Raw genomic sequence first — 285,414 nt, forward strand, 5'->3', positions numbered from 1 at the left:
TGAAGGTAGCTAAGGAATATCTGAACATGTTTGTTTCACTCCAGTGATACAGACTTAGGCCAATCAGAGTGCAGTAATTCCAAGGTGACTGACCAATCATACAGCAAATCCCTGAATTTGTTCATTTCTTTTTCAAAAAATAATTAGTTTTTTATTTTTTTCATTTTAGAGAGAGTGGAGGCGGGGAGAATTGGCATGCCAGGGTCTCAGCCACTGAAATCGAACGCCAGACACTTGCGCCACCTAGTAGGCATGGGTGACCTTGCGCTTGCCTCACCTTTGTGTGTCTGGCTAATGTGGGATCTGGAAAGTGGAAAATTTCTTAGTATCAGGACCTTCCTTCCCATGCTGGATCCTTGGAGGCTTCCCAGGACCACAAATTACTTAGCATGAAGCCAACACGTGGAAGACAGAGCAGAGCTGCGGCCTTGCTTCCCTGAGGGAGGCAGAATGTCCCCACCATCCAGCCTTCTCCCCTTCCCAGGTTCACCCCACAATACACTGGCTCGATTTAGGGAAGGCTCTAGAAGGAGGCCTCTGTAGACTCTGCTGTGATGCCTATAATGGAAGTACAGTACCTCTGTGCTAAATAGATAAGAAATGTCCAGGCATAGTGGTACATACTTGTACCCCAGCACTCAGGAGGTGGTGGCACCAGGACCAAGAATCTATGAAAGCAGCTGCAAAGATGGCTTAGCAGATAAGGCACTCGCCTGTGAATTCTAAGGGCGTAGGTTTGATTCCCCAGCATCTACATAAGCCAGATGGTGGCACAAGGTGGCTCATGTGTCTGGAGTTAGTCTGAAGTGGCTAGACGCCCTAGTGAGCCCATTCTCTCTTTCTTTCTCTCTCTCTCTTTGTCTCTCTCTAATAAAAAATAAAATAAAATATTTTTCCATGAAATTCTTTTTTTCTCAAGTTTTATTAACATTTTCCATGATTATAAAAAAATCCCATGATAATACACTCCCTCCCTGACTTTCCCCTTTGAAATTCCATTCTCCATCATATCCCCTCCCCATCTCAATCAGTCTCTCTTTTAAATAAAGTATTTTTAACAAATGATTCTATGAAAGGCTGGGGCTGGTGACACACACCTTTAATGCCGGCACTCGGGAGGCAGAGGTAGGAGGATTGCTATGAGTTGGAGGCCACCCTGAGAGTACTAGTGAATTCCAGGCTAGCCTAAGATAGAGTAAGATTCTACCTTGAGAAACTAAAATAAGAAGAAGAAGAAGAGGAGGAGGAAGAGGAGGAAGGAGGAGGAGAGGAAGAGGAAGAAGATGAAGAAAGAGGGAAAAAAGGAAGGAAAGAAGGAAATGAAGAAAGAAATAAAATGAGAAAGAAAGAGCTCAATGAGGGTCTAGGGAGATTACACAGCAGTTAAGTCACTTGCCTGCAATGCCTAATGGTCTGAGTTCAATTCCCCAGTGCCCACATAAAACCAGCTGCACAAAGTGGCACATGCATCTGAAGTTTGTTTGCAGTAGCTGGAGGACCTGGTGTCCCCATTCACTTTGTCTGTACCTCTCTCTACCTCTCGCTCTGCTTGAAAATAAATAAAAATGTTTTTTTTTAAAAAAGAAAGAGCTGAATGAAGGATATTGATAAATAGGGAAGACACATGGAGCTGATCTATGCATATCTATTTGTATGGCTCATAAACAAGTTTTTTTTAATAAATATGGACTTCTCTTTTCAATATTTTATTTTTATTTATTTATTTGAGAGAAAGGCAAAGAGAGGGAGTGTGAGAGAGAGAGAGTATAGGTGTGCCAGGGCCTTTAGCCTCAGCAAGCAAACTCCAGACACGTGCCGCTTGGTTCATCTGGCTTACTCGGGTCCTGGGGAATTGATCCTTTGTCCTTTGGCTTTGCAGGCAAGTGCCTTAGCCACTAAGCCATCTCTTCAGCCCAGATAAACGATTTTATCTTGATTTGACTTTTATGCACCCACAGAATGGGAATCTGCCCTAAGATAGTCAAGCGCTGAATTTTGCTTTAGCTGCTTCCTAACCTGCCCTCTTGGTCCTAGGGCCATTAGTTTAAAGCAGACACACACACACACACACACACACAACACACAAGCTATGTTGCTGGCTTGGGTCACTGCCGAGTATGCAGATGAAGCCACTTGAGTCTAAAGATGCTGGAGTGGGAAAGATTGACAGGTTTTTACCCAGGTCTGCCTCCTGCTCGCAGTGTTTTCTGCCTGTTCTATGGGATGTGCATGGGGAACATTTATCTCAGCCCCACACGATGGCAACATACGTGATCTACGTTATCATGAAAACTTCTAACCAGTATTAGCCTCTATCTATTGAGGTTCAAGATCTCAGGCTATAAAGGTGTGGTGTAATCTTAGTACTCAGGAGGCTGAGGCAGAAGGAGGATCATACTTTAGAGACAAGCATGGACTGCCTAGCAGGATGCTACGTCAAAATGAACCAACACGTCATAGGCTATCTTATGGTCTGTACAACTCCAAAACTGCTTTTCTGTCTAAGTCCTGGCAGGCTAGGTGGCTTATTTATTTACTTTTCAGACTTATTTATTTTTGAGACAGGGTCTCGTGTATCCCAGACTGGCCTGTGATCTGTCATGGTAGCCAAGAATGACATTGAACTTCATCACTCCAGGGCGTGTGTCCCCAAGCCTTTTATGTAGTGCTGGGGATGGAAGCCTGGGTTTCACACACATAAAGCAATTACTCTACCAACTGAGCTACATTCCCAACTCATTTTTTCAGGATTTTTGTTTGTTTGTTTTTTTTCTAAATATTTTTGAGACTTATAAAAATGTTTTCCTGTGTCTCTTTGCCAGTTGGCTGTTTAACGAGTTCAGCATGTGCCTTCTCGTACAAACAGGAACTTGAGAGCGTGGGGTACATATTAATTACCTCCTGGGTTTAGCATGGCTTCTGAAGAACAGAGCTTTTGAATGTTACAAATCATAAACATAAAAATGGCATTTTGCCTTTGATTTGTAGGTACCTCCCAGCAGAAGACTTCCAGCATGCCTCATACCAGAATTCTGTTTGTCCTAACACTAGAATGGCACTGTCATTTCAGGGTCTGAGTAGTCGGTTTCCTCAGCCTTAGACAAAGTTCCTAAGTCAGGGTGGAGAGAGTGAGGCTTCTCCCCTCCTCTTCATAGGGTAGGGAGGAATGAGGCATGCGTGGTGGTTTGAAGCAAACATTTTGAACGTGTGGTCCACAGCTGATGGCAACTTGAGAGGTGGCGCCTTGCTGGAGGAGGTGTGCTATTGGAGGCAAGCTTAGCCGTGTTACAGCCAGTTCTCCTTTGATAGACTTCAGCTCACTCTCTTGCTGCTGTTTACACCTGCTGTGGCAGAGGTGATATCCAGCCTCTGCTCATGCCATGTCTTTCCCTGCCATCGTGAAGCTTCCTCTTGAGACTACAAGCCAATATAGAACTTTCCTCCCACCAGCTGTTTTGTTTCAGCAATACAACAGTAACTACGACAGAAAATTGGTACCAGAGGAGTGGAGTCATTACGGCTGGAAACCTGACAGTGTGGCTTTTGGTCTTTTGGAAAGTCATTTGTGGGAGGAATGCGGAAAGATTTGAAACCTTGGCCTAAGAGATGACTTTCAGCACTGCAAGCAGAGTCTGATGGACCATTGTGGTCAGAGTTAAAAGATCTAAATGCAGAAAGAACTGTGGACTGTGCAGACTCGGCTTATGAGGGGAAGAAAGAGCTTTGTCCAGACTGGGCTACAGGCCATCTGTGAGAGAGGATAGTGTGTTGTGCCTGTGTGCTGAGAACTTGTACAGGGCTTAATTGAGAATAAATGGACTGGTGTGACTAGAAGAATAAGACGCAGAAAGAAGTGAAAGTTTGGGCTGAAGATTATAACTTGTTCACCTGCAATTGCTTGAGTGATGACCGCCACTGAGGCTGAGCTGGTTTACATTGGGACAGCAGGAGGAATGCTGACTGTTTTGGAAATAGGACGGAGTGCTGATGCATTGTCTTATTCTTCAAAGTTTGCTTTATTCCTCCTGGGATTAACAATTTGGTAGCCTCCTTGGTACTATGGGAGTAAAACAGATGTGGAAAGACAAGGTCATTGGACTTGCTATGTGATTTTTTTTTTTTTAAATTAGCACTGGACAATATAAGGCCAGATTGTTGGAATCCCTGCATGGAGACCCAATGGAGCCATGAGGATCAACTATGGGATGCAGTGGAGACCCCAGGAATTTTGGAGATGCCAGGACTATGGGATGGCTGCTGGCTTGGAATGGAGCTGTTCTGGGTCTGTAAGCAGCCCAGCTGGTGGGGTGGAATTGGAACCCTAGATAATTCATAATTGATTAAAGATATCCAACTAGGAGCTACAAGATTTGGTGTTTGCCTGTTTGTGCTATTTATTTTTAAATAATATTTATTTATTTGCAAGGGGGAAGAGTATGTGTGTGTGTGTGAGAGAGAGAGAGACAGACAGAGACAGAGACAGAGACAGAGGGATACAGAGAGAAAGAATGGGCACACCAGGTCTTCTTACCACTGCAAACAAATTCCAGATGTATGTGCTACTTCGTTCATCTGGCTTTATGTGAGTACTAGGGAACTGACCTCAGACCAGAAGGCTTTGTAAGCAAGCATCTTTAACCACTTAAGCTATCTCCTCAGACACTCCTGTTTATTTTAGATATTGTATTGGTTCAGTCTTTCCTAACTATGCCCAATGTTCTCATTTACAGTGTGAACGTTGACTCTGTGCCGTTTTGTATTTTTAGTTTTATAGGCTACAGTTAAGAAAGTTGGACTATGTAGATGTTTGAATAGCATTTGGATTGATTAAAAACTATGTGTGGTTTTAAAATTGGGCTTCTTGCATTACATCAAGATGGTCATGAGTTTTGGTGGGTCAGGGGTGGAATGTGGTGGTACGAGTCTAATGTACCCCATAAACTCAGGTGTTCTGAGAGCTTTACCCTCAACTGATTGCGACGTGGGAGGTGGAGCCTTACTGGAGGAGGTGAGTCTGTGAGGGTGGGCCTTGAAGTTCCTTAGCCCCTGGCTTGCCAGTGTTAGCTGGGTTTACTCTTGCCACTGTTTTTCACCAACTATGGCAGAGGTCACGTTCAACCTCCACTCATGCCATTCTTTTTCTCAGCATGCCTTCATGAAGCTTCCCCTCGAAGCTGTAAGCCAGAATAAAAACTCCCCTCCAATCAGCTGCCTCTTGCCGGGTTCTTTATCCCAGAAACAAGAAGGCAACTGCAACAGCAGGTGTGAGAAAGGTCCTCTTCGAATAGAGGAACTTTCTACAAGAACGTTCCCCACAGTACCAAGTTATATCATGTATTTTCTGGTCTCTCAGCTAGATGCCTGCTCTGGCAAACAAAATAAAACAACTGTTGCCCTCAGGCTGATGGCCACTCTCACTTTCCAGTTTAGATCTCTCTTGCAAAACCTCTCGGGTACATCTGGATGCTATTTCTGGGCCAGGTTCTAGGGTCCAACAGTGAAGCGAAAAAGTTCAGAGTCTGGTCAAGAGACCCCTTGTTGCCATAAATTTACATGGAATAAAAGTAAACATATAGTCAGAGTGGCAAAAATCATGAAAGCCTTTGGACCTTGTACACCAGGAGGTGCTTCTAAGTGAAAGGGGGTGGGAATGCTGTTCAGAGGACGATCTCTCTCTGTCCACTGTGCTGACAACCTGCTTTGTTAATAGTTGTTTGTTTGTTTGTTTTGCTTTTTAAGGTACAGTCTCACTCTAGCCCAGGCTGACCTGGAATTCATGATGTAGTCTCAAGGTAGCCTTGAACTCACAGCTATCCTCCTACCTCTGCCTCCCTAGTGCTGGGATTAAAGGTGTGTGCCACAATGCCCGACCTGATCTCATTTTCTTTTTTTTTTCTTTAAGATTTTATTTTTATTAAAGACAGAGAGAGGGAGAGAAAGTGAGAGAGAGAGACAGAGAAAGAGAATGGGCATGCCAGGGACTCTAGCCACTGCAAAAGAACTCAAGATGCATGTGTCACCTTGTGCAGCTGGCTTACGTGGGACCTGGAGAATCAAACCTGGGTCCTTAGGCTTCACAGGCAAGTGCCTTAACCACTAAGCCATGTCTCCAGCCCCTGATCTCATTTTCTTAAACTGATTTTTAGCTCTTCTATTATGATCTCTGAAACTATGATCTACTATCTATGTACTTATATATTTTTTTAAATATTTAAAAATATTTTATTTATTTATTTATTTGAGAGGGAAACAAAGGAAGAGAAAGAGAGAGAATGGGCATGCTGGGGCCTCCTGTCAATGCAAATGAACTTCAGATGAACATGCTGCTTGTGTATCTGGCTTATACGGGTCCTGAGTAATTGAACCTGGGTCCTTTGGCTTTGCAGGGGGGGAAGGGGAAGGGGGAGGGGGGAGGGGGGAGAGGGGGAGGGGGGAGAGGGAGAGAGGAAGAGGGAGGGAGGGAGAGGGGGAGGGAGGGAGGAAGGGAGAGAGAAAGAAAATGAGTGTCAGGGACTTCTGCCGATGCAAATGAACTCCAGATGCACATGCCACCTTGCGCATCTCTGCCTTTACCATCACTCCAGCTCCCCCAAAGTATTTTTTTTTTTTTAAATCAAGCTACTCAAAGAACAAGCTGAGAACTAGAAGGTGACCATCCGGGGGCTACCCAACAGGTACTTCTGGATCAGATCAGAACTGAGCCCTCCAAGTGCACGTCAGGGGCCTGTGTCCAGTCACTGGCCGAGGAGTGGACAAAGGGACCCCAGGAGCACGCGCCTGAGGACCACCAAAGTTGAAAAGCACCGCGGCGGGCTGGAGAGAGATGGCTTCACGGTCAAGGCACTTGCCTGCAAAGCCGAAAGGACCCAGGTTCAATTAATTCCCCAGCACCCAAGTAGGCCAGATGCGCAAGGTGGCACATGCATCTGGAGCTCGTTTGCAGCGACTACAGCGTGCCCATTCTCTCTATGTACCTGCCTTTTTCTGCTTGCAAATAAGCAAAAAGTTTATATATATATATATATATATATATACACACACACACACACACACACACACACACACACACACACACACACACACACACACACTCACGCAGCTGCTGGTGACCGCGGGGGCGGGGCGGGGCGGTCACGTGGGAGCGTCGCGGCGGAGCTGCGCAGGCGCAGGGCCGCCCCGGGCCCCATGCTGCAGGCTCGGCTCCGGGGCGCCCGGGTTCCGGCGGGGAGAGGGCCGCGGCGCGGGCGGGAGGGAGGCGTCTGCGGCGGCGCAGCTCTGCGAGGCCCGTGACGTCGGCGGAGGCGGGGCTCGGCGGGCGCAGGTGAGGACCGCGGCCGGGCGAGTGGAGGAGACGCGGGCGGGCGGGCGGGCGGCGCAGCGTCGGGGCCGGGACCGTGCCGCGCCCGCGCGCAGCCGCTTTGGAGCCGCGCGAGCGGCGGCGCCCGCTGGGGACCCCGGAGTCCCCCGTCCCGGCCTCGCAGTGGGACTGTTTCGCGCCCTTCTTTCTGTGCGCGGCTCGCCGGGGTGGGCTGCGGGTGTGGGTGGGGGGGCGGTCAGGTCCCTCCGAGAGCTTGCATTGCGGCGTGTGCCCTGGGAAGGCGCGGATCCTAGCTTGCTTTATTCCCAGAGGCACCTGTGCCCACCCTGTCTTCCTCAGGGATGACGAGCCTCGTAAAATCGGGCAAAGGGAGAGTAGGCAGTGGTGGCGCACGGGTCTCCTTTTCCCTGCACTCGGGAGGCCTCTGAGGTTGGAGGATCGCCATGAGTTCGAGGCCACCCTGAGACTACATGGTGAATTCCAGGTCAGCCTGAAGCTAAAGTGAGACCCTACCTCGAAAAACCAAATATATATATATATAACAAATATATTAAAATAAAATAATATAAAATATACATAATCGGGAAGATCCCAAGTATAAATTCCAACACACAGCTAAGGTGTAGCCCCGCGTCCCCTGGCTTGGTTGTCCTGGGGCCTTCAGGTGAAGGCTCGGAGTTACCCTTGAGTGAGGCTCATGTGGCAGTCTCTGCCCCAGAGAAGCCAGCCTCACCTCTCAGTTCAGCGGCCTTTGCACACAGAGCCTGGCGAGCAGTGCCCTTTGCCTCCCCTGGCACTGCCAGTGCAGGAGGCCTATGGAGCTGGCGCAAGGATAGCCTGAAGTGCATGCCCTGGAGAGGGAGGGCAGACACCAGCCGGGGCGCCATCCGCGTCTAGAACTTCCACCTGGGTGGCAGGCTTGCAGGGACCGGACTGGAGGGGCTCAGCTAGTGTTCGGTGTCTGCTGCTCAGCGTGACGCCTGCCCTCGTGGAGTAAGGGGATGTGAGCCCCGCAAAGAGAAGGATAATGTGAAGCCAGCTGTGGTGGCACATGCCTGGAATCCCAGCACTCGGCAAGCTGGGGCAGGAGGATGTCACGTTCAAAGCCAGCCTGGGCTAAAAACCAAAACCAGAAAACGATGTCCCTTGATTCTCTAGTGTGCTGCTGTGTTTCCTATGGTTCTAGTTCAACATTCCCTATGACTGTCCATCCAAATGCCCTCCCCCGTTTTTTTTTTTTTTGAGATAAGGTCTTGCTAGATAGACAGGCTGGTTTAGAACTCACCATCCTCCGGCGTCAGCCTGCTGGGATTACAGGTGTGTACTGCCACGACCAGCTAAAAATGCCCTTGTTTATCAGAAGACCCTAAGAATAGGATAGGTTGGCCTGTTGGGGGTCAGGATGACAGCTTACGATTTGGTTCCTAGAGCCCGTTTTCTTTTGTAGCACCACCCTTACCTGCCGTGTTCATATCACTTGAAACAGTGGGTGAGTTTTGAGCCTGCAGATGAGGGGCCAGATGGCCAGGTCATTTAAGGGCTCTGTAGCTCCAGGATCAGAGGAAAGGATGTTCCTAAGCCCCACACCCCACACCCCTTTGCCCTCAGCTGGGCCCGTTTCCCAGGAGCTGATTTGTAGTCATCTACTGTGCCTCTGCTTCCAAATTCTGACTCTAGCCAGGGCGGAGCAAGTGGGTGACAGCTCCCTGCAAGTGGGCAGGGTCCGCGCGTGGGTGCGATGCTGTGTCCTTTAGCTCACTGCTTCATCGCACTGCTACGCTGGTGTGTCCAAGCCTTCTCTTTGACATCTAGAGTTCATGGGGCCTTGTGACGGTGGGTAGGAAAAGCGCAGACCAGCTTCTCAGCGGAGAACGGGCAGTGCGATCCTGCAGGAAATGTTTGGCGCTGGTCTTTGAGCCTCCTGCCAAAGATGGGGCCGGGAGGGGCTGGGGTGCTGTCTAGGCAACATGCCTTACTCTGCAGCAGAGTCTTCTTTCCAGCTTGCTTGAGGCCGCTGATCAAGTTTCAGGACCCGCAGGGCTCCTTTTCCATCGTTCACAACCTCTGTAATGACTTAGCCTTCGAGGCCTAGTCCGAGGCAGGCTGCTTAGGACCTTGAGCGTCCAGCACCGGTTAAACAGTCTGGACTGGCCGTTGGGAGACCTAAACCTGAGTCCCAATATAGCCACAGACCCCTTTCTCACCCTTAGGACTTTATTTTTTTATTTTAATTTTTATTAGCTTTTTCCATGATTATAAAAAAAATACCATGGTAATTCCCTCCCACCCCCCACTTTCCCCTTTGAAATTCCATTCTCCATCATATTACCTCCCCATCACAATCATTGTACTTACATATATACAATATCAACCTATTAAGTACCCTCCTCCCTTCCTTTCTCTTCCCTTTATGTCTCCTTTTTAACTTATTGGCCTCTGCTACTAAGTATTTTCATTTTCACACAGAAGCCCAATCAGGACTTTATTTTTATTTTTACTTTTATTAATTTATTTGAGAGAGAGAGAGAAAGAGAGAGAATGGGCACGCCAGGGTCTCCAAGCACTGTAAACAAACTCCAGACGCATGCCCCACCTTGTGGACCTGGTTTACGTGGGTCCTGGGGAATCAAACTTGGGTCCTTTGGCTTTGCAGGCAAACGCCTGAACTGTTAAGGCCATCTCTCCAGCTCAAACCTTATGACTTTAGACTAGCCAGACCCTTCCTCATTTACTTGATATGGGGGAGGGGTGAGCTAGAGCTTTGAGGGCTAAGATGGGGAGAGAGGAGAGCTGAGATTGGGAGACTGGGGAAGCATCCTTCCAGCCTGCTTCTGGGGCCAGAGGCGAAGCCAAGAGGCCCACATGACTCTTCTTTTGTTTCCTCTTACTTTTCTTTCTGGTTTTCTCTCTGTCTGCCTCAGGCCAGCTCCTAAGGAGGGAGGGTTCCCTGGGTGAGGCTGGGCAGGCCAGGTGTTCCCTTGATGCTTAGAATCTGATGCTGCCTCTACTTGTTTCAGACATGAGTTAACCCACCCGGCGCTGCCGCTTAATTTTATTAAGACTTTATCAGTGCTTTCCCAGAGGCAGCTCCTTGGCCAGGCAGGGACTCATGTCAGAGAAGAGTGCTCACGCAAGCAGCATGGCTTTCTGGAAGTCAGATCCTTGTAGCTGCAGTCATGGGGTGGATGTCAGTACTGGGACAGCCTCACATAAATAGCGAGTCCCTTCCTCTGTCTCTTGATTTTTTTTTTTGTTTATTTTTATTTATTTATTTGAGAGCGACAGACAGAGAAAGAGGCAGAGAGAGAGAATGGGCACTCCAGGGCCTCCAGCCACTCCAGATGCATGCGCCCCTTTGTGCATCTGGCTTACGTGGGTCCTGGGGAACTGAGCCTCGAACCGGGGTCCTTAGGCTTCACAGGCAAGCGCTTAACCACTAAGCCATCTCTCCAGCCCTCCTCTGTCTCTTGAGATAAGAAAGCCAGGCTCAGCTGATGTCAGATTGCCTAGCCACTCAGCTGCAGAGCTGGGGCCCAACATAAGGTCACTTATGCCCCAAGCTCTGGTGTTTTCTCTAACATCAGCCCATCATCATTGTCCCAAATTCCCTTCCGTACCGAGCTGACATCGGGGTGGCTGTCAGTTCCAACTCTGCCCTAGCTTAAGTTTAAGGAGTAAGATTCAAATCCCTTTATTAGATATTTAATGCCTGCTCATTTCAAGATCCACATCAAATGCTGAAGATGCAGGGAAGAACCCCCGCCTCACAGTATGCCTCTGTAGTGAGGAGACAAATATGCAACTCAAATGCATGGAAGTCCATTTGCACAGTGTGCAAAGATGCATATGTGTGTTTGCACATGTGTGTACACTATTACCAAAACTGAGAAAGTGCCCGGTGTGGTGGTGCACGCCTTTAATCCCAGCACTCAGGAGATAGAGGTAGGAGGATCACTGGTGTGTTCAAGGCCAGCCTGAGACTACCTAATGAATTGCAGGTCAGCCTGGGCTACAGTGAGACCCTACCTTGAAAAAAAAAAAAAACGGAGGGGCGGGGCGGGGGACAGGCTGGAGTGATGGCTTAGTGGTTAAGGTGCTTCCCTGTGAAGCCTAAGGACTCAGGTTCAATTCCCCACTACCCATGTAAGCCAGATGCATAAAGTGGCTCATGTGTCTGGAATTTGTTTGCAGTGGCTAGAGGACCTGGTGTGCCCATTCTCTTTCTCTGATTGAAAATAATTTTTTAAAATATTTTTTAAAAAAATCCAATATGAGGGCTGGAGAGATGGCTTAGTGGTTAAGTGCTAGCCTGTGAAGCCTAAGGACCCCGGTTCGAGGCTCGATTTCCCAGGACCCACATAAGCCAGATGTACAAGGTGGCACATGTGTCTGGAGTTCGTTTGCAGCAGCTGGAGTCCCTGGAGCGCCCATTCTCTCTCTGCTACTTTCTCTGCCTGTCACTCCCAAATAAATAAAAAATAAAAAATATTTAAAAACCCAATATAAAACTTTAAGTTAGAAACAGGAATGGGGTGGCTTAGCAGTTAGCGCACTTGCCTGCAAAGCCAAAGGACCAAGGTTCAATTCCCCAGGACCCACATAAGCCAGATGCACAAAGTAGACCCTGCATCTGGAGTTTGTTTGCAGTGGCCGGAGGCCCTGGCATGCCATTCTCCCTTCCTTCCTTCCTCTCTCTCTGCCTCTTTCTCTCTCTTTCAAATAAATAAATAAAAATAAAATATTATAAAGCAAAGCTAACAGGAATGGGGACTTGGAAAGCAATATTCAGGTGGTAGGTGAAGTAAGGTCATCCAGGAAGTGTGTGGGTGTTGAGAGAAAGCCATTGAGGTACAGGGAAAGAGAATGGAGGTGATGACTAGACAGTGGGTAAGGGTCCTTGGTGGGCCAGCTGGCTTTGTGGGAGTGGGGTGAGGAATGGGTGAGAGAGCAGAAGCCATGGAGAAAGGACCTCTTCCCCTCTGGTGCTGTCTGTGTGACACCTAGCCTGTGTTAAGGGTTCCACACCCCATCTGTGCCCTCAGCAGAAGGGAGTCTAGTCTGCTGGCACTTAAGAAATGTTACAGACTGCATGACTGCAAGTGACTCAAAACTTTGCTCAGTGTTTTTGAAGGGCTAGGGGCCCTTGGCCGCTGTCCACTGATATTTTCTAGAGATTAACCATTGGCAGCCAAGGAAGGCCAGTCCTGCGTGTGGAGTGGCTGAGCTTAGGGGCAAAGCCCCACCTCCAGTCTTCCCCGCCCCGTGCCTGCTCACCCTGACTGCTCACTCTGGGATCTGGCTGCTTTTGTCAGCAGAAGCCGGGGTGTGGACGCTGCAGATGGTGAGTTCTGTTCCCAGGATGGACCTGCTGGAGGATCTGTGCGGGGAGGGGAGGCACCTGGTGCAAAGAGGTGGGCTCAGAGCAGGAGAGTGGGCAGGTGGCCATGGCAAGGAGGGCCACTGATGACCGGGGCTCCGCCGTGAGCCACTGCTGAGGGCATCAGAGGATGTCCTTGGAACCTCAGGAGCCTTGTCACCTCCCTCACTCTGGAGTTGAGAAAATGGGCCTGGGGAAGGAGGATGGCAGTAGCCTGGCTTGGGGAGCCCACCTGGGCCCCCACCACACACTCCCAGTCCCCTCCAGACCAGAGCTGCCACAGCGGGTGCGTTCTTATCCTGTTTCACGGTGTGTGGGGAGGGAGGCTCAGATAAGACTCTCCTGGGGACTGCGGGACTGTGGCAGGCAGGTGGGGGCTGCCTCTTCCGTAAACAACCCTGTGGAGAGGCTGACTCTCTCCTTAAAGGAAGGGGACCAAAGGGAGGAAAGAGAAAGGACATCTGGTGTATGGTAAATTTCCTTTAGTGCAGACATGGTGGGACTGCATTTGATGACTTAAAAAAATAATAAGTGGTTTCTCTCTCTCTTTTTTTTTTTTTCTTCTAATTCTCCTTAAGACAAAAGGGAACATGGCCTTGACCTCCACCAAACCACTTCTGAATGTATGACAGCAGAAAGAGTGTAGGCTTTGAAGTCCTGTTCCTACTGACCCCGGGCCAGATGGCAATACTGCCTGCTAGCTCTGTGACACCAGAGCAGTTACTGAATTTCTAGAAGCCCCAGTGTTGGCTGCTGCATCCAGGAGAGGCTCGGCCTCACAACTGCTGATGGAATGGACTTAAGCTCTGTATGTCAAGTGACAGGAAGTTCATGGTCACTAGCTTCCCTGTTTCTCTGGTTAGGGGTCTTGGAGGCCCATGTGGCAATGCACGGTCTGTCCAGGTGTTAAAGTGCCTCTCCCTCTCCTCCTGTATAGATGGAAATAACGGACTCAGGCTCTGCTGAGGCTGAAAGGCCAGGAGAGATAGTTGTTTTGAGCAATGGGAACTTGGCACGGCCTGGAAATTTGTTCCCAGGTGTCACTTTTCACTAGTATCACTGGCACCAGGGCCACCTGGTAGAGGCCCCCTGAGAGCAGCATGCCATGTTCATGGAGGCCTGCCTCTCACCAGTACTGCGGAAAAGGCCCAGTGGCTCAGCTTGGTGCCACACAGAGGGGTGACCCTGAACATAAATCCTAGATCATAGCCGGGGGTCGGGGAAAAGGCGAAGGGTAAGGAAGAGAAAACAGCACTCCTGAAGTGGCTCTGAAGCTTGGATCTTGTACCCCCACCCTTAGGCTCGAGGTAGGAAAATGAGAACCTTTGGGACAAGTGAATTTGCCTTTTCTGGGTACCTCGGCACCGTCATTTGCCCCCCTTCCTTGCCCAATCAGTCTATGCCTCTCCTGGTGTTGTGTGAGGTCTCTTCTGGAGAGAAGATAGCAAGAAAGTGTTTGCTTCCCCGGGCAGGGCACCCCCAGTAGACTAAAGGCCAATTCCACCCGAATCCACCTGGTGAACCGATGAGTTTATTGGGCTTCCGTACAGAGCCTGGGCGAGCGGTTACTCCCAGGAGTGTGGAGACCCTGCTGCAGCCGAGTCACTGAAAGGTCTCATCCCAACATAGATGATGACCGCTCCTTTAGAGCTGCATAGATGGAGCTCCCGAGCCCTGTCCCTTGATTGTCCCCCCCATGCTCCGTCACCCCCCCACCACCACAAGACATCCATGCATCATCATGTACAGCTGCCATAGGGGGCATCTGAGAGTTCAGGTGAGGGTCTGTGGCCCTCCCCACCTCCCTTCTGTGGGGGAATGTTAACAGGCCCTCTCATGAGTCTAGGGTCTCTTGTGAGTGGTCCCAGCTGCTTCTGGTAAAGATAGCAACAGTTGGTTTTCCACCTCCCCAACCTCTCACCCCCCTGCTCAGAACAGCTCACGACACCGAGTTCAGTCATTCCTAGCCAGGCCACACTCCCACGCTGGGACCTGTGTCCCACGCCAGCTCCAGAAGCACCTCCCCCAGCCTTTTGTGCTTCTGTGGCTGCCCAGACTGGCACCGGTCCCCATGTTACCGTAGCCTACGTGTGCACACTTTGCCAAGCTGCCTCACCGTCTTACCTGCCTTTTTGGTTGCTGGTGCACGGAGCCTGTCTTTCCTAGAGGATGGCGTGTGTCAGATGAGGCTCTCCCAACCTGCCGTTTAGCCAGCAGGCCAGTGCTAAATCAATGCTTGGAAATAAACAGTGAGTTGAATTCTTCTGGCTGTGCTCACTAGGCAAGCGCGCTACACGCTTGTCGTTGGAGGGTCGGAGCCTGTTTGCCTGCAATGCAGTCAGCGGTGTTGGAAGGGATGTGCGGTCCCCGGCCCTCTTGAATGCACTGCCGTGTGCCAGGAGCCCATCTGTAGAGCACATGCAAGCTGGCCTGGGCATTCTGACGCAGAAGCGTCCACGTACCTGAGAGCACACGGCACCACCCGTGCACCGTACCCAGAGCCTTTGCTCGAATGCATGAAGGTGCGCACGTTGTCCCCGGCCTCGCGTGTGGAGTCGCCAGTTCACAGCAGGTGGCCAAGAGCTGTGACTTTCCTCCTTATTGTTCAGTGAACTATAAGCCGGTAATATGTAACTTTGCCCACATGAAAGAATTGAAAGCAGGCCTGTGGAGATTCGTCAGTCTTCCTCATTTCAGCACTCGTTTGTGGTGACCCCATTGACCACAGCTCACATTTTGTGGAGTGTGGCTAAGAGTCTCCCCTGCCAGCTGGAGCCCTTCACCCGAGCGGTCCTCACGCCTCCGGAGGCCCACAGTGGCCTCCTCTTCTTCCTCTTCCAGCCCTTATTTTACATCTGACTTTGAAATAGGGCCTCACTAAGTTACCTAGGCTGGCTTTGAACTCATGATCCACTTGCCTTGTCCCCTCAAGTAGCAAGGATCACAGGCCTAAACCACAAGGTCTGGATTGCCATTTCTTTCATAAAGCAAAACCGAGTTTCCTAGGCAGACCTCAGCGCTAGTCTGGCTTCCCCGCTCTTTCCCAAAGTCCCAACCACTGGTTACACCTCCTCCCTCGCAGCCCCCTCCCTCTGAAGTGACATGGATTTCTGGACCTTTGCTTGATCTTTGGAGAAATCCCCTCAGGTCAAATCCTGATGAGGGAGAGTTGAATTTAAGGTTAGGGTGGATTTCTCCCACCCCAGAGCTGTCCCAGTGAGGAAGGCACCAAGAAACACGAGAGCCTCAGGTGGCCTGGAAGCCAGATGGAAACAAACCCATGTTGTAGGTGGTTGTCCGGGGAAGGCAGGCTCGATGGGTTCCTGACTGCTGTTACGGGAATGGACTGCTTCCGGAATTTGTTACCCCGAGGCACAAGGATTCCCAGCTGGAGGGAGCCTTTCCCGTGAAGCCGTGATGCCCCCAGCTAGGAACAAGGCTGGAATTGGGCCAGATTTCCTGGTGTCCGCTGCAGTCAAGAGTCCCCTCCCCGTGGCGAGGCACCTTTGGCCCAGCTTCCTCTGACACCACTCGTTGCTCCTTCTGTCGCAATATAAACCTGACTCCCTTCCACTCAGCAGACATCAATGCAGCTCTGTTCACAAGAGGAAAGTTCCCCCCGCCCCTTAGATATTGGTGTTTGACGGTGGCCATCTGTAGGTGACAGGCTTTTGGAGAATATCTGCTTTCTTGTGAGCTGTGGGTTTTATATATTGCCTCTATTTAAATTGTTTTCTTTGTTTTGTTCTTAACAGGAGCTTGTTTCATTTCTACACTGAGTAAAGAAAGCTATTCTCAGCTGGGGGGAATTTACTGAGATAGCCTGCCTATTCTGAGTGAGGCCCTGCTGGGTACTGGCGGGACTTCCATGAATAGAATGTGGCCTTTGTTTCTGTCTGGGAGATTCTTAAACTAAAGAGGAAAGAAGAAAGGGTAACAACACCCGCTATCCTCTGATCAGAGTGAGAAAGCAGTCCCTACCTAGGGTGGTGTTCTCTGGGTTACCCGCCACTCAGCTGTGAAATAGAACCAGGCCTTGGTCAGGAGCGCTGGAGGGAAGGTGGCACCGTGAAGCAGAGCTGTCATCTCTCTGTCTTCACCCCTGACGCTCTAGTGAGCTCCTGGGGGCACTGCGAGCCGTGTGCCTGTGCTGTCCCCAGGCTCTGATGATGGACCCCAGACAGGCTGCTAAGCAGTCCTACCGAGCCCGCGTGTGACGCTGCAGGCCTTGCCCCACCCCGGGCCTGCCAGAGCCTTCCAGGCGGCCGCGCTCCAGGCTGTCCGTGGGAACAGTAACATCTTCCTTCCTCTCAATCTCCAGAAATGTCTTTTCTCCAGGACCCAAGTTTCTTCACCATGGGGATGTGGTCCATTGGTGCCGGAGCCGTGGGTGCCGCCGCCTTGGCACTGCTCCTGGCCAACACAGACATGTTTCTGTCCAAGCCTCAGAAAGCCGCCCTCGAGTACCTGGAAGACACAGACCTGAAAACACTGGAGAAAGGTGAGAAGTGACCGCGATGGTCTCAGTACTTTTTCCAAGGTGCTTCACATTTTATTTTCTTCCTAAGCTTGCTCTATGCTTTATTGAAAAGACAACATTAGAGAAAACTTAATAACATTCTTAAAATTACTGGTAGTTCTCTTACCCTAACACATTCTTTACATTGGTGTATTCCTTTCCACGCGAACATATCGTTACATAGATGTGACCTTGGTATTAGTTTCTATTTGCTCTTTTACTGATCAAAGTCATCTTTCAGCCACGTATGGTGGCGCATGCCTTTACTCCCAGCAGTCAGGAGGCTGAGGTAAGAGGATCACGGTGAGTTCAAGGCCACCTTGAGACTACATAGTGAATGCCAGATCAGCCTGGGTTAGAGTTGAGACCCTACCTCAAAAAACAAAAGAAAACAAAAAATTCATGTTTCATTCCATTACTGTGTCTCTAAGTGAAATGACAAACTGCTCCTTCATAGGTAGTAATAATACTAAGCCGTCACATAGTCAGCCAGCCCTATCAGAGAGTATTCTGGGGAACCCAAGGCTTAGGGGATCTCCACAGCAGCACAGGGCCTGGTAAGGATTGGCACAGGCCAGTGGGACTGTGGGGTGCTGCTGACCCCTCACGGTCAGCCCCTGTTTGTGATGGAGCTGCAAGGCCCCTGGAGGCTCCTGCGGCCACACTTTAGAACACTGCCTCCCCTCAGCCCATCTGGGGCCTTCGTGGGTCGTTATGGGTAGTTGTGAGTCTGTCCTAACCACGGCAGCTCTACCCTTTACATTGTGCTCTCTGGATTAGCTCGAGGCTCGGTGGCATTAATGGTGCCCAGCTTTGGTGGGTGTTTGCTTCGTAAACACTGGGGCAGCTGAGTGTCTCAGAGGGAGGCTCTTATGTGCCCAGTAGGCCATCTTAGTGAGGTGCTTGGCTCAGCCAGCACTTCTCAGGGCTGCTCTGCCCCTCCCCTCCTTGGTGCACACTGCCCCCTGCAGCGACATGGATGCTCCTAAGGAATTCAGTGACAGGGCAGGAGGGATGGTTTGGCCGTTAAGGCATTTGCCTGCAAAGCCAAAGGACCCTGTTTCATTTCCCTAGGACTCACATAAGCCGGATGCTCAAGGGGGTACATGCATCTGGAGTTCGTTTGCAGTGGCTAGAGGCCCTGGTGCACTCATTCTCTCTCTCTTTCTATCGCTCTCCCTCTCAAGTAAATAAATAAAATACATTAAAAAATAGTTTTACAGAAATGCAGTGATAAAGTGACATACACCCTGAGCCCTTACTAAGTGCTTCACATTGCCTTGATGGACACCTGCCACCTTATTCTGTTCATGGGCTAGGGTGATGGCTCAGCAGGTGCTTGCTTGCAAAGCCTGATGGCCTGTGTTCAATTCCCCAGTACCTACCTAAAGCCAGATGCGCAAAGTGACACATGCATCTGAAGTTTGTTTGCAGCAGCAAGAGACCCCGGCATACACATATAATTTCATTCTCTCCCCTTGCAAATAAGTAAATTAAAAAAAAAAAAACAGCTGGGTGTTGTGGCGTTCACCTTTAAGAAACGTATTTAAGCTGGGCATGGTGGCACACCCCTCTAATCCCAATACTTGGGAGGCAGAGGTAGGTGGATGGCTGTGAATTTGAGGCCACCCTAAGACTACATAGTGAATTCCAGGTTAGCCTGGGCCAGATCAAGACCCTACCTCAAAAAAAAAAAAAAAGCATATTTACTTTAATCTAATTTTCTTTTGTTTATTTAATTCCTTTAAATGTGCTTTTAAGAATTTTTTTTTTTTTTTGTCAAAGTATAAGATGTTCTCAGTTTGGGCCCTACAGTATTTTACAGATTGCTGTTTTGGCAGAAACACTGCAGTTTATAGTGCTCAGGTTGAAGGTAACTTTTCTTGGGGAAGGGCCTTTGGAGTGTGCATGAGCATTCTAAAACTGCACTAGCTTTCCCCAAGAAGCCGAGCCTTCCCTGCCTGTACTTCCTTTCCCGTGTGGGAAGGGCTCATCCTGGTTCCCTCCTGCTCCTGGTTCTGACCTTGGCTTGGCTCTGTGTAGTTCAGGAGTTGGGGCTGCGCCAGGCCAGAGTTGAGATCTTGACTTTATTCCTTCTCTCTCAGAACCAAGGACTTTCAAGGCAAAGGAGCTATGGGAAAAGAATGGAGCTGTGATCATGGCCGTGCGGAGGCCGGGCTGCTTTCTCTGTCGCGCGGTGAGTCTCTCAGTAGGACCTGAAACAGATCCTGACGGGAGGGTTGGAGCATTTCCATCCAGGACCAAGGACTTACAGGTGCCCTAGAGTCTGGTCAGCACTGGGTTGCTCTCTGTTATCTGCTGTATGCATTTGTTCTGGCATCCTTTTCTCTTTCTTAAAAATATTTTATTTAGCCAGGTGTGGTAGCGCATGCCTTTAAATCTAGCACTAGGGAGGCAGAGGTAGGAGGATCGCTGTGAGCTCGAGGCCATCCTGAGACTACAGAGTGAATTCCAGGTCAGCCTGGACTAGAGTGAGACTCTACTTTGAAAAACCAAAAAAAAAAAAATTATTTATTTGAGAGAGATAAAGAGGCAGATGGAGAAAGAGAGAAAATGGGCACACTAGAGCCTCTAGCCACTTTAAATGAACTCCAGATGCATGCACCACCTTGTGCATATGGCCTGTGTATACTGGGGAATAGAACCTGGGTTTTTAGGCTTCGCAGGAAAGCACTTTAACCACTAGGCAATCTCTCCAGCCCCTGTTCTTAGTTTTTGTTTATTTATTTGACAGCTCCATGCATTTATATAATGTCTCATCATATTTACTCCCATTACTCTCTTTGTTCCATTCTCACTAAACCTCTTCCTCTTCCCAACTTACCCTACTTTTATTTCATGTGTTTTTGGGAGGATGTGACCCAGTGAGTTTAATGAGGGTTGTTTCCATGATGGTGGGCAGAAGGTTATTTACCAGAGCATAGGCAATACACCACTGGCTGCACTGCTGAAGAAAATAGGTCCTCCTCACCCAGCCCCCATTAATTTCCAGCAGCTCCTCAGGGAGGGGTAGGACCTTGTGAGCCCCTCCCTCATCCATGACAGAGTGGTGACTAGCCTAATCGTGTGCACGTAACCACGGCTGCTATGAGTTCATGCGTGCAACCCACCCTGTCATGTCCAGAAGACAGTGTTCTGCAACACTCCTCCTCTTCCTGCTGCTGCTACATTCTTTCCACCTCTTTTCTGCCATGTTCCCTGAGGTTTGGAGGGAGCAATGTAGCTTAGCTAGCTAGATAGGATATGGACACGGATATAGGCAGATACTATGTCTTTGTGTATATCTCATTTAGGCTGAGCATTCTGTAGTCACCCTTTGACCCGCTGTGAGTCTCTGCATTAACCACCACCCACGACAAAGAGAAGCTTCTCTGACCAAAGCTGAGGGCAGCGCTAATCTATAGGCGTAGACACAAAGCCTTTGGGAGGCATTTGGCAGCCATGTCTTGTCTATTTCTCAAGACGGTAACATTAACTTCCCTACCAGGGTCTGTGACCTCCCTAGCCATGGTTTGGTCTGGTTTATAGTACTAGGCATATATATATGTGTGTGTGTGTGTGTATGTATATATGTATGTGTATGTATATATATATATATATATATATATATATATATATATATATATATATATATATATGGTCTCCATCCATCCTATGGAGAGATCCTCATATCCAGTCAGAAAGCAGTTGGTTACCCCTGTAACAGCCATGCCCCTTTTGCATCAGTGGGCACATGTTGCCTGCCAGGTCAGTGGTATAGCATGCAGGGTCCAAAGCAGAGTGAGACTGTTGATGTCTTTTCTCTCCTGGCAGCATGCACGGTATTTTCCAGCACTAAAGTCATCCAGCAGGAGGAACGCTTCCGGCTCAGTCTAGTTTGGCTTCTCAGTGTCCCGCAGTCAGAGCATGTGGTTTCTGTAGCAATAGGGTCTTAGCATCTACTTCTGGTGGGCAACCAACAGCAGTGTCCATCGTCTTTATTGTTTTGGGGGTTACCTCAGGGTCTCCCTGACCAGCAGCTCATGGGAAGGCATCCTGTCCCTGGCACTGGTATTTGCATTTAATATTCTTTGACTTCTGCAGTCAGTAACAGCCACCCACACAGGGTATCTGCTCCCGTTCTTAATACCTCTTCTCTTCTCATGGTGAGGTTAAGTAACACCGGTGACTTCTCACGCCTTTTGCCCAGTGTCGCAGCAACTATGTCCCTGCACTGCTGTCCCTTCTAAGTCAGAGTGGGGACAGAAGCCAGTTCTGTGTTTCTAATGTTGCACACAGATGCGAGTTTATTGAAATGTGGATCTGGGGAGCTGCTGAGACCCCATGGTCAGCCCCCATCTGTGATGAATGAACTCAGCACTTTCGAACATGCCTGCCTGCCCCCCCTCAGGACTCACCTGGCGCCCACGGCCATGGTCCCCATACCTCTTCCATCTGTCTCCCTGTGTGCTCTCAGAGTGCCTGACTCAGCAGGGTTCCAATCACTGCTGATGTGGCTGCATTCTCCATAAAAGCTTGGGGAACACTGGGGATCACTTATGGGTTGGCTCCAGGTTGCCCCTTCTGGGAAGCCATTTCAATAGGGAGGAAATATATCCAGGAAGCTGATGGGAACTATTCAATCACAAAATGCTACCAAAATGCTAGATACACTGCCGTGACCTGGGCCCATCTACTCTATAAAGAGGGCCAGAGTGGTTTGGTGGTCTGCCCAGTTGATAGCAGAAACCCCAAGTTCTGAGCTCTCTACTTTGCACAGAGAAAATGGGTTGGAGTTCAGTGCCCTTGAGAAATACCCTACTTCCCAAGTAGATGTCTCGGCCCTGTGGGTTATTATCCTCGTTCTTCTGGCTACCCAGCCAAGCCCTGAGGAGCTTCTCTGTCCCGCTTGTCTCTTTCCTGCTTGCGTGGTGAGGAATTCACGTATGCAGTGGGCCGCACAGGACGCCTGCAGCACGCTTCCAGCAGGACAACTCTTTTATCCCATTGACTCCTCAGCGTTCTCTTGGACATACAGCCTGCTGTTACTGCTCTCATTACAGAGGAGGAGAGAGTGGCACAAAGATTACAACAAGCAAAGCTGCTTGCTGAGGTCTGTTAACTTCCTTTCACCACACAGGGCTTTGACAGCACAATTATTTACGGTGCTGGAGGTCAGAATTCCCAAGTGGAATCTGGTTGCATTTCCCCCTGGAGGCTGTAGCAGGGTTCTGCTTCTTTGCCATTTCCAGCTTCTAGAGGCCACCAAAATTCTTTTTCTTTTAAATGTTTATTATTATTATTATTAGCAAGATGTCTTGTATGGATATATTGCGTGTTGGGTACTCTCTTTTCCCTTGTCCCTGCCCCCCATTCCATTGGAGATGCTCCTTGCTGAGGTTGCAGGTATTCCCCATGGGGGTGGAGTTTATGCATTGTGAGAGCAGTAGTCAGTTATTTTGGAGGGAGGGAATGCCTGTGGGCATGATGTCTTAACCTATAGATCTTACAATCTTTCTGCCCACTCTTCCACAAAATTCCTTGAGCTGTGATGGGTGAGTTTTAAGTCTACTTCAGTGATGAGCTCTGAGGAGCCTCTGGGTCTCTGCTTTGGTAGGTATTGAGTATCCTCAGGGTCTGTCTCCTACACCCTTGGCACTGATTTTCAGGTTCAGCATGGAAGCAGAGCTCTTGCTTGTCTCCCCACTTCCTCTGTGGTTTCAGCTGTGGCTTGGCTGAAGTGCGAGGGATAGCTTATTTCCTCTGGTCTCGCTACCTTCTGAAAAAGAAGAACAGATTCTGTAACAGAGAGTGAAGTCAGCATAGTTTAAATGGGATAAGCATTATTAATTTAGGGAGAATTTGATGTATGTAACCCCTCTTTTAGCCAAAGACTAGTGAAAGCTTGACACTGGAGAGCATAATTTTTGTCTCCATAGGATTAAAATTTCTTTCCTAATTCCAGATATGGGTTCCTTTACACTGAGCAGATCTCTTGGCCAATTGAAAAGCTGTTGGTTACCCACTGAGGCTGTGTGCCACTATTGCATTGGCATATACATCATGTCAGGGTGTCTGCTTCTGTGTAGCTCCGACCTCTGGATGCTCAGACCACCGTTGGCCAATTTTCCCCAGTTGCTCATGTAACGCTTTCCAGAACTAGACAGGCTGTCTGGAGACTGGCTTTCTTCTGAATTCCAGAGGTTCTCTCTGTGCTCTGTGTTAGCAACATATGGTGTCTTCAGCAATAGGGTCTTAGCTTTTGAGGAGGCCACCAATATGCTTTAGTGTTTGACTTTTCTTTCTATTTTTAAATTTAATCTTCATGTGTGTGCATGCGTGCATGTGTGTGTGCGTGTGTGTATGTGTTTGCCCGCATGCACGCACACACATGGAAGACAGGGGACTCTTCCAGGTCTGTCCCCACCTGTCCGCCTCATTCGAGGCAGGGCTCGTCACTGGATTCACACTGTGCTGTTCTTTGCTGCGCTAACCGTGAGCTTCTGGGACATTCTCCAATCTCTGCTTCTCATTTCGCCATCAGTGTGTTGGGATTACACAAGCCCACCCTGGCTTCCAGTGTTTTATGTGGGATCTGGGGATTAAACTCAGATACTCCAGCTTGGGCAGTAAAGGCTTTATCCACTATGCCATCTCTCCGGCTCTCTTTCCACTTTTTTCTTTAAACTCAACATTAGCTGGTCAAGTCATCGCCACATGTACTCTAGGGCACTGGCTTTCTGCTTCTGTCTTCACCTTTAAGGACCCTGGACCTTCTTGCTTGAAAGGCAGCTGATGGGCAGGCTGAGTTTCAGACCTCAGCCTCAGTTCCTCCCCCCACCCGGCCATGTGATGTGGCATAGCATATTCACAGGTCGCAGGCCTTTCGTCCTGGTCACCTCTGGGGATGCTTCATCTTCCTTGCCAGTGGAGGTGGAGTCTAGATTCGGGGCTTTTGATTGCAAATTGGTGATGCTTCCAGACAGCATCATGGAAGCTGTTTTGACTTGACCTGTTGGGGCCAGCAAAACTGAGAAGGTTCCAGGAGCAACGGCTTTCCATAATTGCAACCGATTTCCCTGCGTGCCAGTCTGTGCCCTGGCACTGTGTTTTGTGTATGCTTATGGTATCCAGAAAGGTGGGTGGATGGCAGGCTGAGTTATTTGGAGAAATCCAGGGAGGATTTGTATGACTCAGTTTCCTCTTAATGGCTGTGTGTAGCAGCATACTCTGAGTCAGGAGCCCAGCGAAGGCCATGTGAAGCCTCTCTCTCAGGCGCTCCTGGTCCTCCTCACACTGTAGCCCCTCATCTCTGCTCCAGGGCACAGTTTGCCTCTCACTGAGGCTCTTGATAAGTGTGTTATAATCAGTTCTTCCTCTTCACCTCGCTATCCTTCTCATGTTCTAAAAAAATAACTGCAAAAGCAAACTACAGTTGCCCCATGCACTAGCATGTTTGTGTCAGCGGTGAGCAGGCTGCATTTGAAAGGATTTCCTATTGATTCTTAATTTTTTTAATGCTTATTTATTTGAAGGAGAGGGAGAGGCAGACAGAGAGCGTGGGTGCGCCAGGACCTCCAGCTACTGCAGATGAACTCCAGAAGCATGGAAGCATGTGCTTCTGGCTAATGTGGGCTCCAGGGAATGAAACCTGGGTCCTTTGGCTTCGCAGGCAAGCATCTTAACCTCCGAGTCATCTCTCTAGCCCAGTTCTCTTCTTAAATTGATTTTTAAAATTTTCTTTTTTATTATTTACTTATGTGTACGCATATGTATGCGTATGATATGCGTATGGGCACTTAGGCGCCACAGTGTGTGTGGAGATCAGAGGACAACCTTTGGGCATTTCCCCTCCCTTTCCACCTTCTTTGGAGACAGGGTCTCCTTTGCCCCTGCTGTCTGTGAGCTTTTGGCTTCTCCTGGATCCGCTGTAGGTGCGTTGGGATTAGAACCTCACGCTTCTAGTTTCACATGGCTGCTAAAGTGTGAGTGTAGCAGGCTTGCAAGCAAGAGCCTTCACTTGAGCTGCTGAGCCATCTTCCCTACCTGGAAGGCAAATGGGAATTGAAGTGGCAACACCCAGTGTCAGCAGGCGGGCTTAGCCCAAAGCAGCCACAAGTGGAAGATGAAATGTGTAGGAGGTGGGGTCTGGGGAATCCTTCTAGAACAGGGATCCCTTTCCAGCAGGTTGGTTCTGAGCTGGAAAGGGAGAGAAGGTCACAGCAGGGGAAGGGAGCTCCTTGTACAGAAAAATAGAGGCCATGGCCACGTGGCTTACATGTTTGTGTGTGATGGGCCTTTGGACTAGATTGGCCCAGTGCAGGAGAGAGGCTGGGATATAAGAGGAAAGAAACACTGAGGATGGAGTACATCTTTGGAAATAGCTCCCAGGGCCTGTCTCTCCTTCCCACACCACAAGAAGACAAGACCAGGCTGAGGAGGCCACATAGTACCCTGTCCTGAGACCTTTAGTCCATCTGGGACAGGCACACACTGAGCTACACAGGTCTGACTTGCTTCTGGTGTTTTGTCACCTCTGTTCCTCTGCTTGGTGCCAGCCTTGCTGCAGGCTTGAGGGGGGAAGAGATGGACTACAGATTGTAATGCGCCAGGAGCTTGTGCCCCTGAATCTCCCTGTCTTCCACAGGAAGCCGCAGACTTGTCCTCCCTGAAGCCCAAGTTGGATGAGCTGGGTGTCCCCCTCTATGCTGTGGTGAAGGAACAGGTTGGGACAGAAGTGAAAGACTTCCAGCCCTACTTCAAAGGGGAAGTCTTCCTGGATGAAAAGGTGAGCTTACGGGACCCAGTCTGCTGGAGACGATGCTCAGTTGGGAGAGTTCACCGACCCAGGCAAGGTCGGGTCTGGCACTGGAGACCAGCCTTCCCTTCAGCTGAGGTGGTCTTGAAGGGTTTCCCCAGCCTTCTGGGTGGAGCCTTGCCTGTAGTATGACACAGCAGAGTGAGGTCCCCCCACCGTGCATGTGCAGGCCCTAACAAACTCCCATCCCTTAATTTGTACAGCTCTCTCTCCCTTCTTCAATCTCCCCTGCAGAACGTAACACTCTACAGGTGTAAGAACAGAGGGGAGAGGCACAGTGGCTTCAATCCTTCTCCAGGGTGGCTCGACCTTGAGGCCAGAAGTTGAGCCGCGAGCGAGAGATGTAGCTCAGTTGGTATGGGCAGGGCCCTGGGCTCCCCACAGCGCAAAAGCAAAGTGAATGAAGAGGACAGTTTAAGAAGCTGAAGTGGGCAGAGTTCTGTTTCCCCATGTAGTCCGTGACCCTGGGCAGAGCTGGGTAGTATGTGTTGGGTTGGAGAGAGAACTTGAAGCAGTAGGCTTTGGGGCTTTTTTGCTTCTCTCCTGGGGAAGGAAGGCACCCCAGGCTGCTCACGCGGCATCTTTCTTGCCCCATAGAAAAGGTTCTATGGTCCACAGAAGCGGAAGATGATGTTGATGGGGCTCGTTCGTCTGGGCGTGTGGTACAACTCTTTCCGGGCCTGGAACGGGGGCTTCTCTGGAAACCTGGAAGGCGAAGGCTTCATCCTCGGGGGAGTTTTTGTGATGGGATCAGGAAAACAGGTAAATTCTCAGTGTTCTCAGCAGGCCTGATCAGGGGCTGACAAGGGGAGCATTGTGCTTGGAGTTTCCCAGCCTTCCTTCCTGAAAGCCACTTGGCATGAGAGAGGGCCAGGAGGGCAATCGCCACTGATCACACGGCCCCTCAGGCTTCCCAGTTACAGTTCAAGGCAGTCTGATCGGGCTGTAGACCATGAACTTGAGGCTGAGGGGTAAGCAGCTTTACCAGTGAGCTCAGCCCAGTGTGACCCTGACGAGGCCTGAGCTCACATTTTCTGACTTCAGATTCTGTTTTCTGTCCCCAATCAGAAGTGTCATTTTTACTGTGTTTATGAATTTACTCAATCACCACATTCCTGGCCATTAAAAAAAAAAAAAAAAAGGATGATAGCTGGGTGTGATGGTGCACACCTTTAATCCCAGCACTTGGGAGGAGACATAGGTAGGAGGATCACCGTGAGTTCGAGGCCACTCTGAAACTGAATTCCAGGTCAGCCTGAGCTAGAGTGAGACCTTACCTTAAACCTCAAAAAACCAGAAAAAAAAAAAAAAAGAATGGATGATGAACAGTGAAGAGGGGAAAAGGGATAAGACGCTTCTGATGAGGTGGAGTGGGCTGGGGGAGGGGGGATCCTGGCAGACCATGCTTTTCCTTTGGGGGTCTTGGTATCAGGGCTATGCAGAGAAGGATAACCAACTCTTCTGTGGCCAGGCTGAGGGGAGCTGTGACCGTGGGGTCTCAGAGTCAGTGGAGTGGGTGGGGGAGGCTGAGGAAGGGGATAGGAAAGAGAGACAAAACCTCTGCAGGCTTGTGAGGCAGGCAGGTGCTCCACATTGGACAGTGGGACTGTGGTGACCCCCCCATCACCCCCAGGGAGCCATGGACTAAGAGAGATAGGGCAAGGGGACCTGGAGACTGGGGCTAACCTCTGGCTTGCCTCCGCAGTGGACGTGACATGGGCATATGCAGGAAAATAGGATCCATGTGCATTGTTGAGGTTTGTTACCAATTTGGGAGAGATTAGAATGGGAACAGAAATGCTTGAGTTGTAGGTTTTCTTTCTGATCTCTTCCTTTTATACTTTGATAATCGCTCTTGCTTGTCTGTAGTAGAACTTAGTGTTAAATAGTGTCTGATTTGATCAAAACTTGCTTACTGATTTTCTGATAAATATGTCAAAATTTGTCTTAGTGGTTGCGCTGGAGAGATGGTCCAGCCGTTAAAGGTGCTTGCTTGTAAATCCTGATATAGCCTGGGGCTCTATTCCCCAGTACCCACATAAAGCCAAATGCACAAAGTGGCACATGTATCTGGAGTTAATTTGCAGTGGCAAGAGGCTGTGGCATACCTCTCTTTCTGTCTCTACCCCCTCCCTCCTTACAAATAAAGAAATTATTTGTTTTTAAAGTGTTGGGAGCCAGGCATGGTGGCTCACACCTTTAATCCCAAGCACTCCAGAGGCAGAGGTAGGAGGATTACCATGAGTTCAAGGCAAACCTGAGACTACCTAGTGAATTCCAGGTCAGCTTGAGCTAGAGTGAAACCCTACCTCAAAAAAAAAAAAAAAAAGGGGCTGGAGAGATGGTTTAGCGGTTAAGCGCTCGCCTGTGAAGCCTAAGGACCCCGGTTCGAGGCTCGGTTCCCCAGGTCCCACGTTAGCCAGATGCACAAGGGGGCGCACGCGTCTGGAGTTCGTTTGCAGTGGCTGGAAGCCCTGGCGCGCCCATTCTCTCTCTCTCCCTCTATCTGTCTTTCTCTCTGTGTCTGTCGCTCTCAAATAAATAAATAAAAATTAAAAAAAAAAAAAAAGTGTCAGTGGTCATAGCTGCCTAGGAGTGCCTGCGTTATTTTGGGTGCCCACGTATGCGATCTCGTGTCTTCCTACGGACCAGCCTGGGATGTTAAGTTCGATCGGCCTGAAGGTATGGAACGAGGCAGCCAGAGTTGTGGCTAGCGAGCAGTGGAGTGGAACCGAAGCAGCTCAGCGTGGCCAGCTCCAGAGCTGCAGCCCCACTCAGCCCATGGATTTCTTCAGAAGTGGCCCCTTACCACCCTTTCTAGATACGCCTCGCTTACACCTGGGCAAGCCACTTCCCTAAAAGGCGGCTGCCCCTCTCTTTCCCTCTGGAACCCTGTGGAGCTCCATTGCTCTTCCCACCTCTGCCTCCTGTGCTGGCCTCTAGGGCAGGGTTTGGCCCACCTGCCAGCCCTTTCTTGCCTGGTAATGACTCACCTGGTACTCATGGCCCGGCTGACACATTCCTGGTACGGCTGGGCGTGGTGTTTGTTGGTTCTCCTTGGAGTTCTTGGCGTCCTCCTCCTGGTGGAAGACTGGGCTGGCTGAGCATGAAGATCTGCCTCAGTTTGTTTTATTTTATTTATCATTTGAGGTAGGGTCTCGCTCTAACCCAGGCTAACCTGGAGTTCACTATGTAGTCCCAGGCTGGCTTTGAACTCACAGTGATCCTCCTACCTCTGCCCCTGAGTGCTGGGGTTAAAGGCGTGCGCCACCGTGCCCAGCTCGGTTCTTCTTGAATGGAGAGTTTTTGCAGTTCCAGGATGCCAGGTGCCACTTAGTGTAATTTTTTTTTTTTTTGGTAATAATAAGATGTGCAGCCTTCCTACATTAATTAAATGAATACACAGTGAAGAAAATTCTAAAACAGTAAAATAATGGGAGGTGAGTGGAGCCCTCCTTCCCCTACTACAGACAAGTGCTGGGCAGGGCTGGTGGCTTCGCGCTTCACTTAGTGCACGCCATCCATCTCCCTGGGCTATTTCTTATCCCTCCTTGGCATATTCAGTCTGCCCTGTGCTTTGTTGAGCAAGTAGATATAATTCCCTGACCTCCTTCCCCCTCGACATCACAGAGTGGTGAGAAGATTTTTTTAATTCTTTTTTTTTCTTTTCCCAATTTTTATTAACATTTTCCATGATTATAAAAACTATCCCATGGTAGTACCCTCCCTCCCCCCGACACTTTCCCCTTTGAAATTCCATTCTCCATCATATTACCTCCCCATCTCAATCATTGTACTTACATATATACAATACCAACCTATTAAGTACCCTCCTCCCTTCCTTTCTCTTTCCTTTATAATTCTTCTTTTTTTTTTTTTTTTTTTGAGGTAGGGTCTCACTCTGGTCCAGGCTGACCTGGAATTAACTCCGTCATCTCAGGGTGGCCTTGAACTCATGGCAGTCCTCCTACCTCTGCCTCCCGAGTGCTGGGATTAAAGGCGTGTGCCACCCCACCCGGCTCCCTTTATAATTCTTTATAACAACAGATGTGTTATGGATTTTTCTAAAATTTAAGATGAGTTTCATTTACTGGATTCCCTGATGCTGATTTCAAATTTCTTTATATATATATATGTATTTTTACTACTTTCGGGTAACTTTGGGGTGCCCTACATGTGTGTATGTTTCATGGTATTTGAAATGGAGCTTCACATTTCCTAGGAAGATAAAAGGAAGGAGTGAGCCGCCTCCTCAGATACTCATTTGACACCCATCAAAGTGGCCTCTGAGCTCTACTTCTGGGGTCTTTCTGTGTTTTCATTCTCCTCCCTGCAGCTGAAATGTCTTTTAACCTGCTTCTCTATCTGTACACATCCTGACTATGTACTGTGTTTCATCACGGGGGAAGCTTTTGACACAGCCTTGTTGTAATTAACCTTGCCTGCCTTCCTGTCTCCCTGTGTTTCGATGTGGTCCTGCAGTGCACCTCCCTGGAAGATCGCCCTCTTCAGGGGCAGGCCCCAGGCTTGATTTGAGCCTGGGCTCTCTGCTACCTGAGCTCGAGGTGTGACTGACCGACAGCCTGTGCTCATTGTTTATCCGAGGAACAGCTCAGAGTGAGGACTGATGTTCTCTCTTGTTTTTGCTTTAGGGCATTCTCCTTGAGCATCGAGAAAAAGAATTTGGAGACAAAGTGAACCCACTTTCTGTTCTGGAAGCTGCAAAGAAGGTCAAGCCACAGGTTCAGGCTTCCGAGAGAAACTGATCACATGGAACCCTCCTGGCTCACAGATGGACATGGGCGCTCACAGACCCGCTTGCACTGTAGTCTCACTGGGAATCAGTAATGTGTTTTAATAGTGTCTTCTGTTTAGGCACAGCAAGGCAGATAGGCCCTAAACGAAACTGATAAAAATTGAATGAACTCGTGAGAGTCATTTCAGGAAAGATCTATAAATTTAGGAGGCTTACAGTTAACTTTTGAATCCATGACAAATGCATATGGTGTCTGAGCAATGTTAGCTGGAATTATTTTTATTTTAAAAATCTAAGAAAAGTTGGAGCTAGGGTTCAGATTACTGGCAAAGTGCTTGCTTGCCTAACAAACAGGCCCTGAGTCCCATCCCCAGCATTGCAACACACACACACACACACACACACACACACACACAATGTAAGAAAAGTTCATGATTAGAGAACAAGGCTTTGGTTTATGTGTTTCTGTTAATGACTTGTTATATAATGGCCAAATAATAGGCGAAAGGAATTGATGTGTCATTTGATAGTTTGATAGAGTTGAATTATCAAGTGGAATTTGTTCTGTTGCCTTCCATTCTAAACCCAGAGATTTGTTTTTCAAGAGGCAGTCAGCTCTGGTTCTAATAAAACCCTGCATCAGAAATCACTGGCATACAAGTTATTTTCCTTATCTTCTTTCCTGTTTCTTCCTACCCCGGCTCCCTGAGTGCAAGGGTTACAGACCCAAACCGCCATGCCTAGCTGTGCTTCCAAGAATGAAGACTTATCGTGCTTTGGCTGGAAGTGAAAACCAGTTCTATTCATGGATGGCAGATGAGGGGGGGTTCCAGTGAGAGTCTTGAGAATGGTGTGTTCTGTCAGTCATGTGGTAGTGTTGCTGTCCTCTTGGAGGAACGACCGGGGCATTTAAATTTGGTGGCTGTTTTCACGTGGGTCTCTTAGCCTAATTTGCTAATTCAGAAAGACCTGCACAACTTCATTCATTGATTTGCCAAGTTTGAAATGTTTTTTTTCGAGAGAGAGAGAGAATTGGTGTGCCAGAGCCTCAGCCACTGCAGTTGAATGCTAGACACTTGCATCACCTAGTGGGCATGTACAACCTTGCGCTTTCCTCACCTTTGTGTGTCTGGCTAATGTGGGATCTGGAGAGTAGAACATGGGTCATTAGGCTTTGCTGGCAAGTGCCATAATTGCCAAGCCATCTCTCCAGCCCAAGATTGAATTTTTTTAAACGATTTATTTATTTTATTTATTGAGTGAATCAGTGTGCCAAGGCTTTCAGCAACTGCAAACAAACTCCATATGCATGTGCCTCCTTGTGCATCTGGCTTACGTGGGTCCTGGGGAATCGAACTGGGGTCCTGTGGCTTTACAGGCAAGCACCTTAACCGCTAAGCCATCTCTCCAGCCCAAGATTGAATTTTTAAAGTATAAGGTCAGCAGGGCTCTGCTCCAAGGAGTCTCTACAATTGCTCAAGGAAGAGAGGGTCAGGGATGGAAACCAGAAAGGATGTACTCAGAAAACTAGCTCAGCACAGAGGAATCTGCCCGTTAGGACATCAATAAAGGAGACAGGGTGGAAGTCAAGCTGGGAGAAAAGGTGCAAAATGAACAGGGCAAGAGGCTCAGGACCGAGAACAGACCTGGGTCTCAGGTCAACGACGGATGCATGGAGTGTGCGTGCACAGCCCATGGTGGGCTGGGTTCTGTGGTCCTTGAGGGAATACCCTTCAGGACACAGGGGCAATATGACTTCTATCCACAAAGCTATGGTCCCTGGCCCTCCAGTTACCGATAGGATAGCTGCATTGAGTTCTTTCAGGGGCACAGAAAATACTTGAGCATGAAACAGGTCTCTCTTGAAATTAAAGAGGAACAAAATTCAAGAGTGCATTGCACCAATGAATGCATACACTAACACCTTACTGTGAGCTCATTCACTAGCATTTTTCTCCCGGGTCCTCACATTCTTGTGGTCTTCGTTCCCATGCGTGCCGGCGCTGTGGTGAGAGCACTGGGGACGAGCCCTGAGGTGGGCGCCACGTCCAGTTTGCCATGGCCTTCAGCAGAGCTCAGGCCCTGTATACTGGTAAAGCGGGTGCGAAAATTCCTGCTCAGTATTCAGAACTGTTGGTTAAAAATCACCGAGGGGGGCTGGAGAGATGGCTTAGCGGTTAAGCGCTTGCCTGTGAAGCCTAAGGACCCTGGTTTGAGGCTCAGTTCCCCAGGTCCCACGTTAGCCAGATGCACAAGGGGGCCCACGCGTCTGGAGTTCGTTTGCAGAGGCTGGAAGCCCTGGCACGCCCATTCTCTCTCTCTCCCTCTATCTGTCTTTCTCTCTGTGTCTGTTGCTCTCAAATAAATAAATAAAAAATTTAAAAAAAATCACCAAGGGACTGAAACGTACAGATGCTCCTCTTAAGTTTAATGGACATGCACATCACTGAAGGCTGTCTTTACAATGGAGACTTGAAAGGGCTGGGGACATGGCTCAGCAGGTAAAAGCATTTGCTTGCAAAGCCTTCTGGCCCCAGTACCCATGCCAAGCCAGATACACAAAGTGGTACATGCGACTGTATTTGGTATGCAGTGGTGTACAGAGTATATGAATGTTGTACAGATGATACTCTCTCTCCCGTGTCTCTCTCTAAAATAAATGAATGTTTTCAACGCCATTGAAAATATGGAGACTTGAAGAAAAACAAAGTTAACACTAAAGACCATTAGGACAGATTTCATTCTCCTTAGGGGACAGTAGGGGGAGACCTCAGGATACAGCTGAGGTCAACTACTGGTCTGTGTAGAAGAGACTGGGAAGTTTTTGTTGTTGTTCTTGTTTTAATTTTTGAGGTTGGGTCTCACTCTAGCTCAGACTGACCTGGAATTCACTATGTAGTCTCTGGCTGGTCTTGAACTCATGACAGTCCTCCTACCTCAGCCTCCCAAGTGCTGGGATTAATGCACCACAATGCCCAGCAGAGAGAATGGGTGTGCCAGGGCCTTTAGCTGCTGCAAACAAACCACAGGCATAGGTGGGTACTGGGGAATCGAACTCTGGGGGTTGTTAGGCTTTTCAGGCAAGCACCCTAACTGCTAAGCCATCTCTCCAGCCTGGAATTTTGTTCTGCTGGTTGTGTGTGCACATGTGGGTGCATATGTGTGTGTGTGGGGGGGTGTACTTGCCTGCAGTTGCTGGGTTGAACATGGCTGGGTCCTGCTCCACAGCTCTTCTGCCTCATCTTGTTTTGAGCTAGTGTCTCTTCTCACAATGATTTCAGGCTCCATTGACTGTGGAGTCTCTGCTCCCATATGGGACTGGGGTTTCAGGTGTGCAAGTCCACATCCGGTGTTTTACATGAGGTCTAGAGACTGGAACTCCAGCCTCAGGCCCCTGCAGGTCCTCATACTTGAGCAGGGAATGCCCTTAACCAATGAGCAATCTCTCACTGGTGACTGCTGTGTGTGTGTGTGTGTGTGTGTGTGTGTGTGTGTGTGTGTGTGTGTGTCTTTTGTTTTGGGCAGATTCGTTTGCTCTAGCCTGGGCTGACCTGGAATTCTCTATGTAGTCGCAGGCTGGTCTCAAACTCTCAGCGATCCTCCTACCTCTGCCTCTGGAATGCTACAATTAAAGGTATGCATCACCACACCTGGCTGTGACTGGGTTTTGTTTTGTTTTGTTTTTTCCAGGTAGGGTCTCACTCTAGCCCAGGCTGACCTGGAACTCACTCTGTAGTCTCAGGGTGGCCTGGAACTCACAGCGATCCTCCTACCTCTGCCTCTACCTCTGCTGGGATTAAAGATGTGAGCCACCACGCCTGGCTGTGACTGGGTATATTTTAAAGATAGAATGAGGGGATGAGGGAAAGTGGAGCTAAAATGGACTCAGAGAAATGGAAAGTTACAAAAATTGATTAATGTGGGGAACTCCATGTGAGCAGGCTGTCTGGTGATTGGTTGTTTTCTTGAAGTTAGGCTTCTGGCCTCTCGCTAGCCTGGTAATCAGACATTCCTTTCCTGATAACTACATTTTAAGGCTGTAGCTCCCAGGTCCTCGGAGAAGAAACCCTGTCTTATAGAAGATACATATGTATCCCAAAGGGATGGAGGAAGGATTAAATGTAAATTTTTATAAAGTAAATGTTTTGGCTGAGGATGCAGCTCAGTGGCAGAGTGCTTGCCTAAAATAAATGTTCTAAGGAAAGGGAGGTTAGCTGCCCGTGGTCAAGGTGTTGGCTGGAACAAATGGCACATTGTTTGTAGCCTTGAACTTCCCCAGGCAGAGAGACTGGAGGAAAGACATGGCCTTGAGCTGCTGGAAGCTGTACTAGCGTTTGTTCTGTGGGGGGAGGGTCACCAAATTTGTGTTGGAAGTTTCACGGCCCTCAAGATGAATATAGCAGCCTAAGATAGGTCCTGAGATTTTTATTTTTGTTTCATTCTTATTTATTTGTGACAGAAAGAGGCAGAGAGAGAGAACGTGGACACACCAGGGCCTCCAGCCACTGCAAATGAACTCCAAATGCACGTGCCCCCTTGTGCATCTGGCTTACATGGGTCCTGCAAAGCCAAGGGACCCAGGTTCTGTTCCCCAGGACCCATGTAATCCACATGCGTAAGGTGGTGCACGCATCTGGAGTTTGTTTGCAGCAGCTGGAGGCCCTAGCATGGCCATTCTCTCTTTCTCTCTCTCTGTTTCTCATTCTGTCTCAAATAAATAAATAAAATATTTTTAAAGATTTTTTTTTAGAGAAAGCCCTCCATGTCAAATTGAGGAGAGCAGCTCAAGAGCCCTTTCCTGGAGCCTGGCTGCCCCTGATGATGTCTGATGGGTTTCGGACACAGCCTGGGCAGAAAGTGCCAGGGACATTGTGGTCATGGGTAGGTGGGTGGGTTGGGACCTCATCTGACTGCCTTCCTTCCCGGTGAGGAGTTTAGGATTGCAAATGGTAGATAACAGAGAACAGAGAGGAGTCCTGCAATGTCTTTACATGATCCCGTGTCCTTGCTCCCAAAGTCCTGATCTCTCAAAAGCATGCCCCGTGTCTGTGTACCATCATCTCTCGGCAGTATGGAGACACTGGGGCACGAGCCATAAAGAAGGAAGCCATGGGGCCAGCCGTGGGGGCGAGGGTGTGGAGGTTTAGAGCACAGAGGATGGATAAAATCAGAGAGAAGAGACTGAATACCTCTCCATCCCTTCTCTCCACTGTTTTCCTTTTAATTGTTGCTTATGCCCCATGCGACAGGCAGGCAGCTGAGTATGTGTGAACTTGTTTGGGAGGGAAGGGGAGGGGAAAATCACTAGTGTTTTCTGGTTTGACCCCTCTAATACAGATGACTGAACGGTTAAAGGTACTTGCTTGCAAAGCCCAATGGCCTGGTTTGGATTCTCCAGTACCCACTTGAAGCCAGATGCACAGAGTGGCACCTGTGTCTAGAATTCCTCTGTAGTGGCAACAGGCCTTGGTGCATCCATTCTCTCTCATTCTCGTTCTCTTTCTCTCTCCTTGCAAATAAATTGTTTATAATAATAAGAGAAAAGAGAGAACGAGTGCAAGGTGCGTGTGGGGCCACCAGCAGGAGGTGAAAGCAGAGGTGAGATGCAGGCGTGTGCTCTTGCAGGCTGTGGTAAGAACTCCTGAATTTGACTGGAGGAGAGTCCACTTGGGAGGATGAGGGAGTAAGATGGCCATGAGTTTGAGGTTATCCTGGGCTAGTGCAGAGTGAGTTCCAGGTTAGCCTGAGCTACAGAGAGGCCCTCCTTCAAAAACCACACACACACACACACACACACACACACACACACACACACACGCATATGCGCACCCTTGGGAGGGTCTTACAAGTGATCTATTATTCCGGCTGTTCCAGAAGAATGGACTGTGAAGAATCAGAGGTGGCAGCAGTGAGTTTTGCTCACTCAGAAGATCTGGTCTTTGGGGTTAGGTGGAGGAGGAGGAGGGAGGCAGGAACCACACATGGGCAGCGTGGTTACTAAGAACTGTCAGGAGCTGAATGTACCTGAAGGCACAGTTTAAAGGATCTCGACTCCCTACATGTACAACGTAAGAGAGGGGAGTCAAAAAAGACCCCGTGGCTTTTACAACTAACTGCGTGTGGCATTTGCATGAAAGAGGAATGGAAGGCGATGGGGCAGTGGAAAAATTTTAACCTGCTACCAGCAGTTCCAAGGATTGGACGTGGGTAACAACTTGTACACAGTGAAACAATGCTAAGCAAGTGGTCTCAGAATGCTAGAGTTCATAGGATTCAATTCATTGAAATGTCTAAGACAGCCACCAGTATGGTTCAGGACTCCTTACAAAGCTAGTAATGTGTGAAGGCAGCATAACAATGAAAAACACCAGGGCTGAGCCCTATGTAGGAATTTCTACCCTTTAAAAAGAAATTCTCATTGCTCAGACAAGACCCTAGTTCAGTTAAATCTAAATCTAAGAATGGATCTGGACATTGCTATTTTTAAAACCTCCCTGGGGGAGTCTAGTATCTAGAGGCAAGGTGGAAAACCACTGCCTTCCATTGGGAAACAATTGTGAAATCGTTGAGAAGCCAAGGAATTTTCCCCTTTACACCAAAGCCTTTGTCAGTGTCTGTTTTGGATTTAGGCAAAAGGCACCCATGCTCTAATTTCCATGATGTTCATCCAGGAAGTGTGGATAAACTTTCCCAGAAGGCGAGCAAGCCTTGACGGGTGAGTCAGCAGAAAAAGGAACTCCTTAGAGAGATGGCTGAATGCAGGCTGGGGTGAACATGGGATGAATCGATAGCAGCTTGCCCCGTCAGATGTCAAAACCTGCTGAGGGTCCGCAGAAAGAACAGCATTGGGAGGCAGAAGATGCTCTCACTGGGAAATGATGGGATGACTTGAGCATCAGTAAGCGTTACTGCAATGAGTTAAAAGCGCATCAGAGCCTGGCGTGGTGGCTCACATCTTTAATCCCAGCACTCAGGAGTCAGAGGTAGGAGGATCACCATGAGTTCAAGGCCACCCTGAGACCACATAGTGAATTCCAGGTCAGCCTGGGTAAGAGTGAGACCCTACCTCGAACAAACAAAAAAGTGTATCAGATGTGTTTAAATTGATGCCTTCATTGTGACCCTTAGAAAAATATCTTTGGATGATGCTAAGAAAATGAGTTGAATTGTTGGGGCTGGGGAGATGGCCTTATGGTTAAGGTGTTTGCCTGCAAAGCCAAAGGGCCCAGATTTGATTCCCCAGAACCAATGTAAACCACATGCACAAAGTGGCACATGCATCCGGAGTTTGTTTGCTGTGGCTGGAGATCCTGGCACACTCATTCTCTCTCTCTCTCTCTTTCTTTCTCTACATATTTCTCTCTCAAATAAATAAAAATTTAAAAAAAAAAACATTTTAGGACTGGAGAGATGGCTTAGCGGTTAAGTCTGTGAAGCCAAAGGACCCAGGTTCGGTTCTCCAGGACCCACATAAGCCAGATGCACAAGGGGGAACATGCATCTGGAGTTTGTTTGCAGTGGCTGGTGGCCCTGGCATGCTCATTCTGTCTGTCTCTCTCTCTGCCTGTTTCTGTATCTCTCTCTCAAATAAATAAAAAAAAAAAATAGCCGAGCATGGTGGTGCACACCTTGAATCCCAGCATTCGGGAGACAGACATAGGAGGATCGCCATAAGTTCGAGGCCACTCTGAGACTACATAGCGAATTCCAGGTCAGCCTGGGCTAGAATGAGACCCTACCTCAGAAAACCAAACATAATAAACAAACAAACAAACATTTTATTTATTTTTAGATTTTTAAAAAAATTTTTATTAGCATTTTCCATGATTATAAAAAAAAATCCCATGGTAATTCCCTCCCTCCCCCCTGACACTTTCCCCTTTGAAATTCCATTCTCCATCATATTACCTCCCCATCTCAATCATTGTACTTACATATATACAATATCAACGTATTAAGTACCCTCCTCCCTTCCTTTCTCTTCCCTTTATATCTCCTTTTCAACTTACTGGCCTCTGCTACTAAGTATTTTTCTTCTCACGCAGAAGCCCAATCATCTGTAGCTAGGATCCACATATGAGAGAGAACATGTGGCGCTTGGCTTTCTGGGCAAACAAACATTTTAAAGAGAGAAAGAAAGTGAATTTTTGTGCGTGGCGTGCACACATGTATGTGCTGACGCACATCCCCATGTGCTCACCTTTGGTGGCTGGCAAGGAACACCTGGCGTCTTCCTCCATCATTCACCCACCTGTTTTTCTTCCTCGCACTCGCTTGCTGATCCTGGAGTTTCCCATTCACTGGGTCCTTGCACCTCCGCTCCCAGCGCGTGACCACACCCAGTCGTTATGTGCGTTCTGGAGCTTTGAACTCGAGCAATCTCAGGCCCCTCGGACCCTCATGCTTGCACAGGAGGTTCACACAAACCTTGAGCCATCTCTCCAGCGTCAGCAGCAGCTTTTGTTCTTGTGGCGTTCGAGGTAGGGTCTCACTCTATCCCGGGCTGACCTGGAACTCTCTCCGTAGTCTCAAACTGGCCCTGAACGCCCAGCGATCCTCCTACCTCTGCCTCTTGAGTGCTGCCGTTAAAGATGAGCTCCACCGCGTTTGGCCAGGAGCAGTTTTGATTTTTGCTGTTTTTGTTGTTATTTTGTTTTGTTTTTGTTTTTCAAGGTAGGGTCTTACTCTAGCCCAGGCTGACCTGGAATTCACTATGGAGTCACAGGTTGGCCTCGAACTCATGCGATCCTCCTACCTCTACCTCCCGAGTGCTGGGATCAAAGGTGTGTGCTACCATGTCTGCCATTTTTTTTTCTTTTTAATTGTTTTTAAACTTTAGAGAGAGAGAGAGAGAGAGAGAATTGGTGTGCCAGGGCCTCAGCCACTGCAGATGCTTGTGTCACCTAGTGGGCATGTGCGACCTTGCACTTGCCTCATCTTTGTCCATCTGTCTTACGTGGGATCTGGAGAGTAGAACATGGGTCCTTAGGCTTCGCAGGCAAGCACCTTTAAATTTTTTATTTATTTATTTGGGAGAGAGAGAGAAAGATACAGAAATAAGCAGGTAGAGAGACAGAGAGAGAGAATGGGCACGCTAGGGCCTTCAGCAACTGCAAATGATCTCCAGACACATGCGCCCCCTTGTGCATCTGTCTTACATGGGTCCTGGGGAGTTGAACCTGGGTCCTTTGGCTTGGCAGGCAAGCACCTTAACCGCTAAGCCATCTCTCCAGCTCAAGCACCTTTTATTTTGAGAGAGGGAAAAGAGCTCTGTGGTACATCTGCAGAGCTGACCCACCATATATGTTGAGAAGCCTGGGAAGTCCCATGGGGCCACGTAGGCAGGACCCTGGGAAAGAACATAAGGTAAGGGCTAGAGATGCCGAACTACTTGGACCAGTGCCTTCCCCGAGCCGAGCCGGAGTTGCCCCTCTGGACCATCCCTCTATTATGAACATGAGAGGAGGAAGTTTCATTGAGGGTTCCTGCCCCAGGGTGGTTCACAGAGGAAAGACGCCAGAGCCCTCCAAACAGGACCCAAGGGGCTGAGAAGGGCCTAAAGGCTGAGGTGCAGTGAGCCTCTAAGGTTCGGGGTAGTATATGCCCTTTGAAGTGTAAGGTTCTGAAGTTTCTCCCAGGCAGAGGCCATGGTGCCCTCATCTGGCTGTTGTCTCTTCCCCAGCCTTTGTGACTCCAGAGAACCTTCAGGACTGTGTGGAGGCTAGGCTAGTGCAGGTGGGCCCCCCTTCCTCTGGGTTATGGGACACATGGGCTGTGGGACAGAAACTCTTCCACCCCCTAGTGCCCAGACAGTTCAGGCTCTGCTCCCTGGACTGGTTCCCAGTGCCAGCTGGGGTGTCCGAGGAACTGTGTGCAAACCACAGAGCCCTTCCACTGCCAGTCTTGCCTAATGTCAACAAAAGAAAGTGGAGACAGTTAACTCCCCTCACATACTACTTCTAGAATTAATAAATGAAAGATTTATTGTTTTGACAATAGATTTCCTTCCCTGAACCCTTAACTATTAACTGTAATCATCTTCCCAATTCTAATGGGAAACTTACAGTCTTATTGATATTTCAAGCACCTTTAAATACCGACAGTGACATAATCAGTGCAAAACTACATAAGTGTACACAGTCTAAATCTGCTCACAAATGCTAGTATACAGATGATCTAAACTAGCAGCAGGAGGGATAGACATGCTCCCAGATGTTGCTCACCACTGCCCTCTCCTGGGGATCCAAGAGAGTTGGCCATGCCTCATCCACCCAGTCTCCCCATGTTCTGTGCCAGAACTTCAGTTCTTTCCACACTGGACCCCTTTTCACCTGAAAACTTTTTACGTAACCCCACGTATGGAGGTGTACACATCAAGCATTTACTGATAACATATATGATGAAACTTATTTTAAAACAAGTCTTCGCTGAAAACCTCCGTGTAGACCAGCTGATAGCTAGAAAAAGCTACGTTGCCTGCAGATCAAGGAAAGAGAGAGAAATCACCAGTGGAGATACTCGACAGTGGACACTGCAAGCTCTGAATTTGGCCAGCCATGCCAAATGAGCCAATGGTGCAACAGTGGCATGTCTGTTGTGGGGGAAACCAACAGCTCTCTAATAGGATTGGAGGCCCACTCCATGGGAGGGAATACATCCCTGATATTGCAAACCTACAACAGGGGTAGTCATGAGCCCTAGGAGTATAACATCTGCTGCTGTTTAAAAGTATATACTGTGCTCACCAAACTGCCCAGTAAGCACTTCTCTTAATGTTCATACCCATATATTAATGCTACTCTCACTTTTGGTTAGAGAAGCTTCTCTTTTCAGATGTCAGTGACCTTGGGATGACTCAGAAGTCACAATGGTGCTGAGAAGAAATGGCAGAGGAGTGGCTCAGCACTGAAATTATCTCTATCACATAACTTCTATATCTATATATATTTATCTCTATCTATAACTTCCATGGCTCAGGGTCCATTGCAGAAGAGGTGGCTGAAAGGATGTAAGAGCCAAAGGTATGGTAGAACTCCTTACAACATGCTCCTCCAGACATAAAATTGCCTGGATATCCATGACCTCACAGTGTCTGACACTACCTACACAAGACCCTCATAATAGGAGGAAAGGTGATGACATCAGAATAAAAGAGACACTACTTGGTGGGGGGAATATGATGGAGAGTGGAGTTTCAAAGGGGGAAGTGGGGGGAGGGAGGGATTACCATGGGTTATTGTCTATAATTATAGAAGTTGTCAATAGAAAAGTAAATTTAAAAATAAAAATAAATCTTTGTCATACTTTTTATCCTTTTATCATTTATTAAAGACTAAGACAAATTTACATACTAATGAGATGCTTATTTTTGCATAAAGAGCTAAATGTCAGCTGACTATTTGACTATCAGGACATAGAGCATTTTCAATACTTTTCAGAGTTGACTTGCATTTTGATTTCATGGGCTGTGGAGATGGCTCCATGGGTTAAAGGCACTTGCTTGCAAAGCCTGTGATTCCTCAATAATCACATAAAACTGGATGCACAAAATGATGTATGCACCTGGAGTTCATTTCTAATGGAAAGGTGCCTTGGAATACCCATTATGCCTTTCTCTGCTTCTCCTTCTTAAATAAATAAATAAGATTTTAAAATTCTTTAACTTTTCTTTTTAATTTTACTATCATCAGTGCTAAGAACACTGCCTCACATAAATACATAGTACAAAATGGCATGATTTTCTTTAGGAGTTTGAGAAATTGTTGGCAATTCTGTCATAACCCCAGACCAAAATTCATCTAATTATTTTTATGAAATTTGGAAGTAATTCAGACAATTTTTTAAAATATATTTTATTTATTTATTTGAGAGAGAGAGAGAGAGAGGTAGGTAGGTAGAGAGAGAATGGATGTGCCAGGACCTCTAGCCACTGCAAATGAATTCCAGACACATGCACCACCTTGTGCATCTGGCTTACATGGATACTGGGGAGTCAAACCTGGGTCCTTAGGCTTTTCAGGCAAGCACTTTAACTGCTAAGCCATCTCTCCAGCCCCTCAAACAATTTTTAAAATCAAACGTTTTAATGAAATATAATCCAAAGTTAGTTTTATACTTACATGCGAGGAATCACATTAGGAAAATATTAAAGGTCTTTGGTTTCTATAGGTTCAAGAAGCTATGTTCTATGTCATATATTCTCCACCCTGGACACAGTGACTAAACTGCAGTGGGCCTTGGATTCTACATTAGAGCCTCATAGGCTGTCTAGGGGCCTATAAGACCTGTACAAAAGATCTGCCTAATGCCAGGTGTGGTGGTTCATACCTGTAATCCCGCCACTTGGGAGGTTGAGGCAGGAGGATTGTGATAAGTTTGAGGCCAGTATGGGCTACATAGTAAGACCCTATTAAAAAGTAGTTCAGGGGCTGGAGAGATGGCTTAGCAGTTAAGTGCTTGCCTGTAAAGCCTAAGGAGCCAGTTTGAGGCTCGATTCCCCAGTACCCTCGTAAGCCAGATGCACAAGGTGATGCATTCATCTGGAGTTTGTTTCCAGTGGCTGGAGGCCCTGATGTACCTATTCTCTCTCTCTGCCTCTTTCTCTCTCTGTCTGTCTCTCGCTCTCAAGTAAATAAACAAAAATATTTTTTAAAAAGTAGTTTAGGGCTGGAGAAATGGCTTAGCAGGGAGGCAGGGCAGAGGTAGGAGGATTGCTGTTAGTTTGAGGTCATCCTGAGACTACCTAGAAAATTCTAGGTCAGCCTGGGCTAGAGTAGGACCCTGCCTCGACATACCAAAAATAAATTAATTAATAAAAAATAAAAAGTAGGAGAGATGGCTTAGTGGTTAAGCACTTGCCTGTGAAGCCTAAGGACCCCGGTTCAAGGCTCGGTTCCCCAGGTCCCACGTTAGCCAGATGCACAAGGGGGCACACGCATCTGGAGTTCGTTTGCAGAGGCTGGAAGCCCTGGCGCGCCCATTCTCTCTCTCTCCCTCTCTCTGTCTTTCTATCTGTGTCTGTTGCTCTCAAATAAATAAATTAAATTAAATTAAAAATTAAAAAATAAAATAAAATAAAATAAAAAGTAGTTTACCTATGCAAATATTACTGGCCACTCATTCTGAGGGTCCCTGAATATGCCTCTCAAAAAGGCTAGGGGCAGGCTGGGGAGATGGCTCAGCAGTTGAGGGGCTTGTCTGCAAAGCTTGAAGGCCTGGGTTCGATTCCACAGTACCCACATAAAGCCAGATACACAAGGAGATGTATAAATCTGGAGTTTGCAGTGGCTAGAGGCCCTGGCATGTCCATTCTCTCTCTGTGTGTCTCTCTTCTTTTCCCCTCTCGCCTTGCAAATAAATAAATAAAATATTGTTGAAAGAAGGATAGAGGCAGATACCAACAGTGTAGAGAGGAGGCAATGGACAGACATCTGTCACGAGCTTGGAGGAAAGCTAGCCAGAAGTGGGCTGGAGCTGTGAACACATTGCAGTGACTGAGTGGCCATGGGCAGCCCTAGTCTGACTCTGCAAGCTTGCTGATGGGCTGTTCTGGGAGGTTTCCTGCCTCCCTCCCTGGGACCCAGGCAGAGGCAATGAGTGAAAGATGTCTGGAGCCAAGATGATATCGTGAGCAGAGGTCAAGAGCAAGGGTGTGGTTGTTTGATTCAGGCATCCCCCATAAACTTAGGTGTTCTGAATGCTGGGTCCCCAGCTGGTGAAGATTTAAGAATTAATGCCTCCTGGAGGCAGTGTGTTGTTGGGGGTGGTCTTATGGGTGTTATAGCCTGCTCCCCCTTGCCAGTGTTTGGCACACTCTCCTATTGCTATTGTCCACCTTTGTTGGCCAGGAATTGATGTCCACCCTCTGCTCATGCCATAGTTTTCCCCTGCCATTATGGAGCTTCCTCTCGAGTCTGTAAGCCAAAATAAACCCATTTTTCCCCCCAGAGCTGCTCTTGGTCAGGTGATTTCTGCCAGCAATGCGAACCTGACTGCAGCAACAGGAAACAGAAGTGTGTGGACGGGAAGGGAGAGACTGGGGACTGGGTGGAGAAAGAAATAGAACCCGAGGCCTCAGTGACCCCATCAGCTGCTGGGAAACAGCAAGGGTGTGTGTGGCCCCTTCTCATCAGCACTGAGTTCAGTGTAGATGGATACCCCACCTCCCTTGTTCTGGGGTTGGGGGATGGGTAAGAGGAAGGAACGGAGTCCTGGGTAGAGTGCCTCCTTCTCCAAGGGGCCATTCCAGGTGAGCAATCGAGTTCCAACGCTAGGCTTTGCCTGTGTAGCTACGACCTAGGAGGTGTCAACTGTGGTCCCAGAGCGCGAGGGAAGCCTGCCAGGCCTGCTCAGTCTCTACAGAACACCACGGGAAAGGGTTGAAGGAGACTGATGGATCAGGTTTTTGTTCTAAGGATGGAAAGGGAAGAGGTGGGAGAGAGGTCAGACATGCCAATGAAGACACAATATGGTCAAGTTCATAGAAGATGCTGAAAGAGAGCCTGGCGTGGTGGCACATGCCTTTAATCCCAGCACTCGAGAGGCAGAGGTAGGAGGATCACCATGAGTTCAAGGCCACCCTGAGACTACATAATGAGTTCCAGGTCAGCCTGGACCAGAGTGATACCCTACCTCAAACAACAACAACAACAAAAAGATAAGAAAATGCTTAAAGATACAGGAGGCTGAGCACGCAGGTAGCCTGTGGAGGTGATGCGTAGGGCTTGTCTTGAATCTGGGAAGAGCAGCACGTTCTGGGACAGGGGCACAGGCTGTCGCAGAGGGAACTGGGAATGAGTCCAGTGTGCATTAGGTGGTCTTCTATGAGTAAGCTAAAGACAAGAGAACAGAGGACGTGAGCAGTCATGCGTACACACACAGACACACGCTCACTCGCTCAAATGGTGGCTTGATAAACGCAGAGATTCAGAGGATGGCCTGTAGGTGGCAGTGTAGGCACACAATCACAGCTGTGCATTGCTGGCCTGGGACAGATTCTCCCATGGGATCAGTTAGACACTCCTGTAAGCTACACACCCCCACCCACATACATACACAGAGAGAGAGAAAGAGAGAGAGACTTGTGATGCCTGCAGCATCCATCAGTGCTTTTTCCCCCTTTCTTTTTTTTTTTTAATTTTTATTTATTTATTATTTATTTATTTATTTGAGAGCGACAGACACAGAGAGAAAGACAGATAGAAGGAGAGAGAGAGAATGGGCGCGCCAGGGCTTCCAGCCTCTGCAAACGAACTCCAGACGCGTGCGCCCCCTTGTGCATCTGGCTAACGTGGGACCTGGGGAACCGAGCCTCGAACCGGGGTCCTTAGGCTTCACAGGCAAGCGCTTAACCGCTAAGCCATCTCTCCAGCACCCCCTTTCTTTTTTGCTTCAGACAAATCATGGCAACTGTCTGATTCTGGGGTGAGACTGGAGGTGGAATGGGGGGGTGAAATTTCGGGGCCTCTTCTGGCATGATCTGAACATGAAGATATACCCTCCCCAACCTTCACCCCCTCGCCACTAACTCTGGGTAGATTGAGACAGACAAAAAGCTCTAATTTGTGAAGGTGTGGTATATTTACATAACAGACTTAAAAAAATATTTTTATTAGAGACAGAGAGAGGGAGAGAGACAATAAAGGCGGGGGGGGGGGAGAGAATGGGTGGACCAGGGCCTCTAGCCACTGCAAACGAACTCCAGACCATGTACCATCTTGTGCATCTGGCTTACATGGGTCCTGGAGAATCGAACCTGGGTCCTTAGGCACCATAGGCAAGCCCCTCAACCACTAAGCCATCTCTCCAGCCATACATAATGGACTTTTATTCAGCAGTAAATAAACATGAAATTATGAAAATCACAGGGAAATGGGTGAATCTGGAAAGATTATACTAAGTGAGGTAACCGAGGCTCAGAAAATCAAATGCCACATGTTCCCTCTCATTTGTGGATGCTAGCTTCAAATGTTTAGAGTTGTTTGTGAGCTGGAATAAAAGCCAGTAGTAGAAACCAGGACACTAGAAAGAAGATTGAAAGCCAGGCGTGGTGGCACACGCCTTTAATCCCAGCACTCGGGAGGCAGAGGTAGGAGGATCGCCGTGAGTTCGAGGCCACCCTGAGACTACAGAGTTAATTCCAGGTCAGCCTGGACCAGAGTGAGACCCTACCTTGAAAAATCAAAAAAAAAAAAAAAAAAAGAAAGAAAGAAGATATGAGGGAGGGAGGAAAGGGACGGGCTTAAGGTGAGGGTATAGAAGGTGTGTAGCGGAGGGGTGGAATACCGGTGGGGGTGGAGAGGTGGTCTAAGGGGAGGAGATGGAGGAGAGGAGGGGTGGGAAGATGATTAATCAGAATTTAGGATTTATGAATAAGCCATATGGAAACCTACTTCTTCACTAGCTAATAATATATATGTTGAGAGAGAGAGAGTTTGTACAGAAGTACCCTGTGGAGGTGGATAATGTGCTCAGAAACTATAGACTTTAGAAAAATTTCAGTGCCAAGGGTAGGACACCTTCTAGTGAGTTTTTGGCTAAGGAGGCTTCTCTGCCCCCAAGACATTACTGGATACTGCCAAGGCTCTTGGTTGCACACCAGAACTTGGTGCTAAGACCCTACTGCTGAAGACGCCACGTTTGGGCTGCATGTCACTGAGAAATCAAGCTGGAGCTTAGTAGGAAGATTTCTCCGTGTGACTGGATGTCAGGATGCCAGGAAGAGCTGTGAAGCCTGTTGGAGGAGGAAAGTCATCAGCTGTCTTAACCAGCAGTGGACCCTGCAAGCTTTACATCTGGCCAGCCAGGCCAAATGTACCAACTGGGGCAGTGGTGGCAAGTCTGTTATGGGGGAAACCAGTTGCTCTGTGATTGGACTGAGATCTGCTCCACAAGAAGGAATTTCTGCCTGCTATTGACAACCTAATCAAAAGTCTGTGGTTGGTGGAAAGAGTTGCTGGCAAAGCCAAAGGACCCAGGTTTGATTCCCCAGTGCCATGGAAAGTCAGATACACAAGGTTGCGTATGATTCTGGAGTTTGTTTGCCATGGCTAGAGGCCCTGGCATGCCCATTCTCTATTTGCCTCTTTCTCTTAAATATAAATAAATAGAAGAGAGACTTGTTGGAAAGAAGGGATTCAGCAGAGGGAGGATTTGGTAGGGGAAAAGGAAGGGTGGTGGGAGAGAATTATAATCCTAGTAGACTGTTTATATATATGGAAGTGGTCAATAAAAATGTTTAAAAAAACCAAGAAACTCTACTCTGGACATCAAGCTGATATTCTTGCTTCTACTACTGTGGGCTAGGTGACTCCCTCAGAGCCTCCTTTGTGCATTTAGCCTATTAATGCAGAACTTCGTGCGGTCAGTTCACGTGAACTTTTTCCAGATGTAACTCTTTCCAGTGTCACGTGACTTTTGCATCTGTGACTTTCTCACAGTTTTCTGAGTGGATATGGTCAACTCAGCTTTGAGTGGACACAACTTTCAGAAATCAAGCTGGACTAGCCAAGGCAGCTGACTCCTGGGTCCTTGTTTTTAACCTCTGTATCTATCTCCCTCTGATTTCTTATCTGACCACAACTGGGGTTTCCTTCTTTGGCAAGACCACTGGAGTCATTAAACAGTGATTGGATCAAAGGGCTGGGGAGTTTACCTATTGAACAAGCTTCCTCTCCCTTCCATTGCTGGGATGTTTGTAGTCGGGGTGGCAGGCTTGGGAGATTGCTGGGGGGGGTGGTATTATAGCCTGCATCACTGAAGTGTGCTCCTTCATAGTCACACATGGTCTCCTATGACAAATAGCAGTCCTGCTTTTCAGGGGGACACTACTAAAGGGCAGAGGTCTCATGGCTTAGGCTGCAGATAGAAATCAGAGTAACTACTGGAAGATTCTATTAGATCATTTTAGAACTAGTAGGGCAGATATTGAATGGCAGGTCAAGAAAGCAGTTTCTTTCTTAGTCTTTTTTTTCCCCCCTTAGGGATTTTTCCCTCCTTCCTCCTTTCCTCCCTTCTGCCCTTCCTTCCTTCCTCTTTCTTCCTTCTTTCTTTATTCTTTCTCTTAAAGAAAGACAACATCATTCAAAATTGATCTTAGGGGCTGAAAAGATGGCTCAGCTATTAAGGCACTTGCCTACAAAGCCTAATGACCAAGGTTTGATTCCCCATTTACCCATGTAAAGCCAGATGCACAAGGTGAGGCATGTGTCTGAAGTTTATTTGCAGCCCCTGGAGGCCCTGGCATGCCTATCCATTCTCTCTCTGTCTCCCTCCCTCTCTCCTTGTAAATCAATAAATAAAATACTTTCAAAAACCCAATCTTGGGGTGAAAGGTCTATCAGGAATGTTGGCTCCTGGCTTACAGTCCTTGTTACACCGCATCCTGCTCTATACGTTGATGCAGTGACTCATCCTCAGGTTGGCATCTTGGTTCTGAACTCCTCATTCTAAGGCCACTGACCTCTTCCTTCAGTTCCTCTTGGTTACCACTCCTCTGTTTGACCACAGATTCATGTCATCATTTGTCATTCACTGAGGGTATTTTCATTCACTGAGGGTCCTTCAGCCCCACCCATGTCTTTTCTCCCAATCTTCTAGGCCCTGCAGCCATCATTTCTCCTCCCCACCAGCCATGATTCACAACACAGTACCTCAACTGCACTTCTCTCCAATATTCTTGAATCCTCTGGGCCTTATTTTTCACCATGCCCTTCCAGCAAATGCCAGACTTCCCTTGGTCCCACTGTCTGTTCTCTTGCGCTTGCTCTGACCCCGCTTGATTGGCGCTGATGGAGCAGGCCACAGTGGTCTGTGATGGATGTCACTGTGGCTCTAAGTAGCCATCTCTTTTGTCATATTTTATTTATTTATAGGCAGAGAGAGAGGAGGGAGGGAGAATATGAATGAATGGGCATGCCAGGGCCTCTTGGCCCTGCTCCATCTTTGTGTACCTGGCTTTATGTGAGCACTGGGGAATCGAACCCAGCCAGGGCCATTAGGCTTTGCAGGCAGATCTCCAGTCCCCTGAATATCAGGCTCTCTACCTTCCTCGGAACCTTGCCGACCCCTTCTCAGCAGCGTCTTTCTTCCTCTTTTCCATTTCTCTGATATTCTTGGATCCCATCAACCACCAGCCACCTCCACATGACTACTCCTCCCACTTCTAGAGAAAATGGAGCCTGTCTCGTGCCCCTTGACGTCTGTACCATCACCCACTGTCCTCTTGCCTCCACGCATCACAAAAGCCTAGCTGTCCCCCAGTCTGAGGCTGCTCTCTTATTTGGATCCCTTCTTTCCTCCCTCCACCAGGAAGCATCTTCTGGTTCTTTCCCTCCACTCTTTATCTCTCCTTTCTGCCTCTTCACGTTTTTATTTATACATATTAATGTCCCTTTTTCAAAAAAATATTATTTACTTATTAGAGAGAGAGAATGGGCACATCAGGGCCTCTAGCCACTGCAAATGAACTCCACACGCATATGCCCCCTTGTGCATGTGGCTTACATGAGTACTGGGGAGTCGAACCTGGGTCCTTAGGTCATCACTCCAGCCCCCATGTCCTTCTCTTTTAAAAGAAGTGTTTTTATTCTTCAGCCATTTTGTTTTCTCTCATCAACTTCCAACTGACCACTTCGCTTGTCTTGCATTAGTTGTCCAGCCTACTGTGAGCCAGCGCGAGTGCACCTTCCTGAGGCAGCTCTCTGACCCACACCCACCCCTGAGGCCCCCTTCAGCGGGTCTGCAGCCTGCAACACTGGGGGCCATTTTCTCCTTCCTGAAACACTCATTTCCCCTTGGCTTCGGTACAGATTACCCTCTGGTCTACCTTCCTATCACATTGTATTCTATTTATTTGGCCCTTTCTTCTTTCTCTGTCTAGATTCTCTTTTAGATCTTCCCCCCTTTTAAATTAGTATTTATTTTATTTTGAGACAAGGTCTCACAGTTAGTCCCAGGGTTCCAGGCTGGGCTTCAACTTGCTGTGATCCTCCCACGTCAGCTTCTAGAGTGCTGGGGTTACAGGTATGTATGCACCTCCATATCTGGCTAGCCTTTCCTTCCTCGTCTGAGTTCCAGGATCCTCTCCTCACTGTTAGGAATTTCATTATAATCACATACTGATTCTTCAGTCTACATCCTCCTTCCTGGAGAAGGGCCTCCAACATTTTGTATTTCTTTTCTTTTACTTTTGCATTTTTTTTACTTTTATTTATTATTATTTTTTTCATTGCTGGGAATCCAACCAACCCAGGGTTTCCATATGCCAGGCAAGCAAGGTACCTCCAAGAAACATTTCTTAGCACCTTATTTTTTTTTTGTTTTAATATATTTTTATTTACTTACTTGCAAGGAGAGAGAGAGAGAAAAGAAAGATGGAGAGAATGTGTGCACCAGGGCTTCTAGGCACTGCAAATGAGCTCCAGACACATGCACCATCATGTGCCTCTAGCTTATGTGGGTCCTGGGGAATTGAACTCAGGTCCTTAGGCTTCACAGCAGACAAGCATCTTGACCTCTAAGCCTTCTCTCCAGCCCGTTTTGTTTTGAGGCAGAGTCTCTCTATGTAGCCCAGAGCTGGCCTCAGACTCACAATCCTGTCTCAGCCTCTCTTGGAACTAGAGGTTGGTATGTGACTAGGTTTGGCTGGTGACACACACACAGCGGTCTGGCTTTCTGGGAAAGTGCTGCTTTCCTAAGACAGGAGGGGCATTCTTCATTTTTGCTCTTTCTTCTTCCAATTGGAAAACTGGAGCTGCAGCAGCCGAGGTGTGGCCACCGCTGGCTTTGAGGACGAAGCCTGTCTGCTGCAGAGAGCCAGCCAGCCCACCCAGCGGTGCTGGACCTTGAGTGACACCAAGGAGATACTGACCCACTCCGACCTGCTAGCCTCCAGACTTCTCGCTGTATCACTGCAGGTTCTTATTAGCCTATATTTAATTGTACCTCATAATGGGTTTCCCTGTGACATTTTCATGCATATATATTATGCGTTTTTTACTATATCCAGCCCCATTCCCCTCCCACTAAGCCCCTTCCTCTCCTCAACTAGTCCCCTTTTGACTTTCATTTTGTTTTTGTGTGTGCAACTCCTTGTGCTTTATTAGGGTTTCTTAGTGTGGACTGTGGGTGAAGGATTGTTTACAGTATCAAAGGCTCCTTGTCTATGACTACACCATTCCGGAAAATGTCTCTCCCTTCCCCAGGGAGAATTAACTGTCCATAGATGCTCAGAGAGGGATGGGGGATCTCATGGGTTCTTTTTTTTTTTTTAAATTAATTATTTATTTATTTGAGAGCGACAGACACAGAGAGAAAGACAGATAGAGGGAGAGAGAGACAATGGGCTCGCCAGGGCTTCCAGCCTCTGCAAACGAACTCCAGACGCATGCGCCCCCTTGTGCATCTGGCTAACGTGGGACCTGGGGAACCGAGCCTCGAACCGGGGTCCTTAGGCTTCACAGGCAAGCGCTTAACCACTAAGCCATCTCTCCAGCTCTCTCATGGGTTCTTTACTTCCCCTTGACAGGATGGTAACAGGTCCGGCCTTGCGCAAGTCTCGGGCAATAATTATAACTGTGTCAGATAAGAATATAAAGGCAGAAGAGAGCATCCCCCCTCGCTCCACCTTTTCCTCAGCTCCTTCTTGATTCCTGCAGCCTCTTTCACAACGTTCTCTGAGCCTTAGAGAGGTGCAGATGTCCCATTTATGGCTGAACATTCATTCCATACCCTTCTTCTCAGCACATTGACCAGCTATGAGTCTGTATGACAGAGTTGTTTACTTTAAACCACCAGCAGTCACCAGCATCAAAAGCCATTTAGTTAAGAGGTGGGTCATTGTTATAAGAAAACACAATTGCTAATTTGATACAAAACTCCTAGATTTATGGCTTTTGCTTAGACATCACTCCTGAATTCCACATGGCAAATTGGTGGTCCTGGCCTCTCCTGCTGTTCAGAGCACTTCAATAGAGGAGAACGAAATCATCATGTCACACCACACATACGCTCACAGGAACACCTAGTTTTCTTGTCATTGACTAGAGCTACTGTTCATGCAGACAGAATGACACCTCCTTAATCCTCATTTTCCCATCCACCTTGTCACCGAAATATATTGTGAATCTGCTTACCTCTCTCCACTTCTTCTTCCTAAATCATTATAGCAGTTTCCTTCCCAATTACTTTAAAAAAAACATTTATTTTTATTTATTTATTTATTTGAGAGAGAGAAGGAGAGAGAGAATGGGTGTGCCAGGACCTCTAGCCACTGTGAACGAATTCCAGACCCATGCACCCCAACTTGTGCATCTGGCTGATGTGGGTTCTGGAGAGTCGAACCTGGATCCTTTGGCTTTGCAGGCAAGCACCTTAAACGCTATCTCCCCAGCCCCCAACTACTTTTTAGTGTTTATGGTGGTTTGAGGCAGGTGTGCCCCATAAACTTGTATGTTCCTGAACACTGGGTCCTCAGCTCGTGGCAATTTTGGGAATCAGAACCTCCTGGAGGTAGTGTATTGTTGGGGGCGGGCTTACGGGCCCACTTCCCCTTGTTAATGTTTGGCACACTCTCCTGTGGCTGTTGTCCACCTGATGTTGGTAGGGAGGTGTTGTCCACCTTCAGCTTGTGGCATTGTTTTCCCGGTCATCATGGAGCTTCCCCTCAGGTCTGGAAGCCAAAATAAACCCTTTCCTCCCATAAGCTGCTCTTGGATGAGTGTTTTCTGCCAGCAGTGTGGACCTGACTGCAACAGACCTGTTTCCTGAAATCCATTCTTCTTACTACAGCCTTAGAGATCCTCCAGAAGCATAACTGTGGCCACTTTCAGTAGCTGCCTAGGACTGGAGGGATACCTGGCATATAAGACTGTGCCACGAATTATGATGTTGGCTCAGCACACACTATCCCTTTTCTTTGCATAGCCCCTGGCACACTGACCACTGGGTACGGGCCTAGGACCAGGCATGGCTCTATAATGGTATCCCACCTCCCTCACAGTGATTTGTCTAAGAATAGGAGTGTCACAAGGGATGGGCCAGTTAGAAGGCTTTCTTGAAGTGTAGTGGGTCACGTTGACCTCCTTGAGCCGGTGAACCCTGAGACCTAGGAGAGGAGGAGGCAGAGGCTCCTGGTCTGACAAGGTCCCAGGTTGAGCCTGGAGTTTCCACGGTAACTTTGGTTTCAAGTTCTTTTATCCTTTCTGGACCTCAGTGGTCTTCCAGCCATCTCCCATTTGCTTAGTTTAAGAGTGGTCTTTTGTTTCCCACCAAAAGGTCTTCAGTACTGTCGAAACACTTGGCAGTCTGGCTCTAATAAGGTATCATTCCCAGGCAAGAGTTATTTACCGATTTCTGAATTGTTGCTAGGACAAAGTATCCAACCAAAAGCAGCAGATGGGAGAAAAGCTTTTATTTTGGCTTACAGTCTGGAGGGGAAGCTTCATGATGGCAGGGGATAGCCTGGCACGAGCAGAGGCTGGACACCACCTTTGCCTTAGCAGATAGAAAACAGCAGCATGGGAGTGAGCTGAACTTGAGCAAGAGGGAGCTGGCTATAACACCTTTCATTCCACCCCCAACAGCACGCCTCCTCCAGCAAGGCTCCACCTCCCAAATTGTCATCAGCTGAGGACCAAGCATTCAAAACACATGAGTTTGTGGGGGAATACCTGATTCAAACCACCACACCAAAGTTTTTCAGTCTTATAAAACTTCTTCTCCCTCTTCCTTTTGGCAGTCCCATGCATGGCCAGCAAAGGCTGTACCATTGAGCCAGCCCTGGTGAATTTGTACTATGAGCTTATGAGGTGGGCATTTCTAAAACCTTGGCAGATAGGAACACTAGAGCTTAGAGATGTAACACAGTTTGCTTAAGGTCAAGAAGTTACAAATTAGGGGAGCTGGTTACTTCTTTTCTTCCAGTCTTCCCCAGTTGGTCCCCTGTCTGAACACACACTAGTGCTGTAAGGAGGCCCCGACTGGCCATAGCAGCTTCGGGGCAGGGGACTATGGGAGAAGTCAGAGGAAGACAAGGCCAAGTTCTTCCACCCACAATCTTCCTTTCAGCAGGAAGAGGGAAGAAACGCTCCGCTTGTTTTCCTCCCTCCAGGACTGTTTCTCCATTCCTACAATCCATGTCAGGCTTGTAGTCTGCACTATAATTCATATGTTCCAGGAAATTACAGCTCGAAGGACTAGCCTGCAAAGTAAATCATGGGTTACAATACAACCCTTTATCCATTGGGGCTGTTTGTGTCCTAATTCCTTTTATTTTGTAATAAGTGAAAATAAAATAGATGTGTATCCCCGATGTGCCTGGAAGCTATCCTATATTGCTGTAAAAATGGTGAAACTTTGAGAGTCTCACAGGTCAGCTAGAGATAGTAAGAGAGTGTCAGACATAGGTGTCTAGTGAGGCCTAGTGGGGGTGGGTGGGCCTGTTGGGGGTGTGGTAGGCCACACTGCCTTTGTGGGCATTCCACCCTCTTCATATCCTGCCAACTAGTCCAGAAAGGAAATATCCCCAGTGGCTGCTCAGCCTGCAGGATCTCCAGCATCACGGGGTCCTTTGTTTACAATCATCCTTCCCTCCTCCTTCCATGTTGTTGTGCATTCACAGCCTTCTTCATGCCCAGGAAGAAGCCGAGACCATCAGAGAATGATCATCTCCACTTTACTGGCGACATCTTCTTGGCCTACTTCCAATGGTGGAGAGAGCCCTCTCCATCACAGCTGTCACGCTCACCATTTCTTCCTCTTCTGCATCACTCCCATCACCGTGCAAACCTCCTGTGAGCTCTCCCAGGTTCCAACAAACTCTTCTGCAGGCTCACACAAGTTAAAGCCAGGTATGCTTATAAACAATAGAAAGCAGATTAAACAAGCTGAGTCCCTTCCTTTCCCTCATTCACGTACCTAGTCAAGAGGGTGCAGAGCAGATGTGGCGACTTCTAAACTTCAGGAACCCGTTTATTGAAGTATTTTTATGCATGAGTGTACACGTGTGTGTGCATGTGAGTTTCTGTATGGGTGCACCAGGGTCTCTTGCGCAAACAAGTGCTCATCAGGTTTATGTGGATGGCTGGGGAATTGAACTGGGGTCAGCAGGCTTTACCAGCAAGCACCTTCAACTGCTGAGCCATCCTCCCAGCCCCCACGAACCCAATTATTCTAACTTGTTCTGCGAACACCCACGACGTGTGACTTCCACAATAGATCCTATCTGGCTTCTGCAGCTCTGGCCACATATCCTACCCATTCATTTCCAGAGCAATGGCTGAGTTTCGAAAGCACATTGCTTCTCTTTAAAACCCACTGAGAAGTCACACATGGACACTTCTGCTTCCTATTGGCTGGAGCTGAGTCACATGATCCTAGGTGCCTGTAGGGACAGCTGACAGATTTGCCTTTATTCTGAGAAAGCCTTGTGGTCAGGTAGAGCTGGTAATTATGCCAATGACAGGGAAAGGGAGAGCGTGGCTGTTAGGGTCATCTAGCAATTGCCACTGAAACCTTACGTGTGCCGACATCCTTAGATCTCGGCTACTCCTGTTGGGTTATCCATGTTCAATACAGGGGCTGCCATCTGGCTTCTATGCCAGCACTCCGGGGACACACTGCCCTAAGCTTGCTCACCAGCAGCTTCCTGCTGCCAGGAGGCCCTCTGTCCTTACCTCACCTGAGCCACAAGCACCGTCTAACATGGCTACCTCCTTCCTGGAAACACTTTGCTCTCTTGATCTCCGGATATAGCACTCTCTTGCTCTCCTCTGGCCTCCTGAGGCTCTTTTTCAGACTCTCCTCTGCTTTGAGCCCTCTCTGAGTCTTCCTGATCCTATGGATCATACCACCACAGGCTCCCCAAAGCAAGCCCACCTTCCCTCCAGATCCCTCTCCTGTGCTCCTAGCAACTAGACAACCTCAAACTCAATGTGGCTAAAACAGGATTCTTGATGTTCCTCCCCAAAATGTGGTTGCTTTCCTCCAGGCCTATACCATCCAATCAATGAGGTACCGTCCACCCACTCACTAGGGTAAATTTGAAAACTTGTAAGAAACTTGAAAGCTACCTTACATTTCTCCATTTCCTCCTCCCACATCCATCTTATGGATGTGTTTTGCTAAGTCCAAAATAGTAACTCTCAACTAGTCATTTTAGCATGCCAACACTTTAATTCAAACCATCCTTATCCTTGGCCTGGATTAAGGCAATAGCTTAATTGGCTCCCTGCTTTTATTTTTGCCTGACGCCCACTAAATTGACTCCTCATCTCAGTAAATCAGAACATGTTAGTTTCCGCCATAAAACCCTTCAGTAGTTTATCAAAAAGGCTCCATTCCTTCACACATTCCACAGGGCCTGCCTGTCCTGTTCCTTTCTTCATCCTGGGTCTCTTAACCATGATTATACTTTAGGACCCCCATTTTTTTTTTTCCTGCTCCTTGGCTCATTTCAGAGTGCCTTCCTCAGGGCCTTGACACTCACTGACTGCTCTCTGTGTGCAAGCTCTCTGCCTCTTTTCCCCAAGGCTAACACTTCATTTTATTTCTGTTTTAACACCACCTTCTCAAAGTCCTCTCTCCCTGACTTCTCCATCTGCAGTTACTCTTTATCCTGTGCTTTTTTTTTTGGGGGGGGGGGTTTCAAAGTAGGGCTTCACTGTAGCCCAGGCTGACCTGGAATTCACTATGGAGTCTCAGGGTGGCCTCGAAGTCACTGTGATCCTACCTCTGCCTCTTCCTAAGTGCTAGGATTAAAGGCGTGTGCCACCACGCCCGGCTTTTTTTTTTGTTGTTGTTTGTTTGTTATAGCCTTTACTTCTTCAAGTAGTCATTATTTATTTGTATTTTCCACTAAAAATAAACTACGGAGCCAGAGCCTTCAGCTGCTGCACACCCAGCACATACATCACGTGCTTGCTGTCCGGTGCGGGGGTGGGTAACGACAGTATGGCTGGATTTCTTTGCCAGGGAGGTCTCTGAGCTGTCTGGGGGGGAGGGGGTGTTCCCGTGACAAGGTGCGCCCCTCTTTGCTAAACCTCCACAACAAACACTGAATGGAAGTCTCCATTTCCAGATTTTCTCTTTACAACGAACTTCACCTACTGGTTTCATTAATCTTACACGAGTTTTGTGTTTTGTGCCCAGCCCCCTATGGTTTCAGGAGCCTGTGTGTGTCTCTGGTTCCCTGTACACGGGGGGCAGGACGAGGGCAGAAGGGAGTCGGGCTTTGCAACAATGCAAGTGTGATCGCGCCGCACACCTGCATGTCCCCGCGGCCTCCGTCCAGCCATCTCTCCAGGGCACAGAAGGTGAGGAACAGATATCCGCAGGCGATCCAAAGAAGGCTTCGCATTTTTAACACCAAGGCTGGAAGGCTCGAGTCCTCACCGTTTGCTTGCGAAGAAGTATAAAAATCTTAATTTACTAACCCTGCCCCTCTCCCACCTCCGGCTGCCAAGGGCAGGCAGCAACGTCTTCCATCTTCCAAACAGCCATTTTCCAAATCCTTCGCCCACCCCTGCCCATCACCCCGGCACCCTAGGAGATGAAGAGGAAGGGAGGCAGGGCCCCCCGCCCCGCCCCGCTCCGCCCCGCAGCTCTCGCTTCTCCCAGGCGGGCGGGGTCAGACACGAGACCCGAGCGCCTGGCGAGCTCACCCGCCGCCACAGGTGCCCGCGTTACCTGGCTCACCCACTGGGAAAGGCGAGCCAAGGCAACCCCCAGTCTCGGGCAACAACCAGAGAGGGACAAAGGGGGCGGCCCGGCGACCCGAGGTTCGCGGCTGGAGAGGGCGGGGCGCGCTGCGGGGGCGGGGCAAGAGGTGGGAGCCCGGCCGAGCCCGGAGCGTGGGGAGGGGCGTGCCGAGCGGGAGGGGGCGGGGCAGCGGGAGGGCGGGGCTACGAGCACGGGGCGTGTCCAGACGAGCGGGGGCGTGGCCTCGGTTCAGGGCGTGGCTATTGGTGGGGCGTGGCTACATTGGGGGCGGGGCCAGCGCTGGACGAGGCGCGCGGGCGGGACTAGCGGCGGGGGCGGGGCTGGCGGGGGCCCGGACTGTGGGGGCGGAGCCAGGCTCGTGTGGGGGCGGGGCCACAGTGGGACTGGGCGGGGCCTCCGCGGGGCTGGGGCGGGGCCGGGGCGGGGCCAGGCGCAAGGGGCCGCTGGAGCGGGGCAGGGGAAGCCGCAGCGCTCGCACGCACGACACCGCCCGCCCACCCGCCCGCTCGGCGCCGCGCCCCCGGCCCCGCCCCTCCGCGCCCCGCCCCCGCCGCTCGGACGCCCGAGTCGCGCCCTCCCGCCTGGCGCTGCCGAACTTGCTCTGAACTTCTCCGGCCGACCGGGCCGCAGCCGTCGTCCCCGTTGTCGCCGCCGCCGCTGCCGCCGCCGCTGTCGCTGTCGCCGCCGCCGCCGCCCGGGTGAGTAAGCGCGTGGAGCTCGGTCCGGAGCGTCGGGCCTATCGGCCTCATTGTCTGAGGCCCATCCCCGCCTGCGTCCTCGGGGAGCGACGGAGGCCGCTGCCTAGCTCCCGGCTCGCTCGCTCGGCCCCTCCGACGCCCCCTGCCCGGTCGGGGTGGAGTGGGGATTGGGGCTGGTGGTAGGGGGCAACGGCCCTGCGGGGCGGCGCGGGCTTTGTCTGCCCGGGCGGGTCCGCCGAGGCCGGGGACGACCCTTGTCGAGCTCCCGACGGGTTCCGGAGTCGCTTCCCTCCGTCCCAGCTCCGTGGTGCCCGGGCGCGAGCTCCTGCAAAGGAGGGTCCGGCCCGGGTCTCAGGCCCCTCGTTCCCAGCCGCGAGCCCCGGGCTCGATGCTCCCTGGGGGGTGGATCGGGGTGGAGGACTGGCGGAGGCTGGGGAGACACTGCCGTCCCCACCCCTTCCCCGCCCTGGAGGTGGGCTCGGACTCCCCCCCCCCCCGTGTCCCACTGTGACCCGCTGCGTTTGGGGCGGCGGGAGTTGGAACGACCCCCATCTTCTCCGGGCCTGGAAACAGAGCCCCGCTCCCACCTAGCCTGGGTTTTGGTCCAGTTGGTTTCTGGCTTTGGAGTTGCCTTGGCTCGGGTTGCTGCCCCCTCCCCTCCTTGGGATGGTGGTGGTGGTCGTGGTGTTGTGTGTGAGTCTGTGTAGGGACTTCGGCCCCGGGACCATCGGAACACGTGTCTCAGGGACTTCAGTGAAAATCAGTCTCCGTGGAGAGGCGGTCAGTACTGGCCTCGTGCTGGCCAGCAGCCGCTGGCTTCTTGGCTGTCCCCTGGCGCTGGTGTCTAAGTGAGGTGGAGCAGTGAGTGCACGACTCCGTGGGGGTCCCCTCTCTTTAGAGGGCCCGCCCAAGAATGTTGGGCGTGGGTCAGTTGCCTGCCCAATCATTCCAAGTCTTGGCTCAGCCTGTTGACCTCGAAGTAGAAGTTGTTGCCTGCCTGCCAGAGGGCACCGACTGCCCTTCCCCATTCGTGGAAGGAAACCTGGGGTCCCACAGTTACTGCACCAGTCCAGCGACTGGTGGAGACGCTTCCTTCCAGGGCTTCTCCTGGGCCCTGGAACCTTCAGAATGAAGCCCAGACTCCCTTGTCATCATCGTTCCACTTGCTGGGCCCTCCCTCAGCTGTCTCCATGCTTTGTGTCCTGAGGATTTCTCCCCTCCCTCCCTCCCTCCCTCCCTCCCTCCCTTCCTTCCTTCCTTCCTTCGACTTCCTTCCTTCCTTGCTTGCTTGCTTGCTTCCTCCCTCCCTCCCTCCCTCCCTCCCTCCCTTCCTTCCTTCGTTTTTGAGGAAGGGTTTCTTGTAGCCCAGACAATCCAGGAGCCCGCTGTGTAGCTAGCGGAGGTGACTGAACTTCTCATCCTCCTGCTTCCAGCACCACGGTGGCTTCTTGGGATCACAGGTATGCCTGACATGTCAGGTTTCATTAGAGGATTTCCAATGTTCAGGGGACAGGGCTTGGAAATCCAGGCTACCAGATGGGTTTTCACCCCCTTCCCCCCCATTATTGTTGTGCTTCACGTTTAGTTTGGAGGCTGTTTTGATACACCCCCTCTCCACGTGTCTAGACTCCCTTGCTTGGACCACTCAACTTGGTCTTCAGTTCATCTGACAAAGCCATAGTTGAGAGATGGGGATGCCAGGTGCGGTGGTGGGCACTGTCCCTGGGCCCTCAGTCCCTGGCCAGGCGGTAACCTTGGAACTTGCCTTGGATCCGTTGTGGGTGAGCAATAATGTTTATCGGTCCGAGTTTGATCTCAGGCAAACAATGTGAGTTGCTTGTGCCGCTGCAGGTTTGGGGCTGCCCCCAGGAAGAAGGGCACCGAGGGGAAGATTCTTCCCTTTCTTAGCTGGGCAGCTGTGCTGGCTGGCCTCTCTGGGGGACAGGTGAGGGCTTCTTCCTGGAGGTATTTGGGAGTGGAGGATAAAATTCATGCCTTGTGTGGGTGGGGAGGAGCCTGCCCTGCCGGTTGTGCTAGATGCGGGGCCAAAGAGGCCGGTGTGTAGGGAAGCCCTAGGTTCTAAAACCACTTCCTTAGGCCTTACTGTAGGCCATCGTGTTTGTATTTGACTTTGCTTAACTTCTGTAGAAGTAGAATTCCTTTTGACAGTGCCTAAAAGTTGCTCTAGGCCAGTCCTGGGGACCCTTTACTGATTAAAAAACCCAGGGCAGGTACAGACAAGCCTACAGCAGCTGTTCCATTGAGAAGTGGTGTTTACTGAAGCCACATCGAGTATGTCCAAGCTTTACTTACATCAGTGGGCCTACTCCTTGAAATAACTCAGTGTGGTTGATGATAACTGTGCCATTTTGTAGACGAGGAAACCGTGGCCCAGAGAGGTCACAGAGTGACTTGCTTGAGGTCTCAGTACGAGGTGGATTTCCTCATACCTAACTTAAGACAGTGAGCCCTGCCCTCCTGGAGTTGCTAACAATTGACGAACACACTGAACTACTGAGTCCTTGTGTTGCAGGTGCCCTGGCAACCCCGCTGTCTGGGTAGCCTGGGTGTGCCACAGCACCCTTGCATCCCTGCCCGGCGACTGGAGATGTAGCCTCCATTTCCCTAAGGCCAGGGAATGGAAGTGGGACTATCAAGCCACTGCCTGTCTCCAGAGCTCAGAGTTTGATGTGGTTAATAGCAGTTGAGTCTCAGAGGCCTAAAGCAGCAGCATTATTTCTAGTTCACACCACCTATTCATCTCGCGTCTGCTTCGTGCCACCCTTCCTGTGCTCATTCACTGGACTGTCTTACCCTAGCTCTTGAAGAGTCCACCCGGAGGTGCTTTTCACCAGCTGCAGCAAGTCACATGGCTACCATTACCTATAAGGTGTGGAGGGGAGGAGGCTCCGAAACAGGTCAGCACTTGCCTGTCACTGTGCCCTCCTCTGTGGCTTTGTTCCCCAAGTTCTGGTTGTCATTGTAAGTATGTGTGTCACCAAAAGTGGACGGGAATTAGTCAAACACTATTTATGTTGGAGGCGCATGGAGAGGCAGAGTCTTGTAAACAGCAGTGCACATTACGGCGGTGAGAGGTGATCCCTGAGTGCGGCTTGTCCTTCTTTCCTCTCACTCTGGGCAAGCTACGTGGTTGCTTTGGGTTTTCTCTTGCTCCTTCCTCAATTCACTTGTGGCCTGGAGACTCATGACCAGCTAGTTCCACAACAGGGCTTCTTGCTAAATGTGCTCAGGAAGTCCCGGCCCAAAGCTGTGAGCAGGAGCGACGATCCCCGTTTCCTGCCGTTGGGGTCTAGTGGCCTTTAAAGAGAAACGTGCTGCCCCTGGGAAGGAAGCAGGCGCCACGCACGGCTTCTGTGGCCTGCAAACTCCAGGACATGCTGCACTTCCCACCCCTGCCTGGGTGTGGTGTGGAGGAACGTTCCTAGATTCAGGAGCAGGCCCAGGTGTCCTAGCGGTCTTGCCCTGTCACCTCCCTTGGTGGGGCTCAGCTCGCAGGCCCAGGGGATGCGAAACAAAGAGTGGCTTGGTGAGGCGACTGGAGGATGGCCTCTTCCATAGGAGAACGGGACTGAATGTGCTGCTGGGATGGTCCACGGGTTAGTAACCTGCTAGGTGTGTTTCTTTGCTCAGACCACGGTGGCAGGGTGCTAAGGAGCCAGCCACGCTGTGGTTCTCATCCTTCCGCTCTGTCACCTGCTGTTCAGCAGGGCGGTGCGCTCGCGCGCAGGGGGAGACCTGGGGCTTATTCTGCACTCCTTTTGTAGGGCCCCTGCCTTTGCACCTGTGGATGGCAGAAGCGATGGTGTCCTCCTGTGTCCCCCCACGTGGCTGAGTGTTTTGAGAGAGTGTCGTTTTGGGCTGCCTTTCTCCCAGCGCTGGGACAGCCGGCAGTGGCCTCGGCTCAGCACAGGACCTGGCCGGTGGGCAGCATTCAGTGAGAAGATCTCCTAGCACTGTCCTGCTTGCTGGGTGGACAGTGAGGAGGCCAGCGTCTGAGCGGCGTCTCCTTCCTAGCCGAGTGGTCGAGGTGGAAGTTTCATGTTTTCTCATCAGCGTGGTGAGCGGCGTCTTGGTTTCTGAGAAGCGAGTGGAGGCGCTGCAGGTGTGCAGGGCAGGGCCCCCCCCCCCCCCCCCCCCCCGGGTTAGCTGTGACGCTGGCTTGGCACAGCTGTTCTCTTTCCCACAGTTCTCAGCCAGGGCCTGCTTCTGGGAACCCTCTTCCACCCTTCTTGCTTGGGGGCTGGGCAGAGCAGGGAGGGGCTGTGGTTTTCTCTGAGGAGGCGGCAGGCCTGCTAATCAGAGTGTAAAGTGGGCCTGTGCTGGCTCGAGGTGAAACCCTCGCCTCTCGAGGTCTGCTTGCTTTGCTCTCTGTGCAGCCGGGGAGGAAGACCCAGGGCCCGCCTCTAACCAGCTTCTCCTTGGGCTCTCTTCCTGCACAGAGTCACCCAGGTAGGAGGCGAGTTCCTAGTGCCCCCACCCCCAGACTCTGCTCTCGGGCATCTGGCAGGCTGAGGTGGCCATGTCCTGTATGGGTAAGATTGGGGGCGCAGCCAGGTCAAAGGGCTGGTGAGGCGCGCCTCTGGGTTTTCCCTGGCTGTGTGTGCCAGCTCTTAGGCCTGTGTTCATGTGTGCTGCAGGCGCCGAGAACTCGGAAACAGGCTTTGAGACATCCTCAGCAGCTGGCGGGGACGAGGGTCCTCGGGATCTCGTCTGTGCCTGTGGTAGGAGTGGCGGTCCTGTGAGGAGGGCAGCACGTCCAAGGGTGCCCAGTGCCTAGGAGGCTCTTGTGCTAAATCGTCCGAGGATGGGCACAGCTACCACGTTTCAGAGGTGGGCCGCCCGGGGAGGGGCACAGGCTCCATAAACCCCGCGCACAGTTGAGGCCATGTTGGGATTCTCAGTAGCTGAGGGGTGTTGAGCCCCATCTTGGGGATACTTGCCTGGGTGCCAGGCTCCTCCTTTGCCTCCTGGACTGGCCGCTCCAGGAAGAGGCTGTAGTTGCCCATTTTCTCCCTGATCTCCCCATACTTGACCAGCCTGCAGATCAGCAGCCCTTCATGCTCTGCCTTCCGAAGCTTGCCTGGGACCCGGTTCCGTGATCCTTTGGATGAGGGTTGGGAGTGGTGGGTCCAGAACGATTTGAGGAGCCCTGTGTGGTAAAGAGAAAACGGTGCTCAGCACTTGTTGAAATGGTGAGACAGACGATCAGGACTGTTGAAGTGGGGAGAGAGGCTGGGCTCAACTCCAGAAAATGACAAGGGAAAGTGGGACTTACAGCCAAAGACAGTGTGCCAGGATCTTGGAGAAGTTCTGAGGGAGGGATTTTTTTTTTTTTTTTTAAACTGAATGAACCCGATAAGATTCTTCCTGAAGGCAAGCCAGGTGATCATAAGGGGATGGAGGAGGAAGAAGAATTTGATTAGAGGTTGACCAGAGCTAATTGAGCAGAAAGCTGTGGGGACTTCAAAAAATCTGGTGCAGGACAGAATCACTTTTGGTCCTGTATCTGACAATGTCCTGTGTTCTTGCATTAGCCGAGGCTTACAAGCACACACACCTGTTGCTCAGGGGTGTCTCTCTCCTGTGGCTGTCCCTCCTCACCAGTGCCTTTCTTTGGCACTGTAGGTGCACTGAGTTAAGGACATTACTGTTCCCAGAAGCTTTGGCCATTTTGCTTCAGTATTTCCAATTCCTTGTCTTACGGCTCTTGCCTTGTCTACCAGCCGGACTTCACATCTGCACCGAGGACACAGATAGACGTGGGGCCTTGTGTCCCTGCAGCTCCCCAACCTTGCACTACTGGACCTGTTAGCTGTCAGATCATAGCCACCTTTCCTGTGGACAGTCCTACCAGCCCAGCCTCTGTGGCTGCTACTGAGTTCCTGTCTCCTGCTCTACCAGGCCTAGGCAAACCCATCTGCCAATTCTGTCGCTCCTTCCAGCCAGCCTAGGACTGTCTTCATCGTCTGCACTGGACCCACAGGGGAGGTATGGGTGATCTCCCATGCCTGGGCCCAGCTGCCCACTCCTTGCCTTCAGTGGGAGCTCCTGGGGTTCTGCCCCATGGAGCTGCACTGGCACCTGCCTGAAGCCTCGAGGTCCCGTTCCCTTGTTGCTCCTCTCCTAGGCCAGACCTGCCTCTTCCTCCTGAGGGGACTCTCCTCTCAGCAGCCAGCTTTGTAGGAGTCAGGCTGCTGCCTGCTGTTGCAAGGAAACTTAGTGGCCACAGGGCGAGGGTTACCCAACTTTCTAGAGGGAAGGCCTGTGGCTGGTATCCACTCTTACAGGGGAAGAATGGTGATGACAGCCAGCTCTTTGCAACCATCCTGCCTCTTGATGTCATTGTCTCTTGCTGTCCTGGCTGCTTCCTGTAAAATGCAAGCATGTGTAAACAGGATAAGATGGGGGGAGAGGGGGTGCCAAGAACAGAGTCAGTGGTAGTGTAGGGACATTCATTCCCCAGGACTCCGGATGGCCACAAGAGGAGTGGCGTGTGTTGAGGGATAGTAGCCATTCACAGGTTCTATGCAGAGCCCCTCTGGGAAGATGATGGGGTGGTGGGAATAAGATTTGCTGTGGAGGCTCAGTGCCTCCTTGGAGCAGGGGGCTTTGGAGAGGGGCTGGCCTTGGTCTAATGAAGGATTGTGGGGTTTCAAGTAGGACCTGTCTAGACCTTGTCCTAGGCCCCTTCGAAGAGCAGGAGCTTGTTCTCAACACAAAGGTGTGAGAGCTCCATGTGAAGATCTCATTTGTGCTTGTTCATCTGGGGTTCCTTATTGAGCCTGTCAGAGAATAGGGGAACCAAATGTGTACCTTCCTTCCTTGGCCTGCAGTTCTTCCTTGAGCGGTTGTGAGCCTGAGACCTTTTGGAAAATGTGCAGGCTATGGTGTCCCTGGTGTGGGAGTCGTCTGTGTAGGAAGGGTTCTGCTTGTGGACCACTCCCTGCTGCGAGGTCTCTACCCTGGTGCTGTGGCCAGTCCTGGTTCTAATGGACATTGTGTCATCCTTTCAGCAGCAGGAGAGTGGGATGGTTTTTGTATGATTCCTAAGGGGCAAAGTCACATGGGGAGGAAATACATCAATGCTTCTGAGCGCAGAGTATTTATTGACACGACCGTTAAAGGGGCTGTTAAAGAGTATTTGTATCGCTTTAGCGAGAAGTGAACATACAAATGCATCTCAATCTCTCTCTCTCTCTCTCTCTCTCTCTCTCTCTCTCTCAGCGCCATTCTGCAGCTTTCATTTCCCAAAAGGTACTTGGAGTTTAGTGGCTAAAGACTTGGGGTTTTGAAGTGGGATTTTGGAGAAACTGTTTTTAGCTTGTCCTTGGAGTTGGGCCAGGCCTAAAAATCTGTTGAAATATATATATATATTTTTTTTTTAGCTGCTAAAATAGGGATGGGCTCAGAACACTAGGACTTAGAGCTTATCAAATGACTGGGGAGTCTCTAGGAAGAAGGGTCCTTGCTGGTTTGCTAGCACCTCCTTAGGACAGATGGACACACACACACACACACACACACACGTTGCCTGGACCTTAGAAGTACTACAGATGGTCCTGGAGTGTAATAATTTCCGCTTCCTCACTGCTCGTTGTCGGTATTTGTTCTTGCTTTTCATGGGAAAACTTAGTATTTTGGGGGTTGTGATAGAATTTTTTAAGCATGGAATAAGCCGGTTCAGAAATTGTCACTCTCCCCTGGCCTCCTCAATTCCTTCTTACTCTCCTAACCCCCTGCTCCATGTTCTTGGAAGATGCTAGAAGCTGCCTACATGAAGCTGTTGGTGAAATTGTCCTTTTCGCCCGCCCACCTGCCTGTCTGCCTTCCTTTCTTCCTTCCTTCCTTCCTACAACCCCTATATAGCTCAGACTGACCTCTAACTAGATCCTCTTGCCTCAGTTTCCCAAGCATGTGCTACCACATCTAACCTTGTTAAAACGTTTTGTGCCTCCAGCCACAGAATTTAGCCATTATAGATTATAAATATTAAATTAGGTTTACCTTTTAATTTTTTAAAAAATATGTATATGATGAAAATCAGAACAGAGATGCAGTGAAATTTATATTTCTGTCCTGACTCCTTCAGTTCCACTCCCCAGAGGTCTCCGTCACCTGGTGTTCCGTGCCTAGTCAAGTGTGCCAGGACTTCTTGCCCGGTCTTGCCTATTCCCACGGTGGCATTCTAGTTACGCTGTTCCTGCATTACTGGTAGTAACTCTAGACTTATCCTGTGCATGTTCCTATTCCTCACATGTAGTTTAGTCCATTCTTAACAGCATCAGGTCATTCTGCTGACTGGTGACCCTTAACTCATTTTCTAGCCCCTCCCTCCTGTTGATGGACATTGAGGTTGCTTTCAGGTTTTGCTCTACAAGCCAAGTTGCAGGGTGTCCTGTGCGTGCTGGTGTGTTGGGGATGCCTGGTATGGAGTTGAAGCATGGGTGCTCATCAGGAAAGAGACATGGCTATTTTGATTCTAAGAGGGAGAAGAGAAGTTTCTGGTGTCTTCCACAGGAGGGACCTTATATTTCTGTGGTTGTTGCCAGGGGGCTGTGTGCTGGTTCCTACCCTCTTTCTTTGGGTAGATTTTGCAGCCTTTGGTGGTTCTTGAGGCCCGTGCACAAAAACGTGAGGAGGAAGTCGAGTGAGGTTGGTTATGGGGGGAGAGACAGGTGTCTCACCTGAGGTTTTGAGCTCTTCAGGAGTTCACAGGCCCTGGGAAGATCACAGGCCTTGGTTGGTGTGAAGCAGAATCTGACTTGCAAAAGCAGCTGGAACTAGTGTTCTGTTGGAGAAGCCCAGGCCCAGGGGCTGACGTGAAGCTCAGGCCGCCTTGGAGCCTGTGCTGCGGGGGAAGGCTCTGTGTCCAGGTGTCCTGTGAGTGCTGTAAAGGACCTGGGTAAATAATCGATGGCTTTTCTGTTCTAAGCCGGCCCTTCCTTTCTGAGTGGAAGCTGGGGTAAGGATAGGCTACATTTTCCTTCCTGGCATGGGCTGGGGAGAGTGGGAAGAAAGGTGGAGAGGGCACAGGCTGCACTGTCTTAGAATTGTGGTTTCTTCCTTGTTCCTGTAGCCATTCTGTGTCCCTGAGGTGATGACCACAGCCCTCATGTGTGGCTCTGGCTGCCCCACGCAAGGCCTTGTGGGATAGGACAGAAAGCATGGAGATTTTAGGGCTGCCTGGCAGATTAGACCCCTCCCTAGACATGGGCCTGGTGGGTCTTTAGCCTGTTCTTCCCTGGCCTGTCCACTGTCCCATGCAGAGGGCTTGTCACTGCTGTGGTCACATGCAGTCCCCGTGAGAAGTCCAGAGCTCCCAGTGCCCTCAGCTCTGTTGTTGGGCACTTGAGCCCTGGTAGCACAGAGGTTCCTATTGTGCCCAGTGGCCCGGAGGCCTGACCTGTGGGGCTGAGGAGGCGGGGCCTGGGGACTGACAGTGGAGCTATTCACAGCTCTGCCCTGGTTTCCTGCTGCCTCCCATTGTGGACTGGGGGGAGGGATGGGAGGAGGAGGGAAGGGAGGGGCCAGGGCTGCTATTGTTTCTGGTCACAGGAACCCATTGTGCTTAGTCGAGAGAGGTCCATTGCTGAAGGCCCAGAGCCTCTGGGGAGGCCACCCAGTTCTCAAACTGGCCCTGCCCTCTTCCTGCGCCTGCCCGCCTCGCTGGCCTGGAGGAGCCCTGCCTTCTGTGGGTACCTCTTTCTAGATCTCCCTCCTCTTTAAAGCCCCGTACTGTGCCTGGAGCCGCTGGTAACTGTCCAAACAGCTGGGAAGGAGCTGGGTGCCCTGCCCAGCTTGTTAGTTGCTTGCCTGCCGCCTTGGGAAGCATGTTCTACGGAGCCTTCCAGCCCAGCTGCACCCTTGGGTGGGGGCCAGGCACGTGTCCAGGCTGCTGTCAGTCTTGTAACGCCCCCCTTCCTCTCTGCTCACTCTGTGTCCCTCGTTCCTCCTTGAGCACTCAGCTGCAGGGAAGCCTGCCTGCTGGCACCCCGGTCAGCAGCCACCCCGCTGCCGGAGCCTCTGCTGGTTTCCTTTGTTCCGCCATCTCCGGGTCTTGCAGGCGGGCAGCGGCCCTGTGTGCGCTGCACCAGCCCACGCCTTCAGTGAGCAGTCTGCCCACTGAGCCAAAGGCAGGGCAGCCCCTGGTGGCACCTCCTCCGCCTTACTGAAGCTGGCTTTCTGTCGCCCCTCACTGGGTCGGGGTGAGACCTAGAGTGCCCACCCTCACCCGGCTTTGGCTACTGAAGGGGTGTGCATGCACACGCACTCACACACAGGCAAAGGGGAACTAGCCACTTGGTCTTAAGAACAGTTCCCTGCCCCCGCCGTACAGGGTGATGAAGTCCTGTAGGGCAAACTCTGAGCCATCAGTGGCTTAGGGCTGGGGAATAGAGCTTATATTTATTTTTGTGTCTGTGCTTGTGAGGATTTTTCTCTAATTCAGGGGAAGCAGTAGTTCCTGCCTCTTCACATTTCAGTGTCTCTCCTCTGCCCCTTCCCAGAGCATTCTCTGAGGATGGTTTTCAGACCCGTGTTGTCACAGGGCCTCTCACCCACCGTCTGGCATTTCTTTCTGGAGGTGTGTCTGCTCCAACATGTTCAGTCCCTTCCATAAACTACTGGAATCTGCCTTTGAAATCCAGGGCTTTTTTTTTTGTTTGTTGTTGTTGTTTGTTTGTTTTAGTTCTAAATTTATTTATTTATTTATTTGAGAAAGAAAGAGGCAGATAGAGAGTGGGTGCATCACAGCCTCCAGCTGCTGCAAGTGCATGCGCCACCTTGTGCATCTGGCTTACGTGGTTCCTGGGGAATTGAACTTGGATCCTTTGGCTTTGTAGGCAAGTGCCTTAACTGCTAAGCCATCTCTCAGGCCCCTTTTTGTTTTGTTATTAACAGAACTCACCCATCTTCAGATCAGTTTGGCTGTTTCACCTGACTTTTTCTAGCCAAGTCTTAACAGTTTTGGGAGTGAGATTTTCATATTAGGCTATTCTCATTTTAACAAAATGCTGGTGTGCATTGGTAAATATGTGAGACACAGCTGTCACTGTTGGCTGTATCCCAACAATATTGAGGCAAGTTATGATCAAGGCCACCTGGTGCTCAGGAAAAGCGCACAGGAGGTTGAGGCTAGGTCTGAATCCCGGCAGCAGGCTGGCTTGCTGGGAGATGCGGCAGTTCACTTTCCTGGGTGTTAGGCCTCTGACGAGATAATAGAGGGAAGACTTGCTTAGATAAATTTGGTGAAGCTTTTAGCTGTGGCCTTTTTAGTTCCATGAATCCAAAGGGTGGGGCATTACCTTGAACCTTTCTTGTGGAAAGAGTGCCATCAGATGTGTGGGATGAATACCCACCCACATTCCTCAGGGTAGCGAGCATGTGTGCTTCACTGGAACGCCACTCTGCTCGCTCTTAGGGGCTCCGGAGGGGACTGGGACCAGTGGCTTTCCCATGAATGACGTCTTGTGTGATGCTCGACCTGATTCTTTCTGACATCCCACATTACTTTTGTAGCCCCTACCATGAGAAATTGGATCTGGGGAGAAGAAAGTAAAGCTTTTAATTTTCCTTCCCACCAAATTGAAGCCAGGTAATGAAAATGTGGAACAAACACGTAGCGCTCAGACTGATGCCTCCCTCTTTCTTCTTCAGAGTGTGGGTTCACGTGTGTCCCTGGCAGCCCTTCAGGGTGGGATTCTACTTTCTTACCCAGCCCCCCCACCAGCTCTGCCTGCTTGCTCCCTCCCTCTGCCTTGCCTCCTGCCTGTTTCCTTCCCTGGGAGGTGTGTGTGGGGGGGTGCTGCCTGTGCCAGTGCGCCTGCTGTTTCTGCCCGGTGTCACCGGAGGCCTGCCTGCCTTCTTAGAAGATGTCCAAGAAGCCCAGAGGAAGCAGTCTTTACTCATTTGGTCAGAGTAACTTTCATAGCTGAGAAATGGGAATAAAAATAACCTGTTATGGGCTGGGGATATTGTTCAGTGGCAGAGCCATACCTAGCTTGCAGGTTCCCGGCTCCCTTCATCCCCAGCCCTGCAAAAACAGAGAACACCCTGGGATCACCCCAGTGGGGTGGTGAGCAGAGTAGATGTGTTTCTCAAGGAAGCTGGTAGCACCCCTGAAAGTTGAGGCACAGTGGGGAGGGCCGTCCCTGATTATGACTGTCCTCTGTGCATCCTGTTGCTGTCTCCGATGACTCATCTGCACTGTTCGGAAGTGCTACCCAGGCCTGTGGGTGCACTGAGCCTTAGTGTCAGCAGCACCGGGAGCTTGAGATTCTGAGTCTTGCGGGGGGTGGGGAGCGCCCACCACAGACAGCTAACCAATCAGAGTCTGCTGTACAAGCTTGCCCGGTCATTCACGTGTCCTTTCAGGTTTGAGGAGTGCTGGCCAACACCTGTCCTCTTGCTAACATGCTGCTTCTGTGTGGCGCAGTGCTGCGCTCGACCTCTTCCCTCCATCACGTTACAGGTTTCGGCGATGAGTCTGGGGCTTCAGGGTTGTGGCTTCTAACCTCTGGTGTGTCATGTGCAGCAGGTGTTCAGGGGTGCCCTGGAGGTGGAGCTGGGACGGACCCAGAAAGGCCCCTTGGCTCTAAGCTGCTGCTGAGGTCATCTTTGGGGCAGGGAGCCGCGAGGTAACGGGAGCCTCCCAGGCCATCTGTCCCCATCTGTCTCATCAGTCTGTGCCAGCAGGTGGACAGGATGTGAATCCGGTTGTAGGTGAGCTTTGCATTTTGTGGGAAATCAAAGCACCCTATATAAAGATGCTTTGATGTGAGTTGGAGTTCAAATAAATAGCTGAGGAGGACTACGAATTTACAACTTCAGTTTGTTTTGCAGGAAAATCTGGGTGGCGGCTTTCCTGACGGCACTGGCTGTGCGTGCAGGGCCCTTGCGCTCTAGCCAACACTGGGGGACAAAATCCCTGGGGAGGGGATGAGATCTCCACCTGCCCTGTGGGCTGTGTTAGAGGGGCTCTTAGGCTAGCCCCCTCCTGACTTGTCAGATTCCTCTCTGTGTCACCAACTTCCCACCATGGAGTCCAGGTTTGTGAGAAAGCCCTCCCTGTTTCTTGTCTCACTGACGTTCTTGAGTACTTAGTGGTATTTGTTTTTCCCCATAGGCTTCACTTTTCATGGCTTTTTCTGGAAGGTTTTTATTTGCTTGTTTTGTTTGAGTTTTGTAAACCTTTTTTATCCTTCAGGCTCTTTGCTTTGCTTGGGGAATCCGGCCAGGAGCCGGGCTCTGACCTGAGCTAGAAAGTCTCATTTTAAAGGAGGATTGGTGGGGGAGCCCAGAATGCCTTCCTGGGAAAGAGTCCGTGGGCTGGATGTCTTAGAACATAGTATATTGTAGCACGCAACTGCCTAATTTTGGATATACACCTTTAAAAACATAACTCTAATCTTTATGCTGCTCAGATGTAAAAAATGGAGGCAAGGAATAAATATATGCATAACTCAAAGTTCCCTTACATACTTTCTGTGTGTTAGAGGAGGGCAGAGAAGGGGTGGAAGCCGCCCACACAAAGAGAACATTGCAAATCCCCATTAGGCATGCAGGTCAAATCCTTGCAGCTTTCTGGAGCTCCCTTAATGGCTAGCAGAAACCCAGTTACTGGAGCAAAGTTTGTGTTAACCCAGAAAGCACAGCTGTCACCTCAAAGGGAATAAGGGTTAGTCGTCTTTTTTTTTTTTTCTGGAGCCACATAAGAGTGACCATGTCTTGGGAACAGAAATATAGGCTATTCCAAGCTTCATGTCCCAACAGTTTCACGAGTTTTTATAGAAAGAGAGCCATCCATCAAGGCCCCTTTCAGATACACTGGTGGAAACATCAGGTAGGTGGGTTGCAGCAAAGCAGGGAAGTCTCTGCTTTTGCCTCGGACACTGTCTGATGATGACCTTAGCTCTTGGCTGGTAGGAGCAGGCTCTGTCCCCCCTTGTGGCACCTCGTAGTCACAGGTGTTAGGTCACACACAGAGGCGGGTGACAAGTGACTTGTTAAAGGGTAACTTGGCACTGGATCTGTACTATTCCAGCCTCTCCACAAACGTTGAAATTATAATCAGCCAGCCTGCCTCAAGTGCTTGCTTCTTCCTAAGAGCTGTAGTTCACAGTTTTTCCTGTTAGCCACACATCACGTTTTGGGCATGCAGAGGCCAAATACTATTTTAAACGATATTTCATGTCCCACATTTCTAGGAAGGTTCATACCTAGGGTCTGATAGAGATGAGGCCAAATAGTGGGCAGGAAAGTAGAGAGAATAGCTGGTAAAGCCATTAAGGAAGAAACTCCTGGGTCATGTCAGATCTATCAGCTGCTGCGGTCTAGGCTTGTTTTTTTCCTCTGCATTTGACATAACATTCTTCATTTGAAACATATGTTCAGGAACAACCTTGAATGTTGGCCCAGCAAACCAGCTGGGGGCCCACAAAGGACACTGTTAATAAAATGCACTGGAGGCTAGAGAGATGCTTGGTGGTTAAGGCATTTGCTTGTTAAGCCTGAGTACTCAGGTTCGATTTCCCAGTACTCACATAAGCCAGATGCACACGGTGGCGCATGTGTCTGAAGTTTGTGCAGCGGCTGGAGGCCCTGGTGTGCCCATTCTTTATTTGCCTCTGTCTCTCCCCCATCTCCAAATAAATAAATAGAATGCATTGGAGGGAGAAAGGCTTGAGGAGAGTGTTGTCCTCTGCCAGGGCGCACTGCACCATGTTCCCGGGCATAAGGGAGCGCCACTGCTGTGTCACTGGTGTGCCTGCAGACGGGATGCCCTCAGCCAGTCCACATCTAGACCAACCGCTGTGTGGAGCATTTCCTGCCCACCGGCTCCTACATCATCGTACCGAGGATCCCGCGGAGTCTCTGAGCCAGGTCCAGCATGGCATCAGGGCTCTTGGCAGTGTGTCAGTTTGGGTGCCCTCAAACTGTCCTCAAATCCTCAGCTGTCCTCTCCTCGAGGCACTTGCTGAGCTAGTCTGTGAACTCAGGGGTTGCTGGGAAAGTTTGCTGCAGCCTTGCTGGCCTAGGGAGTCTTTTTTTTCTCCGGCTCCCATTGAAGAGATACAGTCTAGCCCTCCTGAGTTTGGGGTGCACAGCATGCTAGCCTCCTGAGTTCTTGTTGCCCCTCAGAAGTTTCTCTGGAAGCTGGCCCACATTTGTGTACAACTGGCTGAGGTTCTCTTGTGCTTTTGCCAGGGGAATGTTAAAGGAGTCTGCACATAATCAGCGTATGTCGTATTACTGAGTATAGAGCCCAGGTCCTCCTGTGAGTGGGTGGCTTCACTTGGATGACAGAGGGATGGTGTGGGCAATCAGCTTGTAAGCCAGGGCTTCCTCTCACCCAGCCATTTGAGACCCTGGGCCCTGCCTCACCTAGCTCACAGGTATGGCCCTGAAAGCTGCTGGCACAGTTGAATGAACCAACGATGACTCATTCTGCAAATCTCTGCGAGTCTTCCGGCTTGTTTGTTGCCTTCATGTGTTGTTTGCTGCTGTTTTCTCTTCTTACTCATCTTTGTCTTTATATATATATATAATTTTTTTTTTCCTAAAGGACAAAGACCACAAATTATATTTTGCCTTGAGGCTGCTTATTTTGTAGAACCACCTTTAATTTGATGTTTCATGATTAGATTCCCATCATGCACTGTCCTCGGAATTATTGCCGACATGATGTGGCCAAGGTGCGTTTCCTGGGAGTGTATGAGGTTGGTTTGACTCAGTTTGACTCATTAGTGGTGATATGCACAGTGATCACTTGCTCAGTATGCTGTCAGCTGGGTTTCTCCACTGCTAAGTTACTAGGCTGCCCTTTGCAATTAAATCAGTGTCCTGTGGGGAGCTGCTCTGAGACTGGAAAAATACGCTGTTTGCCATCAAACTTGTTTAGGACCCGTGATGATTCTTGACACAATGGATTGTTTCTGTCATGGTTGCTGAATGGCGCTTTAATTTTATAATGCCTTCTCCATCTTTCCTTTGGCATTTTTCTGTAAGGAGCTCGTTCTTCTCATTTCTCTTTCTCTGTATTTTAGAAGGAATTCATGAGTTCACGTTCGTGTTTATTTTGATACTCAAGATTGCTTCAAATTTGGCTAATGGGGGCTTCTTCAAATCAGTGTGAAAGACTTCTTAAACCATTTGTCATTTGGGAAAATGGAACCCACATAAAAATCCAGACTCTGAGAGTCTGTAATCTCAGTCCTTTCTCAGCCAGCTGGGTGGTGGAGACAGAATCCTGGAAGCTCAAGGGCCAGCTAGCTTAGCCATAGCAGGGATGAATCACAGAGACCTTGTGTCAGAGTGGAAGGCAAGGACTTATACTTGGGGCTGCCCCTGACCTCCACATGGACACTGCACACAAGCGTGCCTGCACATGCACAAAAATAATAACAAATGTGCCTTTCAGGGGCCGTCCCAGTCTTAGCGAGTGTTGCCCAGACCCAGGTTTGTGTGTGCTGTGGGGTTCAGGGTCAGCTGGAACAGGTCCATCCTTTTCCAGTGGAGGCTTCATGGAGACATCATTTTCCTCAAGCCAGCTGCAGAGAAAAGTACCCTCTGCCTGCCTGCCTGCTTCCGTGCTGGGTTTCTGGGTCAGAGTTTCTTTGAACAAAAGCTCCTGTAACTTAAAAAAGTCATAAAAATAGTAAGATTGAAAATTGCTAGATGAGGTGACCTCCATTTCCAGCCCAACAGCTTCCTCGTCTGACCACATCTACCCTTGTTTGCCTCCTTCCCTGCTCAGTGGCATCCTGAGCTGAAGGAGACACAGCCACCTCTCTCCAAATTAGCCAGCAGGTCTCTTGATGTTCCTGACAAACAACAGGTTAGGGTTTGGGGTCGGGGTCTTGGAAACTCAACATGTCCAGCTCACTATATTCATTGCTGTTATGAGAAACCGAGCCCTTGAACCCCAGGCCCGTTGAACATCCTGGTGGGACTCAGAGCTGGCAGCCCACCCCCACTTCAGCCTTCGCATGGAGACCCCTCCACGGCTATGCTCAAGGGCCTGAGGGACTGGGGACCCTGAGCCCTCTCTTTCCTACACAGTGATACACTGGGGCAGAACTCGTCCCCCTGTCATAAAGGAAGGTGTCTTGCTCCAAAACCTTTTGTCTTCCCAGGGTGGACTCTTGTGCTTTGATCCTAGCAAGTGGCTAAGTAGATCAGGGTGGGGTTTAAGGAAGCTGGGACCTGGATCAGGGACGACACAGACGTTTTTGACTGGGTGAGTCCAAGAGAGTCAGCTGGCAGCAGCGCCCTGGCTGAGGTTCACCAGCTGTGTCGGGCGATTTCTGTGGGTGGAGAGGCCGCCTCTAGCCCGCTGTTGCAGGCTCCTCTCTTCTGCTCCCACCTACCCGCCTTCCTGTCATGGGGCCTGCCTGTTCCTCCGGCGTGTGCTGTGAGTGGATGCTCCCCAGTGCCCATGGGCTCTAGCCTTCTCAGACAGTAGTATGTCTAGGGCCAAAGATGTGTTACTTGGAGGTGCAGGAGTCTGGCACCACAGAATGGGGCTTCCCTTCTCTGGGATAGGTGTGGGCTGAGCCTGGGATCAGCTCAGGTGCCTCAGGTGCTCAGAGCCTTGAAGTTCTGGCGAAAAAAGAGCAGAGTCTTGGTCAATGGTCAGCTCTGGAGAATGAGAGGAGATTGCAAGGAGAACTAACTTACGAAGCAGTTACCTAGCTCAGGATATGGATGAATGGTGGTGGGGTCACTGAGGCCAGGTAGGTCCTCAGGAAAAAGAGACCAGAGGAGGAGGAGGGAGCATGGAAGAGACCTCTAGGCTTCCCATGTGAGGTGGTAGAGGTCAACTGTGGTCCCCAGGAGGGAGAGGAGAAGAGTCAAGGCCGGTTCCTGAGCAGATGGCCCAGCGCCCGAGTGGGTGAAGGTGCACTGGGATTCAGTGGCTGTACCGACATGCCTGAGGGACTGAGGAAAGCCAGCGCTCCACGGTCTGCTTCTGTGCTGGGGCTTGGCAGCCAGTGTTGAACGGCCAGACAGATGTGGGAGCGTCAGCGGAGCAGGAGCCGAGGGTACACAGTAAGGGGGTACACAGGCTGTGTGGAATGAAGTTGGGAGCGCGAGCTGGTGCTGTGAGCTGAAGGGGGTTCTTGTGTTTCCAACACTGCTCCCCTTTTCCTCACAGTCCGCGGCTTGCTTCTTTGCACGCCATGGTTTTCCTGCCTGCTTGACGGGCTGACTTCTTCCCATAATGGGTATATCTGTATCAGGAACGAGGCTGTGGTCATTAGAGCCTGTCAGCATTAATCTTACAAAAACATAGATGAAAGGGCACGGAGGTCTGCATTTCCAGTAAGCTCCTGTTCTTGGTGGTGTTACCCCACCCAGGGAGTGGGTGTCCCATTTTAAACCAGACACTGTCCAAAGAGGGCAAGGTAGAGTGCGGAGATGAGACGCTGGAGAGCTACTGGGGAGAGGAGGCCACCAGGAGGCAGGTAGGAGGCTGCTGGCTTCTCCTGGGAAGGGCCCTGCTGAGGGAGCAAGGACCTGACTCCTTTGGGTGTGGCACAGCCAGGTACCAAACCAGAGGCTCACAGACAGCTGGTTCTGAGGGAATGCCAAGAGCTGAGGGTGATCCGACAGCTGATCTGGAAATGAATGAGCAATAGTGAACTTTTCTGTAATCAGGATTTGGTGTAAAGATTTATTCTTCCAAGTTGATGTCTGCCCCACCACTGCTTTAAAACAGTGAACGTCGTCGTCTTTTACAGTTTTGGTAGGTCAGAAGTCCCAAGTTCAGTAGATCTCCACAGGTTTTCCAAGTAGGGTCTCACAAGGCCCAAAGCACTGCCCCAGCTGTGTTTGTTCCTTTTTGGAAGTGGTGGGAGGGGTCTACCCCCAGGCGCCCTGAGGGTGGCGGCTGAATCCCGATCCTTGCTGATGTGGGGTAGAGGTAGAGCTATGCATTTGTTGTGCCTACAGCTCTTCCCTCCTAGCTCAGACCCAGGGACGTTGCTGCAAGCCCACTCATGCTTGGAGTGTCTGACTGCCACTTCTGCTCTCAGCTGGGCAGACACATTGCTTTTGAGACCTTAGGTAATTCTAGTTAGCACTGTATGCCAAAGGTTCTGAATCTGTGGGTACAACCAGCTATAGATTGAAAACACTCAGACAGAACGTTACATCTGTTCTGGAAAGTTACATAGTTTTTTTTCCCCTTGATATCATACCTTAAAGAATACAGTAAGACTCTATTTACTGAATGTTTATGCTGATGGATTATTTTAGTAATCTAGAGACTGCCCAGAGTGCATGAGAGGGTCACACAGGTTACTTGCAGATACTATGTCATTTTGCATCAGGGACCCAGTTGTGGGTTTTGGCCTCTCTGGAGGTTCTGGAAGCAATACCCTGTGATGCCCAGGGGTAACTATACATTGGACCAACTCAAAGTCTCCCTATTTTAAGACCAGTTGATTAGTAACCTTAATTGCATCTGCAAAGTCTGTTTTACTTTTTATGTAGTAATCAATTATACTTCCTGAAGTTTTTACTATGCCAAATAAAACGTGGCAACTAAAAAAACATATATTTTAAATGACAACAAATGCTGGTGAGGCTATGGGGAAAGAGGAACCCTTACCTACTGCTGGTGGGAGTGCAAACTTGTACAGCAGCCATGGAGATAAGTATGGAGACTCCCGAGAGAGGAAAACAGGTCCAGCACACACCCTAAAGACCACTCTGCTGCAGAGACACTTGCTTATCCGTGTTTATTGCAGCTGTAGACACAATGCTAGGAACTGAAATCTGCCCAGATGCCCGTCAGCTTATCAGCGGATAATGAAGATGTGGTACATATACACAGGAACTCTACTCAGCACTAAGGAAAAATGAAATCATGAAATTCATAGGTAAATGGATGGAGGTGGAAAAAATCGTGCCAAGTGTGGTCACGCAGGCGCAGAAACACAAATGCTGCATGTACTCGCCTATGCGGTTCCTGACTGGAATCGACTGGAGATGAGTGCAAACAGTGAAAGCACGGAAGTACGGACATAAAACTGGAATGAGAGGAGTCACCTGACAGGTTAGGGGACAGACAGAATAGGTGGGAGGGACTTGGAGGGGTAGGGATAGTGATAATGAAGGAATTACATAAAAGTTAAAGCAACATGAATCATTTCTACAGAAACCTACAGTCTGACTAGACTTCTACGAGATATAACCACCAATAAAGCGGAGGGCTTGAGTCTGGACAGAAGATGAACAAAGTTTAACCTTAAAACCACAGACTGACTGGTAAATCCCAGTCCCAGAATTGGGTTGCCCCCCCCCACAATGAGCTGTTGGCCAGTGTGAATGGATGTGCCCAACTATTTTACATTAAAATAATTAAAAATGCCTAAGGTTATTCACCCCCCCAAAATAGTAGTAGGCATGCAAATTCTAGAAAAAAAAAAAAAAAAGGAACCGGCTCTTCAAGGTCATGGATTTATTTTGTCCCTGATTTAAGAATACGGTGTCCTACTCACCTGGTATTGATTTAGGAAACGAAAAATGCATGGAGTGGATCCTGACATGCACACGCTCCAGGAGCTTCTGCTGAGACGGGCATGAGGCAGGGCCTGACGACGCTGATGAAGAGACTGGCCGAGCCATTGGAAGATGAACGTGGTTTGCATGGAGACCCGAAGATGTCTTGGATATACCAGGGCTGTGCAAGGGCTACCAGGGAGCACTGTTGACTTGGGGTGGAAGTTTTCCTGGCTGCTCAGCCCAGCTGGGGCGGGGGGATTTAATAATCCAGAGACGGTCAGTCACTGATTACGGATATTGGACTTGAATGACAGAAGTTTGCCTGATGGTTGTGAAGTTTGCATTGGTCTACTCTCTCCTTGTTGTGCCTTATAACAACGGAAATGTTTATTCTGTGCATTATATGTTGCAAGTATGTAACTTGTTTTCATTTTCCAAGACTGACAGTTAAGAGACAGTCTTAAATCTTATATGAGACTTGGGACTTCGGAGCAATTTTAAGTTGGTAAAGACTATGGGACTTTTGAATTTGGACTGAAAACAATATATAATGGGAGATGATTATGAATCTATTGAGAACCAAGGGTAGAATATGGCAGTTTGAATGGCTGTCCCCCAATAGATTCTGGAGTTACATACATATTTTAACTTGGGTTTCCAGCAACGTAACTGGAGGTTTCACTGTGGATGCATCCTAGGGCCCAGCCCTGAGGTGTGTCTGGGGATGGGTCTGTGCCTAGCCTAAAGGCGTGCAGAGTGCTTGAGCTCTTCTGGGGTTCACAAATGTCCTTGCTTGTGGTGGATTTCCTCTCTGTGTGGATTTGGTAAAGCGGGCAGCTTCTTTGGCCATTATGGAACTTCCCCTGGACCTGTAAGTCTAAAATATATCCTGTTCCTCCCATAAATGGGACCTGTAGTTCATCTCAACAATGTGAAGTTGACTATGATATCCAGGGAGCCCCATGAGGTCCCCAGAACAATATAGGCCATTGCCAAAACACTTGATTACCTGCCAGAGCTAAAAGATAACATCCTGTTGCTGAAGACACCATAGGCCGCGGTCACAGGACATCAGAATATTGTGCTGGAACCCAAAGGGAAACCAGCTCCCTCCTGGATAGCTGGAGAGCACTGTTGGGGCTGCCAGAGGATAATGGTCCCCAACAGCGTGAATAAGCAGGGGACCCTTCAAACTACGGAATCAACTAGTTGGGCAAGAAATACATACGTGTACATTAGTGACACACAACCTCTGTAGGTAACCAACCATTTTTGATTGAACATGAGGGTCCCTCAGTGGAGGGAACTCGTACTTAGTCCTGGAGACCAGGTCAGAACACCACAGTCAGGAAACCCAGACTTCAGTGAAGAGCCCCACAGCTGTCTGGAGAAGACTGGGCCTGCATACCAAAAACTTCCCAAATATCTCTGCATATCCCCTTTAATCCAAAATACTCTCGCTCTTGGTTGGGGAACCTGTTTTATTTACAGAAGGCAGAGAAAATGGAAGAGAGCCAAGATTCACCTGTAAGACAAGAAGATAGCTCACTGCCCACCATGAGACATGCCACCTCTCCCACATCTGCCAGGAGAAATTGAAGAGAAGTGATGACATGAATACTGTCCTTACTGATGGTAGCCTGACAACCAGCTCCAGGATGATGGTGACAGACACAATGATCAGTCAAAACCTATCAAAACATAAAATCGGAGACTACAATGAACTCAGCACTAAATCAGACTGGCAACGGGCCTACCATGGCTCAGGAAACATGGTGGAAGAAGGGGCAGAAAGTTTTTTTTTGTTTATTTTTATTTATTTATTTGAGAGTGACAGAGAAAGAGGCAAGGGGGGGGTGAGAGAATGGGCGCACCAGAGCCTCCAGCCACTGCAAACAAACTCCAGATGCATGCGCCCCCTTGTACATCTGGCTAATGTGGGTCCTGGGGAATTGAGCCTTGAACCGGGGTCCTTAGGCTTCACAGGCAAGCACTTAGTTGCTAAGCCATCTCTCCAGCCCAAGATTTTTAAGAACCACAGAGTGGGTAGGAATATTCTGAGACACAGTCCCCTCCCTATCCCATAGGGACTGACTGAGGCCTTCTTGACCCCACAATGAAACTATAAACCCTACTGTGGAGGGTCCCCAGAATAAGGGGAACTGGGGCAAGGGGATAAAATAGTACAACATATATATGTGTATATTATTATTTATATATTATATTACTTTAATATATTGGTGTATTAATTAGCTAAATAAATAAAAACATAATATTAATGCATTAATTAGCTAATAATAATTTATTTAATAAATTATTATTAGCTAATTAATGCATTAATATTATGTTTTATAATATTATATTTATAATATAATTATATATTATTATAATATTATAATTATAATAATAATAAATTATTATTAGCTAATTAATGCATTAATATATATTTTTTGAGTCAAGAAGTATAAAAATAATAAATATTTAAAAATCTTCCTAGGGTTCTGTGGTGGTTTGATTTGGTGTCCCTTGTAAACTTAAGTGTTCTGAATACTAGATCCCCAGCTGGTGGCAATTGGAGCCTCCTGGAGGTGATGTCTTGTTGGGGCCGGGCTTATTACAGCCAGCTTCCCCTTGACAGTGTTTGGCACCCTCTCCTGCTGTTGTCCACTTTATGTTTGCCAGGAGGTGATATCCACTCTCTGCTCATGCCACATTTTCCCTGCCATCATGGAGTTTCCCCTTGAGTCCATAAAGCCAAAATAAACCCTTTCCTCCCATAGCTGCTTGTGGTTGGGTTCTTTGTGCGGGCAACAAGAAGCTAACTGCAGCAGGGTCTAATGGGCAAAAACAGAGTCAACTAAATTCACCTAATTTTACTTTATCTCTAAACACCATATAAGTTAAGGGTTTTAAAAATTGAACATATCATGGGCTGGAGAGATGGCGTAGCGGTTAAGCGCTTGCCTGTGAAGCCTAAGGACCCCGGTTCGAGGCTTGGTTCCCCAGGTCCCACGTTAGCCAGATGCACAAGGGGGCACACGAGGCTGGAAGCCCTGGCGTGCCCATTCTCTCTCTCTCTCCCTCTACCTGTCTTTCTCTCTGTGTCTGTCGCTCTCAAATAAATAAATAAAATTAAAAACAATATTAAAAAAAATTGAACATATCAGGGTGTGGTGGTGAAAGCCTTTCTTCCCAGCACTCTGGAAACAGGTAGGTGGATTGCTATGAGTTTGGGACCAACCTGAGACCACATAGTGAATCCAAGTCAGCCTCCGCTAGAGACGTCTTGAAAAACAAAAACAAATAAATAAAAATAAAACCATTGTATAAGCTTGGGGACCATGGAAGTAAAACAGTAGCCAAGCTGAGGAGATTGCCGTTGGTTGGTGTTGCAAGTGTGTAACGCCCACCTGCCTACAGCAGTGTTGGTGGAGTCTGGAGACCCTTGACGCTCACTGCCAGCTAGTTTGTCATTTCTGGCATGCAAGCAGCAAGCAGACAGACCCTCTCTTAAAACAAGGTGGAAGGGAAGGACCAACTGACACCCGAGGCTGTCTCTGACACGTGTGCACCTTCTAACACAATAAAAAAATATAAAAAAAACTTTGTCAACTAGGAGTATGAGTGATGCAGTTGAGAATGTAAGGTTGATGTCACCCGCCGAGCCTGGGGAAACTAAGAGGGAGGTGGGTGAATTCAAGAGCAGTCTGAGGGCCGTTGTGTGCTTCTGTCTCCAGGACCCTCCCCTTCCTCTGTGATGCTGCAGGACCCCCACTCCTGTTTCAGCCAACGGTTGGAAGTTATTTTGCAGTCGAAAGACCCAAGGGGTTAATGTTGAAACCACTTAACATTCCCCAGTCTTCTTGCCCCATTTGGTTTCTGGCACTCTGACAGACATGTGGATTAAACAGAGATGTCCCTGGAGATACTTAACCATTGTAGCCCGCCCCCCCTCCCCAGACTGCGGGTGTCAGGAGGTGTCCAGGGACCCAGAACTTCCTCATCACCCACTGATGCTTAACTAAGGATTGATCATCTAAAGAAAGGACCTCCCCTGAAAGAGAGTGAAGCAATCTTGAGAGAAGCAGCCCGTTTAGACAAAAGAATGTTTTGAGACAGAGCGCATCTCCTCAGGAGAGAGAGAAATCCAATAGTATGACATCGATCAGGGCACTGTTTTACAAATCACACTTTGAAAAGTTATTTTAAAAAATTGAAATAAGGGCAGAGCAAACACATGAGAATAAATAGAGGTAAGGTTGAGGTGGTCTTCCAGAGGTGAGAGGTGGGTTGTCAGGTCTGGAGGCGTAGCTTTCAGTTCCGTAGCTAAACCTCTTCTGTTCCTTCATTCAGAGGTGGGCCAGGAGGGAGAGCAGAGCACACAAGATACACACAGAGCAAGTCCTCCCTAGGGGAGAGAATTTGTGTGGAAGGGTTGGGCTGGCACCACTGAGTCCTGTGGATGAAGGTAGACCCAGACCAGTGCCCAGAAGTCTGCATGCTGCAGAGACAATCCCACATGTTTACAGAGAGAAACAGTTAAGGACAAAAGTCATAAGTAGATGGTGAGGGTCTCCTCAGAACTCTAGATTATTGGCTTATATGGTTCACTGTTCCCACACATGGTCACAGTGTCGACTCTGGAGGTTATCCATGCCAGCTCCAGTTTTTAATTACAGAGTAGTGGAAGGGACAAGAAGGGGGTGGTGCGCTTAGGGGGGAATGGGGTTCCTGGGAGGAGAGTCAGATCCACTTCTTCTGGGGGGCGGTGTCGATGAACAGGTAGTGCTCAGCAGTGAAAAGCCAGGGAATAGCAGTGTAAGCACGGGCAGACATGCCTGAGTGACAGTTGGGTGTAAGCAGCAAGAGTTAGCTAGAAGCCGAGCGGTCCCCGGAGCGGAAGGCTGGCACACGGAATCCAGCAGGGCTAGAGCCTGCCGCTGGCTCAGCGTGACAGTCGGTTCTGCTGTTTTACGGTGGTTGATTCTTACATTATGTGCCGGCATGGTTTTTAAGAAGTTTGAAACAAGGAATGTAGACTGCACAACATGTGGTAAGGAGAAGTATGCTTTCAGGAAAGCTCACTTTAGTGTGCACACTGGATTGAAATGATACACCAGCGTATTTGGTTTTTTGAGTAGGATCTCACTGTATGTAGGCCAGGCTGACCTGGAATTCACTGTTTAGTCTCAGTCCAGTGAGCCTCCTACTTCTGCCCCTGAGTGCTAGGATGAAAGGCGCGTGCCAACACACCTGGCTATTATTTATATTTATTTAGGGTGGTGCTGGGGATTGAGCTCAGGGTATATATACGCTAGGCAAATGTTTTACGTTGATCTACACCCCTCACCCATTAAATGTATTTCCTACTGTGGGCTCTAGTTAGACAGTTGATGAGTTAGTTGACTTAATGCAGCCATGTCCAAAATAAGAGACAGGACCAATTTAAGTGGCGAAAATAATCTTTGTTTACAGTTTGAGAAGATTCCAGTCCATCTCGGCAGGTAAGGCATGTGGCAGAGGCTTGTCATATCACAGTGGACCAAGAAGCAGGAGCAGGCCTGTCTCCTTCACAACACATGCCTTCGGTGACCTGCCTCCACCTACGGGCCCCACCTAAAGGTTCTAGCAGCCTCCCCAGTGCTGCTAGCCGAGGGACAGGTGTTCCCAATGTGAACGAGCCTGAGGTGGGCATTTCTGGTGACTTGGACCTCGCCAGTTAGCAATTGTTCATGGGTTCTGACTGCCGCTCCCGTTCACACTTCTGAATTGGACAAATAGTTTATAGTTGAGCGGATGCTAGTTCTCAACTTAAGCAAGGCCAGTGGGGGGGACCGCTATGGTGCATTTATGGTGACTGCAGGGCTCACCACATCACTACCCCGCGGAGGCCTTCTCGTACACGTGTGATACCAAGGTAGTTATGGGAGGTCCGGCAGAGAACCTTTTTGGAAACACACTTGCTGCACCGCCCTTTCCCGCCCTGGTTTTCCACTGTGGCCTTTACACACGTGCCTGCGTGTTCCGTAAGTGCAAACCACCGTGTTTCCTGCTATACATGCGTGTTGTTCCGTAAGTGCAAACCACCATGTTTGTGGTTCCTGCTATACATGCGTGTGTCCTCCTCCTCCTCCTCCTCTCTCTCTCTCTCTTTTTTTTTTTAATAAGGCAAATTCTAGCCAAGAGGTTCCTGGGTTAAGGGCATGACCGTTTTTCTTAAGAGTCTGTAATATTGCTTTCCAAAGGGTGGTGGCCTCTTCAAAGCTTCTGTGCTGGCAAGGCACGAGCGAGCATGCTGTCAACAGCGGTGCTGGTTATTTTGTATTTTATTAAATGTAAAAATGCAAGGTACTGTCCCCAGATTGTGTGCAAATGTTATTCGCGGTGATGGTGACTGCTTTCACCTTGTACTTCTTTCCACTCTGTACAAGGCTGCTCGTAGCCCTGGTTCACCTCGAACCTGCGTCTCTCCTGTCAGCACGAGCCTGTGTGTTACACTCACTTACCCTCCGGCGCAGCACTGCAGCTCCAGAAAACTTACCTAATTTGAATTTTTTTCCTGTTTTCATGTTACTTTGAATATCATGGGGATTTTTGGTAATCTTGTACTTCAGATTGTTTTTGTTGTTTCCTGTTGCCTCAAAAGAGATGATAAAGAAGATGGGCCTGAAACACGCTGTTCTCCAGGGTGTGCGTATGCGTATGTCCTCTAAATATTTAGATTGGTTTGTGTTTATTTAATTCCCCTCAGATTGCTAATCAGCTTTCTCAGCATTATTAAGTAACTCTACCTTTGCTGTTGTGCTCAGAAGCGGGCGATTTAAGACACATGCTTCCTGTTTGCCATGTAAACCCTTTACCTTACAGTAATAAGCTCTTGAGGTGAGATGCTTTGACGTGTTGGCAGTTGTTTCCTATGCACACCAAGTAGCTTCTGGATTCTGTGCTGGGGCAGGGGTTGGGGTCCATGAGAAGTTGAGCCGTCTACTTTAGGAAGCCAGGATTCCTGTGTAGGCAAGTGCTCACGGTAGGGTAAGTGGTACTGATGTTAGATGGACACATATGGCTAAATCCTGCCTTCCTCTGGTATGACCTGCTCAACAAATGAAGAGAGATGCCAGGGACCCTGGTCACTTTGGAGTCATTTTGGTTCAGATCTGTTGCCTTTTCAGTTTTTCTGACTGAAGCGGGAACCTTGGTGGAGTGCTTATTCCTTTCTCTCCCCAGAGGTTCTGAGGCTGCTGAGCCGCCCCAGGAGCTCTGCCCGGGCTTGTTTCTCCACTGATGGAAGCCTGCTGTACCCAGTCTTCGAGGTCAGGTTCCCATTGTTCCTCCACTGAAGCTCTAGTCTGTGGGCTGTTGGGCTCTGGACCCCCAGCTCCACTCCTGGACAGCAGAAGAGAAAAGTGGAGCAGAGAAAGACTCTTCTTGAAACAGTTCTGTCTTCTGAGGCTTGAGGATGGGGGACCCTCCTCACCCCAAGACCTGTCTTGTATTTGTTGGATAGTGTGTTCCTGGGTTGTGAGGGTCAGCTGGGTGAGTGTGGCACGTGTGTCCTGGGTGACTAGGGGGTCATGTCATTGCAGGGGAGGACCTGCTGCCATGGCGCCTCCTCAGAGCCTTTCTCCCTTGGGTGGATCCCAGCCTCGGTCTGTGCTGTGTGACAGAATTACTTCCGGTTTGGTTGTGGGGCTTGTGGGGTGGAGGAGGGTGAGGCAGATGGGGAGGGAGCCAGCACCTTGCGGAGAGTCAGCGTGCTGCCCCAGCCAGCAGCGCCCTTCTGCCTGCTCAAGGTCTTCGCAGAGAATACAGCCCCCCCTTTGGGCTGGTGGCTGTTCCACGAGGCATGGGCACAGTTGGCCCAGTCACCTGAGGAATTTGTCAAGGCAGATTCAGAGCCCAGCAGCCCTACTAGGCCGAATGGGTTGGGGTTGGCGTCTATACAGTATGAGATTCCGATGCTGTTATGTGGCCCCCTCACCCCGCACACATGGGCAGTGACATGAGTCACAAGTTGCCTGTTTCAGGTGGGAACTCAGACCCCAGAGCAGGGACACGGCACCTATGCCTCTTTCTGAGAAAGTTGTGCTTCTGCATGGGTCAGGCCCCAGGGCTGAACTCTGTGTCCTAGAGCTCCCTCTCACTCTTGGAGGGTGGTTTTGTTTACGTGTTCTGCTGCTGATGGGCAGTAAGAGGGGACACAGGCTTGCTGGGCAGCTGTCCCCTCCCTGGCCAGGTTTTGACGTCAGGTGGATCGTGCTCTTCTAGCTGACGCTGGCCAGCCTCCCACCCAGTGAGGAAGGTGGAGTAGGGTAAGTGAGTGGCCGAGCACACACAGAGGTGTGGCTCAGGAGTCACAGGCCCTTTCCTAGAAGAATGTGGGAGCATGCTCTGTTGTCTCAGCGTAGTGGGAGCAGCAGCTGTGCTCCATGGATGCCTTTCTGGAAGCCATTTGCAAGCTGCCTCCCCTCCTGAAGGTGGCAGAAGCTGGTCCTTACATGTGCTTGGTGGAGGGCTGTCTCACTGCCAGGGCAGCCTTGTTTGTACTTGCCCTGGGTCTTGGTACAGCTGGTCCCTCCTCATCCAGAGGGACATGTGTCTCGTGTGTACATGTGTGCACATAAGGAGAAGGGTGGCAGCATTCCCCCAGGGCTCTCATCACCTGCCCTGGCCTTCATCTTGGACACACCATCCTGATCCATCATTCAGCCAGAGCATGGGTGTGGAGGAGTTAGGGGTCTCTGGGATTGCTGGGCTTCAAGCAGTAAAAGTGGTAGAGGTGGGCCAGACTCTTTAAGGACTGTGAGGGTGGGTACAGATAAGAAACAGCCCTTACTACTCGCTCTGCCTGCAGGTCACAGAGCTGATGTAGCCCAAGCTTTGTTACAGCTTAGAAGGCCAAAGTTGTGGTCATGGTGGGTAGGAGAGAGGGTGCAGAGGAGGACAAGCAAGGGAGGTAGAGGAGGACATGTGGGGGTGCTGCTGTAAGCTTCAGGGGTCCCTCCACCCAGGCAGAGCCTTCTTGCCTTTACTGGCTGAGTGGCCATGCACCCTTAGTTCTGTGTTGTCCCATGGGTGGATCATGTCTAAACCTGCCCTGTCTTTCAGCTCTTTTTCCACGTAAACATGTTTCTCTGTAATCAAGTCCCCATTTCCTTGGTTGGATCTGGTGGATGGGGAAATGTTCAGTATGGACTCTGCTGTCCTGGTGTCTGTCTCTAGTGTGTTTTTGTTTTGAAATGATCTTACTCTAGGCTGACCTCAAGCGTCTCCTAAGTGCTGAGGTTCCAAGGGTGAGCCACCATGCCTAGCTTCTCTGTCACAGCCTGCCTGGCCTTGGACAAGTCACATGACAGTTTTTGAACTCTGGTGTCCTTGGCACAAAGTGAAAAAAATCAATACCCAGTTGAGAAGGGGATGAGATAAACAGTTGGGACGGTTCCAGGCAGAGTCCTTGGTACTTGACAGGCCCTTTACAAATTGTCATACTCTCTTCTTTTAACCCCCTTTCTCTTTTTGGCACGTATGTATGGTTTGCATACATATGTATATGCGTGTTCATATATGCACAGGTGCATGTATGTGTGCAGGTGCCTGTGCACATGAATGTGGAGGCCGGAGGTCAGTCAGTATCACGTGTTCTCTGTTGCTGTCCATCTTATGTTGAAAACAATGTTATTTATTCATGGACTTACCAGCAGAGACAGAAAATGAGAACTGGCACACAAGGACCTCTTGCCACTGCCAGTGAATTTCAGAGGCACGTGCAACTTTGTGCCTCTGCTTTATGTGGGTACTCGCGAGTCGAACCCAGGCTGTTAGGCTTTGCAAGCAGAGTACCTTTAACTGCAGAGTCATCTCCAGCACCTCTGTTTTTTTTTTTTTTTTTTTTTTAAACCAGGGTCTTAGATTTCACTCTGGCCCCGGATGGCTTTGAACTCCTGGTGATCCACCTACCTCAGCTTCTCATGTGCTGGATTATAGGGGTGAGCCACTGAATCCTTCTCCACCTTATTTTTAAATTTTTATTTATTTTTTGTTTTATTTATTCATTTGAGAGAGAGGAAGAGGCACGCTAGGGCTTCTAGTCACTGCAAATAACTTCCAGATGCATGTGCCACCTTGTGCATCTGTCTTTATGTGGATACTGGGGAATTGAACCTGGGTCCTTTGGTTTTTGGAGGCAAGTGCCTTAACCACTAAGCCATTTCTTCAGCCCAATTTTTATTTTTTTACAACATTTATTTGAGAGAGAGAGAGAGAAGCAGCTAGAGAGAGAACGGGTGCCCCAGGGCCTCTAGCCACTGTCATTGAACTCCACACACATGCGCCACCTTGTACGGCTGACATGGATATTGGGGAATTGAACCTGGGTTCTTTGGCTTTTCTGGCAAGCACCTTAACTACTAAGCCATCTCCACCTTAGTTTTTGAGACAGGGTCTCTCTCTGAACCTAGAGCTCACCAGTTTGACTAGACAGTAAGCTCTAGGGATCTGCATGTCTCCCTGCCCCAGCACTGGGATTACAGGCGTCTTTGTGTGGGGTGCTGGACATCCAGACTCTGACCTTCACGATGGCACAGTGAGCTCTTTGCCCACTGAGCCTCCTCAGCCATTCCTTTTATTATTGATTTACTTATTTGAAAGCTGACTTACCCTGACTTTTGCCCAGCCTGTAGCTAGCACTGGTAGTCCACTGTGCTTGGACTAGCAGAGGGACGTGGGGGAACCGGGGCGGTCCCTGGCATTGGAGCGGGAGCCTCAGCTTTGCTCGTCCCTTGGGCAGCAGGTCAAAGCTGAGCCTGCTCTCACGGTCCCTGTCTCTGCAGGTCCTGCTTCTCAGAAGATGCACTATTACAGATACTCCAACGCCGAGGTCAGCTGCTGGTACAAGTACCTTCTCTTCAGCTACAACATCGTCTTCTGGGTGAGTGCAGGGGAGTGGCCACATTCTCCTGCGTGGTCCTTCCTCAGAAAGTCATGACACTTCCGGACTTTAGTGCTCAGACCCCTGGGGAAAGGCAGAAGGCAGACTCCGTGACTCCCATCCTTACTGGACCTTCCAGTAGTGCTGTTGGGGTGCACCACTGTGACTGAGGCAGGATTAAGGGCCCAACACAGCCGTAGGAGGTCAGGAAGCCTTATGGGTCTGGCCTAGGTAGCCCACCTTCCCCCATTCCAGCAACGCCTCAAGGAGACAGACATGGGCAGACCTACTTTGTGGGTTAGGCTGTCTTCTTCTTCCTGGGGGTCATAGTGGACGAGAGTTACAGACTACTGACCTGCAATGCTTATAGCTTTGCCATGAGTGCTTCTAAGAGCCTGCTGAGCACAGAGAGCCTTCTGTTTGGGGAGTGGGGACAGGAATGAGGAGGTGATCTGGAGGTTGTGAGACCGTAATATTAATGAAGAGGCAGTCCAGTGGGGGTCTACAGAGGGAAGCTTTATATAGAAATGGCATTTGTAAAGGCCTGAAGCAAGAGTAAGCTCCGGGCATGTCAGCAGGAGACGAGAGCGGTGAGCGAGGGGACACGGTGAGGACAGGGATGTTCAGGAGTCAGGCCCTAACAGGTCATGTAGACTCAGTGAGTGGTTGAAATGACTCTTTCTTTGCAGTGCTGAGAATTGAACCCAGGGACTTGTACATGCTAGGCGAGTTCGGCAGCATGTTTCGTATTGTATCCCACTCAGTGTGTTTGGGAGTTTCTTGTCCCAGAGAAACAGACTCCGCTGCACAGCTTCTCCTTTCAGCCTAAGCTTTTATCTGTGCTCATTTTTTTTTTTTTTCTCAGCAACCTCATCTTGGCCCCTGAAATAGAGAAATCGGGTATTAAAGTGCATCTTAGCCTTCTGTCACTGTGAGAAAATACCTGAGTTGTTAATTTCTAAAGAGAAAAGTGGTTGTCTTGGCTCATGTAAGAAGTTCCAGTTAGTGGTCAGGTGGATCTGTTACCTGTAGATCTTGGGAAGTGAATGTAGGGCAGAGCACATTGCTCTTTCTGTGGTTAGGAAGCAAAAGCAGAGAGGATGGGCGAGCACCTCACAATCCCTTTCAAAGGTATCCTCCCTGCCACCGTACCCCACTCCTACAGGTCCTGCCAGCTCTCAGTAGCACCACCCTGGGGGCTGAGCCTTCGCCACATGGGCTTCTGGGGGGGATTCAGCATGCACACACTTAGCAGTGTGGTCCCTGGCACTGGGGGCTCATGCCGCAGCTTCACCACATGTGGCTTCCCGGGCCCATGCTGCTTTCTGTCCAGACAACCCTCCCCGCCTCCAGTGTGCTTCTTATCCCTCAAGCCAAGACCACATGCTCTGGGCCCTTGTATAGCAGCCCTTCCCCCAGCTCTACTTGTCTGGCTCTGCCCCTGGACCTCTGTCTTGTCATGAGTTTTGCATTGCTTCCGTGGCCAAGCACCCTGGTCACATCTTCAGAGGCTCTTTGCAACAGATTCTTAGCTCTTGGAGAGCTGTTCTCACCACGAACACGCTGGTAGAACCAAATTCCGAGTTCATGGATCCAGAATCGGAGTGCATCTGCTGGATTGCAGGCCGTCCTGGTGCTTAAGGGTTTTGCAGAACTGGTGATGTGTGTGGTTGAGTTAATCGTTTTTGTTGGTGTGCACTGGGCTAGAACAAAAAGGAACACACAGGAACAGCGAGGAAACAAGAGAACATGGCTGTGAAATGCAAGTGGGAGGCTGGGCACCTTGCAAAGACCGAGACTGCTGGATGCTTTGCTCAGTTTCTATCAGGGATTGGCTCCCTGCACAGGAGCCAGCAGTGCGGGGGGAGGGAGGTCAGGGCATGGAGTGCACAGCCCTCTGGGAAGCTCACCTGAGCAGCTAGAGGAGGCAGTCTTTTCTGGGCACCTGGATACAGGGTGACCTCTCCTCTGATCGCAGTAACCTTGGAAAGCCTGGTGCTGTCATTGAGAAACCTTGGAGGTGGCTGAAAAAGTATAAAATGCTGTGCCAAGACCTTATCTCTTCAGAGAAGTTTGGTGTGTGTGTGTGTGTGTGTGTGTGTGTGTTTTAACGGGCAAATATAAAAATGTAATGAGCTTCAAGTCCCATGATCTGGCTTCAAAAACTGTCCATACATAGCTGCTTCTGTTTCATTTGTGCCCCACCCCTCTGGGATTCGTTGAACCACAGCCCGGGTAGATCATTGGCACAGTGTTTGTTTTGTTCTGTTGACTTTGAGGTGAGCAGTAGAGTGTGCAGAAGGTGTCCTGTTGTTTCTGTGACCACTTGGGCGTGGGGCGGGACAAGCACTAGTTTTAACAGCGGTTTGCCGGCTTAGCACTGCATTCAGTCGTTTTCTTTGTGGATGGATACCTGAAACATGCCCACAGTTCCTGAGAGTGTTTCTTTCTAACTTCGATGCTGAGGTTCCCCAGAGACCATCATCATACCTGATTGGGGTGAGAAGTGTGGATCCTGCTGTCTCCTGAGTGAGGTTAGAGATGGGCTTCATGAGGCTCTTACCACAAGGATGTTAGGAAAAATTGCTTCCAGCCATCCTAACACTTTGGGAACCTAGTGCTGTTTATTCTTCTTTCTTAAAAAAATTGTTTATTTAAGAGAAAGAGGGGGGAGAGAGAGGGAGAGAGAAAGAATGCAGCCAATAGAAAATGGGTGCGCTAGGGTCTCCAGCCGCTGCAAACATACCCCAGACGCATGCACCACCTTTGTATCTGGCTTTATGTGGGTACTGGGAAATAGAACCTGGGTCCTTTGGCCTTGCTGGCAAGTGTCTTAACCACAGAGCCATCTCTCCTGCTCCCTGTTCTTCTTTTTAATCACTCATTGGTTGTGTTAGACATGTTTCTATTGTAAAATCTTCCTTCAGCTCAAGGAAATGCCAATCAAAACCACAATGATGTATCATTTCACGCCCACTAGGATGTCTGGCACAGATGTGGAGACATTGTTGCCCTTGTACATTGTTGGCAGGGGTGTAAATGATGCAACCACAATGGAAAGAAGGATGGTGATGCCTCGGAAAGTTAAAATACAATTGTCTTGTGATCCAGTAATCCTCCTTCTAGGTATATACCCAGAGAATTGAAAGTAGACTGTGGGGCTGAGGAGGTGGCTTAGCGGTTAAGGCATTTGCCTGTGAAGCCTAAGGACCTTGGTTTGAGTCCCCAGGACACATGTAAGCCAGATGCACAAGGTGACACATGCATCTGGAGTTCGTTTCTCTCTTTCTTTCTCTTTCTCATAAAAAATATTTAAAAAAATTAAGCTGGGCATAGTGGTGCATGTCTTTAATCCCAGCATTTGTGAGGCAGAGGTAGGAGGATTACCATGAGTTCAAGGACACGCTGAGACTACATAGTTAATTCCAGGTGAGCCTGGGCCAGAGTGAGACCCTACCTCGAAAAGTAGACTGTGAAAGAGATACATGGACACCTATGTACATAGCACATTATTCACAGTAACAAAAGTTGAAGTCACACTTGTCCACTGATGATTGAGTGGCTAAGTAAAACATGGTATACACATGCCACAAAGTCTTATTGATCTTGGAGAAATTTTCTGGAAAGATCACTCCAATGCCAATATGAGTGAAAGTAGAGGAGTGTATTTCTTGGGGAGGCCAAGGAGCTTGAGGTAGCCCTCCAGAGAAGCTCTGGCCCTGAGCTGAGGTTTTATTTTCATTTTATAGTTTTCTTAGCCAAAGGGAGGGTTGAGTGAACAATTTGCCTGTCGATCATTTCTATGATACAGGGCCTTATGCATACCAGGCAGGTATAGTACATCTCGTCGTCCAGGTTTGCTATTGAAAAATATTTTTTTATTATTTATTTGTTAGAGAAAGAGGGAGGGAGGGAGGGAGGGAGGGAAAGAAAGAGGTAGAGAGAGACAGAAGGAGAGAAAGAAAGAATGGCCATGCCAGGGCCTCCAGCCATTGCAAACAAACTCCAGATGCATGCACTGCCTTGTGCATCTGGCTTATGTGGGTCCTGGGCAATCGAGCCTGGGTCCTTAGGCTTCGTAGCAAGTGCCTTAACTCTTAAGCTATCTACCCCAGCCTCTGTTTTATTTTTTGAGATAGGGTTGCTCTAGCTCAGGCTACTTTAGAATTTTCTATGTAGTCTCAGGTTGGCCTCGAACTCATAGCAATCTTCCTACCTCTGCCTCCTTAGTGCTGGGATGTGCCATCATGCCTGGCATACAAATAATGTTTATTGAGAACTTTGACATATGAACATAATACAAACTGCTCATATTCCCATCAGGTTATTCTCTTTTCTCTCCTCTCCCCAGAAAACTTACTTAAAAAGACAAGCAAAATAAAACACGACTTTTTGACAGCCTCCGTAACATATAGACAGTATACTATGAATATAACCTCCTCCCACTACCTTCTATTTTACCATCTAAAGGCCCCTCTCAGCTGAATCCTTCTTCTCTCCACCCCGTCTCTACTACTTGGATGCCGTTATTTCCCCTCCTATACGCAGGTCTTGTGTAGGTAGTGCCAGCCTCTGTGAGGTGACAGCTCACTGCCGTGAGAAACCCACTTTGGCAGTAATGGCGTTAATCCATTCGTCCTCTTGACCGAACTGAACTGCCTCTCAGCACTACTGGTGCCTCGGGGATCCAATGTCCCACACACGAATTTCGGGGACACATTCAAGCCATAGCTGGGAATTACTCTTTATTGATTACAGTTTGAGTTTCGTAAGATGAGTTCTCTGGAGGGATGGTGGTGATAGTTGCCCAGCACTGTGACAGCCACTGAGGTATAGACTTAAAATGATTAACATAAGTTTATGTCACATGTGCTTTACCACAATTTAAAAAGTCTCACTACAGCCGACAGAGGAGGACAAGCTTCATTCACATCGTATCGTACTTGATTCCACAGAGAATGTGAACTTTCTTGGATTTGCTGGGTGAATTCACTAGAGAGGTATTCACTGCAACCCTGGGATTGCATTCTGCCCTGAGCCTTGGCTTTGATCTCCAGAAGTACAGATGTAACCCTTGCCTGGATGTATTGCCCAGAGAGATTGAAAGTGAGGATCTCAAATCCCCTCCATATACAAACAGCAATTCTGTGTTACGTCACTGGAAGAACGTGCTGCTTATTTTTACTATTAACTGGGTGTGGCCGGGTGTGGTGGCACACGCCTTGAATCCCAGCACTCAGGAGGCAGAGGTAGGAGGATCTCTGTGAGTTTGAGGCCACCCTGAGACTACATAGTGAATTCCAGGTCAGCCTGAGCTGGAGTGAGACCCTACCTCGAAAAACAAAACAACAATAACAGTAACAACAACAAAAAGAAAAAAACAAAAACAAAAAAGCAAAAATAACAAAGAATCAGTCATGATGTCTACTCTACACTGTACTAGAAACAGTAGCCACAGCAGTAAGTACAGAAATGGGGGCTGGGGAGATGGCCCAACGATGAGGAACACTTGCTGTGCAGCCTGAGAATCCAAGCTCGAGCCCCAGCACACAAATAAAAACTCCAGTGCCAGCCGGGCATGGTGGCAGCACATGCCTTTAATCCCAGCACTTGGGAGGCAGAGGTAGGAGGATCGCTGTGAGTTTGAGGCCACCCTAAGACCACATAGTGAATTCCAGGTCAGCTTGGGCTACAGTGAGACCCTACCTTGAAATACCAAACAAAAAAAAAAAAAAAAGGAAAAGTATGTGATGGGCATCCTTAGTGACTTGAGAAAGAGTTGTAGCCTTTTTGCTTGTAAAATGTGTAAACAGCCTCTCAGCCCATGTGTGCAGCCTATTTCTGAGTGAGACCGTGAGCTGGGAGCTGTAGACTCGGTGCTCTGTGACTAACGAGGCATGCGAGCTCCTCTTGGAGTAACAAACAGCTCATGTGAGTAGGGTGATGTAATTGATAATTCTAATCAGGAAGCTTTTAAGAGTGAGAGAGGCTATTGAGTTTTGCCAGAACAACAGGTGGCCCCCAAACCAGTCCCAAGCCAAACAGGGCCAGTAGCCACCCTATTGGAAAGGAAGGGCAAGGCCTGGTGCCACACCAACACAAGGACAGTTGCTTTCTGGCCACGTGACATGAGACTGGGCCTTGATCCGCAGTCTGAATGCAGGTGGTGACTTTTTCTCTGTCCTCCTTTCCTCCCCTCTCCTCACTTCTCCCTCCCTCCCTGAGAAGAAGTCTCTAATGCATCCCAAGGTGGCCTTGAACTGACTAGTTTCACATCCCCATCTGAGTATCCTCAGATTCTGGAAAGCTGCCCTATCACATGAGTATCACTTTGCACAGAGCATTCCAGATTGCCACATAGTCCTGCTTACACTTTTCATAAAAGTCCCCATGTTGGACATTACTTTGTTCACCGTAGATAGGGATGTCGGACTAGCAGATTATCCCTTTTGGGAAGGGCAGGGAGTTACTTGCTGAAATACATTTCCAGGAGTAAGTGGGATAGATAGAAGATGTGTACATTACTGGCCTGCATGACATCCTTACACAGTCAAAGTCACTTCTCCAGACGGCTGCCCTGATGCAAGGAAATGGATCACCTTATCTTTTGGCAAAGGTAGGAGTATGTTATGTTCACATTGAGTCTTGCCAAGGCATGGGGAGAACTGCTCAGCCAGAGCCTCCATTAGAACTGCAGCATGGCCAGGGTGCCCTGCAGGAGGCAGCCCTGTTCTCGGGGGGGGGGGGGGGGATTGCTCAGGAGGCTGCTCAGAGAGCGCTGAGGTGAGCTGGCTGGGCTAGACTGTTACATACGCAGGGTGCCTCAAGTCCAAGCAACCTGGTGTGTGTGCGTGTGACTCCACATTGTGTGTGTGTGTGTGTGTGACTCCACATCTTGTGTGTGTGTAACTCCACATCTCATGTGTAAGAGTAACTCCACATCTCGTGTGTGTGTGTGTGTGTGTGTGTGTGTGTGACTCCCCATCTCTTGCAAGGATCACAGCATTGTACAGTCCACCAGAGTCACTTTTCTTCTGTTTGGGAGTGCCTTAGTCCTGTCTGGTTTCTGTTCTTTTTCCCCTTCAGCAATCCCTTTAAAAACATTCTGTTGTGTTAAAAATAAATTCTTTGTGGGGCTGGAGAGCTGGCTCAGTGTTTAAGAGCACTCCTGTCAAGCGTGAGGAGGCCGGAGAGACCACCAGAACCCCCATAAGCAGTTGTGTGTGTGTGAGTGTCACTGCTCATCGTGTGTGCGTGTGTGTGCGTGTGTGTGTGTGTGTGTGCGTGTGTGTGTGTGTGTGTGTGTGTGTAGTGTAACAGTTGGGCATGGCCATGCACATCTGTAACTCCAGTCCTTCAGGGAGCCGAGACCTAGAAATCACGAAAATAGCAGCAAGCTCTGGGGCCAGTGCGATTCTGGGCAGATCCCATCAGAGTGGAAGAGCGAGGGAGCAGGACGCAGGTGGTGTGCTCTGGCCACGGCCCCCTTGCTGCGGCGAGCACAGAGGGAACAGCCTGAACACATACATGTGCAGACGCCGCGCACGGCACTCACACATGCCTGTTGTGGTATCATTTAGAAAGAGGGACCTTTATTCGTGCCGATAGCACTCTACGCCCCATAACCACCCTCATCGCAGTGGGGTTAAAAGTTTCTGTCACTCGGGAGCACTTCTGCAGCCTGTGCAGTCCTCCCTAGCCTTCCGCAGGTGACCACTGAGTCCCCTCCTGTACGTTAGACTTGAGTTTTAATTAGTCTTCTCACCTTCTCAAGTTGTCGCAGTTAGACACGACAGAAGTGCGCCTTGCAGCCATTGTCAGTGCGGCCGTTGGTACTCGGTGCCTTCCTGTTCTTGGGCAGGTCTCACTGGGGGCCTGTGTTGGTTATGTCATTGATCACTGCTTGTTTTTATTCTTTCCTTCTGCTTGGGTGATTTTTTTTTTTTTTTTTTGGTTTTTTGAGGTAGGGTCTCACTCTAGCCCAGGCTGACCTGGAATTCACTGTGTAGTCTTAGGGTGGCCTCGAACTCACGGTGATCCTCCTACCTCTGCCTCCCGAGTGCTGGGATTAAAGGCGTGCGCCACCACGCCCGGCTTGGGTGATTTTTTAAAACCTCTTTTAAGCTCATGAAAGCAGAGGTATCTGAAGCTGTGCCTTTTCATCTACCATGTTAATATTACATTTTTGCTTCAGTTGGTTAAGATGTTTTGTGTGTGTGTATTGTGTATGTAATTTGCCTCCTCACCTCGGCTCCAGGATGGCTTCAAGAGTTTCTCTTTGGGCTGGAAAGGTGGCTTCATGGTTAAGGTATGGTTAAGGTGCTTGCCTGCAAAGTTCTCCAGGACCCACATAAAGCCAGATGCACAAAGTGGCGCATGCATCTGGTGTTCATTTGCAGTGACTGGAGTCCCTGGCACACCCATTCTCTCCATCTCTCTTCTCTTGGTTTCTATCTGCTTACAAATAAATAAAGAAAAGATACTTTTAAAAGTTTCTCTTTTTCAGTAGCCTTCTGCAGTTTCATTGCGTCGTGCGGTTATGCTTTCTTGTCACGTGATCGATCCTGTTTGGGGTTCTGTGGGTCTCTGATATTTGTGACTTTATGGGTTTGATTTTGCTTTCAACTAGGAATACTTTTTGCAACTAGGTTATATGTGGATAAGATAAAGAAAATCTTGCCCTTGATGCAGAAGTGTGGCAGTCCTGTAGGCTGCCAAGGTTCTGCCCATCTTAGCTATTTGCCCCTCTGCTTTTAGTTTGTGTTGTTTCTGTTGCTTCATCTTGAAGTTCACTGACCTTCCCTTTTCTTGTTGGCCTACCTGGCTGCTGAAGCATCTAGTGAGTTCTCCACTGCAGGTGTGTGTGTGTGTGTGTGTGTGTGTGTGTGTGTGTGTGTCTAGTGCTGGTTCATGTGTGTATTTTTTTTTTTCTTTACATCCATATAATACTTAGAGTCCGTTTTCAGTTCCTTGCTAAGTTCCTCTTTACTTCTAGACCCTTCTTACTGATTTTTGCCCTTTGCAGGTTACATACATGTTTTTCTTTCTATTCAGTACTTTTGTTTTTCTTGAGGTGGGGTCTCACTCACTCTAGCCCAGGAATTCACTATGTAATCTCAGGCTGGCCTTGAACTCACATCGATCCTCCTACCTCTGCCTCCGATTGCTGGGATGAAAGGTGTGTGCCACCACGCCCAGCTTTAGTAGCTTCCGACTGGATGCTAGGTAGTATGGGGTTGCACAGTACTTGATTGTGGAAATATATCGTCTGAGTTACTTGCGGTTCTAAGCTATTCAGATCTGTTAAATACAAAAACATGCCAGTGTTGGAGTACAGAGGTACCCATGGTTTGTGTGGCTGGGCTAAAGGAAATGCTATCCTCGTCCTCAGATCCAGACAGCTGTAATGTGATAGATTAGTACTGGGCTTGGACAACCATGCCTTCAGGTGGGACCTGGTCTCAGCCTGCTCTGCACATGTTTTGTTGGAACCCAGCCACACCCATTCATTTGTGCTTTATCTCTGGCCTCTTCATTGTCAAGAGCCAGTTGAGTAGTTGTGTCAGAGCTCATGGGATATTTACTGTTTGACACTTAGTAACCTGGACTTCGGCTCACTCACTGTGAACTAGGCTGGTAGAGGCGGAGCTGGAATGGGGCTTCCTCACCATCGCACTGGGGTGCTGCCTACAGTCTCCCCTGCATATCTGTTTCTCTGCCTTCTTTCCTGGACCTTAGATCACAGGCGGGGCTGACTGGGAGTTATCAGGCAGTGCGGAGACCTTGGTGGAAGCTGCCTCTGGAGTCCTCCTTGCTGGACCAGGGCTGGGTCAGCCTCAGTGTGGTGCTTCCCCGGCTCAGAGGGGTGGGAGCCGCCAGGCTGCCCTTCCGGAGGGAGGAAGTGCTGGTGTACAATAGCTTTGTGACCCTGGCCAAGGCCCCTCCTGCCCTGGGCCCCATTTTCCTGATGATGAGGAAGCTGGGTCCCCAGCATTCCTCCTGGTTCTCAGATCTTCCAGACTTGCATCTCACGGACTTTCAATTCAGACTAGCAATATGAAACTGACTGTTCATTTATTTTTTAAAAAACTATTTATTTGAGAGGGGGCAGATAGAGACAGTGGGCATGCCAGGCCCTCCAGCCACTGCACATGAACTCTAGACTCACGCACCACCCTGTGCATCTGGCTTACATGGATACTGGGGAATCAAACCTGGGTCCTTAGGTTTTGCAGGCAAGTGCCTTAACTGCTAAGCCATCTCTGTAGCCCTAAGACTGTTTTGAAAGGCAGTTCCCTACATTGTTTAAAGCTCAGATGGTCCCCAGTGTAGAGGTGCAGAATGGCCTAGCCCCACTGGGTACTCTGACTCCCCTCAGCAAACTGGGGACTCATAAGCCAGGTTGGGTCTAGTTTGTGTTCCCTGAAAGCTTTTCTGGACTTGGATTCATTGAATCTTTGGCATTTGGAGTGGGCACAAATCTCTGGTGGTGTGTGAACTCCCAGACCTAGACTCAGGATTTTCTGTTCTGGAGTGCCAGGATGGTAGGCATTCCACACCACCTGGCAGAACTTAGGATGGCAAAGCTTAGCCAGTGGCAGGGCTTGTGCCCTTGCTCATTTCACAGATTGCCAAACAGAGCCCCTAGGAAGGGCTGGCTGCTCAAAGGCTCTGAGGTGATAGGAACACAGCTGATGTTCTGGCTTCCTCTGCCCCCTCCCCTTTTTTCTGGCCCCATTCTTCCCTGCCTTGCTGGCCAGCTCTGGAGTGGGTGGGCCCTGTTCCCTGGACTGCACCACTGCTATCTATGCAAGCAGAAGCCCAGTGAGATGTGCCTTTGGAACAGAGGCCCTCTCAGGAGAGAGGCTTTGCTGGGGCTGTCTAAGGGTGGGGCTGTGTGATAAACCCAATAAAAGCAACTTAAAGGAAGAAGAACTTTATTTTGGCTCCTGGTTTGGGGGTGTGGTCCTTGGTGGCAGGAAGGGATGGTGACAAGAGCTTTGGTGTTTGGTCACAGTGTGCGCAGTCAGGAGACAGGTGAGGGCTGCTGTTTCATTCACTTGCTCTTTTGCTTTTTCATAATTAAATTTTATTTACATGTATGATCATGTGTGTGCGTGCATGCATGTGTGTATGTTTGTATCCCATATCTTTCCACTGCCAATGAATGCCAGACACACGCACTACTTTTTGCTTCCGGCTTTACGTGGGCGCTGGCCAGCTCTGGATGAGGGCCAGTCTAGGACGAGGGCCGTGGCAGGCTTTGCAAGCAAGTGTCCTTAACCAGGGAGTCACCTCCCCTCCTCGCCTCCTCCGCTTCATTCCCTCTGTGACCCTATCCTATGGGGTTGGTGCGCCCACGTTTGGAGTGGGGTCTTCTTCATTAAACCTTTGTGGAAATGCCCAGAACTGTGTCTTCTAGGTGATTCTAAGTCCTGTTAATGCAGGGTTTGGGGTTCAGTAGGGGTCTTTCAAACTCTGAATCCCAATTTTGAGTCCTTATCCTATTTTTAACCAAGAATTGATAAAAAAAAATACTCAAGAAGAATAAAGTATGAATTACTGAGTTTATTTGGGAGAAATCACCAATTGTGGGGTTTATTTAAGAGAAATTGTGGTCTAGGAAAAGGCTGGAGCAGAGTCACAAGCACATGGGAGATAGGACGTAGGGAGATTTAGAAGAAACTTGTACATATGTGGTAGGCACAGCGTCTGCCCTGAGGTTCATTCAAGAGAAATTGAGGTCTGGAAACAGCCTGCGTTAGAGCCACAAGCACAAGGAAGCTAATAGGATCTAGAGCTTACGTAGAGAGATTCAGAAGAAACATGTTCTTGTGTGGAAGACACAACACCCACCTTGAGCCTCCCCGTGCACAACAGTTACGAGCAAGTGGTGATGGCTTAAGAATGGCAGAGACCAGACAATTCAGTTGAGAAATGGGTAGTGGCGAGGTACACTCATGGTCACCCCGACTTTAGGGAAATTGCACAGGTAGTAGGTCCAGGGTTTAGAGGAAATACACACATGGTGGACTCAGAAAAATCATACATGTAGTTAAAGTGAGAAGTTACCCCAAAGCATAAAGCAGAGGTGAGCAGAAAACTGGAAAGCCAGACTTGCGTGCCCAGACAGAGCTCACAGAGGGCAGAGCGAGGGCAGAGATGAGCATGGACAAGCCTTTTTAGGCCATTGGACATGCGTTCTTTCATCAGACTCAGGTCTGTAAGAGAGAAGACCTGATTGTAGGCCCAAGGGGGCTGACCCCAAAGGCCAGTCTACCTAGGTAGTGTGCGAGACTGTGGAGGCCGCAGGGGATGATGCAGGCTTTCTGGATGAAACTGGATCAGACACGAGTTCCATTCCTGCTAAGGCAGGGTGGCATCTTCTGGTTCTTTCTTTGGGCTCCTGTCTGTTAACTGAAGCTACGTAAAAGAAGCTAGCTTTCTCCTCAGTCTCCCTCACCATCAACTTGACCGTCAAGACTAACGATCCCTGGGCACCCCATGTCTCCAGTACAGCAGGTACAGGTGTATTTGTGGTCACCCTGATGGCCCCCCAGGCCTCAGCTCAGTACTTCAGGAGGGCTGGGCTCCTCCGGCATAAGCAAGACCTGTAGGAATCTCCCTCCCGCCCTTACAGCCTTCCTGTCTGATGCGGAGGAAAAGGCAGGCTCAGAGAAGGCCTTCTTGTGTGATGTGGAAGAACGACAGGCCCAGAGAAGGTCTCTGGCTTGGTGAGGCCTGTGCTGGGACGTGGAGGCAGAGTTGGAGGCCGGGGCTGCTGACCGGACCGCGCTGTGCATTGAGTGCTGCTCTGAGCTGCCTGTGTCTCCTTGGCTTGCTCTTGGGTTTCCTTCTTGTTATTCTGGAGACCATTACAAGGAGTCCCTGGGAAAAAGCTCTGAAGTCAGCGTGAGGGAGGGAGGAGGAGACTGGGTAAGAACTAAAGACCAGCAGAGCAAAACCTGAGTGCTGCCTTGCTGCTGGGGTTCTGGAATGTGCTAAGGAGAGACCTCAGCAGCCAGCAGGAGATGCCCGAGTTCTTTCACTGTGCCTGCATGGCCCTGTAAGGGAGCAGGGCCTTGCCCGTCTGCGTGAGACCGCCTGTGACCTGCCTGCAGTTAGAGCTTTCTTCTCTAGTCCAGCTCACACTTCCTTTGGGACTTGATCCTGCTCCGGTCAAGTTCCACAGGCTTGCTCGAGTGGTGTGGCATTTTCCCGGGATCAGGCAGGCCTGGCCAGCCCAGGGTGACCGATAGGACCTTTATCTTCTTTCACTGGGTCCTCTGTCTGAGGGGGAAGGGTCAGTTCTGAGTCTTTGCAGTGACCCCGCAGAGGCTCATTGGCTTGGTTGGGACACAGGTCATCATGTGTCTCCTTCCCACCTGGCCATGGCTTTATACTTGTCTGTAACCCTCTGTGGACCTCTTCACTTCTGGGCTCCTGTGTACATGGTCCTTGGGGTACATGGCTCAGGGTGCTGCTTCTCCTATCCTGAAAATTCTGGGCTGCTGCCCTGTGGATATGTTAGAGTCAGAGACCTGAAGATTGGGTTTTGAATCTGCTATCAGTTCCCTTGTGATCTTGGACAAGTCACTCACTTCGGAGCTTTCCCGTCTGAAAAGTGTGACGAGTGTGGAAGGACGTCACGTACAGTACGTGTTCGGCAGTGTGGAGCTGCAGGAAGGGGTGGGGCGGCTTCCCCGGTGACCTGCCGCCCTCTGTGTGCGCACTGGGCCCAGGAGACCGACGGTTGACCCCCGTTTGGGCCTGGCTAGAGCGGGCCCCCAGCGTTAGTAGAGAATTCAGTTAAAGCTATTCTGAGTGGAAGGCACCCAGCAACACAATCTTTCCCAGATGGTTGGCGGCCAGGGAGGAGGGTCCATCCCGCTCCATAGACCATCTGCCTCTGAGTTCAAGGACAAAGCTGGCAGCTGCCCTTGCTCACTGGTGCAGATCTTACATGAGTTCCAGGGCAGGTCACTTCCCGTGTGGTCTTCCCTCCGGTCTCTAAAAGGATGATGGGTCCCCAGCGTTCTGTCTTGGGCAGTGTTCATTGAGCCTCATGGTCTAACATGTGACCCTCAAGTTCCTGTCTTTTTGGTACATGTTAACTTTAGTTCTTCCTTTAAAACAAAATGGAAAAAAAAGAGAAAGAAAACAACCCACACAACTTCTTCTTAGTCACTGTGAGAGAGAACTTGCTGCAGGTCTGGAGAAGCAGTGAGTGCATTGGGCTGGGGAAGAGTGACTGGAGCAGGCGTGAATGGGAGTCCACACAGCTCTGCGTGCAGAAACACATCCTTGCATTTGCTGAGTCACCGTGGGGCGTTAACACTGCATCTGGCCATCGCCTCAATGAAACGCAGGAGTATAGGTGGAGCCAGGGCTGGTTTGCAGTGCGGAGATACAGATGCAGATTAGCAGATTAGCTGTGTGGTGCGCAGGGGAGGGGGAGAAGAAAGGGGAAAGGGGAGCTCTGGATGGCCATTGATTGAATGCTACCAGGCAGCCTTTCTCTCCTGTCCACTGGGCTGTCATGTAAGTGGTTAGGCCGGCCTGAGATGACAGATGGGAGCCTTGGATGGGGGCCTGTCAGACCCCTTTCAGCCTGGTTATACACCACTCCTGTGCCGATCCACACGTGTGTGTGTGTGTGTGTGTGTGTGTGTGTGTGTGTGTGTGTGAGAGAGAGAGAGAATCACCTGGGCCCATGCCTGGCCCTCAGGAGTGAATGAGACCCAGAAGTGTGTCTGGGAGGAGGGCACAAAGGACCGCATGGCGAGCACCACCATACGGCTCAGGTTTTCACATGGGCCACTCTCTACTTTTATCGTGTTGTACCCTCCACAGTGTTAGGTTCTGTCCCTGAGCAAAGCTCACGCTTCTGCCCTTAGAAGGTATGGCTTGGGAAACACAATGGGTGAGCAGTCCATTTGGGCTGGGATCGGTGCATTCAGAAGGAGCAGCTGAAGGTGTCCTGAGTGACGGACAGGGCAATGATAGGCATCTCGGGAAGTTAAGGGAAACCCATGTGAAGTGAGGGCATGGAGGAAGAGCCCTCTAGGCCAGGGGCAGTAGGCTGTGGCAGCATGAACTTTATTCTAGCTGTAGAAAGAGCTATTGGAGAGTTTTGAGGAGTCAGGTGACCCCTCATCCCACAATCACTCTTCAGAAGCTCTCGTTCCGTAAGTGAAGATCTAGCCAGCCGTGGACAGGGACTACTTTGAAACTATACTGCATACATTTTTGTCATTATTTCTTAAAACAACAGATATGATACCTATTTATATGGCATTTGTAGTGTACTAGGCATTCTAAGTAATCTAGAGATGAGGAAGGATGTGTGTAGGTTCTAGAAGGGCTTTGAATATCTGAGAACTTTGCTATTCACTGGGGTCCTGGAGCCAGCTCCCCTGTGGATACCAGGGGACAGCTGTGTTTTTAAAACATTGCTTCCATTGCTTGCAAGCCTGGGAAGGGGCTCCTTTGGGCTCCACCCTGACATGGACAGGTGGGAACAATCAGGAAGAAAACTGGATGCATGTGTTAGGTGCTTTGAGGGCAGAACCAGCAGAGTCCTGTGGGTGGACATGGAGTAAGAGGAAAGGAGGCATCGACTCAAGGGTTGGGTTTCCTTTCCTTTTCTTTTCTTTTCCTTTTCCTTCCCGTCACGTCCCTTCCTCTCCCTTCCCTTCCTTTTTCCCTTCCCCTCCTCTTCCCTCCCCTCCCGTTTTTATTAAGGCAAGCCCAACAAACTGTCCTCTTTATGGGAAGGAGGGAGGGAGGGAGGGAGGGAGAATTGGCACCAACCTCTATACTGTAATCAAACTTCAAATGTGTGTGCCACCTTGTGTGCATGTGTGACCTTGGACTTGTGTTACCTTGTGCATCTGGCTTACATGGAATCTAGGGAGTTGAACGTGCGTCCTTAGGTTTTGTAGATAAGCACCTTAACTGCTAAGCCATCTCTCCAGCCCTGGGTTTTCTTTTAAATAGCTGAGTTGTCAGGTGGTAGTGCCATTTAATGAGAAAGAGGAGTTTGGGAGGAGCAAGCTGGGAGAGGCAGGAGACTTAAGACCCCATTTGGGGCATCGTAAGATTGCAATCTCACCAGATGTCTCAGGTGGGTGAGTTAAGGAGATGGCAGTGTGAGTGGTCTGGACCTTTCAGCCATGGAGTGTGGGTAGTATTTAGAGCTGTGTTGTGGTCCCCCGAGGGCTCCAGGGCACAGCAAAGCAACTTGGACTGAACTGTGAGGTTCACCCTCACATCGTGGGATCTGAAACAGGAGAAGAAACAGGCAGAGAGGAAAACAGCTCAGAGAAGGGTGTACTTGATGTCCTTAAACCTGGTTGAAGGAGGGAATGGCCAACCATAACCCCACTTCTGATGAGGTCAGGTAAGCCAAGGAAAAAGACTTCTAGCTTTGTTAAGAGAAGTGAGTCACTGGGGACTTTGGGGAGTGGTGGGTGACCAGTTTCTTTGCTTCCCATGCCATTGTGAAACCCAAGAGGGAGAGGAAGTGGTCAGTACCTCATCCAGGAGAACAGAAAACCTTATCTAAGAAATCTGTGTGGTGAGGGGTGACCAAAGAGGCCAGAGTGGAACCACGGAGCCTGAGCTCCAGCAGCCCAGGCCATTGCCTGGACAGCCCAGTGCTGGCACTTAGGGTGCTCAACTGTTATCTTCTGGGCCAGTGAGTGAGAAGCAGTGAACAGAGGGAAAGACTTGGGATAGAGCCCTTCTTACTGCCTGTACCTTTATTTTATTTTGTTGTTTGAGAGAGAGAGAGAGAGAGAGGGAGGGAGGGAGGGAGGGAGGGAGGGAGGGGAAGAGAGAGAGAAAGAAAGAGACAGAAGGAAGAGAGAGAGAGAGAGAGAATTGGCACACCAGGGCCTCAGCCACTGTCATCAAACTCCAGATGTTTGTACCACCTAGTGGGCATGTGCAGCCTTGCACTTGCCTCACCTTTGTGTGTCTGGCTAACATGGGATCCAGAGAGTTGAACATGAGTCATTAGGCTTTGCAGGCAAGCACCTTAACCACTAGGTCATCTCTCCATCCCTGCCTGTACCTTTTGGTTTTGGTCTTCTTAGGGTGCCAGTGTTACACTTTTGTAAAATGGAGGGGTTGGAGTCCTGTCAGGGCTTGTCCAGTTGGAGTTCATAGGTCACTTTGGGAACTGGCCATGGGAAGTTGTGAGCTCTCTGAAACTGTAATGCAAAATATTGGGCTTGTGTGCATTTTATGAATGGTTTCTGTGATCCAGAAACCCTGGAGACCTCCTGGGGTTTCCGTCAGAGGGCCTTCCTTTCCATGCCAGCCTCTTGAGGCCTGCCTTGAATGAAACGGGCAGAGTCATCAGAAAGCCTGAGAAGAATCCAGTGTAGAAAACTGAGTCAGAGAAACTGAGCCGTGTTTATCATGAGGTACTGATAAATGGAGGCGAAATGTCCGCATACTGTAGAGAACCTACCAGAAGAGTAAGACCGAGCATGAGGAGAAAGGATGTTTTCTATGGACAAATGCTCTCTGCTTTCCAAACCTGGGTGGTGCATTTGGGTGGGCCCCTGCAGGTGGAAGGTTGAGGTTAGAGGTATTTCTCTTCTGAGTGAGCTCATTGCTTAATACAGGTTTGTTTTAATTTATTAGCCAATAATGTGGTGTTTTCGGAGCACCTGTGGGCCTCCTGCTTCATGTAGGTGCCATGGGAACAGTGGCCTGTAGCTGCTTCTCTGCATCTGGAGTCTGAATTCTGGGCTGCAGGCCTGAGGTGGGGAGCACAGATGGTGCAGGACTGTGGTCCCCTGTGGCCTCCATTCTCTGGGTCATGGGCCCGTGTGCGTTGATGGTTTGTCAAACATTAAGGGGAGGTAGGTACTGGTTCTCTGCAGAGCCTCCGTGTCCTTTTCATGGGACAGAGAGCCTTTGTTTATTGCAAGAGCCAAGTGCACCCTTGGACGGGAGCCAGGGCACCCCAGCAGCATGTGGACTTTGCTCTTAAGAAGCATGTTCACGATGCTAACTCTTACCTAACTTTGTTTCCCTGTCTTCTCTACCCTGCTCAGCTGGCTGGAGTTGTCTTCCTTGGAGTCGGGCTGTGGGCATGGAGCGAAAAGGTAGGCAGAAATTCTCTGTCAGGCCTGGTTGTCAGGCAGCCAAACTCAGAATTGGCCCCTCCTCTAGGCTGTTCCATAAAAACAAGGCAACCTGTGCTGTCTGCAGTGGTTACTCTTGTCCCTGTGGCTGCCTCTGCTTCTGGAGGTCAGGCTGCTTGGCCAACACCAGGCCAGTTAGGGGTGGATTCCAGAGTGTGGAGAAGCCACAGGAAGCCCTAGGGCTGTGCTCAGGCCAGGTCTGCGGCTGCCTCCCTGACCCTGCCTGTGCCTTTGGGAGCAAGGGAGCAGGTGTTTATTCCTGAAGTGCTTGCCCTTCCACACAGCAGACCTGGGTGGTTCTGTGCCCTTGGGTGCCTTGGGGGTTGGGCATCTGTGTACTCTGCCTGGAGTGTGAGGGAGGGTAGGCCAGGCTCTTTCTGTGCAGCCAAGTCAGGGACAGTTGGTGTTCCAGGGGACTGGAGCTCCACTATGCAGCGGAGTCATGGTGCTGCTCTTGGAAGAAACTGCCTTTGCTTTCAGAAAGAGGAACCAGGAGCAGTTAGATCTATGAACCTTCCTGCATCACTTGTAGGAGCTAGCTAGTTAAGGCCCATCTTCGAGGTGGCCTGTGACTCCCCCCACCCCCATAGCAAGAGCTGGAGTTCAGTCTCTTTGCCCCTGTGACCTGGAAGCAGCAAACTGTGACACACAGCACCACTGTGTGGCCACATTTGGGACTGCAGCAGCTTGACCACGCTGAGCCCTGAGCCTTCCTCCTCATAGAACTGCTGTGTCCGTTGTGGCTGCCACTAGCCACATGTGCCCGTATTTAGATAAGTCAGAACTAAGTACAAGGGAACATTCAATGCTTAGCTGTCCCTAGCCACCTCCCAGGTGTTCAAACTCAGGTGCGGCTACTGGTTCTGTCTTGGATCCTGCAGGCACGGAATACCTCTGTCACCCCAGGAAGCCTGGCCTTGCTGGGTGTCTTCCCATAAGAGGATTCATTTTGAGATGGTCTAGTTTTTGGGCAAAGGCCTCAGGACTCCCCTTCTGCTCAGGCTTGGCCAAGGCACCCTGCAGGACAGAGAGAGCTCGAGGTCAGGGATTCACTGGAACTCATAGCCTTGGTGTAGACCAAGAGCTCCATGGAGGGTTCTGGGTGCTGAGGTGGGTGGGTAAGGGTACAGTGGCTTCTGGCTTGGCGCTTCATGAGAGGACTGAACCCTGGGAGGCAGGTCTTGGGGCCTCACCTCTGTTGTTGACATCGTAACTGTAGAATTTCCTCAACGTCCCTTGGGGACTGCTGCTGCCCTGCCCTCTCTTCCTCTAGGGAGTGCTCTCCGACCTCACCAAAGTCACCCGGCTGCACGGAATCGACCCAGTGGTGCTGGTCCTGATGGTGGGCGTGGTGATGTTCACACTGGGCTTTGCTGGCTGTGTGGGGGCCCTGCGGGAGAACATCTGCCTGCTCAAGTTTGTGAGTGGCCGAGGGGGGGACGGGCAGGGAGGGAGTGCACTGTGGGGAGGTGTGCGGGCTCTGCTCTGAGCTGGTGGAAGCAGAGGGGCGGGGGTGCTGCTCCTGGGACCCCACTGCCTCACTGGAGGGAAGAATCCAGATGAGCTGGTCCCAGAATGAGAATGAGGCCCCTGTGGGGTCCCCCAATGGGAGGAGCCAGCTGTTTGTGTGCTCCCCACCTCCTCCTGCACTGAAGCCAGAAGCTTGTTTGCTTGCTGCCCATCTTTGCCCTTCCTGACTGAGATAGAGAAGGTGCCAATGACACGAGAAATCACTTCCCTCCTCCAGGGTGTGCGACTCTGTTGGATGTGTGCAGTGCATATTCTTAATTTTCTGCCAGAGCTGTGGGTTACTAAAAGTTTGGTTTTATATTTAGATACCAATTCATTTTTAAATATATTCAGTTAAAATTAAATAGTACCTGGTGGGGAAAACACATTAGTTTTGTCCACAGTCTCTTATTTGTTGAGTTTATTAGGTCAGGCTTTCTCCATTTAAAAACCAAAGTACATGCTTTTTTCCTGTCCTCTTAAAAAACTGCAGCAGAACTTTACCACCACACTGTGTGTCCCCTTGCATCTGCGCGGGGAGACCATGCAGCGGTGCTTCTGTTCTGGGAAGAGTTCCTCAGGGTTTTGTTTTCTTTTTTTGTGGCAAAGCTGCCTCGTGTTCTTGGTGGCTGGTGGCTGGGAGAGCACAATAGGTGCGTGGGCCCTTGGGAGAACACGGACCCTGTAGGTGTAGGCGTGGCCCTGAAATGCGCCCATGTAGACCAGTGACACCATGGTCCCCGGAGAAAGTCACCACTCCTTGTGGCCGGGGCAGCCATGTACCTGGAAAAGTCGTCTATGGCTAATGACCGTGCCCTCACAGGTGGGTTAGGTACTGCTAACGCTGGCACTCCCAGAGTGGTAAAGAGCCCTGCCTGGGAACTCAGATGCCCCACATGAATTAATGTGATCACAGACAACCTGTGTACCTGAGTGTCCTCGGTTTTCTTGTCCCTAAAGTGGGGGTGACAGATGAGAGTTCCAGGATGTGTGTGTGGCACATAGTGCTTGCTCCCTGTGGAAGGAGCTGGTGTCCCAGTGAGGAAGGAGTTCCCAGCCATGACAAGACCTTCTCGTTGACGGATGCAGCTTTCCTCCTGGTGAATGATGGGCACAGGCACTTTCTCGCCTCAGTTAGCTCGCCTCACAGTTCTAACTGTGCAGCCCCTGTCCCCAGGTGAAGAGCAGCTGAGCACCAGGCTGTAGTGCATGGGGGGCCTGGGCCGGGCTGGGCCGGGCCGTCCGTGTGCTGACTGAGCGCTCTCCTTGCCCTGCAGTTCTGTGGGGCCATTGTGCTCATCTTCTTCCTGGAGCTCGCTGTGGCTGTGCTGGCCTTTCTGTTCCAGGACTGGGTAAGGGATCGGTTCCGGGAGTTCTTCGAGAGCAACATCAGATCCTACCGGGACGACATCGACCTGCAAAACCTCATCGACTCTCTCCAGAAAGCTGTAAGTACTGCCTCTGATAGGCCCCCTGGGAGAGCGTGTGTACCCGCCTCTGAGCAGCCTGGGCTATCCCCTAGCTGAGGTGGGGCACGAAGCCTTCTCCCCTCGGCGTGTGTACTTGCGTCTCGCTGAACTGCTGACACGCCGGTCAAGGCAGCTTCTCACTGTGCTGCATTAGGAAGCAAGTCCACGAGCCCTTCCTTCTCCTTTGGGGCCAGCTTTCCCAGCCTTGCCCAATAACCATGTTGGCAGAAACAGTCTTACCCAAGACTTGGGCCCTGTGGGTATGGGCAGGGTGGAGGGGGTAGAGAGCCCCACCCCTTAAGCTTGTGACTCACTGACTGAGCTATTCCTGTCTTCTTCCCTGAGACCTTTTCCCCTTTCTATTTGAGAAGGGCAAGCTGCTTGAGAAGCTGTCTCAGATGGAGGGATGTGACCTCTCTGGAGCTAGCTGTCCTGGGGTGGGAGGTCGAATCAGCCCCACAGGTTGCGGCCCTGTCTTCCTGCTCCCTCGTGGGTAGCCGCACCTGGAGGGCTTGATTCTCAGCCGCCATGGTCCCGGGAGGAACCCACTCCCTGTCACAATGGCCTGTTTGATCTGTGCTGTGTCAGAAAGCTCAGCTTCCACAAGTTATTTTATGTGGAACACTTGATTCTGAGGAGAAAATAAACGAGACAGCACTAAAAATAGCTATGGCCCACTCTATTAGTAACCAAAACTTGTTTACTCTTGTTTCACGAATCTTGGGGTCCCACAGAAGCCACTTGGTATAGGATCAAGAGTCTCCGGGGTATTCCCGGCCTGTGGGCGTCGCGCGAGTCACCCTGGCCCATCTTGGATGGCCGTGCTGGGTTTGTTCTGTTCGGTGTCCCGGTTTCCCCTTCTGGCCGTGGTCTGCTACGTGCCGGTCCTTCCTCTGCACTACCGGGAGGCGCGTCTTCTCGTTGTGCGCTCTCCTTCCCCAGCACTGACGGGCAGCCCAGGCCGCCTTTGAACCTGAGCTCCTGCCTCGGCCTCCCGAGGGCCGGCCGGGGTTGTAGACACGCTCGTGCTGTGTCACGCTCCTTTTCTTCTGTAACGAGACATGTCTAGGAGACTCGGCAAGCTCTCGAGCTCACTTGAGGTGAACTGTTAGGTGCTCATTACATCTCTAAAGCATTCTGTACAGTGGAGGAGTAGGCATGGGGAAAACGGGATTTTCCTCAGGACAGTGGAGGCAGGGCAGAAGTTCCTGTAGTCCACTGCTCTGACTGCTGCTGTCAGCCTCGGGCACATGCAAGAAAGAGGGGTGCTCTCAGGCAGGCTGCCCCTGCCAGCGACGCTCCTGGCGTGTTGGGCATCACAAGTGGGCTAGCAAGGGCTTTCTCTGCAGCTGCCCCAGGCTGTGTGGGGAGTGCAGGGCAGAGCTCCCGGGTCAGGCCAGAGTTTTAATGAGCTGCTGTTCACCCCAGTCTTAACTCTGGCACTGGGAGTGGACATTTATTTGGCATTTGGGTTTTGTAGTGTTCCAGAAAGGCAATAGAGCCAGCATCACCCTTTTTCAGGGAGGAAGGCATGCCACCCACCCACTGTTCTCTAGGCTAGGATAGGTGTCTGCTGGAGGGGCCGTGAAGAAAAGGAGCATGTAGCTTGGAGATGAGGGGCAGAGATGGAAGGGGAGACTTCTGGCCAAGGAGGGACTGGACTTGATGTGCTGTGCCTGGTACTGAGACTGGATATGCTGCTGAGCTGACATGGGGCTACACAAGGAGATGGCCTGGCTCCTGCTTCCTCCTGAAAGGGCTCCTGCCCAGCATCTCTGTAGGCCTGAATTGTTCTGTCTGGTAGAAGAGAGCGTATGCTTGCCATTCAAAGGCACCCTGTGCTGGGTGGCAGGGCCTCACTCAGAGCCCCTGATGGTTTCTGATCCCCCTGTGATTGCAGAATATGTGCTGTGGGGCCTTTGGCCCTGAAGACTGGGACCTCAACGTCTACTTCAACTGTAGTGGGGCCAGCTACAGCCGTGAGAAGTGTGGGGTGCCCTTCTCCTGCTGTGTACCAGACCCTGCGGTGAGTGAGTTGGCACTGGGGTACAGGTGTTCTGGACTACCTCTTGCCTCTTTCCTTTACACTGATGGAGCTGGCACCTGCCCTCTGCCCCTCCCCCAGGGCCTTGCAGCTCTGAGATCCTGTACATGAAGGTTCCAGGAGCCTTTGTCATGATGCACGTGGGCTCTGCTTGGAGCAGTGGGTAGAGCGCTCTCCCTTTTCAAGCAGCTCCATTCAGGGTGCCTGTATTCTTGGGGTGCTGTGAAGGCAGTGGGCTCTTATCTGTCCTGAGTCTGCTCTCTGGAAAGGTCAGGTCCAGAGTCCACAGAGGTCACAGGTGTCCACATCACAATTTAGAAGGTGACATATATATGGGGTAGAGAATTTTTTTGTTTTTGGTTTTTTGAGATAGCACAGGCTGACCTGGAATTCACGCTGTAGTCTCAGGGTGGCCTTGAATTCACAGCGATCCTCCTACCTCTGCCTCCCGAGTGTTGGGATTAAAGGCATGTGCCACCACGCCAGGCTTCTTTTCTTTTTCTTTTTTTTTTAATGTTTTTTTGGGGAGGGTCTTACTCTAGTCCAGGCTGACCTGGAACTCAGTTCCTTGGCCATTGTGCAAGCAATGTATGTAAAGTATGTAGTTTCAGGGTGGCCTCGAACTCATGGCGATCCACCTACCTCTGTCTCCCAAGTGCTGGGATTAAAGGCGTGCGCCACCACACCCGGCTTCTTTTCTGTTTTTAATTCACCTGTTTTCACTCCTAGTTCAAGGCCTTGGTTCTTGGGGCTCTAGAAGCTAGGCTCAGGTTGTCCTGTGAAGGGGCACTGTGTCCTGCACTGGCAGACCTTGGCTCTTTGCAAGATCTCTGCATGGTTTGAGGTGGCCCATCTGGTCACTGGGCTCCGCTCCGAGGAGGTAGGCCTACACCTCTATAACCTGGGCAAGGTCCCAGCCAGGAAGAGCCCCAGATTTGTTAAAATTGCACAGCTATTGTCTGAGATCTCCAAGGGTGGCTATGATGTCACCAGTCTGGTAGATGTGGCATTTAGTAAGTGTAATGTTCACCTCCTAGCACAAAAATGATCTGGCTTGTTGCTTTGTATGACCTGTGAGCCAGGGACTCGTATAGCTGTTGTTCAATAGTGGTAGAGGTCCGCTTTCCGTCACAGATCACAATATCTATGGGAATGAAGAGGAAAGTGTTACGGGCTAGGAGGAGAGCTCAGTACAGAGCATATGCTTAGCAGGAAAGAAGCTCTAGGTTTGGACCCTAGAACTTCAGTAAAGAAAAAAATGGGGCTGGAGGGATGGTTTAGCAGTTAAGGCATTTGCCTGCAAAGCCAAAGGACCCAGGTTCGATTCTCTAGGACCCATGTTAGCCACATGCGCAAGGGGGTGCATGCGTCTGGAGCTTGTTTGCAAGGGCTGGAAGCCCCAGCACGCCCATATATTCTCTCTCTATCTCCCTCTTTTTCTGTCAAATAAATAAATAAAAACAAAATACTATTTTTAACAAAAAGGAAAAAGAAAAAACGGCTGACTTGGCCGAGGATTGGAGTTCTAATTCAGGTGGCCCTTGCGGTGTCCCACTCTGCGGCCCCTGGTGAAGGTAGCGTGGAGTGCATGGCAGAACAGGTGCTCACACAATGGCCGAGGAACACAGCCGAATTCCCCGGTCCCCTTTAAGGGCATTGCCCCGGTGAATTAAGGGCTTCCACTAGAATAGAATGCGTCTACATCCTACCACTACCACTGGCGCCCCCTGGAGGCCCCAGCCTTTGACAGTGTGTGTGTGTGTGTGTGTGTGTGTGTGTGTGTGTGTGTGTGTGTGTTGGGTGGGGGGTGCCGCTCTCCAGGTCATTCAGCATCTAAGCTATAGGACGGTTGAAGACGCAAGGCTGACATTGTGTGATATGTGTCCCTGGTTTTCTGGAGATGCAGCCATGCCTGCCGAGTGCCATGTTGTCCAGGTGTGCTCTCTTGTTAACAAACAGAGCGGTTCTGGAGGTCACACCCAAAGTCCTCAGTGAGGCTCAGCACAGGCCAGTCTCGGTGACTGACCTCACCAGCACGGTGGCACACCTGGCTGGCACCGCTGCCTGGAGCGCGCGGGCTTTCACCGAGCTCTCGCAGTTGCTGCTGGTCGGAGCTGCCATCTCCTAGAGCTTCCTACCCAGAATTTTAAGAGAACAAGTATTTTGACTCATTTTTTCTGTTTTTCCTATAGCAAAAAGTTGTGAACACACAGTGCGGCTATGATGTCAGGATGCAGGTAAGAATCCAGGCTTGGAGGGGTGTGCTTTAGGATGCTGCTTGTCGGGTTTTATTGCCTATGCGGTAACTTCCTGCTTAGTGAAGGTATAAGTGGAGTGGGAAAACCAGGGGGTGGGGGCGGGGTTAGCCTAGAGAGTGTCGCTGGAGCGATGCTGCGCATGTGCGAGCAAGCATATCCTGCCCGCCCATTCTGAACTGGCAGCGGGATGGATCCCTGGGAACAGTGGGTAGCGATTTGGAGCTCTGACTACAAAGCCTTCTGCCCCCAAACCTAGTTGTTGCTGTACTAAAGAGGAGGTGTGGATGTTTGGGGAGCAAGAGCTAGATTTGTAGAGGGTCCGTTGAGGAAGCCCCACAGGCACATGCTGGTGGAGGATCGGGCTCCGACCACGGGAGGCCTTGGTGGCAGGAGGGAGGGACCCCTGGGCTGGGCTCAGAGTTCAGGGCTTGCTTCTGAGTCTGTCCTCAAAGAAAGGGTGTCAGAAAATGTAGACAGCCCCTCCTCTTAGTTGTGGACTTGTGTCTACGTCTTGAAAGCTGGAGTCCTCTACTGGACTCCATTCACCAGAGCGGCCCACTCTCTCCTGCATGTCTGCCTCCTCCCCCGACTCCTGAGCTGACGCTGAGTCAGAGTGAAGACAGCACCCGCAGGCTGCGGCCAGTGCTCTTGCAAAATGCTGCCTGCCTTCTGCCTCTTCCAGCGTGTGACATGGGAAGGTGCAGTCTGCAAGCCAGGAAGTAGCCCTCAGCAGACAGCGAAGCTGTCTGGGCTGCATCTGTGGTCCTTCTTCAGAGCACCCCCAGAGAGACGACATCAAGTCCAGCTTTCCCTTACGAATGTCATGGCCACTTATTAGCTTACGTTAGGGCTGCCATACAAAGTGTCAAAGACTGGGAACCTTAAACAACGGACGTTTGTTTTCTCACAGTTCTGGAGGCTAGAAGTCTGAGATCAAGTTGTCAGCAGAGGTGGCTTCTTCTGAGGTTGCTTGGGAAGGGTCTGTTCTGGCCTCTCTCCTGGCTTGTAGGTGGCAGCCTTCTCCCTGTTCACATTCTTTACCCTGTGTGGGTCTGTGTGCTAGTTTCTGTTCATTAGTCACCTCTGTAAAGATCCTGAATCCAGTCACATTCTAGGGGTTAGGGTTTCAGCATAGGAATTGGGGGATGAGGACACAGTGAATCCCATGATGCCACTGCCATGAACGATAACGCTCCGTCACTCTCGCTGAGGAGCGGGTTATAAACAGGCGAGGGAGCTGGGGCTGACTCCTGCTTGGGGGTGTGTTGGGGGATGAGATCATCACCCACTTGCTGACCCCCCAGTGGGGCTAGCACTGAAGGGAGCTGGCTGGTTCTGGCTCCTGGAGCCAAGCTTTGCTGTGAGGGACACACCCTGAAGAGCCTTCTGACAGCTCTTTTGACTAGAATCCCCGACTCTCCTTTTCACTTGGTCTTCCTCCAGTCTACCAGCCCCTCCCATGTCTCCCAGTGTGTGCTTTGGGAGTCTAGAGCAAGTTGATGTTCGAATCTGGAAGCCTTTGCTTAGGTGACAAGATGGCAGCCTGCTCCAGGAGGGGTTGAGACACGCTGGCCATGGTTCTCCTGAAGGGCTGTGCTTAGCCTGTGCAGCCTAGCCCCTGCCCAGGCCTTCGTCCCGCTGCTCTGCCTTGTGCCGCAGAGAGCCAGGCCGGGACCGGGTGTGCGCACACTCAGGCCGCTGTCCTGTTTCCCTCCAGCTGAAGAGCAAGTGGGACGAGTTCATCTTCACGAAAGGCTGCATCCAGGCCCTGGAGGGCTGGCTCCCCAGGAACATCTACATTGTGGCCGGAGTCTTCATCGCCATTTCACTGCTGCAGGTGTGCCCAGGCCCAAGCATGGGACCGTGGTGGGGTGTGAGGAAGCAGGATATGCAAGGCAGCGTGCACGCGTGCGTGTGCAGCATAGTGGTGTCTGTAAATGAGTGTTGGTGAACAGACCTGGTCCTTTGTCCACACAGTTTGCTACCTGGCAGGACACGCCATGTGCTCTGTGTTGCAGACAGACGGGAGGGCGGTTGCCTTCCTGAGGGTCTAGTGGACCGGGGTTGAAGTGTGGCTGTCACCTCCTCTGCTGGGGGTGGAAGTAGCCAGAGTTAAGGAAGTGTCAGGAGTGGTAGGACAGGAGGTTATGCTGCCCTTCAGCTGGGGCTCAAGTAGTATGGACACCCAGGACCTCTTTTTCTTTGTCCCTGGCTTCCTGATCACTGTTCCCTTCCAAAGCTGAGTTTATTCATTGGAAGCAGATTTCCCATGAAGGACGTTGTTGGCCCAGGGCAGTGAGGCCTGAGGTGAATGGGAAGCTAGTGTCTGCAAGGAGAGCTGGCCAAGGAAGTGAGCCTAGTGACAGCCTAGAAGCCACCAGCGTCCAGTGCTTGTGAAGAGGTGCTGCAGTCTTGAGTGGCTCGGGGACAGAGGTGGCTGTGCCTACATGGCTGCCAGCCACACTGCCTGTCTTCCTCCTCCGCTCTGACGTTGTGTTGAGTCACTGGAGACAATGACTGGAGAGACACGGTGGCAAAGGAAACTTGTAAAATCTCCTTGTAAAGAGGCCAAGAGAGTCTGACTTCAGAGGGACTAGCTTGTCAGGAGACACACAGAACGTACAAGGAAAAAGGTCCAGCTCCTAAGGGTTACCAAGTTCATGTGAGTTTGTTCACATAGAAATGCCCCAGCCTTCCTGGGTGACTTTCCTGTCTACCAAGGTCAGGGGGCATCTACAGACATCAGATGGCTGGCACCTGGGCTGGCCTTGCCTTTGAGATGTGACCTAGGAGCACAGGAAGCAGCTGAGATGGCTTCTTGGAATTCGAAGCAGTCTGGCTGGCTGGTTGTGAACTATTGATGTTATTTTCAGTTTGACCTGGGCCACAAGTTTGTGGGTCCCACCTGTGACGTGGGACGTGCTCGCTTGTGGACTCCATAGTGCCTGTTCTGAGCCTCGTCCAGGCTGGGGGATGCAGCAGCCTAAGGAGCTCAGGCTCATCTTCCACGAGGGTTCGTTGTACTGTGCACCTGTCTGAGCGTTTTGTCCTTTTGTTCCTGGGTGAGGGAGTGAGATGCAGTGTGTCTCCAGCATGTGGCTCCTGCCCCTGCCCCTGCCCTGGCCCACTGACTGCTGGCTTTGGTTTCAGATCTTCGGCATCTTCCTGGCAAGGACCCTGATCTCAGACATCGAGGCGGTGAAGGCGGGCCATCATTTCTGAGGAGCAGAGACAGCGAGCAGAGCTGAGCCATGTGTGGAGGCCAGGCCCTTCACTGTCATTACCCTTACCTTCAGCAGGAGAAGCTGACACAGCCTCCCAGAGCTGACACAGTGCCCTTTGACATCAGCATGATGTGGACTCCATTTCTCCTTGCTGGTGTTGAAGACGGAGTTCCTTTTTACCTGCCCAGACTTGACATGGCATCCCTGCAGGGTTTTACTCAGACAGACTGTGTCTCTGTGGGGTAGTGACTCTTGAGCAGAGGTGGCTCCAGTGGCTGTGAGTTGGGCTTGATGGCCCTCTTGAAGCCCAAGAGTGTCTGGAGACCCCTGCCCCAGCCCCACTGCAGGCTTTGGACCATACCAGCCACGTGTGAGGGTGGGACATGCAAGGGAACAGCAGGTGTGGCAGTGCCTCCGGCTCTGCCAGCTTAAGAAGCACAGATCCTGCCCTTAGCGGGAGACAGATAAGGGCCCTGTGGGCCTGAGTGTCAGCCTGGTTTGCCATGGTTTGATCACCCCAGGGGTGGTTGGCAGATCCCCAGCCGTGTCCAGATGAAGTAAGCCTGGGCCAGTGCATGACCGGGCCAGGGGAGCACCTCACTGCCGTCCTCCAGGCCCACTCTGCTTCCCCAGGGCAGAATGGCTCCGGTCTCCATAGCATTAAGCCCTGGGTTCTGCTGAGAGCCAGCTCTCCTGTTCCTACAGTGTGTAAATAGTTATTTATAGGGGTAAGAATGTTCCCACACCGTGTCTCCATTTCCTCTTCCTCTCTGGCATTCTCCTCTTACGAAGCCTTACCCGGTGTCTGGGACCAAGCTGTCCCTTTCAGTTCCCTGAGTGTCTCAGCCAGTGGTGACAGCCTCTCCCTCTGGTCTGTGTGTCTTCCCACCTCACCTCGCTCCCTCCCTCTATCCCTCCCTTCCTTCCTCTTTTTCCTCCCCCTCCTCCCCCCTGTGGCCTCACTGTCTTCTGGTCTTGGTGCTACTGAAACTGCCACTCAGAACTTGAATCCTAACTGACTTCCCCATGGCACGCCTAGGAGCCCCAACCCAGATGACCCACTGGAAAGCTAGGCTCCCGTCAGAGCCACACACACGTGGTGGCCTGAAGTATGTTGCCTTTGGAGAGCAACTCTCCTGTTAGGGCCACACACGTGTTGTCTCCGTAGAGCAGCACTCCTGCGAGCCACGCACCCGAAAAGTGTGCTGTGTGCAAGCTTGAGATGGTTCCTTTCTAAAAGTGTGCTGTGTGCAAGTTTGAGATGGTTCCTTTCTAACTCCCCAGTGACTCCTGCGCCCAGATGGCTGTGGCCACTGTCTGCACTTCCTGCCAGAGCTCTTCTGGGGCTTGATTTTTGGAAAGGATGTCTGTCGGAGGTCCTGAGTACCTCTGAGGCATGGCTGGGCGTGTGTCCGTCTTGGGCTGGCTTCTCTGTAGCTTGTGCCTGTCCTCACCGTGGAGGGGTGAGTGCTGCCTTCAGTCCCTGGCCGCAGGGTACAAGCTTGCGTGCTGTGTACTGGTGATGCTGGTGGGTGTGTGTTGATGATGATGATATTTTTTTTTTATAATTCTCTATAGACTAGAGGAAGAAGAATGCCTGTGTTTTTAGGAAGTGTGATGCTTCTCTTTGACTGCCAAACTCTTTTATGGAATATATCTTTATATTAATGTGGCTGTTTGGATCATTTTTTTGATCACTATCAAAATAGCTTTAAGCATCTTGGTGGTAAATTCACCCACTGCTGGACCTGAGGCATCGGGTGTGACCGTGTGCTGCAGGATCCCAGAGGGGCAAACGGTCGTCAGTGTGTTCTGATGTAAATTTCACCTACCCTTCATGTCTCGCCTACAGCTGGAATAAGGGGGCTTGTGGCCCTGTGTCTCCCCCCCCCCCAGCTTTAAGTGTGAGGTGAAAGAGCTTTACAGGTCTGGGGAAGCATTTTGTCTGTCTCTGCTGCCTCACAGTATCTCTAATGGAGGCCGAAAGTGCTTGGGGACCATGGATGGACTCGACATTGCTGCTGTGCAAACCACGTGCCCTGGACCAGTTGGCGGTCAGGAGCAGGGTGGAGTAGGTGACAGCTGTCAGTGCTTGCCTTCAGCATCGCCTCCCTGGAGGCACTGGAGACCACAGACCCTCCCCGCCAGCATGTTGGCACCAAGGCCTGGCTCTAGGCAGCTCCTGCTATTCTGTGCACTGGCTGCGTCTCCCTGGACTCTTCCCATGTTACAAAGCCCTGTTCAAGATGAGGTTCAGGCAGGACTTCCAGAGCTGAGCTTGTTTCCCAGTTAGTTATAAAACTTGGGGCCACTTCAGCCAGTCTCTTCTGACTGAGCAGCTGGGTGGAGAGTAAGTGGAGGGTGGAGAAACTGAGTGTGGGAGTTACAAACAGGGCGCCCGACATCACGACCGCTCCCTACCCTGAGGCCCCTTCCCTGTCCTCTTGGGCTTGGACAGGCTAGTGTGACCTCTGCGCACTTCCCCTTCCTCGCTCGTTTCAGTCTCAGAGGCTCTGGTCCTGCCTGAACCTCTCACCGCTCTGGACATCACCATGCATTTTCCCTGCCACCACCACCTACTGGTGGCCGTTCTCTTCCCGTCCTAAAAGCTTACTGTGGCCTTCTTTGTCCCTTCCTTTCCCAGGTAGCTTGTGAGCTGAGTCACTGTGTCCTGCCACACTCTCCCCAACCCTCCACTTTGTTATGATCAGTCGTTAAACTCAGAGCCCCACTTGGCCTCTGTGGACCCTAACATTGGACTGTCCTTTCCAGACCTTCCTGCTTTTAAGGCCTGGGCATGCAATTTCTGACCTCCACGCTGTCCTCCTCAGGCTGAGCTGTAGCTGTCTGCCTCTGCCCTCTGCTTCCCTGAGCTGGGCAGGAAAACCTGTACTGCTCCTGGAGAAGCTTGGCACACATGCTCCTACATGGTGGGCACTGCGAGTGGCAACCCACACATGCCATCACATCAGCAGGGAGGAAGTCGAAACGTGCAAGTACCTAGTGGGGCTAGACTCTACAGCCTGCCATCCCCCAGGACACCCCCTTCTCCAGCAAGGCTCCATACCTAAAGGCTCCACACGCTGCCACCAGCCGGGAATTAAGTATTCAGACACACTTGTCTACGGGGGGTGGGGGGGGGGGAGTTTACATTCAACTTGCCACAGCCTTCCAGGAAAGTAGCAAGTACCCCAGAGTTCATAATCTCACTCCCCCTGAGGGAAGACGTCTTTGCGAGGCTCAGGAAAAGGGAAGTCACCACCAAGGGTTTGGAGGGTTTGGCTCACACCCTGTGAGCCTTGCCTGGATCTGCAGCTGACACAAGGCAAGCTTCCAGTCCTCACTCTCAGTCTGCCTCTCTCCTGTCTGCAAAACCAGCCCAAGGGCAGCCACAGCAGAGCCAGTCCCCCGGGTCTTCCAGCTGACTGGACACCAGCAGGTCCACAAACATTTGGGAAAGCACCTACTCTGGGGTCTTGGTTTGGTTTGGGAGCTCCGTTTGTGCACATGTGCGACGTAGCATGCTTGTGTCACTGTGCGTCTGCCTGAGGTGGGATCTGTAAATTCGAACGTGGGCTGTTAGGCTTCACAGGCAAGTGCCTTAACCACTAAGCCATCTCTCCAGCCCCCGGCTTGCTTTTCTGCAAGACCTGAGCTCCAAATAGCACTGTGCTCAGTCTGCAGTCTTCACCATGACGTGTGTGAGGCACTTGTTTTCCTGAAGCACGCTTGCTAGAGTGGCCAGAGCTGCCACCCACCCACAAGTGTATGGAGCTCCTCTGTGCTGGGCAGTGCAGGATAAGACATGGCCTCTTCTCAAAAGTCCCTTGTGGAGGCCGCTAAGGCACCATGCGTAAGTACTGGCTGCTGCCGAGGGCGGAGGCCTCAGGGTACACACTAGGGGCTGCTTGGTGGCTTCCCAGCCTGTCAGCTCAGGTGCACAGATTGTAGAGCTGTAGAGAGAGCGAGTGCTACTTCAGGAGTCCCAGCACCCAAGGCAACCCGCTGATGTGGGACAGTCCCTCCCCAGGTGTACCCACTGGCTGAAATCCCTCAGCTGTAACAGAAAAAAGGAGGGGGAGCAGTGCATGGCCTTCATGGGGCGGGGAGGGACTTTGCTCCCAGGTTATCAAGTTGGACCTTTTTTCTTGGAGGTCACAGGGTGGCAGTGTTTGGAGGCTTGGTCGAGGTACTTACGCTGAGCATGCCCAGGGTGCCAATGCCCATCCTTCCGGGCAGCCTGGGCCTCCTGCAGCACTGTTCTCATTCCTCTGAGTGCCCCAGAGACCCACAGAGTCATGTTTGCCTTCAGGGTCTCTGGCTGGAAGTGGCCTTTCTCCTCAATGGCTCATTAAGCATGTTCCTTTTCCAAATGCTGTTGCAAGGGGGAGGTCCCTAAGGATCCCCAGGGACATGTGAGATGGGCATTGAAAACCTGGGATTCCCTTCGGTAGAAAGAGTTCAAAGACTCGTAAGCGGATACTTTCTGGGGAGGCCGCCAGTGGCAGGGGTCCCACTCCGGAGCAGGAGGAAGTGAGTATTCCCTACAAAGCTGTGTTTCCACCGCCGGGCTGCTTCTGTGTTCTGCGTCATATCCCAGCGGGGCCTTCAAAAGCCTGGCCTAATGACAGCCAGAATAAACGAACACCTTGGACTGTAATTCTGTCACCTCAAACAACTTTTAAGCTAGTCTCTTTCAATGTGCATAAGTAAAAGCTATCTAAAGAGAATGTAAAGTGAAAAGTGTGCCTTCTGTCACCCAGGGGCAACCACTTAGTATTAAGGATCCTCCCAGAAAGTGTTTCAGATCTTGTTGCGAATGGCAGTCATTCCATGCCGTGTCCCTTGGTTCATGTCATTTCACGTCCTGCTCTGCGGCACATTGCCCAGCCATGCGGTCCACTCCAGAGCTCTGCCACCAGCCAGCGGACCCTGCTCTGCAGGAAAGTGTATTCACAGTCACCGGTAACTGAAAACCCCACGCGACCAATCCGGACAACGGAGGGAGGGTTTTGGCTCCTGAAACTGGAAAGTCCAGAGGTGGGGTGAATTTCAGGGTTGCTGTGGTCCAAGTAGCTTGGTGATGTCAGCAGGATCTGGTTTCTATTTCTCTGCCAGCCACGGAGCCCCATTGGCTGAATCTGAGGCAAGGTCCCCTCCCCGTGCAACAGGCCACTGCTGGTGGCGCAGCATGGTGTCAAGCCATCAAGGGAAGGGACATGCCTTTCCTGTCCATTCCTCTTCCACCACGTGACGGAGTTGGAGGGTGAGCTGGGTTAATGCTGCTGTCTTCTGTGGATGCGCTTTGGTTATGAGAGGTCTTACTGAGAAAAAAAAATAGTATTTGGTTATTCAGATTATTTCTTGGGGGTTGTAGAAAAAAACATGGTTTTAAGAGAATTCTGAGGAGGTGAGCTCATATTAATGAATGGGTGCGAGGGCCTGGGGGTGCCAAGAGATGCTCTGTTTTTTGTTTGCCTTCATGTGTGAGCATTGGTACTCCTGCCTGATGGTAGTGTTTCAGAGATTAAATGAGAGCAGGTGGGTAAAAGCATTTGACACATTACTTGTGGTATCCCGCCTCCACATTATTACGCATCTTGAGAGAAAGGGGACTTTTACCTGTAGCAGGTTAAGGCTTGGCTGAAAGCCTCAGCAGGCCTTCGGAGTTCAGGGTCTGTGTGCGTTCTGTGCCACAGGCGTGTAGCGGGGTGAGAGAGCCTTGCGGTTGCCTCCTCACCGATGGACAGACACCCAACCAGAAGCCCCTTATGGGAGGAGAGGGTTGATTTCAGGCGTTCGGTTTCTAGGGGACGGTTCATCATGGTGGAAGAAGCTGGCTCACTTCCTCACACATTGACAGCTCAGAACAGCCAGAGGCCAAACTGGCTCTGAACTTAACCTTAGAGCTGGACTCCAGATATCCCCCCACCCCGCCGCCGCGGCACACCTCCAACAACAAGGCTCTACCTCCTACAGACTCCACCAGCTGGGTACCATGTAGGAAGCTTAATCAAAAACACCCGAGCCTTTGGGGGTGGGGGCCATTTGCATTCAAACAACCACAGAGTGTGCTTGTGTGGAGTGTGGATCTGGCTAGAAACCCAAGCAAAGTGGTTGCCTCTGGGCCCTTAGAAGCAACAGAGAAGTCCTCACCTATTAGGGGTGCCAGGGCTACCACAGCAGTACGGGCTTTCACGAAGAGTGAGAAGGGGCTTAGAGGAGCTTGGAATAGGTAGAATGAAGAACCCACATGTTGGGGTACCAGGGCTTGGGGTAAGCGCATGTGTTTGGTAGTTGACATTTTCCATCTCCTCCCCGTCTTGAATTGAGGCCCCAGAAACGTGCTGAAGGAGGCCACGTGGTTCTCCCCACCACCAGTGAGCAGGGTCACGTATGGGACTTGCGCAGGGGCCTCAGTGTGTGTGCCAGGCTCCAAAAAGTTGGTCCAAAAAGATGCTGGAACACTGATGGAAGGTCAGGAGAAGCCAAGTGTGCCAGGTGTGATCCTGTTTGTCCTAAGGCAGTAAGAACACGGCCTCTGGTCCCATCACTCCACCTTGGCATCAGCACCTGCATCCTCCTCCTCCTCCTCGCCCTCCAGGTCTAGTCCCTGTGGCCTTGCATTGTACGTCAGCCCAGGTTGCAGGGTTCCATAAGCCAAGACAGTCACCTGCCAGCAAGAGGGTCCAGCACGCTGGCCTTTTATTGTAGTCAGCTCCACGCAGCTGGGATGAACTTCCAGACACAGTTTGTGGGGGGAATGGGATTTATTTCTGGCTTACAGATCCAGAAGAAGTTCCATAGTGGTGGAAGAGACTGGCCCCCTTTCATAGATCCAAGCTGAGAGAAACCACCACTAAACATAAGCACAAAACATCGGGGAACCAGGCAGAACTGTTCTGCCTACCCTTTGGCCTGGAATTCAGATCTTCCCCCACAAACACCTTGCAGCTGGACCCCAGGATCTGCTCAAAGTGACACCTTCCAGCCAGGCAGCTGGAAATCCAAGTTTTCCTAAAACACATGAGTCTATTGGGGGGCATATGTTCAAACTATCACACCTTTGCTTTTAGATTCGTTTTTGTTCTATACAGTTGTTACAGCGGCAGGCCAGTGTGGAAGGACTTGGAGCGGCCTTTTGGAGAAGCTGAGCACATGTGGAGGAATGGATGCATGTCTGGAACCGTGTAGATGGACAGATGTTTAGAACCATCTAGATGGGGCAACAAGTAAGTGCTGTGCTCCGTGGACTGAGGCAGGGCTTTCCATCATTGAGAGCCATGGTCCTTCCTATGCCCTCTGTTAAAGAGAATTTTTGAAAACATCTCATAAATATTACACATGCATGTGTGAAGGCTTGTATTTAATTCACTGAGGGAGGCGATAAGAGTAACAACCAGTTCAAAGGAGAACTCACAACGAACCACAAATTCATGTGAAATAGAGCAATGCGAAAATGCCCCCCCCCCTTTTCAGCAGGGAAGGGGTCTTGAATCCAGCTTGGATATGTGCACATCTATGGACAAAATTAAGTCTCTGTTAACTCTATACCTTCAGAGGTTGTGAAATGGTTCCAAGGTAGTGAAGTCTAGAACCAGAAACAGCTGCAAGTTTCTGTCGTAAGCAATGCACAGGTTCTCATCGGAGGCAGCCAGAATCGGTTTCACTTACTCCAAATTTTTCTTTTTAATTTTTTTTGTTGTTTATTCTTATTTATTTGAGTGCAACAGAGAGTCGGGGGGGAGAGAGAGAGAGTGGACACACTAGGGTGTCCAGCCACTGCGAATGAACTCCAGACGCGTGCGCCCCCTTGTGCATCTGGCTAACTTGGGACCTGGGGAATCGAGCCTTGAACCGCGGTCTTTAGGCTTCACAGACAAGTGCTTAACTGCTAAGCCATCTCTCCAGCCCCTTACTCCAAATTTCTTTCCAACTCCTACTCATGCAGCAAAGCTCACTTTTAAGATAGGACCCAGGTAGGTTATCCAAAAGGGCCAGTATTTGATGGTGCAGAGTGAGGCTTGGGGGTTAGATCATCTGCTAGCAGTCCCAGATAAGGGCCAGCCACTGTGAAAGGTTTCCTGGGGCCGCAGTTGTCCTCCCGCTGCTCAAAGACTGGGCGTCTTTTATCTGCTTGCATCTGTCTCCTTGAACTGCATCCCAAACTGAAGTCATCCCGTACGTACCCCAACCTGTACCCCTCTCCCCACCCATCCCCCATGGCCAAATCCAAGAGGGGTTGACTACCTGGGCTCTGGGGATGAAATGGCTCCTTGTGGTCACCAGGCTGCCTGAGACCCTCACACCTGAAGGTGCCTGTGCTTCCCCCCGGGACACCCGTAGGCCAGGCTTCAGTACCCATCATTCCTACCTTCTGCACTACTTCCAGGATGCCCTCATTGCCACGGGCACGTTCGAATCTCTCTTCCAGCACAGCTGCCACCAGAAGTGTCTTTACTCCTTTCTCTGGGAAAGGCTAACCTTTCTGAAAGCCGTGGAAGCAGACGGACTTTGGTAATGTATAAAATAATGGATAGTTCTAAGCATCTGGGATGTGGAGGTTCCCAGTGAGTTCTGTTTCCCTCCCAGGAGCACAATTCTTATAACTGGCAATGGCACACATTTGGATTTTGCATTTTCTTCCCCTGCAACTTCACATCCACTACAATGAAATACTGAAGATAATTGAGAAGAGAAAGGATTTATTCTCGTTGCAGTTTTGGAGCTGCAGTCCATGATCGATTGGTCTACGACTCTGGGTTTGCTGTAAGGCAGTGCATCCTGTCTGGTGCATGTGGCAGAGAAAAGCCACTTGTTCACACCACAGCCAGGATACAAAAGAGAGCCAGGGGCTAGAGTTGCATAACACCATATGGAGCCATGCCCCTAGTGACTTAAGGACCTCCCAAAAGGTTCCTCTTGAAGCACTCTCCAATAGCACCACCACATGGGCCCTTAGGGGACACAGCACCCAAACCATAGCATCCTCATGCCCTACTCTGTCTCCAATGCCATGCCAGGCCAGGCAGCAGCCCTGGAGGTTGTTGTATGGTTATTGTTCACTGTATTTTTTATTATTTATTTGAGAGAGAGAGAATGGGAGCCCTAGAGCCTCCAGCCACTGCAAAAAAACCAGATGCGTGCACCACCTGTGCATCTGGCTTATGTGGGTCCTGGGAAATTGAACCTGGTCCTTTGGCTTTGCAGGCAAGTGCCTTAACTGCTAAGCCATCTCTTCAGCCCTGTCCACTGTACTTTCTGTGCATGCATGCGCACGCGTGTGTAGTATGTGTGGTGTGCATGCAAGAGTGTGGAGGAGGCAGAGGAGCATCCAGTGTTCCCCTCCATTGGCCATCCGAGTGTTTCCTTGAGACAGTCTCTTCTCAGAAGCTCCACCTGCTGTTCTGCACCAGCCCCGGCAATTCTCTGGTCTTTGCTCCCATAGGACTGGGTCACAGGTATGCATAGCCATGCCTAGCTGTTTACTCGGGTGCTGGGGAATCAAACCCCGTCAGTCGCAGGCTCTCATGCTCGTGCTATAGTCTTGTCAGAGTTCTTATCCACGGAGCCATCTTTCCAGTCCGCAGCGTGGTTTTGCGGGCGAGGCTGGATCTAGCAGAACTCTTTGAAGCCAAGTGCAACAGTCAGGTGTCCTGTGAGAAACCCACTGTGGGCCAGACGTTAGAGAGCAGGTGGAGGAGGGAGAACCGGCCAGACTGTCTATTTTACATAAGAGGAGACAGATTCAGACTAAAGAACTTGCCAGATGCCACGCAGCTGGGAAGCGGCATAGCTGGCTTTACAATCAGGATTTCCTCTCCAATGACTGTCCCTTTCCTTGGTGACACTAACAGTAAGTAATCAGTAAGCAAGAGCGCAGGCGGGTACTGGAGATGTGCTGATGTAGCCCTGTGCAAATAAGGGCAGGGAACACGTAGCTTGTCCTCGGCAACGCGGGGACAGTACTGTGGCTTGTGTTAGAGGAGTGGCTCTCAAAGTGTGGCCCCCGCACCAGCAGCTTGTGTCATCCCAGAACCTATGAAAACGTGGACTCTGGCCCACCAGGTCTATGGAGTCAGACACCAGTGGGGCCCAGGGGTCTGTTTTATTCACAGGTGACTAATGCGCACTGAGGTTTGGGAACTGTCATATATGGCTAGAGTCAGACCAGATAAACCACAAAAGCAAGCAAGTCTCACTGAAGTAAATTTGAGAATGTGGTTTGTGTATTTCTTGCTCTTTTCGCAGTCTCCAGTGGCCGCTGTGGGCTAGGGTGGTGAATGCTGTGCTCCTGGCAGCCTCTCAGGGATCCAGGCACCTTCCATCTTGGGGCTTCACTTCCTAGACCCGTTGGAACTCTCTAGTCAGTTGATGGGGAAACAGGGTGAGGACCAGTGTTCATAGGTCACTGTCCAGCGCTCATAGCCACGTGGACACACAGGGGATGACAGTGGTCAGTGCCCAGGTCCCACAGTTTAAGGAAGTGAGGACTGGAAGTGGATTTCCTGACTTCCTGCTGAAGTTCTTTTGAAGGGAACTTGGGGTTCAGACTGTGGGAGTCAGTTTGTTTCTCTGCGACCTCTGCTCAACCATTTCTTTTTTTAATATATTTGTTTTATATTAGTGAGAGAGAGAATAGGTGCACCAGAGCCTCTAGCCACTGCACACGAACTCCAGATGCGTGCACCCCCTTGTGCATCTGGCTTATGTGGGTCCTGGGGAGTTGAACCTGGTTCCTTTGGCTTTGCCTTCTCTGCTGAGCCATCCCTCCAGCCCTCAACCATCTCTTAAGTGGTCTGGAGGAAGTGATGGACTCCTCACTTGCTGGCTCTGGCAAGAGCTCCACAGGGCCAGAGAAGAGCGAGTTGGCTGTGTCCAGGAAAGGGGATGGGACAGGCAGATGGTCCACTCACTCCCATTGGTTCCTAAAGGTGTGACTGTGGGAGCTAGTGCCCAGATGCCATTCTTGAGGCTGGTAGCAGCATGGGCCTGGGGGGACTGGGAAGGAGAGCTGGGGTGATGTGGCAAGGCATGGACAGGCACCAAGTCAGGGCTCCGTGAGACCTGGACTGAACCCTGGATTCACCAGTTACAGCCAAGCCTCAGGGTCCTCAAACATGGGAGAATGAAAGTGGGTGGGACATGACTCTGCGGGTAAAACGTTTACTACCCAACTCTTGTGTCACCCACGTAAAAACTGGAAACCGATGGGCTTCCATAATCCCAGAATGCCTACCTCAAGAAAGGAGGCAGGGACAGAAGAATTTCCTGGAAGCTTGTGAACAGAGTAGTGAACAAGAGACCCTGCCTCAAAACAAGGTGGATGGTGAGGACTGACCTAAAGGTTGTTCTCTATCACACAGGTACACCATGACACACACACGCACACACACTCTCATCTACACCAGCATGCACACATGCCTACACACCAGATACATGTTAAAAAATAAAAATTAAATTTAAAAAATGTTTTAAAAAATATATTTATTTACTAGAGAGAGAAGCAAACAGGGAGAGAATGGGTGTGCCAGGGCCTCTAGCCACTGCAGACAAACTCCAGACACACGTGCCACCATGTGCATCTGGCTTATGTGGGCTCTGGGGAATCAGACCTTGGTCCTTAAGTCTCACAGGCAAACACCTTAAACCACTAAACCAGATCTCCAGCCCCTTAAAAATGGATCAAGGCATGATAGTGCATAACTTTAATCCCAGCACTCAGGAAGCAGAGAGGTAGGAGGATCGCCGTGAGTTCGAGGACACCCTGAGACTACACAGGTAATTCCAGGTCAGCCTGGGCTAGAGTGAGGCCCTACCTCGAAAAACAAAACAAAGCAAAAAAAATGTTTTGATGGGCTGGGGAGATGGCTCAACGGTTAAAGGCTGTTGCTTGTAAAATTTGCGGGCCTGGCTTTGATTCCCCAGTGCCTATGTAAAGCCAGGTCACAGGTTGGCACATGCATCTGGAGTTTATTTGCAGTAACAAGAGGCCCTGGAGTGTCCATATGTGCACACACTCCCTCTCTCTCTGTATGTGTTTGCAAATACATAGATTTTTTAAAATTGTTTTGAGATACAAGAATAAAGCCCCTGGCATGGTGCCCCCTGTCACACAGTAGATGTTAGAACTACTAAGTTTCTTCCCTGGTTATTCTACCCAGCAGGGACTGGGATGGGGCCTCACAACATGGCCTGAAGGCTTCAGCTCCCTCAAGTTTTCACCTACTGCCAGAGCAAAGGCATAGCTTTTCACTCCTGGGTGGGATGCCCTGGGTCTAGTGGGGACAGGCTCCCGATGTGACTGTGATGAGCCTACATCTGAAAACGTAGTAGGCAGGACTAGCAGACTACGTGATCTTCAGTGGTCTCTGTGAGAGGCTGACAAGCATGGCCTGCTGGCCACCTGGGCCTTCAAGGTTCCCTCATAGTGATGCAGGTGGTCCTCAGTCAGGCAGAAATGAGATGGAGTCGTGTTTTCTGAGTAACAACACTGGGGCTCCAGGACTGGTTTGTAGGGTAGGATTGTAAGCCATGTCTGTCAGGTGACAGGCAGCAGCCAGCTCAGTACCTCCTCCGCCCTGAGGACCCACAGCTTCCTGTTCCATGAGCTTCATGCAGCTGCAAAGAAATCACCTGTGAACTGGGGACCCGCCTTCACAACTGTCTTCACTGTGGTTTCCCCTACAGTGAGACAAAGGAAGGTAGCCCGGGGCACCACACCTCTCTAATGGATCCTGTCCAACAGGGATGGGGATGGCTAGATTTCGAAGCCTTGGAGGACTTCCTTCGGGAAATGGCCTCAGGAAGAGCCCAGTTCCTGCTTCTCCGTCTCACTTCCCATCCCGCTCTGCAGCAAGGTAGTATCGTCAAGCCGTGAGGAATCGGGCCACACTGGTCACAATGGGCTAAACCTTAACTCACTCTGGCTTTAGCAGAAGGTGGTTACATTCACCAGTTAGTTTGCCGGTTCAGGGAAGGACACTGGAAACCACAGCCTTGGGGGCCAGTGAGGACTCTTGATGCCGCCACGGGGACGTCTCCTGTTGGCGTCGCTGCCTGTCTGCAGCGGGCCTGCTTCTCCCTTATAGCACTTAGACCTTTGCCCTGCAGAGAGACGTGAGGGTCATCAGTCCCACCTAGTAACCAGCTGAAAGCCGACCAGCTGCTTCTACAGTGGCTGTAGATCAAGTCCAGACCGGACTCACGTGCCTTAGTCTAAGCAAGCAAAAATCTTTTCTGTTAGCCAAAAGGAGACATAATGGGCAAAAAGATTTAGCCACCACAGCCCACTTGCCTGAGCTGTTATTTTGATTCACTGAAATAGGGAGGAGCCCAGGCCCCTGACAGAGAATCAGGAATAGAACTCAATGGCCACCACCGTGTGCCTGGTTGACACAGATCTCGTTATTCAGTTAACGCCGGCAAAAGCCCCATGGAGCACCCTGACTACCTATGCACAGATGAGGAAGCAGGAGTCTTGAAAAGAGGGCGACCTGTGGACTGTGAGGCTGGGTGCAAGCCGTGACTGGTCTGGTTCACAGCAGCCTCTAGCTCTGCTGTCTGGGTCATCAAAGCGTGCGCGCGCGCTCAGGCATATCGTGGACTTTACATCTATAAATGGTGTCCTCAAATACAAACAGCCCTTTAAAGATACCGACGTGTTAGCAAATCCATGAGGAAAACCCCAAGCTTTCTTGTAATTTTCTGAGGGCTGTGCTCTTAGCATCCTGTGTGTCCCCCGTAGGGAACATGTCACTCCCCTTTAGTGATCTCTGTTTACCCTCACCTACTTCTATCACGCACAACTGGGAAAGATTCCATAACAAATCCCACCCCGCGTTTGTGGCTAAAGCACTTGGGTGAAGTTCGTAGCAGCCTGGGGTTGTAACTGCTCTCCTCTACAGCCTATCTGCCATGCCCGCTGGGGTCATGTGAGGATGCCCCCGGGTGTAAAGCAAGACTTACCTCCACCTCCCCAAAGAAAACGATAGGCTCCGCTCAACCACCAACTGTGTAGTACTCCACGTATGCTTCCCTTCGTTTTTCTCAAAAACTCACCAGCCACAGGATTTCTATTTTATTATTGCTTTTCCCTAACCCTTGCCACCCAGGCTCAAACAGTTTTGCTTGTTGTTAAGAATCACACTGAGCGTCATAGTCTGCATGTTGCCTTTTGTTTTTTTTTTTTTTTTTTTCCCATTTCATCTGTCCTGGACGTTTCCCCCTCGCCCAGACAATCGACACCCTGTTCTTTGAGACAGGACTAGCGTTCCATAGTGGCGACGCACGCTCCACCCAGGGACACCCAGGTGCTTTCCAGCCACGTGCACAAGAGCATTTGCGCACTCGTGCGCCGCCCGGCCTGTGAAGATGAAATGCAGCGCTCGGGCTAATGCAAGGGGAAAGTTCAAACGCAGCCGGCTGCAAGGTTGCAGACAGCCGGTTTGAAGACCCCCCCCCGGGGCTCGCCCGCCGACGAGGGTCCCTGGCACCAACCAGGTCTCCCGGCTCTCGTGCGGAGCCGGGCTGCGCCCCGAGCGGCCGGCAGGGGGCGCTCCAGACCGGACCCGGGGCCGTCGCTGGAGGCCACCCGGGCACAGGTGGCGCCCCGCGTGGCACACATGCCCCCTTCGCGTCGTCCCGGAAACCCGACCCAGCCCCGGGCCACGCTGAGGCCACGTCGCCGGATTCGGTGTCTCTTGTCCTCATGCCCCACTGACCTGGGATTGTCAGGGAGATCCCCCTCCTCCTCCAGCGAGGGCGCCTGGGCAGCCCCACACGGGGTGTTGGAGAGGTCATCCCGTCCTGCCTGCCTCCACCCTCGGGGTGGCCACCTCGTACAAAGGACCGGACCACCGGCCCCGTTCTGCTGCTCTACACAGCGTTCTTTCTGCCCTTTGCTTCTTGCAGGAATCCGGGGGGCGGGGAGGGACATAAAGAGGCCAGACCTCTTCAGTGACCATCGTGCCCCCTGCCTCAGCTCTTACCTCTATTCTAGTCACAGCTAGGGACAGAAAGATATTCACAAGTATGTTAGAGGCAGGGGGGATGCTGGGGGAAAATGCAGCGTCCAGAAGCGGAGGGAGCTCTTAGATCTCCCGTGGGGACAGCGGGTGGAAGGTGAGATGGGGAGAAGGGGAGGAGGGCAGGATAGGAGGTCAAGGCCACAACTGTCTGTCTGAGGTAGGAGTTGACCTGGAGGAAGGTGCCCCCCTCTACTCTCTTTGGACCCTCTGGATTGACTGGCAGGAACCTGTTTGGTCCTGCTTCCTCTGAACTCACCAGCTCCTTGCATGGCTCCTGGGGCCTTGATGCACCTTCGGTCCTCAGGGAAAAGGACTTAAAAGGTCACTAATCCAACCTGCTCACTTGGCCAAGTCTTACTTACTGGCAGGTTTCTCCTCAGTAGGGTTACATTTTATTTATTTATTTATTTTGTGTGAAAACCATTTTTCTTTATTTCTTTTTTAAATTTTTTGTTTATTTTTATTTATTTGAGAGCGACAGACAGAGAGAGAAAGAGGCAGGGAGAGAGAGAGAGAGAGAGAGAATGGGCACACCAGCGCCTCCAGCCACTGTAAACAAACTCCAAATGCATGTGCCACCTTGTGCATCTGGCTTACGTTGGTACTGGGGAATCGAGCCTCGAACCAGGGTCCTTAGGCTACACCGGCAAGCGCTTAACCACCAAGCCATCACTCCAGCCCAAGGGTGAGATTTTTAAAGTCATCCACAGAATGTCAAATGTGAAAGCTGAGGAAATTCCCGGGACAGCAACTTACTGACCGAATAACCCCTAGGCACGTCACTTGTGCTCCCCACTTTCCTTGTGGAGTAACAGGGCACCTGTGAGCAGCCCCGAGCCCAGGTGTAAGAAGGGAGCTCTAGTTTTCATTGACTGCAGCTACCCAGCCTCTGAGCAGAAGCCAACATCCTGACTAGGGACCCTGTAACAGGGGGCAAGGCAAATTCATGGACTTTTGTTTGTTTGTTTGTTTTTCTCTTTGGCCAACTCCAGACGTGTGCAATAACGAGACTCATAATATTCAAATGGGCCCCTGGAGGGGTTTGTCTGTCAGCACAGTTGTTCCCTAGGAAGAAAAGAATGTCAGCTCATGTCCTTGAACTTGAACCCTCCCCCTCTGAGCCTTCATTGCCTCCACTGCCTTTCACTGTTCTTGAATCCAAAACAAACAGAAGGGAAGATCTTTTCTCTCAAGGGGGTTTCATAAAAGCAATACCTCTGTCTGCCCGACGCCTTGCCCTGAAGAAGGCTGGCTGTGGAGAAGCAGGTGTCTGGAGGGGCTGCGGAACCCAGAAGCCGCTGGCTGTCTCCTCTGGCCTCTGTTTGAAATCGGCTCAAAAGACATGGAGTGCCTAGGTAAACCTAGTCCTGGCCCTCCTCTATCTGCCGGGGAGGGATCAGCTCTCGCTGGCCAGGGCAGTGTCACTGATACAGTTGGTGTCATTTTTACCTTCCACTAACAGATCACTCGACACCTACCGACCCAGGCAGGGCTGGGGCCTGGGCAATGCCTGGGCGTGCTGGAGGTCTGGATCTTCCTAGAACCCCAGGTGAGGCTGGCGCGGCTGCGAGGCAGTGAACCGGGCAGTGGGTTAGATTGCTCCCCGCCTCCTGGGCTCGGCGGATTCCTGCTTGCCTGGCCGGTGTTTCCTCCATCCCGGGCCGAGATGAGTTCATCGCGGGCCGGGAGCTGACCCAAGGGCAAGGATGCTGCGCAAGGAAGGGGTCCCCGAGTGAGGAGCCAGGACTGAAGAGTTAGCTCCGGGAGTAGCTGAACCCACAGGCTGGCTGCCTTGGCTTGTGGCTCCTCTGGTGCGTTCGTCCTGGGCAGTACCATGCTGCGGCAGATCCTGCATGATATGTACGTCGACCCGGGGGTCCTGGCCGAGCTCAGCGATGTGCAGAAGCACATCCTGTTCTACAAGATGCGAGAGGAGCAGCTGCGGCGCTGGAGGGAGCGGGAGGCATGGGACGCCCTGGCGGAGGCGGACGGCCTCCGGCCCCCCAAGGCCAAGCGCGGTACGTGTGCTGGAGTCATAGTTCCCCAGGGAACGAGGCCAAGCTGAGTGCTCAGTAGGGACACTGGTGTGATGAAGGCTGCGGACCTTGAGACCCTCTGTGCTGGGGGATCTGGTCCCACTAGCCGGGGTTTCCGTCACCCCACCAGGACTGTTGGTCGAGGCTGCCGCAGGGGCTGTGCGGGGCCCTGATGGGCTAGCGGAGTGGGGGTTCTGCTCTGTCTTACTGTGAGAGGTCCAAGCTCTGCAAAGGGACCATTAAGACCCCAGCTTTGGATCAGTGTTTGGTAATTACATGGTGGATGAGTGAGGGCATGCACTTTTCTTTCCTTTTCTTATTTGCTTTCTGGTACTAAAGATTGAATCCAGGGCCTTGTACATGCTGGGCAGGCAGCTCAGTAGCTACGCCCTCAGATCTAGGACATGTTCCTTTTTTTTTTAATTGAGAATTTTAATACATGAACATACTGTAATTGGATCATAATCCCTTCCTGTTACCCCCTTTTGTCCCCTCTCCTTCATCCCCATTCAAATGAACTCCCTTCTCTTTGCAGTGAGCCCATCTTCTATATATATATTTTTTATAATTTTCTAAAAAATTATTTGAAACAGAGAAGTTGAGAGATAGAGAGAATGTGTGCACCAGGGTCTCCAGCCACTCCAGATGCATGCACCACCTTGTGCATCTGGCTTGTGCGGGCACTGGGGATTCGAACCTGGGTCCTTAGCCTTTGCAGACAAGCCCCTTAACCACTGAGAAGTCTTTTCAGCTCCATTTTCTATTCTGATGTCTTATTTTTCTCTCTCTCTTTCCTTCATCGTCTACGTTGAATCTTGAGGGGCTCGGTATTATACAAGTCTGATAGAGGTAGCATCCACTGAGAGGCCATGAACACATCAGTCGCTTCATGTCCAAAGGATAGGGATGTCACAGTTAACCCTGAGCTCTCAAGAAACCCCAGTTTTTGGCACTTGGATGAGTTTTGAGCCTCTGTGGTCATCTCCAGAAACAAGCTTCTCTGGCAAGCAGAGAGAGCAGCATTCTCTTAGTATTCTTTCTGCATCTCCTCTTCAGTGTTCCCTGAGCCCTGGCAGGGGTGGTTAAAACATCTTATTCAGTGAGCATTCAAATGCCATTTCTTCTTCTCATCACCTTGATGAGTCTTGGGTCTCTGCAGGTGTTATCATCATCTGCAAAAAGAAGCTTTGCCAACCAAAAATGAGAACAAGGCCAGGTGTGGTGGCACACAGAAATAAATAAATAAATAAATCCCAGCACTCGAGAGGCGGAGGTAGGAGGATTGCCATGAGTTCGAGGCCACCTTGAGAATTACAGAGTGAATTCCAGGTCAGCCTGGGCTAGAGTGAGACCCTACCTTGAAAAACCAACAACAACAACAACAATAACAACAACAAAAAGAAGAATGAGAGAGAGAGAGAGAGAGAGTAAGAGCGAGAATAAGCACCAACCTCTGGGTATATGCACAAACATTTAGAGGGCAATTTGATGGGCACAATGTACCCATTTAGCAGAAACAAAAATACTGGTGACCTTACCCCTAGGCCCTATGATCTTCAAGCCTCAGGCTTTTTTTTTATTTTTATTTAAAAAAAAATTTTTTTGTTCATTTTTTATTTATTTATTTGAGAGCAACAGACACAGAGAGAAAGACAGATAGAGGGAGAGAGAGAGAATGGGCGCGCCAGGGCTTCCAGCCTCTGCAAACGAACTCCAGACGCGTGCGCCCCCTTGTGCATCTGGCTAACGTGGGACCTGGGGAACTGAGCCTCGAACCGGGGTCCATAGGCTTCATAGGCGAGCGCTTAACCGCTAAGCCATCTCTCCAGCCCAAGCCTCAGGCTTTTGACTGAGTTTTCAGGACCAGGCATGAATTCCCTCCCATGGAGTGAGACTCAAATCCAGTCAGTTAACAGTGGGTTACCCCGGTAACCTACACGCCACTATTGCCACAGTGGACACATCTTGCCTGGCTTGTTGGTCCTGTAGCTCTCAGGGTTCACTGCTGGTTAAGAGTTGATGCCTTTTTCTCCCCAGCAGCCTGCATAGCATTTTCCAGCACTGTGACAGCTAGCCAGCTGGGAGGTGGCCTCCAGAAAAATTCCAGCTTGATTTCTCAGTGTCCCGTGACTGCAGTCTATGGTGTCTTTAGCATTGGGGTCTTAACATCTACTGACATAGTCTTTACTGGCTTCAGGACACAGTACTCTCCACGTCAGCAGGGTACTTACATAGGGCCTGTTCTTGACACTTCTCAGGGTTCTGGCCCTGGTGCACTGTGGATATGAGGTTCCTCCCTCTCTGGGATGCAGACGTGGTAGTTCTTAGCTCACACATGTGTTGTGCATGTCTCTCTCTCTCTTTCTCTCTCTCTCTCTCTCTTTCTCTGTGTCTTCCTGTGTGTTACAGTCAGCTCCAAGTTGCCGGGATGAACATCCGACCAGACACAGTTTATGGGAGGAATGGGTTTATTTCAAGCTTACAGATCCAGGGGAAGTTCCACCAGTGGGGGGAGGGGCTGTTTACTCCCATCCATCCAAGCAGAGAGAAACTGCAGCAAGAAAAACATCAGCGCCAGCAGAGCGCACAAGCCTCGCCAGAGCGCAAAGGGCCTTGTCCACACCTTTGGGCCAGATGAGTCAGATCTGCCCCCAGTGGCAGAGCCCCTCCAGCAGGCTGCTTAAATACCCGAGCTAATGGGGGACGTACATTCACATTTAAACTACCACAGTGTGAAAGGATGCTGTGGGTCTGGACTAGTGTACCTACTAGAAACCTACCAAGAAGGTGCCAGGGAATTTCTTTGCACAAGACACCCGTTCTACAGGTAACGGCAACTGAAAAGAGGAAGCAAAGGGTCCCACGTGCCTGCCCCTTGGGTGTCTTTAGCTGTAAAGTCAGGAAGCCCTTGGGTTAGAGCATCTGTTAATGCAGGCTGCCGTTCAGGACGCCTGGCTGGCAGGCCCCTGTGGCTTGCATAAGACTCACTCAGGCCACTGCTAGGCTCTTCTCTTTCATTATGTTAACCTTTGCGTGGCTTCCAGAAGTTCATCATGTAGCTTTGCTCTGTCTGAAGCACTCAATCCAGGCGAAGTCCTATTCCAGGGCTGGGCATACAGGTCAGTGAGCGATCTGGCTCCTGCTCTCCGACACAGCCTCACTGTTAGCCTGTCCCCAACATAGGCCGCAGACACACTGACACCATTGGGACACACTCTTCCTTTTTAAACACAATATTTTTTAAAATTTGTTTATTTGGGCTGGAGAGATGGCGTAGCGGTTAAGCGCTTGCCTGTGAAGCCTAAGGACCCCGGTTCGAGGCTCGGTTCCCCAGGTCCCACATTAGCCAGATGCACAAGGGGGCGCATGCGTCTGGAGTTCGTTTGCAGAGGCTGGAAGCCCTAGCGCGCCCATTCTCTCTCTCCCCCTCTACCTGTCTTTCTCTCTGTGTCTGTCGCTTTCAAATAAATAAATAAATAATTTAAAAAAAATTTTGTTTATTTGAGAGAGAGAGAAAGAGAGGGAGAGAGAGAGAAAGAGGCAGAGAGAATATGAATGGGCATGCCAGGGCTTCTACCTACTGCAAACGAACTCCAAATGCATGCCCCACCTTGTGCATCTGGCTTATGGGGGTTCTGGGGAATTGAACCTGGGTCCTTTTGGGCTTTGCAGGCAAGTGCTTTAGCTGCTAAGCCATCTCTCCAGCCCCACACTTACTATTATTTATTTATTTATTAGCTGCTAAGCCATCTCTCCAGCCCCACACTTACTATTATTTATTTATTTATTTGACAGTGACAGACAGAAATAGAGGCAGAGAGGGGGGGGAATGAGAATGGGCTCATCAGCGCCTCCAGCTACTGCAAATGAACTCCAGATGCATGCGCCACCTTGTGCATCTGGCTTATGTGGGTCCTGGGGAACCGAGACTTGAACTGAAGTCCTTAGGCTTCACAGGCAAGTGCTTAATCGCTAACTCCCCCACATTTACTCTTTGTAAATAAATTTATTTTATTTTGGTGTGTGTGTGTCTATGTGTGGTGCGGTGTGCGTGTGTGCGCGCACACATGTGCTGACGCCTGAGGAGGCCAGAGGAAGGCGTTGGGTGTCCTCCTTGAGAGCACTTTCCTTGAGGCAGAGTCTCTCGCTGAACGTGGGGCTTGCTGGGTTTCAGTTAGGCGAGCTCACCGGTGGGCCCAGTCATCCTCCTATCTAAGCCCGTACAGGCTTGGGTGTGGCCGTGTCTGGAGTTTTATGTGATGTTGGGAGTTGAACTCTGCTTCTTGTGCATGTCCAGCCATCTTCCTAGTCCTGTCACGCTCACGTTTACTCCAGTCACTGCTCATGACGTTCTTGCTGCAGGGAGGTCCTCTTGCTTTCATCCATATTGACAGACCCCTCAGCACCTGTCAGATGCCCCTTGGAAGAGGAAACACTTAGGCCTTTGCAGCTGCTGGATGTGTAGGACCCACCCTAGTGGTAACCTTTGCCTGACTGTCGCTCTTTTTATTTATTTGTTATGACAGAGAAAGAGGGAGGGAGAGAAAGAGAGAGAGAGAGAGAGTGAGAGGGAGAGAATGGGCACGCCAGGGTCTCTAGCCACTGCAAACAGATCCTAGAGGCATGTGCCCCTTTGTGCATCTGGTTAACATGGGTCCTGGGGAATCAAACTTGGGTCCTTTGTCTTGGCAGGCAAATGCCTTAACCATTAAGCCATCCCTCCAGCCCGTCACTTTTTTAAAAAATTTTATTTTAGAGACAGTGAAAGATATATATATACAGAGAGAGAGAGAGAGACAGACAGACAGACACACACACACAGAGAATTGGCACGTCAGGGCCTCAGCCACAGCAACTGAACTCCAGTCGCTAGAGCCACCTAGTGGGTATGTGTGACCTTATGCTTGCCTCGCCTTTGTGTGTCTGGCTTACATGGGATCTGGAGAGTCAAACATGGGCCCTTAGGCTTCTCAGGCAAGTGCCTTAACTGCTAAGCCATCTCTCCAGCCCCAGACTGTCATTATTAATCTTCTGTTTGTGTGGCTCTCCCCATGGACTCTAAACTGCTGGAGCATGGGCCCACAGGCCATCCTGCTCTTCCCCCTTGGGCCTAGTGCAGGGATATGGCGTTGGCTCTCTGTTTTGAACAAGATACAGCAGGAATCCCACAGAGGTTGGGATGAGCTGTGACCTGGCTGTAGGTGGCTGGTGTCAAGTCAGGGGCCTTCAGGGCTCAGCTGAACTGACAGCTGAAGCATTAGCTGGGGAAATTCAGGGCCAAACATTTCCAGCCCCACCGACCTGAGCCTTGAGGCCACTCTTCCATATGGCAGATCCTTTGGGAAGAAGACAGATGCCTAAAAATTTAACTGCAAAAATATTTATGTGGAGATTTGCCACACATCGACATCTCCATTTTCATGTATAAATTATACATTAAATTCATTTGGGTTCTGGTGCAGAGGATTCTTTTCTGGGTAATTAAATTTCTGACTTATAAAGAATGGAAAAGGGGAGAAACTCGCTGAGGACCGTGCGTACTCTCTAGGGCAGGATCCTCTTCAGAGCCCAGCTCGGAGCTTCAGTCCTGTTTCCTGGGAACTCCTTGGCCCTGATACTGGGGAGCTCTGGTGGGGGTGGCTCTGCCCCTAGAGGAAATGAGCTTTTAGCTGGAGGTGTCCAGGGTGCACAGTGCCTGCTTTCCGACCCGAGATCACGGTGAGGTGTTGCAAGGACCCCAACCTTGTCTGCGATGTGAGCCTTACACTTAGCCAAGTGATCCCTCTGCCCCGTGACTCCCACGTCTCTCTGTGGGGGCGGAGGACAAGGACCCGTGACCCCATTTCAAGTGAGGATGCCAGGCTCTCAGGAGGACTGTAGTGCTGCCCAGGTCACCCAACTGCTGAGAAATACTCTCAGGTTGCACGTTGCATGACTTCCACCTGGTTGATTGATGGGTTTCCATTCATTTATTTGTGAACCTGAAACTCCCACTGAGTGATAACCTGCACGCCCCTTCATTAGTCTATCCATGCGCTTAGCGAACATTCCTGCGCGCTGACTGGTGGCCTGGACAGAGCTTTGGCCAGTTAGGTTAGAGGGAACGCAGTGAACCTAGAGTGCCAGGAACGGGGCTGTGGTGCAAGGCAGCTGTGTGGTAGCTCAGAGCATGAGGGGACGGCCTCCTTCCATAGGCATATCCCTTTGCAGACCCCCTGTCCCCACTGGTCCTGAAGGACACATCTGCTGCAGTTAAACTCTGTGCTGGCCTCTTGACTAAGACTGGATACCGTGCCTCCTTCCTGACCACTGTGCCCCCATTGTCCTGCCCTCTAAGCTCCCTCTCCCTTTCCGGGGAACATTTCCTGGCTCCTAGCAGACTTGAGCTCACCATAGGCTCAGGTGACACTCTGATGGCAGGATAAGACAAGGTCTGTTTTGTCCCTAAGAACCTGGCAACCTTCCAAGCTGTGCCTGGCGAGGCTGGGAGAAAACACAGGGGCCATGGCTCATTCTCGTTCCCAGAACTCTGAGGACTTCATCGAGCCTGGGGGCACAGGTTCGAGAGCTGCAGAAATAAACTAGAGTGACAGCTTAGAGGTCTGCGGTGAAGGGAGGAAGGAGAGGCAGTGGGGGACATAGCTGGGCACACCTTGCACCCCTAACCACATGGAACGTCTTTCCTATTTTCACTTTCTATTTTAGAGTAACTGCTCAGTTGTTCTACTCCCGTGTGGAAGATACTGTCTGCTTGGAAGTTTGCTCATCTGCCCTCATGTTGACTGTTGTTTTATAATTTTAATTAATTAATTAATTTATGTTTGTTTTTCAAGGTAAGGTCTCATTCCAGCTCAGGGTGACCTGGAATTCACTATGCAGTTTCAGGGTGGCCTGGAACTCATGATAATCCTCCTACCTCTACCTCCTGAGTGCTGGGATTAAAGGCGTGCGCCACCACGCCGGCTTTTATTTTTATTTTTGTTTTTGTTTTTGTCCTTTCGAGCCAATGTCTCACTCTAGCCCAGGCTGACCTGGAATTCACTATGTATTCTCAAGGTGGCCTCGAACTCATGGTGATTCTCCTACCTCTGCCTCCTGAGTGTTGGGATTAAAGGCATGCGCCACCATGCCTGCCCTTTCCATTGCTTTTCTAAAAAATAAAAATTATTTATTTATGAGAGAGAGAGAGAAAGGGGGGGAGAGAGAAAGAGGGAGATAGAAAGAGAGAATAGGCACACCAGGGCCTCTAACCTCTGCAGAGGAACTCCAGACACACGCCACCTTGTGCATCTGGCTTACATGAGTACTGGGAAATTGAACCTAGATCCCTAGGCTTCGCAGGCCAAGTGCCTTAACCGCTAAGCTATCTCTCCAGCTCATACTCTTTTATATCTTGAGAGGTGTGTCATCATATTGACTCTGGGAAAGCGTGTTAAACATTCTGATCCTGCAGATTTCAGCCAGGCCACCCCGGCACCATCAAGGCCTGTGCACTCTCATTTTCTCTTCATTCCCTTTGGCAACGAGAGCTCACACCTCATGCTGGAAATCACAAGCTTCACAGTCCCGTGGGTCCCATGTGCACTCGGTCCTCACCCTTTCTATGCTAATTGTGGCCTGAAAACACGGGATTTGGGACCTGTGTTCACACTGCGGTCATGGTCCAGAACGCTTCCCCACCTGGCCTTGTCAGCTGTGCTGTGACTGACAGTTCATCTTGGGGTTGGTTCTCTGGGTCCCTCTTCTTCTATCTGGATGTCCTTTGCCTGGGAAATTTCCTTCTTGCCCTTCTCCTCTCCCTCCCTCTCCTTCCTCCTCTTCTCCTTAATACCTTTATTTTTTGAATTTTTATTTATTTGAGAGAGAGAGAGAGAGAACACAGAGAGAGAGAGAGAAAATGAATGGATACATCAGAGCCTCTAACCATTGAAAGTGAACTCCAGACACATACCACCTTACACATCTGGCTTACGTAGGTTCTGGGGAATTGAACCCGGCCCCTTAGGCTTCTTAACTGCTAAGCCATCTCTCCAGTCCTTCTTAATGTACCTTCTTACTTGTTTATGGTCTGTTTTCCCCATTGGCTTGAAAGTACCAGGAGACCATGAATGTTTCTCATGTGGTTAAAATTCCCATCCTGCACTTAGAAGAAAGCCTAGGGATAAGGTGGAGATTTGTGCAGGTGACTCATAAGCAAGATCCTTGTGTGTGTGGTGTGTCCGAGGATGTGAGTGAAGAAACAGGCCTTCACTGATTCCGTGTGTGTGTGTGTGTGTGTGTGTGTGTGTGGTGTAATCATGGATGCATGTGCTGATGGGCCACCCAGGCAGCTGAAGGAGTTCTTGGGGCGTCCCCTTCTATTGCTCACCTGCGTATCTTCCCTAGTGATGGAATCTTACTGATGGCGGATCTTGCTCGTGGACACAGGATTTGCTTGTGTCTGCTTTCCACAGGACGCTGGCATTACAGGGGTGCTTGGGGACACCCAGCTCCTTCTGAGAGTCTGGGGATTGAACTCAGTCTCTCAGTCTCCATCAGGCCCTTACACACGCATGTGCAAAAAGTGTACTTACCTGCCGAGCCATCTCTCCAGCCCCGGGTTGCTTTCCGAATGTAAGACCATGTGTTCACAGTGTGCCCCTTCCCTAAACCTTGAAAACTCTTCAGTAAAACCACCATGTATTTATTCCTTGGGATTGGTTAGGGAAGCTCATATATGAGATTATAATACAGAAATAATGACAATTTTGTCACTTTTCCATGTGTAACTAGTTTCATGTTTTAGGATTGGGACTTAGATTTTTAGCCTGACTAATAGTATTTTTTTCCTCTTTACATTTTTCAATATATAGTTACCTTTAAATTTTTTTTCACCCCAGTGTTTTGATACAAGTTTTGTTTCATTCCAGTGTTTTTATTTATTTATTTGAAAGTGACAGACAGAGAAAGAAATCGAGAGAGAATGGGCATGCCAGGGCCTCCAGCCACTGCAAACGAACTCCAGATGTGTGCACCCCCTTGTGCATCTGGCTAACGTGGGTCCTGGAGAATCGAGCCTTGAAACGGGGGTTTTAGGCTTCACAGGCAAGCACTTAACCGCTAAGCCATCTCTCCAGTCCATCACCCCAGTGTTTTAATACAAATTTTGTTTTAGGAAAATCTGCTATGATTTTGATATATACTCTTTTAAAACTTATTCTAAGCCAGACATGATGACACATAATTGAAATTGTAGGACTTGGGAGACAGAGTAGGAGGGTCAGGAGTGTAAGATTCTCCTCAGCTATGTAATGAATTTGAGGACAGTCTGGGCTGGATTCATAAGCTCCTATCTCAATCTGTACTCCCCAAATCAAGGGAAACCAATCAAAATAAGCCCAAGTTTAGTAAATGTGCTCAAACCTACTTCCGCTGCCTAGCCTGGGAATGAGACATTATCTACTGAAAACGAGAAGTATAAACATAGTTTTACCTTCTCCACAGTTTTGTTGGAATAATCAAGGGTATTAGATCAGATTCTAGGTTGATTTTATGGTGCTTAATCTTCCAAGGTTTATTTATTTGACAGAGAAAAGGGGGGAGGAAAGAGAGAATGGGCACTCCAGGGCCTCCAGACACTGCAAATGAACTTCAGATGCATGCGCCTCCTTATGTATCTGGCTTACGTGGGTCCTGGAGAATTGAACCTGGGCCCTCTGGCTTTGCAGGCTGACACCTTAACCACTAAGCCATCTCTCCAACCCCCAAGGTTTATTTTTATTTATATAAGTAGGTAATTGTAATTGACTGTTAAAGACACTAGTTCTTGGACATGAACTCCACTTCATGTCCTTTTATTGCTCCCCTAATTTTTTTTTACTTCCCCTTTAGTATACAAAGGATTTTGTGTACTCACATTGTTAGGACCCTTAGGATAGCTCGCAAAAGTCACTAAGCATCATGGAAAATCCATGCTTGGAACTTCTGCTCCATCCTTGTTTTCATTGCCACACTGTGTTCAGACACTGATGATCTGGACCTACTATGCGTCCTTAACCCTCTTGAATTTTCCTGGGACTTTCAACAGTTTCCGAGTGGACTCACTGGGCTCCGCTTGAGACACGCTGCAGAGCACTGAGGAATCAGGAGGGAGGCCACCTGGGGTTCCTGGTTCTTTGTAGCTGTTCCTTGGAACCCCTTTCCCAGGCACTGAACACCGTTTCCAAGACAGCGTTTGTGGCAGTAAGGAGTCAGGAAGGTGGTCAAGACAGCCTCTGCTCTCCCTGTTTCTCATAGTGTTGACGATCCATCAAGAGCGCCCCACTGTTTCTGCTAACAAAATGTCACCTGTCAAGGTTCAAGTAGTCAGGGAACAATCCTCTGGAGGAAATATGTGATGCTTGTTAGAGAACATACTGGGATCAGCCGTAGGGACTGTGGTGGTGGCTCTTAGTACCCAACAGGTATGCATGTCCCCAGGGGTTGAGGTGTAGTTTTATTGTTGTAGAGGAATGATTAACTTTAGTTGGAGCCCATAAATATGAGCTCTGGGCATGCTCTATCTATAGTGAGAGTGAGCAAAGGAGTTTGGACAGGGGAATGGTGGAAGGGTCCTCAGCAGAGAAGCTCAGGAAGCCCAGGAGAAAAGGTCAGAGAGGCAGAACAGATGCTGCATTCTCTGGGAAGGAGAACGTGTCTTGTGCTGGCCTTTTAAGCACCTTACCTTGTCTGCCTCGCCAGTGACCTGGAAGATATTCCTATATGTAGCTCATGCATTAAAATCATGCTCTATTGTTGGTTGTAAGGCAGATCCTGGTTTAAAACATGTTAAAATGTGTGTCTTAAATAATGGAAATGAGGAATGGTATCCATTTTTAGTTGAGCCGATGAAATCTCAGGAGGGCTTAGCAGCCTGTGGTGGAAAACATGTGGGAGGTACAGTTAGAATCTGAGCTCTGGCCCACAAGAATTGGATTCAAGTTTCCATCCTTCCTGCTATAGCACACAGCATTTTCCTGCCCTTGACTTCTCCCATAGTTAAAAAGACTTACTTGGGGGCTGGAGAGATGGCTTAGCGGTTAAGCACTTGCCTGTGAAGCCTAACGACCCCGGTTTGAGGCTTGACTTCCCAGGACCCACGTTAGCCAGATGCACAAGGGGACACATGCATCTGGAGTTCTTTTGCAGTGGCTGGGGGCCCTGGCACGCCCATTCTCTCTCTCTCTCTCTCTCTCTGCCTCTTTCTTTCTCTGTCACTCTTAACTAACTAAATAAAAATGAACAAAATTTTTTTAAAAAGACTGACTGGGAGTGATTAAAGGACATTATGCAAAAACAAAAGCAACTGCCCCTTTAACCACTGAGCCATCTCCTCAGTGCCTTGCTCAGTCCTCCTCGGCACTAACCCTATACACGAGGGCTCCATCCTTCAGGTAGATGACTACCTCCGAAGGCTCCTCTTCCTAATTTCCTCACATGGGGATTAGGGCTTCGATATACGAGTTGTGGAAGTCCATTGCCAAGGGGTCTTAGAGGGCAAAGGTTCACATTTAGGATCCAGCGCAGGATTTGTGGACAAACTGGGAATTTGAATTTCTGTGTAGTTTCTTTCCCTCCTATCCTCCATTTTTGTTTTAAACTCCCCAGCTGCTATCCAAGCCCAAAGACTGAACAGGACTGAGTTTTGCTCAGCTCTACATAAAGTTTCCTGACTGGTACAGAGCTCCCACGGGGGATGCTGGACTGGGCTGTCCAGTTTCAATTTCTCTTCCCTTAATCTCAGGGACTCTTCTTGGGCTTGCTACATGGCCACCGCTTCCCCTGGCCTGCAGGTGAGCAGGAGCAGCTCCTGAGAAAGGCCATGGCTCCTTGTCTGCCTGTAACCCAACCCCAGGCCTGTCCAGGGCAGCGTGGCTGGGCTGAGGTAACAGTTTGCAAGGCTGCTCTTGCTTTCCTATCTCTTAAAGTGGCTAGCATTACTGCTTTCTAGGTTTTTCTCACCTAAGAATAATGTTCCTTCTGGGTGTTCTATATGAAAACAGAATTTTTTTTTTGTTTTTGTTTTTGTTTTTGTTTTTTCAAGGTAGGGTCTCACTCTGGTCCAGGCTGACCTGGAATTAACTCTGTCATCTCAGGGTGGCCTTGAACTCACGGCAATCCTCCTACCTCTGCCTCCCGAGTGCTGGGATTAAAGGCGTGCGCCACCACGCCTGGCTGAAAACAGAATTTTTAAAAGTATAATTTTCATTTAATTTGTTTTCTCCAGAAGGCAGGTTTTCGTCAGTGCCCAGTCCCTAAGAATCCCACTTTTTACATGGGCCCATCCTCTGACTCCACTTAGAACTTTCCACACATGGCATTCTCTCCCTCTGCTTATATATCTAGTGTGCTCCCTTCCTGTACCCTCTTTCCCCTCTTGGCCCCATTCTAGCTTCCTGGCCTCTACTACCAACTCTTGCTCCAACTTACATACAAATTTAAAAACTCAATACTAGGATCTGCATATGAGAGAGAACATGTGGCATTGAAAAAGATTTTTATTTTTTATTATTTTAAAAATATTTTGTTTTATTTATTTATTTGAGAGAGGAAAAAAGGGAGGGAAGGAGGGAGGGAGGGAGGGAGAGAGAGAGAGAGGGAGAGAGAGAGAGAATGGGCATGCCAGGGCTTCCAGCCATTGCAGACAAACTCCAGATGCATGTGCTACCTTGTACACCTGACTTATGTGGGTCCTGGGGAATTGAACCGAAGTGCTTTGGCTTTGCAGGCAAGCGTCTTAACTGCTAAGCCATCTCTCCAGACCCCACCCCCCATTTTGAGGTAGGGTCGTACTCTAGCCCAGGTTAACCTGGAATTCACTATGTAGTCTCAGGCTGGCCTTGAACCTTAACTCACAGTGATCCACCTACCTGTTCCTCCCAAGTGCTGGCATTAAAGGTATGTGCCACCATGCTCAGCTCAATTTTTTTTTTTAAATACTAGATTTTGAGGCCTAAATTCTTTGAGTTTATTTTCATGTCAATTTTCCCCATGTCACTTCAAAATTACTTTATGTCTCAGGATCTTTTATTTCTATCCTATTATTTCACTGATGTGCTGATTTTCTGGCCACCAAGGTTGAGTCCTCATATCCAGACTGGGAGACCCTAACAATTTGGGATGTCTAGTACCTGGATACGTGCGACCCTCTCCTTTGACAGAGGAAGCTATTTGTGCCTCATGATTGTCCCAAGTGGGAAAGCTCTCTGGCCAGGAACAGGACAAGGTCTGGATTCTAAGCTCGTCACTAACATGTGGATTCTATTGTCTTCGTATGGAAGGAATTCCAGCTGGGGTTGTGGTCAGAGGTGGAGTGTTGCGAATTTCTCAATAATAATTTGAGCAAGTCCAAAGACATACTCCTTTAATGGAAGATATGGCCTTGTGCTAGGAGGAGGGTTGTGGTGGTCACTTTACTGTCACAAGGACAGAGAGAGAGACAGGATGACTACAAGTGTCTGTGTCCGTCACCCGCAGCATGGGCACTGTGGACTGTGCTCTCAGCCTCCTGGGCCCTTGCATCCTTCGTGCCAGGGAGGATGATGGTCAGTGCCTAGTGTGTGCTTCCCTCACTGTGGCTGTTCCCGGGTGCTAATTTGACCTTACCAAGATACTCAGGTGTCTGTGTAAACTGGGCTGACAGTGGGACCTTGTGATCTCAATTGCTAGCTTGATTGGATCTAGAATCACCTAGGAGACAAATCTCAGAGCATATTTTTGAGGGAGTTTCTGGATTGGGTTAACTGAGGTAGGGAGATCACCCTAATCATGGGCAGGACCATTCCAAACACTGGGGTCCCAGACTGAATTAAAAGGAGAAAGAGGGCTGGAGACACGGCTCAGTGGGGAAGTGCACTTTCTGCGCAAGCATGGGGGCCTGACGGGGCCTGAAACTGCCTGAGTTTGAAACCCCAGATTCTGCATAAACAGCTGTGCATGTGTGTGTGTCCGTGGAGCCCCAGACCCCACAGGGCAGCAGACACCAGAAAACCAGAAAGCTCCGTTATCGTCACTCAGAGACGCCCACTCAACCAAGAGTGGACTGAAGAGGCGCGCTTCAAGAGGCTGCCAGCCTGGCCTCAAGTCACAAGCCAACCGCATACCCACACAAACCGAGGGAGTGGCACAAATGTCTGGTGTTCATTTGCTGTGTCAAGAAGCCCACCCCCTCCCACTGACACGCAAATAAATACATAATAAATAAATAAATGAATATTATTCTTAAAAATGCCTGGGTGGGCCGGGCGTGGTGGCGCACGCCTTTAATCCCAGCACTCGGGAGGCAGAGGTAGGAGGATCGCCAAGAATTCGAGGCCACCCTGAGACTACATAGTGAGTTCCAGGTCAGCCTGAGCCAGAGACCCTACCTTGAAAAACCAAAAAAAAAAAAAAAAAAAAAAAAAAAAAAGCCTGGGTGGAAGAGCAATAAACAGGATACCTGAAGGCCTGCTCCAGCCACCACAGGTGAGCGCCCTCCACTGCAGGTGAGCACGTGGAGCACCACAAGGGCACATACATTTTTATACAACCATACGCACTATGCCCATTACACACACGCACACACACACGCCATATTTCACATGCACACAAAACAAAGGGAAAGAAGGGAGCTAAGTGTCAGCTCTTGCTGCTCTCTGGTTCCTGGCATGACCAGCTGCTTCACGCTCTTGCCGCTGAATATAACGTGATGTCATTGTTATTTTGAACTACATCTTCCAGATGGATAAATGAGGCCATTTATATTTTTTGGGCAAATATATTCAAATCCTTTGTTCATTTTTGACAGGATTGTCTTTTAGTTATTGGATTTTAGGAGTTCTTTATATGACTTAGATGATTGGTATGGCTGTAAACTCTTTAGTTCCAAATTGTATAACAGATTCATGATTTAGAAATATTTTCCACATTTTGTAATTGCATTTTTTGCTTTCTTAATTGTGTCTTTTAAAGCACAGAAGTTCTCAATTTAAAACAATATTCTTATTTGTGATCAGAGAGAGATGGGGGAGGGAGGAAGGAAGGGAAAGAGAGAGAGAGAGAAATTTCAGGGCCTTTGTGTTTGCAGAAGAACTTCACATGCATGCACATGGCGTTATGTGGGTACTGGGGCATTGAACCTGGGATGGCAGGTTTTGCAAGCAAGCACCTTTAACAACTGAACTATCCCCCCATGTAAATAGTTCTAATTTTTTTTTTTTTTTTAGAAAATATTACTTTAATCCAGGCATGGCCATGCACGTCTTTAATCCCAGTGCTCAGGGGGCAGAGGTAGAAGGATCCCAGTGAGTTCGAGGCTACCCTGAGACTACAGGGGCCACCACACCCAACTGGTTCCGCCCTATTTCGTGGGGGGTGGGAGGAGGTTTGACTCAGAATATTTGGTATCAAAATTTTAACTCCTCCCTTGTCAAAGATGGACTTGTTCCCTGCAGAGAATTATTCAGCTCAGTTTTTTTTTTATTGTCTATTTTTTTTTAATTTTTATTAACATTTTCCATGATTATAAAATATATCCCATGGTAATTCCCTCCCTCCCCACCCCCACACTTTCCCGTTTGAAATTCCATTCTCAATCATATTACCTCCCCATTACAATCATTGTAATTACATATATACAATATCAACCTATTAAGTATCCTCCTCCCTTCCTTTCTCCACCCTTTATGTCTCCTTTTCAATAGTTCTAATTTTTTTAAAAAAATTGTTTATTTTTACTTATTTATTTGAGAGTGGCAGACAGAGAGAGAAAGAGGCAGAGAAAGAGAGAGAGAGAGAGAGAGAGAGAGAGAGAATGGGCATGCCAGGGCCTCCAGCCACTGAAGATGCACTCCAGATGTGTGTGCCCCTTGTGCATCTGGCTAAGCCATCTCTCCAGCCAAAGTTCTAAATTTTGATGAGTTCCAATTTACATATCTTTTGTTGTTTTTGCTTTGTTTGGGCATGTGGGTTATGTGTATTCATATGTGTGTGGTTGCACATGTGTGTGTGTGCATATATACACACATACATGTGGAGGCCAGAGATAGATATATAGTGTCTTTCTCAATTACTTTTCATTTTATTTTAAACTTGTTGCCTTTTTTTTTTTTGGTCATTTTTTATTTATTTATTTGAGAGCGACAGACACAGAGAGAAAGACAGATAGAGGGAGAGAGAGAGAATGGGTGCACCAGGGCTTCCAGCCTCTGCAAACGAACTCCAGACGCGTGCACCCTCTTGTGCATCTGGCTAACGTGGGACCTGGGGAACCGAGCCTCGAACCGGGGTCCTTAGGCTTCACAGGCAAGCGCTTAACCACTAAGCCATCTCTCCAGCCCTTGTTGCCTTTTTTTTAAATGAAAATATTGTACACATAGACGCCTCCTCCCTCAACCCAATTCTGCTGAGGGCTTTTTGTGGGGTTATTGATGTTCATTGTGGGGACCAAGAGGCCTCAGTCAGTCAGTCTTTACAGGGATGAGGGAAACATGGTGTCTCAGGCTATTCCCACCTACCCCGAGGTTCTTATAGTCTTTCCACCCCCTCTTCCATGATGCTCCCTGAACCTTGGTGGGTAGGATAGGATCTGATTTAGTGTTGCTTTCTCTGTAGATTCTGTATCTCTGTTTGTTGCAGTTAGGTTCACATTGCTGGTAGAAATCACTCAACCAAGAGCAGCTTATGGGAAAAAGAGATTTATTTTGGCTTACAGGCTCGAGGGGAAGCTCCACGATGGCAGGGAAAATGACAGCTTGAGAAGAGGGTGGACATCATCCCCTGGCCAACACAAGGTGGACAATAGCAACAGGAGAGTGTGCCAAACACTAGTAAAGGAAACTGGCTATAACACCCATAAGCCCACCCCAACAATACACTGCCTCCAGGAGGCGTTAATTCCCAAATCTCCATCAGCTGGGAACCTAGCATTAGAACACCTAAATTTATGGGGGACACCTGAATCAAACCACCACATTCTGCCCCTGGTCCCCATAAACTGATAACCATACATGATGTAAAATGCAATGCATTCAGCCAACTTTAAAAGTTCCCAAGGACTTTTTTTTTTTTTATCAATCCCAATGATGTTCATACATCCCTATAGTCCAAGATCTTTTTTTTTTTAAATTTTTTTGTTTTTTTTATTTATCTGTTCTTTTTTTTTTTATTTATCTATTTGAGAGAGACAGACACAGAGAGAGAGAGAGAGAGAGAGAGAGAGAGAGAGAGAGAGAGAGAGAGAGAGAGAGAATGGGCGCGCCAGGGCCTCCAGCCACTGCAAACGAACTCCAGACGCGTGTGCCCCCTTGTGCATCTGGCTAACGTGGGACCTGGGGAACCGAGCCTCGAACTGGGGTCCTTAGGCTTCACAGGCAAGCGCTTAACCGCTAAGCCATCTCTCCAGCCCATAGTCCAAGATCTTTTAACTGAGCCATAATACCAAAAAATAACCTCAAAAATCCCATAATGGCACAGAATAAACATTCAAACTGCAAAAGATGGCATTTGGCATAGCAAAGAAATATTCAACCAATACAAGGTTTAAACCAATCAGGGCAAACATCAAACTCTGTAGCTTCAAGTCCAACAACTCTAGTCAGTGACAAATCTCTAAGTCTTATAATTCTAACCAGCGACAAGTCTCTGGAGTTTCAATTCTGCCCCTCCAGCTAGGCTTCTCACAGTCCTTCATTGGAGCCGGCAGCTCTCCTTAGCAGCCATCTCCTGGTCCCGGCTTCTCCACTGGGTCACCACCGCAATTCATGGTTTATCCTCATGGCTCTATGGAGTCTCCATGCAGGCATCCAGCAAGCCTGCTTCACACTGCCCATGGCCATTTCCAAAACACAAGACTGTGTTGCAAACTCAATGACCCTCTCTCTCCTGCATTTCTTATACTCCACAATACCAGGTAGGGTGACAATTTGTTAATCTGGGGGAGGGAATAAAGCAGACTTTGAAGAACAGGACACTCCTTGAGCACTCAGGCCCCTTCAAAAGAGTCTATATTCTTCCTGTTGCCTCAGTGCAGGTCAGCTGGCCCAATCTCCAAGGTTGTAATCTTGCAATTGCAGTTTAATGGGCAGGAGTTCACTCAAAGATTTCATTTTTTCTGTGCCATATCCCTCTGCTCACACCAGTTCATTTCTACGAAAGGCAACTCTGCACAACTTCTCAGGACACAGGCATAAGAGCAAGCTTCTCACACAAACTGCTAGCCCAGTCCAAGCAAAGATCTTTCTCACCCTCATGAGCCAAACCTCACAGTCCATAGTTCTTACTGCATTCAGGTCTTGCAGCTCTGACCAGAATAGTTCATCAAGCTGTACTTACAGCACTGCAAGGCATCTCTTAGGCCAAGGTTTCAAGTCCTTCCACATTCCTATTGAAAATCAGCTCCAAAAGGCCAAAGCCACACAGTCAGTGTCTAGTAGCAATCCTATTCCTCGGTACCACTTTACTGTTGCAGTCCGGTTCGCATTGCTGGTAGAAATCACCCAACCAAGTGCAGCTTGTGGGCAAAAAGAGGTTTATTTTGGCTTACAGGCTCCAGGGGAAGCTCCATTTTGACAGGGGAAACAATGGCATGAGCAGAGGGTGGATGTCACCCCCTGGCCAACATAAGGTGGACAACAGGAACAGGAGAGTGTGCCAAACACTGGCATGGGGAAACTGGCTATAACACCCATAAGCCCTCCCCCAGCAATACACTCCCTCCAGGAGGCGTTAATTCCCAAATCATCAGCTGGGAACCTAGCATTCAGCACACCTAAGTTTATGGGGGACACCTGAATCAAATCACTACACTGTTTTCATGAGGTTTGAGTGACCACAGTGTCTGTCATCATTTCCCTGGATCTGGTTTTCAGGCCAGCAATGAGAGCTGTATTTGGGTCATCCTCTTCCCCTGTCATCCTTTCTGGGCCCGGGCAGATGAGGTGGAGGTGACCGACTCTTGCTAGACAGTCTTTCTTCTTGATGTATTGGTGTGTCCTTGCTCTCCCCAGTATTCTCCTCCATCTGATTCTCCAGCCCCAAGTACTCTTTACTGTTTTATTCTTTGAGACAGGGTCTCTCGTTGAATTTAGAATTCCCTGATTTAATTAGACTAGCTAGCCCGAGAGCCCAGGGCTCCTCCCGTCTCGGCCTCAGCATGGGGATTACAGGCCCGCACCGCCATGCCGGGCATCTTAGGTGGGTACTGGAGGCCTGAACTCAGGTCTTCATGCTTGTGCAGTGAGCTCTCTACCCACTGAGCAATATCTCCAACCCAGTCTTCATTTTGTAAGAGGTAACTGTGTTCTTTTTTATTTTTTTATTTGAGAGCGACAGACAGAAAGAGGCAGATAGATAGAGAATGGGCACGCCAGGGCCTCTAGCCACTGCAAAGGAACTCCAGACGCGTGCACTCCTTGAGCATCTGGCTAACGTGGGTCCTGGGGAATCAAGCCTCGAACCAGGGTCCTTAGTCCTGACAGGCAAGTGCTTAACCGCTAAGCCATCTCTCCAGCCCGGTAACTGTGTTCTTCAAGTCAATTTTTCTTGCCATACACTGCTGTATCATAAAAATATCATGTAAAAGCCAGGCGTGGTGGCACGCCTTTAATCCCAGCACTTGGGAGGCAGAGTTAGGTGGATAACCGTGAGTTTGAGGGTACCCTGAGAGGACATAGTGGGTTCCAGGTCAGCCTGGACTAAAGTGAAGACTCTACCTCGAAAGACAAAAAAAAAAATCATATAAATATGATATGATTTTTTATCTGCTTTCCTTTATTGATTATGTTGTTTTTATTTTGTTTTGTATTTAGGACAGTTTCCAAGAATCATCTTGCTTAGGTTTCTCTGAACACATGTGTAAAATATTCATTAAATTGTTTACCTACAAGTTTTATCTTTTTAGTCACAATGGAAAGCATTTGGCTTCATACTCAAAATAGTTATACCAGTATCTTTTCCTGTCGTCAGTCTGTAAGAATTTTTATTGCCCTATATTCTTTTGGTTACATGAATCCATTAGAAATTTTCATCATTCTTTCTAACCCTGTAGAAGCAAAATGACAGTTCATTCCTATTTGCATGTACTTATCTTTAATTGGTAGTGAAATTATTTTTTACTCATTATTTATTTATGGTGTGTGTGTGTGAGTGTGTGTGTGAGTGTGTGTATGAAATGCCTGTTCCTGTCAGTCATCTGATAAGCAATGTGTACAGCTGCAAACAAGAGAAAATCCAACCACCAGGAATTTCTGTAAGAAAGGACTGCCCACATAACTGTCTTAATTCACTTTCTTTTGTGACAACAAAATACTCAAGACTGGATCTAATATACAATGCATAGAAATGTATTTTGCTTTTCCTTTTCGGATGGTGGCGATCCAGGAGGATGGTACCACAGTGTCTCAGCATCTGGTGAGGGTCTCTTGATGCTCTCTCATGTAGTGGAGCGTATCCCATGGCTAAGACACAGCAACTGTGCCAACTCAGGTCTCTTATGTGGCCACTAATGCCACCAGGCAGGCCCCTCCTTCATAACACCACCTAATCCTGATGATCTCCCAAAGACTCTGTCTTCAAATTCTATTAACGTGTAAACGTGGGACTTAATTTCCATCCCGTGGCCCTTGGGGGTGACAGTCAACCTTGCAGCAAGACAATGTGGCAAGGATAGCCCTGGCTGGCATTCTTCTCTCTGGCTGTCTTGATTGGATCTTGATTTCCTGCAAGATGCCCCAAGTGCTGGCTGAGCATTTAGGGTTTCCAGTAGCTGTGGGGGTCTTTGGAATCACATTTGTGCTTCAGCGTGCACAGGCTGGAAGGGAGACGGCTCAGTCTCTGTATCCAGCTGCGAAAATCGTGCCACAGCTCCCTAGTCTTCATTTACTTACATTCATGGGCACCCTTACTCAGAATAGAGACTGGAAACATTGCGGGATTTAAATTTTCTTTCTTTTTCGTTTTTTAAAAAAATTTTATTAACATTTTCCATGATTATAAAAAAAAATCCCATGGTAATTCCTTCCCTCCCCACCCCCACACTTTCCCCTTTGAAATTCCATTCTCCATCATATTACCTCCCCATCACAATCATTGTACTTACATATATACAATATCAACCTATTAAGTACCCTCCTCCCTTCCTTTCTCTTCCCTTTATGTCTCCTTTTTAACTTACTGGCCTCTGCTACTAAGTATTTTCCTTCTCACGCAGAAGCCCAGTCATCTGTAGCTAGGATCCACATATGAGAGAGAACATGTGGCGCTTGGCTTTCTGGGCCTGGGTTACCTCACTTGGTATAATCCTTTCCAGGTCCATCCATTTTTCTGCAAATTTCATAACTTCATTTTTCTTTACCACTGAGTAGAACTCCATTGTATAAATGTGCCACATCTTCATTGTCCACTCATCAGTTGAGGGACATCTAGGCTGGTTCCATTTCCCAGCTATTATAAATTGAGCAGCAACAAACATGGTTGAGCATGTATCGTTTTGTTTTTTAGGTAGGGTTTCACTCCAGCCCAGGCTAATCTGGAATTCACTTTGGAATCTCAGGATGGCCTTGAACTCACGGAGATCCTCCTACCTCTGCCTCCCAAGTGCTGGGATTAAAGGCGTGCGCCACCATGCCCGGCAGACACTGTCTTGATTAAACTGAGTTTAAGTAACAAGCAAGCCCTGGGTGAAGGATGAAGGTGTAGGTATTAACGTTGATCTACAGGGCTGTTTTCTTGTTCATTTATAAGGTTTCTTTGTATTCTCCACATACATGTTCCCTCAATTAGGATTCTGTAAGAAAATTAAGCTTAAAGATCTTGGCAGTGAGTGTCAATGTGGTTTGTAGATTCCTGGGGGAAATCTGTGAGAACTTCCTGGGTGGTCTCTAAGGTTACAACCTTTCCGTGATAACCTGTTAGCTTCCTACCTTTTGTTTTTGCCATGCTTATGCATGTACTAATGATGTAAAATGAACAGCCAGCACCACAGCTTGGATCTGGGATATTTCCCAAAGGCTCCTGTGTTAAAAGTCCTCAGGTTGGAGCTGGAGAGATGGTTCAGTGGTTAAAGGCACTTGCTTGCAAAGCCTTCAGGTCCTGGGTTCAATTCCCCGGTGCCCATAGTAAGCTGGATGCATAAGGTAGATCATGCTTCTGGAGTTCATTTGTGGTGACTGGATGCCACTTTCTCTCTTTTAAATAAATTAATAAAAATATATTTTAAAAATATTTTATTTTTCAATTTATTTGAGAGAGAAAGAGAGAGAGAGAGAGAGAGAGAGAGGCACATAGATAGAGAGAAAAAGCATGCCAGGGCCTTCAGCCACTGCAAATGAACTCCAGACACATGCACCACCCTGTGCATCTGGCTAATGTGGGTCCTGGGGAATTGAACCTGGATCCTTTGGCTTCGCAAACCAGTGCCTTAACCACTAAGCCATCTCTCCAGCCCCTAATTTTTTTTTTTTAAGTTACAGTCCCACTGAGGAGGGCCCTTAATGGACTGAGGGCAGGGAGGACAGGAAATGATGGTACCACCACATGATGTGTCCATACTACTTAATAGAAAATTGTGTATTTAAAAAATATAAATAAAATAAAACATCCTCAGGTGGGTGCTACTCGGAGGTGTTTGAACCTTTAACAAGTAAGGCCCAGGGCTGGAGAGATGGCTTACTGGTTAAGGCGCTTACCTGAGAGCTTAAGAACTCCTACTCCAATCTCCAGGTCCCAGGAAAGTCTGACACACTGTGACGTAAGTGCGCCATGTCACACAAGGGGACGCACGTGTCTGGAGTTTGTTCACAGTGGCTGAAGGCCTTGGCATACCCATTCTCTCTCTCCCCCTCTCTGTCTCTGTCAAAAATGCAGCACTGCTTCTTTTCTAGGTAAATCACTTTGTCACTGCAGGTGCCATTCACGGTGATTAAAGCCTGTTTGCCATCATGGTTCCTCCGTGGGAGAGACTTCCATTGTAGAAAGCCGAGTCTTCCTCAGTGTATATGAGCTTAAGACACTGAATCAAAACTTCAGTGTAATGAGGTTTTAGAGTCTGTAGAACCAATTTGGAGAAATTCGTGTCCCTTTCCCCAAGGTCAGGCTTTTAGCTGTCCTTAGATATCGAATACTTTGAGGATATATTAGCAACGTGTAGCTATGACACTAGTCACTCTCCTTTTAGTTCGGGGGAGTTCCGGGAGGTAGATCTCCCTTTTTCTTGGGTGACTTGGAATATGGAATCTACTACGTTATCTTTAACTCCTCAGAGTGGTATGGTGGAGAAGAACTTGATGCAGCAGCCTTCTATTTTTAGTAGGAAATCAGAGAGTGCTTGGGATTATACCGAGTTGTTTCCTCTGGAAACCAGAACTATTTATTTATATTTAAAGCAACGTCTGTTATTTGTAGCAACTCTTTCTTCCTCCATGTGAATAAACACAAGACAGTGTCTGCGGAAAAAAAATAATAAACCCTTAATCCCAGCACCTGGGAGGCAGAGATAGGAGGATCCCTGTGAGTTCAAAGCCACTCTGAGACTACCGAGTGAATTCCAGGTCAGCGTGGGCTAGAGAGAGACCATATTTGGGCAAAAAAAAAAAAAAAAAAAATTTTAAGTGAGGTGCCCAGAAGGAGGTCTTCCTGGTCATAGGGGATGTGTCCTCAAATGGGCTTGTGGGACCCTGGTGTTTTCCTCTTCCAGCCTGAGGTGAACTCTTTGCTCTGGCACGTGGCTGCTCCATGCTGTGCTGTTCTAAATGGTCCACAACCTGAGGCTCCAGAGCAGGAGGGGGGGGGGTCTTCCTGGGCATGGCATGCAGCCCCCACAGCTGTGAGGTTTTAGCTGTCCTTAGATATCGAATACTTTGAGGCTATATTAGCGACGTGTATCTATGATACTAGTCACTCTCCTTTCAGTTCGGGGGAGTTCTGAACCTTTTTGCTCATATCAATTGATTGGCTCCAGTATTTGTCACAGTGATGGAAAGCTGACCAACACAGCGGGTAAAACTGCTGGCACTATAGTGGTGGTGGTCACTGCATGGCTGACCATCACACATCATCAAAGGAGTGATGAGCCCAGGCCTGGATGATGAAGCAAAGCTCATTTTATTGTGTGTCAAGAGGTTTGTGTAAAGCATTTCAGCTGCATGCTGGAGACCTTAGGATGGGCGCTGTGAGGACCAGGGGTCGGGCACTTACTTCACTGTTGCAATAAGTGAGTCTCTTTCATGCGGGACCATTTTTACTTAAAAGGAGACTGACAGGCAACAATATATATTTTTCATGTGAGTACTTAAAAATGAATGAAACGAGTCTGTTATTTCATGAAGAGCAACTGACAAAATTTATGCCAGTGATAAAATTTTTGCTTTTAAGCAATAGTCAAAGGTTCTTTGGAAAATGCCTATCTGCCACGATGAACTTAGGAGTTGCCCAGTATGTCAGACTTTTCTCTTAAGAGTCATGGTGATATTTCTGATACTGCAAAATAAAATGAATTCATATTTGGAAGATCTGTTTGATTCCACAAAGTAATATTTTCTGAACAATCCCTGGGTAAAGTTGCAAAATCACATATGAGTAAAAGATCCATCCAAAGAGGAAAACAGATAGAAGAATTTTGAGGTTTGCTTGTTTTTAAATTTTAATTATTTTATTGAGACAAGGTCTTGTTCTGTTCACGGGCTTCTGGGGGGAGAAGGTGGGCAGGAGTGTGTTGGACCAGCAATCAGACCCATAGCTGTTTGGTGAGTAATTGTGGACCATGGTCCCTAGAGGGACAAGGCAGAAGGAGTACGTTGGACCTGCCATTGGGCCCACGGGTCTCTGGTTTGTGGAACATGCGCTGGCTTAGTTGCTCTTGCCATTCAGACGTGTTTCTTCTTTCCTGGCTTCCTTGCTGTGTGAGGCAGCGAGCAGCAAGCACATCCAGTGGCTGCAGGGGGCCGACGGCAAGGTCTGGGTCTGGGTCATGGGAGAAGGCCCCGGTGACAAGCCCTATGAAGAGATCTCCGAGGAGCTGATTGCAAAGAGAGCACGGCTTCAAGCTCAAAAGGAGGCGGAGGAGCTCTGGTGAGCGGTGCTGGCTGGGAGAGGGCTGGGGCTGCGGGCTGACCCTGGGGCTCAGGGGTGGGAAGAAGCTGGGGGGGAGGAAGAAGGAGCCACCAGTCAGTGGCTGGTTGTGCTGAGTTCTGCTGAGATGAAATGAACAAAGCACCAGAGTCTTGAGGACTGGGGAGGTGGCTCAGCAAGTAAGAGAACGTCCTCTGCAAGTGTGAGGACCCAAGTTCCATCCCCAGTGCCCGCCTAGAAAGCAGGGCAGAGACGTGCATGCTGGTAACCTAAGCAATGCAGGGGACAAGACAGCAGGATTGCTGGGCTTTTCTGGGCAGCCAGTTTAACCAAAAACCATGATGTACTCCAAGTCCAGTGAGAGAATCTGTGTGTAGAAAATCAGGTAGAGGTATGATAGACAAAGACACCTGATGTCCACCCTTGGCCATATGCACACCACACACACATAGATGCACATGCACATCCCATACATGTAGCAAATAAAGAAAAATGCATCAGAGACTTGCATCAGTTAAGGCTGGTGGGTTCAAGTCCTGATTCCCCCAGTCTTGGACCTTCTTTTTTTTTTTAACCAATGGTGGTGTTTCATGACTGTTCCTGTGCGCATGAGGTGTGTGCTCAAGTGCACACTTGTACAGCATCTCACGGAGACAGGCCAGCAGCAGGGATCCACCCCACTCACGCATGATTCCTCTGCATGTCGTCCGCGTGGACTCACAGCTGAGGGCACGGTGAGGTTTGGAGTCAGACTCCTTCCATCGGTGACTTGTATCGTCTCTCACTAAACTTGGAAATCCATGTGGCGCTGTCTCCAAGCATCCTCTCCTCTCAGTCTTGAGTGCTAGCGGGTCAATTGCAAATTTCTAAGACCATGTAAGCAACACTGAAAACTAAGAAGAATTAATTACATCCCCCCCCCACAGTTAATCATGAAGGGCATTTTGGTGACACATGCTTTGCAGACTGTTTTATTCACACCTTGATAAACTGATCAGCTCTAATCCATAAGGCTATTTCCTGCTACACAGGAAGTACAACCTCTTGGTCGTTTCGATAGGCATTTGAATTGTGTTATCATTTCTTGTAATAACGATTCTTTGAAGAATATATATATATGAGCATTATATGTGTATACATATATAGATAGACATATACATATATATATATATATACACATATACATACATATACATATACATACATATACATATACATACATATATATGATGTATATCTCTGTATAGTTGAATGAGAAATAGCATGTTCATGTTTTGTTTTCCTGGCTCCCAGGGTGGTTGTGCTATTGACCTCCCACACACAAGGGTGTCTTTTTTTTCTCCCCACCTTTGCCAACACTGACTTCTCGCATTTGCTGTTCTGAGCACCAAGCGAAGGCTGCTCGTTGTTGTGATTTGGAGTTGCCCTGTGACATGGCCCCCAAGCTTTCGCTCAAGCTCAGCCCTGTTGGCGCTCTCTTGGAAGGAGACAGAAGGAGGCAGAGATCACCAAGAAGTTCCGGGACGCCCTGGCCAATGAGAAAGCCCGGATCCTGGCTGAGAAGTGGAAAGTAGAGATGGAGGACCGCAGAGCTGCCAAAATCCTGGAGGAACGCATTCACGAGGAATTCAAGGTGGGCCGGGCCTTGGGGTGGGAGGTAACTGCTCGAGCCCCCAAGACCTGTGGGACTGATGCCTGCTTCGCACCTGTCCTTGGAACTGGGTGCTTTGTGCGAACAGAAATCTCCCATTGTGAGCAGGACCAAACAGGCTCACCAGTAAGGCCCATTCCCTCCCTGTTGTATGGATGCGGAAAGTGAGGGTCACAGGCAAGGAAAAAAGAACCACCAAGGCCTCATGTCACAGTGGTTGGGGGTACAGTGGTAGAGGCAGAAAAGTGAAGCCTGGAAGACTGGTCCTAGAAGCCTGGGTTCCTGTTCCAACTCTTCTACTCACTACATTGTGGCCCCGGGGGTCCCCCAAATATGACACGGCTGCTGCACTCATGAACTCACACCACTATGGTTACCTTCATAAGACCTGACAATGACTGGACCATCCACTGTCCATCATGGATGGTGGAGATGGGTGTGAGCCCTCCCAACCCCTCCCTGGGGAGTTATTGGAACTTCATGGTTCCTGGGGAGAAGACGACATTTTTTCCAGTGGTGTAGCCTCTGATAGGTCACATGTGCTTTGGTAAACAACTTCTTGCCCAAGGTCATGCATGCAAGCCTAATTAAACTCAGTGGGTCCCCTCTAAAAGACATCAACGTAGAAACAGGGCTAATTGGAAAGAAGGGGTTCAATGGCAGTGAATAGGAGACAAAAGAAGAGGAACGGGGGATATGATCAAAATCCATTACTAACAGGTACAAAAGTTGTCAATAAACAAAAATTTTAAAATGAACGTTACTTGAATTTTTATGAGGAAATACATACATTTTTGGCCTAGGGTAGAGAATTTGGTAACTTATTCTGGGAGACTTTAGAATCACTGAATGAGCTCTACCATTTGCTGGTTTAAGTCATATGAAAGCCCTTTTTCTTTTATCCCTTTCTTTTCTTTCTTTCTGTTTGCTATAGAAGCAATAACTTTATTTAATAGAAATACAGATATATACAGAAAATAATGACCATGCTAAATCCTAACGTTGAATTATTTTGTAAATTGTATTGTCAACAACAAACAGACGTTAGTTGAAGCATGAAAAGAGTTTGAGGATGCATGAGGCCCTGGACTTCATCCCCAAACAAAACCAAAACACACAACCCAACCTAGTTGTTCAATAACTACTGCCGGGGGGGGGGGGGCGAGAGCTGGCTTCCTTAGGGTGTGTGCAGAGCGAGGTGACTTGGGTGTTAGGATGGGCCATGGGGGCAGAACAGGGTCGGGCGGCTCGCAGGCTCTCAGCAGATTTGGAGAAGGGACAAATCTGGGAGCAGTGTCCAGCTGTCCTGTGATTAGGCACGGCGTCTGCTGGCCAGCAATTTCCAAAATTAGGGTTCTGCACTCCCACCAAGTGTGGAAGGTAGAGCCCCTTCCCCTGTTGATGGTTCCCACTCCAATGAACAGTATCCAGAGAGGTGCTCGCGTTGAAAGAGGAATGTTCCCAATTGGAAACTCCATCTAGAAAATGCTCTGAGAAAGGTGGTCAGGGGCGTCTCACCAGGTGTTGACTGGACCACACGGCACCTGTTTTGCAGCATTGTCCTTTCTCAGGCAGGCCCTTTAATTGGATTTGGAGTCATCCTGGGGTCCTGGTCATGTGCCGTAAGCTAGGCTGGAGCTTGGTCTAGTCTCTCACTGGAGGGCTTTGGGAGGAGATAGGCCCCTCTGAAATTTTGCAGTTGCCAGTATGTCCATAGCATCTGCCCATTCAACACCTCTCCCTGCTCCCACAATGATTAGGCGGTGAGAATGTCGGCTTCTTAAAGTTATTTGTGTTTCAAATATTTTTCTTAGTAATACTGTTTTTCTTCCTTAGTTTGGGTTATTGTGTTTCCAGATGTGCAGAAGCTTAAAGTATGTGTGAGCTAAATCTATCGATCTTTTTCTTTATCATTTGTTTTATGCACAGAACAATCTGTGTTACCATAAGCTTTAAAAATACCCACGTAGGGCTGGATGGATAGCTTAGCAGTTAAGGTGCTTGCCTGTGAAGCCTACGGACCCAGGTTCAATTCCCCAGTACCCATGTAAGCCTGATGCACAAGGTGGCACATGGGTCTGGAGTTCGTTTGCAGTGGCTGGAGGCCCTGGTGTGCTCTCTGCCTCTCTGCCTCTCTCTCTCTCTCAAATAAATAAATAAAATATAAAAAACCCCACCTAATTCTCTCTCTCTCTCTCTCTCTCTCCTTGAAAATAAATAAATAAATAAAAATATTTTAAAAATACCTAATTGCATTTTCATATCTTGTATGATTTTGTTTCTCTGCATTTACTTTCCCTTCACCTTGAGGAGTGGTACAATATAGGTCCCTAACTTTGTTTTACTTTTAAATGGTTAGCCAGTTCTTCTAATGTTGTTTATAGAGTAATTTACCCGCTCCCATACTGTTGATCTTGCTGCCTCGATTGGAGTTTTTTCACATTTTATTACTCCTAGATCTCTTCATTTTTCTTCTATGATTTACTATCGCTCGGACAGACTTAATTGTTTAATTATTGTATCTTTAAAATAATTTTTAACACCTACCAAGGTAAGAGCTCTGTCATTTTTCTTCATTTTCAGAATGTCTTTGGCTAATAACCTCACCATTCTTTTCTACCCAAGGGACTTGTGAGTTATTTTGTCATTACTCCCCTCCTTGGAACAAAACCCACAGTGCTTTTCACTAGGATTGCACCAATGTTATTGAAAGCTGTGTTGGTGGAAAATGGAGCAGCTTACAGTATCACATTATTGAATTTTCTTCAGGGATGTGTGAGGTTTCTCTCACTATCCAAATCTTATTTTTAATATATATTTTATGTATTTATTTATTTGCAACCAGAGAGATATAAAAGACACACACACACACACACACACACACACACAGAATGGATACACCAGCACTAGGGCCTCCGGCAGCTGCAAATGGACTCCAGATGCACGTGCCACTTTGCGCCTCGGGTTCTACATGAGTACTGGGCATTGAACTCTGGTCGTTAGACTCTGCAGACAGCTGCCTTAACCACTGAGCCATCTCTCCAGCCCCCAAAGCTTATTTTATCTTTGTTAAATTTTTATTAATCACCTGAGTAACACATCTATCCATGTGCTTCTACTCTTGGACCCTAGTGAAGCTTATTGTCTTTTCCACATTTTCTTTTTAATTAAACATTAGGCTTAATACTTCTTCTTCTTCTTCTTTTTTTTTTTTTTTTTTGCTATTGTGAATGTTGATGTGTAGCCCAGGCTGGTCTTGAACTCATGACACTCTTCCTGCACTGTGCTGGAACTATAGGTGTGCCACCATGTCCAATTCCCTTGGCATTTAAAAATTCATTGCAATTGCAGCCGGGCGTGGTGGCATATGCCTTTAATGCCAGCACTCAGGAGGCAGAGGGAGGAGGATCACCAAGAGTTTGAGGCCACCCTGAGACTACATAGTGAATTCCAGGTCAGCCTGAGCCAGAGTGAGACCCTACCTTGAAAAACTGAAAAAAAGAAAATTATTGCAATTGCTAGTTACATTAGTATAGACTGTTTCTGATTTCTTTATTTAACTTTGTTGTGAATTATATTTTGGGGGGAAGAGAGTCTCTTGAGTTTTTCTTTTCTGTTTTTTGTTTATATTTATTTATTTGAGAGCAACAGAAAGAGAGAGAGAGAGAGAGGATGGATGAGCCAGGGCTTCCAGCCATTGCAAACGAACTCCAGACACGTGCGCCCCCTTGTGCATCGGGCTAACGTGGGACCTGGGGAATCAAGCTTAGAACCGGAGTCCTTAGACTTCACAGGCAAGCGCTTAACCGCTAAGCCATCTCTCCAGCCTTTTTGTTTTGTCTTTTTTTTTTTTTTTTTTGAGGTAGGGTCTCACTTTAGCTCAGGCTGACCTGGGATTCACTATGTTGTCTCAGGATGGGCCTCAAACTCATGGCAATCTTCCTACCTCTGCCTCCTGAGTTGTTGGGATTAAAGGCGTATGCCCTTGAGTTTCTAAATAAAGCAGAAAAGTTGAAAATATGAGTGCTTAAATATTCTCCACTTAATTGACCAATTATTAATATTTGCCAAATTCTATTTCTTTCATACACATATACATTTATCTATACATATGCATGTATGCCTCTACACACATACACACATATGTATGCATATTTACTCTATGTATAAGTATACAGACACACATACACATATATACACACATACATGTATATTTAAAAAATTATTTATTTACTTATTTTGTGAGAGAGGAGAAAGAGAAAGAGAGGCAGATAGAGAAAATGGGCATGCCAGGGCCTCCAGCCACTGCAAATGAACTCCAGACATATGTACCTCTTTTGGTGTGGCTTATGTGGGTGCCAGGAATCAACCTGGGTCCTTAGACTTCACAAGCAAGTGCTTTAACCACTGAGCCATCTCTCCATCCCACATATGTATTTAAAAATTGTTTATTTATTTGCATGTGTAGGTATGTATAAGCATGCCAAGGTCTCTTGTTCTTGATACTATAAACGAACATCCATCTGGCTTTACATGGGTGGCTGGGGAATTGAACCCAAGCTGGCAGGCTTTGCAAGCAAGTGCCTTTAACCACTGAGCCATCTCCCACAAACCCCTTCATGTATCTTTTTTTTTTTTTTTTTTTTTTTTTTTTTTTTTGGTTTTTCGAGGTAGGGTCTCACTCTGGCTCAGGCTGACCTGGAATTCACTATGGAGTCTCAGGGTGGCCTCGAACTCTCGGAGATCCTCCTACCTCTGCCTCCCGAGTGCTAGGATTAAAGGCGTGCGCCACCACGCCCGGCTCATGTATCTTTTTTAAAAAAATTTAATTTTATTTATTTGAGAGTGACAAAGAGGCAGAGAGAGGGAGAGAGAGAATGGGTGCGCCAGGGCCTCCAGCCACTGCAAACGAACTCCAGATGTATGCACCCCCTTGTGCATCTGGTTTATGTGGGTGCTGGGGAATTGAGCCTCGAACCAGCATTCTTAGGCTTCACAGGCAAGTGCTTAATGCTAAGCCATCTCTTTAGTCCCCCTTCATGTATCTTTTTAAAAAATTTTACTTATTTATTTATTTGAGAGAGACAGAAAGGCAGAAAGAGAGAAAGAGAGTGAGAGAAGCGGTGTGGGTGTGCTATGGGCTCCAGCTGCTGTAAATGAACTCCAGATGCATGCACCACCTTGTGCATCTGGCTTATGTGGGTTCTGGGGAATCAAACCTGAGTACATAGGTTTTGCGTGCAAATGCCTTAACTGGCGAGCCATCTCTCCAGTCTCATGTATCTATTTTTTGGGGGGGGGGGCTCTGGGGGTGGGGAGGTCATTGTTTTGCTGAACCATTTGGAAGAGGGTTACATAGGTCATGACATTAACCCAAATGTTAGCAAAATACTTTTCCATAAAGGGCCAGGTGGTAAATATTCTAGACTGTGGGTCCCATCTTATCTATATCACCATGCCATATTATTCCTCAGCTTGGCCCCTATAGCCAATAACATATATAGATGATATGTAAACAAACACATATTCCTGTTTCCCAGTAAAACTTTATTCTCAAAAATAGATGGGGGTCGGGTTTGTCCTGAAGACTTCCTTTTTCGGACTTCTGATCACATGGTAAGGCCTGTAGCGTGCATCTGCTCAGAGTGAGGGCGTTGCTGTGCAGAGCCACGGTAATCATTATCACATCTATTACAATTAAGAATCATCCTATAGCAGGATGTCCAATCCACAGTGGAGAGAGGTTTATATTGCCGGGTTTTTATTTTATCCATATGAACATTTAAGTCTGCTGGGGAAGACGACAGGCAGCAATATCTTCTGCTTTATCTTGGCCTCCTTTCCCATGAGGGGCTGAGACCAGATGCTGGGAGGGGAGTGAATGGCAGCTGGGCCCAGTGTAAAGGCGATCACAAGGGATCCTGTTACTAGTAGAGATTCCTTGGTTGATGGTTTTCTTGAGAGCCTTGGTGATAGAAAGGGTGATAGATCTGTGCCAGGTCTCACGCTGGGATCAGTAAGGCCTCCTGGCCAGGCTTTCAGGTCACTAAGGGACTCAAATGTGGGTACTTGGTAGTATTTCCAAAGATGACTATAGTTATGATGCCCGTACTGTTGTTTTAAAATTTTAATTGGCTAAATGTATGAATGCTGGAACTTTAGTAGACATGATCATCCTGATTTGGCTTTATTTTGAGGAGCCTCAGCAATGTGAGCTGTGTCTGGGAGCCTTGGAGGGACTGTTTAGGGCGCTGCCCGTCAGGAACATCACACCAGCCACCGAGAAGGACTGTGATTATTTTTGTCACATTTTTTCGCCATCACGATTCCAATATGGGGCTGAAGTTGGGACAGAGGGACAGAGTCTGTGTCAGTTAGGTGTCAAGATGAAGGAAAGCCAATGGCAAAGGCCTGTTCATCCCAGGCTAAGAAAGGGCCAGGTGTGTGACAGCATCTTCCTGTGACGGGCGCACACGGGGAGGGAACAGAACATGCGTGGGCTGTCCACGTGGCGGTTTCAGGCTTAGGGCTGGGTGTGGTTGCGTATTCTCATCATGGGGACTGGGCATAAGTACAGTCAAGGAGAGGAGGCTATGCTTGGGTTGGCCATGTGGAGTTTTTAGCCACACAGAGGAGGGAGTTGGGGTGAAGGCCAAAGAGGGGAGAACCTTCCTGATAAGCCTGGTGGGGGAGGGAGGTGGGGCTCATTTGGAGGGCACCCCTCAAGGATGCAAGCAAGTTCTGCTAATTCTCCAGATTGCAAACAAGATAATACTGAAAGTTCACTTTGGAAAATGGAAAAAGAATTCCAGAATCTTTGTGTAGGGTTGCCTATGGACATTCAGTACAAAACATGATGAAAGTTGGAAATCTGTCTTAAAGCCATGCTGGCTGGGGCAATAGTTCAGCAAGAACACTTGCTCAGCAGGCTCGGCCCTGGGCTCGACCCCTAGCACTGCACCAAAGAAAGAAGAAGAAGAAATAAATTGCAAAGAATTCTGTTCCAGCTGGTGCCATTTGAATGCAATTCCTGTGCATATAAAAATGCTTCTTGGGAGTGGGGAAGATGGCTTAGTCACTAAAGGCTCTTGTCTGAAAAGCCCGCCAGCCCAGCTTCAATTCTCAAGCCAGAAGGTGGTGCAAGCATCTAGTGTTTGTTTGCAATGGTAAGAGGTCTTGGTGCACACATGTACACACACACACACACACACACACACACACACACACACATAATTAAATATGTTTTTAAAAGTGCTTCTTTAGGAAAAAGAAGATCCTGGGGCCAGATAAAATTGCTCCCTGCCACACCCCTCTTTATTGCAAGACTGTTTCTGGGTGCTACCCTGTTCAAGATCACCGAATGGGGTTCGTGAGAACCCTGCGGTCTCCCTCTGGTCCTCTGACCTTCCTTCTCCACCACCACGAGCCAGTCTCTTACTCTTCCCAGTTTTCCTGATAATAAACAAAAAGCCTTGAACTTTCTCTATTTTTCCATCTGAGGCCTTTTCTTTTGCTTTTCCCTCCATTTAGGTTGGAGTCTGTGGTGGTCCCACATGACATCCTTGCCAGGGGTAGAAACCATTGCTGTCTTGTTCTGAATAAAATTATGAGTGGGGTGCCCAGGAAATGGCTCAGGGGGAAAAGTGCTTGGCACATACACATGAAGACCTGAGTTTGGATCCTCAGCACTCACATAAAATGCCAGGCATGGATGGCACTAGCCTGTGCCTGTAATCCCAGGGCTGGGAGACAGAGACAGGTGTTTAGCATGCCTAGTCCAGTTGGTGAACTCTGGATTCTGTGAGAGACATCCTATCTCTAGAAGTTCTGTGCAGTGGGATCCAGTTAGCATACCTGAGGTCAGCTTCTGCTCCCCACATGTACACCTGTGCACACCCATTCACACACATGCACATACTCATGTGTACCACATACACGTGCCAAAAAAGAAAAAGACTGTAAGTAGTAGTGAAACTCCTCATTTCTCATTTTTTTTTCTCTTGGAAACTGGAGACTTGTAAAGCTGACGTGAGCATGATTTACCCTTTCCATCTCATGCATTGTCACAAGTCCTGTCTTCTCTTCACGGCTTATTAATTCGTCCCTCTGCTTGGCATTTATGGAGCACCTAGTGTCTGCCAAGCTCTGCGACGTGGGCTGGTGATGGAGGGATGGATGGCACAGTTCCAGCCCTGCCCTTTTGGAATGTAGCATCATCTCACGGAACAGAGAGGTGTTGTTAGAGCCAGCATCACAACAGACACGAGGCTGCCTTCCAGAAAAAGCATTTGTCTTGATGACATTTTCCATTGGGGTTAGACAGACTGGGCTTTTGTGGTGTGCTGTTACCGATGAGTTATCAGGAGAAGGGGGACTGAATAAGCTGGACAGCTCAGAGGGCTTTTGGACGGCCAGCACAGTGCTGCTCCCTTCCTGGGTGAAAAGTGTTTGCATATCTACCTCTTGGCTGGGTTGACCTTTGGATGCTAAACCTAATGATGTGGACTTTTCTTCAGTGATCTCAGCTGGCCCGATGATGATTCTGGGCAGTTGCAATGACAATAACAGTGGTTAGACCTTTTCAGCTGTGAGAGTTGAGTCACTTTAGCAAGTCCTTGGAGAGAAAGATGCAATTCTATGTATCTGTAGTTACAACATGTTTTCTTTTGTTGTCCCCCTCTTTGTGAAGAGCCTGCTTTTATCACAGTAAATGGGCAGTCATTTTCCTTTGAGAGAGTGCTTTTTTTTTTTTGAGAGAGGAGAGATAGAGCATTGGTGTGCCAGGGCCTCAGCTGCTGCAATTGAACTCCACGTGCTTGCGCCACCTAGTGGACATGTGCAACCTTGTGCCTGGCTCACCTTTGTGCGTCTGGCTAACGTGGGATCTGGAGAGTCAAGCATAGGTCCTTAGGTTTCACAGGCAGTGCCACAACTGCTAGGCCACCTCTCCAGCCTGGGTGTGGTATTTTTATTATGGCTGAAGAGCATGCCTCCCAAATCCATGTATTGAGGTCCCAACTCCCAACACTTCAGAACATAACCATATTTGGAGACCAGGTAATTTTATGTAAACTAAAATCTTTAGGGTAGGTGGGGCCCTAATATAGTGTGACTTCTGTCCTTCTAAGAAGAGGAAATTGGACACAGAGAGGACACAATGGAAGGGTGGCAGTTTGCAGGCCTCAGAGTGAAACTTACCTGCTTTAGGACTTGTAGGCCCAGGGCTGACGAAACACGTTTCTCTTGGTTAAGCCAAGCAGCCTGTGGTGCTTTGTTACGGCAAATGAACACGTTCTGAATCTGTTCAGGGGAACCGAAGCAGAGTTTGAGGCCTCTGGCTCTGACACTTGTTGACTGTCTACCTAATAGACTCCTGTGGGTGGGTGATGGACCTTAGGTACCTGAATGCAAATTGCCTGGCTGGTGACCATTGTCAGAGATTGGGGAGCTCTGGGAGAGGAATGGGGAACCTACTGGAGGTCAATGGTGAAGGACTATGCCAGTGTGAGGAGTGATTCCCATTCTTCTGAGATGTCAAGGAAGGAGAAATAGAGCTTTCAGCTAAACCTCACTGCACTGAGGTTAGAGACATGGGTTCCGATAGTCCATCAATCGGTCACTCTGCCCTACAACTTCCCATCTCAAATCCAACCACCCAGCCCGCCCTCCTCATGTGTTTCGCAGCACATGGGACTTTTAGCTTGAAGTTCCCACTCCCTAGACATTTCTTCCCTTATATTATTCCCTTAGCCAGCTTCTTATTCAGGTCTCGGAATACATGCTGACCCTTTTGAGAGGTATTCTGGTCTGAGAGCCTGTGCCAAACTCCTTCATTCGGTCACATACATTGCTCACTATTTTGTGAAATTTCTTGATTTTTTTAAACTTAGTTCTTTAGTGTTTCTCTCACAACCAGAAGGCAAGTTCCCAGTGAGTGGGGACCGTCTGTCTCCCATACTGTGATCTCTCCAATGCCCTCAGAAGGCTTAATAAGCCCTTGACCAACAACTTAATGAAGCCACCTGACTTCCTCAGCCCTTCATCTCTAACCTTTAGAGAGTGACTCATTAGTAATTAGAAATTTTCTCTAGTTTTCTTTCTTTTTTTTTTTTGTAGAAATAAAACATTAATCATTGACTTGGAGAAAGTCCCCAATCTAAACCATTTCAGAGGCAACAAAACTAATCACCACTTTCAAGAATGAGAATTTAGTTATGTTCCATTTTTATTCTCTGAAATAGTACCTAAGGCCAGAAAAAGTCAGAAACCATAAGGGCAGAGAAAGTGAGTGAGGAGAACACATGAGAAAAATATCCAGAAATGTTCAGAAACTGGAAGATAGAGGCAGGGTGGTGAGGAATTTGGAGGGGTACGGGAAGGAGGGGTGGGCAGTGAGCAAGCTTAGTCAGAACTCGGCAGGTCCAGGACTTGGTGGCACCAGATACTGCAAAGGATGGAGCCTGGAACACAGGACTGGCTCCAGGTTACTCTGTAGAACAGCTGGGCCCGTCTGTCCCATTTCACAGTCCATCCCCAACCCCAGGATACTGCATCCTTCTCCAGGCCAGGAGATGGCAAGTCAGCAGGGAAAGATTTGGGGTTCAGACAGAAAGGAGACAGCAGGAGAAGGGCATGTAGCAGAGAGAGAGATAGATTAAGCAGAGGTCTAACCCTGGAGCAGGGGGACTGGTAGCCAGGATAGCCCCTGAGGCTTGTGGTTTATTTGTCAGGTTCTTTGCATTAACGATTACAGCCACTTAAAATCAGCCTGTTGGAGCTGGAGCTGGAGAGATTGTTCAGTGGTTAAGGTACTTGCCTGCAATGCCTAACGACCCAAATTTGATTCTGGTACCCACGTAAAGCCAGATGCACAAAGTGGTGCATGCATCTGGAGTTTGTTTGCAGTGGCTAAAGGCCCTGGCCCATCCTTTCTTTCTTTCTCTCTTTCTCTGTCCTTGCAAATCAATGGATAAAATATTGTAAAAGTCAGCCTGTAAACTCTATCCTAGCAATGGAATCTCATGCGATTTGGTGATTAAAAAAATGTTGCCGGGCGTGGTGGTGCACACCTTTAATCCCAGCAGTCATGAGGCAGAGGTAGGAGGATCACCGCGACTTCGAGGCCACTCTGAGACTCCATAGTGAATTTCAGGTCAGCCTAGGCTAGAGTGAGACCCTACCTCAAAAAACCGAAAAAAAAAAAAAAAAGTTATGTCTGGTGTAAGGATGAGTCTGTCAGATCATAGTCTTGGAACCTGGGTCCAGTCATTGAGGCCCAGGCTGGATGACTCCATAAACATAAATCCTGGAGTTTCCTGAGGCATTTGGCCAACCTCATTGTCATGACAAAGCTATGTCAGAAGCACAGGGGACATATTTGTATCTTTTCACAATATCAGAATTTATTGAATAACAATAAATTTATAAGCGACATGTATATCTAGAGTTTGTTTGAAGCAGGTAGTGGCCTTGCTGTGTCCATTCTCATTCTCTCTCTTTTAAGCTATTTTTAAAAATAGTCAAAAGTAAGAGGGTATAGAAATCATAAACTCCACAACTGAAATAAAAGAACTTGTGAAAGGGTTAGGAGATAAAGTCAGCAACCTCAACCAGGAAGCAGAGCAAAAATGGGCTTGAGCGATGGCTTAGTGGTTAAGGTGTTTGCCTGCAAAGCCAAAGGACCCAGGTTCGATTCCCCAGGACCCATGTTAGCCAGATGCACAAGGTGGCGCATGGGTCTGGAGTTAGTTTGCAGTGGCTGGAGGCCCTGGTGCACACATTCTCTTTCTTTCTGTCAAATAAATAAATAAAAATAAAAATAAATAACCAGAAATGGAAAACAAGAGAAATGGCCGCTTAGAAAGAAGATGGTTTGGAGGAGGCCAGTGCGTGACAGACCGGAGGCCCACAGAGAAGGAGAAGGGAGAGGGCAAGAACTCAACACAGACATCCCAGGCGAGGAAGACGCACTGCACCAGGCAGACCTCAGACTCCGGACTGAAAGCTCAACACCGATGAAAGAAAACCCATGCCAAGGCATGCCCTGTCAAACAGTTTACACCCCAGTGATGGTGGTCCCCAGAGAGAAAAATTAATACCCTGTATTCAGCAGATGAGAACCCAAGTGGCAGTTCTGAACGCTAGAAGACTAGTAAGTCATGCCTTGGGATAGCAGTTACGTGTGAAGATAACATATCAGTATTTTCAGAAAAGTAAAGACTTCGAAAGTGGCTTAGAAAGTACTGTGAGATCGGGTGCTGAAAACCAAGAGCCAGGCCTGAAAGAAACAGGGCTCCGTGCAGGGAAGGCTGGGAGGTGGTCCTGAAAGGTGGGAGAGAGGGGCCTGGGAAGAAAGCAGGGTGGCCTCCGGAAGAGGGAAAATGGCACGCGGGGACCTGGTGTCTCTTGGAGAAAATCTGTTGTAGGAATTTGTCTTTCATTTAACTCAGAGAATATTACCACAACTGACAGAAGTTGGGGAAGATTCAATATTCTGCTTCAAAATAAAGCATTAGTAACCCCAGAAACAACAATAAAAAAGAAAAGACAAGGCTTCATGTTGCCATATTTTACTGAATTGAAGATGCCATTCATCATAAAAATATGTCTTTTTTTTTTTTTTTTTTTTTGGTTTTACGAGGTAGGGGGGTCTCACTCTAGCCCAGGCTGACCTGGAATTCATCCTGTATTCTCAGGGTGGCCTCGAACTCATGGTGATCCTCCAACCTCTGCCTCCCAGGTGCTGGGATTAAAGGCATGCGCCACCATGCCTGGCAAAATATGTCATTTTGAGAAAAAAAAAGGCAACAGACAGTTGATAAGACATGCAAATTTCAGAGATATTAAAAAGTTTAAAACAGGGCTAGGGAGATGACTATAGTTAAGGGTGCTTGCTTGCAAAGTCTGCTGGCCTAGGTTTGATTCCCCAGTAGTCACCCAGAGCCAGTGTGCACAGTAGTGTGTGTGGAAGGTTGAGCTTGCAGTGGCGAGGAGTGCTGGCACACCGATGCTTTCTACTCACAAATAAGTGAATAAAAATATTTTTAAAAGTTTAAAACACACCTTTTGTAGTTGGTGAGAATAACACCTTATTTGGCTTTGCAGTTGATAATCTTGATGTGGATTTTAAAAATATTTATTTATTAGAGAGATAGAAAGAGGCAGGGAGAGATTGAGAGCGAGAGCGAGAGCGAGAGCGAGAGCGAGAGAGAGAGAGAGAGAGAGAGAGAGAGAGAGAGAGGGCACACTAGGGCCTCTAGCCACTACAAATGAACTCAAGACACATGCCTCAATGCCTCACCTTGTGCATCTGGCTTTATGTGTGTACTAAGAAATTGAACCCAGATCCTTAGGCTTTGCAGGCAAGTACCTTAACTGCTGAGCAATCTTTCCAACCCTTGGTGTGGGTTACTGATTCAACCATGAATTGTGATGCAGTTATTGTGAAGATGATGAGGGAAGTGTTGATGTTCATTCCTGTGGGGGAACAAAAGGGCTAAGAATTCATGGAACAAAAATAAAGCCAGAATTGAATGTCTAGAGTTATTAAATCAAGACTTAGCAGCATTGGTCAAGCGCATAGATATAACAGAGATGGTAGAAATGGTGGGAGAGTGTGGGAGGAAGTGATTCAGAGAATTATTTTTCATTAGAAGCCTTTGTAAGTTCATAGTGTGCGTTTAGCATACACATTAGGTTCATGTAAGTGCAGATAGGACCCTCCCCCACTTAGTTTTTTTTTTTAATTTTTTTTTTTATTTATTTGAGAGCGACAGACACAGAGAGAAAGACAGATAGAGGGAGAGAGAGAGAATGGGCGCGCCAGGGCTTCCAGCCTCTGCAAACGAACTCCAGACGCGTGCGCCCCCTTGTGCATCTGGCTAAGGTGGGACCTGGGGAAGCGAGCCTCGAACCGGGGTCCTTAGGCTTCACAGGCAAGCGCTTAACCGCTAAGCCATCTCTCCAGCCCTCCACTTAGTTTTTAAGGCAGGGTCTCACTATAGCTCATGCTGATCTGGAATTCACTCTGTAGTCTGAGGGTGGTCTCAAACTCTAGGTGATCCTCCCACCTCTGCCTGGGATTAAAGGTGTGAACCACCATGCCTGGCCAGGCACAATCTCCTCTTTGAAGCTTGCTGGTGGGACAGAAAGAAGAGATCTGGGCCCATAAACCTAATCTTCATGTTGATACTATAAATGGAACACTTATACACCCAGGAAGATCAGGCAACATTTTCTACCCCTCCTCTTGCCCTCACATGGAAGCATCAGTGAGGATGGCCTGGAATCTTCTTATTTTTGCAGAAAGCTTTAGTTTAATAACTGTCAGGCCTAGGATATAGCTCAGTGGCAGAATACTTGCCTAGTGTACATGAAACTCTAAATTCAACCCCCAAATCTCTGTGGACTTACCGAGTGTCATGGTCACCATTTCAATGGTGTCACTATTGAGGCTGGAGTCTTGCTGGAGACAGCTCAGTCCCAAGCTACCATGGGATCCCACAGACACTTGTCACCCTCATGTCATTCTGTCTCCATGCCTTTCTTAGAGGAAAGAAGAAGAAGAAAGGAAGCGAGGAGAAGAGCAGATTCGCCTCCAGGAGGAGCGAAGGGCCGAGGAACTCTACTGGACCCTGAAACAGAGCCAGCTGCACTACCAAGCCAGCGAGAAGGAAGAGCGCGAGTGGGAAGAGCAGTGTGAGTAGAGGGGTGTCCCCGTGTCTGGAGACCAGCTGTACCCCACCAGCTCCTCCCGCTGCACACATGCTCAGATATCATTTAACCTTCTTCCTTACCCCCACTGGTCTCCTCCCACATTCATGGTCTCACTGGAGAGCCAGAGGGCAAAGGCTCCAACTTCAGGAGCATATGCGTCTGTGCTGTTGATTCCTTCCATTACGGAATGAAAGGCTACTTTACTGAGTTGCCAGTAATTTCCTGACTCTATACTGTGCCCCGGAGGTCCCGATATTGGGAAAGATGGGCCGTATGCTGGAAGAACTCGCAAGCAAAGCAGAGGATGAACTCTAGGCTTTGAGGGAGAGTGTGGCACGTACTGTTGGTGCACATAATGACTGTCCTGGTGGGTTCCAGAAGAGGAGTAGCCTTGATGGTGGCGTGGGAATGACTATGACCAGACAGTATGGGAATGGAGCACTGGTAGGTGCAAAGGCACTGTGAGAAGGGGGTGCAGCAGGCTCAGGATATGTGTGAGAAGTCAGGTGGGAAAGACCAGATGGAGCACATTTGAGGAATGCTGTCTTCATGGGCGCCCAGGATTTGTTGTCAGCAGGAATGCTTAGGCACATGGGCACATCCAGGGCTCTCATGAGAAGACTTCACTAACAGACTCTAGAAAACTGGAGGCTTGACATGCCACATAGGGCCACATGGAAGTTCCAGGATCAGTCAGGAGGGAGGAGTGAGAAGACATTAGCAGGAGCATTTATCATGGTTCAGGGAAGGTGAGGGGAAGCCTGCTCAGGATCATGTACTTTGCACAGTTTTGATTTTTCAGGAGGGTTTCCTGGAATTGATGAACCCCAAGTTTGGGGTTCTGTCCTACCTTTAATAAAGATGGACTCAAGAAAGATAAATTTTATTTTATTTTATTATTTGAGAGCGAGAAAGAGGCAGAGAGAAAGAGAGAGAATGGGGGCACCAGGGCCTCCAGCCACTGCAAACGAACTCCAGATACATGTGCCACCTTATGCGTCTGGCTTACATGGGTCCTGGAGAGTTGAACTGAGATCCTTTGGCTTTGCAGGCAAACGCCTTAACTGCTAAGCCATCTCTCCAGCCCTGTGAAGGATAAATCATAAATTATTAAGTTTATTTTGGGCAAAATTACATATTGTGGGTTTATATAAGGGAGGTTGGGGTCTAGGAAGGGAGACCAAATATGTGGGAAGTAGGAAGCATGCTCTCATGTGGAAAACACAGCATAGTTTATAAGGTTTCTTTGAGAGACAACGAGGTCTTTGGAAAGAGACTGGAACAGAGTTGCAAGCCCATGGAAAGTAGAACTTAGATGTATACGCAGAGAGACTCAGAAAGAACACCCATGGGATCCACCAGTGTGTTTTCCTGAAGAGGGAAAGCACCAGAGCAGAGACCAAGGAATTCAGAGAAGTGAAGGAAGGGGGTCACATTCACGCCCCCCCCCCGAGTTTAGAGTAGCTACACAGGTAGCAAGTCTAGAGTTGGTGATAGCACCTACGTGGTGGGCTTGGATATCAGGGAAGAATCATGTATGCCATCAAGCTGAGAAGTTATCCCAAACTGTAAAGCAGAGGCATGCAGAAAAGTTCTGATCAGCAAACAATGCTGTCCCCTCCCACCGCCACCAGCCAGGCTAGGCGTGGGTGAAGCCCAAACCCACGTGTGTTCCTGCAGCACGGGTGACAGCCAGAGAGACCCCACACCTGGGGTGGTGTCGGAAGAGAAGGGAGGGGCTGGAAGATTCTTTCAGTGTTCATAGCATCAGGTCCAGGACGTAAGGGGAAGACCTGGTTGGCTGGTAAGCTTGGTGGCTGGCTCTCACAGCGTGCTGGACTGTGGGCTTCTGTGGACCAGTCACAGTCAGACACGGCGTCCAAGATCGCCAATAGTTCCGTTCTTGCATGAGGACGAGGTGGACTGCAAGGTGGCATATGGAGTGGCACCTTCTGGATCTCTTTGAGCCTTAATCCCTCACTGAAACTGCCTTAACAAGCTAGCTTTCTCACAGTCTCATGTTGTCAGGGGCGACTGGGGGGGGGGGTGGATGCTAGCCCAGGTGTAAAAGCTCCTCAGACGAGGTGGGGGGTTTTGCGCCGGATCGGTTGCATATCAGAGGCCAAATTTAGAAACTGGGTCCACGGGAGGGAGAGGGACAGCACCTCCAGGATCAACGAGGGCCCAGAGGTCAAAAGCGAAGATGCAAAATCAGTGTAGGTGGGCTATGAGGCCCTTCTGCAGTTGAGTCCACAAGTCTGCTAGGTGGGGGAGAGAGTGCGGAGGAGGCTTTATACACTTCACTGATAGTGACAGTGGAGCCACACAGAGTTAACAGAGCTATGAGGGATTACTGGCTCTCTGGTCCTCAGTCTATCTTGACCATACGCCCACCCTCCCATGGTGATTAGGGTCAGCTCCATGGGTGTTTCTGGAGCCCCAGAGCCAGCCTGTAGAGGTCTCTAGCTCCTTCTTAAAGCGTGAGATGGGCAAGGCTGTGCCAGTGGTTTGCAGGAGAGAACAGGATCATGAGTTGAGGACCCTGACTTTGAAACCAGAATGCAAATGCTGTACTGACCATGGTTTCCTTTCCATGTTAAAGACTGTGTACCATGTGGTGGCGCACGCCTTTAATCCCAGCCCTGGGGAGGGGGGGGGGTAGAGGAAGGAGGATCGCCAAGAGTTCGAGGCCACCCGGAGGCTACATAGTGAATTCCAGGTCAGCCTGGGCTACAGTGAGACCCTACTTCAAAGCCCCCCACCCCCCCTCCAAAAAGAATGTGTACCAGCTGTATTCAGAACTCCTTTTCCATCCAGGCAGGCTTTGAGGTGCAATGCCTCAGGGTGGGTGTATCATCAGGAGAACATCCTGCTCACTCATGGATAACTGCTGGGCAAGAGTTCTTCAACTCTTTCATTCCCATCACATAGGGTTTGTTTTTAAAGAATTATTAAATATTACAAAAGTTACTCTTCATTAAATTCAGCCAAATGCCCCAAACCCTGAGAATTCACAATGCTTTAGGGTGTCCACTCCACTGCTCATGTGCTTAGCCCGAGGGCAGAGTGGGTCTTTGTGTTTCAAGTTAATAAAATATTAAATATGTAAATAGGCTCAGCAGGCAGACTGGGGCTCTGCTAGGCTGGAGGACATCTTCCTTCCCTTACTGCTGCTGGACCTTTGTTCTGGCTTGATGACTCAGGTTTGCAAAGCTGCACATAGGAAGGAGGTCTCCAGCTCACAGAGCATCCCCAGGTCTGTGAACAGGACTTCCTTTGCAGAGAAAAGAAGGAATAACTCCTTGATTTTTCCTGTGGAGTTTCTGAAACACTGCCGAGCGTTTCTAGGATCTTCAAGTGGGGCTGAGGTCTCAGGAACATGGAGGAGACAAACGTCCTCAGAGAACAGTTGTTTGAATCAGCAGAATAGAGGTAGATAGTCTCTGCTCATCAAGGCGCAGAGATGGAGGCATTTGGGAGAGCCAGGCCACTGTTGATCATGGTGGCAGGCTGAACACTGAGGAATGGCAGGAGTCATTGATTGAATGCCTACTATATGCGAACCATTGTCCTGAGATGCCTTGTCTGGACAAAGGGTCCTGTGTGGCAAGTTACAGGTCAGTGAGCAAGTTCCCAATAGTGGTCTGTATAAAATACCTGGAGAGACAGCCAAACTCTTTGGGGAAGTGAGCATTCAGGAAGATCTTCTGGAAGAGCTAAAATCTGACATAAGAAGAATGGATAGAAGGCATGGAAGAGTGAACCCTAGACCAGGAAATGGCATTGAGGAGAGGAATGGCATTACATTAGCCTGTTTTCCATTACTATTGCAAAGCATCTGAGGATGGGTATTTTATTTTTTAAGTGGGCTTATTTGACTCAGTTTTGGAAATTTAAAAGTCCAGTGAACAAGGCTCAATTTCTGGACAAACACACTCCCCAGCACCCCTGGCTGCATCACATTATAACTGATGGCATCGTGGTGGAAGCAAATGTAAGATGATCACATGATGGGACAAGAAGTCAGAAAAAAAAAATTCAGGGGCTGGAGAGATGGCTTAGCAATTAAGGTGCTTGCCTGCAAAGCCTAAGGCCTCATGTTTGACTCTCCAGATCTCACATTAGCCAGACGCACAAGGTGAGGCATGTGCTAGGTCGTACATGCGCACAAGGGTTGCACCCATCTGGAATTTTTTTCACATTTTTATTAATATTTTCCATGATTATAAAAAATATCCCATGGTAATACCCTCCCTCCCCCCATGCACTTTCCCCTTTGAAATTCCATTCTCCATCATATTACCTCCCCATCTCAATCATTGTACTTACATATATACAATACCAACCTATTAAGTATCCTCCCTTCCTTTCTCTTCCCTTTATATCTCCTCCATCTGGAATTTGATAGCAGTGGCTGGAGGCGCTGGTGTACCAATTCTCTCTCTCTCTCTCTCTCATATGCATAAAAAGAAAAGCAGTCTGTTTGGTTTGCATCAAAGAAAAAGTTCAGGAGTCCATCTTGCTCTTTGATAGTAACTTGCTCTTGTGAGAACTAATTTGTACTCCCATGATGAATACCTCCACCTCTCCCGCTTCCTGTGAAGACTCATCTCTTAAGAACCCTTCCATCTTTCAGTAGTGCCCCCCCCCCCGGGACCCAGCCCTAAACACATGAACCTTGGGGAAACACTCTCAAATCATTCCCAAACCAAAACAGTCAATGCAGGCACACATCAAGGCACATGTTATAATGCAGGCACAGCCTGGGGTTTGTGACGGGCAGTGATCAAAACTGAGGCTGCGGGGCTGGGGGAAGGAAAAGAATACTGGATAAAGTTCTTCCAGTGCAATGGTTCGGATCCCCAGACCTCACGTAGAAGCTGGAAAGCTGTTGTGGGCTTCTGTAATTCCTGTGAGCTTACACAGGGATTAGGGAGTCAGAGACAGGTGAATTTCCCTGGAGGTTCATGAATGGAGCAATGAACTACAAGAGGCCCTACCAAAAATGAGGGGAAGGCAAGGACTGACCAGAAGGCTGTTCTCTGATTTCCTTACGTGTTGTGGTATGTGCATGCGTGCGCGCACGCTCGCGCGCGCGCGCGCACACACACACACACAAATTAAAAAAAGAAAAGAAAAATGAGGCTGGAAAGGTAAGACGAGGGACGCTACAGATTATTTCATTCATCGAAATTCAGAATGGAAGAAGCAGCAAAAGGAGGCAGTGCACAATATTTTATTTAAAAAAAAAAGCAAGTTCAAAAGGAAGTCACCTGAGCCTTCTCCAGTGCGGGGGAACACCTGGTGGAGATCTGTTGGGCAGGTGAAAGGGGAGGGTGTGGCGTGAAGGTGCCTTCCATGTTGTGAGGGTCTGAAGGGCCTCTCTTTGAAGCTGCCCCTGCCCCTGCCAGGAGGAGAGATGGGCAAGGGCTGCTGCTTCTGTAGGGATGGCAGGATGGGAATCTCAAGGCCTCAGAGGCTGTCTGACTGCTGCTCGGTGTGCTGTGTGGCAACTGCTGGTGGAAACGCTGCTGGAAAACAGCGGAAAGCTGCTAAACCGCAGGTCGCCTGATCTGAGCTCCTCGTTTTCTGCCTCCTTAAAGCATGAAGGATGAGCCGACTCCAAGTTGTCATTCAAATCCAGCAAAGCCATTCTGCACTCAATTAACTTAATATGAAAGATATAGAGGGCTATTAATCTATTGGGAACGGCAATTTTGATAAAACAGCCAAATTAAATTCTCCAAGTTAGAAAAAAGAGGGACAAAACCTTTCAGTATCACTGGAAAAACGTTCTTTTTCTTTTCTTTTCTTTTCTTTCTTTTTTTTTTCTTTCAACTTCTAATAGCCAAGTCCCGGCTTCCGAGACTCTCAGAATAGATCAGGCTGAGATAGTCATTTAATCGCTTTTCAAATTGTGAATTTGTAGGCATGTGGAGTTAGAGCTAGCTGGCTGCTCTGAGCTTTAGAGATACATCAGCAAGGGATACTGTTGATAGTCAGCTGTCATACATTATCATTGCTCTTGTGTGGTGTTGGGGCCACCATCATGGGCCTTGTATTCGCTCCTGTCTCCTCAGAATGTGTGACTTGGTTGTGGCCCCAAACCAACCACCTGCATACCACTGCTTCTTCCCTTTGCCTGGTCACAGAGAGCCCTGGGTGAGGAGCATGCGTTCAGGTCCAGCGTGGGCCGGTTCTGTCACTCCCCCTCTTAAAAAGAAGTGGGCTTTGGGTCCTCAGTTGAACACTGGTGATCCTAAAGCGCTGTGGGCTTGGGAACAGGCAGGCTGAGCCTGGGCTTGCTGGTGAGGATGGCGGTGCTCTGGAAGTGGGCTGAGTCAGGAAAGAACTGGGATTAGAAGGAGTGTTGAAGGATGATGTGGAAGGACTTGTGCTGTCCTCTGGATGGGATGGGCAAATCCACAAGGGCGCTCATTTTTTATTCCATCCGGAAAATTCCATTGGATTAAGAAATGCTTACGGCATTAGTCTGTGAGGATGTTTTCAGAGAGGTTTAACTGAGGAGGGAAGACCCACTTTGCCTGTGAGTGGATTCCATCTCATGGGCTGGAATCCCAGACTCAACTTAATGGAAGAGGAGGAGGCCAGCGGAACAGCAGCATCTCTCTCTCCCTTTCCTTGCCCCCTCTCAGATGCTTGATTGTGGACCCAGTAGAACCATCACATCACACTCCTACTGACAACCCTTCCTCACCCTTAAACTGTGAGCTGAAACCTGCCCTTCTTTCCTTAAGGTCAGGAATGCCATCCTAGGGATGAGAAAAGTAACTAGTACCGTTTCTCCTTGGGCACAACCACAGGTGGTCCTCAACCTACGAAGGAGATTATGTCTCTGTAGATCCATCATTGTGTTGTAAACTGAGTGCAAATCTACTAACCGATAGAACAGCCTGGCTAAGGAGCCCACTGGCAAGTGCAGACTTGTGACTGTGGCTGCTATGGACATACATTCGTGTCTTACTGCACACAGCTAGTCTGGGGAAAGAGCTAAATTCATTGTGTGTGTGTGTGTGTGTGTGTGTACCTGCAAATTCATGTGGAGACCAGAGAACGCCATCTCCCCTTTTTTTAAGAGACAGAGTCTCTAAAAAACATAACATAATTAGGCTAGGTTGGTTGTCCAGAAACCCCCAGGGATCCTCCTGTGTCTGCCTTCCAAGCACTGGGGTTACAAGTGATATCATCAAGGTTGCTTTTGATTACATGGATTCTGGGGATCAGACACAGGTCTTCATGTTTTCAAAGTGAGCATGAATTCAGCCCACAAATTCGATAACACTTCCCCACGCCTGTAACGCAACTGTTCATACACGGAACCAGCCTAAGTTGGGGACCATCTGTAGTTTAAAGTGCACCTCAAACATAGAGTCCACTCCAGCTGCCACATTTCAGGATGAGTTTGGTGGGGATAAACCACATCCACCCATAGCTCAGCATAGCTCCGGTCCCTTGCAGATTGTGCATGCTATTGACCCAAACTCTGACCATCAATTGTTGGTCCTTTTTGTTTTCTAGTAATGATGCTCACAACCTTTGCCATTAGGGTTTAAGATATGTATTTGTCCTTTCCCCCAGCTTGGCTCAGAGTACCTTGAAAGAAAAGCCCGCTCCCTTGTCCCTCTACTCTCCAGCTTAGAGGCAGGTGCAGGGCCACACCATTGGCTGCATTCATCACTCCACAGTGTGTCCTGTCTGATGACTCTCTTTTAGGCACTAGACCCAGAGATGGGAAGAACAAAGAACCTGCCCCATGGAGCTCCTGGCCTAAGGATTTCCACCTGTGACACCGCATGGGTCATGTCCATAAATACATGGGGACGGACTACATGCTTAGATCTGGGAGATATCACATTCCCAGACGAGGTTCAGGACAACCCACGAAGTTTTAGAAATGTTCTCTTTGAGAACCAGGAATGTAACTTACCTCCTGTCCCTACATATGCAGAAAGAGCCATTCCTGGAAGGCTGGAAGAGCCAGCCCTGCGCGTGTGAAATATCAGTAAGTAAGATTTCCCTCCAAGAAGGGAAGGTGACAGGCTGGAGCCAAGACAATCATCAGGCCCACACAGCTAGCAGTTTCCAGAGTTCTTCAAAACAAGAGCTCTTGGACTTTAGAGGCACACAGAGGAACAGCAAGATGCAGGTAAACCCCATGATAAAGAGTTTGAATGAAAATCCTTGACTCCAATAGGGCTTGCTTCTCCTTCCTCGTCTGAGCCACAAGCTTCCCTTTTGAGGCTTTTTGTTTGTTTGTTTGTTTTGTGGTTTTTCAAGGTAGGGTCTTGCTCTAGGCCAGGCTAACCTAGAATTCACTATGTTATCTCAGGCTGGCCTCAAGTTCACAGTTATCCTTTTACCTCAGCCTCCCAACTGTTGGGATTAAAGGCATGTGCCACCAAGCAGGGCCCTTTTGTGTTTATTTATTTATTTATTTTTAATGAGAGAGAGAGCAAGCAAGAGAAAGGAGAGAAAGAATTGGCGCACCAGGGCCTCCAGCCACTGCAATTGAACTCCGGACACTTGCGCCACCTTGTGTGCATGTGAGACCTTTGGCTCTTACATCACTTTATGTGTCTGGCTTATGTGGGACCTGGAGACTCGAACATGAGTCCTTAGGCTTAGCAGGCAAACGTCTTAACTGCTAAGCTATCTTTCCAGCCCCCTCTTGAGTTTTAAAAACTACTACACATATCTTCTTAAGGTCACATGGCTGCCACAGGGCTCTGCCTTGAGCGATAGATGCAAAAAGCAGAAGACTGGAGAGGCTCGGTGCCTTTGAGTCTTGTAATTTACAAGTGTCAGTTACAAAGGATTCGTCTTGCCCTTTTCCTGCCGCACTCCTAGGGTGAAACCTGTTCTGCTCCAAGCTTCCTGCAGTCTCGCGTTTGGGGAGGACAGCTCCCAGGGAATCCTCGGCTCCTCAGGCGACTGTCTGGGTTTGCACAGCGCACAGCCTGTGCTGAGGGCTCACGCTGAACGTTCTGCCTCCCCCTTTTCAGTACGCAGGATCAAGGCAGCTGATGAGGAGAGGAGCCGCCGAGCCCGGTGTGCCCGGGAGGAGTCCCGACGCCACTCGCTCCGCGCCATCCAGAAGGGCACAGTCGCCGGCCTCAGCTCCATGTTCCAGGAGCTTGGCCAGAACCACGAGCAAGATGCCAGGTTCTGTCCCCAAGTTCCAGACTCCTGTCCACCAGCCCCAGTAGTACCTGACAGGTAGGTCTTGACAGGTGTGGTGGCGAAGAACTTCGGAAGTTTGGGACACGCTCTACCACATTCCAGGCATAGCTTTGCCCCTGCATTGTATGAACCTTCTGTGGACCTCAGTATCCCTGCTTTTTTGTCATGGTGGAAGGTGGAAGTGGGACTGGGTTTAGACATTTTCATAATTTTTCAGTCCTAAAAGTTGATTTTTTGGGGCCAAGTATTCCTGTGATTGTCTGAAGGAGTTGTACCTTCTTCTCAAAATGTGAATATAGTACCTCCTGATGGCTGCATAATTTTAGACTCTGAAGGCTCCTGGGCCTTAGGTCAAAAACATATAGAAAAGGCCTCAAATGGTTGATAAGTATGGCTCAGTCATGGGGAAAGCAGCGGCGGACTTGTTTGTCCACAGTTTGAATAGCAGGTTGGCAGATTGATGTGGATACATTAGGAGGTCCTCACAAGTTTTTTGATTTCTTTTTTTTTTGGGGGGGGGTCACATAGGTATAATTGACAGATCCAAAGATCAAGAGGTCACAGAGAGCCTCTCCACCATCTATCTGTCTGTCCCCGCTGGGCCAACTGCTGGCCTTAGACTCCTCTTGCTGAGCAGGGAGAGGCAGGTGTGAGCACCTGTGGATTTGATTTCAGTGGGGTCTGGGATTATCCATAACCTCTGATGCCTTTCCCGTGAAGTCTAGGGGAGAGCTGCTGGACCTCACTTTTTCCTTCCTCCTCTTCTCTTTCTTTCATTTCCTGATCATATGTGATTCCCATACGGGAAGACTGTGACCTGCTCCCTGCGTTCCTAGGCCCCCCAGCCCGTAGGCACTTAGAGTTCTTAGCCCTTTGTGTGTGGTAACTTACCCTACTCCTGGTTTCTTTTTTCCATCGCCAACACAAACCACCTTCTTCCGCCCTCTTCTTAAAAATAGCTGTTTAGTATTCTACTGCATGGTTTGCTAAAAACTCTATTCTGGACATGGTTATTTATTTTCTTTATTTGCAAGGGGAGAGAGAGAGAGAGAGAGAGAGAGAGAGAGAGAGAGAGAGAGAGAGAGAGAGAGAGAGAGAGAGAAAGAGAGACAGAGAGAGAGAGAGAGGGAGAGAGAGAGAGAGAGAAAATGAGAATGGGCACTCCAAGGCCTCTTTTCACTGCATACAAACTCCAGATGCATGTCACTTTGTCCATCTGGCTTTATGAGGGAACTAGAGTAAATGAAGTCTAGGCCATCAGGATTTGCAAATAAGTGCCTTTAACTGTTGAGTCATCTCTCCAGTTGGGACATTATTTTCAATCCTTCTTTATTAAATTTATTTTTATTTTTTATTTTTTAAAGTTTTTTTGATACTTTATTTATTTGAGAGTGACAGATAGAAAGAGGCAGAGAGAGAGAGAGAATGGGCGCGCCAGGGCCTCCAGCCACTGCAAACGAACTCCAGATGCTTGAGCCCCCTTGTGCATCTGGCTAACGAGGGTCCTGGGGAGTTGAGCCTTGAACCGTGGTCCTTAGGCTTCACAGGCAAGTGCTTAACAGCTAAGCCATCTCTCCAGCCCTATTAAATTTATTTTTAATATTTTATTTATTTATTTATTGAGAGAGAGAGAGAGAGGGAGAATATGGGTATACCAGGTCCTCTAACCACTGCAAATGAACTCCAGATGCATGTTCCACTTTGTGCATCTGGTTTATGTGGCTACTGGGGAATTGAACCTGGGTCCTTAGGCTTTGCAGGCAAATGCCTTAACCGCTAAGCCATCTTTCCTGCTCCTGAAATCCTTCATTACTCACTAACGGTGCTCTGAGTGTATAATCCTGTAGAAGTTCTCATATGATTTCTGCCTCGTATGCACTCTCCTGCTGTGTCGCCACATAGTTACATACTCAGCAGTCAAGGCTGCGGGACCCCCACCAATCTTTGAGTTTTCTTCAAAACTCTTAGCCAAATAAACCTATTTTTTTCTTTCTTTTGTGTGTGTGGAAGTGCACGTTCATGTGTGCGTGTGTGCATATGCCATGGCACACGTGTCAGAGGAAACCTCAGGTGTGTCCATCTTCCCCTTCCATCTTGTTTGAGGCAGGACTTCTTCTTGCTCACTGCTGTAACTACCAGGCTATCTGGCCCACAAGCTTCCAGGTGACTGTCCTGCCTCCGCCTTCGATCTTACCCCAGGCATGCTGGGACTGCAGATGCTTGCACTTCCGGGTCCTGCTTTAGGTGGGGACTGAGGATCTGAGCTCATAGACTTACACTCGGGCAGCAAGCACTTTATCTCCCAGGCACGCCCCCAGCCTGATAGACCTTCCCTTTTCCTAAGTAGCCTGCCTCAAACATTCCATTCTAGTAACAGTGAACAGACCAACACCATGATGCTAAATCAAGCAAGGCCACCTCACCCTCTTTATTTCAGCATCTTTTCCGGACTCAGTGGTATCTAGTACTCTGAGAATGAGTGTGTTTGTGCACACGTGTGTGTAAGTCAGTTCCTTTTGAGATTTGCAAGGAAGCGCTGAGCTCCTCATTAAAGTGTCAGTGCAGAGCAGACACAGAGAACTTATTTTAGAAAATAAGCCAATGACAACAGAGATGATGTCTAGACACTGGTATTGTTCGGTGAGCCGCAAAGATGAAAATAAGGATTTGCCAAGTTCCTGTCACCCACTTAGTTGGCCGCAGGGAAGAGGCTGGCGTTTTGGAGGTGGGCCAAGGCCTTGACCTTCAGAAGCTGTGTTTTCACGGGTTTAACTGGCACAGTGTGACACTGTGTTCCTACTACACATGAATTCAACAAATAACTACTAGGTACTTGTTAAGCATCTCATCCTGTCACACTGTTTGTGCGTTTGTTTCAGTGGTAACCCCCTAGGCAACAGGGATCTTAGGTGGTCCAGCCTCCGTGTGCATTCAAGACCTGCAGTTCAGACAGAAACGCCGGGGGGCTTACTCCCAAGAAAGCATTAAACATGTGCAATGGATCATGGTAGATTCTTCACCAGCGCCTACTCATCTCACCCCTCATTGGCTGCTCTCTGTGGCCAATCGGCGGGCAGTTTTGTTCATTTCCTCGGTCTCTACTTCAGGCTTGCAACTCTCAGTCATTTATGGGGCCAGTGGTCCCAATTCCGCCTCCCAAAAGTGAAGGAGCCAACTACCAAAATCAGGGGGTCAGGGGTCCTTCTGAGGTCAGGGCAAGGGAGACAGGGAAGGGTCACAAGTCAGTACTCATTAGTGGGGTGGGGGCAAGGGGCACACACACACAGTTCGATTTGCTCCAGGATCTTGCTTCATCCAAGCTGACCCTTATGCCCTGGCCATTCTCAAGAGGAAGTGTAAATCTTTTGTTCTCTCTTGTATCATCTCGCCACCCCTTCCTGTGTGGCTTCCTTCAAAACAAGTGAGAACAGTTTTGTTTGGGGGAAAATACTGCTATATTATAACCTGAAATATGACTTCAAGTCCGGGGCTCCTTGAGTCCCCCTCACAGGCGTGAGTGGGCCCTCCGTGCATTCAGCCTGTCAGTGGCCTCTCTTTCCTTCCCCTTCCCACGCCCATCAAGCTCTCTTCTTCTTTTCCTCCTTCCTCCAGACCATTCTTTCACCCTTCCCCTCGCTCTTCACCTTCCTTTCTTCCCTCCCTAACTCTTCACCCTTCCTCCCTCCCTCTTCCCAGCAGGACGTGGGAGCGTCCGCTGCGTCCCCTCTGCAGAGACGTCATCGTGCGCTGGTTCAAGGAGGAGCAGCTGCCTCGCCGAGCTGGATTTGAGAGGAACACCAAGTCCATCGCCCCCTGGTTCCATGGTAAGACACTTTCTGGGCCCCAGGACAGATGCTATCTCCATATCTGCCTCTCTCATGGGAGAAAGAGAGCCGAAATCAGGGACGTGGAGGGTTTTGGACTCTATCTCCAACAGCTCTATCAGGTGTTGGGGGTACCCAGAGGCACCTGGAATGATGGGTGTGCAACCTGTCTGTCTGCTGGGAAGATGTGAACATGAGTTCCACCCACTGCTGTTGTCAAGGCTCCTCCAATCCATTGCCTTGTGCTTACAGACATGGAGCTCCCAGTGGGCCCTGGGCTGCTGGGGGACTGACGCACGTTGGTGTCTGAGTCTGCAGCTGTAAACCCTGACCATCGCCATAGCGCATCACACTGTGGCTACTGAATAAACCGTTAACTGCTTGGGTAACAGATGGGTGAATGGAGAGCCCAGAGCTATTCAAATATAGCACATTCCAGCTGGGAGGGTCCTTGAAGTCATTGACTCCCTTCACCACAGAGAAGGAACTGAACACCAAAGAGGGGAAGACGTTTGTGAAAGCTATTGCGAGCGTTGTAAAGTCAGACTTAAGAATGTATCTGAAGGGTCGTGATCCCATCCTGTGTTCTGAGTATGCAGTGGAAACAGGACTGGGAGATCATCTAGATTTGCTGCAGGAAAAAAAAAATGGAATAGATGATGGCTATGAATTCCCCCAGTATCAGTTAGCTACTGCTGCATAACAAACCAGCCCCAAATACTATATTTTAAGATGTTTTTATTGATATTTTTATCATTTTTTTTTTACATTTTCATACATGTATATTTTGATCTTATTCCCCCAAATGGCCATCTCTTTTCCCCTCCGCTCCCATTAACACCCTTCTTCTTCTGTATGAATCCCCAACTTATTTTCCCTGTCTCTTCTCTTAACTGAATGCAAGCCCAGGGAGTCACCTCTTTGCCCCAATGCCTGACACAGTAGGCATCCATGGGAGGAATGGCTGAAGGTGGAAATGAACGGACAGACATAGGATTAGATCCCAGACTTTCTGGTCCCCAAAGAACAGCTTCTCCTTCTCTGCACTGGGCGCTGGTAGGTGTGTGAGTCTTCTCAGGGCCTGGGAACCAACTAAGACTCAGAGTCACATAAGACAGAGAATGGGTGTGCCAGTGTCTCCAGCCGCTGCCAACAAACTCCATAGATGTGTGCCACCTTGTGCATTGGGCTTACATGGATCCTGGGGAGTTGAACCTGGGTCCTTTAGCTTTGCAAGCAAGTGCCTTAACCCCAAAGCCATCTCTCCAGCCAAAATATTTTTTTGTTTTTTGTTTTTTGTTTTTTGAGGTAGCATTTCACTCTAGCTCAGGCTGACCTGGAACTCACTATGTAATCTCAGGGTGGCCTTGAACTCATGGTGATCCTCCTACCTCGGCCTCCCAAGTGCTGAGATTAGAGGCGTGTAGCACCACGCCCGGCTAAAGAAATTTCTTAAGGAAATAAGATTTTTTAAACTATTTTATTTATTTATTTTTTTATTTGACAGAGAGAAAGAGGTAGAGAGAGAGAATGGGCACATCAGGGCTCTAGTCACTGCAAACAAACTCCAGATGTGTGTGCCCCCTTGTGCATCTGGTTTATGTGAGTCCCAGGGAATCAAACCTGGGTCCTTTGGCTTTGCAAACATCTTACCCGCTAAGCCATCCCTCCAGCCCCCTAATTTTTTTTCTTTTACAAATAATTAATTTACTTACTTATTATGTGTGTGAGAGAGGCAGATAGAGAGAATGGATGCGCTAGGGCCTCCAGCCACTACAAACAAATGCCAGATGCACGTGCCACTTTGTACAACTGGCTTAAGGGGGTATTAGGGAATCGAACCTGGATCCTTAGGCTTGGCAGGCAAGTGTCTTAAGTGTGAAGTCATCTCTGCAGCTCCTTATTTCCTATCTTGATGTGGAGGGGAAGAAAACACATAGCAGTAGCTTTTATGTTGCCATAGGACAAAGGGAATCTACAATTTATGTATTTTTACTTTTTAAAAAAATTTATGTAATTTACTGCTTTTGTGTTCTCCAGACAGTTTCTACCCTAAAGCATGCCAGGGACTTGTTCATAGCCAGAACAGAACTATTTAGTGACCAAGTCTTCATTGATCTGTGACAGGGTGAGAGAAAAAGGCTCCCCTATGGAGGATGGCCAGTTGTCTTTGCTCAGAAAGGACTGTGCTGTGTCCCAAGTTTATATTCTCTGTTGGTTTTAGTGCTGAAATGTCCTGCCTTTTATGAATGGATGGTGGTGGTACACAGTGGTTATTTTTATAGATTTGTACTTTCTGGGGAAAACAAAATATTGGCAGACCTGTGCTTTTTTTGTTGTTATATATAAATATCTGCTCATTCCTAAAAATGCCAAAGTCAAGAACAACTGGGTATGCTTGAACTTCCTTTCCAACATGGAAATTTTGTAATGGAGAGATAGGGCTCCTTCTGCACCAATCCTTGCAGAGACAGGGAACTCACCAGCCCACAGGCTACCGGACCCCTCATGCCTGAGCTGCCCGGGCATCTAACCTGTGCGAGTCTGGCTTATATCTCTCATCTCCTGGGAGCAGTGGGCTAGCTCAGACATGCTTTTGCCGTGTCAACTGTACTGGGACCAGAGGGCCATTGGCGGCATGTCTCCTGAAATCTAGTCTTAGAACCATTACATTGTCACCTCTGCCTCATGCTGTTGGCCACAACTTGTCACAGATTTGAGAGGTGTAAAAACATATTCTCTCGTTCCTGTAAGCAACTTCAAAGCTATGTATCAAAGGGTGGGGAGACACTGAGCTAAGAGGAACTTGAGCCAGTATGCAATCTATCACAAGTGTGGCCCACTCTTTTTTCCTCTCCTGAGTAAGACATTCCTAGTGAACTCAGCTTGGGTTTAGATGCAATTAGAACCAAATGATTTCGATTCTCTTCTGTTTTCTCAGACATTCTGGTGTCCCATGGGGTAATCCAAATGGCAGTGTGCACAAGGGTCTGAAGATGTGGGACCCGTTCTAGAACCTCTGTGACCTTGGCTGTTTTGGTGGCTTCCATGTAAAGTGCTCCCAATAGCTTCGGGTGTTTTGATACTTAATCCCCGGTTGGTGGCACGCTTTGGTAAGGTTGTGGAACCTTTGGGAGATGGAACCTGTCTAAAGGAAGTGTGTTGCAGGGGGTGGGTCTTGGTGGCAGCTGTATCCTCGTTCTGCTTGCTGCAACCAGCTTGCTGAGGCTATTTTATTCCTGCTGATGTGAGGACCTGGTGCTTGGCTTTTTGCTCCTGCCATGTTGAAGCTTTCCCTTAAAACTGTAAGCCAGAAATAAACCTTTTCCTTCTGTAAGCGGCTACTGGTTGAATGTTTTGTCTCAGCAATGAGACAGTAAGTGCTCTGAATTTTTCATCTGTGACACTGGCATCATGAGAGCCACACCTTATGATGCTTATGAGAACCAAACAAAGGTGCTTCATTGTCCAAAAGAAGCCTTGTCTGTACACATACTGACATCTCCTGAGATCTGGGATCAACCAGCAGACCTGCCAGGAAACAGTGTCCTCCTCCAGGGTACAGAGAGGTGAGGAGTTGGGGTGGGGCTTGGCATCACTCTGGGACCCCAGGCTTCCCAGTAAAGTCTCCCATTTAAAAGGAGTAGTGGGAAAGTAGTTCTTTTGCTTGTCATGTTCTGGGAATTATGAGAAACTTCTGATTGTAGCTGAGAAATGCTAGTGTACTAGCTTCGTCTGGGGGCAAGAAAACAAAAAAGCTGGGTTTAGGATTTGACATATATCTAAAATTATCCTGTGCTCTCTGCCTGAACCGAGGGGCTCATGGAGAATGTTTCCCTTCCTTAGCTTTACTTCTGGAAAAGACTTGCAATTTGGACCATGGTTTACTGTGTTCACAATAACCCATGGTGCTTGCCCTTGGGTCTCTGCTAAGGATGTGGTTATGTGGATAATGACGGGCTTGGAATTGGTAAGTGACACCTGTGAGGTTTCTGTTTCGATGCTAGGAGTGGTTCCCAAGCATGGCTTTCCCAGGCAACATCAGAGCTCCACGCAGTTCAGGCACCTTTTCACACCGAGACTTGATGGCCCATCTCGACGCAGAGCTGCTGGGTTCCAGAGTAGGCCTGACTCTTCAGATCTACTTTGCGTGTTGCTGGTCGGATGACAGGGTGGCGCATCCAGATATATTTGAAGGAAGGAAGGGAACAGAAGTCATAGTAGAATTTTTTTGAAGTTTTTATTTTTATTTATTTGAGAGAGAGAAAGAGGTGGGGTGAGAGAAAGAGAGAGGGAAAGAATGGGCAAGCCAGGCCCTCCAGCTGCTGTGAATGAACTCCAGACACGTGTAGCTACCACCTTGTGCATCTGGCTTATGTGGGTCCTGGGGAATCGAACCTGAATCCTTTAGCTTTGCAGGCAAATGCCTTAAATGCTGAGCCATCTCTCCAGCCCATGGTAGACATTTACTTTATTTTTTATTTTTATTTTTTATGAGAGAGAGAGAGATAGATAGATAGAGAGAGAGAGAGAGAATTTGCATGCTAGGGCCTCAGCCACTGAAATCAAACTCCAGACATTTGTACCACCTAGTGGGCACGTGTGATCTTGTGCTTGCCTCACCTTTGTGTGTCTGGCTTATGTGGGCTCTAGAGAGTGAAACATAGGTCCTTAGACTTCACAGGCAAGCTCCTTAACCACCAAGACATCTCTCTAGCCCCATGGTTGACTTTTTTTTTTTTTCAAGATAGGGTTTCATTCTAGTCCAGGCTGACCTAGAATTCACTATGTAGTCTCAGGGTGGCCTCAAACTCACAGTATTCCCCCTACCTCTGCCTCCCAAGTGCTGGAATTAAAGGCATTTGCCCCCAAGCCTGGCTCTCATGGTAGACATTTTTAAGGATTACTTGGAGGAATATTTACTTGGAAAAAGAGATGTTGTGGAGTGAAGTAGACAGAGAGACAGAGCCATCTCCCCTCAATGCTTTGAGCTGTATCGAGAAAAGAGAATTTCTAAAGAGAGAACCAGCACCCAGGAATGGGGACTCAAAGGCTCACAAGTCACTTCAATGGAAGAAAGAGACTTTGATGATTGCAGCTTGCCATTTGGGCAATCTTGCTGGCTAGAGAATACCTCCCATAGGAGAGTTGATGGCTGCCTGTGATGTAGGATGTCTCTCTCAGGCCAAGATCTGATTGCATTTCTGGACCACTAGGCCTTCCCTGGATAATCTCTGACCATATTTTCATGTTGCTAACATTGACGAGGTTCATGGCTGGCCTCCCAGTTGGTATCTGGGCATCTGTTGGCTGGGGATTGAGCCTTCCTCTTGCTCATGTCTCTGATGTTCTTGACATGCTCAGTCCATGTTCTGAGGGTTAAGCAGCAGACATTCCCCTCCCAGGTGGCCCTCCTGGGAGCCTTGCTGATGGGCGGCAAGACTCGGCAGCTATTCTAAAGGGGCAGCTTGCAGGGAGGCAGGAAGGGCTATGCTCTGCGAAGTGCATGCCAAGGAGGAACAGTGTCCTCACTTGCTCCTCTATCTGCCTGCAGTGCGAGCATCTCTCTCTCTGTCTCCCCCTGAGCTGTACAGAGCCAAGCAGGCAGGGCTTGCACTGTCTGAGCAGTGCTATCTGTTGGCTGTCCTTCCAGCATGCTAATTCCACACAGCCTACCGCCGTTTTTTTTTTTTTTAAATTTTTATTTATTTATTTGAGAGTGACAGACACAGAGAGAAAGACAGATAGAGGGAGAGAGAGAGAATGGGCGCGCCAGGGCTTCCAGCCTCTGCAAACGAACTCCAGACGCGTGTGCCCCCTTGTGCATCTGGCTAACGTGGGACCTGGGGAACCGAGCCTCGAACTGGGGTCCTTAGGCTTCACAGGCAGGCGCTTAACCGCTAAGCCATCTCTCCAGCCCTTTTTTTTTTTTTAATGTACATATACTGCATGGCTTGATGTGCCCCACCTCACGGCACTGCCAGTGGCTCTTTGAGCAGGCCATGGTTATCCCTTTGCAGGTGCCTACCCTGACAGCAAGCACGAGGTGTAGTATTTCCTGCTCTTTGTTTTACCTCCTCCATTCTGAATGTCTCCTTCAATCCAGTGCCATCTAGGAATGGAAATTGGGACCAAAGAAGTGCTCTTTCTGGCTCTTTAAACCCTTACCATGATTTTTTTTTTTTTTTCTGGCATTGTCTACCTCTCAACTCACCTTGCTCCATGACCTTATAAAGCAGTCTCCTGGCCTAGCGCTAGGGGCTGTTCGGGAATGCCCTGTTACTTCCTTGGGTTTGCTCTCAGGGCCAGAGTTTCTGGGACCATGATATAGATAGTGAACAAGCAGAGGGCCTTTCAAGATCAATTGGAGACAAGAACCTGTGGGGAGGTTGTGGAATATTTTTGTTGAGAGGCAGAGCTGAGAAGGGGTGCTGGACCCTTGGGAGTATGAATCCAAGGGGTTGCTAAAAAATCTAGGGGTAGGGAAATGATAACAGCTGATGATATTTTGAGGGTTACACGTATTAGCATTTACAAAATGGCAAGGACACGCCTGGTAAATCAACATGGCGGCCTTGGCAGGTGGAGACTGGCACCTGAAGCGTGTACCCTGGAGGCACGTACAGTGAGGACACAAGGAAGTGCTGTCACTCAGACATTAAAAAAAATAGGACTGGAGAGATGGCTTAGCCATTTAGGCACTTGCCTGGGAAGCCTAAGGACCCATGTTTGACTCTCCAGATCCCATGTAAGCCAGACTCACAAAGGTGAGGCAAGTGCAAGGTCGCACGTGCCCACTAGGTGGCGCAAGCGTCTGGCGTTGGATTGCACTGACTGGGGCCCTGGTGTGCCAATTCCCTCTCTCTCTAAAATAAAAAAAAAAGAAAAGAAAGCTGACATTAAGTGACTGCATAAAAGAAGATGGCACTACTTAGCTTTCCAAACAACAACAACAAAATACAAGTCCAAATTTTCTTTCATTATGACTCTGAATACTCACCTTGAAATAGTTTTCAAAAGCTATCAGGCATATTCCACAGCCCATTTGGAGGCCAGTTTGCATGTCAAATTAGACAGCTCAATTCCCTCTCCTAAGCAGAATTTGGAATGGAAACTTCCAACTCTGATCGCAAATGCAAAACTTTCTAAGAGTGGGGTAAAAAAACAAAATAGGTCACTCGATTCATTTTCTTTCTTAAGGGTTTTGTTTATGTAGTGCAGGAGATTCAACTTGAGGCCTTGTGCGTGCTAGGCAAATTCTACCACCGAGCTACGCAAACCTCAGCCCCTTCCTAAGTTCTTGCTTAAGGCGTCCCCACTAAGGAATGAAAGAATAGCTTTCATTCTTCTTTTCTACGCAGTCTCAAAAGGGATTGCGGACAACGGTGTTGCCTCTGTGTTAGGAAAGCGTTCATGGTGTGTGTGCTGAAGGTTTTGACTCCTTCCTTTCAGCTGCCCGTCATGCCAGCGCCTGCCCCCCAGCCCTGCCTGCTGCTGCTGGCGCCTGTGTTGCTGAGGTGCACAGACCTCACTTGGATGGGTGGCTCCGCTAGACAGGGGGCTTTTGACCTCCCGTTCTTTGTGTCCTTGGGGTGGTGGCTGGCCTCGGCGGTGGGATCATACTGGCCTTTTATGCTTCAGTTAGTTCATAACTTTTTGAACGCTTAGGTTATTCCAGCCCTGTGTCAGGTACACGTTGCATATCTAGTATTTCATTGACTACTCCCACAACTGTCTAGGGTAGATAACAATACTGATTTGCACAGCGCTCCCGGTACGGCAGGCAGGCACCCTAAGCTCTTCACACATGTCCACTTACTTCATCCTTTAACATCACCGTGCACCAGCTGGGTTCCTGGCCAGATGGGGAAGCTGAGGCAGAGAAAATGTGAAGCCCGCTTGCCTGAGGTTACACTGTTTGCGAGTGGGCATGGCGGGATTCCAACGCAGGTTGATCCGCCTTCAGAATCCACACTTTTTAAAAAAAATACATATATTTTTTGGTTTATTCTTATTTATTTGAGAGTGACAGACACAGAGAGAAACAGGCAGAGAGAAAGAGAGAATGGGTGCGCCAGGGCCTCCAGCCACTGCAAACAAACTCCAGATGCGTGCGCCCCCTTGTGTATCTGGCTAACGTGGGTCCTGGGGAATTGAGCCTCGAACCGGGGTCCTTAGGCTTCACAGGCAAGTGCTTAACCGCTAAGCCATCTTTCCAGCCCCAGAATCCACGCTTTTAACTGGGATGCAATGCCACCTGCTGACACCTCCCCTAGTGAAGAAATAGAGATTCTGCAGTTCCTTCATGATGCCAGGGTATACAGTGATTGGGTCACTGGCCCTCAGGCCCAGGACATCTTGAGGTTTGAGACATGCTGGCTACTTTTTGAGGAGACACCCAGCTGTCCCTGGGCTTCCGGGCCCGCTGCCTCAGTGCCCCGTCTTGTGTCTGGTTGGAGGCAGGTGGCCTCTTCTCCTGAGGTTGGCTTGCCATTCTCAGAGAATTCCTGCAGGGAAATCTGAATCTTAAGGCAGTCTTCAAAGTTCTTAAGCCATAGATCCAGCAAGACAGTCGGTGTTGGGGTTATCGGTTTACCTGGACAGGGACATTAGGAGGTAGGCTCCCTGTGTCAAGGCACTTATGAAATTAATGAATTGAGTGTTAATTTTAAACCTCTGTTGTGTGATAGATACTGTGCTAAGGTGGAAAACAAGATGGATCACTTTGCTACCTTCATAGAACTTATGTTCAGTAGCAAGTGAGAGAAAAAAATGCCATAAATACGTGTGTGTGTATATATATACATATATATAGTATATATATATGTATATATATATGTGTGTGTGTGTTTGTGTGTGTGTATGTGTATATATATGTGTGTGTGTGTATATATGTATATGTACATATATATGTGCATATGTATATGAATGATTGGGTAAGCCTGAGTCACAGGGCTGTCTGGAGTATAGAGGTAGGCAGGGTCCACACTGTTGGAACTGCATAGACGGGAAGCAAAGGAAGGCCGTGGGTGCTTTGCGAGAAGATGGTGGGCAGCGGCTCGTAGCCGGCCAGAGCAGTCAAACGAGAAGAAATCCACTAGGCGTCTGTTGTAACGAAGCCGACGGTCAGGTGACGAGGCCGACAGTCAACAGAGAATCGTACTGTACGGTTGTACGGTCCAGTTGAGCTAAGTGCCACCTGGAAGACACTGCCAGGCGCAGAAGTCATTTTGCCCTTTGTCTTTTATTTTAAGTATGTATTTTAGACAGACACATCAAGGCGTTCTCATTTTGAATTATCTTGACAACCTTTACTCTTTAAAAAATAGTTTTATTTATTTGCGAGCAGAGACAGAGAGAATGGGCACGCCTGGACCTCCAGCTGCTGCAAATGAACTCCAGGAGCAAGTACCTCTTTTGTGCATCTGGCTGTATATGGGTACTGTGGACTAGAACCCGGGTCCTTAGGCTTTGCTGTCTCTCCAGCCCTGTCGTTTGTCTGAAACAGTGGTTTGGAAATGGATGGTCTTCCAAAGGTCTATGTGATAAACACTGTCCCCTGGCTGGTGCTATTGCAGGGTGGGGGGCAAACTTAAGAGGATCATGTGCTTGAAAGAGATTATAGGACCCTTATGTCTTCTCTGTGGCTTGATCAGTTTTGTTCCATCCTATTATTTTTTACCATTGTCACGAAGCATCTCCAATACAGGTCTCAAAGCAGTGGGTGTGTCTGACCTGAACTGGGATCTCTGCAGCTGTTAGCCAAAGCAAACCTGTTCTCTATGTTGCTTGTCTCAGGGCTCCCGATAGTGACAGAACAGTGACATGAATGACTAGATTCTGACATGTCAGCCTGGAGCAGACATTTGTGGACAGGGATATTCTGTCTTGTGCATAAATATACCTGGAACCGAGAAGCTTGCTGGCAAAAACCCTTGTCTCACTCAGCAGTTAGCCGTGGCTGAATTTCATTTGGAGATATTAAAAAAAAAAAAAAAGAAGGAAGAATAAAGCATTTGAACCCATTCATCACCATCTCCATGGCTTTCTCATGCTTTGAGAAACAATTGAGAACGAGGGGCTTAATAACTGCAGCCTCCTTAATGATATTGTCTGGAAAGTGTGGCAATAAGAAAGGAAAGTCACACACACACACACACACAAAAAAAGAATGAGAAATGGCGAAGTGGTAATGGGGGAGTTGTCAGCCGCTGAGGCAAAGCAGCAGTGAGCGCGTTTCAGGAAACACGCGAGGCAGATAAATTGAGGCCCATAAAAAGGGAAACGTGGTGGCTGGCCTGCTTGCATTTCTTGCTTCCCAGGGCGAAGCGCTAACAGAGACATAAAGACCTCATCTGATTCCCAGCTAGCGTGTTTTCAGAGGATGGAGTAGAGCTGGAGGAGGGGCTGGGGATGTCTCCCAGGTTGGCTTTGAGGATGTGTTAACCTGCAGAGTTATGAGCTTGTGAGAGCGCGCAGAGGCTTCTGGCGGTATCCAGTACCTTTCTTTTCTTGAGTAAATATTTTGGTCGTGAACGTGAAGCTCTTGGATGGTGTTGGAGAGCATCCATGTAGGATACAGGGCAATGGTTTTGTGTGTGTGTGTGTGTGTGTGTGTGTGTGTGTGTGTGTTCACTGGATTTGTGCTTGGCATGTAGCTAATGAGGGGAGCTGAGCACTGTGGGGAGTTGGGGGTTCTTGCTGGGATGCTGACTGTGAGCTGCTGCTGGGGGGATGGTAGAACTGTTAGCCCAGGCTGGCCTGTAAATCACTATATAGTCTCAGACTGGCCTCAAGCTCACACCAATCCATCTACGTCTGCCTCCCCAACACTGGGATTAAAGTGTGTGGCACCATACCAGGCCAGTTCCCATTTCTGACAGTGCCCAATAGGGGGCTCTGTAGTTGCTGGGCATCCTCCAACCCTGGGCATCTGCAGGAAAGGCTCGGGAATGCGACTCCTTTGTGCCCATCAGAGGCTCAGGTGTGTATGGATGGCTTATTGCCTCAGTTTCTTATTATAGCTCTGCTGCCTTCTTCCTCTGACCTTTGAAGTGTGGGACTGAGGTCAAGGCCAGCTAGGCTTGTGCCCCAGCTGGCGGCAGCAGCCTCGGTGGCTCACAGATCCATGGGCCCCTTACTGTGGCCAGGAAGTTTGGGTGAAACCAGCGTACATGCATGTTACTATGGAAGGCAGATGCTCGGGTCACCAACAGCAGGGATGTGACGGGGAACTCGGATCCGTCTGGCTTTAGAGCCTGCTTATGACAAATTAGGGTTCTGTTTCTTGTGGGTTTTGGTGGAAAAAGGACTTAGGTTACAAGAAATATATGAAGACTTCTAATTTCTTGTCAGCCCTCCCTAACATATCACTGTGTTAGGTCTTACAAGCAGTGTAGAGATAATTTAAGCTACCAATAGAAAAGGTTGTTTATAGGTGACGCAAGAATACTGCACCACTTTATATAAAAGACACAAGCGTCTTTGGATTTTGGTATCCATGGGGATGCTGGATCCATCTTCCTTGGGTACCCAGGGGTGACAGCGCTTAAACTCCCAGTCCCCTAGCCTCTGTTGATGAGTCTAACCCACGCTGGAAAGACCTGAAATGTGGGGGCAGTTTCTGTTTGCAGCTATTCATCCCCTTCCGCCCTACGCTGAGCCTTGCTTCTTCAAGTGTGGTCAGCCTTGCGGCTGGTCAGTGGGTGGAGCGCTGGTCTTGGCTCATCCAGAAGAGCAGGCTGCCGGGCTGGGCCCTCCCCGAGTCGGAGCTGGGTTCTACTAATCTACAGCTCGCTCATGTTTTCTTCTGGGAACTCCTGCCTGAGGGGCTCTGGGCTCTAGCTGGGAAGACTAGACTGCATCAAGTGTACGGGGAATAGAGTCTTTGCACAGGACTGATGATAACAGAACGCGGCTGCTCCATGCCGGCCTGCCACTCACGAGGTGTGAGATGACCGCCTCGGTTTCCACTTTGTGCAAATGAGGAGACTGAAAGTGCTTACCTCAAAGGATCTTACGAGGCTCAAGTGAACTGGTACCTGTGAGCCTCTTAGCACTGTGGTTGTCAATAATGCCAATAATACCTCACAAATGCTAGATATGGGATTTTAATTTCAATTAGTTAATCACTTATTTAGTATTATTTATTGAGGGCCTAAGTTTCAGACATACCCCTAGACATGAAAATATACTGTGTGTGTGGGGAGGGGAAGCAGACAAAATCATTGCCGTCATGGCTCTTATGTTCGTAAAATTATAATAATTTTAATATAAACAACTTTGAAAGACATGGTTTTGGTATAAATTATATGACACACTATAGTATTTGTGTGTGTGTGTGTGTGTGTGCGCATGCCTACGACATTCATCTGTTCAGTTATCAACATGTTTTTGATTCCTGGTGAATGTTCATGGTTCTTGTAGTTAGTAGGTGACTGTGCCTCCAGGGAACATTTGATGAAAGTGTGGGGTAAAAACAACTTGATTGGTTGCAATTGGAAGGTGCTTTTGAAATTTGTAGGTCAGGGTCGGGTTGGAGATGGCGGTCAACACCCTGTTGTTCACAAGGTAGCCCTCACACATCTGTGACAAATACCAAGAGCACTCGGGCTGAGATCTCTAGTCCACTTCCAGAGATTTGTATTTCCATAAGATCCTTTAAAAATATTATATTTATTTATTTGAGAGAGAGAGCGAGAGAGCGAGCAAGTATGGGCACACTATGGCCTCCTACCACTGAAAACAGACTCTAGCTGTGTGCATCACTTTGTGCATTTGGCGTTACATGGGTATTGGAGAATCAGACCTGGGCTGTTAGGCTTTGCAGGCAAGTGCCTTAACCACTGGGTCATGTTCCCAGGCCCAGATTATTTTTTCTTTTCTTTGAGTCAGAGTCTAACTTTGTAGCTCAGGATGTCATGAACTTACCCTATAGAGCAGGCTAGTCTTGAACTCCTGGCAATCCACCTGCCTCAACCTCCCAAGTGCCAGGGTTATAAACGTAAGCCACTACACCCAGCTTCCCTTCACGTTTTTATTTTTTTAAATATTTATTTGCAAGCATAGAGAGAGTTAGAGAGAAGAGAGATAGACAGAGAATGGGTGAGCCAGGACCTTCAGCCACTGCAAACAAACTCCAGATGTAAAGCATCACTTTGTGGATGTGGATTTATGTGGGTACTAGGGAATCAACTTGGGTCATCAGGCTTTGCAGGCTAACCGTTACCCTAATCATTCAATAATCTCTCCAGCAATCTTCAGATTTTTAATTTGTTATTCTAATTTGCATGACCTGGTAAATGATCTTATTTTACTCTGGATCCCTGTTTCCTAAAAATGACTGAAAGACCCACATAATTAAAATTTTCTAGTCAATGATAATTTTGCATCAAAACATCATGTGGCACCCTGCAAATATGTACCAGTTAAACATAATAATTAACCAGAAGGTAAAAAGAAAGTGACTGTCAGTCTTTTGCATTAAAAAAAAAATAAGAGTCCTTTCTCCTCTGGTTTCAGTTTCTTAGTTTAGCTTTTTAATTTTCTGGCAAAGTTTCAGTCATTGTAAGCTCAAAGTCCTGTTTTTCCCTTTGAGGATCTCTTTAACTTCCTTGTTTCCCGTTCTACAACAGAGTCTGGGTACAAGAGAAGATCATGACTTTGGGAGCAGGAACTGCTATGCCTGGCATCTAGAAGGAATTTATAAAATGGGAAAGAACTTTTCACATCTTGGATTATCTGGGCTTGAAGGCTATTGATCTTCTAGCTCTGTGAGTCAAATTTGGTCACAGAGGAATCTCTTCAAAGACTTAACCCCGTGCCAATGCTTGGCGGACTCCAGATAAATTCAACCTGACTGTCATGGAGTGAGGTCTGAGTATCAACCAAGAATGAGCGCTGTGCTTGAAGAGGGACTCAGATAGCCAGCACAGGGGTTTAAAACTCCCGAAGGGCTCTTTTATATTGGGCCCCCAGCCTAGCTCCCAAAGGAGGCTGGCTGATTTTGAACGAATGCCATAGAGACAATGTATGGGAAGTGGCAGTGTGACATTAAAATATTTATTTTTTAGAGTGAAGGAGATTATCAAATTTCTGTTGAGACATTCTTTTTTATTTTTAAGATATTTTATTTTATATATTTATTAATGAAAGAGAGGGAAAGAAAGAGAGGGGTGGGGGGAGAGAGAGACAGTGGGTGTACCAGGGCCTCGAGCCCCTGCATAGAATTTCAGATGCATGTGCCACCATGTACATCTGGCTTATGTGGGTTCTGGGAACTTGGGGCCTTGGCCTTTGTAAGCAAGATTCTTAACTACTAAGCCATCTCTCCAGGCCTAATATATACTTAATGTGCAATGTAAAACATGTACAAGCCATGTCTGTGCATCCGTGAAGGGCATAAAGAAAACTTAAAAAGTGGACACAGATACAACCCTGTGTGATTTTGCCAGCACAGTGCCCTCCCTTCCACCATGTCCCAAATGTTTTGCCCATCATTTCTCGTGCTTCATTTACTGCTTGTATATTAATCTCTAAGCAAGATAAATATTTACTTATGTAAGCTGTTCAACCTGATATTCACAGAACCATGGTGTATTTATTTTTCAATTGCTTGCTTCTTTCATGCCTCATTGAAAAATCTTTTTTTCTCATTCCATTTATCTACCTCTATTATTTGGAGGTTGTGTGCCCTCAATATCTGTCTTTCAGTTGTAAATTTAGGTGATCTAACAGGCATACCTAATAAATTGTTTTATATATATATATATAAAACAACAAGCAAAACTTTTAAGTTCTAATAATCCTGCTTCCTACTGCTAAGAAGATGTCTGGTATAATTCCACCTTTTAAAAATCCTTATCTATTATCATCTTATCATCATGCTCTAAGGTTCCTTTCTGTTTTTTAAAAATATTTTATTTATTTATTGGAAAGAGACAGAGGGAGAAAGAGAGAGAGAGAGAGAGGGAATAGGCATGCCAGGGCCTCCAGTCCCTGCAAACAAATTCCAGACACATGCGTCACCTTGTGCATCTGGCTTACGTGTGTGCTGGGGAATTGAACCTGTGTCCTTTGGCTTTGTAGGCAAGCACCTCAACCGCTAAACCATCTCTCCAGCCCCCTTTCTGGTTTTTTGACGGACCTACAACACAAGTGCTCTTCATTCCTTTTGGATTCTTAGATTCCCTGCCCAGAAGACCTCTTTTCTTCCTGAAGTAGATACTTTAGTAATCAACTCCTTCAATTTTATTGTTTTCTTTATTCTTCCCTTCTCCTTGATAAATAGTTTTATAATTTTTTTTCTTGGTGCACTGAAAATATTATTCTGTGTCCTGCAGCTTCTACTACTAGAAGCATTTCTATTGCCCTACGCCCCATTTCTCATTCTTTATGCGTAGTCCGCCGTTTCTCTCTGGTTGACAAAAAGGACATTGAACATCTATGCAAAGCTTCACCATATATGCCTTCGACAGTTCGCTGCCATTCAGTCGTTGAATATTGATCCCTCCCCTCTTTTCACTTCCCTTCTGGCCTTAGAATATATAGTTGTTGGACTTCGTGTTCTATCCTCCACACCTCTGATCCTTTTGAGATTCAGGCTTGGCTCTCAGATTACATTTATGCAACTGACTCACGGATGCCACACTCTGCATTCTCAGTGGCTCTTCATCCATTGCCTTCTCCCAGGGCACCTGGTCACCACTCCCTGCTGGTTGCACACAGCTTTCACAGCCCACGTCCTGTTCCCCTCCAAAGCATCTGCACAGCCTGCTCCGAATATCCCTCCCGTGTCTCCCCAATATCCCTCCCGTGTCTCTCCAGTACTTACTGCCCTCCATGAGATAGCACGGTGTCAAGCAAACAACAAACTTAGGGGCCGAGGACCGCAATCCAAATCCTGCCTCCACTCGCAATAGCTGTGTCCTTGGGAAGTCATTTTCTTCCTGTCCGTTAGTCCATCTGTTGATGGCAGGATCGCTAGGAAGACTTGATGGGATGTGCGTCATGGAGGCCCTAGTTGGTGCCCAGTGCCGACACTGGCATGAGCCTCTCATGGTCCCCTTCTCTCAGCGTGTCCTTTTGCCTTCATGCCTCACAGTGGAAGCGTTTCTGGGAGGCTCATATTCAGTGAGCTGGGTACCAGTAGTCTGACTTAGAAATGTAGCTTGGATGCAGTATGTAGGGGAGGAAGCCCTACGTGGCTGAGACCCGTTCCCCCTTTGCTTGTAATCTCTACTTCATTCTCTGTTTCACAATTGAATACTATCACACCCTTCTTCTGTTTAAGAAACACCAGTTACTTCCCATTTCCCTCAGAATCTTTTTCATGGCGCTGAGCACCTTTTGCAGCTCGACCCCTGCTGACCTATGCATGTCTGGCCGCTGCCCAGCTCCCACTGTCATCCTATCTCCAGCTGATTCTCCTCCACCTTAATGTGCATTTGTCCATTCAACTGTCACTTCCATCCGGAGCAGGGCAGGCGGCCTCCACTAGGTACTCCCGTGGAACCTGGGCCTGCATCCTGGTTACAGTTAGCTTTTAATTGTCAGTCAGCGTTGCATCATTGTAACAAAATGCCTGCCGTAATTAAGTTTACGAAGAGAAGCGCCTGATTTAGCTCATCGTTTCGGAGGTTTCAGGAGCAAACACTGTAGCACAGGCTTGGTGAGGGGTGGACGACAATGACGGGTGTGTCAGCACAAAACTCTCACATCTCTGATGGGAGTTAAGAGACAGCTCTCACAGTGCCCTTCAAGAGCATACTGTACTCCTGATGACACAAGATGTCATCCACTCTTTAAAGGTTCACAGCAACTCCCAATAATGCTTCTCTGGGAAACCAAGGCTTTAACAAATGGGCCTTTGTGGACACTCACTGTTCGAGCTATATAGCCTAACTTGGTTGTTCTGGGAGAGACAGAGAGAAGGGGGAGGGAGAGATATTCCTTTAATTGTGCTCAGAAGTCATCTTTCTCTAACTTGCACAGAGGTACAAAGAGTGTAGCCTACCAGTAGGCTGGCCTTCCTGAGCGAGGAGAAGAATGAGGTCTTCAGTGAGGAGTCAGAGGCAGTAGGGTAAGGAAGGACTGTCAGACTTCAGGCAAAGGAAGATCTGAAAGTCTAAAGAGGGAGGCAGGGCCCAGAACAGGGAGGCTGGTGTCCATAGCTCCTGCCTCCAGTGGAGGCTGTCGGAGGGCTTTAGGTGAGGGAGTAATATGCCATGATCATTTTGGAGTTGCTGGTCAATGTTATGTATGAAAACATTGCATTCCAAAGATGGCAAGTGTTATTGAGAATGTGGGAAATACAAAAAAAAAAAGATCACTTGTACTCTGTTGGTGGGAATGTAAATCACTTCAGCCATATGAAAAACAGCATGGAAGTTCCTCAAAATACTAAAAATTGAGCTATCATACAATGTACTAATTCTATTTCTGGGTATATATCCAAAAGAGACATCTATACTTCAGTGTTTATTGTGACGTTATTCATAGCCATTAAAGCACAGAGGCAACCCGAGTGTCCATCAATGGGAGAATGGAAAATAAGATGTATTAAATATTCATGATGGAATTTTTTTTTCAGTTACAAAAAGAATAAAATCCTGCCACTAGTGATGACATGGATAAACTCGAGGGCATGACGAGTGAAATAAGCCAGACATAGAGAAGCACATGCAGGGTGATCTCACTTACATGTGAAATCTAAAAGCACTGAGCTCATAGATGCTGAGGATAGACTGAGGTTCCCAGGGGCTGGTGCAGGGCAGGGGGTTCTGGAAATGTTGGTTGGGGGACAAAAGTTGCAATTAGACAGGAAGAGCAATTTTGAAGGGACATATAGTGGTGACTGTGTTTAATAACAATGTACTGCAAAGATGGCTCAGCAGCTAAAGACATTTGCTCACAAAGCCTGACAGCGTGTGTTCAAGTCCCCAGTGCCCACGTAAAGCCAGATGCACAGAGTGGTGCATGTGTCTGGAGTTTGTTCATAGTGGCAGGAGACTATGGCATACTCATACTTTCTCTCTCTCTGTATCTGTTTTCCTCCCTCAAATAAATAAATAAAATATCAATGTGCTGGGAACTTGAAAATTGCTGAGAAGAATAGATGTTTGAGTATTCTTACCACAAAAAATAAGTGTGTGGAAGTCAGACATATATTAGATGGGTTGAGTTGTTACCCATTCCATAAACTGTCATGTTTATACCCCAAATCTGTACAATTTTTATTTGTCAATGAAAAAGTAAATGCAGGACTGGAGAGATTGCCTAGTGGTTAAGGTGCTTGCCTGCAAAGCCTAAGAACTCATGTTCAAATCACCAGGTTCCACGTAGCCAGACACACAGTGACACAGCACACAAGTGCCACAAGGGGGCGCATGTGTCTAGAGTTCATCCACAATAGGCTGAAGGTCCTGGCATGCCTATTCTCTCTCTCTCTTCCTTTCTCTCTCTTTCAAAAATAAAAACAAAAAATAAAAACAACGAAGAGTTCAGGAGATGCCTCAGTGGTATAGCACCTGCTAGCATGCATAGAGATCTGGGTCCAATCCCTAGCACTGAAAATGACCCCTAAAATATCAATATAAAGCCACTTCTTTCCAGTTTTTTTTTTTTCTTTTTTGTTTCTTGCTCTAGCCTAGGCTGACCTGAAATTCATCCTGTAGTCTCATGCTGGCCTCAAACTCATGGCTATCCTCTTACCTTAACTTCCCAAGTACTGGGATTAAAGGTGTGTGCCACCACACCCAGCCAAATATAAAGTCATTTCTTTTTAAAAACATATTTAATTAATTTATTTATTTGAGAGCAAGAAAGGAGAGAGAGAGAGAGAGAGAGAGAGAGAGAGAGAGAGAGAGAGAGGGTGGGGAGAGAGGGAGAGAGGCAGAGAGAGAGAATGGGTGCACCAGGGCCTCCAGTCACTGCACATGAACTCCAGATGCTTGTGCCCCCTTGTGCATCTGGCTTACATGGGTCATGGAGACTCAAACCAGGATCCTTTGGCCTTATAGGCAAGTGCTTTAACCGCTAAGCCATCTCTCCAGCCTTAAAGTTCCTCTAGTTTCCTTAAGGGAAACTAAAAGATAGCTGAGTCCTATTCAAATGTGACTGCTACATCTTTTGCTACCTGTGGTGACCATCCTGAGGGCCTAGGTAAGAATCAGGGGACAATGCTAAGTCTTGGTGGATCCTGGACATCCATCCTTCGGTCCTCTTTGGGCAGCTACTGCTGCTGTGAAGACGTCCAAGGTCCTCCAGGGGGCAGCACTGAGGCGCATCTCCTGGGGGCTCCTCCATACATCCCATTTGCATTGCTCATGTACCTCATGGCCACAAGGCATTTCTTCTCCTGCTCTGTTTCCCCCCTTCCCCCCCACCCCCCCCCCACACTTATTTAGCTTGGTTGGAGAGGCTCAGAAGGTTGTAGTTACCATGTTGTTGGTGGGACAAAATACCCAACCAAAAGCAGCTGATGAGAGGAGAGTTTTTATTTTGTCTTATGATCTTGAGGGAAGCTTCATGGTGGCATGGAATGAGCAGAGGCTGGGCAGCACTTCTGCCACAGCACGTGGAAAACAGTAGCAGGAAGCGAGCAGAACTTTCGACGGGGGAGGTAGCTACAACATCCCCACTCCTGCCCCCAACGACACATCTCCTCCAGTGCGACTCCACCTCCCAAAATGCCATCAGCTGGGCACCAAGTATTCAGAACCTGAGTTCTGGGGGGACATCTGGTTCAAACCACCACATAGGCATTTAAAAACATTTTATTTATTTATGAGAGAGAGAGAGAGAGAGAGAGAGAGAGAGAGAGAGAGGGAGAGGGAGGGAGAGAAGAGGGAGAGATTGGGCACATCAGCGCCTCCAGCTACTGCTAACAAACTCCAGATGCATGTGCCGCCTTGTGCATCTGGCTTATGTAGGTCCTGAGGAACTGAACCTGGGTCTGCAGGCTTCACAGGCAAGTACTCTAACCACTAAGCAATTTTGTTTTCAGCCATACATACCTTTTGACTTGAGTCCTGGGAAAGGATGCAGGCAGTGGTCCCCTGGATTGCTGGCTGTCTTTAGCAGGCAGGGGGCTGGGCTGGGTGGAGGCATTATTGTGTCCTGTGCCTTGAGCGCATGTGGTGTTAAGAGCGTGCACCTGGTAGGCAGGTGAGTGGGTTCTGGTCTGCCACCCTTCCAGAGTAACAGATGACAGGTCCCGACATTTCCATAACCACTGGCAGGGCACAAAACCATCGAACTCTCTATGACCTGAATACCACAGAGTGGAACAGATGGGTTACAATCAGTTAAGTGACAAAGGACGTTGGTGAAATCAGGGCTTGGGTGAACCTCCCATGGCTAGGGGCGGGGTGGGGAGGGACAAGAGTTAAGGAATGAATCTTTGACTCCTCCTCTCCTTACCTCCGTCCACCTACCTGTCCTCCAGGGCTTGACCCAATGAACACTTGGTCTCTCCCCGTTACCCCAACGAGATCAGCTTCGTCAAGGCTAGATCTGACCTCCATACTGTGATGGAGTCACGTTGCCCAGGTGATAAAACCTTAGACAGTTCCGTGTCTTCACATGAACGTGAACGTTCCTTCTGTGGCCCACGATGAAACTCGGTGCTCGGTGGGCACAGGTATCGGCAGGACGTCTTTCTCCGATGCCTGAAGGAAAGCACTGTGGTCAGGTTCTCATTATGGCGCCGGGTAAGTGTGGCGCCATCCTCGGTCATCCTGGCCTGGCCGTTCAAGCCATCAGAGCTGAGCTCTAAGGCTCGCCGCAGAGCGGTCAGCCAACTAGCATTTGTAATCGATAGATGCTAAGATTCCACCTTGTCACCCATACCCTGTTTACCTAATTAATCCAAATTAGTGTGGCTTAATTTAAAGAAAAGCACACTCAACTCAGGTCCTTGTAGGAACTCTTGTCTTCAGGATGCCCTGTGCCAGGATGCTTGTCACGTGACTGGAGGCCGATGCTGGCCAGCCCTCTGCCCTTGTCCTTCCTTCCCACACCTCAGACAACATGGTTGGTCTGTGCACTGAGTTGAAGGGCCAGGGACAAGCGCAGTCAACAGGGGACACAGGGGAAGGAGTTGCAGAACCTAACTTATTTTTTCCCCCCATTTTTCTTTTCTCTCTCTCTCTCTTTAAATCAGGGATTATTAGCCGAGAAAATGCAGAAGATCTCTTGGAGAACATGACTGAGGGGGCATTTCTGGTTCGGGTCAGTGAGAAAATCTGGGGGTACACCCTGTCCTACCGTCTGCAGAAAGGCTTCAAGCACTTCCTGGTGGATGCTTCTGGGGACTTTTACAGCTTCCTGGGAGTGGACCCCAGCCGCCACGCCACGCTCACGGATCTCATTGATTTCCACAAGGTAGAGCCTGACCTTCGTAGAGACGGGGCCTCAAGGAAGCCCGTGCACGCCTAGCAGGCAGGCTGCAGGTGCCAAGCAGGGGGGCGACAGGGTCTCAGAGCTGTGGAGCACTGGTGTGTAAGAGACCCCAGGATTCCAGGCCAGGCTCTGGGGCCCCTGTGCTCTGTTCTGCCTCGTGCCCTGCCCCTGTGTGTGCCTGTTACCCTGCTCCCAGACGTTGCCTCACCCGAGTCCTGAAATGCTGCCTACTGCCACAACCCAGGAGCCGGTGGGTGACCCTCTTTCTAAGCATATGTTTCAGTCTCGGGAATGCCCTTCTGGGGGACATCATAGCCAGGCCTCTGGCAGTTCCTAAGGGCCAACTGACGTGTAATTAGGGCAGTTTTTCTTGTAATGGAGTCACCACCTTTCCTGTCTGAATTCCAGCGTTGTCACTTGAGACACGGGTGATGTAGCCCAAGGTACTTAGTCCTGTTAGGCTCCGATGTCCTCTCTACATGTCACGGTCCTTTGTCCCAGCTGTGACAGAATACCATAGATTGGTGATTTATAATGAACAGAAGATTATTTCTTACAATTTTGGGGGGCTGCGAAGTCCAAGATTACAGGGCTGCCATTGGGTGAGGTCTTTTTGTCACATCATCCCATCGTGGAAGGTGGGGGAACAAAGGAGGGAGAGAGGGACAGAGAAAGACAATGGGTGAGTTCAAGAGGGCACCGACTTGCTTTTCACTAAGGAGCTCACTTCTGAGATAATGCCATCAATCCACTCATGAGGGCACAGACCCTGTGGCCTGATGACCTCCTATGGCCCCACCTCTTAAGACCATTACAGTGGCAATTATGTTTTCAACACATGTTTTTGTTTTTTTTTTTTAGGGGGGGGCATTCAAAACATACCACCAGGCAAGAGAATTCAAATACTTAGTCACCACCTTGTGAACTTTAAATGTGATCACATCTGTAATTGTAGTCGGTGTCTGTCTACTGGGCACGGACTTCCTGGGTCCCAGCAACTTTTTTGTCATTTGTCCCTCAGCTTTGGCCTCAGCAGGAAAGATGATGTCGTCCAGATGATGTATGTAGCAAGAAGCAGCCTTTGTGTTAAGGTAGCTGCTGTTGGCAGCTCATGTAACTGGGTGGCAAAGTTCCTTTTCAGTGACCAGAAAGCCAGGTCTGGGGGATTCTGGGAGGCAGTCTAGGCTCTGGGTCCAACATCTACCTGAGCTTTGCAGGTATGGGGGGGGGTCACAGAACTGCTTGCGCTGGGTGTTTGCTATATCAAGGACTCTTGGATTTTGTTGCTGCTTTTTCTCTCCTGGAAGGCCCCAAGGCTTGAGAGCTAGCTTCTCACCTGGCTGTATGAGTAGAGCGAACAGAAAATCACAAGCATGGTGGTATACACCTGAAATCCTAGCATTCTGGAGGCTACGGCAGCAGGTGCATCAGTTCAAGGGCGACCTGGGTTACATAGCTACACCCTCAAAAAGTAACGAGCAAAATCAAAGAGAGGAAAGAGCAGAAAGGAGAGAGGAGAGGTGAGATCACATGTTCACACATTGGGAAGCGGATGAGAGGAGAAGAGAGGAGAGGAGAGAAAAATCGCACACTGATTGGGCTCTGAACAGGTGTGCTCTGGAAACTAGACTAACTAGCTCAGATTTCTACTGGTGTAAGGAAGGGCCTTCTGACAACCAGTGGGAAGAGCGAGGGAGGAGTACATAGATACTGGCAGCTTCCCTGAGGGAGCACTGCATTCATTCTGCCTGCATGCCCTCATTTCATCCCTGTGACCTCTACTAGGGAGGTTTATCAGCTTTCTCTATTCACAGCTCAGGAAACCAAGGCCTGGAGGGCTGTGAAACTTGGTTAAGTTCTCATGGCTGGTACCAGCCTGCACCAGGAGTTAAGCCTCGGCTGCCTGCCTCCCCATCTAGTGCCTTGCCACTAAGCCTGAGTTTGTTTTCCCTGTCCAACAGTATAAGCTACTTCCATAGTCATGAGCTCCTTTGTCCAAGGGAAGGGCCGGGGGCAGGTTTCTGACCAGATGTCTTTGAAGGTCTTCATTTGGTTCCAAATCTAAATTCTGGAGACTCACGATTTTGTTTCTCTCCCCGCAGCGAGATAGCATCTATGCCCACATGGAGCGCTGGTGACCAGCTTGTATAAATTCGAGTTCCAATCACACAATTGATCCATGACTGTATTTTTCAAATGCAATAGTACATGACAGCTTCGCTGACTTCCAATTCCCCATCCCAGGTTCCACCTTGAGTTACCAGTGTGCCCTGCGCCTGTCTGAGCAGTTCCTGGGCAGTGACGTCACAAGTCATGTACATAAGGGAATTTCTTATTTTTGTGAGTTTTCACTGAAATTGGGTAACTCCATACACTTTCAGATTCACACATGCAATTTTCAACAATTTTATTTTTATTTCATAAACCATGGACATGCGTGGTCCCTGGGATCATAATGCTGGCTTCATGACGGCGTATGACTGAGCAACTGCTTAAACTTTTGTGCCTCAGTTTCCCCTCCAGTCAGATGGGTTTAGTGACAACATCGTGGAATTTCAATGAAATACCACTGTGTAAAGGGTTGAGAAAACATTGTTGAGAGGCCTAAATTGTCAGGATGTACTAGCTTTTTTGATGTGGCTAGGATGCTGAGCAGAGGGCTCAGTGGTTAGAGGAGCTTGCTCATAATAAGAAGCTGGCTGGGAGAACTTCCCATTCCAAGACACGTCCCAGTCCTTGTAAATGCCCCGCAGAGTCCATGGTATGGATGTAGAATGCAGGTTAATTACCCATGTTTCCGGGTTGTCATCACCGTGAACGGAGCTTCAGAGACCCCTGGGCTGTACCTAAGCCACGATGGATACACATGCAATGATTTTCTAGGATAGATTCTTCGAGCTGGAATTGCTGGAAAGAAAAGCATGCACATTTTAATTAGAAAAGGCCTACCAGATTGCCTTCCAAACACATGGTGCCAATTCATGTATCTGCCAAAACTATATGAGGCAGTTTCCCCACGCTGCCAGCATGGGGGGGATTACCAGTCTTGCCATCGGAAGGTCAGACACTGTTTCTCCCTGCTGTCTCGCTTCATCACCATGGTTACCACAGACGCTGATGATCTCATGTACTTCATGTTCACTTGGGTTTCTTCACCTGTGTGAATCATCTCTCTGTGTTCACCGTCCCCTTTTCTATTTAGACATCTTGTTCTTGTCGACATGACATCTCCTGCAGCTTATGAATTACTCTTTAGTTATGTCCATTCGGTTTTCAGTTCTTCCGCTGATTTTTTTTTTTTTGCATGTATGTGTGTGGAATGTGTGGTGCGGTGTATGCATCTGTGTGTGCAAATATATGCATCCTGTGCATGCTGTAGAGGTCAGAGGAGCATGACAGGTGACAAGCGTCTCTCACTGAACCCATTTATTGTTCAGACTGGCTGACCTGTGAGCCCCATCGATTTCAGTCTTGGTTGCTCTCAGGATTGGGGTTATAGGTGTGTGTGGCCATGTCTAGCTTCTTTTAAATTCAAAGAAACATGTTTTTCATTCACAAGTTCATTTTTCCTCTATACTGGCCCACTCTTGTTTAATGAATGACTTATCCTGTGGAGAAAGCTAATGTCCATCTTTCAATGGTTCCTACTGTTTGTTTTATGAACTTGATTTTTTTCTTAGAAATCAGCTTCTTGCTTGAGTGTGACATCTTTCTTTGATAGCTGTGTTGGGACATCTTTTATAGCTGTGTTGGTTCTTAAGTGGTTAGCAATTTTAGATGATGAGGTGACCTTTCAACCTTAAAATTCCAATTTCTCAATGAATGGACACAGGCTGTTTCTCAAACCCAGTCCCTTAATGCTGTAGGGGTCAGAGTTGACAGGGGGGAGCTGTTGTTCTTTGAAAAGGGCATGAGAGGACCCAGACTTTTGCCCACAGCATTTGCGGGAACTGAGGCAAACACTTGTCTGGAGTTGTGGCCTTGATGTGTCCCCATCTTACCCTAACTCTTGCCATACTTCTCTCTTCCAACAACCTAATCTTGTATGTCTTTTGTTTTCCAATAGTTCTCCCACATTTTTACTTGTTGATGATCTTCTTTCTTATTTTCTAGTACCTTAGGGATTTGTTTCTTCCTAAATACAATTTGTAGAAAGGTGAGTGAGGGGGAAGCTATGCATAGTGTCAGCTTTTTCTGTCTTGAGCCAGGATTGTGTTTTAATATTTCAAAAATAGTTATAGTGCTGACCCCTACATTTAACATATAGTAGATATTCTCTCTCTTTCTCTCACACTTTCCTTTCTTAATTATAAGTGAATTGTTTTCCTTTGTCTCCCCATTTTTAGGAAGAAATCATCACTGTGTCTGGGGGAGAGTTGCTACAGGAACCCTGTGGTCAGAGGGACAGTCCACCAGACTACCACCTGTTGTTTGAATGATTGTTTTTCTTGCTCATCATTTCGATTTCTTCAAGCATACTTCTTTTGAATCAAGCTTAAGAACATCTTAACTCCAATCTTTTTTTTTTTTTTTTTTTTTTTTTTTTTTTTTTTTTTTTTTTTTGGTTTTTCAAGGTAGGGTCCCACTCTGGTCCAGGCTAACCTGGAATTAACTATGTAGTCTCAGGGTGGCCTTGAACTCTCAGCAATCCTTCTACCTCTGCCTCCCAAGTGCTGGAATTAAAGGCGAGTGCCACCTTTAACTCCAATCTTTATAACCTTCTGGAAGATCTCCAGAGGAACACCTGGATCAGCAAGTCTCAAGGAAATGACACATATAGTATTTGTACTGGTCACGTCCCAAAGCTCAGAACAGGCATTATGATCAACAGATGCAACTCTCTCGGAGTTATGACCTAAGAAGACACGACCTCTTTCTCACTGCTGCCCTCAACTGAGCTCCTTCAGTACATGGACCATGTTTTAGTAATCCAAATGAATACCAGGGCCGAACACTATACTTCACGCGTGGTAGACATCCAACAAATGTTTGCCGAGAGAGCACACTTTTTCTGGAAGCTTTCTGACATTAATGTACAATGGTGTCTGGTAAGTGGTTTCCCACACTTCTTTATAAAATTGTGGTGGCAACAGAAGCAGCTTGTGAAGGACTAACGTGGAGGATGTATAGCCACCCTTCTCTCCATGACCCGCATCTCTACCCTGGGCTTGCAACATCGAAGCAGTGATTTCATGTAATCCCACAGAAGTACCCGAGGCCTGGGATGGGTCATAAAATCCAAGGACGGCTTTTAGACACCCGGTAACGCTTTTGTTGTTTGGGATGCTATCCATAAGTTATCCAAAGGCTTGGCTCTGTCTTCCTTCTTTTGATTTTGACTCTCTTGCCCCTTAACTTCAGCTTCTTGTTCATTTTAACAAGAGCAATCTTCCACTAGCTCAGTAACCCTCAGGGGCGGAATCTTATTTCAGGACGGTTTTGTTGCCAGTTCATGGTCATTTGCATGGACGTATCAGGTTATCATAGCAATATTGTAGGCTCTGGAGTTTAGGGGCTCCCAGTCTGTACCCTGAGATTTATGCACATTCGGATTCTTGCAGCTTTGTGTTTGGTGAGCATAATGAATGGGCTCTGGGGACATCTGAGCCCTGGTTGGCTTTCCCTGAGAGCTGTATCACTTATTCTCCACTGAACCTCTTGCATCACCTATTTTTTTTTTTTTTTTTTTAGCTCCCTGCCACTTACCTTCCTTCTTCTCATGTGGCTGTCACAGTAACCAGGGTCACGGGCCTCTGCTTGATTTCATTCCTTGTGCCAATCAACCTCGCGTGTTTGTAGCAATGGGCTTTGAGCTTCCCACCTCCCCTGGCTGTTGAGGAATAATCCAGAAGGGCTGGGCTGAGGCCGGAAGGTCACTTCTCCCTTCATCCTCCGGAGCGTCTATGATGACAGCCAGCTCTTCCTATGGCCTACAAGATAGCCCTGGAAGATGGAGCAACCAGTCATGATGAAACCAAAGCAATGATGGGATCAGGGTGACACTCTTCTTTGTTCTTGGTCTTTTTTCTGTCCCATGTCCCGCCTCTGCCCCTTCTGTCCTGTTCCCCTGGGAAAGCACTCCTGAACCAAGTAGCAGTTTGATTTGGAAACTTTGGCTGCAGGCTCTGCCTTTTGGGGTACCCGAAATAAGCACTCATCATATATATATATATATATATATATATTTTTTTTTTTTTTTTTTTTTTTTCTTTTCTTGAGACACAGTCTCATTATGGTTCAGGTGACCTGGAATTTACTATGTAGCTCAGACCTGGCCTGGATCTTGCAATCCTTCTGCCTCAGCTCCTTGAATGCTGAGGTAACAGGTATATATCACCATAACCAGCTCCACTATGTTTAGTAATATTGATTTTGTGACTCAGCTCCATAGCTTCCCCCCAGTCTGTCTCAGTGGTTGGATGAGAGGAACCAGTGGAGGCACCCTGATTTTTGAACTCTAAAGCCCCATAGTCAGGAATTATCTCAATGACCTGACTTCTTCTAAGGCTCCAGTTTTGTTTTTTCCTTTTGGATTCTGCTGTGTTCCAAATATATGAAGATGTTGAAGTCGCTGAATTTCACTGCTATATAACTGAGTGGAGTGTTTTCCTACGTGACCATCATTAGTTTCCTTTGACAGGTCAATTAAATGACAAATATGGAAGCTGTGTCCAAACCAGAGGTCTTGCTAACCACAGCCAGATCTTCTCATTGAGCAGGGATGTATCAGGGGACACATGATGCAATGGTTTAAACACATTGGAAGAAATTTCCAGCAGTAGCCTTGCAACTAGTGCAAGATGGGTTGAGAACTTGACTCCCCAGACTGTGGTTCCTGTCACCTCTTAATTAATATGTGGGAGACAATAGCTGAGTTTTCCATCCCTCACCCATTTATTCCATTTTATTTGGGACCCGTACTTTCTACATGTCTCATATATTTTAGGTTTTACCTAGCTTTAAAATAAATTCCTTGTAAGTTGTCCTGCAAACAAAATTACTGTCTGGAAAACTGCAATTTCATCTCAAGAGTTTTATTATGCTAATAAATGTCAGAATTCTCAAATAAAGGAATTGCCTCTTTTTTTGTTCCCCTGTGCCCTACCAATACAATGAAAAACAGTTGGCTTCAACATTCAGCAGAAGGAAAATTTACAGTCTGCAACTGGAAAGAGAAGTTGTGAAGAATACACAACTTAATGGAAGATAAATTTCAGGAACTAAAGGGCAACCTTGGTACAGATGCAGAGGGATCTTTGTATGGCTGGTTTTCTTGCAGTGTACCCAATACCCTTGCCATGCAGACATCTTGGTGTATATATGAGCATGATGTATGTATGTGTATGCATGTAGGCATGCATGAATTTTCATAACCATGCTTAAGGGAGACAGTGCTCTCATGTCTATCTTGAACTTTGGGGACAGGCTTATCCAGGACTTTCAGGGTCACTTCTTTGTGATGGTACATGACAGAGAATGATCAGTCTGGCCTCTGGGTCTGTGTCAACCTTAAATCAGTGCTTCTCCAACTGGAATATGTGAATGGTGCCCATGGTGATAATCCCACATGGGTTCTGTATTTGTTTTTGCATGTGTATGTGATGTGTGTGTGTGTGTGTGTGTGTGCATAGATATTCACATGCACATATGCATGCATGGCTGTGGAGACCAGAGGTCGATGTTGGATGTCTTCTTCGAAGGCTCTCCACCTTATATTTTAAAATTCTTTTAATTTATTATTTATTTGCAAGGAGAGAGAAATAAAGAGAAAAATGGGTACACCAGCTTTCCCACCTCTGCAATCAAACAGCACATACAAGTGCCACTTTGTGCATCTGGTTTTATGTGAGTGCTGGGGAATCTGGCTTTGCAAGCAAGTGCCTTTGACCACTGAGCAATATCTCCAGGCCCCATCTTATGTTTTGAGACAGGTTCCACTGCACCTGGAGTTCACTGATAGGTCTATATAGACTAGTCCAGATGCTCCAGGGATCCTCCATCTCTGCCTATGCCGCCACGCCCAGCATTTTTACCTAATGCTAGCTAGCGATACGAATTCAGGTCTTCATGATCACACAGCAGGCGCTTTACCAACCAAGCCATCTCGACAGCCTAAAGAGCCTAAGACCTGCGAATTTATTTGATTTGCTGTGTTTTGAAACAAGGTTTTTCTATGTAACACAGGCTGGGACCTGGAATTCATTTTGCTTTTTGGATTTTTCTTTTCTTTTTTTTTTTTCATTGCTGGGGCTTGGTCCCAAGGCCTTGGGCATGCTAGGCAAGGGCTCTGCCACTGAGCTACATCCCCAGTCTGTGTTATGTGTTTCTAACAAGCTTTTGGAGGTTGCTTGTGTTCTAGACTACAAGCCACTCATAGAATACAGCTTTTAGAGAAAAAATTAAAGACTATGGATGTAGCTCAGTTGGTGGAGCGCTTGCCCAGCACACATAAAGTTCTGGGTTTGAGCCCAAGCACTGCCTAAATTGGACATATCAGGGCATGCCTGAAATCTCAACACTCAGGAAATGTAGACAAGATGATCACAAGAAAGACAAAACTCTGTCCCCCCAAATAGAAAAAAACCTAAAGCAGGAGTTAAAAAATTAGAGCTGCAAGCCAGATTTGGCTTTCTGCCTGTGTTTCTGTGGACGGAGTGATGAGAATGGTTTTTGTGTTTTTAAGTAGTTGGAAGAAGTTAAAATGGAGGATAATATTTTATGACCTGTGAAAATTATATTAAACACCAATTTCAGTGTTCATCTATAAAGTTTTATTAGAATACAGCCATGGTCGTTTGTCTCCATATTACCTTTGGCTGTGTATGACCTACAGAGATAAAATATTTACTATTTGGCCCTCTATAGGAGAAGTTTGCTGATCCCTGCTTTAAATTCTGACTCATCTCGTAGGATCATTTTGCTTTCTGTTTTTGCCTTACTGACATTCACTCTAAACATGCAAGTCAGCTTTGTATGACTGTGATGGAAATTGCCGAGACAGTCAATTTAAAAGCAGGGAAGTCTTATTTTGGCTCACCATCTCACAGATGTCAGACCATGGCCTCTTGGTCTTGCCTTGGGCCTGAGGTCACATGGTGGGGAGACCTCTTTACCTCCTGACAGCCAACAAGCACAGAAAAGAAACACAGGCTAGGATCCCAGTACTCTTGTGTCCTTAAGTCGACACTCCAACAATGATGCATCTTTCTCCCACAAGTCTTCATCAAAGGTTTTGCCATCTTCCAATAGTGTCCCAGGCTAGGAACCAAATCTTAAATGCATGGATCTTTGAGGACACCAGAGTTTACACTTCAGAAAAGCCTAAGTCAATGTACCTAATTTTTGAATAAGGCTGCCACTTAAAATTTAAAATATCTTATCTCTAGTATTCAAAAACAAGAAGTTTTTCCTTGTTAAGGGATCCTAATCAAATGGAAACAAATAGTATCACAATTATACAGATACTGTACATGGGCATATGATCATTTACTTTCTAGAATTTCCCTATAGGTAATTACGTTACTATGTCTAGCCTCCCTTTACTATGTGAGATTGTGGGATCAGGAAATGTAATAAATATGGTTATATATATATATATATAATGTTTTAGGTTTCCTGGGACAGTCAATGTTGTGGAATTGTATTTGTTATGGATTTGGGACAAAAACATTTCAAAAAATTTGCAAAGGGACTAGAGAGATGCCTTAGTGATTAAGGTGCTTCCTGTGAAGCTTAAGGACTCATGTTTGACCCTTCAGGTCCCACATAAGCCAGATGCACAGTGATGCAAGTGTGTAAGGTCACACGTGTACACAAGGGGACAGATGAGTCTGGAGTTCGGTTTCAGTGGCTGGAGGCCCTGGGGCACCAACTCTCTCTCTCTCTCTCACACACACACACACACATACACGCACACTCTCTCTCATAAAAAAGGTCAGTCTGTTGGGCTTGCCTTAAAAATTAATTCAAAGGTTTTAGGGGCTAGGGTGATGGCACAGTGGTTAAAAGCACTTGCTTGCATAGCCTACTGGCTTGGGGTTCAACTCCCCAACCACCCACCGACAGCTGGACAGGCATTTGTTTGCAGTGGCAAGAGACCCTGGCTTGTAAATAGATAATATATTTTCTTTCAAAGGTTTCAAAGACCTGCTTAATCTTTAGGGGCTGGAGGAGCCCAGGCTGAGCCTTGTTGGTGCTTTCAGTTAGAATCCAAAATCTACTACTTTAAGTTGTTAAGATGAATTAAACAAAAAAAAAAAAAAAAAAAAGAAGCAAATGAACAAATGGTCTGAGAATAAAACCCAGCTCTGCTTATAGCTAGATGAGCTAGGAGAACTGAGAGTGGAGACAGAAGTCCCATAATACAAGAAGTGGTTCCCTGAGTCAAGCCATCGCACCTAAGAGAAACATCTACACTCATCCTCACACAAGCTCACCCACAGCACAGAAGAGGAACTGTTTCTATTCACATTCTCACAAGCCCACCGACTCATGCTTTCCATGTTGCCTCAGAGGAGCTGCTCGGACAATGTCTCTGTAGCAGTCTTTAAAAAAAATAATTGAAGGGCTGAAGAGATGGCTCAGTGGTTAAGCGCTTGCCTGTGAAGCCTAAGGACCCTGGCTCAAGGCTCGATTCCCCAGGACGCACGTTAGCCAGATGCACAAGGGGGCACACACATCTGGAGTTCGTTTGCAGTGGCTGGAGGCCCTGGCGCACCCATTCTCTCTCTTTCTCTCCCAGTCTCTCTCTCTGCCTCTCTCTCTCTCTCTGCTGCTCTCAAATAAATAAATAAAAATAAACAAAAATTTAAAAAAATGTAATTGAGGGGCTGAAGAGATTACTCAGTCGTTAAGGCACTTGCCTGCAAAGCCCAACAAACCTTGATTCTCTAGTACCCATGTAAAGCCAGATGCACAAAGTGGTGTATACATCTGGAGTTCATTTGCAACAGCTAGAGGTCCTGGTGTGTCCATTCTCTCTGTCTGTCTATCTTCTCTCTGTCTCTGTCTGCTTGTAAATAAATAAATACAGATATTTGAAAAAAAAACACTATTGGGATAATATGTATATGGTATTTACTACTTAAACCATTTTAATCACTCCCCACTGCATGGCTGCCCTCCGCCAGCCGTCAGTGTCTGCAATTTCACTGTCTGTCTCTGAGTTTGCCTAGGCATATAGGTGGGATCATGCAGCACTTGTCTTTTTGTGACAACTTGTTTTCGCTTACGATGTCCTTAAGACTCATCCATGTTGCGGTACGAGTTGGAACTTCCTTTATAAACCGTAGAATACTTCATTACATGTATGCAGTATGTGTTTTAGGTCCCATTTGTCCATTGATGGCCACTTTGGTCACTTCCACTTTTTGGCTCCTCTGGCTAAAGCTATGTGATCATAGGCACGCGCTTTGTGCTGCTTCCGTTCTCATCGGCTGCTCTTCCTGCAACTCCATAATTTATAGCTACCAGCCAGTCCCTGTCAATGACATTGAACTCCAGCTCCCCAGTCTCGGTAGGTACATCTCGCTGGTTCACAATTCCTTTGTTATTTCCCCCCCCCCCCCTTAGCTGAAGTAGGTCAATCAGCTAAGTGTTCTCTAGTGTGGCTGGTGGGCTTGAGCTGATGGGCCATAGAAAGACACCTCTGTGAAGCCCTCCATGACAGTCCCTCCATGAGACCCCATGCCTTGATTTATACTTCTCTGATGACTGACCCCGACCATTTTTCTATAGGGTTGTTATAGCCACTTACAAGTACATTCTGTTGAGAAATTTCCATTGAGGTCATTTAAAAAATTAGAATAGAGGCTGGGGAGATGTCTCAGTGGTTAACTTGCTTGCCTATAAAACCTAACGACCTGAGTTTGATCTCCCAGTACCTAGGTAATATCAGATATACAAGGTGACACATGCATCTGGAGTTTGTTTGCAGTGACTAGAGACTCTGTTCTGTCCATTCTCTCATTATCTGCCTCTTTCTATCTCTCTCTTAAATAAATAAATAAAATATTTAAAAATCAGCCTATTTACTTGTTATTGTTGAGTGAGTGCATTTTATCTGTTAGATATTATTACTCCATGGGTGAGTGCATTGTTTATCAACACCTTCACCCGCTCTGAAGCTCTGTTTCTTTACTGTGTGGGATGTTTCCTTTTGCTCTACAGAAGCTTCTTGGTTTAAATTAAGCCCATCTGTGGAGCATTACTTTTGTTGACTAGGCTTTTGGGGTCTTATCTAGAAAAAAATACTTGCTTATACACAGGGACATCTTGAAGTGTTTCCCCTGTATTATCACCATAGAAATGCGAAGTAAAATTGCAGCAAAATATTGTCTCATCTCAGTCAGAAAGGCTATTACCAAAAATGCAAAAAACTAAGACATGCTGACAAGGACTCAGGGAAAAAGGAGCTCTTACCCGCTGCTGGAGAGAATGTGGAGTACAGGCATTATGCTCCTCATTCTTTTGCCTTTTGTGGTATTGGGAACTGTGTCTGAGGCATGGACATGCTAAGCACAAACTCTGCTATTATCCACATCTCAACAGTTGGTTACACTCTGCAGGGTCTCTTAGAAAATAAAAATAATAAAAACAAAACCCCAAACTAATAGAGCTGCCACAGGAAACTTGTTCTCTGGAGAGATTTGAACACATCGTCCCCCCAGACAGGTCACAGAAAACAGGCCAAAAGACATCAAAACCAGTGTTGGTGAGCAACTGAGTTTATCGGGGTTACTTGCAGAGCAGGGTGAGTGAAGGGTTGCTTCCAGGAGCAGTGGATGACTCAAACTCAGCAGCTCCACAGGAAGTCTCAGCCCGTGCTGGAAGACGATCTCCACGTAACTGCTTTAACCCAGAGGCACCAAAAAGTCACCGGAAACCCCACCGCAGCACAGGCGAAGGCTCGCGGAAGCTGGAGCACACTGCACGCTGCCCGCCGAACAGAGCCCTCGGCTGGCAGGAGAGTGGAACGCACTACACCACGTGCAAACAGCTCAACCGAAGACTCTCCAAGCAGTTGTTTCCCCTTTATGTAGACTTGGGGCCGGGTTTTGCAACCCTTTCCCCAACTTGTTGACTTCCTAAATTTCCTCCCTAATTAATATAACCTCGGGGAGTGGCTGTGTGACCTTTAAGTATCAGGTCTCCCAGATGTGACTTCCTGAATCAGAGAATGTTTCAATGAGGAGGAATCTGCTACACAACATGCAGGATGCAGCTATCTCACTCCTGGGTGCATAGTCAAAGGAAATGAAACCAATAGAGCAAGAAATACTTGCGTTCCCATGCTGATTGCAGAGGGATTTCCAGCAGCCCAATTGTGGAATCAACTGAGCTATCCACTGATGGATGGGTGGCTAGGACTCAGCAGTTAAGAATGAAATCCTGTCATTTGTGGCAAAATGGATGGGACTGGAAGGCCAAAAGGATATGTACTGTGTGTTTTCACTTATGTGAGTAGCTGAAAACATCGAGAGAGAGGGCTGGTGGGATTGCTTAGCAGTTAAGGCAGTTTCCTGCAAGACCAAAGGACTCAGGTTCGATTCCCCAGGACCCACATTAGCCAGTTGCACAAGAGGGCACATGTGTCTGGAGTTCATTTGCAGTGGTTGGAGGCCCTGACATGACCACTCTCTCACTCTCTCTCTCCCTCAAATATATATATATGAGAGAGAGAGAGAGAGAGAGAGAGAGAGAGAGAGAGAGAGAGAGAGACTGAGAGAGTAGAGTAGAGGCTGGGAAGGGTAAGAGAGAGGGGACTAAAAAGAGATTGGATTACAGGCATCAAAATATAGTTACCATGTTTAGTGTTCTTGTCTTTTATTTTCATGTTTGTAGAGTAGGTATGGTGTGTGGTGTGGAATGTGACATGGTATGGTGTGGTGTGGTATATGTGTAATATATATATATGTGTAATATATGCACATGTGTGTGTTCAGATCAGCATACCCTGTGTATGAAGCCAGAGGAGTGATGGTGAGTGTCTTCTTTTCACTTATCTTCCTGTTGCATTGAGATGGAGTCCCTCACTCAACTCAGAGCTGCTATAGTGACAGGATTGTTCTGGTCATCAAGCCCTACAGAGCCTTCAGTCCGCACCTCCTATAGGACTCGCATATGTCCTGCATGGCCATAGCCTGCTGGCTCTATGGTTGCTGGGGAATCAGACTTGGGTGGTATCAGGTGATTATGCTTACACAGCAAGTGCTCTTAACTGCTGAGCCATCTCCCAGTGACCTAGTTACTATAATTTATGACAACATTATATGTTTGAGACTCTAATACAAAAGAATAACAAATGTTTAAGGAGATAATTATCCTGATTTGAGTATGCCAGGCATACATATCTATTGGATTATCATATTGTTCCCCCATTGTAGTGATTATCTTGTTGGGAAAAAAAAGGAAAGAAACACCCAACCAGAAGCATCTTATGGAAGGAAAGGATTCATCTTGGCTGACAGTTTTGAGGGGAAGTTTCAACATGGTGAGGAAAACATAACAGAAGCAGACAGCCAGCGGGGCATCACATCTCATCACATCAGCTGGAGGAAGCAGCAAGCGTGAGCTCTGAACATCTAGCAGACTGAACTACTAGACCTCGGGGTTGTCTAGGGTGATGCACCTCCTCCAAGGAGCCCGCTCCCAAAGGCCCAGCAACTTTTCCAGATTGCTACCAGCTGGAGGCCAAGAATTCAAAACATATGAAGCTATGGGGGACATTTTCCATTCAAACCACCCACACCCATAAATATGCACATGAGCCTCAGTTTTAAAATATTTTCTAAAGGCTCCCTATATATTCATGCTATGCTCTCTTGTGGTTACAGAAACTTCTCTTTTCAGATGGAGGTGGCCACTGGGTGACTCAAAGCTCATAAAAGTGCTGAGAAATGACAGTGGAGTGCTCTGCATTGAGACATCTCTATCACCTGCAAGGCCCAGGGACCACTGTGGAAGAGATGGCAGAAGAATATAAGCATCGAAGAGAAGGAGGAATGCTGGAAGTACTGACTTCCAGATACAAAGTGGCCTTGGTATTCAAGGAGGCCAATGCTACCTACATAGACCTGCATAATGGAAGGCAAAAATGATGATATCAAAATAGTAGAGAGACTAGTTGGAAAGAAGAATGGACTCAATGGAAGGGACATTTTGAGAGAGGGGGAAAGGGAGAACAGTAGGAGTCAAAGATAGACCTTCTCCTGGATCTGTAAGCTTTAAATAAGCTCCCTTCTTCCTGCTTTGTGTCAGCCACACAAGGCTGATGAAAAGGACCAAACAGTGGCTGGGCCAGAAGCTTCTGGAAAGGCATGGGTGAAGTCCTCCCAGTGTCAAAGGTCAGGGGTCTTGAGGACCTTCCAGAAGACAGGTGAACTTGTAGAAAGAAGCCCAGGAGATGTCCTTTCTCTGCAGAGCTGGGTGGCGGAGCTTTTCTACAGTGGCCCTAGCCACTGCCAAGGAGTTGCTTGGATAGATATTGGTCATTTTCCCCCATTCTCCCATGTAGCACATTCTGGCACTAGAAGCGCTGACTGGGGACTGACTCTCTTCCAGCTTCCAGCCATGTCACTCCATGTTACGTGTTAACTGCACATGGTGTCTTCAGCAGTAGGGTCTCACCACTAACCTTTGGTGGGCCATCAAGTACTCTGACAGAAATCTGTCTTTCTTTTAGGAAACCTTGTAGGTCTCTCTGATCAAAAGCTCATTGTGGATGATATCCACCTGTTGGTGCTGGGAGTTACAGGTCAGTGCCCACTAAGAGAAAGAAGAAAAAGAACTAATATAAGAGAGTTAGAAGAGAGAGAGAGAGAAAAGAGACATAGAGAGAGGCTGTAAAAGGTTAAGGTCAGTCTTCATTTCACCCTCTTCAGTGCCTTGTGACTCAGGTATTCCCTCTAAGGACCTGGTGAAGGTTCAACCATTTGGTCTGCCGTTTAGGATGTAGAATGTTATGGTACCATTGTCGTTTGGGTCTAGATTTGCATCTTCTACTCCCTCCCTTGCCCTCCCCTCCCTCCCCACCCACCCTATTGTCTAGTCCTTGAGATGCTTGCTGGGTATGTTGGCATCTTGGGTAGATTCAGGTTACGTGCTGTAGATGAGTGCGACTATGTGGCGATTATCTTTCTGTGATTGGGTAAATTCACTGAGAATGATATGATCTCTTCTGGGTTCAACCATTTTTCTTCAAATTTCATTGTGTCATTTTTTTTCTTACTGATGTGTAAAATTCCATTGTGTAGATATACCACATCTTAGTTATCCATTCTTCTAGTGATGGACCTTCGGGTTGATTCCAGCTCTTAGCTATTACGAATTGAGTTGCTATTAACATGGTTGGGCAAATCTCTCTGGACTGAGGCTTGAAGGTATATGGTAGATGCCCAGTAAGGGAATAACTGGGTCTGTTGGTAACTCTATAGTCAGGTTTTTCAGGAGTCTCCATATTGCTTTCCAAAGTGGTTGCACCAGCTTACATTCCCACCAACAGTGGATGAGTGTTTCTACTTCTCCACATCCTCACCAGCATTTATTTTCATTTGATTTTTTTGATGTTTGCTATCCTTACTGGGGTAAGATGGAATCTCATAGTTGTTTTAATTTGCATTTTCCTGATGATTAGGGATGATGAACATTTTCTTAAGTGTGTGTTTGCCATTTGTATTTCTTCCTCTGTGAATTGCCTGTCCAGCTCTTTGCCCATTTTTTTGAGTGGGTTGTTTGATGTTTTATTGTTTAGGCTTTTTGAGTTCTTTGTAGATTCTAGAGATTAGGCCTCTGTCAGTTGGATATTTAGCAAATATTTTCTCCCATTCTGTGGGTAATCTATTGGCTTTGCTTATTGTATGTTTGTCTGTGAAGAAACTCTTCAGCTTCATGTGATCCCATTGGTTGAGTGACTTTTTAAGATCCTGTGCTACTGGGGTTTTGTTCAGGAAGTCCTTTTCCATTCCTATATTATGGAAAGTTCCTCCTATATTTTCTTCCAGTAGTACCTGTGTTTCTGGTCTTATATTGAAGTCTTTGATCCATTTGGACTTGAGTGTTGTGCATGGCGAAATGTATGGATCAAGTTTAAGTTTCCTGCATGTGGTTATCCAGTTTTTCCAGCACCATTTATTGAAGATGCTGTCTTTTTTCCAGCCTATATTGTTAGGGCCTTTGTCAAATATCAAGTAGCTATAGTTGCTTAACCCAAAGTCCAGGGCCTCGATTCTATTCCATTGGTCTATAATCCTGTTTTTTATGCCAGTACCATGCTGTTGTTATTACTATGGCTTTGTAGTATAGTTTTAGATCAGGTATGGTGATACCTCCAGAGGTATTTCTTTTGATGAGGATATGCTTGGATACCAGAGGCCTTCTGCCTTTCCATATGAACTTTGAGATTATTTTTTCTGTCTCTATGAAGAACATTGGGATTTTAACTGGAATTTATTAAATATGTATATTGTCTTTGGTAGGATTGCCATCTTCACAATGTTAATTCTGCCTATCCAGGAGCATGGGAGGTCTTTCCATTTTCTCAAGTCCTCCTCAATTTCTTTTTTGAGTGTTTTTATGTTTTTGTTGTATAGATCTTTCACGTCCTTGGTTAACGTTATTCCAAGGTATTTTATTTTGTTTGTTGCTATTGAAAATGGGACCATGTACCTTATTTCTTTCTCTGTATTTTTGTTGTTTGCATATAGAAAGGCTACTGATTTTTGTGCATTGAATTCGCATCCTGCTACTTTGCTATAGGAGTTAAACGCCTTCAAGAGTTTTGGGATGGTGCTCTCACTTTTCCAAACACCAAAGCAGCCTGAGCTAGCCCACAGATGTATGCCAAAGAGCCAAGCACCAAAGCAGCCAAAACTCGTGGCGTGAGACACTGGGACACTGAAGCAGCCTGAGCTCGTGGGCAGTGGGGCACAGGCTGGTGGCTGGCAGGGCAGATGGGGGATTGGGCCTGAGCTGGTGTGGGCAGACTGGCAGAGTGAGCCTGAGCTCACTTGGGCAGGTGGAAAGGGTCTGAGCTCACTAGTGAACCGGTGGATGGGTGGGCGGCCGGAGCAATAAGCGGGCAAATGTGCAGAGCAGGCTAAGCTTGCAGGAGCAGATGGGCGGCCCGTGTGGCAGGCAGATGGACCAATGGAGCCTTGAGTGAGCCACTGGGCAGAGCCTACCCAAAGTTATGTGTGGGTGGGGGTAGCAGGGCATCACCTTTGCTCAGTGAGGCAAGTGGCATTCTGCTGGCCTGGGTCCCCTTTCCTACAGTAAATGCAGGGGTATCCTGAAGCTGGGACTGTGGGTATGGTGGCTGCTTGGGGGGGGATTGGGGGGCTGGTGGGCTACCCGTGAGCGAGGGAATCAGCGATTCCCTTTTTCCCCCCCTCTGCACCCTCCTATAGATTGCTGTCCTCTAAAAGACCCAGTAAACCCTTAATGCCTTGCCTTTCTTTTCCCGGAAGGCTGGTGCAGTTAGGTGGTTGCCATCTTGACTGTAAGTTGGCTCCTGCCATAATTCCCTTCTCATTTTCACATCTTTGTGAGTTTTTATATTTGGCTGATTTTGATTTGCTACCATTATTTCTTTTCATCCAGCATTCTTTCATAATACTTTATTCACTGGGCAATTTGTTTATTTATTTTTAATTTATTACTTTTATATGTGTGTTTGTGCATGCATGTTCATGAGCGTGATTATGTGAGTGTGGACATATATGTGTTATATGTGTGTGGAGGTCAGAGGAGAACCTTTGGTTCCATACTTGCTTGTCGACCTCATTGGAGGCAGGGTTTCTTACTCTGGATACAAACCTTGCTGTTCTTGGACGGGCTTGCCGCAGGCTTCCATGCAATTCTGCTGTCTCCTCCCAAACCTCAGCATACTGGGATTTTAGAAGCCATCCATGGCTTCTATTGCTTTACATGGGGTCTGGGAACTGAATTTGGGGACCCTAGTTTGAGCAGTGAGCATTTTATGCACCGGACTATCTCTCCAGCTCCCACCTCTGGGCAATTTGGTGATTGGGAGAGCCCGGTCCCATGTGCTTGACGTGCACGTTGCTTTCAGCCTCATCATTTTCCTGGAGCCTGGTGATTGTACAGAACAAGAATATTCTGGGATAATTAATCATTCATTTTCCATGTCCAGTTGCTAAGGACTTATAGAGAGTAAAGGACACTGACAGCAAACACTATAGGCAGAAAATTAAACGATAACCCAGAAGTAAAATTAACAGTGCTGCTGGTCTTGAGACCATGGACCCACTCAAACGAGTTCACTGTCTTGTGACTCACAAAGAATTTATAGGTGCAGACACAGCAGAAGGCCAAGTGAAGAAAGATTTATGTTAGGAAAGAAAGTCAATCAGAGAGCTCCCAAGTTGTGAGTTAATCCACACGGTGACTTGGATTTTTTTTTTCCTTTTCTTTCTTAAATTTTATTTATTTGCGAGCAGATACACACACACACACATACACACACACACAGACACACTCACACACACACAGAATGAGAATGAGAATGTATGGGCGAATAAAGGACTTCCAGCTATTGCAAATGAATTCCAAATGCATGCACCACTTTGTGCATCTGGCTTTAGATGGTCACTGGGTAATTGAACCTAAGTTGTTAGGCTTTTCAGACAAGCACATTAACCACCGAGCAATCTTTCCAGCCCTTCTTTAAAAAAAAAATGTAGGGCTGGAGGGATCGCTTAGCGGTTAAGGCATTTGCCTGCAAAGCCACAGGACCCAGATTTGATTCCCCAGGACCCAGGTTAGCCAGATGCATAAGGGGGTGCATACATCTGGAGTTTGTTTGCAGTGGCTGGAGACCCTGGCGCACCTATTCTCTCTCTTTCTATCCCTTCCTCTTTCACTGCCAAATCAATAAGTAAATAAAAATAACATATTAAAAATAATGTAGATGTGAATTATATATCAAGTTGGGATGAGCTTTACTGGTAAAGTTAAAATGTATAAGGAGGACTTGGTTGGTTGGAGGTCACAGGAAGGGGTGACGATAGCCTATAAAGTGTCCCTAGACTGAGGAAGAACCAGGAAGTAAAACAGAGCTGCCCTGACTGCTGCCAAGTTGATGAGCTCAGGTTTAGGTTCAGATTGGAACAGTCTCCTAGTCTCACCTGGGCAGGGCGACATCTACGTTCTTTTGGTCCCGTGTCCTCAACTAACTCCCTACAAAAGAAGACTTCCTTGTTCCTAACATCCATCGACAGTATTCTAATATATAACTAAATTACACACACAAAAAACCCCAAAAAGGGCTGGAGAGATGGCTTAGCGGTTAAGCGCTCGCCTGTGAAGCCTAAGGACCCCGGTTCGAGGCTCGGTTCCCCAGGTCCCACGTTAGCCAGATGCACAAGGGGGCGCATGCGTCTGGAGTTCGTTTGCAGAGGCTGGAAGCCCTGGCGCGCCCATTCTCTCTCTCTCCCTCTGTCTGTCTTTCTCTCTGTCTCTGTCACTCTCAAATAAATAAATAAAATATTAAAAAAAAAAACCCCAAAAAACAAAAAAACCCAAACATCATCTGTGAGCTACTCGCCCAGTCTTAACCTGGAACAGAGTTTTAGGAACTTACCAGTACCCCCCCTTGAATCTGCCCAACTGAATAAATATTGCTTCCCATTAAAATTTAGCAAATTGGGGCTGGAGAGATGGCTTAGTCGCTGAGGCACTTGCCTGCAAAGCCAAATGACCCAGGATCAATTCCCCAGGACCCACCTAAGCCAGATGCACAAGGTGGCACATGTGTCTGAAGTTTGTTTACAGTGGCTGGAGGCCCTGGAACACACACACACTCTCTCTCTCTCTCCTCTCTACATACATTCTCTCTCTCTCTCTCTCTCCCTCTATCTCAAATAAATAAACTAAATATTTTTAAAATTTAGCAATTTGCTCAAGAGGCATGGAATCCCTGAATGAAGTTAATTAATGATTTCATGAGACACTTTCTTAACTTCAAAGAACAGACACCAGCTCAGCTGAAACTGAAATATAAAAATCATCCTAGCAACCACTTAACTTTTATTACACGGCATGTACCAGGGGAGGAACACTGTGTCTTAACAGCATTTACCTGACACACATATATAAGAACAATAAAGCCCAGGCTGCCAGCTGAAGTGCACTACATCGTTAAGAGAAAGCATCTGTATCCACAATAGAGAGTTATGTCCTCCTTTAAGCAATTCCGTTATTGGTTTGAGGGAGGTACCATCTCTCCCAACAATTTGAAAAGCCCCTGAACTCTAATTTTTAACCAATTGTACTCAAAAGTACAATGAAGATGCAGAGGGAAGAAAAAAATTAGAGATGGGTTTTAGACTCCTCCAAGCTTTTTCTCTTGTCTCATTTTGTTACTCCCTTTCTTAAAAATTTCTTGAGTCCATGTTTATTAATACTTTTTTTTCATTTTCTTACATTTGAGATGGAGTTATTCTTTTGCCTATTTGAATATATGGTTTGAATTCTTCCTTGGATACCTGAGAACGTCTGGGAGAAGGTGGTCTGGGAATGTTTACAGCACCATTTGTAGGAAAGAACAAGGAGTATCATAAAATGGTCATTTGATCTGGGCCTATAATTCTAGCCACCTAGCAGGCTGAGGCAAGGGGATTGCTAGTTTAAGACCAGCCTAGGCAACTTGGCAAGACATTGTCCCATTTTTTTAAGAGTTGGAGTTTTAAATTTTTTATTTTTATTGATAACTGCCATAATTATATACAATAAACCATGATAATTCCCTCCTCTCCCTCAATTTCCTCTTCACAACTCTACCTCCATCCTACCCTACCCCCTTCTCAATCAGTCTCTCTTTTATTTTGAGGTCATCAGCTTTTCCTCCTTTTTTTTTTTTTAATTTATTTATTTGAGAGCGACAGACACAAAGAGAAAGACAGATAGAGGGAGAGAGAGAGAATGGGCGCGCCAGGGCTTCCAGCCTCTGCAAACGAACTCCAGACGCGTGCGCCCCCTTGTGCATCTGGCTAACGTGGGACCTGGGGAACCGAGCCTCGAACCGGGGTCCTTAGGCTTCACAGGCAAGCGCTTAACTGCTAAGCCATCTCTCCAGCCCCTTTTCCTCCTTTTATGATGGTCTTATGTAGGTAGTGTCAGGCGCTGTGAGGTCATGGGTATCCAGGCCTTTTTGTGTCTGGAGAAGCACGTTGTAAGGAGTCCTACCCTTCCTTTGGCTCTTACATTCTTTCCGCCACTTCTTCCTCAATGGACCCTGAGCCTTGGAAGGTATGATAGAGATGTCTCAGTGCTGAACACTCCTCTGTCATTTCTTCTCAGCAGTATGGTGCCTTTTGAGTCATCTCAGAGGTCACCACCGTCTGAAAAGAGAAGCTTCTATAACCAAACGTGAGAGTAGCATTAATATATGGGCATGAACATTAAGAAAAGTGTTTACTTAAGAAAAGTTTGGTGAGCATAATATATGAATTTAGCTAGCCACCAACAGGTGTTACACCCCTAGGGCTCATAACTTCCTCCATCACAGGTTTTCAGTATCAGGCATGCATTCCCTCCTGTGGAGCAAGCCCTCACTCCTTGACGGCGAGGGATCCATCCTCTCCAGTCTGCCCTAGGTCTCAGGCAAGAGCCTTAACCGCTAAGCCATCTCTCCAGCCAACTACCCTGGGTCTCAGTTCCTCATGGACCATGGATGCTCCGAGGGTAAACTTGACTGAGTCTAATTCATTTGACATGCTCCTCCCTGTGTTTGCTCCTGTTGGAGAACCAGGAAGGAGGCTGGCGGGGGAGGGAAAGCTGCTCCTGTGACATGGTCTCTTTCATCTTGGTTCAGGTGTTCCCTCATTTGGGTAGAAACAATACACTGAGCATGTTCACCCCTGCCACACACACACACAAGGAGGAAGTTGAGGTTATTTGTGAATTGTAGGTATCATGTCTTTTCCCCCACCACCGGAGTTGACATCCATCCTGACATAGGACTGTCGTTGGCCCCTGTGTTTCCTAATCTTTAAACATCTAACCCTACAAACACTGCATGTGGTTCAGTGGGTCCCATTAACCAAGGCAATACTCCAGTCACTCTGCCCCACTCACTGGCCCATGTAGGGTGAGCCCTAGTGATATGGGAAGCTAAGGGAGGGAGGGATTCCATGTGACTCTAAGAATGTTCTAGAACATCTCCCAGATACTTTACAGTAACTCTGAAGCATGTGCAATTTTCCAGTTCCCGTTCCTCACCAAATGCCCTTCAAGAGGGAAGCTGGGTGAACAAAAACTCATACTAGGGCTGGGCAGGGTGGCATACGTCTTTAATCCCAGCACTCAGGAGGGGAGGCAGAGATGGGAGGATTGGCGTAAGTTTAAGGCCACCCTGAGACTAGTGAAATCCAGGTCGCCCTGGGCTAGAATGAGACCCTACCTCCAAAAACCAAAAAGAAAAGAAAGCAAAACCTACTACTAGATGCTAGGCGCCTGAGTGTGTGCTAACCCATGGGCAGTCGAGGTGAGTATTATCATTATTATTTCCAATTTAATCCCTGTCTCCTGTTGCCATCCTGGGCTGACTTTTCACAGGTTCCCTAACTGCTCACACATCTAACTCATCTCGCAACTGACTTCAAGCTCCTTGCAGGGAGAGGGTATTTCTTACACTTTGGCCTCGGCCACAGGAAGCCTAGCAGATAGGAGACACAAGTACTCCACACTGGCCTGTCGGCAGGTCAGAACGACAGAGCCCACCTCGGGCAGCACTAGGCAACCCCGCAAGAACAAGAGACCCCACTTGCTTCCTCATCGGGGCTGCTGGCACACACAAAGCCTGTTTTCTAGTACTGCTAATGCATTCTGTCTGACCAGCTAAGTGCTCGTGTGTTCCCGACCCTCTGTGACATGAAGAGATGGCCTCCGGACCACCTGCTTCCCAGAGGGTGGTGAGGCGGGTCCCCTGGGCCTCTCAGCTCTGAAGCTGTCTGAGATAGGGTTGAACGCCAGCAGTTAACAGCACACGTGAGTCATCTGAGCCTCTCGGATCTGAGTCTAGCTGGAGCAGGGTCCAGCTCCGGGGGTCACAGTACAGCCAGCTGAGTGAAAGCTCCTGCTCATTCCCTCTCTGAACATGTCCAACAACTCCATCTGCTGCTGCATTAGGCGCCCAGTAGTCCTGGATGGGCTGGGTCCATCGGTAGTTCGGAAGAAGCCAGCAGCCCCAGGTGCTGTCCACAAACCAGAAAGTCCCTCTACATAGCCAAGTCCAGAGAAGGACCCTGCCGGCAGGGGAGGGAGAAGGAGCTGGGTGCTGAGCCTCAGACCCCACTGCTTCCCCTGACTCCTGGGGAGGCCACCGAGCCTTTATTCCCATTATAAAGGAACTAATATGCCTGAAGGGTTTGCAGGGAGGATAGGGAAGGACTCCATGGTTACAGCAGGGCCAGGTAACTCTGGTTGTCCGTTGAGTGACCAGTAGTGACAGAAACTTCCCTGGGTTCCAGAAGAAGGGCCAACAGAGAAGATGGAAGGACAAGTTGGGGCAAGGGGAGCCCCATGAAGGGCTTGGTGGACAGAAAGCTCTCCGAAAGCAGCTCTGTTTTAAGTGGATTTACTCCTTGTCACATTCTGAACCCAAACCCATGGGGACAGGTCTCATGCAGACTCCCCTAATGACTTCTGTGAAGGACATTGCTGTCAAACCTCACTTTAATATCTGAACTTAGGGTCTATTTGTCCTCTGGGGTCCAGGAGGGCCAGAAACGTGCTGTACTGCTTCCAGCACATGATGCAATTGGCACCTTCTTCCACCAAGGTTCCAGCACCCAAATTGCCATCAGGTATAAACCACACATTCAAAACACATGAGTTTACAGAGGACACCTAATTGAAACCACAATGCATACCCTGTCTTGGTCATTATTATATAAATTTGTAGTAAATCTTATATCTCCTGTATAACCTTTTCATCTTTATTTCCCCTCCACTTCTTCCTCTTGGTCCTTAGCATTTCATTATTCTTTTCTAAGAAGCATCTTATTGGGCTGGAGAGATGGCTTAGCGGTTAGGTGCTTGCCTGTGAAGCCTATGGACCCCGGTTCGAGGCTTGGTTCCCCAGGTCCCACGTTAGCCAGATGCACAAGGGGGCGCACGCGTCTGGAGTTCGTTTGCAGAGGCTGGAGGCCCAGGCGCGCCCATTCTCTCTCTCTCCCTCTATCTGCCTTTCTCTCTGTGTCTGTCGCTCTCAAATAAATAAATAATAAAAAAAATTAAAAAGAAAGAAGCATCTTATTGTGTTACTGTAAAGGATAAAAAAAAAATGAACAAGCCATCTGGATAGCATTGAGATTTATTGAATAAAGGGAGTCTATCTTTCCAGTTTTCTTACCTGCATGGCTGCCTCCTGGTCCACCTCATCCTGTGGCGTGGCGGTGACCAGCAACGTGACAAGGGAGCGCGTGCCGGAGGGCCTGGCCCGGACACTCGTGGGCCAAGACTTCTGGGCTCTCACTTCACGTGACTACCCAGTCACGAGTGAGGCACAACACGGGAAGCCTTCTGGGCAAACGTGGCCTTGATTGATGTCACACCTGGGTGACCCCAGCCTCACCTCCTCTGTTCCTAACATTGCACGCAGCTTTCTCTCTGCTCCTCCCCGAGGTGATGCTACCACAGGCATGTCCTTGAAGAAAAAAAAAACATCAGCCTGGAGGGTCATCTCTAAGCAGGTGGCACCACTGTTAGGTGGCCCCGGGCCATGCTGCAGTCCAGTGCCCAAGTCAGCAGGCTGGGGGCCTCCATGTCACTGAGCATGACACCATCAACAATGTGGCTGTGGAACACTATTGCAGCCAGGTTTTCTTGGCCAAGCAGAGAGAGAAAGAGAGGAGCCCCAGGTCATTACCAGTGGCCAAGGGGACAGTCCTCTACATCCTCCTGCTTCCTGCCCTGGGCAGAACTCAGCTGGCAGACTTCCTTGGCGGCTGGCTTGGCAAGCTTCTTGAAACCAGCACAGCATTGTCATCACCGTGAATCAATTCGTGCCCCTCACCTTCACAAGAGCAGACCAGTCATGCACTCAGACCTGGGGCACTTTCCCATTGAACACATTCAGAGTTCAGTTCCCATGGAGACTGTGGGATTTATCCAACCCTTGCAGCCCCTCTGTACAGAGACGTCTACTCACTTTTGCTTTCTTCCCACCTTCCTCTGACACCAACTTCAGGCAGAGGCAGTGCAGGTGCCCCAGTCCTCCTTAGGCCCCAAAGGAGCAGGGCGCCAGCTTCTCCTCCATCTGGGATAAGGGTCTCGGTTCCAGAGCAACTCCTCACAAGGCCAGTCCATGAGGAAGCAGTGGATGTGGGGAGGCCCTGGATGGGCGCAGGGTGGGCGCTGGGTGCAGCCCACCCTGGGTGCTGAGGAATTGACAGCTCAGGAGGGTCATCCAGCGGGGCAGCTGTGAGACATGCCGAAGCAGCAGGAGCCAAGGGAGGCAAATGTGTGGACCCGCGGGAGCTGAAAGCACAGGAGACGAGTACGCAGCAAGCAAGTGAACCAAAGGAACAGTTTGGACTTGGAAGGCAGAGGACAAGATGGATGAAGGCAGTGTGACTTTTAAGAGTGGAGGAAGGGATGCTTGGTCTATGTAGGATCAGGAAATTATGTCCAGGACACAGCTCTAGGCAGGGCAAGGAGCAAATGAAAGGTCACGAGGCTGACAGACAAAACCAGAGGAAGAGGAGACAGGTTGAAATCCCCAGAAGCAGATACAGATGATGGGCAGAAGGAAGAAGAGAAGCCAATGAAGGCAGGGGAGGAATCGATGACTCAGAACTTACTTCCAGCTTGCCCACCCTTTCCTGGCTGAAGACCATTGAACTCTTGCAGGGCCTTGATCTCCCATAGGGCCTGGTTGGACGTGTCATCCTTCAGCAGTCAGGGCCACCTTCGTGGGAGAAAAAAAAATCTGGCCAGTCTGCAGGAGAAAGTGAACACAGGGCCAGTCAACCTCGGCTTGGAGGAACAGAGAAAGGGAAGAAGGGACAGGTATGTCCCTCAGTCAGGCAATGCCTAGACCTTCTGACCCAAGTGCTACACTATAACTACAGGGCAGCTGACAGGCCAAAGGCTTCAGTGAGAGATGGGTACCGAAGACTTAAGGGGCTGTAGCTGAGGCCACAGGGAGACGAGAGCTTCTCCCCCTGATGCACATTAGCAGGAAAAGGGGGAGTTCTTTTTTCCTGATAGGTAGTTAGCTAGGAAGTGGCAATAGATGCATGGATGCCACCTTGCCTGCCCTGGTTAGAATAGAACCTGTGTTCAATCTAGTCCCCTTCAAGATGGCTGTCAACACCATCCTCATTGTCCCCACTTAATATCAGGAACAGCTCCCTATTTCTTCCTTATTTTTTGGGGGCGGCTTACCTCCCCATGGCTGGGCCCTTCCTAAGTCAGTGTTTCTCCAGAGCCCACCAACCAATCAGCTCCCTCCCTTCACACCTGAGCCTCGCGAGGAGGCTCATTCAAACTGGATGCCCTGTTCCTAACAATGGCCCTGAACCACACAGTGCAAGTCCCTTGTTCCCTCATCCTCCCTGGACTCTCAGGGCAGTCTTTCTTTTTCTTAGGTGAGGGAGGTTTTTCTGACTTCCTCTTCCATTTCTGGCACCATACACACACACACACACACACACACACACACACACACACACACACACACACACGTTTTGGCTTGGGAGCATCCCTGCTTTACTTTCTTTCTCATCTTAACTCTCTCTAAACTAAATCTTATTATTTCCCTTTCTCTGAGTCCACACTTTCAATTCTGTGCTAAGTGGACAAGAACTCAAGACGTGAGAGCTGCTGGCCTGAGTGTTCTAGGCACACACAGAGCTTTCCTGCTTCACAAGGATTGCCCAAGGAGCATGAGGTCCTAACTCATAATAATAATAACAATGAAATTCCTCACAATAAGCCTGTGGTGGTTTGATTCAGGTGTCCCCTATAAACTTAGGTGTTCTGAATGCTAGGTTCCCAGCTGATGGATATTTGGGAATTAATGCCTCCTGGAGGGAGTGTATTGTTGGGGGCAGGCTTATGGGTCTCATAGCCAGTTTCCCTATGCCAGTGTGTGGCATGCCCTCCTGTTGCTAAGGCCCACCTTATGTTGGCCAGGGGGTGATGTCCACCCTCTGCTCATGCCATTGTTTTCCCCTGCCATCATGGAGCTTCCCCTCGAGCCTGTAAGCCAAAATAAATCTCTTTTTCCCAGAAGCTGCTCTTGGTTGGGTGATTTCTACCAGCAATGCGAACTGGACTGCAACAAAAGCAAATGCAAAATAAATTCACTGGGACAGCCTTGGCTCCCACTCTACACCCTTTCCTCTTCCTTATGGTCCCCTCCTCATTCCGCGCCCCCTCGTCCCTTTACTTCTTCCCATCTCCCTTCTACTCCTGTTCTTCTCCCTTTCTCTCACCCCATTCTCTCCTCATCCTTATTTCCCTTCCCTTCAACTGCTAATTTTCCCATCTCCTCGTCCTCTCCTTCACTATACCACCCCTCCTTCATCTCCACCCTATTATCCCCTCCCCGTATCTTCACTGTTTTCCTCCTCCCTCACTCTCCTTCTTTCTCTTACCCCTCCTCTTCCTTATCTCTCTCCATCTCCCTCCTTCTCCCAATCCTTGTTCGCCTCTTCCTCTTCCTCTCCCTTTTCCACACTCTCCTCCCCAGCTGAGATTTTCCCAAGCTTTGTGCTGTGTTGGGGATCAGGACCCAGATATCCTGAAAGAACTCGACTTCGGTCCGCAAGGCTGACTGGGGGCTATGTTCTCAATCTTGCTAACCCTTCTTGAAGCAGGATGGTTAGTCTGACCAGTAATGGTCTCTCTGGTAAGAACTCTTCTTCTTTCCTGGACCAAAAACACAAAGGCAAGGACAGAGGAAGAGGGTAGTGGGGGCGTGTCCTAGCAACAGTCTAGATGTTTCCCACTACAGGAGGCCACAGGGCTTCTCCCTCCAGGCAGCTTCGTCCTTTTGGATCCAGCGCCGAAGGCAGTGAGGACGGCAGGGCAAGGAAAGTCCTTGAGCCTGTGTGGGGAGAATGCAGGTGATCCACTTTGCTAAGAGTCTTCAATGACAGAATGGAGACAGCAGCTTCTTATCTAGAACCTCACCAGAGGAAGAGAGTAAATGCCCATTCTTATCTTACTAGGGAAGTGAAGGGATTACCCCCTTCCCAGAAAACCTGACCACAGACACCTGACATCAGGACTGGACTGACTAGTCCCACTGCCCATCCGGGGAGGCTCACATGAAGGACCACAACCTGGGCTTCAGGGAAGGCTTTTCCACTTCTGGAAACCCCCTTTTGCCTCCTTGGACAAGAGCCCTGCCTTCTTCCCTCCATTCAATCCTACTGAAATCTCTCTAATCTTACCCTCTGCTCTGTGGAGTTCAATTTATTGAATTCATAAGACAAGAATCTGGAGGTCCCTAACACAGTGGAAGTTTCCTTTGACCATGACAGGCTGGAGCATTAACCCCTCAATTACTGCCCACTGAAAAGCCTAGAAAAGGCTCTAATGCTCTCAAAGATACACCAAGGTGTCCTGTTAGTGCAGTAGGTAGTGTGTCAGTCTCAAAGACACCCCAAAATTCCCATATTACCTCCGTTCTGAGGAGGAGGCTGTGGGTGGTCAGTGCCAGCCGCGTTTCCTCTGACTGACGCTTCCTGTGAAAAAGCCCGAAGCAGTTGCTGTTCCTCCTCTCCTGTGCTGGACTGGCCTCTCTGGGGCAGTTGTGTGGTCAAATTTCTGCCTGGACTTCAAATTAATAATGATATTTCTGAGAAGAAAATCTGGGCTGACCCTCAACCCCATGGTCCCAGACCACAGAACCTCATTTCTGAAGCAAAAAGACACAAAAGAGGGACATATAGTAACCTTCAACTATAGAGGACTAACTCTTGACTGTGCTCAGTCCATGTTCCTCCCTCTGAAACTTTTCTCCCTTTCCCCAGCTCCTTCCCTTCCCTCCCCAGGCTCTAGGCTTGCCATCTTGTGATGCCTAATTTTAGCTCAAGTCTCTCAGCTTCCACATAAGGATGCTGGAGGCGGGCCCTTCTTGGATGGTAGATACAGTAAGTGTCATATCCCATAAATAAGTATAATCATCATTTGGCAACTGCAAAGGATATTCTTTAAGGAATAGACAACATAAAATGCAGAAGTATATCTTGGTTGCCACACCTCGCTCTCTGTGGCTCCATTCTCCTCCCCATTGACAGGGGCCACTTGATTTCTAGAAAGTGTTGGTTCTTCTTTCACATGGCAGCACAATCTTCTCAAACAATTCCTAATTCTCACACACAATCTCCTACAGGCCCAGGAGATGTTCCAGATAAATGCTGGGCCTTCAGCCTGGGGTGGTGGATCCCAGGGGGATGCACTCTGGTATTCTTGTGCATCTCTGGTGGTTTCCCCCTCAAGTGAGTCCCGGGGACTCATTGTGTGTGATTTGTTTGAGGAAAAGCAATCACTGGAAATCACTCGCTCTTGGGACACCTCAGGGTCTTTTTCATCTGTAGTTGTTTGATGGGAGCCATTGTTAACAGGAGTGGTCCCAGACCCAGGTCTTGTACTGTTATAGTCTACATAAGAGTAGTCAGTGTTGCTTTCTGGGTAGCATGACCTATGGGAGGTCACATACCCTGAGGGCACACTGGAGGAAACACGAGATGATCTGCCCACTGATGGTGCTTTGCTTCCTTGCAAGCTGCTGGAGTCACCAGAACTATATACCTCAAGAACAACAGGGTGAGGCTGTGGGGCACAGATGTCAGGGCAGCTGGTGAATGTGGGAAGGGCACATTTGCTTATTGGTCTTCCTAAACAGCTAGGGGAGGCAGGAGCACCCCCCAGGGTCATGGCCACACCACGGGAGAACCTGTGTTCAGCTTGCTTGTCAGTGTTTTGTTCCCAGGCACTTTCATGTTTTAAAATCAAATATGTGGCCGTTACTCTGTTATAGGTTTTGCTGTGTAAAGCCTCTGTGAGGTTGTTAACATTATAGCCCAGCTTGCACATCAGCACAGATGTCCTGTGTGAACGCTGTCCGGGAGTGTGTCTAAGCAGGGGGGTTGGGCAGGTTTTCCACCAAACTTCAACCGAGGGTGGGTCTTGATTTCATCAATCGTGGGCCTCGGCCTGGGGTTAATGGTCAACAGTGTGTTGATTATATTCACTGTGTCTCTTGACAGTGTTGAAGGGAGGCCAAGATTTTTTTATTTTGACACGAAGCCAAGATATGTTCCTTTAGGTCAGAGCGTGTTATACCTTTAAATGGGAGGTATCTGCTGACTGAGAAAAAAAAGTACTAATGCCATGTGCCAGGTATCCTGTTTCTTCGGATCTTACCCCTCACTGCCTAGCATTTCTGGGGCACAGTAAAGTGTTGTACCACAGAACCTCGTTAGAATCTTGCCAGGAGTGGCTTGAATGGATGGCCCGAAATCACATAATTTTACATTGTTGTGCCTGTCTAACAGACTGTTGCTGGGCTTGATGTCTCGGTGAGCAAAGCCCTCGGCATGGCAATGTTCCACAGCCACGAGGGCGGTGCAGTCTGGCCTGTCCACATCTCCACGTGCTCAGATTTCAGTGTCCTGCCTCCTTCTGTCTCAGCCACAGCCGTGCCAGACTGCCCCTCACACAGCTAGGTACACAACCCCAGCACCCAGAAAACTGCCACCCTCTCTGTGGGGACGTGTCCCTGGCTGCCGGATTCCCCACTTCCCTTTAGGCTTTGACCCTAAGAGGTGGGAGGAGAGGAAGGCTACTGCAGGCCAGGTGAGAAGTCTTTCCATCAGGCTGTGGGTCAGAGAAGGCTTGTGTTTACCACTCCCTGCACAGAGCTTTTAGTTTTAACTGTTATTTGATAAAAAGCGAAACTCCAGTTCACTTCAACTCCACCCTCAAGCCCCACCCCCCTTCACACCTGCTCTTATACCCCTAGGGCTCATGACTTCCCCTGTGACAGCTTTGTAGTATCAGGCATCTATTCCTTTCCATGGAGTGGGACTCCGGTCCAATTAGAGAGGTTGCTTTCCCCCATAACAGGCATGCCACTATTGCACCCGTTGGCTCATTTGGCCTGGCTGGGCAAATTTAAAGCTTGCAATGTCCATTGTTGTTTATCTCCACCGACGACTTCTCTATCTTTTAAGACATCATCTTAAAAAAGAAAGGAGCCTGAGATATATCTCAATGGGAGAGTGATTGCCTAGTGTGAGTGAAGCCCTGGATGTAAGCCCTGTTACCACAAAAGAAAAATAAAAGTCATTTGAGGAGGGTTCGTTTACAAAGGTGGGTTCAGGGAGCCCCAGTGGAGATCACAGTTTCTAGGGCTTAGTTTCTGTCCACCGAGGCCAGGTGGATACAGTTCGGGGGAGCAGAGATGCCCATACAGTTGGCCAGTTTGGAAGGGAGAGATGATTTCCAGGGATAAAAACAGCCTGAGGAAACCTTGTAGGAAAATAACTAGGGTGATACAAAACATATTCTGACTCGCTACTTCCCTCTTTTAATCTATGCTGGGTTCCTTCTTGGACAAATTAAATTAAAGCTAGTGGGTTTGCAGCTCTTGGCACAATCTCCATAGTGCAGCCTTCTAAGGTGGAGAAGGACAGAGAATACATCAAGGGCAGGGGAGATGGCTCAGTAGTTAAAAGCACTTGCTTGCAAAACCTGTTGGTCTGGGCTTGATGGCCTAGTATCCATCTAAAGCCAGATGCACAAAGTGGCACAAGTGGAGTTCACTTGAAGTGGTGGGAAGCCCTGGATTCTCTTTTTTTACTCTCTTTGCCTCTTACATAAATAAATAGTAAACAAAACAAACAGGCAAATAAACAAATATAATTTTAAAAAGAATGTATCTAAAACAAGAGAAAAAAAATAAGCCGGGTGTGATGGTGCATGACTTTAATCCCAGCCCTCGGGAGGCAGAGGTAAGGAGGATTGCCATGAGTTTGAGGCCACCTGAGATTATATGGTTAATTCCAGGTCAGCATGGACCAGAGTGAGACCCTACCCTGAAAAACCTATATATCTATCTATGTGTGTGTGTGTGTGTGTGTGTGTGTGTGTGTGTGTGTGTATGGAAAGTCCAACTTCTATGACATTTCTATAAAAAAACAAACTTTTTCCTGCTCTTACAGACACATTGAACACTTCACCATTTGTAACCACAATCCATGAGATTCTTCTGCGCCACCAGTGGCTATCCTACCATTTAACTCAGGTCCAACATTATCAGATGAGGCTGGGCGTGCTCAGGGTGGTTCGGCCATGGGCAATTGGGACATTGTCTACTCGCACTTAGCGTGAGACCCCACTGGTTGAGCGCTCGGTCGGATAAGGTGGGACTTTAAATACCTGTGCATTCGTTACTTTATTCATTTCTGTGACCTGACAGGGGGCAGTTTAGGGAAGAAAATTTTATTCTGGCTTGTGGCTTCAAGTGGATACATTCTGTCGTGGTGGAGAAGGCATAGTAGAGAAGCAGGAGGCCAGCAGGTCACACTGCCTCTGCAATCAGGAAGGAGAGAGAGAGATAGAGAGACAGAGAGAGAGAGAGATTGAGGACGATGATGCCCAGCCAGCTCTCTCCTTTTCTGTTCAATCTTGGACTGCAGCCATGCAATGGTGCCTACAGCTTAGGTGGGTCTTTTTTCCACCTCAATTAGCCTCATCTAGAGATTTCCTCACAGACATTCCCAGAAATTAGTTTTCATGGTGATTTTAAGTCCTGTTAAATTAACAGACAGAACTTCACCTCACCATCATAGTGGCCAGCCTCTGGTTGCGACCTGTGCTTCAAGGTTCCCATGAACTCTCTGTAGGTTTGATTAGTTTGCTGAGAATTCTTACAGAACTCAGACACACACTTACCCTTTCATTATAAAGGGTGCCGCAAGTACGTGGTGTGTCATAGACAGAGGTGTGGGAGGATGGTCACTAAGCTTCCCCTCTTTCTCCGAAGGTATTGCCTTCTAAGCACCTCCACATCTCCAGCAATCCAGGAGCTCTTTGGACCCTGTCCTTCTGGGTTTCATGGAGGCTTCATTATGTAGGTGGGATTGCTTTTATTGTTGACCATTGATGGCCAACTCCACTTCCAATCATTGCCGCCTCCCTAGATGCAAGGCTACGAAGATCCAACCCTCAAGTCACAAGCTTGTTTTGCCTGACAGTCATCTTCCAGGAGCCCATAGGAGTCTCCCCATTAGAACAAAAGACCCTCGTCATTCTGGAACTTATAAAGGTCTATGTCAAGGACCCACATCAGGGACCAAATATTAAAACCAGGGTTCTAGAAGCAGAGACCAAAACCTTGATTCCTCTCATATATTCCTAAATAGTGTTTTTCTTCTTCCATCTACCCCTCCTCTCTCTCCCCACCTCACGTGTCTGTTCTCTGCCTTTCTTTAAAGCCAAAAGTACCAAAATTTTGGTTTTTAAACTTTGCTGTGATGTTTATTGCCCTTCACCCTGAGGTGACCCTTGCCTTCCCCTCTGTACATGAAGACGGACAACATGGGTGGAATTACGGAACCCTATGATGGCAGATTGCCTACCCTTTATGCTCCAACATTCCTTGAATGTGATGCTTATGACCAATTCTCTAGTATCCCATTTGGCTTTTTCTTTAGCAATGATCCATTTTTTGTACACTGTCCTAGCTGTGATCATTGAAACTGTTTTAATTAAAGGTTGCCTGTACACCTTCTGACCTTCTCCACTCTCTTTATGGAGTGTCTCTTTATGAGGAGCCTTCCAGACCAAGTAACCAGAGTTGGCTTGTCACACCCTTGAGAAAAGGTTACTGTCAAGTGAGTATGCTGTCAGCTCTTGCTTGTAGACTTCCTTGGCGGCTCTTCACCTGAATGTGCACTTTAGGGTTCCTCTGAAGATACACCTGCAGCCGATAGCCTGGGCTCTGCTGCTGGGGAACAAGGAGAGCTTGGGTTCACAAGGCAGCTCTGTCCAGTTTCTCTTTCAGTTCTCTGCAGAACTAGAAGATGCCCATTCAACATGATGAGTGCTATTTCCTTAGTGATCCGAGCATGAATTAAAATCCCTAGGGTAATTTGTGATCCATCAGTTGGGAGAGGTAAAATGTAACAATAGTTGAGACTTCACACTTAAGTGTGCTATGGCTCCAGGTGAACCAGGAGCTCAGAAGCCAATCAATCTAGAGGGATAAAAGATCGTTCACTATCGCCATGTCTGTCTAGTCAGAAAACTGAGGCTTTCCTACCTACCTGGCACGAATGGGGAGATTTCACATGGTTCCACTGGTGCTCATATTAGACTAGTGCAGAGGTCTTAGAAACACACAACAGTGTTTTCACTGTAAGGATGCTGATGGCACTGTTAGACCATGGAGCTACCACTTAAGTACAGCGTGAGTATTCATCTTCGTTAGCAACCTCACTGGAGTTAGAATCGCTACACCTCTGGGCATGCCCAGGAAGGTGCCTCCAAAAAGGTTTCACTGAGCAGGGACGCTCCGTCCTGAATGTGGAGGCCACCACCACAGGGCAGAATGCCAGGCTGAGCAAGGAGGAGAACGTGAGTGGGGCACAGCATCTGCCTCTCTCAGCTTCCTGACTGCTCAGACGTGTTCCCAGCCGACTTAGCCTCCCCAGTGTGTCTGTTACCGTCTTTTTTTCCTTGCCTTTCAGTTTGGATGACTTTTAATGCAATTATTTTCAGTAATTGTATGCCCCCTATACAAAGGGAACACCCTGTATTATTCCAACTTAAAAAAAAAAATTCTAGAGAACACAATTTAATGAACAGTGCCAGAAAGCAAGTCAGAGTTTGCTTAGAGATAAGTGTAAGACTAAGAGAGAAAGATGGCCAAGAGGTTGTGAGGAAGCCTATGCTTACTGTCTATACAGATCTATACACATCTCAAACTTTACAAATTGTAGACTTGAAATATGTGCATCTCCTTCTGTGTCAATTGTGGTACAAAGCCACAACATCTAAGCTAATTTTGTCTATCTGGGACAAATATCTTACCCTGTCTTTCAGCATTATTCTGGACTACCTGACTGAATATATCATTAAGGAGTTGATATTGCTATGTAAAAAGTATAAAAATATGCCAAAGGTTCTTTTTAATTAAGTTTTTTTTTATTAAACATTGTTTAAAATTAAGAACATACTTTGCATGGATTACCATGTGCTGGTACCTTCCTTTCCCTCCACCCTGTCGCCATTCCTCTTGTTGTTGAGACAAAGTACCTGACCACAGCAAGTTATGGACAGACAATGGATTAACGTGGCTTACAGTTTTGAAGGGGAAGTTTTCATTGTGGTGCGGAAGGCTTGGCGGGCTGGAGCTGAAAGCCTGTTTGCCACACTTCACCAGACTCAGGAGCAGAGACAGAACTAGACTTGGAGCCTGGCTATAACACCACAAGGCCCACTTCCAATGACTCACTTCCTCCAGCAAGGCTCCACCCATCAAAGGCTCCACCCCCTTACCAGATAGCGCCCCTTTACTAGGGAGCACATATTCAAACACACGAGCCTATGGAGTATTTTCATATTCAGAAATCACCACTCCCTCCATGACGGACTGTACCCACAGACCGTGAGTCAAATTAATCCTTCCTGCTTAAATTGCTCCCACAAGGTATTTTGTCACAGTAGTAAGAAAAGTAAAACACATATTGGGATTCTATGTTTATAGACTTAAGTGGCCCCTACATGGGGCACAAGACAGAGTGGAAGATGGTGTTTAATCTTTACTCCTCGGGGGAGCAATACAAGAAATGCAGCTTAAATTTTCTGAAGTTGGAGATAATTTATAACAAATTTTTATTCTCCTGAGAGTAAAGCTTGGGCATTTCAGATTAATATCAATCAACTTAGTCTTCTTTCCAGGGAAGAGCTCCAGTACTGGTGGTCCTCACGGGGTAGCCTGGTGTGTGATGGGCGTGGCTAGATACCTACCTCTCAGGAGGTTGCTCCATCCTGCCCCACACACCATTTCTCTTTGAAGTGTGTCCTGTTTCTATGATGAAGCCAGGCAGTGGTTCTCACTGATTCCAGCTAAGGATTCCCACCACGTGTGATGGTGAGTCTTTTGTTCATTGGATCAAGACTCATTCTTGATCCATGAGGGCATTTTCAGGAAGGATTAACTGAGGTGGGGAAGACCCTCCTTCAGAGTAGGAAGATCTACCTGCATCAACCCAGAGGTAGAGAGGTCTGAGGGACGAGGAGAAGTGCATCTGCCTGCTTCCCTTGGCTCCTGCTGGTGAGTGCATCTAAGCGTCCTTACTGCCATCCTTCTCAACACTGGATGTCTTACACCTTCAAGCATGGACTGAAGACCAACAGCTCTCCAGGAGTCCTTCAGGCCTTCAGCGCCAGATTGAGACTGCTGAGGCTTCCAGCCCTGTGGATCGAGCAGCTACTCGGTTCTCTGCATCTCCGGTGTGCTCATTCCTCACCCCCTTCTGTCATAGTCAGCTCCACACTGCTGGGATAATCCTCCAAACAAGACACGGTTTATGGGATGAACAGCTTACAGATCCAGGGGGGAACTTCCATAATGGTGAGAAAGAGAAAACCTACCAGCAAAAGCAAGGACAAAAACCAACAGCCAAACAGCAGGGGACCCAGGCAGAGCTCAGACTGCTCTGCCATACCTTAGGCTGGAATTCCAGATGCGACCCCAAACACACCTAAGGGCTGGGCCTTGGGATCCGCCCACAGTGACACCTCTTCCAGCCAAGTGGCTGAAAATCCAAGTAACAGCCTTGAATAAAACTCCTCAATCTATTGGGGGACACCCATTCAAACTACCACATTGCCATTGTTGGAATATCCTGTTCTTATTGCGTAAGCCAAGCCAATAAAGCCCCTTTGTAATATCTATTCATCTGTCAGTTCTGTTCCTCTAGAGATTCCTAACACACTGCACCAATAGGGAATGTTGCCCCCGTGTCAAAGCTCTTGTGGTTCGGCTCTTCCTCAAGGACACAGGAAGTAGGTTGTTTGCTCCCTGTATTATCTTCATCTGGGTGTGTGAGGATCCTGTGTCACTGGTTTGGGTCCATTCTGTCTAGTATCTTTTTCCCAGCTCTGGTTTTATGAGTCTGGTGAGGCAGGCAGCTGTGGGAAGGGCTTGCTGTTCCCTCTCCCACCCAGCCATGTTGACTGTGCCGTGTCTCCTCTGCTGTCTGACTGCAGGGCTCCAGGATGGGGCTCCTTTGGGGACTGCTCAGCTGATAATTATTCCTCTTTCAAATTCTTTTTTCTCTTCCCAACTTGGAGCTGGTCTGTTAAGTCCAAGGGTCATGGTGAGCAAGGCTAAACTCTATTTAGTCTAATGTGTGATTTTCTAATGTATTCACAGCCCTTGGACTACAACCTTTAGACTTACGTCCACACTGTGCTTTGATGCTTGTGGGTCTGGCTGGTGATCACTTGTGATTCTTTATTCTTTTTTCTTTTGGTTTTTTTGAGGTATGGGCTCACTCTAGCACAGGCTGACCTGGAATTAGCTATGTAGTCTCACGTGGCCTTGAGCTCATGGCAATCCACCTGCCTCTGCCTCCCAAGTGCTGGGATTAAAGGCGTGCGCCACCACGCCTGGTTCTCTTTATTCTCTTAGTTCCACTTAGGGACATGTCTGAACATTTCTATCATTAAAAAAAAGAACATGTTGGAGTAAACTTTCAAAAAGGTAAATATTTGATATATAATCTTCTGGTCCTTTTGTGAAAACAATCTTATTGGGTGATTTGTGCTTAGATTTCTTAAAGGGCAAGGGTATCAGGGTCAAAAAAATAATAAAGTATCTGTGTAGAGCTGTGTGTGTGTGTTTTGTTGTTGTAAGTGTATGTGTGGGCATCAGGGGTGCCAAATCACTCAGCCCCTCTTCTTTATCCTAACACTGGAGAAGGAATTACTCCCAGCTTTTCTCTTTCTCAAAGACACCAGATTAAAAATTGCCTGGCTGCCCGGATGAAATCCTTCCAGGCTCTCCTGGGAAAGCTCGTCCGTCAGGAGCTCACAAGCCGGTCCAGCCCTGCCCTCCACTTGCAGTGAGCTGGTGAAGAGCAGTGACTTTCTACAGCCTATCGCCCATGTCCTTTGGGTATCTGATGTGACTTCTGTAAGCTGCTCACATTAGCAGTAGCTTCTATTCTCTTCCCCAGGGGCTAGGAAGCTGCTTCCCCGCTGTGTCTCAGACCTGCAAGGGACAGACAGCATCCACTGCGCAGGGATCCCAGTGGGGACCCTCTGTAAGGGCAATAGTCTCTGGCCTGCGGAGTGACATGAATTTTATCTCCTTTCATGGAGACCTGTGGCCAGGGCTGGTAAGGTCAGAAAGGCAATGTTAACCTGGCTTGGATGTCACTGACCTCTGCTTCCATTTTAGCCCCACACACCACGTGCCCTGACTAACCAGTGCCCACCTCTGCGGTGGATGTTTCCTGCAAGCCCGCTCAGCTCTCGCTGGCTTGCTGAGAACACAGGGATGAAGCGGCCTCAAGCAATAATGGTGGGGTGGCAGGGGCCAGCTGGAAAGGATGGTGTCCGTGCCCTGCGCCATCTGCAGGGGCCTCATTTACCATTGCCACGTCCCATTTCCTGCTCGCAATAGCTCCTGCCTGCTGCTCTTCCTCCAAGGACAGCTGTGGGGCAGCTGGAGTCTCCGCGCGAGGATTGCAATTGCATGGCTTGGAGTGAATGCCTCGGGCCCTCATTTCCAACCTCGACTGCCGTCACGACGATCTGCTGGGTTGGGGTTGGAAGTGCAGGTCTTGGTAGGGAACTTCTGAGGAATAGTTTGTCCTCTTGAGTCCTGGAGTGCGTTGGGGTGTATCAGCCTGAAGCCACCCTCTGCTTCTTTCCTGTCCTCCATCTATCCCTGACTGGCTCTTTCCTTTCTCCGCTTGTTCTCAATTCTACCCCGGGAGAACGATCTTCAGACACCACACGTACACGAATTTCTCTCAAGGTCAGCTTTTGGAGTCTGTGATAAGGTCATCACGGCAACCTAGTCAGAACAGTTCAGAATCTGAGGATGAAGTTTACGGGGTGCTGGAGGCCTAGTTTCTAGGCATGTGTGTGTACATGTGTACGTGCATGCATGCGTGTGTGTGACATGCAGAGGAAAGGCATCGAAGAGAGTCTGGCCCCACCTGATGCTCAAGGAGTGTTGGTGATGGTGGCAAGATAGGGCAGAGCAGGGCTGGAGAGATGGCTTAGTGGTTAAGCGCTTGCCTATGAAGCCTAAGGACCCCGGTTCAAGGCTCAATTCCCCAGGTCCCACGTTAGCCAGATGCACAAGGGGGCGCACGTGTCTGGAGTTCATTTGCAGCGGCTAGAGGCCCTGGCACGCCCATTCTCTCTCTCTCTATCTGCCTCTCTCTCTCTCTCTCTCTCTCTGTCACTCTTAAAATAAATAAATAAAAATGAACAAAAAATTAAAAAAAAAGATAGGGCAGAGCAGCCCGTAGGGAGGGCAGTATTGGTGGAGCACTCACTGATGGTCTTGTGTGGTTACTGCTGGGGCAGAGGTGTGGTCCCTGGACTGTTCTGTGCTGAGGTCTTGGATGTGGTTCTGACTATTTTCCATGATCCCTGTCCATCTGTCCAGATGCTTACTAGCCTGCCTAGTGGTACTATGAGTTCTTAGTGCCTTTCTGTTTTTTTTTTTAATTGAACATTTAAAAATTTTATTTAAAAAATTATTTATCTTTATTCAAGACAGAAAAGGAAAGGGAAAGAGAGAGAGAGAGAGAGTCTCTAGGTATGCCAGGGCCTCCAGCTACTGAAGATGAATTCCAGATGCATGCTCCACCTTGTGCATCTGGCTTATGTTGGACCTGGAGAATTGAGCCTGGCTCCTTAGTCTTTTCAGGCAAGTGCCTTAAGTGCTAAACCATGTCCTCAGCCCCCAATGCCTTTTTTCTGTTGCATCCAGAGCTCTGCCCAGCCCTTGGTCCAGAAGTTTGGGGAAGAAGCGTGAAGGAGAAGGGAAAGGAGTGGCATATGACCAGGTATGGAGTTGTAAAAAAGGGAATCAGGTCCAAGAGTGCCTTGGGGGTTTGGAAGATGGTGTCGGGGACACACTGAGAAAGTCCAGCAGCTAGGGCAGAAGGGGACAAAGTTGGAGTGCTTCACTCTGCTTCAAGGTGACTGAATCCAGGTGGAAAGATGGACTTTCTACCCTTAAGTGACCCAAACCCTTTCACTATAAAACAAACCACTGTCTGCTTTATTTACAAATGGACATGTCAGGCCTGGGGAGATGGCTCAGTGGATTGGAGTGCTTGTCATGAAAACATGGGTGATCAAGTTCGTAGCCTCAGAACCCACGTGAGGCTGGAACACCAGCATCTATCATCCCAGCTCACCTGTGGAGGAGGGAAGCGGAGGTAAGAGGATTTCCTGGAAGCTTGTTGGACTGCTAGCTGGCAGACGTAGCAGTGACCAGTGAAGGACCCTGCTTTGGCTGCACATGGTGGCACATGCCTCTAATCCCAGCACTTCAGGGTGGCAGAGGTAGGAGGTTTGAAAGTTGCCCCCGACCTCCACACAGTGTCATGGCACATGCGTGTTTTCACTTGCACACACACACACACCATACACACACACGTACACACAGAATACACACCAAGAAATCTCAAATGCACATCTCTGTGACATCCATCCGCTGCTTCTAATGTCCTAGATTCTAGGTCCTGAGCTGCCTTGTTGGTGTGTGTGTGTGTGTGTGTGTGTGTGTGTTTCTCTTAAATTCTAAGCTGGCTCACGTAAGGTGAGCCAAGGCAAGGGGAACAGTAATTTTCAAACCACTATACATCCTATGCTGATGTTAGTTGTGCCATAATCATTTTGTCACTTTGCAGGCGAGGAAACCGCGGATGAAAGGGCTTGAGAGGTTCGGGGGGGGGGGCTGCTCAGTCACAGAGAGCCGATTCCGCTACCCAGATGCAGATGTGGCAGCTGCAGGGTGCTGAGTCTCTCCCTCCGTGCTCTCAGGACACTTTACCTGCAACTCACGTCCTGGCGTCTGCCCAGAGTACATGTGAAATACAGCTCACCTCCAGTGTGGCCATGAGGCATCAATCTTAGTTCTTGTGTCTCTCCAGTTTGTATGGGAGAGAAGAGGCCCATTCATCAGGGCTGACTGAAGCCACTATTCAGTGAGCTGACTGCAAGCCTTGAGTTTACAGATGTAGGTAAGGTCTAACCTTGGCAGCAGGGGCTAATAAATGAAACTGTGACATCTGTACGTTTGGGGCACTGTGATTTACATGTTGGCGTAAGTCAGAGCACTTTGCCTACGGCATCAAAACCCGTAAGCTGTTGAGGATATGGAACTATTGGGAAGAAATCCACACGACGGTGGCAGCCAGCCATTTACTTCTGCCCTCCACACAAGGGCCCAGCGAGGCATGTGTTGGCATGACCATTTGAGGTATGTAAGCGTTCAAGGTTCAAGATGGTTGCGTCCTGTGGCTGGGATTGCGTAAGTAGTAAGTGGAAAAATTTGAGGCCCTGACATCCTGTCTGGTGTTAAAGTTTTTGCAGCTCCACCTAGAATTTTACTACTTAAGATGTGGTCCTTGGGAGCTTGTGAGAAATACACCATCCTGGAATGTAATCTAGACCTGGGAGAAAGAGAAAGAGAGGGAGAGAGAGGAGACAGAATTGTCGTGCCAGGGCCTCAGCCACTGCAATTAAACTCAGATGCTTGTGCCACCTAGTGGGCATATGTGGCCTTGCACTTGACTCACCTTTGTGCAACTGGCTTACATGGGATCTGGAGAGCTGAACATGGGTCCTTAGGCTTCACAGGCAAGTGCCTTAACTGGTAAGCCATCTCTCAAGCCCAGCATCTGCATTTTGACAAGCCCTCTAGGTGATGCCTATGCACAATGAAATACAAGGCATCTCTCTGAATCATGTCATCCCAGTTTCATTCTTTCAGAATCTTCTAGACATCAGAATCACAAACTTCTATTGAGCATGACCAAAACAAAGCCTTAGGGAATTTTTTTCTTTTCTTTTCTTTTTTTTTTTTAATGTAATACTATCCCACTTTACTATCATTTCTTAGGCAGGCATCTTAAATCCCAGGGGCCCTGTCCAAAGTGCAAAAAGTACGGGCTGCCTCCTTCGCCAGTGATAATCCATTTGGCAGGCAGGAGGCGCTCTAGGACTTCATCTGCACATCTTGCAGCGACTGCCTGAGGCCGTGATAGTGGCCAGCTCAGACTTTAGCCATAGTGGGGGAAGGTGTCCAGCACGGATTAAAAACACCAGGAGGGGGGGGAGGGGGACTTGACTTTGCAGCACTGCGGCACAGAGGCGGAGGGGCTCTGTCAATGCGTGTGTGCTTCAGAACAGGTGGTATAGTTGGGCCCCAGGAAAAGAGCATTGCCTGTGGGCTGCACGCTAGTGCTCAGGGGCAGGGCCCATGGACACGAGACAGAGGCCTGGCTGGTTAACTTTGACTTTGGGTCTTGATTTCTTTCTGCGGCTCTAGGCCTTAGATTCCTCAGTGATCTGAGAAATCAAGGGTGTAAAATTGCCTCAAAGTTCTTTTCAAGTAACAACACTCTATAAAGTCATAATTATAAAAAAACATTTTTTTATTAAATCAGACTGTGCAGAGATAATTATCACTATTTAACTCATCTGTTTTATCGTTCACCTTTTCTAAATTTAAAGGTATAGAAGTGGATGTCTAAAATATAAAAAAGAAATGACAAACTACAAACACCTCAAATGTCCCAAATTCTGGCCGCATAGGTAGTATCTTCACAGATAACTTCTGAACACATCTGTGTTCCTTCCGGAATTTTCCTTTTCGGTGTTACATGCTATGACCACTTCCATATACATACATATATACATACATTTATACATATTTATATAGCCATTTTTGTTGGGAGCTATGAACCAAACCTCGGTCATGTTAACAGAGACTGCCATATAACAAGTAAAGGTTTTACTTCCTCATCTAATACTCAACTACCAGAAACAAAGACTGCCATATAGCAAGTTAAGTTTCTACTTCCTCACCTAATATTCAACTACCAGAAACAATGGGATCATACACCTGGCTAAACACTCCCCCATCCTGCCGGTAGCTGATGAAGAAACAAAGCCATTGCGGTTTAACCAGTAACTCTGTGATCTTTGCCCTAACCACGTCCCCTTCCCCCTACAACCCTATATAAACCTACATGTAAGAATAAACTCTTGATGCCTTGACAAAGACCTAGCATGGTCTCCTTCTTGTGTCTGTTTGCCTTTTCCCACCCAGGTTAACTTCTCCTCCAGTCCTTGTTCAACTCCCCGCTGGCCCGAGGAACATTTTATAATATCTTTCATACAAAGAATTAAAGAAAGACGTTAGCTTTTTATGTAACAGAGTTGACCAAAACTCATGCCTCTCTTATTATGATGATCATTGAGGTATATAAACCCTGCAATTCAGAGTCAGACCCACCAGTATTGCTGGAAGACTCTTTTCCAAGAAACCTGAAGAAATGCATCGCACCCAATTTCCACCAAAAAAGAAAACACTTACAGGGTGGTGCATTTTCAACCTCACAAACCGCATGCTTGAGGACATCCACTTCCATTTTGGCTAAATGTCACTGAGAATTCTGGCGCCTACCATTAAGTGTATCTATTTTATGACTCGAAGGCTTTTTCCCATAGGTGAACTTTCAGCTCCATGTATTTCCAACCATCCATTTTCTTCATCCCTTACCTGCCTCTGGGGGCAGGTGCAGCGGGACACGCTTCTAAGGAGATAGACGGGGTGCTCCTCCACCTTCACAGCACCATGTCGGAAGAGTCTGGGTATGACAATTCCAGAAGCTACTCCTGGCTTTCTGCGAAGTGGGTCCTGAAATCTGGGCTGAGGTTCTGCGGTGGCTGCTGAAAAGACTCTCACCGGCAGGGGGCAGTGCAGGCCCTTGGCCATGGCTGCCCAGGACTCTGCAACTCCCTAGTAAGGTTTCGGTGGAGGAAGTGGTTGGAAGGTAGCTGGAAAGCTTCTTCCCACGTTACAGTTTCCCTTCGCCCGTCCTGAGCGGGTTTAAACCAGCTGCTGGTGTTGTTTCCCTCCTGCCTGGCATGTCCTTTGTTCTCACCATTGCTTTTTCCACTGCAGTCCTCAAACCTGGGCTATTCCACAGGTGGGCTGGGACTGGAAACGGGCACCTGACATTTCACTCTTATGTCTAACCACGAATTGAGACTTCAGTATAAGAAAAGGAAGTGAAGCTTTATTTTGCCTAGAGAATATTCCTCTCGGGTAGCTCTCCCTGCCTGTGCTGGTGATTTTCTGCCCCTTCAACCCTTTAAACTTTTTTTTTTTTTAACACCTCCTATGTGGTTGTATGGAGCGACATGCAGAAGGAGAGACACTTCCAAAAGGATAAGATGAAGTGATAGCATTTTGAGGAGTTTAGTTATTCTTTATTTTTGGTTTTTCAAGGCAAGGTCTCTCTTTAGCCTAGACTCACCTGGAATTCAGGCTAGCATCGAACTCACGGAGATCCTCCCACCTTTGCCTCCAAAGTGCTGGGATTGATTGAAGGAGTGCGCCACCACGCCCACCTCGAGGAGTTTATCTGAGCAAACCGTTGATGAATCAGACAGCTATAAACCAGACCCAAGGGGCACAGTTCATTGGATGAACATGGGCGCAAGGGAGAATCTGGTTGCAGTTATAAAGTTGTCTTATCAGTTCTATCCCACTGGAAAATAGTTAGATCATTACAAATCTGTGGATTTGCTTTTGACAGAGTGAGCTCAAGTTCTATCTCTTTAACAGGGAATTTTTTCAAGAAATAGTTCAAGTTTTGCTTATGTTTTCAAAGCAAGCAGTTGAAGTCCGGTGTGTGAGAGCTGGGTTTGTCACTCTTCCCTCAGTGTAGCGAATACCGGAGACAATTAACTTGTGGACAGAAAAGATTCACAGCTGGCTCCGTTGTGGTCCCTGATTAGGCGGATGAACCTATGTCTTGTAGGTCTTTGATGGTGGTTCTTGGGAAGAGAAAGCTTGTTTTCGTTTGAGCATATGACAGACTACAGCCACTATCCCTCAGACTGGGAGGTGAACAGACTAACAAGGGAATGGGCCCCACTATCCCTTTCCAGGGCACATCTCCAGGGACCCAAAGACCTTCCACTGGGGCCCAGCTTGTGAAGCTCCCACTTTCCAGTACTGGAGATCTCGTATTTAACGTGGGTTTCGGGAGCATATTCCAAATGCAAACACAGGCAGGTCTAACTGGCTTTGTCTGCTTAGGGATCCTCTAGGTTCCATTTAAGTTCACATTAACAACTCTATTGGATGAATGACCCAACTTCTCCAATAAAGAAATGGCTTAAAAGGGCTGTAGAGATGGCTTAGTGGTTAAGGTGCTTACCTGTGAAGCCTAAGGACCCATGTTCTACTCTCTAGATCCCACATAAGCCAGATGCTCAAAGGTGAGGCAAGCGAAAGATCACACCTGCTCACTAGGTGACGCCATCATCTGGAGTTCGAGTTCAGGGGCTGAGGCCTTGGTGTACCAATTCTCTCTCTTTCCCTTTGTCTCTCTCTGGCTCTGTCTAAAAGTACAAAAAGAAAGAAAGAAAGAAAGAAAGAAAGAAAGAAAGAAAGAAAGAAAGAAAGAAAGAAAGGGCCTAAAAAATTGTGTGTGTGTGCACACGTGTGTGTATTTGCTGGGCTAAAGATTGTTGCTTATCTACTTCAAGACATTTTCCCCTCTGGTCAAATTATGTGCATTCATTCTGTTTTGCAGTGCTCGAACTTGAACCCAATTTTTAATATATGCCAGAAAATTTCTCTTCTATTTAGCCCCAGGCCCACCCAGTTTTGGGTTCCAGTTTGAACCCCCAAAATAGGGCATTTGTGAAACACATAGGGGCAGTTAAGCAAAGTCTGGGAGTTAGTTGGTAATAAGGAATGTTTTTTATTATGGTTAGATATGATCAGGAGAACGCTTGAATTCAGACTAGACAAATGGCTGTTACTCCAAAATCCACCTTTCCCAACTGTAGGGGATGTGCAGTGCAAAAAGAGACAGAGAAACATTTCAGAGAGGAGATGGCAGGAACCTGGTCAAAGGGTCACTCACACACCAGCTCTCTCTTCCCACTTTACTCACAGAGTTATCCTGTTTTTGCCCACAGACCTTACCTCACCTCTTTTATAGGACACTCAGTTCTGCTCCTTCCTGTCCTCTGTAGTCCATCTTTCCTGAGCCATGCTGGCTCTGACCTTACTGATCTTGTTGGCTGTCCAGTCCCTGAATGTCCACTAGAATCCCCCTGAAATTACAAGCTACTGCTCGTAGCCCTTGGCCGTGTGTTCATCTTCCCTGGTGGACAGGGACTCCGAGTAAAGCCACAGGCGAGTCTGACGTCTGGCTGCATCCTTTGCATCTCTAAGCATGCTTAGGCAAAGCTGGCCAATTGAAAAGTACACCAGACCAAGCCAACTTATTCTGAAAAGGAACATTTGCCCAGAGATGAAGGTGGTCCCAGAAAACCTTGGATCACTGGAGAAATTTGGTGGTAAGAGAGCACCAGGTAGGGGCCTCTGGAGGAACATGAGTGGTGGGACTTTGCTGTATCATGGCTCTCCATTGGCCATGGCTCTTCTGAGCATGTCTGAGATGCTCCCTGGACCATGGGGTGGGACTCCCTGCAGAAAGGCACCAGCCTGCTCCACCATGGTGCTCCTCATCCCTGCCACACAATGGGACATTGAAGGAGGGTACAGGCTGAATTCTGATGCTCAGCTCCCCACCCCAACCCACACCAGGAACTCATCCAAACACTACCTAGTTGAGGCCGGAGCAAGGGTTGTAGCACTCTACCTCTCACCAAAGCTGAGATTTCATGGAGCCATTTACAAAGGCCCCAGCTGTTCCTTCTTGGCTGTGCCAACAGAGAGAATGTGCTCACAATATTTTTATTTCCATAAAATACAGCCAGTTGTCCCAACAGTAAGCGAGGGAAGATTCTTAAAGCCATATGCTTCAGGAGAAAAATTAGGGTCTGGGCTTCACTGCCTGGGAGAAATTCAGAGGCACAAAGTAGAGATTCTTTACATAAGAAAAAGGGGGATGGATAGTTATTTCAATTTGCTTGGGAAGGGCAGAGGACGGGCAGAGAGTGTGGAAGAAATGGTAGCTTAGGATAGATGGGAAGTGGAACAGGCAGGGGGGTGTAGAAAGGGAGTGAATCTGAATATGCAGCTTACCTTGGCATTTGTAGTTGAAGGTAGCACCAAGGATTACCCAAAGTCCCAGACTGCCACCTCACCCCACCTCAGAATGAGGTGTCCCTGGCTGGAGAGATGGCTTAGTGGTTAAAGCACTTGCCTTCAAAGTCAAAGGACTTGGGTTCGCTTCCCAGATACACAAGGTGATGCATGTGTCTGGAGTTTGTTTGCAGTGGCTAGAGGCCCTGGTGTGCTCAATCGTTCTCTCTCTCTCTCTAAATAAAATAAAACATAGAAAAGAATAGGGTTGGAGAGATGGCTTAATGGTTAAGGCCTGCAAAGCCTAAGGACCCATGTTCAACTCTCTAGATTCCCACCTTAGCCAGATGCACAAAGTCAAGGCAAGTGAAAGGTTGCACATGCCCACTAGATGGCACAAGTGTCTTGAATTGGATTTCAGTGGCTGAGGCCCTGGTGCACCAATTCTCTCTGTCTCTCTCAAGGTCTCTAAAATAAAATAAAACATACAAAAAAGGAATGGAGCGTCTCTATTTCCTGGAGGCCTGTCTGATGAAGTCCTCTCTGCTGTAGCTGCCTTTGTTCAGAGGACATGTCCTGGGGTATGCCTGGGAGCTGGGCAGGGCAGGTATGGGTGGCAGAGGGGTTCTGTAAGAAGAGAGATGGACTTGCGAGAGTGGGAGTTTTCTCTCTGTGCTTATAGCAAGGGTCTCCCCAACCATCATGTGGCCAGTTGTTATTCATGTGACCATGAGGTGGGGAAAAATCATGATCCCTTAGATAATACCTGCGGTACATCAAATTGCACATCTCTTGGTTTTCCTCCCCAGTCCTGTTATGAGGTTCAGCTCACAAGGAAGACATTTGGCTTTTGGGCTCTTCATAGATAAAGTCCTGAGGGCAATGGGATCCATGATCCCTAGTGGCAGCTTCTTTTCTCTCCTTGGCTCTGCCTGCTGGGGAAGGCAATGGGCTGGTGCCTATTACAGCAGCCCAGTCCTCAGCTGGCAGCTTGGCCCTTTCTTTGGTTATTTCTTCCCATCCCTGGTCTCACTGTCCTTGGGTGCTGGGCTGCAGAGGGATGATGGTGTCCACAAGGAGCAGAAACTCACACCATCCCCTTCCTTGCCAGACAAAGACTTCCTTCAGGGCTGGAAAAATGGCTTAGTGGTTAAGGAACTTGCCTGCAAAGCCAAAAGACCTTGGTTCGATTCTCCAGGTCCCACGTAAGCCAGATGCACAAGGTGGCACATGCGTCTGGAGTCTGTTTGCACTGGCTGGAGGCCCTGGTGTGCCTGTTCTCTCCTTCTCTCTTTCTGTCTCTCAAACAAATAAATCAAAATATTTTTAAAAATGACTTCCTTCAATCCTTTATGTTAACACTGTGGTCTCCTCACCAGTGACAATTTGTTGCTATTGGTTTTGTGGAGGGGACTTTTAGAACTGCGGTGACTGAGAGCCCCTGGATTCTCGCGTTTCATTGGTCTGGGCTCAGGGACTTCTAATTCCAGGTGAGTCTAATCTGCAGCCAAGGCTGAGCGCTGCTGCCAGCCCAATTCTTCTTCATTAGGCTCAGGGAAGTTTCACAGCCCAGCTGCCTGTAGAGAGTGAGTGGTTGGCATGAACATAGGCTGCCAAGCTTCCCACCTGCCAGACCCAGAGACTCCAATACCTCGTTCAGGATGGAAATAGTGGCTATTGTACGATTCTCACTGACAGCATGAAACTGCTCACCTGGGATGTCGAAAACAAATTCTCCAGCAGAAAACCCAAACTTTCAGGGACTGAAGCCCGAGCTTGTTTTAGAGGCAAGAGGCACATCACAATTGTTTTTAAGCCAGAACGTTTCTAACAAAGGTGGTACTGCTACACTTGTTTTCTTGTCTGTCCCAGCTTTGAGATCCAGGTCCGTGAGGGTGAACGCTATGCTCCTCAGTGTCCTGCTGAACTCTTTTGTCGTAGGACGAAGTGTGGGACACTGGTTGTTGTTGCAAGAACATGTTACTAGATGGATGGCAGAGTGAATAGGTGGATAGGTGGTGAATGGATGTGTGGGAAGATGGATGAAGCCATGGATAGATGGAAAAGGTGTGGTTGGATGGATGGATAGATGGAGGTACAGATGGATGGGTGTGATGGTTAAGGCATTGTCAAGAGCTGCTCACTGCCTTCCAGCATGGATTGAAGACCAGTGCAGACTGAAGACCAGCGTGGACTGAACACCAGCGGTTCCTCAGGAAGCCTCCAGGCCTTCAGTGCTGGATTGGCACTGTTGAGGCATCTGGCCACATGGACTGAGCAGCTACTGGGTTCCTTGATTCTCTGGTCTGCAACTGCCATTGGACTACTGTAAGCTAATCCAATAAACTCCCTTTTTAAATATAATTCATACAGTTGGGCATGGTGGCGTATGCCTTTAATCCCAACGCTCAGGAGGCAGAGGTAGGAGGATCACTGTGAGTTTGAGGCCACCCTGAGACTCCATAGTGAATTCCAGGTCAACCTGGGTTAGAGTGAGACCCTACCTCGAAAAAATAGAACCCCCCCAAAATATATATGTAATTCATTCTATTGGTTCTGTTCCTCTAAAGAACCGTGACTAATACAATGAGTGAGTGAGTACATGGGAGGGTAAGTACATGGATGAGTGGATAAATGAATGAATGGAGGGATGGCTAAGTGGTAAGGTGGATAGAAGGACAAATGGATGGGTAGATGGATGGATGAAGTGAATGGGTGGGTGGTTGGGCAAGTGGGCAGAAACAGGATGAATTTAGATCTCTGCTTCCTGAATGGCCATGGAGAACAAGCTTCTCACTGATTCCTTCCCAAAGTCAGAACTGGTAGGGGCATCTGAAGGCAGAACAATCCATAAATTCCATTTTAAAAAAGAGAAAGGAAGGGAGGGTACTTCATGGGATGGTATTGTATATATGTAAATAGAAGAATAGATTACTGGGGTGAAAAGACCCAAGTGTGGTCAGGGGAAGACATTGAGTAAAGGGAAAGTGGAGGGAGGGCTAATCAAAATCTAAGAGGATATAAATAAATCATATGGAAACCTATCTTTTTGGACAACGGAACACTCAGGAGCTGTAGATTGTTGCTAGAAAATTTTCAGTGCCAGTGAGTTGTTGGCCAGGGAGGTCCCTGGTACCCCCAAAACATCATAGGCCATTGCTGAGGCCCTTAGTTTCCCACCAGGAATAGATGGTAAGACCCTATTAAAGACTCCACATATTTGGGCTGCAAGGCCACTGAGAAATCCTGCTGGAACTGAGCTGATAACCTCCTCTGTGCAGACCAGCTGACAGAAAGCTGGAAGAAGCCAACCTGCATGCAGTTCAATGGGGGAGAGAGAAATCACCAGTGAAGATACTCAACAGTGGACACTGCAAGCCTTATAATTGGCCAGCCAGCCCAAATGAGCCAACGGTGCAATAGTGGCACGTCTGTCATGGTGGAAACCAACTGCCCTCTAATTGGACTGGAGGTCTGCTCCATGGGAAGGAATACATCCCTGATACTGAAAACTTAAAACAGGGGTAGTCATGAGCCCTAGGGGTGTAATTGTCTGCTGCTATCTGGCTAAATGTATATACTATGCTCATCAAACTGCTCAGTAAACACTTATCTTAATGTTCATACCATTATGTTAATGCTACTCTCACTTTTGGTAGAGAATCTTCTCTTTTCAGATGGCAGTGACCTTGGGATGACTCAGAAGGCATCATGGTGCTAGGAAGAAGTGACAAGAGTGCTTAGCACTGTAATATCTCTATCACACCTTCCAAGGCTCAGGGTCTTGTGGAAGAGGTGGTAGAAAGAATGTAAGAGCCAAGGGAAGGGCAGGACTCCTTACAATATGCTCCTCCAAGACACAAAATGGCCTGGATACCCATGACCTCATAATGCCTGACACTACCTACACAAGACCATCATAATAGGAGGAAAAGAGCATGACGTCAAAATAAAAGAGAAACTGATTGAGAGGGGGAGGGGAGATGATGGACTTTCAAAAGGGAAAGTGGGGAGCGGGAGTGTACTACCATGGGATATTTTTTATAATCATGGAAGTTGTTAATAAAAAAAAAAATTGAAAAGAAAAAAAAAAAAAAGGACTTGAATCTTGGAGCCCAGATAACTTTTATTTTACCTGTTCACGTGGTCACAATGTAAGATTTTGTGAGCAGCTACCACATCAGTCTCTCTACCCTGTGACATGCAAACCCTGTAGGTGAGGGCTAGAAAGTGAGTGCATTCTTAGGAAAGCCATCAGCCTCCGAGTGACCTTTTAGACACAATGGTTTATAAGAGAAGAAATAAATGCTTCCACGAAAAGAATAAGATTTCATTTCATTCTTCTCCGGCTGCCTTTATTCCTAGAGGGAGTAGCTCTGAGCTGTCTTTTATCCCTCCATTGTATGGGCCTTCCCTCTGCAAGCTGCACAGGACATCCCCCCTCCCCACTCCCGGACAGAGAGACTTCTGTCAGGGTGGAGGGACTCAAGGTGAGGCGACTGATATTAACTTCTGCCATGACCTGGTTTCATTCCTGCTTTTCCTAATCTGGTTGGCCAAGCCTGCTGCCTTCCAACCCCTCTTCCTAGAGATGGAGAAGACAGCAGTCTGTGCTCCTGTAGCGCCGCCTCTCTTTTGCCAGCACGGTGGGTCCAGGCCTGTCTACAGGCTCATGTCTTGGGAAGTGGTAGGTTCTTTTGCTTGTCCTGTGGAAAAGCATACCTCAGACAGACAGAGCACTCACTGTAGAAAGTCAGGAAAAATTAATTAGCTGCTGTTTCACTGCTGGGCTGCCAGCTACATTTCAGAGCACCAAGGCTCCATGCCCCTGTGCTCACTCAGCAATAACAACTTATATGCTTTCATAAATCCTATTTTCGCTCCATGCCTGGGCAAGTGGAAGAGTCTGGGACTAGCCCAGCTGCCATGCTTGGCTTGGAGTTTGGAGATAATTGAGTTTTGTATGGGGTTGGTCAAAGAGGAACGCAATAGCTGCAGTCTTGGATGATGAGGGCTCTAATAATTCCTAGGGCAGAAATAACAAAAAACGAAACAAAACAAAAACCATGGGAAACAAATGACTCTGTGTTGGTGTTTTTGTTTTTAAATTTTTTTATTTATTTGAGACAGAGAGAGAATGGGCACTCCAGGACCTCTAGCCACTGCAAAAGAACTCCAGATGCATGCACCACCATATGCACCTGGCTTATGTGGGAACCTGGAGAATCGAACCTGGGTCCTTAGTCTTCATAGGCAAGTGCCTTAACCACTAAGCCATTCCCCCAGCCCTGTGTTGGTGTTTTAATGAAGAACCAATATTACCTGAGGAGTAATAACCTGAAATAACAGCAGATAGTAGAGACTGAAACCTTTTCCATGACTCTAGCTGACATGACCAAGGCTCATCCTGGAGGTAGACACAGAGTACCAGGGTTGAACACTCATATTTAAATAACTTGAGACTTCAGCTTCATAGCAATTAATTAATTATGGTAATTAATTAAGATTTAGCCAGTGGTACTCTCTCTGTGACCAAATCACTGCTAAGTTTCCAAAGTCTGCCTTCCATAATGTGATCCAATCCTACGCTTGGAGGCATCTGAGGCAGATGCTGCTGTCACTGTTTTAAGAGTCAGAAAATTAGGACCCAGGATTTGCCCAAAGTGTCATAATCAACTAGTGACACAGCAAAGGCCCATTTGTGTCTCTGGTGGCTTTCCAAGGGTCTAACTGTCCTGAGCTGTGCACTGACTGTGGGCTCAGAGGGGGGAGTCGAACCCCCTCCAGAATAAGTGGGATGGGCGTTGGATGAAAAAATCAAAACAACAGGGACAGCAGCTATTGCGTTCCTCTTTGACCAACTCTGCACAAAACTCAATTATCCCAGAACTCCAAGCCAAGCATGGCAGCTGGGCTAGTCCCAGACTCTTCCACTTGCCCAGGCATGGAGCGAAAATAGGATGTATGAAAGCATATAAGTTGTTATTGCTGAGTGAGCACAGGGGCATGGAGCCTTGGTGCTCTGAAATGTAGCTGGCAGCCCAGCAGTGAAACAGCCGCTAATTAATTTTTCCTGACTTTCTACAGTGAGTGCTCTGTCTGATCTCCAAGTCTCCCCTCCGCGCTCTGCCAGAGATGAGTGAGGGATGTGAATGGAGATGTGATCTGTTACTTGCAAGGAAGCTTCCATGCGTGGATGCCTGACACTTATCCCACAGCCCACCCTGGGCTTTCAAGCATAGACACCCGCTTCTCATGGGTTCTGGGTGGAAAGAAAGCCAGAGGCTTGCAGGGGACTTCATTCACTCCCAGCAGAAATGCAGAGAAATTGAACGTGAAGAGTCCGGAGGATAGCTGGGTGTGGTGGTGCGTGCCTTTAATCCCAGCACTTGGGAGGCAAAGGTAGGAAAAGTGCTGTGAATTCAAGGCCACTGTGAGACTACATAGTGAATTTCAGGTCAACCTAGGCTAGAGTGAGACTCTATTTTGAAAAACATACAAAAAGATAGAAAATGGGAACTCAAGTGTCTGGTTGTGCAGATTTGATGGAGAAATTCAGAGAATGTTCTTAGAGCTGGGAAGGTTCCTAAAAGCCATCTATTATGTTCTACTTTAGCATGCCCTCAGAGAGTGGGGTGGACAGAACCCTGGTGGTCTGACCTATTATACGAGTGAACTAGGACAATGACCCGTGGGCCAACTGCCCCATGTTGGAAGGCCCAAGAGTTAGCAGTGACATCCGAGAAAGACCTGTGACTATAAGAATGCAGAATAGAATCGGATCCAGGTTGCTATTTATGTCCTAACTGATCCTGTCCAGTGCTCTGGCTGGTGGAGGGGCCCCTATGTGGCCAATGTTGGACACATCCACTGAGAGAGGTGGGAAGTCTTGAGCTTCGTACTTGACCACTGTACCCTCCTCAGTCTCAGGCTAAGGGAATTGGACTCTCCAGCTGTGACGATATGTTCCCAAGGCTTGCCAAGGCTCCTTTTAGGAAATCTTTTTTTTCCTGACCCACATTCAAGTTTATCCTGAGGCCTGAGACATGTCTTAGAATTCTCTCTTCTTTCCTTGCTGGGCTCTGAATTTTTTAGGGTCTCAGCTTACCACCGTCGTGTTCTATAGCTCGGGTACGTAATACGAAGCAGGCTTTCCACGCCCATCCACTCTTCCTTCCCTAAACCCCTGACTGCCCAGGAGTCCTTTCCTGCACGCCTTTCTTCTAATGCCCACTTCCCCATCCTAACTTCTTAAGCCGAAGGCCCCTGGACACTTGGCATCCTTGTGTGACCAGCCAGCACCGCACCGGGAGGGAGGCTCTGCAGGCCCTGCACATGTCACCTCACTGGGATTTGACTTGGCCAGTCACCTAGAGAGACAGGAAGGCCTGGAGCTTCACCTCGTCCTTCCTCTCTGCTTTTCCCTCCCAGGTCCTTAGAGGTCAGGAAGAGGCCTATCACCTTGGGGAGACATTCTGAACTCTTGGGCTCCCTGTGGAGGGAGCTTCATTCAACCCCACGACCCCTACCTCAGACAACTCTGAGGGAAGCCAAAAAGCTTTTCACTTGGTCATGTGACTCCTTTGGTGCATGTCCTGGGTGGAGAGCAGTGTACCAGTAGGGTTTGCAGGCAGGAAGAAGCAAGGCATGCTCGCAGCAATGGCAGAAAAGGCAGGGCACAGCGGAGCACCACGTGTCAAGATGAGCGGTCTCTCACAGAGGCATGCATTTTCCAAGTCCAAGGACTTGGATATGGAAGCCTACGAACCACTGAAGGTCCCCCACCACCCAGTAGATTCAAATTCACTAACTTTAAAGTTAATTAATTGTATAGATTTAAGGGGTACAACAGGTTTTCATACACAGAGTTGTCAACTGTGAGTAAAGGTAAATTCATTAAGAAGAAAGAAAATTAAGAAAATTAGATTTATTGGGGGATGATGAGGATTGCCATCTGGGAACACACAGGATCAAGCAGTCTTGAATGTGGGCTCCCAAGGTGTTACTTGGCAGCTGTCTTCAGAGATTTAGATGGCAAGGAGGCCGCTTATTGCATCATTTCTTAGGAATTACAAATAGTGCTGACAGAAGCTAAGTTGTCTTGTAAGAAAGGGATTAGGTCCCAGCACTTGGGAGGTAGAGGTAGGAGGATCATCATGCATCCAAGGCCATCCTGAGACTACGTAGTGAATTCCAAGTCAGCCTGAGCTGAGCTAGAGTGAGACCCTACCTCAAAAAAACCAAAACAAAATAGAAAAGGGATTAGGTATGGTCCCATATCTTTGTAGTTTGGTGTGTATGTGGGGGTACACTGTACAGAAGGTCAGTGGGGGGGAGCCTAATGGTGTTTCTAAGCTTGGCTGGCACCTAGGGATGTGTGTATGTCATCTCCCAGGTTCAGCTATCAGCATGCCTGCCCTATGATTACCAATTCCCTATCAGCTCAAGTTTTAAGGATTTATTTACTTATTTGAGAGAGTGAAAGAGGCAGATAGAGTGAGAATGGGCATGCTGGGGCCTCTAGTCACTGCAAACGAACTTTAGATGCATGTGCCACCTTGTATATCTCACTTTATGTGGTCACCAGGAAATCAAGCCCAGGTCCTTAGGCTTTGCAGGCAAGTGTCTTAACTGCTGAGCCATCTCTCTAGCTCCCCCGCACTCCAGTTTAAGTGTCCCCAACCAATCTTATCCAATTTTGATTCTTTCCTTTGACTTACATCTTAAGTGATATCCTATTGTCAAGAAAATTAACATCCAGAGGACTTCCGGTTAAGATGGCGGCGTAGGTACCACGCCAAAGCAGCCTGGGGGGAAAAAGACCAAAAAGACTCAGCAAAATACACACTTTTACTAAAAAGTGAGGTGTATAGGAAATTGAAGCGGCAGCGGAGAAGTAGAAGAGTTCCAGAGCATCCAGAGCCGGCACAGGTGGGAAAAGCGGCTCCGGCAGCTCGGCCAACCGCCGCGGCCGCGGTGCAGCAGAAAGCCGCCAGGCTCGCCTCCAGCCGCAGGAAAAGCCAGGTGTGGGCGCTTCCCTCACACCGCGCTCTCCGCAACTCGGGACACGTGAGGGGAGAGCGGCAGCGAGCAACAGAGAAGCAGACTGCGAGGTAGAAGAACACATGGAGCAGCGAGAGAACCAGAGCAGCCGCGGCTCCCTCCCCTCCCCCACCACCTGAGCCCAGCTCCAGTGAACAGAGCAGCGGTCCCGGGACCCGGCCACGCCAACTTGGGCCGACAGTGGGACCCAAGCAGGAGCAGAGTCCTACAGCAACATCAGCGGCTCTGGTACTGGTAACAGCGGCCCCAGCAGCGGCAGACCCAGCAGCAGCATCAGCAGCAGCAGTGGCTCCAGAAGTGGCAGCTACAGCAGCAGCAGCAGCAGCAGCAGAGGCAGCAGCAGCAATGAGCCCAGCAGCAGAGCTTCAGCTGCTGACAGACCAAGCAGAGGCAGCTTTCGCAGCAGCAGTTCCAGCAGCGGGGGTGCTGATATGCAGGGCGCAGTTGCCAGGCTTGGTTTGCCCTGCAGGAAAAGCCAGTGCCCAGCTCCAGAAATCAGAACAGCAGCCCGACGACCCAGGCAGCAACTTGACTGAGACCAAACTCATCCAAGGTAACTGGGCTTGCACCAGGGAAGGGTCTCACTTGGTCACAAGCTGACTTGGATCCCTTAACAGACCAGAAATCCTAACCTCTATGTTGATAGAGGATCTGGTTGTTATAAGAAAATTAACATCCATAATCTCACATATTCTTTTTTTTTTTTTTTTTTTTTAGTGTGGCAAGAGCACCTAAAATGTACTATTGAAGTAAAAAAAAAAAAAACAAAACAAAACCCAAATGCAATCTTAACTATAGTCATCACGTTGAACATTAGATGTCTAGACTTGTTCATTCTAAACACTGATGACTTTATTTTTGAATAGACTTCAGATTTACGGAAAAATTATCTTGATGGAACATAAGAGTTCTGCTTAACCTTGTGATGTTGTGATATCGTAGAAAATACATATTTGGTCTCTGTCCTGGGCTCATGGCAGAAAGTTTTTAAATCCTTGGAATTCTCTAAGTGACCAGGGTAAGGGGAACATTTATTGTGATTTGAAGCACACTCATGCAGACATCCCGGATGCTACTGAGGTGGCTCTTGGTGGGTCTCCCACAGCTGTAGGAAGGAGGCTATGTGACAGAGGATAAAGCCACACGGTTACGGGGTTGAAGAGGACAGCCCCACTTCCCAGCCTTCGGGAAATGGAAAGCTGGAGGTTGAGTTCAGTCATCAATAACCAGAGATTTTATCAATTATGCCAATGTGTTGGAATCTCCATAAAACCCCAAAACAACAGGGTTAGGAGAGTTTCTGGGTTGTTAAGCATATCGAGGTGCCTGGAGTGTGGTATGTTTAGACATGGCTTTGGAACTCTGCACTCCCTTCTCCTGTTCCTTGCTCTGTCCATCTCTTCTAGTTGTCTAGTTGTAGATGTTGATGCATATAGGATCCCACCTGAGGAGCATGGTGAGAGCAAGGAAATGCAGCTTGGTTAGCCATTCTAACAAATGACAGCACCCAAGGAAGGGGTCGTGGGGGAAAACCTTCCAATTTTATTGCTAGCCTGTCAGCTTACAGGTGGCCTAAGCTTATGACTGGCCTCTGACGTGAGGGTAGTCTGATGGGACTGACCTTCTCCTCTGTGGGGTCTGTGCTAATTCTGAGTCCTCAGTGTCAGAGCTGAACTAATTGTGGCATGATCAGTTGTTGTACAGAGTTTAAAAAAATCCAACCCAACCTGCTGATGATCAAAGACACCTCCACCCTCTCCTCAAAAGCCAGCTGTAGACTTACTGTCCGATGTGCTGACTCCTATCATTAGCATCTTACTCATACATGTGTGTGATACACGTATCATAATCAGTGAACAAATATTGACATTGTTAGCTGAAATCTATGCTTCATTCCAATTTCCTTATTTTTTAAAATATGTGTATTTAAGCACACACACACATATATACGTATATATATATATATGTATGTGTATATGTTATTGACAACTTCTATACTTAAAGGCAACAAACCATATTTCCCTCCCCTCCCCACTTTCCCTCTCATAACTCTGCTCTCCATCATATCCCCTCCCTCTCCATTAGTCTTTTAATTCGATGTCATCAGCTTTTTCTCCTATTATAAGGGTCTTGTGTGGGTATTTCTAGGCACTGCGAGGTCTTGGATATCAAGGCCAAATTCTGTCCGGAAAGTTGTATGTAAGGAGTGGTACCCTTCCTTTGGCTCTTACGTTCTTTCTGCCACCTCTTCCGCAATGGACCCTAATCCTTGGAGGGTGTGAGATGTTTCAGTGCTGGACACTCCTCCATCCTTTCGTCTCAGCACTATGTTGCCTTTTGGGTCATCCCAGTGGTCATCGCCATCTGAAAAGAGAAGCTTCTCTAACCAGAAGTGAGAGTAGCATTAATATATGAGTATGAACATTAACTGTAGTGCTTTCAGGGCAATTTGGGGAGAGTCATATATGCATTTATCCAGACAAGAGCAAGCTTTATATACCTAAGGCTCATGACCTCCCTGCCATAGGCTTTTGATTAGGTTTTCAGTACCAGGCATGTATTTCCTTTCATAGAGCAGACATGCCACTATTGCACTCGTTCAGTCATTTGGCTTGGCCCACCTTGAGGCTTCCAGTGTCCACTCTTTCCACAGCTGATGACTTCTGTCTCCTATAAAGCTGCATATAGTGCAGCTTTTTCCGGCTTTCAGTTGGCTGGGCTACAGGGAGAAGGTTTTCTGCTCAGCACCAGCTTGATTTCTCAGTGACCTTGCTGCTCAGGCATGTGACGTCTTCAGCAATAGGGTCTTACCATCTCTTTACCACGGGAAACCAAAGGCCTTGACAAGAGCTTATAATGTTTCTGAGGAAACAGAGACCTCCCTGGCCAACGACTCACTAGAAGGCATCCCATCCCTGGCACTGAAAATTTTCTCGTAACAGTCTATGGCTTCTGGATGTGCCATTATTCAAGAAAGTAGATTTTCATGTGTCTTATTCAGAATATCTTGAATTTTGATTGACCCTTCTCCCCGCACCTTTCTTTTATACAATCTCTTCCCCTGACCTTGCTAGGCCTTTTCCCTCCCTGTAATCTGTTCTTCTACTTACATATATACAATACCACCCCCTTAAGACCTTCCCTCTCCTCCCTCCTTATTTCCTTATTTTTTTTTAAAAAAAGTTATTTGCAAGCAGAGAGAAACAGAGAAGACACACACACACACAAATAAAGAGAGAGAGACAGTAGAGAGAGAGAGAGAGAGAGAATGAGCACCGCAGGGCCTCTAGCCACTGCAAATGAACTCCAGATGCCTTCACCACTTTGTGTATTTGGCTTTATGTGGGTACTGAGGAACTGAACCCAGGTTGCTAGGCTTTACAGGCAAGCACATTAACTACTGAGCCATCTCTGCAGCCCCAGCCTTTAAAAATTGTTTTATAAAGTATCCTTTTATTTATTTTATTTATTTATTTTTAAATATTTTTTTTTGTTTATTTTTTTATTTATTTATCTGAGAGTGACAGACACAGAGAGAAATACAGGTAGGGGGAGAGAGAGAGAATGGGCGCGCCAGGGCTTCCAGCCTCTGCAAACGAACTCCAGATGCGTGCGCCCCCTTGTGCATCTGGCTAACGTGGGACCTGGGGAACCGAGCCTCGAACCGGGGTCCTTAGGCTTCACAGGCAAGCACTTAACCGCTAAGCCATCTCTCCAGCCCTCCTTTTATTTTTTATTTATTAGAGAGAGAGAGAAAGTGAGAGAGACAGAATGACACAGAGAGAGGAAGAGAGAGAGAGAGAGAGAGTGGGCATCCCGGGGCTTCTAGCCACTGCAAATGAACTCTAGATTCAAGTGCCACTTGTACTTCTGGCTTACATAGGTTCTGGGGAGTCAAAACTGGGTCCTTAGGCTTCACAGGCAAGCTTAACTGCTAAGCCATCTTTCCAGCCATCATTTTTTTTTTTTTAACCTAAACAAACCTTTTCTGCTCCAGGATCCCATCTAGGAAGCCACATCATATTTGTCATCAAGCTCCCCTAGGTTTCCCTTGCCAGTCTCTGACACACCCTCTGATTCATGGCTGGGTTGTAAATAGAACAATGTGAGATTTGGACTATTTTGAGACCAGAATGATGGATGATGGGTGTCCTCCCTGAGATGGTCCTGAGGGTGTAGGGGAGGCAAGGGGGCTTGCTTTCTTCTCTCCTGAGACCTTCCTTCTGGGCAGGGGAGGGGAGAAGAGTCCAGGAGAGTAGATCTGCTTTATGCCTTTTAAAAGTCATGCTCTGCTCTAGCAAAGAACTTTTATTTTTATCTCAATTTTCAACTTTATTAATGCATGAGGTTCTATTTACTATCATCACATCTATGTTGTATCTACAAATGTTTCTAATTCTATCCTATAGTTATTTTATTTATTTATTTTTTTTAGAGAGAGTGAGAAAGACAGAGAGACAGAGAGAATTGGCACACGAGGGCCTCAGCCACTGCATTTGAATGCCAGATGCTTGCATCTCCTAGTGGGCATGTGCAACCTTGTATTTGCTTTATTTTTTTTAAATATTTTATTTTTTAATTGTTTATTTGAGAGACAGATACAGAAATAGGCAGGGAGAGGGAGAGAGAGAGAATGGGTGCACCAGGGCCTCCAGTCACTGCAAACAAACTTCAGATGTGGGCTTCCCCTGTGCATTTGGTTTACGTGGGTCCTGGGGAGCCAAACCTGGGTCCTTTGGCTTATGCAGGCAAGCACCTTAACCACTAAGCCATCTCTCCAGCCCTTGCCTTACTTTTGTGCATCTGGCTTACCTAGGATCTGGAGAGTAGAACATGGGTCCTTAGGCTTTACAGGCAAGTGCCTTAACCAGTAAGCAATTTCTCCAGCCCTAGTTAGCTTGTTTAAATCTTTTCTTTTTATTAGTCTTTCCAGAGTTCTTTGTTATTTTTTCAAATAACTAGTTTTTAATTTTATAAAATGTCTACTTTAAAATATATTTGTTCCATTATTATTATTATTTTTGCCATTGTGCTACTTCTTTGATTTTTCTGTTGCAATTCTTACAGCTTCTTGAGTTGAATGTTTTCTACAACTATGCTTATTTATTTGAGACAGAGAGGGGCATGCCAGGGCCTCTTCTTGCTACAAACAAACTCTAGACACACGAGACATGTTGTGTATCTGATTTTACAGGGATACTGGGGAATTAAACCCAGTCCATCAGGCTTTGCCAGCAAATGCCATTAACTGCTGATTCATCTCCCTAGTTCTTGAATTGAATGTTTGCATTTAACGTCCACTTTAATTTTTCTCGATAAATTTACAGATAGCTAAAAGCCTGCTTTAACTGTTCCCACAAAATGCTGAAATGGGATGTTTTTCTATTGAGTCTTAAGTACTTACTAATTTTTCTATTGCCAGTTTGGTTTTGTTTGATCAAATGTTATTAGGGGGCTGGAGAGATGGCTTAGCAGTTAAGCGCTTGCCTGTGAAGCCTAAGGACACCAGTTCGAGGCTCGGTTCCCCAGGTCCCACGTTAGCCAGATGCACAAGGGGGCGCAAGCATCTGGAGTTCGTTTGCAGAGGTTGGAAGCCCTGGCGCGCCCATTCTCTCTCTCTGCCTCTCGGTCTTTCTGTGTCTGTCGCTCTCAAATAAATAAATAAAAAATTAAAAAAAATGTTATTAGGAAGAGGTAATCCTTTTTTCAAATTCATGGGATTTCAAAACTTTTTGTTGATAATTTTTGATGTCATGTCTGATGAGCAGAGAACATAATCTCTATGATTGTGAGCTTTTAGGATTCATTTAAATTTCTAATGATACCTGTTTTTTGTTGTATTTTTAATGCTTGATTAAAACATACATTCTAATTCTATAACTATTGGACTTGGAGTCTTCTGTATTCAATAATACTGTTAGTTGTATATCCTGTGTTTTAACACCTGATTTATCTATCAGTCCCTGAGGGAGAATTAAATTCTCAACTGTACTAGTTGATTGTATATTTTTTGGTATAGTTTGACAGTCAACCCTTTGTATGTTGTGAAATTAAAACGAACGTGCATAAATATTCATGATCATGCTTTCTTACTCTGCTGTTTGTCTTGATCAACAGACAATCTCTCTTTGTGTTTTGATTCCTTACCTTTCCTTTGCTTCCTACTTGCCTAGCATAACCTTCTGCTTTCTTTAAGTTTTTCTATCTCTTCTCTAGTCTTTGGTTTCAAATGTATTGAGCACAACTGTTGATATATAGTCATTTGCTTAATCCAACGTGGGACTTCCATTTTAAACTGTAAGTTTAACCTACTTTCATTCATTTTGTTGTTGTTGTTAGATCAGAGCTTATTTCTGACTTTTTTGTTATTCTTTCCATTAAAATATGTTTTTAAATTTATTTATTTGATAGAGAAAAGATAGACAGAGAGATAGATACATAGATCGAGATAATTGGTGCACCACAGCCTCCAGCCACTGCAAACAGCCTCCAGACACATGCACTACCTTGTGCATCTGGCTTGCATGGGTACTGGGGAATTGAACCTGGGTTCTTAGGCTTTACAGGCAAGCACCTTAACCGCTAAGACATCTCTATAGCACATTTTTTCAATAGTTAAATTTTTTTTTTTTAAATTTACTTGCAAGGGGAGAGAGAGAGAGGAGAGAGACAGACAGAGAGAGACTGGGCACATCTAGTCACTGCAGATGAACTCCAGATGCATGTGCCCCTTGTGCATCTGGCTTACGTGGGTCTTGAGGAATCAGACCTGGGTCCTTTGGCTTTGCAGGCAATTACCTTAACCATAAGCCATCTCTCCAGCCCACATTTAAAAAATTTTTGATCTTTTTTGTTTTTCATCAGGAAAGTTGAGCTTTATTCTTCCTACATAAAAGCCACACGTTCTATTTTCCTGGCGTCTGCCTCGGCTGTGATGTAAGGGTGGTGGTAGCGGACACATTTTCTTGTATCAGACTGTAGTGAGAACTCCTTCAGTGTTTCTACAGTAGCAACAAACAATGCCATATTTCTGCTATCATTGTTAAAGGTGGCACTCATCTGCCCCTCCCGGCAAGGCCCCTGGGCACGAGGAGATTAACAGGTATTTGCTTTCACACTGTTGTTTTGTGTCACTGCTAATCGTAGCTGAACTTAGCCCTGGCTGAGATGGTTCAGAGTTATGGAGTCGGGCTTATTTTACCTGACATGATGAGCTCTGGTTCTGTTCATTTTCCTGAAAATAATGTGCTTAATATTAATTCCTTATTCATAAATGATTAATGCCATGTATCTTGTATGATTATTGTAGGATTAAATGTTTATAAAGTGCTAAACAAAATGCTTAACCCTTTTAAAAAAATTATTTATTTGAGAGAGTGAGAGAGAAAGAGTCAGAGAGAGACAGAGAGAGAATGGGCATGCCAGGGCCTCCAGCCAATGCAAACCAACTCTAGACACATGCGCTTTCTTGTGCATCTGGCTTATGTGGGGAATCAAACCTGGGATGGCTTTGCAGGCAAATGCCTTAACCACTAAGCCATCTTGCCAGCCCCAAATGCTTGACCTTTAATATAAAAGGTGTCAACCTTTTTCTTTTAACATTTTCCTCCTTACTTTCTACGTTGGGGAATAATATCCTCATTTTGCAGACAATATTCCAAAATATTTCCCATAAAAATGCTAGGCAATAGTTGACTTACAACATGAACTTCTGGTTTCCCTGTCAGCTTTAGGTTGCTTTATCTGCTTTGCTAATGCTCTGGTAGGAGTGGTCATTGCTCCTCCACATCTATTGTCATCAAAAGTCATTTAAAAAAAAATATTTTATTTTTATTTATTTATTTACTTAGCAGAGAGAAAAAGGGAGGGAGAGAGAGAAAGAGAGAGAGAGAGAGAGAGAGAGAGGGAGAGAAACAGAGAGAGAATGGGCATGCAGGGTCTCCAGCCACTGCAAATGAACTTTAGACACATGCACCACTTTGTGCATCTGGCTAACGTGGGTCCTGGGGAATGGAACCTGGGTCCTTCGGCTTTGCAGGCAAACACCTTAACTGCCAAGCCATCCCTCCAGCCCGTCAAATATCATTTTGAAGGAAGAGTTTTTAAAAGCCCATATTCAAAGACTTTTAAGAGAGAAAACTAATGAATTTCAGAAGCTTCTTGCAGTGAGTACACGTGGTTGGACTCAGCTGACCTCCTGGGGTGTGAGGTGAGATATGTGAGCAAGGAAGCCGGTCCTCGGCTCTGGGCAGTGCCAATGCTGCCTGCTTGTTGCTGGAACACAGACCCAACCTGGAGCTGCGTATGGAAGGAGAGGATGCATTTGGGCATGCAGTTTCAACAGGAGGCTCTGCCATGGCAGGAAAAGCATGGCAGAAACAGATAGCTGTTGAGAGGGAGGGGTTTGTTGTATCTCCACAGCAACCGGGAGGAAGTAGTCTATCTACTGGGCTTGGAGCTGGGCTATGTTACCCCAAAGCCCTCATCCAGTGACACACTTCCTCCTAGCAAGGCTACACCTCCCCAAGGCCCCAGTCTTCCCAAATTGCCACCAGCTGGAGACAAAATATTCAGAACAAATGACTCTAGAGGTGTGTGTGTGTGGTGGGGGGGGGAGGGATCACATCATCCAAACCACTACAGGTAGCTTTTCTGAGAGGTCGGATGTCAAGTGAGTTTGCAAAGTCTACAGAGTATTCAGAAGTCAGGCTTCTCAGGGCCACAGGGAGTGTGGAAACGCTGCCAAGTGCGCGTCCCTCATACTGCATGCCAAGAGGACTTGGAGAGGAGTGCCTTTCTGGTGGGATGATTAGGACCTCCCAGGCAGGCATGCAAGGGGAACTTTCAGATGAGAGCAGCACTCTCTGAGCAATGAGCATGTTTCTTTTTTTTTTTTGTTTAAGCCTTTCACGTCCTATCCTTACACCAATAAGTGTCTCTGTATAGACCTAGTACAGCGGCAAAATGCCAGCAATCTGAATGCAGTTCTTGGGAGAGACAGACTGAACGTGGCAGGCAGAAGCATGTTTTCAAGGGTTGGAGTCTGAATTTCTTAATGGGCACCGAGGCAGCAGGGCTGAAGGAGAACTGGAAATCACAGACAAGCAGGCCAGCCCAGAAGCTACTGCAATCACCCTCAGGAGAGATGACAAGAGCCAGACTCGGCCAATGTCACATCTCAGGACAGGCAGAAGAGGGCATGTTTGCCATGTGAAGGAGACAGGATTGACAGCACTTGGCCACAGGCTTTCTGGCTGACTCTCACCTTCTGGAGTGGGTGTCGGACTGAACGATGAAGTCTTCAGCCAGCACAGAGCAGCTGGCAAGGAGACAATGAGTCCTATTTTGGAGACGTGAAGAGGGTGCTACCTTCTTACTCTCCCTTTCCTCGCCTCTCAGAACTTGTCTTGATTGTTTATAGAGTGTTTCTGGAAGCCAGTCATCACTCCCTGACTGCTGCTGTTGGGACATCATCACGGTTCTATTTCACACACTGTGGTTAGGGAAGAGTGTTTGTGGCCATAGGAGGAGGCCCAGGGTAGATCAGGAAGAAGGAAAAGCAAAAGTGTTGGAGAAAGCCCGAGCATTGGGGTGGACCTCCCAGGAAAAATATGGCAGGTCTCAGTGGACAGACCTAAGGAATCCCTGCCTTCTAGAAAACTCATGGGCAGATAGAAGTGAGAGGGAGTCAGGCAGTTAGGGTGACTGAGCCCCTGAAAGTAAAATTGGCCTGCACTTGCTATCGGAGGATGCTTTGAGTTCTTATCTCTTGCCTAGTTCCCTGGACCTGCTTGTCCATACCTGAGCCCCTCCCTGGGTGGGAGGACATTTTCTAGAATCCTGACATTGTGGTTGGTCAGACTTAGACCCCAAAACTTGGCGTCATGGCTGGCCTCTTCCTGAGTTCCACCCAGCTGGGCCAAGGTGAGGGGAGACCCCCCCAACCCTACTCCCACACGCGCTCTTTACTCCCTCCCGCTCTCCACATGGCAGGAGCTCTCTGTACTTTCTTTCTGTCTTCTCCATGGTTTCTCCAGGGCCACCATGTGGGCTCTCAGACCACATACATGGGTGTATTCATTTTCCTTCCCTTGGTTCTGTATTTCCCTAAATAAATATGATAATTTAACACTTATCCTTCTCAGTCTTATTTTATCCAATTCTTTGGTTAAAAATAGACATGAACCCAGAGTTTTGGGTTCAAGGGCTTTCCTGAACCCCTCAGCACCCTGTTTCAGAAGGAGGAGCCTATAGCTTAAGCAGAAGAGGACCTGCTGTGAGCTCATGGGAACGCTGGTCAGGTTGAGGCTGACTCAGGAAGGAGTGGCAGTGCTACCTGTGGAGGTGGATGCTCCCTCTGTCCCCACTTAGCCTAGGAAACCATGATGGACTATTGATTGATAGGCAGGAAGAACAAGGAAAAGCTAAATGTTAGGGCAAAAGTAAGGCAGTGCTTGCTCTGGCAAGGGTTCCTTGGTCCCTAGGGCCTGGCTCTACTGCTCCCAGCAGAGCTTATTTTGACCTCAGAGGGGCTTCACCTGCCACCCTCCCCAGGCCTGATTCCTTTGCCTCAAGGAAGGACCCCTTTATTGGGAAAGTCAGACTGCAGGAATAAGATCCAAAGAGAGTCCCATAGCCAATCAAAAAACTATCCTAAGGGCTGGAGAGATGTTTTAGCAGTTAAGACGCTTGCCTGTGAAGCCTAAGGACTCATGTTCTACTCTCCAGGTCCCGTGTCAGCCAGGCACACATTGACACAAGCATGCACGGTCGCACATGTGCACAAGGGGGCACAAGCATCTGGAGTCTGACTGCAGTGGCTGGAGGCCTTTGGTGCTCCAATTCTTTTTCTCTTTCTCTCTCATGTGCTCTTTTGCATAAAACATGGCCAGTCTGGGGCTGGAGAGATGGCTTAGCAGTTAAGCGCTTGCCTGTGAAGCCTAAGGACCCCGGTTCGAGGCTCGGTTCCCCAGGTCCCACGTTAGCCAGGTGCACAAGGGGGCGCAGGCGTCTGGAGTTCGTTTGCAGAGGCTGGAAGCCCTGGCGCGCCCATTCTCTCTCTCTCCCTCTATCTGTCTTTCTAAAAAAATGGCCAGTCTGTTGGGCTTGCCTCAAAAAAAATTATCCCAAGTTCTAGTTTGAAGTTTATGAGTTTTGTTTCATTTTTCTTTTCTTTGTGGGGGAGGAGGTTGTTTCATAGTGCTTGGGATTGAACCAAGGGCATGCTAGGCAATCACGCTACCTTCCAGCTATACTCTAAGCCTGTTGTTTTCATTTTAATTAAAGTTTTACAGGTATTATACTCATCTGTAGCCATCTCATTTCCCAGCCAAAGTTCTAGAATTTTGTTGATTTTTAGCTGCTTTTGCAATGTGTGTTGGAGACACTCAGTACCATATCAGGGTGTCCATGTTTTGGCTAAGGCATTTTTTTTTAACTCTAAAAATTGAAGTAATTAAACAAAAGTTCTCTCTTTTGTGTGGGTGCATGGGGGCACAGCACACGTCTGGAGGTCAGCAGGCAGCCCTTTATGTCGGTTAGCACTTTTCACCCCTTTTGAATCATAGCACCTCATTGTTCTCTGCTGTGCTCTCCAGGCTAGCTGGCCCACCATTTCCGCTGGTATGTATCAAGAAATTTAAAAGAGGGCTGGACAAATGGCTTGGAGGTTAAGGCACTTGCCTGCAAAACCAAAGGACCCAGGTTCGATTCCCCCAGGACCCACCTTAGCCAGATGCACGAGGTGGCGCATGTGTCCGGAGTTCGCTTGCAGCGGCTGGAGGCCCTGACGCGCCCATTCTCTTCCTCTCTCCCTCTCTGCCTCGTTCACTCTGTCAAGTAAATAAATCAAAAAAACATATTTTTTTTTAAAAGAAAGAAATTTAAAAGAAGGAAAATAGAAAGCTTCGGTTGAGAGTTTGTGCGACATTTCATGAGGACAGTTACCAAAGAACTTACACGTAATGATCTGATGACCTGGCTGGAGGCCACTTCCTAGTTCACAGGTTAGGGAGGCGTTGGCGTGTGAGGGCTGCCTCGCCGCAGTAATGTGAGAGCGGCGTTCTGTTGAGACATTCACAGCGTGGCCTTTTCTATGCGGCATGGCAGTGTGGTGAGGAGGAAAGCTATGGCCCTTGGCATTAGATAGACATGGACTAAAATCCTACTTGGGTCACTTATTTGCAAGTGACTTGACCTCCCTCTACTGCAGTCATGTTGCAGAGCATGAAAGGGGGTGACATGTGCCTCCTGGGAGCAGGCAAGGTCACATGAGCTAAAGGCATGGGGTGTGGAAGGTAAGCGCTCCCAGAGCGCGTGGGTCTTTACTGTGCGCACGCGTGTGTGTCCCTCTAGACCAGGGTCTCATTTAGTGCAGGCTGGCTTTGAACTCCTGAGTCTCCAACCTCAGTTCCCCAGGTTTGAGATTACAGGCAAGTGCTGCGTGCATGCCTGACTATGGAGTGAGCTAGTTCTTAGTGGTCCTGAGGGCGAGTTGTGACACGGGGCGTCTGTCCCTCAAACACACGTCCTCTTTCACATGCACGAGCTCCGTCTTCTGCCCGTCTCTCAAGGTGTGCAATAGCACCAGGCCTTCACCCCAAATCAAGCAGATGTCCAGGCATGCTCAAACACCCCTGCCTGTGCGACCATAAGCCAAAGGAAGTCTGCCCTCATAAGCTAGCCAGAGCCATGTAGTTGATTATAGCAACAGGAAATGAATCAAGGTGCCAGCCAATCAGTTTTCTAGCTTTCATGAGATGACCCGCGTCCTCTCTGCTTTTTACTGAGACAGACTATGTAGCTCAGGCTGGTCTTGAATGCTCAAGTCTCCTGCCCCAGCTGGCTAAATCCTAGGATTACAGGCATGCTCTACCATACGTGGCCTCATGTTTTGTTTTTGTTTTTTTAAATGAAAAATCAAAACAGGGCTGGGGAAATGGCTTAGCGGTCCATCCCCTCCTCGTTCCCCATCCTGTGTGCGGGCCTAGTGACCTGTGGGGTGTGTGAGGTGTGTGTCATCCTGCTGGCAACATGGGTGGAGGTGGAGCAGAGCAGAGAATCATCATTGGCTTTTTCTCGAAGCAACAGAGCCGAAAACCCTGTGTCATTCTAGCAAAGAGGAAATCAAGCAGCAGACAAGGAGGCAGGAGTGTGTCAATTAGTGAGGCAGAAGAAGGCAGTGTTTTGATGGCTCAACACTGTCAAACAAAAACAAAATAAAAAATTGACTCCAAACCAATACCACCCCCCCCACAAAAAATCTTTAAATAATCATTTCATTAAAATGCACTTAAAAGGCTGTTTGCAATGGTACATGCCTGTAATTCCAGCACCCGGGAGGTGGAGGTGGAATTGGGGGTTCAAGCCTAGGCCAGCCCAGGCTTCATACCGAAATCCTGTCTAGAAACAAACAAACAAAAACACACGAGCAAGCCAACCAACCAACGAACGCACCCAAGCGCTAGAAGTTTACGTACCTCAGTGGCACACACAAAAATGTATTTAAAATGTATGGAAATAGAACAAGCGAGAGGTCCATTTGGTAGAGGTCAGAGATTAAGGTAATGTGATTAAGTGCCCCGTTTGTAAAAGAAATAAGATTGCATGAGTCTCCCTCTGTGCACACCCCTTGTGTGCGGTTGTGCGTGTGCATGTGCACATGTTTGCATGTATGTGGATGCATGTATTTGTGCATATGTGCATTCACGTGCATGTACGGCCCTGTGAAGGACAGATGTTAGCATCAGGTGTCTTCTTCAGTTGCTGTCCATCTTATATTTTGTAAAGCATTTTACTTTTCATTTTTATCTATTTATTTGAGAGTGACGGAGGGAGAGGAAGAGGGAGAGAGAGAGAGAGAGAGAGAGAGAGAGAGAGAGAGAGAGAGAGGGAGAGAATGGGTACTCCAGGGCCTCCAGCCACTGCAAACGAACTCCAGGCGTGTGCGCCCCCTTGTGCATCTGGCTTACTAGGGTGCTGGGGCATTGAGCCTCGAACCCTGGTCCTTAGGCTTCGCAGGCAAGCGCTTAACCGCTAAGCCATCTCTCCAGCCCCCCCCCCAACTTATATTTTTGAGACAAAGATAAGGTCCCTTGTTGTAACGAGAGCTTGCTGATGATAAGCTAGACAGAAAAGGAATCCTAGAGCCCCGGGGAGCCTCCCACCTCTGCCTCCTCAGTGCTGTGATTCCAGATGCATGTCACCTTGCCAAGCTCTCATGTGGGTGCTGGGGGATCTCCCCACTGATCCCTATGCTCATGTGGCAAACACTCTATCCACTGAGCATCTCCCCAGCCTCTTCCCGTTTCCTCTTTTGAGCATGGTGACATACCACCCGCTCCCAGCCTGGAAAAGATCTTGGCTGGAGTTTGGAACCAGGACAGGATGGAAGTACAACCCCTGACCTCTATACCTGCCGCGAATTTTCCTCAGACCACCCACATGGAGTTGCAGGGTAGTAAGTCTTTTGCTAGATAAGGAAGAAGAAAAGGCTTATCTTACCACGATCTGGTCTTTGTATTGAATCCGAGCTTCCATGCAGGAACCTAGGGGAGAGAGCTGAGACCAAAGCCAGAGGCCCAGCTTCTTCAGTGCAGATACAGGGGCATGAGCCTTATCTCAAAGTCGTTGCCAGGATTAAATGAGCAAAATGCATGAAAATCTGGTGGCATAGAGTAGGTGCTAAACACATTATTTCTTTTCTAATATCAGAAGTTTGGCCTTCAAGACAAAGCGCATATCCAGCGGCACCAACCCAGGCTGGCGTTTCCAACCCAACTTGCCTTCCAGTCATAGAAAGGATCATGTAGACACATGGTGACGTGGGGTCTTGCTACGTACTTGGCCTAGAAGATGTCCTGACAGTTAGTTGCACAAGCTGTTTTCTTCAGAGGACGCTTCATGTACTCATTGAACCACTCATCATTCTACTTCATTCATTCATTCACTTATTCACTCATTGAACCACTCAGCATTCTCCATCAGTCATTCATTCATTCATGTACTCATTGAACCACTCATCATTCTACTTCATTCATTCATTCATTCATTCATTCATTCATTCATTCATGTACTTACTGGACCACCCATCATTCTACATGCATATTGACGTTTTGCTCATAACAGTGCTGGCTCAGACCATGCTAGCTAGAGGGTGGGGGTGTGGAATCTGGAAGAGGGAGGTGGAGGCTTAGGGGCACTGGGAACTGTGAGGGCCAGTAGGTGACAGAGACCACTGGGAGGGTTGTTGATCTTGAGAGTGGGGGAGGAGTGCTTACCAAGTGTGACCAATGACTCCAACAGTACAAAATGCTAGTTCAGAGGTGTCTTCCTGTGGCCAAGCCCTCAACCTGGGAGCAGATGGAGATAAGACTGATTTTTTTTTTCTGAAGTAGGGTTTCACTCTGGCCTAGGCTGACCTGGAATTCACTATGTAGTCTCAGGGTGGCCTCAAACTCATGGTGATCCTCCTACCTCTGCGACAAGATAGGGAACAGCCTTGGTTGCTCTAGGGCACTATTTTGAGATGGGGGCTGGGGCTGGCCTTGCTAGGTTCTGTGTGACATTCATGATAAAGAATGGTGTGCTTATCACTACAATCAGCATTCACAGTATACCCATCCACATAAATTCACATGCCCAGGTACCCACGGCTGCCAGCTAGACAGCTGCCAAGAGTCATCTAATTAGCACAATAATGACACAAATAGAGAAACGGAAACCCAGACCAGGGAGTTCACAGACCCATCTAAGAAGACTGAGAGGAGGCACCCACAAGGCCGCCGCAG

The 285,414-nt window shown here is 48.3% G+C and overlaps 3 protein-coding genes across 9 annotated transcripts; all 3 read left to right on the top strand.

Moving 5' to 3' along the window:
- The first annotated feature begins 7,242 nt into the window (after window positions 1–7,242).
- Window positions 7,243–31,434, top strand: Prxl2a (peroxiredoxin like 2A). Of its 4 annotated transcripts, none has more exons than XM_045137102.1 (6): window positions 7,243–7,321; window positions 17,034–17,196; window positions 19,320–19,411; window positions 25,862–26,002; window positions 26,630–26,794; window positions 30,685–31,434. In XM_045137102.1, exons 2-6 carry the CDS (start codon window positions 17,052–17,054, stop codon window positions 30,796–30,798), a joined length of 657 nt encoding a protein of 218 aa, XP_044993037.1. In that variant the 5' UTR covers window positions 7,243–7,321; window positions 17,034–17,051; the 3' UTR covers window positions 30,799–31,434. The 4 variants fall into 4 exon arrangements, with proteins under 4 accessions (XP_044993037.1, XP_044993038.1, XP_044993036.1 ...); XM_045137103.1 differs by lacking the exon at window positions 7,243–7,321 and adding an exon at window positions 7,682–7,802; XM_045137101.1 differs by lacking the exon at window positions 7,243–7,321 and adding an exon at window positions 12,522–12,659.
- Window positions 31,435–60,645: 29,211 nt separating this feature from the next.
- Window positions 60,646–120,992, top strand: Tspan14 (tetraspanin 14). 2 transcript variants are annotated; one of them, XM_004658002.2, is made up of 9 exons: window positions 60,646–60,663; window positions 90,562–90,659; window positions 108,731–108,781; window positions 110,094–110,240; window positions 111,607–111,777; window positions 113,699–113,824; window positions 116,035–116,079; window positions 117,818–117,937; window positions 119,251–120,992. In XM_004658002.2, the coding sequence occupies exons 2-9, from the start codon at window positions 90,579–90,581 to the stop codon at window positions 119,320–119,322; spliced, it is 813 nt and encodes a 270-aa protein (XP_004658059.1). In that variant the 5' UTR covers window positions 60,646–60,663; window positions 90,562–90,578; the 3' UTR covers window positions 119,323–120,992. The 2 variants fall into 2 exon arrangements, with proteins under 2 accessions (XP_004658059.1, XP_044993053.1); XM_045137118.1 differs by lacking the exon at window positions 60,646–60,663 and adding an exon at window positions 63,312–63,326.
- Window positions 120,993–136,140: 15,148 nt separating this feature from the next.
- Window positions 136,141–216,680, top strand: Sh2d4b (SH2 domain containing 4B). Of its 3 annotated transcripts, none has more exons than XM_045137131.1 (8): window positions 136,141–136,371; window positions 161,289–161,448; window positions 162,934–163,081; window positions 177,649–177,796; window positions 186,838–187,051; window positions 190,712–190,839; window positions 212,003–212,223; window positions 216,588–216,680. In XM_045137131.1, exons 1-8 carry the CDS (start codon window positions 136,188–136,190, stop codon window positions 216,678–216,680), a joined length of 1,296 nt encoding a protein of 431 aa, XP_044993066.1. In that variant the 5' UTR covers window positions 136,141–136,187. The 3 variants fall into 3 exon arrangements, with proteins under 3 accessions (XP_044993066.1, XP_044993068.1, XP_004658061.2); XM_045137133.1 differs by having other exon boundaries at window positions 190,715–190,839; XM_004658004.2 differs by having other exon boundaries at window positions 186,838–187,041; window positions 190,702–190,839.
- The last annotated feature ends 68,734 nt before the right edge of the window (window positions 216,681–285,414 follow it).

The sequence above is a fragment of the Jaculus jaculus genome, chromosome 18, assembly GCF_020740685.1.
Source record: "Jaculus jaculus isolate mJacJac1 chromosome 18, mJacJac1.mat.Y.cur, whole genome shotgun sequence".
Classification (NCBI taxonomy): Eukaryota; Metazoa; Chordata; class Mammalia; order Rodentia; family Dipodidae; genus Jaculus; species Jaculus jaculus.

What these genes read in the sequence shown, in the direction of transcription:
- Prxl2a (XM_012948674.2), top strand. Translation starts at nt 17,019, where the DNA reads ATGTCTTTTCTCCAGGACCCAAGTTTCTTCACCATGGGGATGTGGTCC. An exon ending in CCTGAAAACACTGGAGAAAG is followed by an intron (nt 17,197 to 19,319) that starts GTGAGAAGTGAC and finishes CTTCTCTCTCAG; the next exon opens with AACCAAGGACTTTCAAGGCA. An exon ending in TGATGGGATCAGGAAAACAG is followed by an intron (nt 26,795 to 30,684) that starts GTAAATTCTCAG and finishes TTTTTGCTTTAG; the next exon opens with GGCATTCTCCTTGAGCATCG.
- Sh2d4b (XM_045137131.1), top strand. Translation starts at nt 136,188, where the DNA reads ATGCTGCGGCAGATCCTGCATGATATGTACGTCGACCCGGGGGTCCTG. An exon ending in AAGGAGGCGGAGGAGCTCTG is followed by an intron (nt 161,449 to 162,933) that starts GTGAGCGGTGCT and finishes CTCTCTTGGAAG; the next exon opens with GAGACAGAAGGAGGCAGAGA. An exon ending in GCGCGAGTGGGAAGAGCAGT is followed by an intron (nt 177,797 to 186,837) that starts GTGAGTAGAGGG and finishes CCCCCTTTTCAG; the next exon opens with TACGCAGGATCAAGGCAGCT.
- Tspan14 (XM_004658002.2), top strand. Translation starts at nt 90,579, where the DNA reads ATGCACTATTACAGATACTCCAACGCCGAGGTCAGCTGCTGGTACAAG. An exon ending in GCTACAACATCGTCTTCTGG is followed by an intron (nt 90,660 to 108,730) that starts GTGAGTGCAGGG and finishes TACCCTGCTCAG; the next exon opens with CTGGCTGGAGTTGTCTTCCT. An exon ending in TGTGGGCATGGAGCGAAAAG is followed by an intron (nt 108,782 to 110,093) that starts GTAGGCAGAAAT and finishes CTCTTCCTCTAG; the next exon opens with GGAGTGCTCTCCGACCTCAC.